General features: G+C 53.4%; 8 protein-coding genes across 18 annotated transcripts; 4 read left to right on the top strand and 4 right to left on the bottom strand.

The window, feature by feature from the left end:
* Positions 1 to 34,023: 34,023 nt before the first annotated feature.
* On the top strand, positions 34,024 to 107,618 carry PPP1R13B (protein phosphatase 1 regulatory subunit 13B). The gene is made up of 17 exons (XM_068991089.1): positions 34,024 to 34,035; positions 66,955 to 67,102; positions 71,895 to 72,014; positions 76,313 to 76,389; positions 88,253 to 88,354; positions 90,599 to 90,773; positions 91,826 to 92,022; positions 93,902 to 94,042; positions 97,204 to 97,384; positions 100,690 to 100,859; positions 101,213 to 101,714; positions 102,716 to 103,455; positions 103,987 to 104,124; positions 104,198 to 104,331; positions 104,930 to 105,096; positions 105,997 to 106,196; positions 106,700 to 107,618. Exons 1-17 carry the CDS (start codon positions 34,027 to 34,029, stop codon positions 106,739 to 106,741), a joined length of 3,243 nt encoding a protein of 1,080 aa, XP_068847190.1. The 5' UTR covers positions 34,024 to 34,026; the 3' UTR covers positions 106,742 to 107,618.
* Positions 107,619 to 107,818: 200 nt separating this feature from the next.
* ZFYVE21 (zinc finger FYVE-type containing 21) lies at positions 107,819 to 118,182 on the bottom strand. Of its 2 annotated transcripts, XM_068991255.1 has the most exons (8): positions 118,042 to 118,182; positions 111,051 to 111,101; positions 110,755 to 110,923; positions 110,317 to 110,392; positions 110,139 to 110,236; positions 109,775 to 109,810; positions 108,539 to 108,681; positions 107,819 to 108,450 (listed from the first exon to the last, which is right to left on the bottom strand). In XM_068991255.1, exons 1-8 carry the CDS (start codon positions 118,177 to 118,179, stop codon positions 108,415 to 108,417), a joined length of 747 nt encoding a protein of 248 aa, XP_068847356.1. In that variant the 5' UTR covers positions 118,180 to 118,182; the 3' UTR covers positions 107,819 to 108,414. The 2 variants fall into 2 exon arrangements, with proteins under 2 accessions (XP_068847356.1, XP_068847357.1); XM_068991256.1 differs by lacking the exon at positions 109,775 to 109,810.
* A 96-nt stretch (positions 118,183 to 118,278) lies between these two features.
* On the top strand, positions 118,279 to 128,128 carry XRCC3 (X-ray repair cross complementing 3). Of its 5 annotated transcripts, none has more exons than XM_068990833.1 (9): positions 118,279 to 118,597; positions 120,845 to 120,920; positions 121,198 to 121,321; positions 122,656 to 122,793; positions 122,882 to 123,094; positions 125,086 to 125,240; positions 126,774 to 126,986; positions 127,058 to 127,104; positions 127,187 to 128,128. In XM_068990833.1, the coding sequence occupies exons 3-9, from the start codon at positions 121,267 to 121,269 to the stop codon at positions 127,389 to 127,391; spliced, it is 1,026 nt and encodes a 341-aa protein (XP_068846934.1). In that variant the 5' UTR covers positions 118,279 to 118,597; positions 120,845 to 120,920; positions 121,198 to 121,266; the 3' UTR covers positions 127,392 to 128,128. The 5 variants fall into 5 exon arrangements, with proteins under 5 accessions (XP_068846934.1, XP_068846935.1, XP_068846936.1 ...); XM_068990834.1 differs by having other exon boundaries at positions 121,157 to 121,321; XM_068990835.1 differs by having other exon boundaries at positions 120,814 to 120,920.
* Positions 125,859 to 190,127, bottom strand: KLC1 (kinesin light chain 1). Of its 6 annotated transcripts, XM_068990827.1 has the most exons (16): positions 190,078 to 190,127; positions 169,288 to 169,549; positions 167,268 to 167,498; positions 164,069 to 164,147; positions 163,447 to 163,672; positions 159,955 to 160,042; positions 159,276 to 159,377; positions 156,839 to 157,012; positions 156,599 to 156,698; positions 149,418 to 149,467; positions 149,265 to 149,332; positions 147,157 to 147,265; positions 141,454 to 141,615; positions 135,144 to 135,274; positions 126,337 to 126,409; positions 125,859 to 126,113 (listed from the first exon to the last, which is right to left on the bottom strand). In XM_068990827.1, the coding sequence occupies exons 2-16, from the start codon at positions 169,546 to 169,548 to the stop codon at positions 126,111 to 126,113; spliced, it is 1,857 nt and encodes a 618-aa protein (XP_068846928.1). In that variant the 5' UTR covers position 169,549; positions 190,078 to 190,127; the 3' UTR covers positions 125,859 to 126,110. The 6 variants fall into 6 exon arrangements, with proteins under 6 accessions (XP_068846928.1, XP_068846929.1, XP_068846930.1 ...); XM_068990828.1 differs by lacking the exon at positions 135,144 to 135,274 and having other exon boundaries at positions 141,481 to 141,615; XM_068990829.1 differs by lacking the exons at positions 125,859 to 126,113; positions 126,337 to 126,409 and adding an exon at positions 137,229 to 137,279 and having other exon boundaries at positions 135,149 to 136,577.
* Positions 190,128 to 211,649: 21,522 nt separating this feature from the next.
* Positions 211,650 to 235,829, bottom strand: COA8 (cytochrome c oxidase assembly factor 8). Its single transcript, XM_068991453.1, has 5 exons — positions 235,707 to 235,829; positions 222,378 to 222,575; positions 221,635 to 221,698; positions 214,509 to 214,599; positions 211,650 to 211,957 (listed from the first exon to the last, which is right to left on the bottom strand). The coding sequence occupies exons 1-5, from the start codon at positions 235,827 to 235,829 to the stop codon at positions 211,852 to 211,854; spliced, it is 582 nt and encodes a 193-aa protein (XP_068847554.1). The 3' UTR covers positions 211,650 to 211,851.
* Positions 235,830 to 236,141: 312 nt separating this feature from the next.
* BAG5 (BAG cochaperone 5) lies at positions 236,142 to 239,940 on the top strand. Its single transcript, XM_068991322.1, has 2 exons — positions 236,142 to 236,201; positions 237,736 to 239,940. The coding sequence occupies exon 2, from the start codon at positions 237,764 to 237,766 to the stop codon at positions 239,105 to 239,107; it is 1,344 nt and encodes a 447-aa protein (XP_068847423.1). The 5' UTR covers positions 236,142 to 236,201; positions 237,736 to 237,763; the 3' UTR covers positions 239,108 to 239,940.
* Positions 239,941 to 258,973: 19,033 nt separating this feature from the next.
* TRMT61A (tRNA methyltransferase 61A) lies at positions 258,974 to 265,322 on the bottom strand. Its single transcript, XM_068991347.1, has 4 exons — positions 265,264 to 265,322; positions 264,346 to 264,706; positions 261,810 to 262,076; positions 258,974 to 260,066 (listed from the first exon to the last, which is right to left on the bottom strand). Exons 2-4 carry the CDS (start codon positions 264,674 to 264,676, stop codon positions 259,807 to 259,809), a joined length of 858 nt encoding a protein of 285 aa, XP_068847448.1. The 5' UTR covers positions 264,677 to 264,706; positions 265,264 to 265,322; the 3' UTR covers positions 258,974 to 259,806.
* Positions 265,323 to 270,332: 5,010 nt separating this feature from the next.
* CKB (creatine kinase B) lies at positions 270,333 to 273,464 on the top strand. The gene is made up of 8 exons (XM_068990883.1): positions 270,333 to 270,391; positions 270,691 to 270,895; positions 271,078 to 271,232; positions 271,309 to 271,441; positions 271,750 to 271,921; positions 272,541 to 272,664; positions 272,816 to 273,005; positions 273,087 to 273,464. The coding sequence occupies exons 2-8, from the start codon at positions 270,703 to 270,705 to the stop codon at positions 273,263 to 273,265; spliced, it is 1,146 nt and encodes a 381-aa protein (XP_068846984.1). The 5' UTR covers positions 270,333 to 270,391; positions 270,691 to 270,702; the 3' UTR covers positions 273,266 to 273,464.
* The last annotated feature ends 1,434 nt before the right edge of the window (positions 273,465 to 274,898 follow it).

Raw genomic sequence — 274,898 nt, 5'->3', positions numbered from 1 at the left:
TGGGGGCTTAGCTGGGAGGGAGTGGAGAGTGGACCCCAGCGGGGAGGTGGAGGGCCCCTTGGAGACAGGGACAGCACCACCTCCTCCCAAGCGGGTTCCTCTTGGCCAGCCGCGCCCTCCAGTCCCAGCTCCCTAAATGCCAGAGCAGCGGAAACATGTGGGGGCTGCACCGGGAGGCATCTGGGCTCCCAAGGCTGTTCTCAGCGTGGTGGGGCGGGGAATGGGGTCTGGGTGGGAGTCAGAGGTCAGGGGTCAGGGGAGGAGGAGGGGGACGAGGCAGGGCTTCGGCACCAGCGTCCAGAGGAGCCCTGAGTGGGCACCTTGAGCTGGAGTCCGCTCACTCCCACACCCTGCAGGGTCCGCAAATCCCAGGAGGGGTGAGAGGCGGGCGCTGCTGCCTGGGCCTCCGCCTGGGCTGGGGGGATGGGGGAGCCATTAATCCCCATAGGTTTTCACTCTGGGAACCAACAGCAAAGGGGTTGAAGCTGCAGATGCCGACTTTCCCTGCTTCTGGGAGGCCTGCCCAGAGTCGGGGCACTGAGGGGGATGCCACCACACAGCCACAGGACCAGGCCATGTTCTGGGACTTCCCTGCTGGTCCGGTGGTGAGAAGACTCTGCTGCCGGTGCAGGGGACATGGGTTCCATCCCTGGTCCAGGAAGAGCCCACCTACTGCAGAGCAACAAAGCCCATGCTCCCCAAGAAAGGCCCCGGCAATGGGGAGCCCACCTGCAGCAACTAGGGAGAGCCCGCGAGCAGCAGTGAGGACTCGGTGCAGCCAAAGCCAGCCAATTAAAAATTTAAAACATACAAACCAAGGAAACATTGCTTTTTAAAAATAAAAGAAATAGAAACCATTTCCCAGGCCCCAAAAGGTGGGTCCCTCAGTCCTTCCCACAAAGGCCCAGATGCCAAGAGGCCACCGTGGCTAAGGGACCTCTCTTTAGGCCAGCTTTATCAGCTAATGGCAGCTAAGAGTGATTTTACACAAAATAAAGTGTCGGAGGTAATTCCTCCTGGGCACAGCTCCCAAATTCCAGCCTGAAACCAAAGGCCAAATGTGCCCGTTAATGATTAAGCCTCTGGAGTGGGCTCGAGGCGCAGAGCAGCAGGGGGAGGCTCTGTGGGGGGGGGGAGGGGTTACAGGAGGGAGAGGGGCCAGCCCCGTGGGGGAGGGGCAGCACTTCTCCACAGAGGGAAAGCTAAATATTGTCTAATCCAGCCCCCGGGGCAGCAAACAGGCCTCCCATTGTCTGTCAGGAAGCAGGTCACAGTCATGGGCCAGGCTGCACCCACCTGAGGTCAGGATGAAGGCCAAGGAAGGTTGGAGCATCCTGGTACCAGGTGGGTAGGACGGGGCTGAGATGGTGGGGTGGAAGGTGGAGGGGCTTGTGTTCACTGCCTTCCTCTGCACCGAGGGACATTCTTGGGGATGTGGCTTGCGTCCTTCAAAGGGTTTAAACCACAGAAAATGAATAGGCCTACGTGAGCTCTGGCATAAGGAAACTCAGACTCGGAGACAGAAAGCAAATGTGGGCTGCTCTCCCAAGCAGTAAAGAGTTTCGGACTGGCACTCCGAGAGGCCCGGGCTCCGATCTCAGCTCTGCCACAGTCCAGCAGTCAGGTGAGGTCTCTAAGCCTCAGTTTCCTCCTCCATAAATGGGGACATGGTGCGTGACCTCAGGTCATCCTGAGGCTTGACAGGAGGATGCATGTGAAGCGCACGGCGCTGCCCCCGGCACGGGGTGAGTGTTCAATGCGCAGCGGCTGTTTTTAAATCACAGCTACGATCACAGCAGGATTTCGCCTCTTTGCAAGATCCTCTCCCTACCTCAGCCTCCCACCATCTGTCAGCGTGAGTCCATAGACCGATACTGGACAGCGTTCAGGTTCAGTGCTTGGGGCTGACTGAGGAGGTTTGGGGGAGTGGATGAGAGGGCATTAGTGACCCTGCCTCCCGGAGGTGGGCTCGTAAGTGACTGTAAACAAATATATGTATATCATACACATATACACCTTATATATGTAACACACACACACACACAAGATTCTGTGTCATATTCTTTTCCGCCATGGCTGTCACAGGACACTGAATACAGTGCCCGTGCTCTACAGGAGGGCCTTGTCTATCCTTCCTACACAGAACAGCTTGCATCTAATCCTTCCTCAGTGCCCTCGCCCTCGACAAGCACAAGTTTGTTCTCTGTGTCTGCGAGTCTCTCCCTGTTTCGTAGACAGGATCATTTGTGTCCTACCTGGATCCCACGTGTAAGTGCTCTCGTACGACATCTGCCTTTCTCTGTGTGGCTTGCTTCACTCAGTATGCTAATCTCCAGGTGCGTTATTTCGCTCTTTTCCATGACTGAGAGTATTCCGTTGTATGTGTGTACCACGTCTCCCTCATCCAATGAATACATATTTTTGCATATTTTACATATAACAGCTTTATTGATATATAACTCACCTAGCATAAGGCACGCCCTTTTAAAACACTTGATTCCGCTAGCGGTCCGTTTCTCCCACTTCTTCCTCCCCTCCAGGCCTGGCATCCACTGCTCTGCCTTCTTTCTAGATGGATTTGCCTGTTCTGGACATTCCACATAAATGGAATCATACAATACACGTTTTTGTGTGCGTCTGGCTTCTTTCACCAAGCACACTGCATTCAATGGGCAGAACCTGTCTCAGTACTACCTTCCTTTCTGTGGTCGAGTAACACTCCCCTCTGGGCTTCCCAGGTGGCTCAGTGGTAAAGAATCTGCTTGCCAGCGCAGGAGATGCCGGTCCAGTCCCAACTCAAGAAGGAAATGGCCACAGACTCCAGTATTCTTGCCTGGGAAATCCCATGGACAGAGGAGGCTGGCAAGCCACAGTCCATGGGGTCATAAAAGTGTTGGACATGACTTGGCGGCTAAACAACAGCAACAACATTCCCTCTGTGAACAAACTGCATTTGTCTCACCATTCATCAGCTGCTGGATCTCCGACTTCTTTCCCCTCTTCTTACAACTGTGCGTCATCCTGCTATGAACATTAGTGCACAGGTTTTTATGTGGACACGTGTTTTCATTTCCCTTAGGTGTATACATAGCAGTGGAATTGCCAGGCTATAAGGTAGAAAGAAGTCTTCCCATGTGGCACTAATCGAAAAGAACCTGTCTGCCGACGCAGGAGACATAAGAGATCGCTGGGTGGGGAAGATTCCCCTGGAGGAGAAAATGGCACCCCGCTTCAGTGTTCCTACCTGGAGAATCCCCATGGACAGAGGAGCCTGGAGGGCTATAGCACATGGGGTCGCAAAGAGTCAGACACGACTGAAGCGACTTAGCACGCATGCACATGGCAGAAAGAATGTTATTTAAAGCTCAACATTCAGAAAACGAAGGTCATGGCATCTGGTCCCATCACTTCATGGGAAATAGATGGGGAACAGTGGAAACAATGTCAGACTTTATTTTTGGGGGCTCCAAAATCACTGCAGACGGTGACTGCAGCCATGAAATTAAAAGACGCTTACTCCTTGGAAGGAAAGTTATTACCAACCTAGATAGCATATTCAAAAGCAGAGACTACTTTGCCAACAAAGGTCCATCTAGTTAAGGCTATGGTTTTTCCAGTGGTCATGTATGGATATGAGAGTTGGACTGTGAAGAAAGCTGAGCACCGAAGAACTGATGCTTTTGAAATGTGGTGTTGGAGAAGACTCTTGAGAGTCCCTTGACTGCAAGGAGATCCAACCAGTCCATTCTAAAGGAGATTGGTCCAGGGTGTTCTTTGGAAGGAATGATGCTAAAGGTGAAACTACAGTACTTTGGCCACCTGATGCGAAGGGTTGACTCATTGGAAAAGATGCTGATGCTGGGAGGGATTGGGGACAGGAGGAGAAGGGGACAACAGAGGATGAGATGGCTGGATGGCATCACTGACTCGATGGACATGGGTTTGGGTGGACTCCGGGAGTTAGTGATGGACAGGGAGGCCTGGTGTGCTGCGATTCATGGGGTCTCCAAGAGTCGGACACGACTGAGCGACTGAACTGAACTGAACCGAGGAAGGGATAGTTAAGGAGTTTGGGATGGACATGTACACACTGCTACACTTAAAATGGATAACTGCCATGGGATTCTCCAGGCAAGAATACTAGAGTGGATTGCCCTTTTCTTCTCCAGGGGATCTTCCTGTCCCAGGGATTGAACCCAGGTCTCCCGCTTTACAGGCAGCCTCTTTACCAATTGAGCCACCAAGGAAGAATGGATAACCAACAGCGGATAACCATGTGCTGTTGTCTAGCGCATGGGGCTCCGCTAAATGTTACATGGCAGCCCAGATGTGAGAGGGTTCGAGGGGAGACTAAATACATGTGTATGTAGGTGGAGTCCCTTCCCTGTCACCTGAAACTATCACAGCGTTGTCAATCAGCTACACCCCAATACAACATAAAAGGTTCAAAGGGAAAAAAGATACAGTCACCCGAAAAGCAGTAGAAGAATAAAACTCTGTGAGAGTCTCGTAAAGCAGACTCTTGAACAGCATGGGTGTGAACTTCGTGAGTTCACTGATCCTCAGGTGGTGGTTTCTCCTTCACTCAGTGCCTGCCCTGTGCGCGGTGTGCTAAGTCCCTTCAGCCCTGTCTGACTCTTACGGACTGTAGGGTAAAATCAGGTTCTTTTCCATTAGTGCCCCCTGGGAAGGCTTCTTTCTACCATACAGCCTGGCACTTCCCCTGCTACGTATATACCTAAGAGAAATGAAAACACGTGTCCACATAAAGACCTGCACGCTAACGTTCATAGCAGGATGACTCACAATTGTAAAAAAAGGGGGAAACAACTCGGATATCCAGCAGCTGATGAATGGTTAGACAAAGGCAGTTTGTTCACAGAGGGAATGTTGTTGTGGTTTAGTCGCTAAGTCGTGTCCGACTCTTTCATGACCCCATGGACTGTAGCCCGCCAGGCTCCTCTGTCCACGGGATTCTCCAGGCAAGAACACTGGCGTGGGTGGCCGTGCCCTCCTCCAGGGGATCTTCCTGACCCAGGGAGCGAACCCGCGTCTCTTGCATCTCCTGCAATGGCAGGCAGGTTGTTTTACAACAAACGCCACCTGGGAAGCCCAATAACCTACCGTTCAGTTCAGTTCAGTCGCTCAGTCATGTCCGACTCTTTGCGACCCCATGAATCGCAGCACGCCAGCCTCCCTGTCCATCGCCATCTCCCAGAGTTCACTCAGACTCACATCCATTGAGTCAGTGATGCCATCCAGCCGTCTCATCCTCGGTCGTCCCCTTCTCCTCCTGCCCCCAATCCCTCCCGGCATCAGAGTTTTTTCCAATGAGTCAACTCTGCTCATGAGGTGGCCAAAGTACTGGAGCTTTACCGTAGCACCACCCGATCTGAGGTTGGTTGAATCCTCCGATGTGGAACCTCAGATAAGAGGGCCACCTATAAAGTTATATTCAGAGTTTTGACTGCAAGGGGCTCATTCCCCGGTTTCATTGTTCAGGGATCAACTGTAACGTAGTTGAATTTCTCCTCTCCTATTGAGGAGACCATGGTATCTGAAACTTGGACAGGCAGAGACAGAGCGTGTAGGGCTGCAGGGGCCACGCTAAGCCCAGGGAGAGAGGAGCAGCCCCGGGGAGGGCGGCCAGGTTGGGGAAGTGAGTGGGGACCACGCGGCTTTGCACCATAGGCACCTCTGTGTCATTCATCTGAGACTGAGGGTATTGCTTGCAACAGAAAGATACTTTGTTAATTAGAACATGTTTGGAGTCACAGACAAATTTTGGAACTGAGAATGTAAGTTAGCAGGAAAACTGGTTCCGTTTACCATTTGTCAGGAACACAGCCGGAGAGGAGGCGGGCTCCAGCGTTCGGCTTTGCCTCAAGACACCATCTGCCTCCCTCCCACTTCCCCACCAGGCCTGGGACCACAGCTAGAGCCAGAGGCTCGGGAGGGGCTGTGTTTGCCTTTTCCCAGGGGAGAGCCCTGCAAACCCTCCAAGGCTGCTCTCCCGCTCCCTTGAGGCTTGTCTGCTGCAGGCTGAACTTCACCCACCTCCCAACTGTTTAATGAACAGCCTCTATGGTTCCTTCCTGGCCAGGCACCCTGGGGCACTCAGGGTGTGCAGGGAGGCAGGGATGGTCTGCTGGCCTCTCATAAGGAACATGATATCTGCCCATTCTCCAGCCAACTACTCACCCATCCATCCACGCACCTGCGAAACCCTCTCAACCCACCTGTTCATCCATCTATCCATCTACCTGTCCACCCACTCCCATTTCCATCCATGTATCCATCTTTCCATCCACCCACCCACCCACCCCCATATCCATCCATGTATCCATCCTTCCATGCTTCCCCCATGACTTGCTGAAGTCTCCTCAGAGCCAGCCCCCCAGGCTCCGTCCTCAGAGTCCAGTGAGAGGACCAGACACAGCTGTAAGCCAGCAGTGACCGCCTGGGCTGAGGAGCCAGGGCAGAGGTCAGCCCTGGGAGCATCAGTGGAGCTTCTGCTTGAGGGACCCAGAGAGGGAGACGCTGAAATCAACAGCCTTGGAGTCAAAGTAGCAGAGAGCTGGCGAAAGGGGGTTGCTCTGCGGGGAGACCAAACCAGACCACCCAGGGGTCAGCTCAGGATGGGAGCAAGGTGCTACCAGCTGTAATAGCTCCTTCGGGGGCACTCTGTTTTCAGGGGACCCCTCCAGCTCCAGGACAGCACAGCAGTGAAGCCCCGGGGCTTTGGAGCCCCTCCAACCGGGACTTCACAGTTGCAGGGGCTGGGGGTGCGTGTGGTGCACCCCTTTCTCCCGGAGACCCGGACCTGTGGACATGCAGGATGTCTGCTGAGGACCCTCCCAGGGCGGGAGCCGACGACAGGCAGGGGACAAAGCTCTCCTTATCGTCCACGTTGTCACTGTCCACACGTCTAGGACACGGGATTGGAGAGGGGGTGGCTGTTGGTGGCGGGGCGGGGAAGAGCAGCGCAGCAGAACCTGGTCCCAGGATGTGTCCCCAGCAGTAAAGCTCTCGGGAATACCCTACAGCGGCCGCCACCACCACTGGGCACGCCGTCTCACACCCAGCCACACTCACAGATACCCTCTCTCACACGCGCAAAGGCCCAGCTTCTCCGTACTGTCTCGGTGGGCAGCCCATCCACTCTGGACAAAGCCCAGGGCCACCGCCTCCTGCCTGGGGCAGCGTTTGCTCCCTCTTAAGGGCAGTCCAGACGCTGGAGGCAAAGGTAGGGGAGCTTAGCGCGCAGGAAGCCAGACTTTACCCTCCGGGCAGGCAGGGGTCGGGGCCTGGTGAGACGCGGGTGTCAGCAGGCTGCTGTGTGAGCCCTCGGGAGGGGTGGGGCTGGGGACAGGGTGCCCTGTGAGTGGCCCTGCTGTCTGTCAAGGGGACGGAGAGGCCTTGGCTCAGGAACTAGTGGGCTGCGGCCACGGGGCTGGGGGCTGGGGAAAGCCAAAGGCCTCTGACACTTCCCAGAATGCCTGGGAATGGCACATACCTCCAGGAGTCTCTGCGGCCCCTGCCCTCTTCCCTGGAGACCCAGCCTTCCAGAAGCCCTCTGCGGAGTGTGGCTTGCTCCACCACCACCCCAGCCACGGAGGCTGCCGGCGACACTCGGACACCCAAGTTGCTGTCAGGGCAGGTGCAGGACAACACCGCAGGGTCTCCAGGACGCTCACTGGCCTGAAACTGATCTGTGACTGCAGCTCCTGGAGGCTTCCGGAGCCCAGATCCCCACCTGAGACCAAACCAAAGACCTGGTTCTGGCCCCTCGCTTGGCCTGCAGCCTCCCAACACTGACCCACTTCGCTGTGTCCTCGGGCCTCCCCTGACCCCCTCGGGCCTTGGCTTTCGCATCTGTAAGATGAGAAGGGGCCCGAGATGTCTCGCTCACCCTCACTCCCGCCCCCCACACTTCTGGGCGCCAGTTCCTTGCAGGGTGAGGGCGTCTGGGAGGGACAGACAGGTCCTAGGAGGGTGACACTCGTGACGCTGGAGAAGAAGGAGGGTGAGGCATCCAGGGTAGGACGTCCAAGTGCTCCCGAAGGCTGGGGTGAGGCAGGGCCCACCTTCCCTCCCTACCCAGCACCCAGCACCCAGCTCTTGCCCACAGGCCTGGTTGATGAACAGATAAGCTGTCTTAGTAGCAGCTACCAGCCACCACCAGCAGGCGCGAAGCCTATTGAGTTGCAGAGGCCTGACTCACTGCAACAGGGCCTGCCTTTCAGCAGTGCACATCTGGGCCTTAAGGTAAGTCCAGGTCACTTCTAATTGAGAAACGAGGCGGCAGCGGGTTCGCGGGGTGCGTGTCGGTGAGTGGCTGTGTAGGGCGGCCCTGAGCCTCGACGGGGTAGGAGTGCAGTGCCGCGGGCCTGAGTGGACGCGGGGCTGAGAACCCCTCCTGGCAGGCCTGGGCAGCCAGCCCGGCCCACACCCTTCCCTCTGGCCTGCCCTGAGTTTCGGGACAGGAAGCGGCCCTTGACTGAGGCATACACCTGCCCTGCCCAGCAGGCTGTGTCTGGTGCTGTGAGGATGTCCTGAGGTCAAGCCTGCCATCGCTTAGGCGGATGCCCCGGGTAGACAAGATGAGAAGGGGGTGGGCTGGGGGCAGCTTTGCCGAGTAGGATTCTGAGTAGGGAAAATGGGAGCCGGGGGGCGCTGGGGCCCTGAGACAGAGGGGGCAGAGGCATGGGGTGGGGCGGGGGAGGCAGGGGAGGGAGAGGCCGAGGGCAGGCTGGGGGGGCCGGGCCGCACCCCAGAGGCTCGAGAGTGGGGGCCCCGGGGATTGGGAGCCAGGCCCCCTCGGCACACGCCCTGCCCAGCACCACCACCCCCAGGTCAGCGGCAGGTGACCTCTGTGTGAGCCCTGAGGGGCACCGGGGCGGCCTGGGAGCATCACTCCCTTCCAGACCACACACCACTGCCGTTTGCCTGCCAGGCCAGCCCCCAGGGCAGTACACTGGGCCCATATGGGATCCAGCCTGGTCAGTGAGCTCTGGCCAGGAGGCTGTGGAGGTGGCGAGGGGACCAGGGGCCCCAGCGGGCTGGTAGAGGAGATGAAAGTCCCTCTGTGATGAGAAGTCTGGGTCCAGTTGTCAGCAGATGGGTCCTTTTCTGCCCGCGGGCCCAGGTCCAACTCCACCCTCCAGCTCCACCCCACCGGGCACTGTCTGGCACCTGTGTTCAGCTGGGCCCCGGGCAGAAGCCTTTGCTGCTGGAACCACAGGCACTGCTGCGCACAGGTGTGGGCAGTGGGCTCCAGGTCCCCTCCCACGGGTGCGAGCCCGGGTGGCAGGTTACCTGTCCTCTCTGGCCTCAGTCTACTCATCCATCAGCTGGGTATGTGGTAGCAGCACTCACTTCCCAGGGGCGGGAAGAGGTGGCGATAAAAGATGCTGTGTGTGAAAGCGCCCTCAGGGAGCTAACACGACTCAAACAGTGAGCACGCTGCGAAACCCTGTCAGAGTTACCCAACGAGGCCGAGGTGCTGGGAGGCTTCCCACAGGCAGCTCCTGGAGCACCGGCCTCCGCATAGGCCCCACAGCATGGAGCGCCCCCCTGCTCCCCGCGCCTCCGGAACGGGCCCTGGCTCCTCCTCTCCTCCGGGTGGTGGGTCCTGGCCCCTTCTCTGCGCTGACCTGGGCCTCTGGGACCCAATGGCTGGAGCTGCTCTCTGCCAGGTCTGGCTTGTCACCCTCAGGGGATGAGGTCACTTGCACAGCCCCTAACCTGGGGCCTATGCCACTTGTGGGGGGGGCGGGGGCGGGCATGAACCCCTTTGCAGCTCCCACCCAGCTTGGAAGCACCCCAGGCTGCTTCCTCTGAGGATGAGGGAAGTGGACATCCCTGAAACCCCCGGGGAAGAGCAGCAGGTTCCGGTGCCAGGCTCCAACCGCTTGGCCTGTAGCTCAGTTGCCCCAGAGTCTAATCCCAGTGACAACACAGGCTCTGCCAGGGCGGGCGCTGCCCACCCAACTTATCTAATCTGGACAAGTGCTGGGCTAGAGGCAAGGGAGCAGTTAGAGCCGGGGACTCTGCAGGCTGGCGGCTCAGGTTCAAGTCCCGCCCAGACACGCACAGCTGTGCGGCCTCAGGCACGTTGCTCGACCTCTCCCACTCAGTTCACCCACCCGAACAGTGGGAGCGCAGATGGTATCTTTGTCTGAGAGTCATAGTTTTACCAAGCTGGCAAGTGCCTACAAAGGAGCCTGGCCCTGAGGGCTGAAAAATCTGAATTTCAGAGGAGGGGCAGCACTGAGAAAGGCCAGGGCTAGTCAGACCGGCCGAGTGGGCAGCAGGTCCTGGGTGCCACCCTCCAGAAGCCCGGAGCACTGAGGGGCTGGCTGCAAGCCCGCGAGGGCAGCAACAGGCCAGGACCCGGGCCAAGAGCACAGCCCCGGCTCTGAATGCAGAGAGCGGCGGGGTGAGCCAGCAGGCCCAGGAGGCTGCAGAGGCATGCCCGTGGGAAGAGAGCCCGCGCGGCCACTCACACACTCGCTCCCTCTGCTGTGCGCTCAGTCGATGCACTGAGCACCCCTTACATGTTGGGCGGCGTTCTAGGTGCGGGGGAGTCCCCCCACCCCGCCCCACCAAGCATCTCTTCCAGAGGTGGGTACAGTGCCAGCTGGAGTGCAGGGAAAGGGCGTGCCGGGCATGGGGGAGGGGTCCGGGGGCCTCCCTGATGACGGTGAGCGAGAAAAACACATCCAGGGCCCGCTTTGTGGACCAGCACAGGGTCCCGCCCCCGGGACGTACGCTCTGCCCACTGTCCTGAGAGTCTTGATCACTCTACCCTTGAATGTGTGTTACAAGTGGAGCCTGATGCCCCGGAGTTGGAGCCGGGCTCAGTCTTCCTGCCCACCGTTTCCCTGCCTCTCAGTTGCCCTCTCCTCCACTGGCTGGCGCCCTGGACCCCATCAGAGCTACATACACACACACACACACACAGAAGCCCAGCCACGGCTAACACCTGCCCCAGTGGGAACTGGAGTTCAGGGAGGCTCAGGGACAGTCACGCATGTCCCAGGGTGTCTCAGGGTAGGGCATGGAGGTGGCAGTCCCTACCCCGGGCTGGCAGCTGCGAGGCATGTCTGTAGGAGGTTTGGCAGGGCCAAGGTACTGAATAGTTCCTGAACAGAGGTGGTAACCCCTAGGGGGTCGCCCACGGGAAGGGGAGACTGTTTTTCTAGAAGAGGGGACTCAGCAGCCGGTGATGTGAGTGTACACCTGGGGTCCCATGGGTTCTCGTGAGGGTCTGCAAGTTCGGCAAGCAGCCCTTACATGGAGCACAACATTAAATGACAAATTAAAAAGCTCAGGACAGATCAAGAGAGAGACTGTCTCTTGGAAGAAAGGAAAACATTTTCTACCTTGGACCACTTAATAATACTTGTTTTTCTTTTTTTGCTTTTTGAATGAGGAGTCCCACTGGTCCCTACAAATGACACAGCCAGCTCTGGTCCTGTGGAATCTGGGAGGACTTCCCAGAACAGAAAAGAGCACGTGCAAAGGCCCTGCGACAGAGTGTGGTTGGCATAACTGAGCAAGGCGGCCGTGTGGCTGGATTAGACAAGGGGAGAGCTGCTGGGCATGAGGTGACAAAGGGGTTGGAAGGTGGCATTTGTGCCCACCCTGTCGGCTCTGGAGGGACTTTGGCTGGGTGAGATGGAGAGCCAGTGAGAGTTTAGAGGAGTGAAATGATCTGGTTCATTTTAAAAGGATCATGTTGGGTGGTAGGTTGAGAATGGGTTCTAGGGTGGAGGGTGGGTAGTTCAGTGGGCAGCACAGGCAGAGAAACAGGGGATAATTTTGAAGGCCAGTGTAGTGACTCAAGGGAAGGGTGAGGCCTTCCTGGCCGGGGGGTTGCATGGAGGGGGTGAGACCTGGCCAGATTCTGAAGATGCTTTCACGGTAGAGCTGAGTGTTCTGGTAGACTGGATGTAGGGTATGCGTCAAAAAGGACCCAAGGACCACTTGGCAGTTTTGTCCTGAGATATTAGAAAGATGGGGGTGCCCTCAGCCAACCTGAGGAAGGCTATGAGGCAAGTGAGGTGCGAAATGTACCCGTTTCTGATTGCTGCTGTAACAAATGACTGCAAACTCGGTGGTTTAAAACGACACTGTTGTTTTCCTCTCTCTTATAGTTCTGGAGGCCAGAAGTTTGACACCAGCTTCACTAGCCTAAAGCTAAGGTGCCCGCAGGGCTGGCTTCTTCCGAGAAGCCGTGTCCTTCCTTCCCTGGCTTCTGGAGGCCCCTCGCTCACTTCACTCCACCCACGTGCTTCTGCAGTCCCGTCTCCTACTTGCTCCTCTGAGCTTCTCCCCTCCCTTTCATAAGGACACGTGTGATGGCGTTTAGGACTCACCTCATCTCCCTGTCTCCAGAGCCTTAACTGAATCCCACCTGCAAGTCCATTTTCCCATATAAGGTAATATCCACTGGTTTCTGGGATTAGGATGTGTTTATCCTTAGGGGGCCATTATTCGCCATAGCACAGGCAGTTAGAAACTAGACGTTCAGCTTTGGATATATTAAGCCAAGATGCTCATTAGATATGCAACGAGAGATGCTGAGAAGTTGGTTCTATAAAAGAATATGGAGTTTAGGGGAGAGGTCCCGGCTGGAGACGCAAATTTGGGAGTCATGAGTGTGCAAACAGCATTTAAAGCCGTGAAACTGATTAAGATCGTCTCGGGATCATCATTTCCTTGAGCTGAAGAAATTTGCCAAAAGACAGAGGTAGAAATGAGGAGAGAAAATTTAAGGAGAAAATTAAAAGACCAAACCAGTGAGTCCCACATCCAAAATGTCAGGAATTCCTAACACACACAAAGAGAGAAAGAGAAAACAAAGGAAAGAAAATTATCAAAGACATGTTTAAGAAAACCTCCCAGAAGGGACTTCCCTGCTGAGCCAGTGGTTAAGACTCCACTCCCACTGCAGAGAACACAGGTTCAACCAGGTCAGGGAGCTAAGATCCCGCATGCCATGTGGCATGGCCAAAAGATTAAAACAAAACAGAGACGAAAGCTATTTAAAGGACTTCCCGGGTGGTACAGTGGCTAAGAATCCGCCTGCCAATGCAGGGGACACAGGTTTGATCCCCGGTCTGGGAAGATCCCACAAGCTGCACAGCAACTACGCCCATGCGCCAGAACTACCGAGCCCGCACGCTTGAGCCCGCAAGCTGCAGCTATTGCAGCCAGTGCGTCCAGGGCCAGTGCTCCGCAACAGGGGAGCCCCTGCCGGGAGAAGCCTGGGCACCGCAACGCAAGCCCTGATCACTGCAGCTAGAGAAGGCCTGCACGCAGCAACAACCCAGAACAACCCAGAATAAATATTTTTTAAAATAAAAACCGTCTTAAGAAGTTGAGTTTATTGAGGTAAAATCTGTACACAATCACATCTTTTAAAGTGTACAATTCAATGACTTGTTAAACATGTAAATAATCATGTAACCTCCACCAATATCAAGATATAGAACGTTTCTGTTATCCCCAGAAGCTGCCTCAGACCCCACCGCAGTCATTTCCCCTTCATGCTTCAGGAACTACTGATCCGATGTCCTTGTTTCAGTGACTTTCAGAATGTCACAGACTCATCCAGCTTGTGGTCTTTTGTGTCTGAATCCATGCACATCAGTTCAGTTCAATCGCTCAGTCGTGTCTGACTCTTTGTGACCCCATGAATCGCAGCACGCAGGCCTCCCTGTCCATCACCATCTCCCGGAGTTCACTCAGACTCACTTCCATCGAGTCTGTGATGCCATCCAGCCATCTCACCCTCGGTCGTCCCCTTCTCCTCCTGCCCCCAATCCCTCCCAGCATCAGAGTCTTTTCCAATGAGTCAACTCTTCGCATGAGGTGGCTAAAGTACTGGAGTGTCACCTTTAACATCGTTCCTTCCAAAGAAATACCAGGACTGATCTCCTTCAGAATGGACTGGTTGGATCTCCTTGCAGTCCAAAGGACTCTCAAGAGTCTTCTCCAACACCACAGTTCAAAAGCATCAGTTCTTTGGCGCTCAGCCTTCTTCACAGTCCAACTCTCACATCCATACATGACCACTGAAAAAACCATAGCCTTGACTAGACGGACCTTAGTCAGCAAAGTAACGTCTCTGCTTTTGAATATACTATCTAGGTTGGTCATAACTTTTCTTCCAAGGAGTAAGCGTCTTTTAATTTCATGGCTGCAGTCACCATTCGCAGTGATTTTGGAGCCCAAAAAAATAAAGTCTGACACTGTTTCCACTGTTTCCCCATCTATTTCCCATGAAGTGATGGGACCAGATGCCATGATCTTAGTTTTCTGAATGTTGAGCTTTAGGCCAACCTTTTCACTCTCCACTTTCACTTTCATCAAGAGGCTTTTTAGTTCCTCTTCACTTTCTGCCATAAGGGTGGTGTCATCTGCATATCTGAGGTTCTTGATATTTCTCCCGGTAATCTTGATTCCAGCTTGTGTTTCTTCCAGCCCAGCGTTTCTCATGATGTACTCTGCATATAAGTTAAATAAGCAGGGTGACAATATACAGCCTTGACGTACTCCTTTTCCTATTTGGAACCAGTCTGTTGTTACATGTCCAGTTCTAACTGCTGCTTCCTGACCTGCATACAGTTAGCATAATGCTATTTCAGATGCAGCCAGTTTGCTTTGTCTACAACTTGGTTCGTCCCGCTGTTATTGCTGGAGTCATGCTTTGTTGTATGGAGGTACCACGTTAACCACATGACTGGAAGTTGGGTTATTCCCAGTTTGGGGTTTTTATGACTAAAGCTGCATTTAGGCAGGTTTTTGTACACAGGTCTTCATGTGAACTTATACCTTCATTTCTCAAGGGTAAATGACTAGAAGTGGAATTGCTTATCATTTTACACACCCTCACGCAGACACAAACATCAAACTGAGACCCCAGAAATAAACTCACACATCTATGGTCAATTAATCTGTGACAAGAGGCAAGAATATACAATGGAGAAAAGACAGTCTCTTCAACAAGTGGTGCTGGAAAAGCTGGACAACTACATGTAATTCAAGGAAATTAGAACACTCCCTCACACCATATACAAAAATAAACTTTAAATGGTTAAAATACCTAAATATAAGACATGACACCTTAAAGTTCCTGGAGGAGAATGTAGGCAAAACATTCTCGGATATAAATCGCACCAATATTTTGTTAGATCATTTTCCCAAGGCAAAAGAAGTGAAAGCAAAAATTAACAAATGGGACCTAATCAAACTTAAAAGCTTTTGGATGACAAAGAAAACCATCAACAAAACAAAAAGACAACCTAGGGAACAGGAGAGAATATTTGTAAATGACGTGACTGACAAGGGATTAATATTCAAAATAAATAAACAGCTTGTAAAACTCAATATCAAAAAGACAAACACCCCAATCAAAAAATGGGCGGAAGACCTAAATAAATGCTTCTCCAAAGAAGATATACAGATGGCCAACAAGCACATGAAAAGATGCTCAGCATCGCTAACAGAGAATTGTGAATCAAAACCACAGTGAGGGCTCACCTCACACCAGCCAGAATGGCTATCGTCAAAAAATCTACAAATAATCCACACTGGAAGAAGAAACTCTCCTACACTGTTAGTGGGAATGTAAATTGGTGCAACCACTATGGAAATCAGTAAGAACAGGTCAGTATGACATTTCCCTACAAAACTAAAGCAGAGTTACCGAACGATCCAGCAATCGCACTCCCAAGCATATACCCAGAAAAGAGGAAAACTCTAATTCAAAAAGATACGTGTACCCCAGTGTTCATAGCAGCACTATTTACAGTAGCCGACATGGAAGCAACCCAAGCGTCCAATCAACAGACAATTGTTCGTAGATGTAGACGATGGAAGATCACTCAGCCGTTAAAAAGACTGAAATATTCACAGTTGCAGAGACATGGGAGGACCTAGAGATTATCATACGAACTGCAGTAAGTCAGACAGAAGAAGACAAACATTTACATGTGGAATCTAAAAAATAATACAAATGAATGTATATCCAAAACAGAAACAAGACTCTCAGACGTAGGAAAAAAACAAAAAACCTTACAGTTTACCAAAGAGGAAAGGGAGACGGGGGGATAAATTAGAAGTATGAGATTAACACTTACAAAATACTACACATAAAATAGATAAGCAACAAAGATTTGCTCTATAGCACGAGGAAGTATAATATATTAACCTACAGTGGAAAATAATCTAAAGTAGATATGTGTGTGTGTATATATATCAGTTCAGTTCAGTTCAGTTGCTCAGTCGTGTCCAACTCTTTGCGACCCCATGAATCGCAGCACGCCAGGCCTCCCTGTCCATCACCAACTCCCGGAGTTCACTCAGACTCACGTCCATCGAGTCCGTGATGCCATCCAGCCATCTCATCCTCTGTCGTCCCCTTCTCCTCCTGCCCCGAATCCCTCCCAGCATCAGAGTCTTTCCCAATGAGTCAGCTCTTCTCATGAGGTGGCCAAAGTACTGGAGCTTCAGCTTTAGCATCATTCCTTCCAAAGAAATCCCAGGGCTGATCTCATTCAGAATGGACTGGTTGGATCTCCTTGCAGTCCAAGGGACTCTCTAGAGTCTTCTCCAACACCACAGTTCAAAAGCATCGATTCTTCGGCGCTCAGCCTTCTTCACAGTCCAACTCTCACATCCATATATGACCACAGGAAAAACCATAGCCTTGGCTAGACGGACCTTAGTCGGCAAAGTAACGTCTCTGCTTTTGAATATACTATCTAGGTTGGTCATAACTTTTCTTCCAAGGAGTAAGCGTCTTTTAATTTCATGGCTGCAGTCATCATCTGCAGTGATTTTGGAGCCCAGAAAAATAAAGTCTGACACTGTTTCCACTGTTTCCCCATCTATTTCCCATGACGTGATGGGACCAGATGCCATGATCTTCGTTTTCTGAATGTTGAGCTTTAAGCCAACTTTTTCACTCTCCACTTTCACTTTCATCAAGAGTCTTTTTAGCTCCTCTTCACTTTCTGCCATAAGGGTGGTGTCATCTGCATATCTGAGGTTCTTGATATTTCTCCCGGCAATCTTGATTCCAGCTTCTTCCAGCCCAGTGTTTCTCATGATGTACTCTGCATAGAAGTTAAATAAGCAGGGTGACAATATACAGCCTTGACGTACTCCTTTTCCTCTTTGGAACCAGTCTGTTGTTCCATGTCCAGTTCTAACTGTTGCTTCCTGACATGCATACAGATTTCTCAAGAAGCAGGTTAGGTGGTCTGGTATTCCCATCACTTTCAGAATTTTCCACAGTTTATTGTGATCCACACAGTCAAAGGCTTTGGCATAGTCAATAAAGCAGAAATAAATGTTTTTCTGGAACTCTCTTGCTTTTTCCATGATCCAGCAGATGTTGGCAATTGGATCTCTGGTTCCTCTGCCTTTTCGAAAACCAGCTTGAACATCAGGGAGTTCACGGTTCACGTATTGCTGAAGCTTGGCTTGAAGAATTTTGAGCATCACTTTACTAGCATGTGAGATGAGTGCAATTGTGCGGTAGTTTGAGCGTTCTTTGGCATTGCCTTTCTTTAGAATTGGAATGAAAACTGACCTTTTCCAGTCCTGTGGCCACTGCTGAGTTTTCCAAATTTGCTGGCATATTGAGTGCAGCACTTTCACAGCATCATCTTTCAGGATTTGAAATAGCTCAACTGGAATTCCATCACCTCCACTAGCTTTATTCGTAGTGATGCTTCCTAAGGCCCACTTGACTTCAGATTCCAGGATGTCTGGCTCTAGATGAGTGATCACACCATCATGATTATCTGGGTCCTGAAGATCTTTTTTGTACAGTTCTTCGTGTATTCTTGCCACCTCTTCTTAATATCTTCTGCTTCTGTTAGGTCCAGACCATTTCTGTCCTTTATCGAGCCCATCTTTGCATGAAATGTTCCCTTGGTATCTCTCTAATTTTCTTGAAGAGATCTCTAGTCTTTCCCATTCTGTTGTTTTCCTCTATTTTTTTGCATTGATCGCTGAAGAAGGCTTTCTTATCTCTTCTTGCTATTCTTTGGAACTCTGCATTCAGATGCTGATATCTTTCCTTTTCTCCTTTGCTTTTCGCCTCTCTTCTTTTCACAGCTATTTGTAAGGCCTCCCCAGACAGCCATTTTGCCATTTTGCATTTCTTTTCCATGGGGATGGTCTAAGCGCAGGCGGCTGCGAGTCGGCTCACTAAGCATGGCTGAGAGGAGCTACCCCACGTCCGAGGTCAGGGGCAGTGGCCTAGAGTGCCAGGCTGCAACGGCGCAGGAATGGCCGAGAGGAGCTACCCCGCGTCCGAGGTCAGGGGCGGCCAGGAGAAGCCACCTCGTGCCAGAGGCCAGTGGCGGTGACCTTGAGGAGCCACCCCAAGCCCGAGGCCAGGGCCCGCGGCCGGGAGGAGCAACCCGAGGAGCGGTGGCTGCGCAGGCGCAGGAGGGCCTAGAGGAGCCCTCCCACGTTAAGGGTCAGGATTGGCGGCGGTAAGGAGATACCCCTCGTCCAAGGTAAGGAGCAGCGGCTGTGCTTTGCTGGAGCAGCCGTGAAGAGATACCCCATGCCCAAGGTAAGAGAAACCCAAGTAAGATGGTAGGTGTTGCAAGAGGGCATCAGAGGGCAGACGCACTGAAACCATACTCACAGAAAACTAGTCAATCTAATCACACTAGGACCACAGCCTTGTCTAACTCAGTGAAACCAAGCCATGCCTGCAGGGCAACCCAGGGCAGGCGGGTCATGCTGGAGAGGTCTGACAGAGCGTGGTCCACTGGAGAAGGGAATGGCAAGCCACTTCAGTATTCTTGCCTTGAGAACCCCATGAACAGTAGGAAAAGGCAAAATGATAGGATACCAAAAGAGGAACTCCCCAGGTCATTGGGTGCCCAATATGCTACTGGAGATCAGTGGAGAAATACCTCCAGAAAGGATGAAGGGATGGAGCCAAAGCAAAAACAATACCCAGCTGTGGATGTGACTGGTGATAGAAGCAAGATCCGATGTTGTAAAGACCAATATTGCATAGGAACCTGGAATGTCAGGTCCATGAATCAGGGCAAATTGGAAGTGGTCAAATAAGAGATGGCAAGACTGAACATCAACATTCTAGGAATCAGCGAACTAAAATGGACTGGAATGGGTGAATTTAACTCAGATGACCATTATATCTACTGCTGCGGGCAGGAATCCCTCAGAAGAAATGGAGTAGCCATCATGGTCAACAAAAGAGTCCGAAATGCAGTACTTGGATGCAATCTCAAAAACGACAGAATGATCTCTGTTCGTCTCCAAGGCAAATCATTCAATATCACAGTTATCCAAGTCTATGCCCCAACCAGTAATGCTAAAGAAACTGAAGTTGAACGGTTTTATGAAGACCTACAAGACCTTTTAGAACTAACACCCAAAAGAGATGTCCTTTTCATTATAGGGGACTGGAATGCAAAAGTAGCAAGTCAAGAAACACCTGGAGTAACAAGCAAACTTGGCCTTGGACTGTGGAATGAAGCAGGGCAAAGACTAATAGAGTTTTGCCAAGAAAATGCACTGGTCATAGCAAACACCCTCTTCCAACAACACAAGAGAAGACTCTACACATGGACATCACCAGATGGTCAACACCAAAATCAGATTGATTATATTCTTTGCAGCCAAAGATGGAGAAGCTCTATACAGTCAACAAAAACAAGACCAGGAGCTGACTGTGGCTCAGATCATGAACTCCTTATTGCCAAATTCAGACTTAAATTGAAGAAAGTAGGGAAAACCGCTAGACCATTCAGGTATGACCTAAATCAAATCCCTTATGATTATACACTGGAAGTGAGGAATAGATTTAAGGGTCTAGATCTGATAGATAGAGTGCCTGATGAACTATGGACTGAGGTTCGTGACAGTGTATATATCTGAATCACTTTTCTGTACACCTGAAACTAAAACAATGTTGTAAATCAACTATGCCTCAGTGCTTTAACTAACGACCTTTATTTTCACTGTGCTGGGTCTCCGTTGCTGCATCGGGGCTGCTCCAGTCGCAGTGAGCAGGGACTGCCCCTGTTCCCCAGCGCCCTAGGGCTCTAGCGCCCACAGTGGGCTCAGCAGTTGTGATGCATGGGCTTAGTTGCTCCATGGATGTAGGATCTTCCCTGACCAGGGATCAAACCCATGTCCCCGACGTTAGCAGGCAGCTTCTTATCCACCATACCAACAGGGAAGTCCAGTTCAGTCAGTTCAGTTCAGTCGCTCAGTCGTGTCCGACTCTTTGCGACCCCATGAATCGCAGCACGCCAGGCCTCCCTGTCCATCACCAACTCCCAGAGTTCACTCAGACTCACGTCCATCGAGTTGGTGATGCCATCCAGCCATCTCATCCTCTGTCCTCCCCTTCTCCTCCTGCCCCGAATCCCTCCCAGCATCAGTGTCTTTTCCAATGAGTCAACTCTTCGCATGAGGTGGCCAAAGTACTGGAATTTCAGCTTCAGCATCATTCCTTCCAATGAACACCCAGGACTGATCTCCTTTAGAATGGACTGGTTGGCTCTCCTTGCAGTCCAAGGGACTCTCAAGAGTCTTCTCCAACACCACACTTCAAAAGCATCAATTCTTCGGCGCTCAGCTTTCTTCACAGTCCAACTCTCACATCCATACATGACCACTGGAAAAACCATGGCCTTGACTAGACAGACCTTTGCTCAATTTAAGAAAATAAAATACAGAGGGTGAGATGCAGGGAAAGAGTAACATGGAAACTTATATTACCATATGTAAAATGGATAGCCAATGGGAATTTGCTGTATGGCTCAGGAAACTCAAACAGGGCCTCTGAATCAACCTAGAGAGGTGGGAAGGGCGGGAGATGGCAGGGAGGTTCAAACGGGAGGGGATATATGTACACCTACAGCTCATTCATGTTGAGGGTTGACAGAAAACAACAGAATTCTGTAAAGCAATCATCCTTCGATAAACTATAAGTAACTTTTTTTTACAAAAGAAAGAAAATAAAAGACACAACTTTCCCCAAGGGGCTGAACCATTTTGCCTTCCCAGCAGCCCTGTGTGAGAGTTCCATGTGCCGCACTTTCTTGTCAACACTTGACATTGTCATTCATTCATTTTAGTCTTTATAGCTGGTGTGTGATGGTAGCTCATGATGAGGACCAATGATGATCTTTTCATGTGCTTATATGTCATCTCTATCTCTGCTGAAGTGTCTCTTCAAAATCTTTTGCTCATTTTTTATTGGGTTGTCTTATTATTGAATCATAAGAATTCTTTCTATATTCTGGATACACGTCCTTTATTAAGATTATATTTTGCACAACTTTGTAAGTGGAACCCTAACACACATAACAATGATCCTAATAAAGATACCAGCACAGTCATTTCCCCTCTGGCATCAGCATTAGTCTCCCTACGCAGTCTTAGCCTTCAGGCTTCTGCTTCCTTCTCAGAGATGTTGACCCTTGAAGATGTCCGCCTCTAAAAGAGACTAGTTTAATCAACAATAAAAATACAGTCTGGGGGACTTCCCTGGTGGTCTAGTGGTTAAGAATTTGCCTGCCAGTGCAGGGGACACGGGTTTGACTCCTGGTCCAGGAAGATCCAACACTCCCAGCAGCAACTAAGCCCATGGGTCACAGCTGCTGAGCCCACAAGCCCTAGGGCCCCAGGCTCTGCAACAAGAGAAGCCCTCACGCACCACAGCCAAAAATAAAGAAAACGTTAAGGAAAGATGCAATCTGGAGGTAGCTCTTTTATCAAAACGAAACGTTTTGAGGAGTCCCTAGTGGTCCAGTGGTTAAGAAACCAGAGGCAGGTTCCATCCCTGGTCAGGGAACTAAAATCCCACACGCCCGGGAGCAACTAAGCTGGAGTACCACAGCTAAAGAGGCTGTGCCCGGCGATGAAAGAGCCTGCCTGAGGCAACGGAGACCCAAGGCAGCCAAATAAATTTTTTTTTAAAGAAATGTTTTAATAGAAGGGCATGTCTTTGCAGCTCCTTCGTCGGCACGCTCAGCTTCCCAGCCAGACTGAACAGAGAGAGGAGTGAGATGGCCCTACAGTACTCTTCTTGCACTAAGGGAAGACTTTCCTACGGGATTTTCCAGCTTACTTTAACTTTTTTAAGGCCTTCATATACTATTAAGGACCTCTTTTAATTGTTGGAATTCTTGTCTCTGCTGACCTCAAAAACATTGACACACTGGGGGAAATTGTGTAAGAGAGACCCGGGTTGTGCTGACGTCACGGCCCTGCCCACCAATCACCAGTGAGATAATAGGCGTTAACAAAACACGTGTCCTAGCAAAACAGTCCGTATGCAGCTTAGCTCAGCCGTGAACAGTATGTATAAAGGTAAAATAATGAAATTCTGAATATTGCTTAAACCAGAAATATGATATAGCCGTGCTGTGAAAAGGGAAACGCTGGGCTGGATGAAGCACAAGCTGGAATCAAGACAGCTGGGAGAAATATCAATCACCTCAGATATGCGGATGACACCACCCTTATGACAGAAAGTGAAGAAGAACTAAAGAGCCTCTTGATGAAAGTGAAAAAGTTGGCTTAAAGCTCAACATTCAGAAAACGAAGATCATGGCATCCGGTCCCATCACTTCATGGGAAATAGATGGGGAAACAGTGGAAACAATGTCAGACTTTATTTTTTTGGGCTCCAAAATCACTGCGGATGGTGATTGCAGCCATGAAATTAAAAGACATTTGCTTCTTGGAAGGAAAGTTATGACCAACCTAGACAGCATATTAAAAAGCAGAAACATTATTTTGCCAACAAAGGTCCATCTAGTCAAGGCTAGGGTTTTTCCAATAGTCATGCATGGATGTGAGAGTTGGACTATAAAGAACGCTGAGCACCAAAGAATTGATGCTTTTGAACTGTGGTGTTGGAGAAGATTATTGAGAGTCCCTTGGACTGAAAGGAGATCCAACCAGTCCATTCTAAAGGAGATCGGTCCAGGGTGTTCTTTGGAAGCAATGATGCTAAAGCAGAAACTCCAGTACTTTGGCCACCTCATGCGACGAGTTGACTCATTGGAAAAGACTGTGATGCTGGGAGGGATTGGGGGCAGGAAGAAAAAGGGATGACAGAGGGTGAGATGGCTGGATGGCATCACTGACTTGATGGACGTGAGTTTGAGTGAACTCTGGGAGTTGGTGATGGACAGGGAGGCCTGGCGTGCTGCAATTCATGGGGTCTCAAAGAGTCGGACGCGACTGAGCAACTGAACTGAACTGAACTGATGCTGGGAGAGATTGAGGGCAGGAGGAGAAGGGGACAACAGAGGATGAGGTGGTTGGATGGCATCACCGACACAATGGACATGGGTTTGGGTGGACTCTGGGAGTTGGTGATGGACAGGGAGGCCTGGCGTGCTGCGGTTCGTGGGGTTGCAAAGAGTCAGACACAACTGAGCGACTGAACTGAACTGAAAAGGGAAAAGATGTTTTGGGAGAGGCAAGTAAGGTTGCTAAATTGTCATTTGCCATAGTAGGGAGACAGTTGATAATACGTCAAACTGAAAACTCAAGAAATAACAACATAAGCATAATTTTCATAATTATGAAGGTCTCTCTCACACACACAAAATAATTGAAAGAGGTTCTCCCTGGGGCGTGTGAGTCAGAGATGGGCCTGTGAGTTGTCCATCAGAAGTATTGGCATTCTATTTACAATAGTTAAAGACCTGGTGAAAAATCAAGTCCAGAGAGTACTTCCTTGGTGGTATGCCAGATAAGAACCTGACTGCCAGTGTACGGGACACGAGTTTGATCCCTGGTCCGGGAAGGTTCCACGTGCCACGGGGTGACTGAGGCTGCGTGCCATAGTTACGGGACCCACACCCTAGAGCCTGTGCTCCATGAGAGAAGCCACCGCCGTGAGAAGCCGGTGCACCGCAGCAGAGACCCAGTGCAGCCAGAATTGAACAGATAAGTACAGGTTTTGAGAACTCAAGTCCACAGATTATTTTCATAATAATATAAACTGGGGGTTTTAATTGGAATTTGAATCAGATCTTTCTGACTGTAATCACTTGTTACGAGCAGGGAGATTTAGAAGCTGATTGGGGAGGTGACAAGCAAGCGATGGGCTGTGACCTATACGTGTGTGTGTGGGTGTGTGTGTGTGCCCACGTGCCGTGTACATCCCCCTTCTGGCCCAGCAGGGCCCATCTGTCAAGACCAATGGTCTCCAGCAAGGCTCCCACGTGGCCTTGCCGTGCTTTTCACACCTCATTCAGCAGCACCGCCCTCCTTGTTCAGCCAGGCAGACTAAGGGTTGGCAATTACCCTTCAGGGTCACTTGGAGGCATGTCAGGTGTCCTTATTCACTGGAGGAAATTCTGGGACTTGTACAGAATCGTCTCAGGCACCTGGGTACAAGTGGTAGCAATCAGTCACTTTATCCCCACATACCAAGAGGAGTGCCACCAGCTGTCTTCTCTGGGGTTGGCAGAAAGGACAGATCACCCCGTTCCAGCTTGTGTTGTATTGTGTCTGTGTGGAGGAGGCTGAGGCGGGGGGCAGGGGGGAGAGAGAACGAGAAGAGAAGGCTCCACTCTTCAGCCGGTGAGGGCTTTTTAAGGTTAGGCTGGCATGCCTAGGCACCCAAGTCTGCAGAACTGTGGATGGGGACAGTGGCTCTGAAGCCAGGGACCCTCCTGATCTGGCAGCAGCACCTTACCCAGTTCAGGGTGACAGCAAATGCCCACTTGGCATTCACTGTGTGCCACACTCATCACTGTGTGTAATCCAGACAAAAATCCTTGAGGAAGGCACTGTTATCCCCATTTTACAGATGAACAAACTGAGGCACAGAAAGTTTACATAACTTACCCAAAATTACACAGCCAGACCATATAGCAGGTGGCAGAGCTCCACTGTCCAAGCACAGGTCCTGCCTGAAAGCTCATCTGGTTAACTTCTTGCTACAAAATATCCAAGCAGTAATTGTGAAATGGATTCTAAGCTCATAAAATAAGGCAAGGTGTGTATAGAGCGCAGGATTTAGCATCACCGCTATGTTTGAATCCTGTCTCCTGCCAGAGGAAGCCTACATCCACGGCCTGCATCCACAGCCTCCTGGCACTCAGAACTCAGTGGGCTGGCCCAGTGAAGTGCCCTAGTGGGAGGTCAGAGGGCCTTGGACAGGCTGGTACTTGATCGAATGTCAGGGTCTCTCTCTCAAGGTCAGGGTCAGGTGCCCCCTTGGCGACTTCTTTTTCATTTGTTGGGGACCTCCCCTGCTGCTTCCCTCCAGCCCTGGGGTTGGTGACTGTCCCCCGTGCGCTGGTCCTGGAGGGCTGGACTCTTCCGCTGGTTCCCTTAACCCCCGTGGCTCTGCCCATTTGGTAAGCAGTCCCCTTTGTAAATAATCCTCCTGGAATTTCCCTGATTCGCGGAAGCCATCTGTTTTCCCACGGGCCCCTGAGTGGTGTGACAGCGTCATGAATAATGGGGGAACTGGAAGCACCTGAAATGTGGGAGAGCAGGGGTGGGGGGCGGGGAAGGCTGGCTGACCAGAGGCCACTGCACCGCAGCTGGGCGGGAGCGGAGGCCAGGATGTTGCGGGAGTGGAGGAGGGAACGCCAAGGGCAGGACGCTTGAGGAAGAACAGAAACCTGGAGACGGAATTGCGCAACCTGCACTGGTCGCGACCTCCGACAAGCTTCCTGCAGGCAGCGAACCGCAACCTGGGGGCCTTGAGGCCAGCACGGAGGAAACAGTTGAGGTCGGAAATGAGTGAATCCATAAACGACGGAATGAGTGTCCAGGCCCAGCACTGTCTGCTCTTCTTCCCATGGGGGCCCTAGGCGGACCCCAAGAAGAGAGGAGAATGCGATTTAGGCCTCACACCAGGACGAGGGGTGTGTGTGTTAGAGAGAGACATGGGTGTGTGGGGTGTGTGATCTAGTGTGGTGTAGGGTGATATGTGTGCGTCTGTCGGTCAAGGCAAGGTACCGCGTGGACCCCCAGACCTGGGGTGAAGCCCCGCCCATCAGGGCCCCGCCCACAGAGACACCCCGCCCACCAGTGCCCACGCCCACCCGGAGGCCCCGCCCACTCGAGGCGGAGGCGGCGGCGCAGCGAGCCCCCGAGGCTCCGAGAACGCGCCTGGCACCGCGGCCGCGGGGCGGGCGTCTGTTCCGCCAGGTTCGAGCCCCGGGCACTATAGGTCCCCGCGCCCTAGCCCTGCACGAGTGACGAACCCTCTCTGGGCTTCAGACGACACCGGCCTCACGAGGTGCCCGCAGGGATGAGCCGAGGCTTCGGTGTATATAGCGCTGGCCGCGTCCTGGGCAGGGGCGCCCCTCCGTCAACGACGTCCCCCGCCCCCGCCCGCGCCGGGGCGGTGACCCAGCACCTCGGCCCAGTGGCAGCAACAGGGGCCTGTGTGGGCATGGGCACAGCCCCTAGCTGCCCCCGTGCTGAGGTTCGGCGGCCTGCAGCTGCGGGGTCTGCCGTGCGCTCCCGAGATGGAGGCGGCGCTGGGGCGCCCGGTGAGCGCCACTCGGTGCTGGGCGGCGGGGGACCCCGTGGCGGACACGCCCCCGCAGGGCCGCGTCCAGCAGAGCGAGACGGAGAAACAGACTGCTGGCTGCCTTCCTATCAAGTTCTTTTCTAACCTTGATCACCGAAAATATTACTATCCTGATGCCCCAGAGGAGCGAACGGAACCACGATTGGTTCGCAGCCAAGGTTTGTGGAAACCGGTTTCCCCGGGAACCGCGGGGGCGGAACACGAGCCTCCTTCCCCCCCGGTTCCTCCCACACACTCGGGGTGGGGGAGGGGAGAGGCAGGGATTGTGCGGGTGGAGGGCTGCCTGAGGGCAGAGTGCGAGGGGTAGGAGTTGGCCTGGGGCGGGTGGAGGTCGGAGGGCCTGTTCCGCAGAGGGGAGTAAGCCTGGGCACGGAAGGTCTAAATCCCCAGAGCTTTAATTTCTCCCCCGCCACCTCGGGCTTCGCAGGTGGCGCTAATGGTAAAGAATCTGCCTGCCAATACAGGAGGCAAGGAGACTGGGGGGTTCGATCCCTGGGTCGGGAAGATCCCCTGGAGGAGGAAATGGCCACCCACTCCAGTATTCTTGCCTGGAGAATCCCATGGACAGAGGAGCCTGGTGGGCTAGAGTCCATGGGTCGCAACGAGTCAGACACGACTGAGCGACTTAGCACACTTGTCAGCAAAGTGATGTTCCTGTCTCTGCCCCCTGAGGGAGCCACTGCGGGGCCCCTGAGAGGCAGTGTGCAGGTATGATTTCCACATTAGAAAAACCCCTTTAGTGGAAAAGGGTCTGAATGGAGAGGAGAGGTGAGGGTGTTTCCAGCTGGGAGTAGGGCAGTGAGAAAAGGGACGGGGTGGGCAGCCGTTGTGGGCGGGGGGCGGGAAGGGGAGAGGCCCCAGCCATGCCTGACTGCCTGCAGTGCTGGGTCAATGAAAGGGCCCAGGGCGGTGCGGACTCAGCCTGCTCAGAGGAAGGGGAGTCCTGACTTGTGTGTGGCCCTTCGGTGGGCATGACAAAGCAGGATGTTGCCATGAGACCTACTGGCTCCTACTTGCAGGGGGCTCTGTGGGCACCAGAGGGCCTGGTCTGACCCTGCGCCCCAGCACTGGGCTGTCCCAGGTCCCTTTCTCTCTTTCCCAAATCCCACCCTTCAAAGCACATTCCAAAGGGGACCCCTTCCCTGCACCCAGCACCTCCACCTTAGTCCCCTTAAGGGGCCTCCCCCCTCCTCCTGCCATATGCCAGCCAGCCTCCCCATGGTGGCCAATGGGCATTGAAAAACACCAATCTGGTCTTTCTCTCCAGCCACAATAAGAGCCAGACTCATGGCCCACAAACCCCAGCCTGACCTCACCTTCCTCCATGCTCCCCTGCTCTGCCCGCTGTGCCCCCAGGCTGCCCCCAGAGCTCCCCTTAGCTCCTTCCTTTCTTACCCACTCTCCTCCTCCTTCACACACCCCTCCCCGGGAGCCCCAGAAGGCTGCCTGCTCAGTATCCAAGCCCCATCTCAAATGTCACCTTCTCCTGGCAGAAGCAGCCATCTCTGTTACATGAATCTGGGTTTATTTCCTTTTCTTTACATGCTTTTACCAGCATTTGAAGAGTTACTTTACTTGTGTTCTTGTTTATCCTTTTCTCCCAGACCAGAATATAAGCTCCCTGAGGACAGGGACCGTGTCTGTGTTACTCAAGGTTAGGTTGCCGGGGCCTGGACCAGTGCTGCGCATATGGGAGAAGACAGTGAACACTCACTACCCAGGCGAGCCTGCTGGCCCCTGGGGGAGACAGATATGTCTCCAGGTCGTGATGAGTGAGCCAGGTCTAAGCAGTCTGGGAGAAGGTGGCAGAGCTGAGTCCTCCTGGGGGGAATCTGGAAAAACTTTGAAGAAGAAGGATTTGATTTGTGACAAGAGCAGGTGATAATTCTTGAGGAAATTGGCAGAAGCACCTTTGCAGGAGTAGGGTCCTGGATAAGGGGAGGGCCCGGCCTCTGGATGGCTGACATAAAAGATCCAGATATGTGGGAATTCCCTGGTGGCCCAGTGGGTAGGACTCAGAGCTTTTGCTTCCTGGGGCCCAGATTCAACCTGATTGGAGAAACTAAGATTCTACAAGCTGAGCAGCCAAAAAGCCCCAAACAACAACAATAAACACCAGGTGTGGGGTGCTGGGGGCAAAGGAGATTAACCTGAAAAGACAGACTGGGGCCAGGCTATGAACTGTCTTGTTAGGGACTGAACTGTGTCCCCACAAGATTCATATGTTGAACTCCTAACCCCTAACACACCTCTGAATGTGACTGTCTTTGAAGATACGGCCGTTAAAAAGGTAATCGTGATTAAACAGAGATCCTACCGTGGGCCCTAATCCAGTCGACTGAGCGTGCATGCTAAGTGGCTTCAGTTGTGTCTGACTCTTTGTGACCCCGTGGACTTGTAGCCTGCTGGGCACCTGTCCATGGGATTCTCCAGGCAAGAATACTGGAGTGGGTTGCCATGCCCTCCTCCAGGGGATCTTCCTGAGCCAGGGGTTGAGCCAGAGTCACTTGTGTCTCCTGCATCAGCAGATGGGCTCTTTACCACCGGCAGCACCTGGGAAGCCCCCGTAGACTGACAACCTCGCAAAAAGAGGAGGAGGTACTTGCCTGGTGGTCCAGTAGCTAAGGCTCCGAGCTTCCAGTGTGGGGGACCCAGGTTTGATCCCTGGTGTGGGAACTAGGTCCCATGCTATAACTAATGACCCTTCATGCCACAGCAAAGACTGAAGACCTCACAGGCTGCAGCAAAGATCTGGCACAGCCAAATGAAGAAAGATTTTTTACAAATAAATAAAAAGAGGGAGAGACACCACGCACAAAGAGACACCACGCACAAAGAGGAAAGATCATGTGAGGGCTGGCAAGGTGGCAGCCCTCTGCAAGCTGAGGAGAGAAGCCTCAGAGGAACCCAGACTTGCCAACACCTTGAGCTGGGACTTCCAGCCTCCAGAACTGTGAGAAAATAAATTTCTGCTGTTAAGACTAACATAGGTCTTAAGATTGAAATTTTTGAATTTTAAATCCTACTGTATTAACCTGGTTCAAAAATCAAACTGAAAAAGTCATAGTGACTAGATGAGCAGGTCATCATCAACCAGTGAAACTGCATGTTGATAGCATGTGATGATTATGGCATTTTATCCCTGTGATATTCTTCCCCAAATCCCATAAACTCAAGCGAATCATGAAGAAAATATCAGATAGATCTCAACTGAGAAATAGTCTCAGTTCAATTCAGTTCAGTCGCTCAGTCATGTCCGACTCTTTGTCATCCAATGGACTGCAGCACGCCAGGCTTCCCTGTCCATCACCATCTCCCAGAGCTTGTTCAAACTCATGTCCATCAAGTCAGTGATGCCATCCAGCCATCTCATCCTCTGTCATCCCCTTCTCCTCTTGCCTTCAATATTTGCCAGCATCAGGGTCTTTTCCAGTGAGTCAATTCTTCGCATCAGGTTGCCAAAGTATTGGAGTTTCAACTTCAGCATCAGTCCTTCCAATGAATATTCTACCAAATACCTAACCAGTATTCTTCAAAATTGTCAAAGTCATGTAAAATAAGGAAGGTTCAGGAAACTGTCACAGCCAAGAGGAACTGAAGGTGACATGATGACTAAACGTAATGTGTCCTGGATGGGATCCCAGAGTAAAGGACGCTGGGTAAAACTAATGTGTGTGTGCTAAGTGGCTTCAGTCATGTCTGACTCTGCAGTGCCATGGACTGTAGCCCACCAGGTTCCCCTGTCCATGGGATTTCCCAACAAGAATACTGGAGTGTGTTGCCATGCCCACCTCCACGAGATCTTCCTGACCTGGGGATCATACCTGCGTCTCTTAGGTCTTCTGCGTCGGCAGGCAGTTCTTTACCACTAGCACCACCTGGGAAGCCCAAATAAGGTATTGTGTTCAGTTGCTAAGTTCTGTCTGACTCTTTACAACCCCATGCACTGCAGCACTCCAGGCTTCCCTGTCCTTCACCATCTCCCTGAGTTTGCTCAAACTCATGTCCATTGAGTCAGTGATGCCTGTGGACTTCAGTTAATAAACAATGTATCGATTTTGGTTCATTAGTTTAAATGAATGTACCACACTAACTGGCTTCCTCAGTGGCTCAGCAGTATAGGATATGTCTGCAGTGCAGGAACTGAAGGAGATGGGAGTTCAATCCCTGGGTCAGGGATCCCCTAGAGGAGGGCAAGGCAAGGCACTCCAGTATTCTTGCCTAAAGAATCCCATGGACAGAGGAGCCTGGTGGGCTACAGTCCACAGGATCGCAAAGAGCTGGACTCGACTGAAGCGACTGAGAATGCATACGCCACACAAATATATGATGTTGACAGTAGGGGAAACAGTGGGCTTGGGGGGAGGCATATGGGAACTTAGTATTAATCTTTTTTTTGTGTGTGTTATCTTTGAAAGTTTTCTGTACCTCTAAAGCTGCTCCAAAGTTTATTTTTAAAAGTAGCAGTGAAAATGCTCACTCTGATTTCTGACCTAATCCACCCAGTTCCCACTCCTGCCTGCAATCCTTTATTAGGGTTCTTGCTCCTTCAAGAATTCCTTTATGCAAATTTGACTCTATACTTTTCCCCAAATGGGCTTTTTAACTTGCTTGAAAGAATATTTAATCATTTTTAATATAAAATAGTTCAAACATAAAAAGTAGAGAGAAAAGCACATCCCAGGGACCCATCACCCACATTCAACAGTTATCGAGGATTTGCCGAGTGTGCTTAGCCTGGATAGGATCTCCTGCCTGGCTCGCTCTCTCTTTTGCTGAACCATTGTGCATCTTTGGACAACCCAGACGTCGTCTTCTACCACCCTAAGAATCATATCCCACCATCAACAGAGATTCCTGAAGGGCTTCTTGTGAGCTTTAATCTGGGTGATGTGGAAACATAGACAGCTTGGCAGGGTGTTTATCTTGACCCAATTATGTCCAGGTGTGGGATGGTTTGGGTGTGGAGGTCAGAGCTAGGAAGCCAATTATGCACGCCCTTGGTCTAGATACCAGATGATGGACCAGGTGATGGGGCCTGGTGCTTGGAGGTTGCAATTGAATGGTGAGGAGGAGCACTAGCCAGAGCCTGTGTGGCCGGCCACCAAGCAGCCTGGCTTCACATGGGTGCTTGCCTGGAGGACAGAGGGTACCTCGGTGTGAGGGTAGGGCAGCTGCCTCCGTCTGTCCCCACAGGTCCTGCCGGCAAGAGTGGGGACCCAGTGGCCTAGCTTCCCCTTCTCAGGAGAGTGAGCTCATTTTGACCACCTCATTCCAGGTGGCACTTCTCTGCTGTGCCCTGACAAAGCCTGTTCTTTGCCTGTACCCACCCCTTCACGACTCAGGACTGGAGCGTGTCAGAGCCGAAAGGCCCTCAGCAATCACGGACTCTAGACTTGCCCCAGTTACACATGGGAAAACTGAGACCCAGAGAGGAGATGCAAGCTGCATAGGGCCACACGGGGAGTCAGAAGCAGGGCTGGAGTGAGAACCAGGTCTCTGACTTTCAACCTGGGATCTCCTGTTATTACCTAGAGCTCTCTCTTCTCTCCCAGAAGAGACGTGCCACTAGCCATTGATGCCCAGTGTGTATAAATTTAAAAATCTCTGCGTAATCCCTCTCCTAGGGGATTACCTGGGTTACCTCTGTATACTAAGCCTGCTTGCTAAGGATAGCATAACTACAGAAACTACTATTTATAGAGCCGATCCCATGGGCCACAAACTGTTGGGAGATTTTCATACACATCCGAATCTCCCTATATCCCATGAGGCAGGTGTTATTATTTCTGTAATCTTCCATTATAGATGGGCAAATTGAGATAAACAGAGAAGGTGCAGCTTGTCTAAGATCACACTTGAGGGCGTGGCCGAGGCAGTGTCTGTTTGACTGGAAAGTCTACACTCTCAACCACTAACCAACAACCTTGGCCTCTGAAGAAGAAGCCAAGAAGAGGATGGTAGTGGCTCCCCAGCCTCGCCCCTCTTTGTCCCTCAACCCCACCCAGCGGCTCAGGCCCCTCAAAGGGGCAGACAGGCTAGGGACAGACTCTGATCTTCTGTCCCTAGAGACGTCCCTCTGACATCACCTGCTGTCATCTCTATGGTCCATTCCCAAGGTGGGTTTGGGGCCATAAACAGACCCCTGCGCTCCAGATGCTCCACAAGTTTCAGCGTTGCCTGTGGAGTGCACAGGTCACCATCTCATCTCCCGTCAGGGTTCAAGTGAATGGCACAGTGTGGTGGGCACAGAAAGGATGCGCACTCACTGGGCAGTGAGGGTCTGCTCAGCCCCAGCCCAGCCCTGGCCTCTGTTACTCAGGCGCTCAGACCGGGGTGCCGGTGAGACAGGGCTGTAAGGAGAGAAGAGGACCCTGGAGAGGAAGATTGCGTGCAGCCCGGGACGTCTGTGCCTCTGAAGGATGCTGGCACAGGTGCTGCAGGCATCCTAGGCCAGGGGTACCGCCTGCAGGAAGTGCCAAGGCTGAAGAGCCGCCACGTGCCCGGGAACGTCGGCTGGCCTTGGGGAAAGGGCCCCGGGAGGGTCGCAGAAGCTGCGGGCAGGTGGTGGTGGCGGGGAACAGGTGCCCAGGGCCCGAGCGCCACGCCGGCTCGTGGGTCCGTGCTGAGTCTTGCGGAGCCAGGTCACACGCGTGGTCTGGGGCGCACCCACCCCCTTCCAGCCCGAGCCCTGCAGCCCCGCGGGGTTCCGGGAGGCCGGGGTCAGGACGCGGTCGCAGGGGCACGCGCGCGCCGTGGCCGCGGTATGCGCCCCGCCCGCGCCGGGCCTCCCGGAGCCCGGGTTCGAGCCGTGGCCCCGCCGAGACGCGCTGCGGTGCTCCGGCCAGGTCCTCCCTCCCTTGGGCCTCGGTTTCCCCCACGCCCGAGGGCTCGGAGGAGCCGAGACCGCGGCGGCGCACCGCCAGCGACCCACAGGCCGGCCCGCGGGGCGGGACAGCGGCCTGGCTTCCGCAGCGCGCGCGGCCGCCCGCCTCCCGCGGGAGCGCGGACGCGCTCGTACCTGGCCGCGCTCGGGAGCGAGGCGGAGCGGGGCGGGGCGAGCATGCCCCGCCCCCGGCGCGGGCGGGCCAATCGGAGGGGGCGGCGGGCCCCGTGAGGGGCGACGCGCTGGGGGCGGGGCCTGCGGGCGCTGAGGGGAGTCCGCGGGCTGGCGGCGGGAGGCGGGTGGCCGGAGGCGGCGGCGGCGGCGGCGGCGGCGGTAGCGGCAGCCGGTCCCAGGACAGCGACGCAGCGCGCCGGCGGCCGCGACAGGGCCGGCCAGGCTCTGCAGCCCGCCGCAGCCGCCGCCTCCCCGTGAAGGCCCGAGAGCGCGGCGGCGGGCGCGCGGCCTGTGAGGGCGACCGGAGCGGCGGGCACGGCGCGGCGCCGAGCGTCCTGTCAGGCGGCCGAGGGCGCCGCGGACCCGCGCCGCGATGATGCCGGTGGGTGCGGGCGGCGGCGGCGGCTTCCTCCGCGGGCGGCCGGCCAAACCTCCTTCCTCCCGCGCCTCCCGGCCCCCGGGGGCCCGCGCGAGCTCGGCGGGCCGGGCGGGAGGGGAAGGAAGTGGCCTGGCGGGCGCGCCCGGTCTCGGCGCCCCCCCCGCGGGTGGGCAGGTGGGGCGGCGCCGGCTGTCAGCGCGGGCTGGGCCGGGGGTCCGGGGATCTGGGGTCCGGGGGTTGCAGCGGGGCCTAGGAGCGGGGGCCGCCGTGGTCGAGGGTCCGGGGGCGGGGGGGGGGGGTCCCTGGCCGGCTCCCGCTCGGCCCCCCGCGCGGCCCTTTCCTCCCGAGCCTCCGCGGCCGGGCTGCCCGGGCGGGGAAACCGGAGGTGGGATCGGAGCCGGTCAGTTGCCCCCTCCCCACCCCGTGCGACCTGGCGGGGGGTCGGGCGGGGAGGCCGGGGTGTCGTTTAGCGCTCGCCCTGTTGCAGGGTCTCGCGGCGCCTCTGTCCCCCCCACCCCGCCTGAAATTTGCTGGTGTCGTATTTGGAGTCGGCCGTGTGGGTGCCCCCGTGTGGTGTTCCCACGCTGGAAACCCACATTTCTCCGTAGTCCTTTTCGTGATTTCTGAAATCCTGTTGTATTTAGGAATTTACTTGGGGACTGGATTTTGAGAGCCATTTTAGGCATTCCCTTTTACCGTCCCTTCGAGAGTTGTACCTTTGGCGTTATCTGGCCTGTCGCCGCCGTTTTGAAGGTTGAGCCAGGTTCGTTTGTGGTGCGGTGCCGCCTTGTCCTGCCCTCAAGGGTGCGTTCTACTAGCAGACAGAGCTCGTTAGATTGCCAGGCTCCTAGCGGAGCTTTTCCTTTACCTGTCATCTAAAGAGCCGTGAGTGCTGAATTATAATTTTTCTATTCTGGCTTTTTGTGAAGTAAATGTCTTGATTTATGAAAAAAATGAAGGGCTGGTGGTACCCAGTTGGATGTATTGGTTTTCTGAGTGCCTGTATATTAAGTACAATTCTCAGAGGCATTTGTAGTAAAGTAACAATTTAGCCTACAATTTCTACATTTGAAAATCCATTTCAGAAGGAAAGTACCGTTTCTCTGCATTTTCTGCTTGAATACTATTATTCCACCGTGCTGCACCCAAGGACATTTAGATTAGAATTTTTTTCTCCCTGATCTTTCAAATCATTTCCTGTCTCTTGGTAATCTCTTCTGGCCTTTTTGAACTAATTCCAACGCATTGCCTTTGCAGTCTTAAGATTTGACCTAGTTGATCCTTAGATCCTTCTTTGGCATCAGAGCTTGTTGTATTTCTAAATGTTTGGTTTTAAATGAATGATTGTCTTGTAAAGAAAGAACTGGATCAGCATCAGAAGGTCCAGAATCCAGTACTGGTTCTGCTACTTTTTAGCAATGTGACCTTGAACAAGTCAAGGTCTCCAAGCCTGGAATTACCTCTGAAGTAGGGATAAAAACAGAACAATATCGGAGGGCTGTCCTGAGGATCAAAAAGGATGATGTGTCCAGAAGTCCTTGTTAAACAGAATGCCATGCAGATATTTTTTATAGTTAATATGGCTCTGAATTGTCAATTTCTAATTTTAACCTCTGCAAGATAAGGGATTTGGGAATAGTTCTCTCCCTAATTCTCACTGGCTAGATTTGGAAAAGGCGTTATGGTGTTTTGGAATTTTGAAACCACTTTTAGCTAAATCCTGTAATTGATACTATAGTAATATTGAAGCACGCCTATAAAGTTTTGACTGATTTCATCATTGTATGATGTTTCATTTTAAATACTCTGTTAAGGAATTTGGCTTACATTTTCCATATGATACATTCAGATGTTTTATTTCTCTGCTCCACATAATTAGCATTTCTAGTCTTTACCTTACCAGGTTTTCCTTTTCAGAGTTTGCTTGGCTGGCAGTTGGGAAGTTTCTTTGTGATACTCATAATAATCAAATACTGTTATTGAAAAACAGGCCTATTAAGTATTTAAAACACGCTGCTTTTATTTTAAAATGCCTTCTAGAAACAGATGGTATTTCTCTTAGTCCCACTTTCAAGGTCTTTACTTTTGTATTTCCTTCTTGTTCCCTAAGAATGGCTTTTAAGATTGAGTCCTTCCTCTATAAATGTAGTTGGGGTTGGTTGTAAATTTCATAGACGTTTCAAGGACATGCCATTCTTACTTGGTACAATCTTAAACTGTGCACCCAAGATATAAATAAGATTTTTCTTTATTATATATTTGTTGTTCATCATCATCGTAGATCATTGAAGGAAGATTAGATCATATTTTGCAGAGTTCATAGCGAAACACTACCCAGTAGGAATGTAGTGAACCACACAGATGCGGTTCAATTTGTCTAGCAACTAGTATTATTTTTAATATTTTATTAACTCAATATATTAAAAATATTATGACTAACATATAATCAATATGAAAAATTTACTCATGTGATACTTTACTTTTTTTTTGGTACTAAGATGTTGAAATCAGTGTGAATCCAGTGTAAATCCAGTGAAGTTCTGTGTATATAGCACACCTCAGTTCAGACTAGGACATTTCAAGTGCTCGGTAGCACGTGTAGCTAGTGGCTACTATCTTGAACAACACAGGTTTAGAGTGTATGCTATTTTACTTATTTGAGAATTGGCAATTAGTGTGTAGTGTCTGTAATAACTTTTAATTGATCAGATGATTTACTGCAGCAGCCAGCCTCTCAGCTGTTGGAAATGAGTATCTTGCCATGTTCTCATCTGACACAATAAGGTCTTTGTAGAAGTCTTCAATTTGCTTGTTACATCAAGTTTCACAACTGTCAATTTTAAACAAAGTTATATTTTGGAATTTTCTGTTATTAAAATATCATTGCATTCGGAGTATGTGTGGTCATTCACCTTTTTTCAATGGATGACATTTTAAAACAGTTTCCCAGGGGGAAAAAAGGACCACAGTTTAAAGATGACTTGTTGGCTGATCCCTAACGTCTGGACCTGAAATCATTTAGGCCATACCTAAACAACTCTGATAGAAATAAGGATTTTAATAAAAGTAGCCTGGTTCAGAGCATGAAAAGACTGAAAAACTGCCTTGATCATTAGCATCATTCTTTTCTACAGAATGAACACTTTGCAGCTGTGGAGCTTTTTGTGCACAGGTGAAATGTATCTGGAGCATGGTGCTGAGGGTACTTTTTTCTCTTTTAGAGGACTGTTGACTTGGGTAAGGGAAGTTCTGTGGCTCTGAAGTGTGTGTTATTTGTAGGAAAGGCACTCTGGTGGTAGTGTTTCGGTCAGGTTAGCAGTGGGACTCCTTACCTCCAGTAGGCACCATGCAGTGTGAGTAGTTGATTCCACTTGTTTCTGTCCTAGGAGCTCTTTCAGCATATTCACTAGGGGCTGTGGGTTACAGTAATTTGTGCTCAATATTTAGCTCTCATTAAACAAACATTCGGTTATTTCAGGTATTCACTTTTGATGATGTAGAAAACATTTTGAGGTTCTGAAATAGATTCCTTTTGAAACTATCAGCTTTCATGTAATTGACAAAACAGTGAACTGGAAGCAGAGAGGCTAAGGTTCTAGTCCCCACTTGTAAGTAACTCTGTGACCTTTGGACTTAAATTTCTTGGAGCCTCCATTTCTTACCTGTAAAATGAATTGGTCCTGGTCTTTTCCAAGTATTTGTGTTTGGTCTAATAGTAGATATGTGGCAGATACTTTAATGAGGGTCAATAATATTCTCATTGGCTGCAGCGGAGGTTTACACAACCTGTCACTTGTTTTGGCAGTCTTTTAGTAAATGCATTGACTGCCTAAGTTTTTTGGTATGATAGAACTGATAGAAGAAGCTCAATGGATGTTCACTATTATTGTTAATAATTAAGTCATTTGATCGGCTTTAATTTCTAGCCTAACTCCCTATACAAAACACTAAGGACTGGAGAAGGTTTTTTTTCAAAAATTCTAGTGACTCCTTGAACTGTAGCCCTTCAGGCTGCTCCAGGCTTTTCTGTCCATGGGATTCTCCAGGCAAGAATACTGGAGAGGGTTGCCATTTCCTTCTCCAGGGGATCTTCCTGACCCAGGAATCAAACTTGAGTCTCTTGTGTCTCCTGCATCAGCAGGTGGGTTCTTTACCACTAACACCACCAGAAACCCAGTTAAGTCATTTTGATCGGCTTTATTTTATAGCCTAACTCAGTAAACAAAACACTCAGGACTGGAGAAGATTTTTGTTTTCTCTTTTAAACTCTGGTTTCTTTGAGACAAAAATTCAAAGATACTGTTACCATTTAAGATAAACAAACTATTTCTAACCTTTGGAGTGCCAGAAAGTTCACAGAAGGAAAAGGAAAGCTTCGATCACACAAAGATGCAAATATGAAAGGTTTATTATTACAGTTTTATTGAACTTAAAAACAATCTTTAGGAATAATTCTTCTGAAGGCTACAGTATTAAGTATAGCAGTAAAGTTTTCCAGCTGTTTAACTTGCTACGATTTAATTTAGTAGTAATGAGCACTCAGTGAATGGTGTTTGTCATTATGTGTTAAAACGCTGTGTCCTATGGGCCTCCCCTGGTGGCTCATTGGTAAAGAACCCACCTGCCAGTCAGGAGATGCAGGTTCGATCCCTGGGTCAGGAAGATCCCCTGGAGGAAGAAATGGCACCCCACCCCAGTCTTCTTCCCGGAGAATCCCGTGGGTAGGGATCCTGGCAGGCTGCACAAGGGCAGTTGCACCCTGTAGGTTTTGTGGTGATGTCTTCATTTTTATGGAGAACTGAGGCTCAGGAGGAAAAGAAACTTGGCTAAGGGCCCCCAGCTACTGAGTGGTAGAGCGCTGCTTGAAAACAAGCTCTCTGACTCAAGAGTCTTTGTTCCTGGCCTCTGTGCCAGTCACTTACAGGAGTTTGCTATAGTCGAGGCATTTTGCTAGTGGTGCTGGTAAATTGAATTAGGCTAAATACTTTTACCTGATGCCTAGCTCAGTTGGAGCTTAATATTTTAACGGATCTCATGGTGAACCTGTCTGACAAAAGACGATAGTTTTCGCTATCTTGAGTTTGGGGACGACTCTGTTTTAAACGTAAATGTAAGGCTTCCCAGGTGGCTCAGTGGTAAAGAATTGGCCTGCCAGCGCAGGAGATTTAGAGTCGATCCCTGGATTAAGAACATCCTCTAGAGTAGGAAATGGCAACCCACTCCAGTATTCTTGGTTGGGAAATCCCATGGACGGAGGAGCCTGGAGGGCTACAGTCCACATGGTCACAAAGAGTTGGACATGACTGAGCGACAGCATGCGCAGACGTGTTAAATGTATCTTTCCTTTCTCAGCATCCTACTTTGAAAAGTCTATGTCAGTGTATATGCCTAAGAGCTACTTAGAATTTTTAGCAAGATAAAAACTTAAAATATCACCAGGTTGCTGTGTTGAAGTTACGTAACTGGTTGTCAGTGTGCTTTTTTGTGTGTTTGCACAGATGGGCAATAACTTCTTAGCAAAATTTCAGTGGGATTTTGATGTTTGAAAGTGCTGTTGCCATAGTTATTTCGCAAACTGTGGTTCTGAGGCTGAACAGAAGAATGGTGGTATTCAGGTTGTATTGTGACACTTTCTTGGCTTAATTGCTTTGTTTTATTTCACTGCAAAGATAGCCATATGACTGTTGTTCATGCTAATTGGTAAGCAAAAGCTGCTGTTACTATATTTTGTAAAAGAAAAGTCTTTGCTAGGTGATATCATACAGAACAGTAAAAGACTAGAAAATGAGGTAGTTTTGATTAAAATTAATAAATGACATTCAGAATGTTAGTGTACAATTCAGAACAGGGTCTTGCTAGCAGTATTGTGTGTCCAGAGAAAATATTAACTGAAGTTTTGACTGAATCATGCTTTATAATGTATGTTGTGATTGTAATCTTTGTAGCTCAAGCAAATGCAAAGGCCCTGTGGTAGGAGCCGGCCCAGCATGCTGGAGAAGCAGGGAGATCTGTAGCTGGAGCAGTGTATGTGAGGGGCAGACTGGAGGAGATGAAGTAGGAAGGTGTTGGTGGTAAGTGGATGGGTTAGGATCTTACAGGGCCTTGTGTGTTACTATAAGGGCAGAGGACACGGAGAGAAATTTCCTTTGGAAGAAATGAAACACAGTGGTTTACTTATTGCATCATAAGTCGTTCTGAATCAGTAGTCATTGCCTGGGGGACCTCACTGCAGCAGGCCAGAGTTTGGGCCCTGGCATCTGTGTGGATTCTGGCATCACCAGTTGACTCTCCGACCAGTTCTCTTGTCTTTAAACTGAGGATGATAATTATAGTAACCCTTGGGTTGTTAGGATCAGTGGATTATTACAGTGAAAGTGGCCTGTTGTGTAGTCAGTGTTCAGCAAATGTTATATGTAATAAGTTAAATTTCCTTTGGGAAGCTTTCTCATCTTTGCCTTAGCCAGATACATCAGTAGAGGCATTCAACCTGGTGTGCCCTTTTTTTTTTTAGATGTAATTCACAGACCATAAAATTCACCTTCTGATGTGTACAGTTTAGAAGAAGTTCTAAATTTATAAGATTGTCTTGTAGTACAATCTTTGTATTGCCTTGCTTTATATTGTGATATAATACAACCTTTGCCACTATCTTCTCAGAACATTTGCAGTACTTGTAGTTGCAGCCTCAGACATTTGTGTGTGTGACTGGTTAATGTCCTTTTTTTGTCCTAGACTGTAATTTTCATCGTGGCAGGAGCTTCTTACTGTTTCACCAGTGCCTGTCCCAGTGACTGGCCACATAGTTGGTGCTTGGTGGCCATTTGTTGAATGAAAGAAGGTACGATGTGGAAAGCAGTGCCAGATCCCTTTGTGAAGAGATGTGCGTGTGCCCTGATGGGGTTTGCACTTGGTCCTGTGGGTGATCAGAAACCGCCAAACGTTTTTAAAAAGTGGAGTGATGCAGTCAGATTTGTGTGGTGGAGGGGTAATTCTGAAACCAAGACTGGAGGAGTGGACCATGGAGTGGAGTGAAGTGAAGGTCGCTTAGTTGTGTCGGACTCTTTACAACCCCATGGACTTGTCCATAGAATTCTCCAGGCCAGAATATTGGAGTGGGGAGCCTATCCCTTCTCCAGGGGACCTTCCCGACCCAAGAACTGAACCAGGGTCTCCCGCATTGCAGGCAGATTCTTTGCCAGTTGAGCTGTCGGGGAGGAGCATGAGGTAAGGCAGATTAAAAAGAAACAGGGAAAGCGGTTAGGAGCCCAGTTGGCACAGGTCAGACCTGACCGGAAGGTGAAGGGAAAGATCCAGGAGGAGGTAAGAGAGACCGGCTGGAGCGAGAGGGTGTGTGACCAAGAGGAAGGAAGTACAGTGGCTGGAGCTGAGGATAACAGGCTTATTGCTTCAGCAGCCGGGCTTGTCTTTCCTGCGATTAAGCTAGAGAGCGTGTAGGAGGAATAGGTTTAGAGGGCTGTAAGGGAATGAGCGAGGTTTATTTGGAGTGTGTTGAGCTTGAGACGTCTGCTGTATCCAGAAAGATGTTACTCTTAAAGTAAAATAAATAAGTTAAATCATTTGTCATATATTAACTGGTTTCTGGTGTTGTGTTTTTGGTATCTGCTCCCTGGGCATTTGTGGCACGCCACGCGCCTGTGGCATTCCTGGTAGTTGTTGTTTTGCCTGATCAGCTCCACCCTGAGACCCCACTAGACCCCCTGCCTGGGGCAGTGGCTGGCCTGGGCCTCCGCCATCTTTATGGAGTTTATACGCACACAGTTTATAACAGTGTAATCTGTGTCTCCGCATTGATTGTTTATGTTTTGCTTGTTGTTTACATTGCATGCTTATATTTCTACCTAATGGCAGTCTTGAAAATAATATCAGTAAATAACAACTAAACTCTTGAATGATCAAAATGTGAAGACAGGTGAAGTAAAATTTGACGGCTTTAGGGTTAATAGTGGGCTTTCCTGGTGGCTCAGAGGTTAAAGCGTATGCCTCCAATGCGGGAGACCCGGGTTCGATCCCTGGGTCGGGAAGATCCCTTGGAGAAGGAAATGGCAATCCACTCCAGTATTCTTGCCTGGAGAATCCCATGGACAGAGAAGCCTAGTAGGTTACAGTCCATGGGGTCGCAAAGAGTCGGACACGACTGAGCGACTTCACCTTCACTTTCAGGGTTAATAGTGAAAAAGCCCAACGATAGGAGCAAAGAGTTTTGTGAGAGAAAAACAGATGTGAAACAGGGGCCTAGTGTTTGTCAGCTCAGACTCTGGAGCCGAGACTGTCTGGTTTCAAAGTCTAGCTCCGCCACTTAGCAACTCGGTGGCCTTGGACAAATTATTTCACCTCTCTGTGCCTTACTTTCCTCTTTACAATGGGTTTAGTAGGAGTATGTTTCAGAGGCGGTTGTGAGGATTGCCAGGTGCTTAGTGCATCCTGTTAATGTAAAATAGCACTCAGTCATACCTGCTCCTCTTACGTTCTCTCCAGTAGCTGCAAGGCCTCATGGCAGAGGATCCTACGCACTGTACCCCACCTGGGAGAACTAGGTGGTGACTGCGACATCTGTCCAGTTGCTAGGTCAGAGAGGGACAGTTTGCATTTCTTAGAAATGAGAGTTTGCCCTGTGTCATCGAGACCACAGCTCAGAACCAGCTGGCGTCCCCTTCACTCAGTGCTCAGTCCCTGAGTGGGAGGGCCAGCCCTTTCCTTCTGGTCTCTACCTCATTGGCACATTCCCGAGCACCCTGTATAAAATGCCCTCCCTGACTGCGCTTCACTATCATGCTGATGGCCACCTGGCAGTCACTTGTGGAGGCTCCGTGAAAGGGGGACTCCGTTTTCTTTTCTGACGGCAGTATCCCCAGTGTCTCTAGTCGACACTCATTAAGTGCTTGTTTACTGAAAGGCCTCAGCAGGCATTTAGGGCCAGGACTGGCATAGTCCCTGCTCTCAGTGAGCTCACGGTGGGGAACAGGCCTATAAACAGAAAGTGCCATTCTGGGAGACAAAGAGTGTGTGAGTGGCAGAGTGCGAGCTGCGGCGGGGTGCAGGTGAGAGGAGTCTTCTTGCCCTTGGGATGTCAGGAGAGTTTTCACAGAGGAGGTGACACTTGAGTGGAGTTGAGAAGGATGAGGATGAAGGGATAGAGGGGATGGGCAAGGGATTTAGATAGAGGCCCACTTTTGTGGGCTTCTCTTGTGGCTCAGCTGGTAAAGAATCCGCCTCCAGTGTGGGAGACCTGGGTTCGATCCCTGGGTTGGGAAGATCCCTGGAGAAGGGAAAGACTACCCACTCCAGTATTCTGGCCTGGAGAATTCCATGGAGGGGTCGCAAAGAGTCAAAGACACTACTGAGCAACTTTCACTTCACATTTTCAGGGCACTGAGATCTGAACTGGTGTGGTGTGTTGAGGGGAATTGCCTAGAGCGTAAGGCCTGATGCAGCAGGGGAGCTGGGCAGGTAGGCGGGTGAGGTCAGATTCCGAGGACCTTGTGTGACCTGCAGACGAGTTTGAACTTCATCCTGAGAAACATGGAACTGCTGAAGTTTGTTTGTTTTTTAATTGTGTTAAAATATACGTAAAATTTACCATTTTAGCCATTTTAAAGTATACAGTTCTGTCACGTTTAAGTTCATTCACATTGTTTACCAGCCATCACCACCATCCATCTTCAGAATTTTTTCATCTCAAATTGAAACTGTTGCAGGATTTTAAGCAGAGTTGTAGATGCTCTGGTTTAAGTGAAAGTTGTTAAGTGTCTGGAATCCATGAGAAGAGTCTGGGGGATAGTTGAGACAGGAAAGGTCTCTGAGCACTCAAAACAGTTGTCAAAGAGTCATGCATTGAAGGCGGCTTGCAGAAGACCCTCCTCAGCCCTCACTTACCCTGGACTCTAACATGTTGCACAGTTTTAATTTACCTAGCTTTTAAATCTTCATAGAGGCTATAGTCAAGGTTGCTGGAGGGGTGTAACTATGAGCAGACAGGCTGCTGGAAACCACGGAAAGAAACAGCTTTAAGAAACCCCAAGGATGTGGTCTGAGGGTGGGCATCCTGACCTCAGTCACCACCAAAGACAGCATGATGACAGTTTACAGACTACACACAGGGTGGTGGTTAACGTCGTCCTGATGACTGACTCATCAAGAAAAGGGTGAGTAGCGTCAGTAACGTAGACATCAGTTGGACGCAGTTAGATGAGCTCTGTCCAGTAGCAACATAAGGTGAGCCGCAAGTGCAGTTTAAAAATCTTCTGGTAGCCACATAAAAAAGTGGAAAGAAATGAGTGAAACTAATTTTAATAATATATTTTATTTAACTCACTATATCCAAAAATTATTTGAACATGCAGTTAATATTAAAACATGATTAGTGAGGTGTTTTATGCTCTATTCTCATACTAAGCCTCTCAAATTCCAGAACATATTGTGTTCGTATAGCACATCTGATTTTGGACTTGCCATGTTTCAAGTTCTCGATAGCCACATGTGCTGGTGGCCACGTCGAACGGACAGAACCGTTTCAGATTTGGGGCTCAGACAAAAGGGCTAGAGCCTCAGCTATTCAGAGAATGCTACCGTTCATAAGAATTAATTCCTCGAGGATTATACATGGCTGGTGTTTTATTGTAGCAGTTTTCATTAACTGATTTTTGCTTTTATGTTTGAAAAACTGTTGAGAGACCGTGTAACGCAGTAGTTAAAGAGCACGGATTTGGGAATGACTGGGTTTGAATCTCAGCTATTTGATTTCCTACCTGTTTGATCTTGGGCTAGTTACCTAATCTCTCTGCGTCTTATTGTCCTCATCTGTAAAATGGAGGTCATAGAAGTACCTACCTTACTAGGTTTTGTAAAGATTAAATGAATTGTTAATATGTAAAGAACCTATAACAGTGGCTGGTGTATAACGATCACTGTAGATGTGTGCTTTTATCCCCTACGTGTTTGGTATCTCCAAAATGTTAAATGATCTTAATTCAGTAGACTTAAAAGACATTTTTGCTTTAAAGATTGCTTCGATAGGTATTTTCATAGATGAAAACAGGTTAAATTGTAATTTTGTGAGGATACGTTCTAACTGATGTCTTTGGGTAAATAACTTTGTTTGCTGCAACATTGAGGGTGCAAACAACCACAGAAATAGTATAATTAATAATTAAAGGATTTAGGATTATGAATAAAATAGGAAAATTTGAAAGGATGATTTTATCAATATTTAATTACTAGTACTGTTAGACTTCCTGAGGGCTCAGATGGTAAAAAGGCTGTCTACAATGCAGGAGACCCAGGTTCGATCCCTGGGTTGGGAAGATCCTCTGGAGAAGGCAATGGCAACCCACTCCAGTACTCGTGCCTGGAAAATCCCATGGACGGAGGAGCATGGTAGGGGTCGCGAAGAGTCAGACAGGACTGAGCGACTTCACTTTCACTGTTACAATTAAACTACTCTCTCTCAGAAATACTGTATCAGCCCTACTATGTCTGAGAAGACTACCTGGTTCTAACTTATTTCCTTTGGTATATTCAGCACTGAATTATTTTGAGAGTTTCATCTTCTACTCTTATTTGCAAATAAAATAGAAAAGAATAGCAAAAGTAAAACCAAAATATAAAAAGATCACTGTTTAGCGTGTCAAAGATGTTTAAGAGGAGGTCTTTATTACCTTTAAGAGTGAAATATGACTGGAAACATAACCAGATTCGGGTGTGGCTATTTAAATGTCAGGTTTTTGGCACAGAAGAGAGAAGTGCCTAATGGGGGCGATTTAATCATGGCCATTTTCATCTGCCATTGATTGGTGGTCTGTGGAACAGTTAAGCAGACTCTGCTTAGAACGTAATCTCCATACACAAAAATAAACTCTAAATGGATTAAAGACCTAAATGTAAGACCGGATACTATAAAACTCTTGGCAGAAAATATAGGCAGAACACTCTCTTGACATAAATCGCAGAAAGATCTTTTTTCATCCACCTCTGAGAGTAATGAAAATAAAACAAAAATAAACAAATGGAGTGGACTCCCAGGTGGCACAGTGGTAAAGAATGCCAATGCAAGAGATGTGGTTTCTGTCCCTGGGTCAGAAAGATCCCCTGGAGAAGAAAATGGCAACCCACTCCAGTACTCTTGCCTGGGAAGTCCCATGGACAGAGGAGCCATGGCATTGCAAAGAGTTGGACATGACAGAGCAACTTAGCACACACATACAAACAAATGGGACCTTATTAAACTTAGGAGCTTTTGCACAACTGTGGAACCCATCAACAGAACAGAAGAAAGCCCACAGAATGGGAGAAAATATTCGTAGTCAGAGTGACCAACAGGGGATTAAAATACACAAACAGCTCATGCTCAAAATGAAAAAAACAGCTCAATTAAATGGGCAGACCTAAGTAGACGTTTCTCTAAACAAGACATCTAAATGGCCTAGAGGCACAAGAAAAGATGCTCAACCTCACTCATTATTAGAGAAGTGCAAATCAGACCTGTAATGAGGTATCAGCGCACACTGGTCAGAAAGGCTGTCATCAAAAGATCTACAAACAGTAAGTGCTGGAGAAGGTGTGGAGGAAGGGACCCTCCTACACCGTTGATGGGAATGCACACTGGTACAGCCACCATGGAGAACAGTGTGGAGGTTCCTTAGAAAACTAAAAACAGAGCTGCCGTAACCTTCAGTGCCACTCCTGGGCATATATCTGGAAAGAACCATAATTCGAGAGGACACATACACCCCCGTGTTCACTGCAGCGCTGTTTACGATAGCCAGGGCTTGGAAACAACCCAAATGTCCATCAGTAGAGGCGTGGATAAGGAAGATGTGGTGCACAGATACAGTCGGATATTTCTCAGCCATAAAAAAGAACAAAATCATGCCATTCGCAGCAACGTGGAGGGACCTGGAGATTGTCACCCTGAGTGACATCAGACAGACACCATATGATATTGCTTATATGCGGAATTTAAGCAAATGGTACAAGTTTACAAATTTACAGAACAAAAGTTGAGTCAAGATGTAGAGAACAAACTTGTGGTTACGGCGGGGAGGGTGATAAATGGGGAGATTGGAATTGACATATATACACTGCTATGTAGACAGTAGGTCTTTAATAAGAACCAGTTGAACACCACAGAGAACTCTATTCAGTACTCTGTAATGACCTACATGAGAACAGAAGCCAGAAAGGATGGTTATGTGTTTATGTATCACTGACTCACTTTGTTGTACAGCAGATGCTAACACAGTGTTGAAAATCAGCTACATTTCAGTAACCTGGAGGAGGAGACGGCAGCCCACTCCAGCGTTCTTGCCTGGAAAATCCCATGGAGAGAGGAGCCTGGTGGGCTGCAGTCCCTGAGGTCACAAAGAGTCGGGTGCAGCTGAGTGTGCACTCCAGTTAAAGAAATGGGGAAAGAACCAACAATAAAGAAGAATAAAGAACCAATCATCTGCCCGCCTCCTGCCTCCCACAGGCGTTCCCACTCCCGTCATGGCTGACTCCTTCAGTCTTGAGCCTACACGTTGCTTCCTTCGGCAGGTCTTTGCCGAGTTGGCATCCAGATCAGGCAGTCCTCCTGTGGGTCTCGCGGCACACTGCAGTTTTCCACTGGAGTTTCCTGGTATCTCTTTGTCTCAGCTCCAGGTTCTATGAGGGGGCAGTGTTGACAGGGTGTGCTCAGCGCCTTGTTGGTCTCAGTGAAATACTCGTGAATGAATGAATGAGTGATCCTGTAAGTGTGTCCAATTTATGTTATATATGTTGTCAGCCTTTGCTTTACACTCGGTTTTTGTTTTATGTGTCCTATGACACTGCAGTGTCTTGTCATAAAACAAACTCGGGAGTCTAATTTTAATCTACTTATATGGTTATTTGCCTCTAGAATTGAACAGATCCTCAAATATTGTTAACAGTGAATACCTCATGGTCCAGTGGGTTTCTGGTAGGAGTCCTCCTGCAGAATTGCTGATAATCAGATATGAAGGCTTATATGAGGTAATTAAAAGGGACTTCAGTCGCTCAGTCGTGTCCGACTCTTTGCCACCCCATGAACCACAGCAGGCCAGGCCTCCCTGTCCATCACCAACTCCCGGAGTCCACCCAAACCCATGTTCATTGAGTCGGTGATGCCATCCAACCATCTCATCCTCTGTCATCCCCTTCTCCTCCTGCCCTCAATCTTTCCCCGCATGAGGGTCTTTTCCAGTGAGTCAGCTCTTCGCATGAGGTGGCCAAAGTATTGGAGTTTCAGCTTCAACATCAGTCCTTCCAATGAACACCCAGGACTGACCTCCTTTAGAATGGACTGGTTGGATCTCCTTGCAGTCCAAGGGACTCTCAAGAGTCTTCTCCAACACCACAGTTCAAAAGCATCAGTTCTTCGGCGCTCAGCTTTCTTCACAGTCCAACTCTCACATCCATACATGACCACAGGAAAAACCATAGCCTTGACTAGACGGACCTTAGTCGGCAAAGTAATATCTCTGCTTTTGAATATGCTATCTAGGTTGGTCATAACTTTCCTTCCAAGGAGTAAGCGTCTTTTAATTTCATGGCTGCAGTCACCATTCGCAGTGATTTTGGAGCCCAAAAAAATAAAGTCAGCCACTGTTTCCACTGTTTCCCCATCTATTTCCCATGAAGTGATGGGACCAGATGCCATGATCTTAGTTTTCTGAATGTTGAGCTTTAAGCCAACTTTTTCACTCTCCTCTTTCACTTTCAAGAGGCTCTTTAGTTCTTCTTCACTTTCTGCCACTTCTTTCACTTTCTGGTGGTGTCATCTGCATATCTGAGGTTATTGATATTTCTCCCGGCAATCTTGATTCCACCTTGTGCTTCCTCCAGCCCAGCGTTTCTCGTGATGTACTCTGCATATAAGTTAAATAAGCAGGGTGACAACATACAGCCTTGACGTACTCCTTTTCCTATTTGGAACCAGTCTTGTTCCATGTCTGGTTCTAACTGTTGCTTTCTGACCTGCATACAGATTTCTCAGGAGGCAGGTAGGTGGTCTGGTATTCCCATCTCTTTCAGAATTTTCCACAGTTTATTGTGATCCACACAGTCAAAGGCTTTGGCATAGTCAACAAAGCAGAAATAGATGTTTTTCTGGAACTCTTGCTTTTTCGATGATCCAGCAGATGTTGGCAATTGGATCTCTGGTTCCTCTGCCTTTTCTAAAACCAGCTTGAACATCTGGAAGTTCGCAGTTCACATCTTGGTGAAGCCTGGCTTGGAGAATTTTGAGCATTACTTTACTAGCGTGTGAGATGAGTGCAATTGTGCGGTAGTTTGAGCGTTCTTTGGCATTCCCAAAGAAAGACAATGCCAAAGAACGCTCAGACTGAGAGGAAAGGTGGGCTGTTTTTATATCAATGATAGCAGCCACTTATGCTGTCAGTAGTCAAGTCAAAGTAGCTGAGTCCCGTGACTAAATGTGATGGAAAGTTACTTTTGTGTTTGTTTTGCCAGCTTTTTGTTATGCAGAACTGTCATTAAAGCCTCTTAATCTGCAGCTTTATGGTTAGTGATGCAATAGTCAGTGAGGCGTTGGCTAATATTCAGAGCAGTGTGATGCTGGAGGTTGCCAAGGTCAGAATTCTGCACCACTGAAGAGTCAAGACTGCAAACTTAGGAGCAGTACTTTTTGGGAGGCTCAAATGCACATTTAGATTTTCATATTAAATAAAATTTCACTGCCTTCTTATCTTGCCTTCTCCCTCCCTGAGTGGTACGCAGCAAACTCTCCTTTAAGTGCCTTTCCTTTTATTCTGAAATTTTCAACTTCTTGTAGGTTAAAGCCTTACCAGTTTGTCATAAAACTGTGGATTACTCTCTCCATTACTATAAAGTGAGGAGGAGTCCAGGATGAATAACTGCTAAGGTCCTTTCTAGTGCCAGCTTCTGGCGGTGTTGTGATAGTTGAACAGAGGGGTCTGCACGCGAAAGCCCTCTCAGGGAAGTTCTGGAGAAGCAGGTGGGCTCTGAGCTTGCATTGCATTTGAATTCTGAGGCGGAGAGGGACCAAGTGGCCCAGCCGAGAACAGGAGGCAGTTCTCTTCTGGGCGGGAGAGCTGTACTTTCAGCAGGTACGTTCGTGCCTCCATGATGCGCCAGGGCCCTGTGCAGGGTAAGAATGGCATGGGAGGGAAGGTAAACGTGGCACCAGACAACTGACGTTCAGCAGCTATTTATACAAGCATGTACTAACTTTATTATATGCCAATGCAGTGCTGGGCATTGGAGACTTAAAGACACTAATTCACTGTCTTGAAAGGGGTTGTAGTCTAGTTGACAGAAACATTCAAAACAGGTGTCCTGTGGGACCCAGTGTTTGAGAACACAGGCTTTGAAATCAGGTAGGCTTGGGTCTAGCCCTGTCCCTGCCGCTTACTGTGTGGCCTTAAGTCACACACCTGTCAGAGCTTTATCTGCTCATCTGAAAGTAACAGCGCCTCTCGCTCAATCAATTCTGCTGTGGCCATAGGAAGAAATAATATATAGCCTTTTTAAAAAAGAGGCAGAACTGTGTAAATTGTGGAAAAATGCCTCAAATGAATTGTTGGTGGAAAACCGATTTTCTACTTAACGTGGTCTCACTGGGAAAAAGAAAAGAGCTTTGTGGTGAAGAGAAAGGTCTGCAAGGGTATATGAAGTGAAGTGAACTGAAGTCGCTCAGTCGTCTCCAACTCTTTGCGACCCCATGGACAGTAGCCATCCAGGCTCCTCCATCCATGGGATTTTCCAGGCAAGAATACTGGAGTGGATTGCCATTTCCTTCTCCAGGGCATCTTCCCGACCCAGGGATCGAACCCGGGTCTCCACACTGCAGGCAAACCCTTTACCGTCTGAGCCGCAAGGGTATATACCAGCTGTTTAAAAGTGTGAGTCATTAGGGGAGCCGTCTTTTTATATCTGTTGTTAGATTAAAGAAGATTACATGTGTGTTAATTTACCACCTAAAAAATAAGAATAATAGCAAAAAGCAAAAAGCAAAACCTCTTCCCCAGGATATGTGGCAGGACTGAACGGTATCATGCACGGAGAACGCTCAGGCGAGGTCCAGCGCGTGGCGAGTGTCGGTCAGGAAGCGGGCATCGTCACCACTGTTGCTGGACAGAGCAGCCAGTGGGGAGGGCGGCAGACCCCTTGAAGGCTGAAGCTGGGTTCTGTGGCTTGAATTTCCAAGATTAGCTGATTGCTTGACTGTAGGATCTTGGTTGTGTGTGGGGGTCCTTGATTGTCCCCTAAGGCCCAGATCTGGGGAGGAGGGTCCTTGTGGTCCTGAAAGAGGAGGACCCTCAGAAGGGTTAAGTGTGCTAAGCCCATGTGAAGACCTCTCCACACCTGTTTCTCTTTTTTGAGGATAAGAACAGTGCCTGCCTCATCTTGAAGGGAAGGAGAAAGGTGGCCTGCCAAGCTATGGTAGTTATCCTGAAAGAGACCTGGGAGCCTGGCTTTCGATGTCATCCCTGGGTTTAGATTCCGACCTTGAGCAATATAATCCTTTCTGGACGCTGCTCCTCCTCCCATAGAATGGGGATGAAGCTCCCGCCGCTCTCACTGACGTGGCATAAGTGGTTCTTTTCCTTGTTTCTGTTGGAGGAGGGTGGATACGAATTTTTTTGAGGTAGGATTGATGAGTCATCTTATAAGGCTTGCTTTTCACCTGCTGGTGAGGTAGGTAGTTGGAATGAATCTTCACTAAAATATATATATATATCTGTTTGTGTAGTTTTTGTTTTCTCTTTAGTCCTGATTTTTAAAATATTGCTGCTTCGTGGAACTCTTCCCTTCAGAGGGTTTTGTGGCCGATGAAACAGTGTGGTTCCCTAGGTGTGATTTACACTGATGCCTATACATCCAGGTGTACAAGAGAAAGCCTTGGCTTGTTGCTCGTTGTCCTGGCAGTTTGTTTTGTTAGCACCTTTATTTTCATTCGCAGTGGCCATGTGTTTAATTATATGGTCGCCTCAGTTACATTCCAGTTGAATTCCTTGGACTTCATTATTTTTAACTGATAGGGTCACCAAGTTTTCTTTTTCAGGATCCTGTTGATGGTCATGGAGTCATTTTCAAATTTTATTATAGGGCTGATTTATGATCAGCTGCCCTTTATCATTTGCTCGTGATAGTGTGTTCCTGTGTCAGTTTTATTCCATGATTCTCTTTGTAATTTAATTTCAGTTCATTTCTGTGATTTTTAAAGTCCTGGGGTTTTCCTGGTTTTCACAGTGCCCAAAGCTGTTGCCAGGCATTTAAATAAAAAGGGGAGGAAATTAGACTTGAGAGGACATTGTATGTCAGACTTCTTGCTGGACAGTTCACAGACCTTGTCGTCCAATATTAAGTCAACGGTGTAACTAAATAAACTGCTGAGGGAGAGGAAGCCTGTCTGGCTGAGAATCAAGAGACCTGATTTCAGTCTTGGTTTTGTTACTAACAAGATTTATTAGCCTTGACAAATTATTTCCTTCTCTGGGCTTCTGCTTCCTCATCTGTAAATGGGGAAAGAGCGGTGGTTATCATAGATAAGGCTACTTTCTGGCTCCAGGATCTGATGACTGATCTTTCTGATAGCTTAAATTTTAAATTCTCAGTGTATCTCTTTTAATTGAATTGAATGCCTTTACAAATGCATTAAGAAGCAAATGGTCACTTATGCTAACTCAGACTACCAAAAAATATTTTTTATCTTTTTCCCCAAACAATTTTAGTGACTATTGAAAAGAAAATTGAGGCACCTGTGTACCGTCCTCTCAGATTTGCAGCTTAAAATGTATGCATTTAACAGGACTGGCGTGAATATTACCTTAGGGGACACATTGTTTTATTTTTGTGTTAAAATATGGATTCTTGTGAGACACTGAATGCTGAGCCAACAATTGTAACTGTTTTTGCAGCAGAGAGGGAAGGAGACTGTTTTGTAGCAGTGTATGGAGCCGCAGAGTTCCGCTACGCAGGCTTAGGGGAAAGAGACTCTCAGAGGGCACAAACAAAACCCTGTGCGCACCAGAACCTGAGGGAAAGGAGCAGTGACCCGTAAGAGGCTGCGCCAGACTTGTCCATGCGTGTTTGGGAGTCTCCTGGGGAGGCGTGGGTCACCGGTGGCCTGCCCTGTGGCCGGGGCGCTGGCAGTAGCAGGCCTGGGGGGCACAGCGTGTTGGAGTAAGTCCTGTTTGAGGAGGTTACGGTTAGCCCTTCCATAGAGCCTGGCATGCTACTATAGGGACTGCAGACTGCAGGACGGGGCCGCCTTAGGCCAAACTACAGGGAGGGGTCACAGCCCCCACCCGTCAGCAGAAAATTGGCTTAAAGATGTACTGAGCACAGCCCTCTAGTGGTAAAGAACCCACCTGCCCATGCAGAGACTCAGTTTCAGTCCCCTAGAAGGAAATGGCACCCCACCCCAGTGTTCTTGTCTGGAGAATCCCATGGACAGAAGAGCCCGGTGCTACAGGGTCGCGAAGAGTCAGACAGGACTAGAGCAGTTTAGCACACATGCACAAAAGCATGAGCATGGCCCTGCGCACCAGAGCGAGACCCGGTTTCCCCAGTAGCCAGTCCCTCCCATCAGGAGGCTCGCACAAGTTTTCTACCCATCAGAGGACACAGAAGAAGCAAGGGCTGCAGCCCCATGGCCTCTAGAGCAAACCACAATCACAGAAAACTAGCCAAAATGACCCCACGGACCACAGCCGTGCGGAGCTCAGAGACTGTGAGCCATGCCGTGCAGGGCCACCCAAGACAGACGGGTCACGGTGGAGAGTTCTGACAAAACGTGCACTGCTGGAGAAGGGAATGGCAAACCACTGCAGCCTTCTTGCCTGGAGAAGCCCGCGAACGGTATTGTTGATGGTAAGTTCTCAGCTGTGTCTGACTCTTTGTGACCCCACGGACTGCAGCACGCCAGGCTTCCCTGTCCATCACCATCTCCCGGTTTTCTCAAACTCATGTCCATTGAGTTGGTGATGCCATCCAGCCATCTCGTCCTCTGTCTTCCCCTTCTCCTCCTGCCTTCAATCTTTCCCAGCATTGGGGTCTTTTCCAATGAGTCTGCTCTTTGAGTCCAGTGGCCGAAATATTGGAGCTTCAGCATCAGTCCTTCCAATAAATATTCAGGGTTGATTTCCTTTAGGATTGACTGGTTTGATCTCCTTGCAGTCCAAGGGACTCTCGGGAATCTTCTCCAGCACCACAGTTTGAAGGCATCAATTCTTCAGCGCTCAGCCTTTTTTATTGTCCCCCTCTCATATTGTACATGACTATTGGAAAAACCATAGTTTAGATTATACCGACCTTTGTCAACAAAGAAATGTCTCTGCTTTTTAATACACTGTCTAGGTTTGTCATAGCTTGTCTTTCAAGGAGTAAGGGTCTTTTAATTTCATGGTTACAGTCACTGTCCTCAGTGATTTTGGAGCCGAGAAAATGAAGTCTATCACATTTTCCATTGTGTCCCATCCCATGAAGTGATGGGACCAGAACGATATGAAAAGACAAAAAGATATGAAACTGGAAGATGAGCCTCCAGGTCAGTAGGTGTCCCGTGTGCTGCTGGCGAAGAAGAGAGAAATAGCTATAGAAGGAATGAAGAGAGTGGGCCAAAGCAGAAACGACCCCCAGTTGTGGATGTGTCTTGTGGTGAAAGTAAAGTCTGAAGCTATAAAGAGCAGTCTTGCATAGGGACCTGGGATGTTAGGTCCATGAATCCTGGTAAATTGGAAGTGGTCAAACAGGAGATGGCAGGAGTGAACATCAGCATTTTAGGAATCAGTGAACTAAAGTGGACAGGAATGGGCAAATTTAATTCAGATGACCTTTGTGTCTACTACTGTGGGCAAGAATCCCTTAGAAAGAATGGAGTAGACCTCATAGTCAACAAGAGTCCTAAATGCAGTACCTGGAACTGCAGAACGACAGAATGATCTCAGTTTGTTTCCAGGGCAGACTGTTCAGTGTCACAGTGAAGCGAGCCTGTGCCCCGGCCTCTAATGCTGAAGAAGCTGAAGTTGAACGGCTCTGTGAAGACCTACAAGAGCTTCTAGTTGTCGTTTAGTTGCCAAGTCGTGTCCAACTCTTCTTGACCTCGTGGACCACAGCATGCCAGGCCTCCCTGTCTCCCTCCTGCCATCTCCTGGAGTTTGCCCAGATTCGTGTCCATTGCACAGTGATGCCAACCAGCCATCTCATCCTCTGTCATCCTCTCCTCCTGCCTTCAATCGTTTTCAGCATCAGGGTCTTTTCCAGTAAGTCGGCTCTTCATAGCAAGTGGCCTAAGTGTTGGAACTTCAGCATCAGTACTTCCAATGGGTATTCAGAGTTGATTTTCTTTAAGATTGACTAGTTTGGTCTTGCTGCCCAAGGGACTCTCAAGAGTTCCTCTAGCACCACAGTTCAAAAGCATCAACTCTTTGGCACAGTGCCTTCTTTATGATCCAGCTCTGAGAACCATTCGTGACTCCTGAAAAGACCCTGGCCTTCACTATACGAACCGTTGTCAGCAAAGTGATGTCTTTGCTTTTCGGCACACTGTCTGGGTTTGCCATAGCTTTCCTGCCAAGAAGCAGTTGTCTTTTCACTTTCATGGCTGCAGTCACCATCCCACAATCCACAGTGATTTTAGAGCTCAAGAAGAGAAAATCTGTCACTGCTTCCAGCTCGTCCCCTTCTATTTGCCATGAAGCTATGGGGCCATGTGTCATGATCTTAGTTTTTTTAAGATTTAGTTTTAAGCTGGCCTTTTCACTCTCCTCCTTCACCTGCATGAAGAGGTTCTTTAGTCCCTCTTCACTTTCTGCCGTTAGAGTGATGTCGTCTGCATATCTGAGGTTGATGATACTTCTGGCAGTCTCAGCATATCTCATGATGTACTCTGCATATACGGTAAATAAGCAGGTGACAATAAACAGTCTTGTCATACTCCGTTCTCAATCCTGAGCCAGTCTGTTGTCCCACACAGGGTCCTAACTGCTGCTTCTTGACGTGCATACACGTTTCTCAGGAGGCAGGTCAGGTGGGCTGGTATTCCCATCTCTTTTAAGAATTTTCCACAGTTTATTGTGATCCACAGAGTCAAAGGCTTTGGCATAGTCAGTGAAGCAGAAATAGATGTTTTTCTGGAACTCTGTTGCTTTTTCAGTGAACTAGCAGATGTGGACAGTTTGATCTCTGGTTCCTCCGCCTTTCTAAATCCAGCTTGAACATTTGGAAGTTCACGGTTCACATACTGTTGAAGCCTCACTTGGAGAATTTTGAGCATTACTTTGCTAGTGTGTGAGATGAGTGCAATTGTGTGGTAGTTTGATCATTCTTTGGCATTTCCTTTCTTTGGGTTTGGAATGAAAACTGACCTTTTCCAGTCCTGTGGCCACTGCTGAGTTTTCCAAATTTGCTGGCATATTGAGTGCAGCACTTTCACAGCATCATCTTTGAGGATTTTAAATAGCTCAGCTGGAATTCCATCACATTCACCAGCTTTGTTTGTAACAATGCTTCCTAAGGCCCACTTGACTTCACACTCCAGGATGTCTGGCTCTAGGTGAGTGACCATACCATCATGGTTATCCGGGTCATTAGGACATTTTTTTGTACAGTTTTTCTGTGTAATATTACCACCTCTTCTTAATCTCTTCTGCTTCTGTTAGGTCCTTACCGTTTCTGTCCTTTATTGTGCCCATCTTTGCATGAAATGTTCCTTTGGTATCTCTGATTTTTCTTGAAGAGATCTCTGGTCCTTCCCATTCTATTGTTTTCCTCTATTTCTTTGCATTAATCATTTGGGAAAACTCTCTTATCTCTCCTTGCTATTCTTTGGAACTCTGCATTCAGATGGATATATCTTTCCTTTTTCCTTTGCCTTTTGCTTCTGTTTGCTCAGCTATTTGTAAGGACTCCTCAGACGGCCGTTTTGCCTTTTTGCATTTCTTTTTCTTGGGGATGGTTTTGGTCACCACCTCCTGTACAGTGTTACGAACCTCCGTCCATAGTTCTTCGGGAGCTCTGTCAGATCTAATCCCTTGAGTCACTTCACTGTACAGTCATAGTGAATTTTGCAATAAGATTTTTTGCCCAGAGGCCATCCAGGCTGTGGAATAGGCTGACCTTTGGGTTCTGTAATGAGTCTCTGCTGATTTTCTCTTCTGGGTTCTTACAGTGTTCTGCTTTTCAAGGAAATGTGTGTGTCATGCATTTGAGTTCTTCAGTTACAAACACAATGGTTTGTCACTATCTCGTAACTCTTGAATGGAGATTGTCTCCTACAGCTTCACAGGGAAGAAGAGCTTGAATGGTTCTGGGCTTTTTCTTGTTTTAGGTGTTCACTGCTTTGTTCCTGAACTTTTCAGGTAGAAACTTAGGCTTTGGAGTCAGACACTCTTGGGTCAGACACTCTGGCACTTCTTAGTCATATGACCTCGGGCAGTCCTTTACTCTGTCTGCGGTGACGGTCATCCCAGCACCTAGTTCCATAGACTGTTGGGAGAGTTCAGTGATGTGATGTGGGTAAATAGCCTGTCTGCGAACATAGTAAGCAGTGAAGTCATAGCCGTTTTTACTATTAACAAATTGTAAAAGTCCTTTGAAGTTAAGTATCTGGTTAGAAACTTCAGTTCTCATTTTAAGCACCTAGATATGTCAGCACTAAGTAAAGTAAATAAGTCGCTCAGTCGTGTCCGACTCTTTGCGACCCCATGGACTGTAGCCTACCAGGTTCCTCACTCCATGGGATTCTCCAGGCAAGAGTACTGGAGTGAGTTGCCATTTCCTTCTCCAGGGGATCTTCCCTACCCAGGGATCGAACCTGGGTCTCCTGCACTCTCAGGCAGATGCTTTAACCTCTGAGCTATGTCAGTACTAGCAGAATTTAAAAAGAAACAGCGGAGCTCTGTATGTCTCCTCCTTCCAACAAGCAGTTTCCATAAGCCTAGGCTATAGACAAGGCATTTATTATGAAAACTTATTTAAAAACCCTGAGGTCTTGGTCTTTTACCGACAAAACTTAGGCAAGCCTTTAGAAAAAATAGTGGGTTTTGTGTGGAAATTAGTAACTTAGTGTTTAGTTTTCCTTTTATAGTGATTTCCAGATCCTGGTTACAGTTGTTGTTGAATGGTGCTAACATCAAACTTCGTCTTCCGTGGGCCTCCCCTGATGAGGTGAAACCCTATCCACCGTATCACTCTGCTGCACCAACTGTGGTCTGTCTTGTTTCATTAGGACGTCTTATCATGGTCCATGCCATTAGAGCCTGAATTTAGATTCCGTGAAGCCCAAGAGTCAGCTTTTGAAGTATTTTTTTTCTTTGTAAATGACATAGATAATCTCCAGGCACTGAGACGTTTGCTTTCTACACTTGAGTTTTGCTTAGTTTCCTAAGGAGGAGAAACATTTTGAAAATGGTAACTCAGAGCATTATAAGCAAATTCAAAGTAGCATCATGGTTTTTAAGAGATGGCTCAAACCTAAAGGACAAAATAGAGTCATTTGTAAAAAGCTAGGAGGGCTATTGGACTTACTTTTCTGTGTAAATTGTGTTCTGATTTTGTACAGATAGATAGTATTGTCTATACACATGATTATATTAAAGTGCTCTTCAGAGACATTGTTATACTAATTATTTCTGTTTTGAGTTTTATTTCCTGCTGGCAGAAGGATTAATAGTACTTGACTTTTGGTATTAGCAGACATGAAAAAACAGGATTTGTCTAATTATAAATCTTTATTACTAGAGAGAAGAAAAATAAATACAAAGAAATGATTTAATATTTATTTAAAGTTATTTCCATTAGGAAAAATACTGATTGAATAGGTTGAATAACTGGTATAGCTAGATATTTTAAAAATAAGTTTATTGATATATAATTCACATGCTATCACATTCATGCCTTTGAAGTATACAATTTAGTGGTTTTAGTATATCCACAGGCTTGTGTAACCAGCACCACTAGCTAAGTTTAGAATGCTTTCATCACCCCAAGAAGAACCCTGGTGCCCGTTAGCAGTCACTTCCTCGTCGTCTTTCCTCTCATCCCCTGGCAGCCACTCATCCGCTTTCTGTGTGGATTTGCCGACTCTGGACATCTTGTGTAGGTGGGGTCATAACAGCATATGCCCTTCTGTATCTGGCTTCTTTCACTTGGCATCGCGTCTCTAAGGTTTATCCATTATCTAAGGAATGTAGCGTTCTCTTCATTCCTTTTCATGGTCAAGTAATATTCCGTGGTAAAGACAGGTATACAACATTTGTTTATCCATTCATTGGTTTTGACTATTTCCACTTTTTTGCTGTTATGACTGTGACTATAGTTATGCTATAATTTTTTTGTTCACGTTTTTGTGTAGACATACTTCTCTAGGGTATATACCTAGGATTAGATCAGTGTTTTTCAAAAATACATATAGGAATATATTTTCTTGAATTTTACAAAAAAATATGTAGGAAAAGGAAGCCTTATTCTGAGAATTGTTAATATACCTGAATTAAAATTTTGTAAGGTCAGTAAAATGTAATTAGAACATCTATTAGGAGATCATCTTTATAGTTGAATAATTAGAAAAAAATGCATGATTCTTTATCTGATTCCCTTATATGATTAACTTGTACATTTCAGATTCTTTCAACTGTAGACACTAGATAACACTTGGTTAATTGAGAAGTTACATAGTAATGGCAAGTACATTCTAAGTACGAAGGTATTTATTAAAATTTCGCTGTTTTTCTTTTTTCTTTTGGAGTGGTTTAGAGTAGTGATTCAGACTGTAGCTTTGAAGTCAATCAGATCAGGGTTAAATCCTGGCCTGGCATTCATTAGCTCGGTGACCTTGGACAAGTTATTTAACCTCTCCAGGTTTCCTTTCCCTAATGTGTAAAATGAAGGGCGGTGTTTGTCCCATAGGGTTGGTGTGAGGATTGAGGATGTGTGAAGTGCAGATGGCAGCACCTAGGCCAATGTTCAGACACGATCAACTGAAGACCGTAGTTTCCATGAGGGTTCACTGTGTCTGTCGTACAGTTCTGTGGGTTTGGACAAATGTCGAGCATCTTTTATCTTCCAGTAGAGGATCATACTGAGTCGTTTCACTGCCTGAAAAAATTCTTAGTGTTTCATTTACTCATCCTTCCTCCCGCCCTCAACTCCTGGCAACCACTGATTTTTTTTTTAAACATCTCCACAGTGTTTTATTTTTCAGAATGTCATTTAATTGGAGTCATACAGCATGTGGCCTTTGCAGACTGCTTTCTTCGCTTAGCCGTCTGTGTTTGTTTCCTGTGTCTTTTTGTGCCTTGATAGCTGTTTTTATCGCCGCTTGGTGTCCTTTGGACGCACCACAGTTTATCCATTCATTCACCTACTGAAGGATGTCTTGGTGACTCCCAAGCTTTGACAGTTATGAATAAAGCTACTGTGAGCATCCATGTGTAGGTTTTTGTCTAGATATGAGTTTTCAACTCACTTAGATCGATGCCAAGAATCTTTAATTGTTAGACCCCATGGTAAGAGTACGTTTAGTTTTGGAAGAAGCTGTGAGGCTGTCTTCCAGAATGGCTGTGCCGCTGTGCTCGGCTTCTTCCCCACCACCTGGCATCGGCAGTGTTCTGGAGTTTGGGCGGTCTGTTAGGTGGGCGGTGCTTTCTTTGATGAGGTGTGTAGATCTTTTATCCACTTTTTGATTGGGTCCTTTGTTTTCATCTTACTGAATTTTCAGTTGTGTATATTTAGGAGACAAGTTCTTTATCAGTTACGTGTTTTATAAATATCTTCTCCCAGGCTGGTCTTTTCATTTTCTTAATAATTTGTGTGTGTGTGTGTGTGGGGGGGGGTTAAGTTTTTATTTTATACTGAAGTATAGTTGATTTGCAGTGTATTATAATACTGTTTTATATTGTTCTGCTCCATTAAAAACAAAACTGGCCCCGAGGGCACTAACTGATTATACAGCATGTTAGTAGGTCACAAGCTGTGGTTGAAAATCAGTGTCTCTTCTGTTTCCATAATGTTCCCTGAACAGAGTCAGTAAAGCAGCGGACATTCTGGGCAGTGATTCCCAGCATCGATGAGTAGGGGTGTCAAGGGTTGGTACTGCCCTTTTCCTATTCAGGGATTCTTTAAGTTTTGGAGACTAGATTTGCTCAGCTGCTTCACCTCCACACATGCTATGGACTTACAGCATACCTAGTCTTTATGAGAAGGTTCATGAGTTTTGCATTTCTACAAGGTTTTAGACAGGTTCCCCCCAAATGCATATGCTTTTAAATACTGGAGGGACTAAATAAGTTAGATGAAGGGAAGCTGAGATGTGTATTTTGTGTTCCCAGGAATAGTGTGTAACCAGATTTCTCCAGTTCAAGCTATTGAGAGGAAGTTTTCCTATGATGGAATATATATTTAAAAAAACTAAATTATTAAAGCAAATAAAAACAGTGACTTGAACTAAACATAATTGATATGGTTTTTGAGGATCTAATTTAAAGGTCACTTAACTGTATTATGGAGAAGGCAGTGGCACCCCACTCCAGTACTCTTGCCTGGAAAATCGCATGGACAGAGGAGCCTGGTGAGCTGCAGTTCATGGGGTCACGAAGAGTCGGACACGACTGAGTGACTTCACTTTCACTTTCATGCATTGGAGGGGGAAATGGCAACCCACTCCAGTGTTCTTGCCTGGAGAATCCCAGGGACAGGGGAGCCTGGTCTGTGGGGTGGCACAGAGTCGGACACGACTGAGGTGACTTAGCAGCAGCAGTAGCTGTATTAGTTTCTTCTTATAAGTAGATGCAACTCAAATATTTAAATGTATCTGTCCTCTCAAGAGTGTTAAATGTTTCTCACTTATTTAGAAAAAATTTTTCATTATTGTTCAAAGGCTAGTTCTAGTTCTTTGCCAAAATAATGCAAGTTCTAGTCATGGGAATTGAACTTAATATGATCTTACTAAACTGTTCATTCTTTGGAGTTAATTCTTTTCCCCCAGATTTGCAGGAGTGTGTGTGTGGGGGGAGAGGTGGAGCTCGCACCCTGGCACCCTGCAGTGCCACCTGTGGAAAGCGGGAAGGCTTTACCCAGGGATGGCTGCGATGTCTAGGTTTGAGTGGAATCTGCCAAATATCACATATGTGTGTACAGGCTTCTGACTTACACTAGCATTTTTAAGAGGTTCTTTTCCTCCTAGTGTGGAGTAACTCGGCTACTAGAGGGGTATAGTATTGATCTTTTTATCCTATTTGAGACTTTGAAGATAGTATAAGAAGGCAGACACCTACCCTTTGTGATGCCACCTACTTTAAAAATAATTATTTTATATACTTGGGGGAGTCGGTTGAGTGCCTACTCTGTGCCAGGCTTTGCTCTAGGCAGTAGTGATACAGCAGTGAACTAGCTAAATCCCTACTCTTCGGGAGCTTAAGTTCTAGTGGAAGGAGACAGAGGATAAACAAATACACAGCTCACACAGGTGTGTAAGGTGGTGGGGAATGCGAAGTGAACGAAGTGGTGAGAGGCGGCAGTGAGATAGGAAGGCTGCTTCAGACGGGCCGGCGAGGCGGACAAAGGCCTTACAGGCTCCCCCCAGGCGGTTCCTTACATCAGTGGCCGATCCTAGTGGCTTTCTTGATGGAGCTCAGATGACCTTAGGAGTGAGGATTAGGTGCCCTCTTGCGGGATTCGATATGGTTATGCTAGTGGCTGCCTGCTAGGCTGCCTCTGTCTTTCACTTACCGAGCACCGCTCATCAGAATAGTCCACTCCGGCACTGAGTTAGAGAACAGAGGTGCTGCTCACAGCGGCCTGTGGCTTTTTGGGGTTTTTAAACAAGTTTTTAAAACATAAAAATATGTGCAACTTGGGACACACTTAGATAATTTTGAGCAAGTAATGGGGTCACAGCTCACCCCTGTGAGTCACAAACACTGTTTTAGTAGAAGATATAATCATGAAAACCATTGATAATTTAGTGCAAGAATGTTGTGCCAGAAATAGCCACGGTCTGTTACAGGAGAGCAAAGGAGGAAGCTCTGACTCTCACCAGGCCAGGATGGGGAGACAGTGTGTCAGGAAATGCTCCTCGAGGAGGTGGACGACTGCGGATGATGGAGGGGGAGGGACGGGGCCGGGGAGCCTGGCAGCGTGGCTTGTCTGGGCAGAGGGGACGGGGTGAGAAGAGGTATGAAAGCGTCCGTCGCATCCGCTCTGCTTGTGGCAGCGCACAGTGTAAATCGGTGTGTGCGTCTCTACCTGCGGTTAGCCAGGTCTTTATTTTCAGTATATTAATCTTTTAGGAAGAATAAACAATAACTTTGTTTTCTTTGTCTTCTTAACCCTTAACTCTAGTGGATTTCATCTCTATATATACTATTAAGAAAGAAAAAAACAGCGCTGCCCCTTAGATTGTGACATGCTGCCAACTGTAAGATATGTTGTGGTTTCAAAGATACTTTTAAAAGTGGATGCACGTGTTGCTTGTGTTGAATGTCCTTCCATTTCTTTTAATCTGGGGAAACCTTGCTGTAATAATGGCAGCAGCCCCATGCCTTTTCAGCTCTAATTTTAGAAGATGCTTTAGGAAGTATGGCATCCAGGTCAATGCCAGCTTAATTTATCTCAAAAGCTTTTAAATCTCATGACTGTAATAAAGTTAGCTTTGACTGAGTAATAGAGATTAGAGGAAATGGATTGTGCTAAGATTAGGAAAGATAGGGTTTAGTAAAGACTTTAAAATAGAATTAAAAACCGAAAGAATGTGTAGTGACTTTTGGATCAGTTATCTGGGAGTTCTTAACTTTTAAGAATTAATGTTCAGACTCACAACTTTGCCATTCTGCCTCTCCTCTGCTTCTCCCATCATGTTGAACTTATTCACACGTCTTGGTAATCCAGAAAGCATCCCCAGAGTGTCACACCATCATTCATTCTGACAACAGGTTCCTAAAGAAATCTGCTTTCTGAGCAGAGAAGCACAATCCGTGTCTTTATGGATGCCACCCTGTGCCCGTGGTGGGTGTGAGCACGTGAGACTGGTTCTGGCCAGAGGCCCGGCTTCCCGAAGCACATGGTTATGCAAACCTTCACTAGCTCAGAGTATGGAGAACAAGCCATGGACCCTGTAGTGGGTGTGAGGCTGCAGGATGAGGCTGCAAGGGCTGAGGAACGGAGAGAAGCGGGACCCTCTCCTGGTCATTAGTGAGCTGTAGTTACAGCAGAAGATAATTTTAAAAAAATTTTTCGCTGCCTTGAAATTTCGATTTATAAACTGTGGCTTGGGAAAATCTATTGTTAGACCTTAAAAAGCATAGCCTGTGACGTCACATGGGAGGATATTTGCCACGTGTGGATTCGTGCTCAGTTGTATCCAGCTCTGTGACCCTGTGGACTGTAGCCCGCCAGACTCCTCTGTCCATGGGATTTCCCTGGCAAGAATATTCCAGTGGTTTGCCATTTCCCACTCCAGATTTATCATTAGAACTGTAAAATAAATGTGTAAATAAAAATAAAAATCTATTTGATTGTTCTTGTGAAACTGGTATGGCATTAAGGCCCTTCAAGTTCTGGACTTGTTTGTAGTAGATCCAGGATTTACCTGTTTTATTCCAAATTATACAGATTCCAACCAGTTTATGTGTTTAAGACCCCCGACATAAAAAAAATTTGTCTGGATCAAGGATCAGAAAGAACTGTTCTATTTCTTGTAAAATAGAACTGTGTTTATAATTTCCAGAAGAAATGCATGAAAATGCTTGTTTACCGAACGGATTGGATGTGTCTCACTTAGCACTTGTATAGTGGTTCTCCAGTTCTGGGGTGTGGTGGAGACTTTGCATTTTGTGTGTCATTCGTGGAGTCGAACAGATTTCAGGGAGCCTCGCAGGCATCAGATCCTGATGATTCCAAAGTGAATTGCCTGGGGCCTGGGGAGGGAGGTAGACAGGCTGGCGCTGTGATGTAATAATGTGTGTGGAGGGTTACTGGATCACAAAGGAAGGAACATGTGGCCTCCCTGGTGAGAGAAGGTGGTGAAGGGAGGTTTTGCAAAGGCGGTAGCATCTGAGCTGAGTTTTGAAGGATGGACAGGAGTTGATAGGCAAACAGGAAGGGCACTGGGGCAGAGGGCTGGGGCCCTGAGAGAGCTGGGGAGGGGGAGCGAGGGTGAGCACAGGAAGACGCCAGGGCCGGCAGGCCAGGAAGGCGGGGAGGCGCGTTCCCCTTGCTAGGGGCCTGCAGCTTGTCCCGCCATCCAGGCTTTCTCGAAGGCTGTTCTGTGGTGACCCAGGCCCCGTGAGAGTCCCTGGCTGGGGAAAGCTAGAGATCCGCGTGAGCATGGCGACGCTAGCCTCTGAGTGCCCCTTGAAGAGGCCCGTTTCCTGTTTATAAACCGGAAGAAGTGTTTGGGGAAGGTGGCTGTTAGGCAGTACGAGCCCCCTGGATGTTTTAAGCCAGGAAGTGACTTCGCTTGGTTCACGTTTAGAGAGGGAACTGGTGACCGCCATGGGGCAGGTGGGGTGAGAGGAGTTGGGGCCCAGAGAGTACTCCATAACTGTGGTTGGTTTTGGTCGAATGGAACCTGGCCGCCAGCACAAAGATGCTTGAATCTCAATAGACGGGAATGCAGGGCACTGCTAAGAGAAGAGACTGTACCAGTAAGCTATGCTAAGACGCTCAGTTGACAGCTGAGATTTTGAGAAGGGAATTTGGGGACAAATACAGATTTTTTTTCTGACTTTGATCAAAGATTAAACATTCTATGATATTGTCTGATTAAAGAAAATCTTTGGTTTAAATTTTACTTTAGGAGTAATGTTTTTAAAAATCCATTCTTACAGGACCTCTTGAGTTCGTAGGTCAAAGTGATAGGTTTTTGGTGTTTTTATTTTTAAGATAAAGAAAAATAATACTGGACAATTTTTATTTTTTGAAATTATAATGTGCTTTCATTTAAGAACCATTTTCATTTTTTTACTGTGCTATATTATTTTTTCAATTAAAAAATAAATTGGATTTTTGGTCTTTCTAGTACCGAATTTTAGGAGCCCTTTAGATCTTGAGGGCTTCCCTTGTGGCCCAACTGGTAAAGAATCCACCTGCAATGTGGGATACCTGGGTTTGATCCCTGCATTGGGAAGAACCTCTGGAGAAGGGAACGGCTGCCCACTCCGGTATTCTGGTGTGGAGAGTTCCATGGGCTACACAGTCTGTGGGGTCGCAGAATTGGACACGACTGAGCGACTGTCACTTTCCCTTTAGACACTGAGATTTACTTTTTACATGTAGTGCTAGTTGCAAATATTTTCCCCCAGTTTGTCTTTTTTGCTTTGTAAAAGATTCTTGTATTTAATTACTTGAATATATGTTATAATGGTTTTTCAGTCGTAGTTAGAAAGGCCTCTGTACTCCAAGGTTACAAAAAAATTTACCCAGTTTTAGTTTAGAATTTTTATAATTTTGTGATTTACTTTAAGATATTTGATTAGGAACTTATTGCTTATGTGTAATATGCACTATAAATCCCTTTTTTTCCAGTTGGGCATATTAATTATTCAAGCATCGCTCACTGAACAGTCTTTTCCCTCGTGAGTTTCGAGGTGCCCCCTTCATCATTGGCCAGTTTGTGTTTCTGGACTTCGTAGTTTGTGCCACTGGTCTGTTGGTGTTCTGGTGCCTTTTTACCGTATTGAGGCTTTATAATGTCCAGCAGCGCTAGTAACCTTCTAATAATCCTCTTTGGGCATTTTCCTGACTTGTCTTACATGTTAATTTTTCATCATGAACTTCAGAGTGAACCTAACCTGGTCCTGTGAGCATTTTGGCCGGATGGAGTGGTGGTAGGCAGGTGGGGAAATCCCTTTTAATTTGCAAGTTAATCTTTTTATTGCTTAATGACTCTAAGTTGTAGCTTTAATTTAATCTTTTTTCTTACAGATGATATTAACCGTGTTCTTGAGCAACAATGAACAGATTTTAACAGAGGTTCCTATAACACCAGAAACAACATGTCGTGATGTTGTCGAATTTTGCAAAGAACCTGGAGAAGGCAGTTGCCATTTAGCTGAAGTGTGGAGGGGAAATGGTATGTATTAGGCTCTATAACAGTGACCAAGTACATGAAATCCTATGTTTGTTGAATGCAGAATTTTGTTCCTGGTTCTTTGTTATCTGAGGTAATAAGGAATTGGGAAATTAAAAACTTGTTATATCACATGGGGACAGGATGGTATAAATGCTGTTTTCAAAAGAATGTGTTATAGCCAGGAGCTCAACCCAGTGCTGTGTGACAACCTAGAGGGGTGGGTTGGGAGGGACATTTAAGAGGAAGGGGACGTATGTTTAAGTATTGATAGTAAGCCCTTCATAAATATTTATTAAATTGAGAAGAGTTAAGGCTGGCCCTTACATTTAAGGATTTGTCATGCTAGCTGGGCAGAGAAGATCAGTGCAGGTAATATGATTACTGAATGCAGAAAATTCTGCAAAATAACATAGACTCTAACGGAGGGGTTGAATTGAGCTGGGATGAGATATGCTGGGTGAGAGAAGCAGTGTGAGGGAAGGACTGGAGAAGAGAATGGCCAGGGTGTGCCCCTCAGACAGCATTGTGGTGGGGGGGCGGGGGGAGCGGGTCGCTGAGATGGGCAAGGCCTCCGCTCCAGCAACGAGTGGAAGAAGGGGCAGTGTGCACTCACGACTCCGTGTCAGGGAGCAAGAGAGCAGCCAGTTGGACATGTTGCATTTGAGATAGGTGTCCAGGTGGATGTGTTTAAAGGACACTCAGGGATAATCAGTGAATTCTTAACGCTTCTTAAAAACAGTTTTTAACTGAGGTGTAATTGGCGTACAACATTCTGTTTGAAATGCACCCCATGATGGTTTTATCTTTGTGTGTGTTGTGAAATGATCACCACGGTAAGTCTAGCTCACGTCCATTGCCGCACACAGTTCCAGAGCATTTGTTCTTGTGATGAGAACTTTTAAGGTCTGCTCTCAGCAGCTTCACACCTGCAGTTGCAGTGTTAACTGTGGTCACCATGCTGTACACAACATCCCCAGTAAGAGCTCTTTATGTATCCTAGATACAAGTCCCTAATCAGGTATATGATTTATAAATATAGTCTGTGTTATCCTTCAAATCTGGAGTAAAAACTTTAAGGACACATTGAGAGAAACTTGACTTTGATAAATGGTGGACCATCACCAAAGTAGCAGGAAGAGGCCAGGTCCTCAGGTGTCAGTCTGACAAACAGGAGGGGGGTGAAGTAATGGGGGTTTTAGGGGGTGACTGTTAGAGCCTGGTCGCTCCATCATCTCTAGCCTCTCAGCTCTCTTGTCTTTGTTGCTTGTTATCACTACTGATTCCTGGTTGGCCTCATACAATAGCTTGGGAGAGCCCCCATGGTCCCAGCTGCTGGAGGATGCTAGTCTCTTACGTGAGTCTTGAGCTGGTGCTGTCCCTGGCTCCACGGCCATCTGAAAGCATGACCCAGGGTTTTACCTCATCGAGAATGAGGCCTGCCTCCCCGCAGAACAGATGGTCACAGCCTGCTGCTCCTGTTGCCTAGAGCAGTCCCGAGCACCTGGCCCCCGAGCCTTCACTCTCCTCGAATCTTGGAGGGTGTTACATGTTTCTCCTCTTTGCTTCAATACTGTCATTGTGTTTATCAAAACAGGACAGTGGCTTTCATCTCCTCCTCTCTCATTGGACTAAAATTGCTGAAGGCGGGGACTTGTGCACCGTCACACATGCAGTGCCCAGCCTGGCACTCATAGAGGCCCTAAGTAAACGCATCATTGAGTAGATTGGGGCTGCAGAGCGAAGTCTTGGCAAGATGGTGGCGGATGAGCTCCAAAGGAAGGGAGAAAGCACGGCATTTCTCAGTCTTTTGACCCTGGAGGAGCGATTCAAGTGATTTTCAGATTTTGGAGAACCTTTTGCATAAAATCACTGCATCCATTACTCACAGTATACTCATGTCATCAGTATTCATAAATAGAATACTCCAGAATAATTGTCAATACTTTTAAAAAATTTTAATATTTATTTGGCCATGTCGGGGCTCACTTGCAACATGCGGGATCTTCACTGTGGCCCAGAGTGCGCAAGCTTAGTAGTTGTGGCCTGAGGGCTTAGTTGCTCCACCACACGTGGGCTCTTAGTTCTCCCACCAGGGATTGAACTCGAGTCTCCTGCGTTGCAAGGCAGTTCTTAACCACTGGACCACCAGGAAGTCCCTGTCAGTCCCCTGTTGAGAGGAGAGCGTTTCTGTGTGGATCTGTGTGTTGGTCTGCTCAGGCAAATAACAAAGCACCCCAAACTGGGTGGGTCAAATAACAGAAATTCACCTATCTTTTCACAGTTCTGGAGGCTATCGGTCTGACTTCACGGTGTCAGCAGGGCTGGTCTCTCCTGAGGCCTCTCTGCGTGGCGTGTGGATGGCCATGCCTTCTCCCCGTGTCCTCACGTGGCCTTCCTCCTGTGTGTGTGTGTCCTAATCTCTTCTTAAAGGGACACCAGGCACATTGGATTAGGGCCCACTCCAATGACCTCGTTTTTACTTTCTACCTCCTTAAAGATCCTGTCTCCAAATAAGGTCCTGTTCTTATGGAGGACTAGGTTCAGGACTCAGCATGTGGGTTTCTGTGTGAGGGGACCCAGCCCAGCCCATAACAGCCTGTTCCTTTGGCCCGCTTACTACCCTGCTCTCGTCTGGCCCCTTCCTTACACAGGGTGCAAATCAGGCAAGACCTTCAGGTTTTCTTTTTCTGAAATCTCCTACTTGGTGTTTTTAGCTGCCTTTTCCAAGAATGCCTGAAAGTCGTGTTATAGATTTCTCCATTGCATACAGTGTTGATGAGGGTTAGTATTTATTACATGGTATGTGCAGGGTAGTTTTGTTTTCACTTTAAAACAGAAATAACGTTTTAGTTAACCTTTATTTTAAAAAGCTACTGAAGCTTAGTTTGCTTTTCTTAAAGTTAATCTTTTCTTAAAAATTTTATTTGTAAAGGAAACAAATTTTTTTTAATAACTGCCTTAAGGGAAAATTAGATTTAATATTTATAAAGTTATGCTCAGATTTAAGTGAAGATTATGTGAAAGTCACTCAGTCGTGTCCAACTCTTTGAGACCCCATGGATTATACAGTCCATGGGAATTCTCCAGGCCAGACTACTGGAGTGGGTAGCCTTTCCCTTCCCCAGGGGATCTTCCCAACCCAGGGATTGAACCCAGGTCTCCCGCATTGCAGGCAGATTCTTTACCAGCTGAGCCACAAGGGAAGCCCAAGTGAAGATTATAAGTTGATTTTAATTAACGTGAAACAAATTTGTAAGTCAAAGCAATACTAATAAAAATATGGCCTAAGATAAAATTTTATGTTAAACTGATGGACATGATTAATCTTAAATTCCACAGCTATAGCATTAGCATAAACATGTTTTAAAAAAAATTTTTTATAACACAAAAATTGTTACTTTGAAAAAGTAAATCATGTTACTGTTTGACAGAAAACAACAAAATTCTGTAAAGCAATTATCCTTCAATAAAAAAAAATAAACCCCACAAAATGTGGAATGGTAATATTGAATACTTCTTTAGTGTTCAGTTTGTGCTTGCTTCTTGCTGTACAGATACTCCGTTCTGAGTTGATTAACCGAGATGAGACGATTTACGTCCTTGCCCTTGAGGTTTGTTGAATAAGACAGGGCTTGCCTACACATGTAGGAAGATGAAACGGCAGCAGCGTAGTGTGCATTGTGTTTCTGCGAATGGCGGGGTTTTCTTCCTTGTGGAAGTCTGGCCCTTCTCTCAGGGCGAAAATTAAATCACATCTTGTGTGTGTGATGAGGCTGCCACACGCGCGGGTCTTTCTCCTAACTTGGCCTGAGCAGGTGTCTCTCACCAGCCCTGCTCCTGCGTTGAGAGGAGGAGAAGTGCGGTTGAGTTCTGTTCCTCCCAGGGCAGGCGTTTTGCACCAGCCTCGGGACCTGCCAGCATCCGTCCTCACTTTCAAGCACAAGCAGCAGTGGGAACATTTCAAGGTTTCCTTTCTTTCCCTTCACATTGAGATAAAATGCACGTAGCATAGACATCCCCATTGTGGGGCACAACTTCGTGGGTTTTAGGACGTTCTCAGTGTTGTGCAGCCGTCTCTGAACTCGCTGCCTCCCGTTTCTCCCACCCCAGCCCCTGGCAACCACTGTATTACTGTCTGGCTCTGTGTGTTTGACTCCTCTAGGTACCTCATATAAATTGGATCATAGAGTATGTGACTCTGATCTGGCTTTTTTTCACTCAGCTTGCTAAAGATTCATCCCTGTTGTAGCACTCATCAATACTTAATTCCTCTCTTTGGCTGAAATTACCCATTGTAGGATATGCAGCGTTTCATTTATCCTTTCATCAGTTAGTGGAGATTTGGTTTGTTTCCACTTTTTGGCTGGTGTGAACATTCTCTTGCAAGTGTTTGTGTGGGCTAGCTGCATTGCCAGGAAGTGAGTATCAAGCCTTTGTGCATCTGATTGCTACCTGTAACATTTTAGTGAATAATAAAATTTGGGCAGTTTGTTAATGTTTTCCTTTGAAAGAGTGGGAGGTACACTGCTTCATGATGAATATAATAAGGACATTTTTTCCAATGTTCCCTATTTAATGTTGCAAAATTGCTTTTATGCTTACTTCTTTGTGTTTATAGTCTTGCTTTTATTTCATTAAAGTTAAAATTTAGTGCTAGTAATATCCTTGAATTCTAATATATATATGTGTGTATGTTTATTTAAATTTATTTTTATTCATTTTTTACTTTTGATAGGATTCATTTTGTTTGTCTCTGGGAAAAGTAAGAATTTTTTTGTTTGTTTTTTCCTAGAGCGTCCCATACCCTTTGATTATATGATGTATGAACATCTTCAGAAGTGGGGGCCACGAAGGGAAGAAGTGAAATTTTTCCTTCGACATGAAGATTCCCCAACAGAGAGCAGTGAACAAGGTAGATAAGTGGTTTAATTTTTGCCATGAAAGTTAATTTAAGGAAAATAGGAATAAATGTTAAATTATTCCCCTGTTCACTTACAAGTGGTGAGAGGGAGAGTTGGTGTCTCAAGGGGTTTTACCCCTGTTACTGCCGTTTATGATTACTTCACGCTTTTGGGCTCCAGCTCTTGCCTCCTCAGGATCCTGAGTCAGTCACATAATGCGTGAAATACGTGCATGGACCTGCTGCCAGAAGGGACTGATTTTGATAAATATCACATGGTTGAAATTTCTGGATTTTAAGAATGAATGAAACCATGAAAGCATCATAAAAATTCTGAGGAATCCCTATATGTGCATTTGAAGAGAGAGAAAGAAAAAACAAGAACCACCACCTAAGTGGGGAGTTCCCTGGTGGCCTAGTGGTTAGGGTTCCAGGCTTTCACTGCCATGGCCCAGGTCCACTCCCTGGTCAGGGAGCTGAGACCCTGCAAGCCTTGTGGTACAGGAACAAAACTAATGTATATATATGTATGTATGTATATGTAAGACTTCAGTGTGACGCTAAACCATAGTAGGAAAGACAGTTATTTAAAAAACAACAACAAAAACCTGCATGGCAGTAACCACCCTAAAGCAAAGTCAAAAGACAGATTATAAACTGGGAAACAGCATTTATAGCCCATATTGCAAAGGGTTAGTCACCTTTATATAAAGTGATAAAGCCAGAAAAATAAGATGTGCAGAATACACAGACATGTAGTTCATAGCAAAGGACATACACACAGCCAGATGTCCAGCCATACTCCCAAAAAAGGCATGCAGGGCAGACACTGAGATACTGCATTTCACCTGTCATATCGGCAAAGATTAGAACATTTAGTAAGTGTTGGCAAGGACGCTGAGAAACAGGCAGTCTTCCACACTGTTGGCAGCTTCTGTAGAAGCAATTCAGCAATATCTATTACACGTACGAAAGCATGAAACCTTTTACCCGGCAGCTTCACTTTTGAGAATTTTCCCATAGCTGAGTCTGCACACGTACGGAATGACGCATCCGCAGTGTTGCCCACGGGCACTGCTGGTGGGAGCAGCCGCCAGCGCCTCCAGGGGTGTCGGCTGAAGAGACCAGAGTGCGTCTGCGTCGTGCCCTGCCTCGAACCACCTCCTACACTTGCCCCCTGAGTAAGCACAGTGTACACACGTGCTGCCTTCTGTGTAACAGATGAAAGCGTAATGGCGTGTTCTGCGTCGGCTGGTGTGTGTGTGAGTAGTATCTTTGGAACCATCAGTAGGAAACTGGTCACATAGCAAGCCTCGGGGGAAGGAGAGAGGGAAAACTGGTCAAGTATACCTTCTTGTTCCTTTTGAATTTTGAACAATGGGAATATACTACTGGTTTTGAAAACTTTATTGGAGTATAGTTGAATTACAGTGTTATTGTTAGTTTCAGCTTTACAGCAAAGTGAATCAGTTGTGCAAATACATACATCTGCTTTTTGAAGATTCTTTTCTCGTATAGGCCGTTAGAGAACACTGAGTAGAATACCCTATGCTACACAGTAGGTTCTTATTAGTTATCTATTTTATATACAGGCGTGTGCATATACTAATACCAATCTCCCCTAAATTACTCATTTTTTAATTAAAATTTAAATAAGGGAATCTTTTTTGTTTTGGAAAGCATATACACTGTACAGTTAAGAAAAAATCCTTGTTGTTTAACAGTGATTGTGGATTACTTCTGATATTAAAACAAAAAAACTGGAAGGACATCTTTTTGTCAAAAGAAGATTATTTTATTGCAGATTATCCCTGTTTGTTTCTTTTTGTTTGTTTTGTTTTTGGCGTGCCATGGAGCACGTGGGATCTTAGTTCCCTGACCAGGAATCGATCCTAGGTCCTCGGCTTTGGAAGCAAGGAGTCTTAACCACTGGACTGCCAGAGAAGTCCCTATTTGTGAGTTTTTTTAAAACCAGTTTTTTTTAAATGGGCAAAATATACAAACATGCAGTTCATAGCAAAGAAGAAATATATATGGCCTGGGAATATATGGAAAGACGTTCATCCATAAACTCCTAAAGAAAGCAATGCAGGGAACCCAGCGAGATACTGTATTTCACCTGTCACGTCAGCAAAGTTAGAATGTTTAATGACAGCGTTGGCAGAAGTAGAGGACATCCCGCACTTCAGAGAGTCGGAATTCTCTCTGTGGAAGCGAAAGGGGAGCGTGGAGGACGTTTCTCCCGTCACCTTTACCCTTGGGGGAACAGGAGCTTGGTGTGTGAAGGAATCAATGCAGGTCATGTGCAGAGCGTTAGCTAGATTCCGGAGCTGATGGAACGGAGTTGGGAGCGGAGCCGCCTGGGTTCAACACCAGTCCTGCTGCTTGCTCAGTGTGGGCCCTGGGCGCCTGACTTCACATCCCTGTGCCTCCGTTTCCCTATGTGTGTGGTTCGCAGGGTTGTGGTGGCAGTTAATGAGATGTCCTGGTGCGGCGCTCACTAAATGTCAGCTCTCACTGTTTTCTGACTTTGGAGTGCAAAATCATCACGTTTCTTCTTCACCATCAAAGATTAAGTGACACTTGATATAATTTCTCTGTTTTATGGTATTCTAATTTGATTGTTTATTGTTTGGAAGAAGCAGCAATTATAGAATATTAAATTAACCCGAGCACCTTATTTCATAAAAGTACTATTGCTTTTAGTAAAGAATTTAATTTATCCTGTAAACTGGTAGATACCATACTCCAGAATGTATGTATATATAATTTCTGCTAACAGAAAATAGCTTTTATGAAGCGCCTTTTGTGTATTATGTGACTGTGTTTGGTTGCACGCTCTGTCATTCCCATTCATTTAACCTCATTTTTCGTTAATGGCCTCCCTAAGGGCCCTGATTGGATATTGTATTCTTACTTGCCCTGTCTTCCCCATCAGATGCACTGTGTGTCTGTCTGTGTACTCAGTAGCTTTGCTTTGTACATAAAAAGAATAATATTTTTTAATCTAAGAGCCAGTCTTTGCTTCCTTGGGGGTGATAGCACTCTCTGAGAATGTATGGCTCAAGGTGAGGCAGTATTTTCCATAATATAATGTTTCTTCAAAATTTTAAAAGTAGCAGGAAAGAAATAGAAGAAAACATGTTATTCTTTTCTCTTTATTTTAACATTAGGTTAATGACCCTTTGAAGCCATGTTTTCTTAGTAATGAAGCAGGCTCTGGGGTGTGAAAATTCTCAAAACAGCGTCAGGTAAGCGACGAGCGGAGTAGGAGCAGGCATCCAGTGCAGCGCAGCCACTTATGTGACCTTAGACTCACCTGCCACAAAACTGTGCCGCACACTTGGTTTAAAAAATGATGACAGGAGAATTTCGCCAGTTTAAATTTGAAACCCTTAAAAATTAAAATATATATATATATATATTTTTATAGAACAAAGGAGAATTCAGAAGATAGTATCCCATCTCAGTTTTAACCCTAGTAGTGAAGATCAGTTTTATGCATCAGTTTTTAAATTACTGGATATTATAAGTTCTGTTTTTGTCTCTTTTAAAATTTTTATCTAAGTATAGTTGATTTACAATGCTGTGGTAGTTTCAGATTTACAGTAAGGTGAATTAGTTATATATATACATATATCCATTCTTTTTATAGATTATTTTCCCATATAGGTCATTATTTTAGTCTCTCCTAAAATAATAAGAGCTTTAATTTTTAATAAAAATAGATAATATATATAAAATACACATAACATGAAATTTACCATCTTGACCATTTTTGAGTGTTAGAAACTTTTTTATATAAATCAGTTTCAATATTCTGAAATAGAATATAGAAAAAAAATTCACTTAAACAACTTTATGTATACGGGTTAATTATAAAACATTTTTTCAACTGTACTAATTTTTGAGCTGTCCAGCCTAGTATTTTGTACTTGTGCTCAATAAATATTTGAATAAGTGAAGAAATTATGAAATATTATTTTCTAGGATATTGGAGAAGGCAATGGCACCCCACTCCAGTACTCTTGCCTGGAAAATCCCACGGCAGAGAAGCCTGGTGGGCTACAGTCCATGGGGTCGCGAAGAGTCAGACACGACTGAGCGACTTCACATTCACTTCTCACTTTCATGCATTGGAGAAGGAAATGGCAACCCACTCCAGTGTTCTTGCTTGGAGAATCCCAGGGACGGGGGAGCCTGGTGGGCTGCCATCTCTGGGGTCACACAGGGTCGGACACGACTGAAGCAACTTAGCAGCAGCAGCAGCAGGACATCTTTTAGTAAGTCTGGCACTCTCATTTCTCTAGGTGGCCGTCAGACCCAGGAGCAAAGAACTCAGAGAAATGTAACAAATGTACCTGGAGAAAAACGCACTGAAAATGGGGTAAGTGATAGTGAATTTTATTGGACAAGTTTACTTGCTTTTTATAGGTACTGATGCATTTTGGTTATGATTTAACTGTTAATATTCATTTTGACTGTGCTGAGTCTTCACTGCTGTGCGCAGCCTCTCTCTGGTTGCAGTTGTCGGGGCTGCACTCTCGTTCAGATGTGGAGGCTGCTCGTGGAGGTGGCTCTTCTCGTTGCAGAGCGCGGGCTCTGGGGCACGCAGGCGCCAGTAGTTGGGGCACATGGACTCTAGAACCAGGGCTCAAGAGTCGTGGCTCACGCGCTTAGCTGCTGCACGGCTTGTGGACTCTTCTTGGACCGGGGATGGAAACGGTGTCCCCTGCATTGCAAGGCAGATACTTAACCGCTGGACCACCAGAGAAGCTGTATGATCTATTTTTAAAGAATTATTTTTGACTAGTACTAACCTAAAACAGTAAAACTACCAGTTATTTACCAGCAAAACAAGTTTATTTGGGAACAGCAAAGAACTGTAATTCAGGACATGCAGCTATGGACAGCCACATGCAAGTACTCTGCAACAAGAGGAAACACTTTTATAGAGGAGAAGGGGAGGTTGGGAGGGGCTGTTATCAACAAAAAGTCTTTTGGAGGAAACTGGGAGTTTGAAGTTTGGTGGCCTTTCCTTAGCTGCATTGTTGCTGCAAGGAGGAGGTGGGTCTTCCTTCTGCCGGTGGCCGTGAGTGGTGGAGTTTCCTCCTCTGGGGACACACGGTACGCCTCTTCCTGTTGGGTTGGGATCTGCACTGGTGTCTAGAGCTGTGTGTGTGAGAGCACCCCGCTGTGGCCTCTCAGCCCCATTTTCTTGGGTTTCCCTGTGTATTTTCACAGGGGAAGTTGCCATCTTTGTCGAGTATTTCACTCATTTCTGTGAAGGTGTGACGCGGCAGCCTGAGCAGCCATGGTCTCATCGTCCTCACGGTGCCCGTGCACTGGGTGGGCTCCAGCAGAGCAGTGCCCTCCAATGCCCTTTACGTGCAGCTGCCATGGCTGGTCCTGGAACCGCAGCCGCGGGCCTCGGTCCCCTGGAGGCAGATGGGCTCATCTCCGGACTGAGAGGCGGGCGTGCAGACTTGCTTTGTGTCTTCAGTGTTGTACTGAAACCCTTCCGTAAGGTTTTAAAAGACAAGAGGGCTGCTGGGCTGAAGTCATTATAGGTGTCTCCAGGAGAGAGGACTTCCTTTGTCATCTGGTGTAGAGTTGGAGAAAAGGCCTAACATCGGTTATAGGGGAAGAAGTTTGTCCAAGCAGATGGATTCTTTGAAGAAATCTGTGTTGAAAGAGCAGAAATGCATGAATGACAATGAGTGAATGAGAGGAGAATAAAGAAGGAGAGAGATTTCATCATGATCTTTTCTGGAAACTCTCGTAGCAACTTCTCCAAATAGTTTTCAGGCTGAAGAATAGTTCTTTTTCTGGCTCTGCCCTCACTGGATGTGTAGCTTCGGCAGGTTACTGCCTAGCACACTGCTTGGCACGGTCACACACAGGTGAGAGACACGGGCCTGGAGTGCGGAGGGCCCATCTTCAGACACTGGCTTCAGAACTTTCTAACTAGCTGAATTTGAGCAAGTCACTTTGCCCCTCTACTTTCCAGCTTCATGTTACTGGCTTGCTTTTATCAATTACCATTGTGACTTTAAATGATAAACTTATATCTCAGTTTCTTTGTACAATCACCTTAAACCATGTCTCTGGACCTCCCTTCTCGTAAGACGAAGCTGTCAGCACCCCGCCCCTTTTCTCCATTTCCCTCTCCCTCCTACCTTCTAGCTTTTTCAGCTGTACTTCTGTGTTGTCATTGCTGATAATATTTGTGTACTTTTATCTGAGTATAATTGAAGACTTTTATACTTTGTTTATGCCAAAGCCTTTGACTGTGTCGATGACAACAAACTGTGGAAAATTCTGAAAGAGATGAGAATACCAGACTACCTGACCTGCCTCTTGATAAACCTACATGCAGGTCAGGAAGCAACAGTTAGAACTGGACATGGAACAACAGACTGGGTACAAATTGGGAAAGGAGTACATCAAGGCTGTGTATTGTCACCCTGCTTATTTAACTTATATGCAGAGTACATCATGAGAAACGCTGGGCTGGATGAAGCACAAGGTGGAATCAAGATTGCCAGGAGAAATATCAAGAACCTCAGATATGCAGATAACACCACCCTTATGGCAGAAAGTGAAGAGGAACTAAAGAGCCTCTTGATGAAAGTGAAAGAGGAGAGTGAAAAAGTTGGCTTAAAGCTCAACATTCAGAAAACGAAGATCATGGCATCAGGTCCCATCACTTCATGGGAAATAGATGGGGAAACAGTGGCAGACTTTATTTTTCTGGGCTCCAGAATCACTGCAGATGGTGACTGCAGCCATGAAATTAAAAGATGCTTGCTCCTTGGAATGAAAGTTATGACCAACCTAGATAGCATATTCAAAAGCAGGGACATTACTTTGCTGACTAAGGTCCATCTAGTTAAGGCTATGGTTTTTCCAGTGGTCATGTATGGATGTGACAGTTGAACTGTGAAGAAAGCTGAGCGCCGAAGAATTGATGCTTTTGAACTGTGGTGTTGGAGAAGACTCTTCAGGGTCCCTTGGACTACAAGGAGATCCAACCAGTCCACCCTAAAGGAGATCAGTCCTGGGTGTTCATTGGAAGGACTGATGTTGAAGCTGAAACTCCAATACTTTGGCCACCTCATGCAAAGAGCTGACTCATTTGAAAAGACCCTGATGCTGGGAAAGATTGAGGGCAGGAGGAGAAGGGGATGACAGAGGATGAGATGGCTGGATGGCATCACTAACTCGATGGACATGGGTTTGGGTGGACTCTGGGAGTTGGTGATGGACAGGGAGGCCTGGCGTGCTGTGGTTCATGGGGTGGCAATGAGTTGGACATGACTGAGCAACTGAACTGAATACTTTGTTTATACATTAGTTATAAAGTTGAAAAGCATTTAATGGTGTTTTAGATTTTTCAAATGCTAACCACTGTAGGGCCAAGGGATGTACTAGATTATATTTCCTTCTTTTGAGTGCCACTCAGGGAAAACTACTCCTCCTGTCAGGATTAAGGATTCTCCTTCCTTACCCTCCAATCGCTAAAGATCATTCCACAAATCCTCTTCCTGTTCCTGCCTTCTGACTTGCTGGTACCCTGAGTCTGAAGCCTCTGTGGGGTTCTGGCAGGCGTATGTGCTTCAGAAAGTCTGAAGGAATAAAGGCCCAGGCCCCATAGGTAGAACTTCTGATTCAGTAAGGCTGGGATGGGCCTGGAAGACTCATATAATACTGTTGCCGTGCCAGGTTTGGGAACCTCCAGAATGCATGTACCCACTCTCCAAAGCATTCAGAACTTACCTGTCCAACAGAATCTTGAAGATCCCTTTGTCTTCTAAGATTTCCTGTGGCCTGAACTTCAGGGGAAGTGAAATAAGTATATCAAATAGGCGGGGACTGTGTTTGTGTATAAACGGAAGGGACTTAGGAGGAACGGAGACCAGTAACAGTATGGTGAGTTTCGATGCAGTGGGTCCTTGATCTTTCCAGGATGAAGTTGTTTATTGTTAACATGGAGATGATGTTTACATGTCAAGATCAACAAAACTGAAACCTGAAACCTAAATTAAAACTGTGTTTGCATCCTATATGGGAGCTTGTAATTAGAGGAAGGTTGAGAGCTGGTGAGGAGGCGTGACTCTTGTGCTGGAAGCGTGACATCTAAGAGATTATTGTGTTCATGGCACCCACATCTGCCTTTTAAGCCTAATAATATGTTACCTTTGTGAAGCACTTTACTGTCTACAAAGCACTTTTATGTGCATTTTTAAAGTTAATAAGATGTTAAAAATATCCTTCTCCAAAAATGTTTTTGCTGTGCACCCTGGACCTAGACTAACAGCGCCTGAGCCTGTGTGCCCCATGCCTGCTGGCACCTGCTGAGGCGGCTGCTCTCCCCGAAGTGCGGGTCACAGACTCAGCTGTCTAAGAAATAAAGGCCCCGGCCCCACTGGCAGAACTTTTCATTCAGTAAGTGTGAGGTGGGCCTGGAAGACCCTCGTGTGACACTGTTGCTCTGCCAGTCTGGGAACGTCCAGGTTATATGTACACACTGCCATAAGCATTCGGAGCTCACTTGTCCAATAGAATTTTGAAGATCTGGTTTGCCTTTATGGTATAAAGGCAAATTCACTTATCCTTACTGTGCGTGCCTGCATCAGGGGGTCCCAGGACTACCCTCAGTGTCAGCAGTGTGCCCGGAGGATTCGCAGGACTCAGCATGAGGCGTAGTCACGGCTGGGGGCCCCAGCCAGAGCAGGCAGCGCAGGAGCCGCCGAGGGGAGAGGCGGCGCGGGCCGTGGAGTCTGGGGAAAGCTGCCCAGCTCCCAGGGGTCCCTCCCAGCGGAGTCACACGGGACGCGATGCGTCCAAACCAACTGCTTGCTTGAGACTAGAGTCACGGTATCGCTTCTTATTCTGCAGAGAGTCGGATACTGCTTAGCGACTGAGCAGCAACGCAGTGCTTGTTAGTGTGTTTCTGGACGAGTCATTATACCAAAAGAAAGCTGCCTGGAAAACGGCGTCGTTTTCTAGGAACTATGGTAGTGAGGCGGAGAAGGCGATGGCACCCCACTCCAGTACTCTTGCCTGGAAAATCCCATGGATGGAGGGAGGAGCCTGGTAGGGTGCAGTCCATGGGGTTGCTAAGAGTTGGACACGACTGAGCGACTTCCCTTTCACTTTTCACGTTCATGCATTGGAGAAGAAAATGGCAACCCACTCCAGTGTTCTTGCCTGGAGAATCCCAGGGATGGGGGAGGCTGGTGGGCTGCCGTCTGTGGGGTCGCACAGAGTCGGACACGACTGAAGCGACTTAGCAGCCCCAGCAGCATGGTAGTGAGGAGTCGTTAACTGAGCAGATACTGTGTGCGGTGAGGAATCCTTTTGTTTTCATAGACAGATTTGCGATCTTTGATAGTTTTTGGCACATACTGGAAAACTACATTTAGCACATGTTGGCAGAATGTTTTCATGGTACAATAAGTGGGATATAAAGCTAAGTCTTTTTACTAATATTTGAAAGACTAAATATCCATAAAAACATATAATTAGAGGCTTAAGATGGAAGACAAGTGTATTGTGTAATTGTCTACAATGGTTTGTGTTGAGAAACCTTATTATATGTTTTTAATAAATGAATTATTGCAGCACCGATTTCAAAATTATATATAAAACAAATTACTTGAGGAGATGAAAACACATGGGACTAAAGCCGTGTCATCAACTGACTTGTGATCTAAGCTTTTAACCATAACTATCAAGTGAGTTGCAGTTAATATGTTAAAAATACAGTTCTGATAGCCTGTTTGTCAAGAATACTTAATTTTGTCAGCTTTTTTAGTTGTGATTCAACATAATTAGTACACATGAGACATTAGCCAATACGTCCCCCTTTACGCCTAGCTTTTAGCAACTTGAGCTAGCTTAGTTACTGGAAACCTGGTTATAGTGCATTTGGGGTTGATGGCTTAATAACATTTTTATGCTTACCTTTTTCATTCTTATCAAAATAAAATACCATTATATGAGATTCTTTCTTCATCAAGAGGTTAACATTTTATTTTAAAAAGAGGATAATTAAAATATAAACCCTGACAACACCAAATGTCAGCAAGGATGAGGTGAAGCTAGAACTTTGTATATTGCTGGGAGAGTGTAAAATGATGCTTCACTTTGGAGAACAGTTTGTCAGTTTGTGTAAGTGAAACGAGCACTTAACCACACAACGCTCAGTCCCCAGCTTCACTTCTTGACATCAGTTACCCAAGAGAAGCCAGAACATTTGTCCACATAAATACTGGTGCATGAATGTTCAAGATGGCTTTATTCCTCATAGCTAAGGAGTGGAAACGACCTGAATGCTCATCAGCAGATGAGCGGGAAAATAAAACTGCTTATACAAGTGAGTGCTACTTGCAACAGAAAAGAACGGATTCCTGGTGCAGGTAACAGCATGGATGGGTCTCTAAACGCTGCAGGAAAGGAAGCAAGCCAGACTCAAGGAAGTGACCCTGTCCACGGAACTTCTTGAGCACACAGGACTTGGAGATCGTGGCTCACCCACCCCCATCCCCACGGGTGGGATAGAATTGACTGGGAAGCTCAGTGGGGAGCTCTCTGGGATGATGGAAGCACGGTGTTGACTGGGGTGGCGGTTAGACTGTGATGCGCAGTGGTCGGCTAGTGCAGCAGCATACCTCAGGCGGTGTGCTTATGATCTGTGAGTTACGCCTCAGGTAAAGTGAATGTGAACCCTTTCTCTGTGTGTTTGATATACTAGCCTGCCATTTCATTTTGTTAACTTACTACCATTATGTATGTTGTTGGAGTTTTGTATCAGAAATGGATTGGAATATATACTTATCAGTTTTTTAAAGTTGCTGATCTTAAATTTAGGAACATTAAGAAAAAAAATTAGAAAATCATGGGATTTTTATTGACAGTGTTGTGAAATTTTATGTATATATATATATTTAAACAGCACATTATAGTATCTACGAAGTTTCTAGGGGTCAGGAAGTCAGGGCTTGGCTAGGTTACTTGGATTCAGGGTCTCTTGCGACACTGCAATCAAGGTGTTGGCCAGGATCACAGTCATCCAGAGCTTGACTGGGCTGGCGGATCTGTTTTCAAGCCCATGAGATAATATTTTTACACGGAATTTCTGTAAAGTCAGGAACAGTAATGTAAAGAGGGCTCGGCTTCTCATTTGGCTTCATCGCTTTGGGGTAGGAGGCTTTAAGAGGCGCTTTGTGCTCTCAGACCTGCAGGTCTCAGTGGACCAGGGTAGCCGACTGTGGTCCTGCTTTTCTGAGCTGCTCGCAGGCTTTCCGGGATGGAGACGGCCGCACAGTGCAGTTTGCACAGGAGTGCACGATGACGTGTGAGCCCTCACCGCTGCGCTGGGAGAATGCTCGTTTCATTTCCCAGCGAGAATATCAGAATAGAGGACTGAGCGCAGGTTCCATTCCTCATGGTTGAACTTGATGGGTAACCTAGTTTCTTGCCATGTGAGAGTCTTACCTCATTCGGCAGAAGAGAGGCTCGCTTGTTGGAACCAGAGAGCAACTGCATTTTACTTTTTTATTACTCACAGTGTATGGGATTCTATCTGGCATATCAAGGGTAAGTGACTCACCATGATATCAAACATGCATAATGCTCAAACAAAGAAATAACTCCGGTTCCCCTGACCCCTCCACCACGTCAAGGCTGGGGAGCTGCGTCCTTTCCATGGGCCTGCCGAGCTGTCCCGAGAGAACTTTCCCACTCATTTTACTGGTCGTGGAAGTGACTTGTCCTCTCTGTAACCTGGAGTTGAACTCATCAGATAACTACCATAATGAGGGACCTCAAAGTGCCCAAGGGAGCAGGATTTGATTTCTTCTTATTAGATGCAATGGAAAGAAATAAGTGAGGAATTAGGTCATAGGTTTGTCTGAATAAATTGAGTTCATATGGAGAATTTAAAATTATTCCCCTGGGGTTTAGTTTACATGGAGAGAATACATGCTGTTAGGCCTGTCATAAAAGGATCAAATTTGCATCAGAGGTTTTTGTTTTCTTTTTAAAGAAAGCCCTGAAAAGATGCTTCTGCTAAATTTTCACATTGAACAAATTAGGGAATCTCTACTAAAGTATAAAATGTTGCCTGTCTGTTGACTTACAAGTTTATGGTGGCTTGTGTTTTTATAACCCATTTATAATAAAATTAAGTTACACAGGTGTGTTCACTTTGAAATAATTCACTGTGCTGAACACAGATTTATACAGGTTTCTGTCTGTAATACCTACATCAATAAAATTTCTATTCAACTTCAGATTAAGAGCTTTGTGTTGGGCTAGCCCATGTGACATACATATGTTTTGAAAGTGAAGTGACTCAGTTGGGTCCGACTCTGTGACCCCATGGACTGTAGCCTCCCAGGCTCCTCCGTCCATGGAATTTTCCAGGCAAGAGAACTGGAGTGGGTTGCCATTTCCTTTTCCAGAGGATGTTCCTGACCCAGGGATTGAACCTGGGTCTCCCACATTGTAGGCAGACGCTTTACCATCTGAGCCACCAGGGAAAATTTCTATTAAAGTACAATATATATTAGTATATACCTAAGATATAATATCTGAATTACTTATGTCAATAGAATATATCTTAGTTTTATAATTAGAGACACACATAACACATACAAAGAGCTCTATCTTGTTCACAGTGTAAATATCAGAATACGCAACCGTTCAGTTTCTCCTCCGTCTTCTTTTGTTATTTTAAGCCCTTGGTGAGGAGGTGAGACCAAAGAGCTAAGTTTTTGGTTTTTTTCTTCAAGTTGTAAAATTATGAAATTAATGTAAATTGAAAGATTTGTTACAGGAACTTCATTTTTCTCTAGTCGAGAATATGTTTCTGAAAGTTTCAAAAATACCTTTTGTTGACCTTCCCTGATTAAGAACCCACCTGCCAATGCAGGGGACATGGGTCGGTCCCTGGTTGGGGAGCTTCCACAGGCCACGGGACAAACTGAACTCGCGAGTCGCAGCTGCTGCGGCCCGCACACCTGCAGCCTGTGCTCCACCAGGAGAAGCCCGCGCGTGTCAGCTAACGGTGGCCCCGCTCGCCGGGCTGGAGGAGGCTCACAGCGACCAGGACCCAGCGCGGCGAAGCCAGTCCGTGGCTTAGAAACTCCTTGCTGTGGTGATTGCAAACATCTCGGTAGATGGAAATTAGAACACTTTATTAATATTAAAGCAGAAATTTGAGTGCATTGTGACAGTTGGGGGATTTTTATAGAATGAACAAATCTCAAATGAAGTTTCTGTAATTTGGCAGTTTACAGAATCTGGTTTAGAAAAGGAACTTGCTCCACATTGCTTTCTCAGGACTTTAGATAAACAGAATGGGGGCTCCAGTTAATTAAATCCTGATTCCACTTTCTAACAGTCCAGAATGGGCTTACCACCATATGATTGATTTGGGGAGGACAGGAGTCAGAGGAACAGGGCTTGGTACCCTTGTGGAAAGTTACAAGAGGCCCAGAGTACACAGGAGCCCAGAGATGGACCGTGGAGCTCCAAGGAGGGGCCGTGCACCTGCATGGCTGGGCCACGGGGCTAGAGAAGGCCGGAGGAAGACAGGCGTGGCTGGAGTCGGAGCTCTGGCCCTCTGCCAGCTCTGTGTCCTTAGCCATGTCCCTCTGGCTTTCCCCCGGGATTCCTCTGCAGTGTGGGCTAATCTGCCTGCGCAGGTTTGTTGTGAAGATGTGTGATACAGTGCATGTCACACGTCCAGCCTAGAAGGAGGTGCGGTAGGAGATGGTCAGGAACAAACCCTCTGCATCCTTCTCTGTCCATGCAACTGACCTGGGGCACATTATTTGAACTTTTCTCATCTGTAGAATGGAGCTGTAATTATCTCTGCCCGATAGTGTTATTTTAAGGCTTAAATAAGTTGATAAGTGGAAAGTAATCACATTAGAGCAAGGTTCATGACAGAAGAACTGTACAAAAAAGATCTTCACGACCTGGATAATCACGATGGTGTGCTCACTCACCTAGAGCCAGACATCCTGGAATCTGAAGTCAAGTGGGCCTTAGGAAGCATCACTATGAACAAAGCTAGTGGAGGTGATGGAATCCCAGTTGAGCTATTTCAAATCCTGAAAGATGATGCTGTGAAAGTGCTGCACTCAATATGCCAGCATATTTGGAAAACTCAGCAGTGGCCACAGGACTGGAAAAGGTCCGTTTTCATTCCAATCCCAAAGAAAGGCAATGCCAAAGAATGCTCAAACTACCGCACAATTGCACTCATCTCACGCTAGTAAAGTAACGCTCAAAATTCTCCAAGCCAGGCTTCAGCAATATGTGAACCGTGAACTTCCTGATGTTCAAGCTGGTTTTAGAAAAGGCAGAGGAACCAGAGATCAAATTGCCAGCATCCACTGGATCATCGAAAAAGCAGGAGAGTTCCAGAAAAACATCTATTTCTGCTTTGTTGACTGTGCCAAAGCCTTTGACTGTGTGGATCACAAGAAACTGTGGAAAATTCTAAAAGATGGGAATACCAGACCACCTGACCTGCCTCTTGAGAAACCTATATGCAGGTCAGGAAGCAACAGTTAGAACTGGACATGGAACAACAGACTGGGTACAAATTGGGAAAGGAGTACATCAAGGCTGTATATTGTCACCCTGCTTATTTAACTTATATGCAGAGTACATCATGAGAAACACTGGGCTAGAAGAAGCACAAGCTGGAATCAAGACTGCCGGGAGAAATATCAATAACCTCAGATATGCAGTTGACACCACCCTTATGGCAGAAAGTGAAGAGGAGCTAAAAAGCCTCTTGATGAAAGTGAAAAAGGAGAGTGAAAAAGTTGGCTTAAAGCTCAACATTCAGAAAATGAAGATCATGGCATCTGGTCCCATCACTTCATGGGAAATAGATGAGGAAACAGTGGAAACAGTGTCAGACTTCATTTTTGGGGGCTCCAAAATCACTGCAGATGGTGATTGCAGCCATGAAATTAAAAAACGCTTACTCCTTGGAAGGAAAGTTATGACCAACCTAGATAGCATATTCAAAAGCAGAGACATTACTTTGCCAGCAAAGGTCTGTCTAGTCAAGGCTATGGTTTTTCCTGTGGTCATGTATGGATATGAGAGTTGGACTATGAAGAAGGCTGAGTGCCGAAGAATTGATGCTTTTGAACTGTGGTGTTGGAGAAGACTCTTGAGAGTCCCTTGGACTGTGAGGAGATCCAACCAGTCCATTCTGAAGGAAATCAGTCCTGAATATTCATTGGAAGGACTGATGCTGAAGCTGAAACTCCAGTGCTTTGACCACCTCATGCAAAATGTTGACTCATTGGAAAAGACTCTGATTCTGGGAGGGATTGGGGGCAGGAGGAGAAGGGGACGACAGAGGATGAGATGGCTGGATGGCATCACTGACTCGATGGACGTGAGTCTGAGTGAACTCCGGGAGTTGGTGATGGACAGGGAGGCCTGGCGTGCTGCAATTTGTGGGGTCACAAAGAGTCGGACACGACTGAGGGACTGAACTGAACTGAAGGTTCATGATGAGCACAAAAAAATGCACCCTGTCGTGAACAGGATGGGGACATGCTTTCAGATCCCATCAGTTGCCACTCCTGCGGATGTGGATGATGCTTTGTCGATCATGGGTCAGTCTTTAGTGTAGGCCATACCGGTGGTGTTCTAATGAGATATTTATATTTCAGGATCTTTGATGCATTTCAGCTTCTCGAGACCCGGTGGCAGTGAAATGACGTTTGCCTTTAGGTGTCACCTGCACGTTTATGTTTTAGTTTGTGTGTTCTTAAACATTTGGCATCCCCATTTACTCAAATAAATTTAATAGAAGCAGTCAACCAGGAGGAGAGGTTCTTAGGAGAAAGTAAACTAACTTATGTTCCTCTGACTTCTAGTGAAGTGAAGTGAAGTTGCTCAGTCGTGTCTGACTCTTTGTGACCCCATGGACTGTAGCCTACCAGGCTTCTCCGTCCATGGGATTTCCCAGGCAAGAATACTGGAGTGGGTTACCATTTCCTTCTCCAGGGGATCTTCCTGACCCAGGGATCGAACCCGGGTCTCCCACATTGGAGGCAGGCGCTTTAACCTCTGAGCCACCAGGGAAGCCCCCTAACTTCTAGGGAACCTATTTAAAAATCTCGATGTGTGTGCATTGTGACATTAGAGAAGAATGATGACGCAGACGAGCATCCATTCCTCTGAGCGTGTGTTGTTCTCTGTAGGTTGGGAATCCACGTGTTGAACTTACCCTCTCAGAACTGCAAGATATGGCAGCTCGGCAGCAACAGCAGATTGAAAACCAGCAGCAGATGTTGGTGGCCAAGGTACGTTACTAAGCAGCGGGGAATGGCCAGCGAGTGTCCTTCCGCATTATTTTAGATTCCATGGCCGATCCGCGTAAGTAGAACTGTGCTGCCACAGTGGCAAACAGGGTCCTTCCTCATGGTCTCTCCTATGATAAGAGGTGCCCACTGTGGCTTCTTGACATTGGGGAGCATCAGGCAAGAGCATCTGACCCTTGACTTGCACACTCAGACCCCAGGACAGGAAGCGGTTGAACTTAACCCACTTGTAGATAAAATTTGGAAAGAAAAGATGCTCTCCATCACCCCCTTCTTTTTCCTCTGGGTGTGTGCTCAGCCAGCGTGGTTGGCATTAGTGTTCTGGAGGGATGCTCTCCATCACCCCCTTCTTTTTCCTCTGGGTGTGTGCTCAGCTGGCGTGGTTGGCATTAGTGTTCTACAGGAAGCCAGCGACCCGCGTAAGACGCTAGTCATGGGCCCCGAAGACAGTGGCTTCCCCGTACCCCAGCCTGCAAGGACTCTGTCTGGGGCATGGTAGGCACTCACAGTGAACACTGAGGGCTCGATTTGCCACTGAAACTCTGACACGATTTGAAACTATTGCCTACCCTTAGTGAAGCCAAAGAAACCAAAATGGAAATGTTGGAGTTTGGAAAAGAGCTTTATTGCAGGGCCGGGCAAGGAGAACAGTTGGCTCATGCTCAAAAACTCCAAACTCATTGATGGTTCTCAGGAATGTGTTTTTTTTTAATAGGCAAAATTTGGGGTGAAGACTGCAGTATGTGACTGTCTTCTGATAGGTTGGTGGTGAGAAAACAGGCTAGTGTCCAGGAGTCTTGTGCTCAGCCTGGAATTACCAGCCTCCACCCGGTGGGGCCTAAATTTCTGCAGGGGAGCTCAAGATACGTTGTGAAGTGTATCCCCGGGGGCAGCGAGGAGGCAGGCGGAGGGGCCAGGATCCTGTTTCCTGACAGCTCCTGCTTTGTTTCTGTGTTCCCTCACTGCCCTGGTTAGTGACTGTTTGAGTCTGCCTTTTGGACTCAGGGAAGGTGTAGGAGTCTGAAGCCCTTTTCCTATAAACTATAAACCAGAAGGGGGACACAGAAGGGCTTTTGTACCCAGGATGGCCCCACACTGATGGCTTGGTTTTACAGCTGTTCTGAAGAATGGTTTAGTCATGGACTAAAACATCAGACCTATCTCCCATGCCTGCTGAGAAAGATTCTTGGTGTAATGATCTTAAATGCCGTGACAGTGCTACACAGAGAACATGCAGACGCCACTGCCCAAGTTCTTACCGATTTCTCTGTAGAGAGATTTTAGTAACCAGATGTCCAGTTCAGCTTATTTTCATTTATTGAATGACCATGTGACTGTCCACATTCATGTTAATAACAGTTTAAGTTGGACTTGTTTTTGAAAGTAGTCTTGCAAAGTTTATTGGATTTTTTAATAATACAAGGATAAAGAACAATTAAAAGCTAAGTAAACTGGAAGATATATTCATTCCGTTAATAATGTTTCTAAGATGAAATGTACATGGTATTATGTCATCATAAGCTTTCCTAATTCTGCTTTTCTTTTTCTCTCCAAATATTGATTCAGGGGTACTGCTGTTGAATCATTGATATTTTCAGCATTAACTCAAGTTAATGCAGGTTATTCCATATTTAAGCTCGTATTCCCTTCCTTAGGTTGCACGTGTCGTGCCTGCAGTCACATTTAAGCCTCTCCTTAGGCATGCTCATGCATACGGAGAGCGCCACAGGTAGTGCTGTTACCCTGCCGGAGTGCCTTCCCATGAGCGGGTGGAAAACTACGGCAGAGCATCACAGATGCTTGTACTGTAGGACTGTCCTGTTCTTGTTTGATGAGAAAATGTTTGATTCCTTTTGAAGAAGCTAATCCTAAAGAAAACAAGCACTTCGTCCAATGTCCCTGCCACTTAGCAGATTAGAGGTTCATCTCCTTACTAATCACCTTCTCTCTTTTCAGTATAAAATCTGCTGGTCAGTGCTCATTTCCTTTAGGAGGTTAAACAAGGGACCTGTGGAAGCTGCTTTGTAGGCGCAGGAAACCTGTACCAACAGCAGGAAGTTTGGGCTGCTGGGCTTCACACACAGGATGGCAATGAGGGGGTGTCCAGCATTTCTCTAATATTCATGAAGACAGGAGATCCTGTGGATTCCGCTTAAACTGTTTTTAGTGTACAGAAGTGACTGTGCATTTCGATTTTCAAAGCTAGCTATTCTGCTCTCTCGGTAGGAACAGCGTTTACATTTCCTGAAGCAGCAGGAGCGCCGTCAGCAGCAGTCTGTTTCTGAAAATGAAAAGCTTCAGAAACTGAAAGAGCGAGTTGAAGCCCAGGAAAATAAGCTGAAGAAGATCCGTGCCATGAGGGGACAAGTGGACTACAGCAAGATCATGAATGGCAATCTGTGTACGTGCCGTGGCCCAGGGTGCCCACGCTCCCTGGGCGCAGGCCTGGGGAGACAGGCTGCTTCCAGGCGCCTCAGCCATAAGCTGATGCCAGAGCTCGCTCTAGGGAAGCACTGGAGCTCTGCTCTGCCATCTGCAGCTGCCGGGATGCGTGGTGAGATGAGGGGATCTTAGAAGACCTTAGTAGTGTTTTAGGGAGACCCCGTCTGTTACCTCGCTTGCAGCCACCCTTTGGCTTAAGACTCGGGTCCTCTAAAGACTCAACTCACGAGGGAGGTTCTGTGTTAACTGAACAGCCAGCTTTATCTGTGTGTCAGGCTGAGCACACAAATGCTCAGTGTGTGTGCGCATGGATTGTCAGCTTACTGTTCCGTTCAGTTAGCGCCCGCTTTAGCAGGAGTAGTGTCAGTCGCTCAGTCATGTCGGACACTTTGCGACTCCATGGGATTCTCCAGGCGAGAATACTGCAGTGCCCTTCTCCAGGGGACCTTCCCAACCCAGGAACTGAACTCTGAGCTACCAGGGAAGCCCGGTGCCTGCTTCATGTTACAGTGATGAGCAAGATAGATTTGGGTGGGCCTGCCCTCACAGAGTGGTATCTTCGGTGCATTGAGCTTCCCAAGTGGCTTGACCAAAGTAGCTTTGGGACAATTGCCCTAATTTAAAGACATTCAGGTTTTTAAACATTCCCTGGTGGTCCAGTGGCTGAGACTCCTTGCTCCCAATGCAGGAAGCCTGGGTTCAAGCCCTAGTCAGAGAACTAGATCCCACACGCCATAGTTAAGACCCAGCACAGCCAATGAAATAAGGGATTTCTCCAAAATTAAAATATTCAATAATTAGTGCACACGACTGTCTTCTGAGTAGCCGCGTGCTCCACAGACTTGTTGAGATATGCTTCAGGTTGTGCACCTTGCAGGTTTCTCTCCAAGGATGATGTCAGAGCTGAGTTAAAGGTATAGGAATGAAGAAATGTCACCCAAAAAAGAGCAAAATACCATGGAAAACTCAGTCAACTAATTATGTTTTTTTCTTTACTGATGGAAATTACAGCTGCTGAAATAGAAAGGTTCAGTGCCATGTTCCAGGAAAAGAAACAGGAGGTACAGACTGCGATTTTAAGAGTTGATCAACTCAGTCAACAACTGGAAGATTTAAAGAAGGGAAAACTGAACGGGTTCCAGCCTTACAATGGCAAGCTGACTGGACCGGCAGCAGTGGAGCTAAAAAGACTGTACCAGGAGCTTCAGGTGACTCCCTTGAGTCTGAGGAATGATTCTGTTAAAACTTCCTCATTTTGGGTGTCCTTCCGGTGTAGGTTGTAAACCTCAGAAATTGAAAATGAATGAATTCTAATTTAATAGTAGGCACCAAATGTATTCAGTACAAAAGAATGTTTTGAACAGCTTTGAGCTATAATTCATATAGTTTATGATACACCCAGTTAAAGTTTACAAGTAAGTGGTTTTCAGTATCTTCACAGAGTTCTGTATCCACCACCACAGTCGATTTTAGAGTATCTTCACCACTTGCAAAAGAAACCCCACGCCTCTTCGCCATCACCCCACAACTCCCTACCCCTCTAGCCTTAGGCAACCATGACTCTACTTTCTGTCTCTCTGGATTTGCCTGTTCTGGAAATTTCGTATGAATGGAATCAGGCAGTTGTAGTTCTTTGTGAGGGACTTCTTTCACTCAGCATGTTTTTAGTACAGAAATTTGATATGAATTTAATTGGCAATATAATGAACAGGTAAAGAACTAAGCTTCAGATAATACCTAAGGCCTTTGTATAAACTGTATTTTGACAAGATAGATCCCTGTTGTTGAATCCTTGTGTTTGTCAGCTTGGGCTGCTTTAACACTGCAGACGGGCCTGTCTCCCCGTCCTGGAGACTGGAAGCCCCAGAGCAGAGAGCTGGTAGACTCCACTCACGGGGGGCGCGGTGGGGGGGGCTGCCTTGCTGCTGTGTCCTCGGCCGCTATGCTTTCTCTCCCTCCCACAACCCCAGCGTGAAGGCCCAGCCCCCTGACTGGTCAGTCACACGGGACCAGGGTGGATCTCGGGAGGACAGTCGTCAGCGGCCCTCAGGAGCTGTGCTGCAGGTGGTTTGGACAGCCAGAAGCAAGCTTTGTGCTTCTGTTAGCACTTGCCAGAAAAAGGATTCTATCACTTTACGAAATGGGGATTTTCAGTCACAGGGAGTAAACCGGCTGATGGCTGCCTTTAAGTTCTGTAATATAAATATTACCATATTAAAATGGCATGAAATAAAGTATTATAAGAATTTATTACTTTTTCTGTTTTTAAGCAATTGTTAAAAAGTGCAGTTTTTAAGAATTGTTTTGGTGAAATGTGATGAGTGTGTTGTATTTATTTACATGCATTTCCAGCTCTTTGACTGCAGTCAGACTTAAAAAGCACACGTCGCCTCCTGTTTGGTGCCGGTGTGTGTGTGCGGGCACCTGTGTGCGTCTGAAAGAGTTTGACGTGGCAGCGCGCATTCACCTCCCGTGCACAGTGCACTGTGACGCTTTCTGTTCTCTGCTTCACATTTTTAAAGTTCTGGCTAACCCATTAAAACAACATAAAAGGGACTTCCTTGGTGGGCCAGTGGCTAAGACTCCAAGCTCCCAGTGCAGAGGGCCTGGGTTCGATCCCTGGTTAGGGAACTATATCCCACATGCCACAGTTAGAGTTTGTGTGCAGCAATTTAAAAAAAATGATACAGGAACATTCAGTTTGGTGTTCGGACTGTCCATGGGTCTCCTGCGTGGGGCAGAACCAGACGCCTCTCCCCAGGTCCCTTGGTGTGTCCAGGACGGGCCTCCCACCCCAGCTCCCCAGGACCATAGGCTTCTTTCCCACTGTCATTACAGGCGCTAGTCCTCTGTACGCTCGGAAGACACATTTGCAGATGTCTGCTCTTTTTTTGTTCCGTAAGAAGTACGTTCCGGCTTCATCCATGCTGTACCTGTAAAATATTTAGCACCTGGGATGATGCCTGTATGTAAATACACATAAGAACCAAATGTTGCTTTTTTTCTTCTTTTTTTAATCCCCCTAACAATGAGAATTTGACCTTTTAATGAATACAAGTCATAAGCATTGTATTTTCTGTTCTACAGATTCGTAACCAGCTCAACCAGGAGCAGAACTCAAAGCTGCAGCAGCAGAAGGAACTCCTGAACAAGCGCAACATGGAGGTGGCCATGATGGACAAGCGGATCAGCGAACTGCGGGAGCGCCTTTACGGGAAGAAGCTTCAGGCATGTGGAAAAGAAAGTATTTCTGTGAGATAAAACACTGAAAATGGTTCGTCCTCAGAGTGTACATCTTTGCTGTAAGGCCATCCTGCTGCCCACCACTGCCATAGCTGATAGAACACGAATTGGCCGTAAACCATAAAAAATGGCAGTAGAAGTAAGTTCTTGTTCCCAAAGACACAGTTGTTTCCTGGAGTGTGGGATCAGGCCAACCCGTCTGCACCCCAGACTGCTGTTGCTCACCGTGCACCCTCCCCAGGCGGCTCTGTCTCTCTCCGCTGGCGAGCCCTGGGCCCTGGAGTCGCGGTTCAGGCTGTGCCCATGGAGTCCTTGACCTTTTGTGCCTGATGCACTTACTGTGAGCTGAGGGCCGCTGTAAGGTTCTTAGAGGTAACCCATGTGGAAGGGCTTTGTAAACTCTTGAGCAAAGTGCTGTATAAGGGGTTAGTGCTTTTTAAAAATGTTTATTTAGTATTTTGACTTTCAAAGGTAATGAATACTCACTGGAAGAAAGTTAAAACAGTATGTGCTATGTCGCTTCAGTCATGTCTGACTCTTTACAGCCCTGTGGACTATAGCCCACCAGGCTCATCTGTCCATGGGATTGTCCAGGCAAGAATACTGCAGTGGGTTGCCGTGCCCTCCTCCAGGGAATCTTCCCAACCCAGGGGTCGAACCTGTGTCTCTCACGTCTCCTGCATTGGCAGGCGGGTTCTTCACCGCCAGCGCCCCCTGGGAAGCCCCCTGAACAGAACAGAAATGTTTAGGGAGGCTTGGACAGCATGCTGGCCTCCTCATTCTCCAGGGATGATACTTGTTAGTGGTTCCAGTCTTTTGCTTAATACAGACAGAAAAGTATTCAATGTTTAATTGAAAATGGAATTGTAGGAATTACATTATAGCTCAGTTGGTAAAGAATCGCCTGCAATGCAGGAGACCCTGGTTCGATTTCTGGGTTGGGAGGATCCGCTGGAGAAGGGACAGGCTACCCACTCCAGTATTACTGGGCTTCCCTTGTGGCTCAGCTGGTAAAGAACCCGCCTGCAATGCGGGAGACCTGGGTTCGATCCCTGGGTCAGGAAGATCCCCTGGAGAAGGCAAAGGCTACCCACTCCAGTGTTCTGGCCTGGAGCATCCCGTGGATGGTATAGTCCATGGGGTCGCAGAGCCGGACACGACTGAGCCACTTTCACTTTCACTTACATCATTTACACTGCTCTGTGGCCAGTCTTTTCCTGTTTAACTGTAACGTGGGTGTATTTCCGGTCAGCCCTTCATTCCTTGTGTAACTTCTGGTGGTTCTCTATATCCCGGGGCCCGTGTTCCCGTTTTCCAGCCCTGTTGTCAGTAGAGCTCCCCGAGTCTTGATGTTACTCCAGCACGTCATGAGTGTCTGTATCACAGGGAACGTGTGGGGGGATGGGCACTGCTGTGTGGGGCGTCTGGCTGGCCCCACGTTCCCCCAGCGGTGCTCCGGGCTCCGGGGGAGCAGGGCCTCAGTGCAGAGCTGACTGGCCCCGCCCCTCAGCAGTGGAAGGGGAGCGGGCGGCCCGGCAGCTGGGACAGTGCCCCAGGGGTCCCTCGTCCTCAGTGCGTGCTGCTCTCGCAGTGGACCAGCACCGTTGGGGCGGCTCAGGAGGCGAGGGCTGGGCGTCAGGGGCTCCCCTGGTGGGGTGGGGGAGACAGCCCAGAGGAGGACAGGTGTCAGGGGCCTCAGCTCAGTGTTCTCAGCTGCAGAGGCTCTTGGCTACAAAGCTGCACTGTTTTCTTTTAACCAGGGTGCCTAGAGGTCAGTGGTTCTCTGTAACGCCCTGATTTCAGAGAATGGTTCCCTTTTCTCCCAGAGACCATGGGAGAGGAGGCGTGCCCTTGCTCCACACTTGCTTACATTTCAGTCTTAGTGATGGTGGGTCAGTCCTCTGTGCAGCCTGTGTGGAGATCGATCAGTCAGTCACCTCATTGTAAGGAGTTGTTGATGCGGGTGTGGAGACTGGCACCCCCCAGCTCTGGGCAGCTGGCCTACGGCCTGAAGAACCCAGGGAGTTGCTGGTGCTGCAGCCTGGGTCTGAGGCTGTCTGCCCACAAAACTCCCTCTGCTTCCAAGAGCCTCAGTCTTTTCCTCTAGGGCCTTCAACTGATGGGCCGTCCCGGCCACATTATGGAGGGCAATCTGCTTTACTCACAGTCTGTTGATTTAAATGTTAAAAATACCACCACAGCCGCGCCATGTTGATGGGTAAAATTAACCATCCAAAATGGCTATACAGACTTTACTGCTTATTGAACCCGATACATCAGGGCATCTCCCTGAAGAGGCTGGTGCTCCTGCAGAGATGTGTCTCCAGCCCAAAGGTTTCTGGCACCTTTGAGCAGCTGTCAGAATCATGGACCCTGGGACTTCCCTGGTGGCCCAGCGTTAGGGCTCCACGCTCCCGTGCAGGGGGCCCCGGTCCGATCCTGGTCAGGGAACTGGGCCCGCATGCCACGAGTGAAGGCCCACACGCAGCAACAGAGATAAAGGGTGCTTTTCATCTTGTGGACCGTTTCTCCAGGGGACCAGTGCTCACGCATGCGGGCTTCTGCGAGCAGCTGGAGGAAAGGCATGGGTGTCTCACCTCGAGCCTGTCTGGGGAACTCTGAGGGTCCGTGTCTCCCGTCAGATCTCTGGTTGGCACGCTTTTGTGGTGGGGCAGTGTCACGAGACCAGTGTCCTTGCTGAGAAGGGCAGAACAGCCTCAGGGAGCTGCTCAGAGTCTTGCCCGTCCAGACCCTGTCACTGTGTCCCATGCATCTCCTTCAGTCCTTGTGACAGCCCTACCCCCAGCTTTTCAGACAGGGCCGCAGGGGCTCGGAAACAGTCAGTCACTTGCCCGAGGTAGCACAGTGACTGAGTGGGAGAGGCCGGGCCCAGAGCTCAGGCTCGGACGATGCCTCTCTGCCCGCCCAGGTGTCTCCACTCAGCTCCTGGTCTTTACCACTCCCACCCAGGTCGGTGTTATCAGGGCATCACCCATACAGGGCTGGGCCAGGGCCCTTTCCGGAGGTCTCACCGTTCCTAGGCACTGGGCTCCCAGGCTGGTGGAGCTTCCTACGTGTGGCTCGGGTCTGAGCCGTCCGTCATACTAGGCTGACAGTTCTCCTGACCCTTCCTCTCCGTGTTGCAGCTGAGCCGCGTGAACGGCACGTCGTCGCCTCAATCACCCCTGAGCGCGCCCGGCAGGGTGGCAGCAGTGGGGCCGTATATCCAGGTGCCCAGCACCGGCAGCTGCCCCGCGCCCGGAGACCCGGCGAAGCCCCAGTCCCTCACCGGCGCCTCGAGTGCTGCCCACGGAAGGTCCAAATCCGGTGAGTGGCCCTGGCCCTCTTCCAGGGAGAGCAGGGGGGCAGGGAGGAGAACCGGGGGGGCAGAGGCCTCAGAAGGGCCCCACCTCGCACTCCAGCCCCGGTGAAGTGTCCCTTGAGGCACATCGTCGTCTCAGGCAGCTTTCAGGGAGCTGTGCGCCACCATGGTAACAACAATCCTGAGACCGGAGCGGGCCCTTTTTTGGACTCAGCATCCTTAACTCTGGTTTCTGAAAATACAGCTTAGTTAAGACCTGGGTCTCTCCCACCAAGGTTTCCTTTCCCTTGAGGGCGCTCGGTGGCCAGCAGGGCGCCTCCCTGCAGCTGGGCTGCTGCTCGTCCTCCTGGCCCAGCTGCCTCCCCAGGGGCAGAGCCCTGTGGCTCAGGGGTCCCCAAGCTCGGGGCCATGGGCCGGGACTTCCTGTCAGATCAGCGGTGGCATGAGATTAGAAACAAGTGCACAATCAGCGTAATGCACTTGAATCATCTCGAAACCACCCCTTGGCTCCTGGTCCGTGGAAACACTGTCTCCCACACACCGGTCCCTGGTGCTGCCAAGGTTGCGGATCACTGCTGCAGCGGCTCTGCCTTCCCCGCCAGCACGGGCTCCGTCCATCAAAAAGTCCACAAACCATCCCTTTGGCCCTCACCACCCTGAGTTGGCGGTGTGACCAGACTCAGGCCTCCGGCTCCATGCGGTGCATAACCTCTCTGAGGATATGGGGTCCCTGCAAGCGCCCCAGCTTCCCAGCCAAGCACAGCCCTGGTCTCCATGGAGAGGCCACACTCCTTTCTCAGAGGAAAACAGCACATTCAGAATGCCACGTTTGACCCTGATGCATCCGGTGCCGGGTAGGGAGACGTCACGGCAGGGGCTGCCCGTCACGGGGGTCATGGAGCGCAGGTGCAGCTGCCGCTCGTCACTTGCCACAGCAGGACCGCCGGCAGGCCGGGCCTCCATTCTGGGGGCTTCACGGGTGGCGGTCGCTTGCCTGGCACCTGGTCTGAGTGGCCGCGCCGCTGGAGGGCTTGGGGGTCGCCCTGACCCCGGCGGGATGAGGCGTCCCCAGCCTTCCTGGGCCACATGCCCTGGCACAGGTCCCTTCATGGCCGTGTCTCAGAAGCCACATGGCACACGTAATCTGCATGAAACTTGAGTTGCAGCTTTTATTGAGAAGCTGTTTGTTTATCGTTTGACCCACCCGATGGTGAGGGTAGATGATCATCGGGTCCAGTGGCAGGTAATTAGCACAGCCAGGTCCTGCTCAGTTTAAACGCTGCCAGCCCGCCCGAGCTGCTGGTGGCTCGCAGTTCCCTTCTCTTCATGGGCATGTGCTGGTCTGCCTGGCCAGAGCCGCCAGGAGGAGCCCCTCACAGGGGCTGGGAGGCCGTGTCCCCAGGGTTCGGCTGCAGCCCTGCCCCCTCTGTGCTGCAGGGTGAGTGGGCGCAAGGGCCCCATGCCAGCCCACAGCCCGGGCGGAGAGCCTCAGTGAGAAGGCTCCCAGGATACTCTAACGTGCCCTCGGCTGTCCTTCTGGTTCCGTGTCGTACAGATGGCCATGGTCAACCCAGAGCGACCCGTCTGTGGACAGTGTCGGACCTTGACGCCGGGCCTGGCCGCGGCCCATCGCAGCGCCCCGCGAGCCCATTTGCAAAGCGTATGTTGGCCGGCAGGCCCGCTGGGGAGCTCTGGTGACGCTGCCAAATCTGCAGTTCTTCCAAACTGACAAAGGCTGCTCCCCGCTCAGACCCAATCACCACCTCCCGGGCAGGAGTGGCGTCTAGGCTGGGCGGGAACCCAGACCTCCTCAGGAGGGGCCTGACAGGTGTCAGCCCAGAGGGGCTGTTCTGGTTCTGTTTTTACAGAATGAAGATGATTTTCTGAGTTCATTATGAGGCTTTGAGTTCTTGCTTCATGCAGGAATCTCCCATCACACTTTCAGATGGTTGACCGTTGCTAACAAGAATGAATGGGTCTTCTTTATCTTCTGCCTCATCCTGAAGAAAGAGAAGTCCTAGTCCCTCTCCAGTGCCTTTGTGCCTGATTTCCACGAACTCTCCTGTGGGTCTGCCATCTCCGGAGCTGCTGGCAGCCACGTTTCCTGAGACCTTTAGCGAGGCCAGCCGCCTCTCCTGCGTCAGCTCTGTTTGTTGCCCTTTAGCCTGGGGTCTGCTCTCAGTGCATCCTTGGTGAGACTGCGCGTCTGTGGCCCACACGGCCCAGCCTGAGAGCACCAAGGGGCGTGAGAGTGCACACACCTCCAGACGGGGAGCGGCATGGCCCACAGCGAGCAAAGTGGTGGCTTGGCCTGAGGCCTGGGAGTGCTCGCCAGGGCTGGGAGCTTGGCTGGGCTGAGCAGGGAGGCAGCGGGCGCGCAGTGCTGCAGCCACAGGCAGGCTCTGCCTCGGAGGGGCCGCTGCCCGGCGCCCTCTGGCCCTCTCCAGGACGCGCGAGGCCTCCCTCTCACCAGGGGCGGTGTGAGCTGCAGGAGAGCAGCTGTCTGGGAGGGGGGCTGCCCAGCCGCCCCTCAGCCACCCCCACTGTGCTGGCAGGCGGCAGGAGGGTCTGGACAGTGCCCCAGGCATCCCTTTTCCCCTCCAGTCCAGCCCCTGCCACTGCAGAGAGGCCTGACCCTTCCTCCCTGAGAGCCAGCCTGTGCCACCAGGCTCTGCAGCCTTTCTCAGCCTTTCTCAGTTTGGAAAACGCTGTTGAACGGTGTGCCTTTTCGGTGGCTTTCCTGAGAACCTGGGCTCACTGGCTTTCTCATCACTGCAGTGGATTGATGGCCTGCTACGCCAATCACTGGGAACTGTACCGCTCTCCTGTGAGCATGAATTATTTTCAGAGGATGGAAATTTCTAACAGACTAAAGCCAAATTTTTCTTCTAATCCCAGAAGCAGTACAAGTCAAACCTGTTAGGAAGTCAAAAGATAAATCTTTTTTATTGCTGTGTGTAACTATATTTGTAAATAGTGTTTGAAAGCCCTGTGCCAACGCTTGTTTTGCTTGTTGGTGTTGATGTAATGGGTTTAACTTGTATTTCGATGGGAGCTGAGAATGTCTCTCCAGCCCCCCGGCCCCTCGCCGGGGCTGGCACATCTGTGTGCTTGGTCGATGAGTCTCTGCGCACCTGAGAGCCCCGTGGGTGCTGGCGAGGCCCCTTGGCAGTCTCTGCGGCTGCCCGTGTGGCTCCATCAGAGCGTGCTGTCTCAGAGGTGATTTTTTTGCTTCTGGCAGAGGGTTATTCTTACATTGGTTCAGTTAATTTCAAGAAAAATTTTGCTTAAATTCTGTGTTCTTTTCAAGTCAATGATGGAAACTGGCCAACCTTAAAACAGAATTCTAGCTCTTCGGTGAGACCACCGCAGATCGCCGGCGTGGACTGGAAGGACACGAGTGGTGAGGGGCCGCTCAAGCAGGGGCCCGTCTCGAGCCAGCCCATGCCCCTGTCAGCCCTGAGTGCTCCGGAGAAGCTGGTAGGTCATCCGTCTTTGTCCAGAACACAAACAAGCCTGTAGCTGACCACACCCCTCTTCAGCCTTCGTCTTCATCTAAGGGGTAGGAGGTGTCATGAGGCAAACTAATCCTGTTAGTGTCCACGTCATACCCAAGTCTGAAGGAGTTCACGGCCCTGAGCACGTGGGCTGGGCGTGCGTGGGAGGCCTGTGGTCAGGGTTGTCCCCCTGCTGTGCGACCCCCTCGGCGTGCCGCACCTGCTCACGGGCCCCTTGGAAGGACAGTCCTACTCTGTACTCCTGTGACCAGGGGTGGAAACATGCTGAGCTTGTCAGAAGCTGACTCTGTGCTCCTCTCTCATATGTTGATTTAGGGCATGGAGACCGGCAAAGTGCCGCCCCCTCTGCCTGGTGTAAGCAAGCCGCTGCCCCCAAGCTATGGGACGTACCCAAGTCCTGCCCCTGTGGGCCCGGGCTCGACCAACTCCCTGGAGAGGAGGAAGGAGGGCAGCTTGCCCAGGCCCAGCGCAGGCCTTCCCGGTCGGCAGAAGCCCGCCCCGCTGCCCCCTGCGGGCGGCCCGCACCAGCCGGGCTCCTCGCAGCAGATTCAGCAGAGGATTTCTGTGCCCCCAAGTCCCACATACCCGCCTGCAGGGCTGCCTGCGTTTCCAGCCGGAGATGGCAAACCCGAACTCCCGCTGACTGTGGCCATTAGGCCCTTCCTGGCTGATAAAGGGTCGAGGCCACAGTCCCCCAGGAAAGGACCCCAGACGGTGAATTCAAGTTCCATATACTCCATGTACCTTCAGCAAGCCACACCACCTAAGAATTACCAGCCAGCAGCGCACAGCACCGTGAATAAGTCGGTTAAAGCAGGTATGCTGGGCGTGTACTCCTCCTGGGGCTGGGAAATCCTATTTCAGAAAATGCCAGTCTGTACCCTGAGTTCTGGGCCATAGGCTGTTTAGGGTTAGACTTGATTCCTAGTGACATGTGGCTGTGGGCGTCTGTGTGAGCGGGGATAAAGCTGACATTCACAGAGCGGTTCTGCCGGTAGACCTCAGCTCCCTGACTTCCCGTCTGAGTGCCCACCTGCCCACGTTACTCCGGAAGTCCAGGCTGTAGAAGGCTGACATCTCGGAATTTGCTCTCTTTTTTTCTCCTGCTTTGTAGTGACTTGTGCAGGACTTACCTAGGAGCTGGCGTCGTGGGGGTCTGCCTGGACCTGATACCCTGGCCCCCTAGCAGTCGCCAAACCAGGCCCCTGGGGTGATATGAGGGAAGGGTTTTGCTGCTTTGGGGTCCTCTCACAGAGCCCACAGGGACGTAGAGCTCTGGTTTGGGTGCAGGGAAGTCCGCCCTGGTCTCCTGGGGAGGCAGGTGTGAGAACAGAGCTCGGCTCCCACGTGTGGAGGCTGATGGTGGTTCCTCCTGGGCGGCAGGATCTGGGCCTCAGGGAAGTCTGGGGTCTCCTCAGAGTTCTCCCCTGTGGGCTGCAGCTTCTAGAATCTAGTTTGAGACTCTCCAGGCTCCCCACAGGGGCCCAGGGGGCCCCAGGTGGACATGCCAGCCCTGACCTGCAGCAGGCTCTGGCCTTGGGGGCAAGGAGCACCAGGGCCACCGGGGCCCTTCTTCCTGAGGCGGCCTGTGGTCTTCACCATGTGGCGTAGCCCCAGGGCCACGTGGTTCTCCTCGGCTAGCAAACAGCGAGTGCCTCTTTACAGTCGGTAGGCCACTTCGCAGCCTTTTTCTTTTTTGCATCTGAAAAAGCCCTGATTCCTTACACACCAATCAAGTAGAGTCCCCCTCCCCAGGGAGGAGTTGGCGGGTTCCCGTGGCTTTCCTGCAGCCTCTGAGCGCTGGGCTTGTCTCCCCAGTATATGGGAAGCCGGTTCTGCCGTCGGGCTCCACGTCCCCGTCCCCGCTGCCCTTCCTCCACGGCTCGCTGGCCCCGGGTGCCGCGCAGCCCCCGCCTTCCGGGGAGAGCACCGAGAAGGAGCCAGAGCCCGAAAGCCCTGCGCCGCCTGGGGATGGGGCGGTGGAGAGCCTGCCGCGGCCGCTCAGCCCCACCAAGCTGACGCCCATCGTGCACTCGCCGCTGCGCTACCAGAGCGACGCCGACCTGGAGGCCCTGCGCAGGAAGCTGGCCAACGCGCCGCGGCCCCTGAAGAAGCGCAGCTCCATCACAGAGCCCGAGGGTCCTGCTGGGCCCAACATCCAGAAGCTGCTGTACCAGCGCTTCAACACGCTGGCTGGCGGCATGGAGGGCGCCCCCTTCTACCAGCCCAGCCCCTCGCAGGACTTCCTGGGCTCCTTGGCTGATGTGGACAATGGGAACGCCACTGCCAACGGGAACCTGGGCGAGGCCGGCCCCGCCCCGCCCCCCGTAGAGCCCCCCCCAGCCTCCGACGCCAACGACAACCGGCTCCCTTCCCCTGAACCCGAGGGCCTGCTCTGTCCTCCGAACACCCGCCAGATGGCTGAGCCGGCCGAGGATGACAACAACAACGTGGCCACAGCCCCGTCCACCGAGCAGGTCCCCAGCCCTGGGGCTGAGGCCCCCTCTCCAGGGGAGGAGCAGGCGCCCCCAGCTGTGCCACTGTCCTCGGCCTCTACGGTGGGTGTCGCCCTAGACCAGGGCACCGGCTTCCTGGCCAGCCAACCAGAGCTGGTCGGGGACACACCTGGGTCGGGTGGTGCCGGGCAGTGGAGCCAGCCTCGCCCTGGGGGCCCAAGGGTTCCTGAGGAAGGGGGGCGTCGCTGGGATCAGGGCAGGCAGCTAGGGGAGGAGACCCTTCTAGACAAGAGCACTGGGGGGAGAGCGGTGCTGAAGGAGCAGAGGGAGGTGGGAGCCTCTTGCCCTGAGCCCTTTGGCAGGGCAGGGGCAGTTCAGCTCTGAGGTCCCCCTCGCTGCCTCCCTCGGGCACCTGCAGGGACAGCCCAGCCCCCGAGGCAGAGCCCCCCGTGAGAGCCAGGCGCAGGCTGGTCTGCAGGGCCCCCTTCTTGCTCGCTGGGGCTGCAGGCGGAGGGGCTGCGGGTGCAGCGCCACCTCAGGCTCTAGGGATCCCTCCTCCTGCCTCCTCTCCTCCGCTCCCAGCCTGCTTGCGTGGGGTCGCTTTGAAATGCAAAGCACGCTTCCTCCCCTTAGAGCAAGCGGACCAACCTGAAGAAGCCCAACTCGGAACGGACGGGACATGGCTTGCGGGTCCGCTTCAACCCGCTGGCACTGCTCCTGGACGCATCTCTGGAGGGCGAGTTCGACCTGGTGCAGAGGGTCATCTACGAGGTGAGCGCGTGCCTGTGTGGGGCAGCGGCCCTGGCGGCGCCCGGCGGGGCTCACGCCGTGTCCCGTGTCGTAGGTGGAGGACCCCAGCAAACCCAACGACGAGGGCATCACCCCCCTGCATAACGCCGTCTGCGCCGGCCACCACCACATCGTGCGGTTCCTGCTGGACTTCGGGGTCAACGTGAACGCCGCTGACAGTGACGGCTGGTGAGGCCCCGCCCCGGGGTGGGTGGGGGCAGAGGAGGGAAGGAGACAGGACGGCCGCCCCGGGGCCGCGCCTCCTCCCAGCCACGTCCGTTCTCGCGCTGGGTTTGCCAGAGGCGCTGCTGTGATCACGCCTGTCACACGGCTGACCACGGAACCATTTGTTCTCAAGCGGGCAGAAGGCCTGTGTGGAGGGACCCGTGCCGCTGACTGTGAGCCTCAGGCCGCGGTCTTCGCCACCGCCTGTGAACATCTGTTTCTTTATCTTGTGGTAACATACAGCCGTTACCATCACAGCTGCTGTGAGGGCCATATCCACGCTGTGAGGGCATGTTCCTGCCACACCACCAACATGCAGTTTACAGGTTGCTTCTTGGTCCACTCACCACCCAGCCTTTTGAGGTGTGGGTGTGGTGTGTTGGGGGCGGTGTGTGTGTGTGTGTGTATGTATGGTCTGTGTGTCCATCGTAAAAGTGGGAGTAGAATCAGGCCCCTGCAAAGGCAGCAACACAGCAGCTGGCTGGGTGGTGAGTGCGCGCCCTGCAGGCCGCCTGGGACCCGGGCCACCGGCAGGGCGTGAGGCCTCCCTGTGTCCCCCCAGGACGCCCCTGCACTGTGCCGCCTCTTGCAACAGCGTCCACCTCTGCAAGCAGCTGGTGGAGAGCGGCGCTGCCATCTTTGCCTCCACCATCAGCGACATCGAGACGGCGGCGGACAAGTGCGAGGAGATGGAGGAGGGCTACATCCAGTGCTCCCAGTTTCTATACGGTAGGGGCGTGGGCACACGCCCTTGGGTGCCGTTCCTGGGCCATGGTGGGCGTGCGCCATGCCACTGCCTGGCCCGAGAGAAGCCCCGAGTTCCCCCTTGGGGAAGCCCAGTCTGTCTCCTGGGACCAGAGGTCACCCCGGCCCTTGGGCTCATCCCTGAAGACCTGTCACATCTTATGGTCAGGATTCCATGCCAAGTTGCTCAAAACAAAGTCTTCCCCTCTCTGCCAGATGCTCTCTGTGGGCGGCCAGGATGCCCTGGGCACGCAGCCAGAGTGAGGCCTTGAGGGCGGTGTCCCGGGTGGTCTCAGTCCCCACTCTGTGGACAGTGACGCACAGAAGGGCAGTGCCCCAGGCCCAGTCCCCAGGGCAAGGGGCGGGGAACACCTGTGCTGGGAGGCGGTGGCCTGTCGTTATGGTGGAGTATGCGTCCCACCCCCAAGAGCAGCACACGGGTCTTCAGTCATGAGCTTGTGGGTTGTAAGTTTCACCCTAAGAAACACCACCTTTTCTTCTCCCTGGAGAAGGGCATGGCGACCCACTCCAGTGTTCTTGCCTGGAGAATCCCGTGGATGGAGGAGCCTGGTGGGCCAAGTTACTTAGGGTTGCAGAGTCGGACACGACTGAAGCAACTTAGCATGAATGCACCTTTGCTTCTGGACATGAAGTTTCTGCTGCGGGCCACTTGCTGGGACATGGAAGGGACTGGTGGCGTTATGGGAGGCGGGGGTGGGGGTGGCAGCCGGCCCAGCCTGTAAGCGCTCTGCTGCGGGCCCAGCCTGTAAGCGCTCTGCTGCGGCCCCAGCGGGCTGCCCGAGGCCAGCGGCGTCTCCGAGCCTGGCGCGGGCCAGCCCTCAGCAGCCGGCCCTGCAGACCTGACTGTCGGCTCTCCTGTCCCAGGCGTGCAGGAGAAGCTGGGCGTGATGAACAAAGGGGTGGTGTACGCCCTGTGGGCCTACGAGGCCCAGAACAGCGACGAGCTGTCCTTCCGCGAAGGGGACGCGCTCACCATTCTGCGGCGCAAGGACGAGGTCGAGACCGACTGGTGGTGGGCTCGCCTCGGGGACCGGGAGGGCTACGTGCCCAGGAACCTGCTGGGGGTAAGGCGGAGGTGGAGCCCTCCTACTTCCGGGGGTGGGGGGGGGCCGGCTCAGACCCCACCCCAGGGGCAAGACTGCCTTTCTCCGTGCTTCCTGGGAAACGCGGGGAGCGGGGGCATCTGCTCTGGGGGAGGCTTGTGCCCCTCGATGGGGGCTGCTCCCGCGTGAGCTGCTCCCGGGGCCTGAGGCTGCGCCCTCTGCAGCGATGGCCCCTCAGGCCCTGGGCCTCCCTCTGCCCTCTGCCCTCTGCCCCACGCCCAGTGGGCTGGCAGCTGCTGTCGCCCTGCAGTCGCTGGACACCTGCCAGGCACCTTTGGGGGCCTTACAGACAGTACCGGTATCTTAGGCGGTCCCGAGTGCCCTGAGAAAAAGGCACGGGGCCTCTGGGCGTTAGGGGGGTGTCTCCAGAGGACGGTGGCCTCTGAGCGTCAGCCTGGCCTTGGCACAGGGCCCCTGCCCAGCGGTTGGTCCCCTCGTCCTAAGCCCTGTCCATTGCCTCCCAGTTGTATCCGCGGATCAAACCCCGACAGCGGACGCTGGCCTGAGCGCCCCCTGCAGCACCGCACAGGTTCGCCGGGGGCGGGGAGCGGCTCGGGCTGACTCAGCCGTCTCCCGGAAGTGGACGCTGGACGCAGCTTCAGGGGCTCCCGCAGCAGACCGTGTCCGCGCTGTGAGGGCCCCCGGGTGAGGGTCTGCCCTCGGCTCAGAGAGAGGCCTTCACCTCCAAGGAGACTGAATTTTGCTAATTACTGTAAATCCAAATAAATACCCAGCTTTCTAAACCACCACCCTTGTTGCCAATAAGAAGCCCTGTCGTTGAACCCCGATTGGTTGCTGATGAAGACGATGCTTTTATGGACCCAAGGCCCCCTCGCCCCCGGTATCGCCCCAGCCCCCCCAGAGAGCCTGCCAGCTGTGAGGTGCGCCCCTCGCTGGAGCCCCGCCCTCGCGTCCCCCGGAAGTCAGAAGCCCGGCGCCATCCTCGCGTGCATTTCTTTTCTCACCAAAGGAGCCCTGTGTGGAGGCCTGTCTAGCGGGGGGCGTCTGAGGTGTGGGCTCCTTTCCCATTCCAGGCCTCGGTCTAGGTCACCAACAGGCCACAGGCACCAGGAACCTTAGGACCAAGTGACACCACCGGGTCAGAAGTTCCAACACGGCGCCGCCTTCCTGCAGCCTCCCGATGCCCCAGCGCCCTTGCCGTTCCGGCACTGAAGGCCTGGGCGGGGGGCGGGTGGATGGGAGACGCCCGCCAGTGCATCTCGGGGCAGGGCCCAGACTCCCCGGTCCCTCTGCCCCAGTTCCAGACTTACAGTGAGGCGCTTCCCCGAGATTTGAACTGTACGTACAGGCTTTTATATACCAAAAGTATTTTTTGACTAAACCACTCGAAACTATCAGAACTATGTTGGAAATGTTTTTTTTTCCTCATTAAAGTCCAGGCCCTGAGCTTTATTTTCCATGTACGAGTCTCGTGTGTAATTTACGTATGGACATGTGTAGATCCTTGGGGCACCGATTGTACACAGCGTGCTCACAAGAAAGGAGCACCCGCGGGCAGCCTGTGCTGAGGCTGTGTACATGCACGCAATAAACCGCTGTCTCTCACGGGCGGCTTCGAGTCTTGTGTTCTGGAGCCGGAGCTGAGCTGAGCGGGAAGCTCGGGTTATCTGGACACAGAGAGGCAAGGCCTGATCCTTACTTTCAAAATAAGTTTTAATTGTAAGCTTTATATACAAATTGTTATACAGTTATTTTAAAGTGAAATAGTAAGTGAAAAGTACAAAAGGTAAAGCATGCTCCTTCCCCCGTGAAGTATCAAAGGTTTGCTCGTGGCCCTGGGTTAGTGACACGCTGAGCGGGCAGTGTGAGAAGCACACCAGGTCAAATCAGGCCAGGTGACCACTGCCTGGATCACATCTGTGGAAGAACCAGTGGACCAGAACCAGGGTACCAGAACCTTCTAGTAAACATGGGCACTCGTATAAACAAGGCAGAGAGCATTAGCAGTAGTGTAGCTCAGCCTCTCCCCCGCAGTTAGGTATCACCAAGTGACAGGTTCTAAAGCGCGAATGGTCTGGAGCGTTAGCCGGCGTGTGCATACTGCGCTAGGCAGGCTCCGAGGGCTCGGCTGCATCTCCAGCGCTTGCAGGGTCAGTCGTGCCTGTGCGCCTGCGAGCAGGTGCTGCTGCCCCAAGTGGACCGTCCAGCCCGCGTGGGGTTACTGGTCCCGAGACTCGTGGAGGAGCTTGGCCGCCTGCAAGGTGACCAGAAAGGCGTGTGCCTGGCTGAGGCGGAAGGAGGCCCCTCGGCTGGGCGGGGGAGGAGCGTGGAACAGGAGGTACCTTGTGCATGGCCGCCAGCCACGCCGTCGCCTGCCTCCTGCTGCCCTCGGCGTCCTCGCTGGCTGTCAGCGTCAGCTGCGTCAGCCCCTCCGCCCCCGGGGTCGTGTACTGCAGGGTCATGCCTGTGGCCCTCGCGTTGCCTCCTGGAGTGGGAACAAGGTAAGGATGCCCCGAGCGGCCTTGAACACCAGGGTGCCAGCCGCCCCAAAGCAGCGGCCCGGGCGCCCCTCCCTGGCCCTGGTGCTGGCCACTCAGGGGGCCTGTGTCAGGGCAGCGGCTGCCTGGTGGCCGACCCTGAGCTCACAGGGTGGGCAGGGGCCCGGGTCAAACACTTGCACCCCATGGCTGAGACCCTGCGCCAGGCTACACCTGCCTGTCGTGCTGGCCTCACACCCACCCCACCGCTGGGCGCCAGGGTCAAAGCGGAGGAGCCACGCCACCGCAGGACACGAGCTCCTGGAAGGCTGTCTTTGGGGGACCGCCTGACGCCAGTCCCCGCAGCTCAGAACCCAGCCCGAAGTGCCACGCCTCCAAGGCTTTCACAAGCCGCGGTCCCAGCTGTGCCAGCCGGCTTACCCCGGCCTGGGCTCTCTGAAGGGGCGCCACCCTCACCCCCAGCCCCGCTCTGGGGCAGCCCCCTGCCTTCTGCCCACCACCTGCTCCTGGAAGGGGGCTTTCCTGATTCCTGGGACTGCTGAATTTTGAGAGCCTGTAGCCGGCAGGGCGAATCGACGTTCAGCCCGACCCTTGACAGAAAGTGGGCGACCCTGCTGTGGACAGCGCAGGCGCGGGGACCCTCCCTGCCCTCCCCCGCCCCCCGCACCTCCGCTCCGGAACACGGTTCTGGGCGCGGACTGACCGGTTCCAGGAAACCGGGCAGAGCAGGGCTCCCTGCGCTCCCAGAGCCGCCACAAGGGGGCGCGGCGCCAGCAGCCCCGGCCCCGCCCCCCGGGGAAGCCCGCCCCCCGGGGAAGCCCGCCCCCCGGGGAAGCCCGCCCCCCGGGGAAGCCCGCCCCCCGGGGAAGCCCGCCCCCCAGGCGGCCGCACGGAGCTCGCAAGCCGCCGCCGGCTCCCCGTTCCTCCCCAGGCCGGGGCCGGCGGACACTGGCCGCCGAGCAGGGCTCCCCCTCAGGAGAGGACGGCCGGGCCCGGGGGACAGACGGCTTCACGGTCTGGCCGCCTCAGGCCCGAGTGTGTCACGGGGAGCCCCCCTCCCCGCCCCGCAGACACGCTGACCTTCGGCGGCGGGCCGGCTGGTGTGAGAGAGACTGTCTACGTCAGGCAGGCAGGCAGAAGAGGACAGCAAGGCCGGTCAGAAATCAGAGAGAGGGCTCGGGTCAGCCTCCGCGCTCGGACCCGAGGCCCAGGAGTGGGGTTCAGGGCAGAGGGCCGGGCCGGGCCGAGCTCCCCGAGGAGGCCCGTCTCCGCAGACCCTGGGGGGCGGCGGCGATGGGGGCCCCACTGCAGGCCCTGGGGAACCAGGTGATGCCAGGCGCGAGGGACGGGACGGAAGAGCGCGGAGCGCACGTCCAGGGAACCTCCTCTCCGCCTCACACGCCCGCGAGTGGAGCCCCGGAGCCCCCGGGCCCGCGGCGCCTACCTCCGGGAGGGAGGCCCTCCGTGAGCATCTGCACGGCAGCGATGCGCGCCACCTCCACCTCGCGGTGATCGTCCCCGTCCCCGTCCAGAAGCAGGAACCTGCAACAGACAGAGGCGTCCGTGCCACGGCCCTCCGAGGCTCCGGGCGCCCAGTGCCAGGCGGAAGCACCCGCCCTCACCTCTGGCTGCTGGAAAGACGGCAGACCATCGTGTCCGGCTTCTCGGAGTTACCGAAAGTCACGAGGAAGGTGGCGCCTGCGGAGGGGACCAGACGTGAGCACGCGGCAGCTCCCCGCGCCGCCCCCTCCAGGCCAGGGACATGCGCAGAGGACAGAAGGGAGCGAGGCGGCGGCGGGAAGGGTGTGACGGGGTCGGGGTGCAATGCCGGAGGCCAGAAGCGCCGCCTGGGGCTCCCCCGGGCCCGGACCGCAGGGCGCAGACCCGCCCCCAGGGAACCCCCAGGGCAGCCTGGCCCGCTGCTGCCAGGAGGGCCTGCGGGCTGGGGGTCGGGGAGAGAGCTGCCAGGTCCTGGGGGCTCCGCCCGCCCGGAGCCCCGGGGCGGCTGGGACCACACCCGGCGGAGTCCCACCCACCGACCCCGCCCGCCCGGCGCTCACCGCTCAGCAGCAGCTTGAGCTGCCGGTCGTAGAAGTCGGCCTCGCGCCGCGACACCGGCGCGCACCCGGCGCACTGCCGCACCGGGTCCACGAAGCACATGCGCCGCAGCGCCACCTTCTGGCCGCAGCACTTGTCGCAGAAGCACTTCCCGCACCGGCGGCAGTGGTGCTGGGGACGCGGGCACCGGCGTGAGCACCCCGCAGACAGACCGCGGGCACCAGCGGCCGCCGCAACGCCTCGAGGGGCCCCGCCCCCACACCGCACCGGGGCCGCCCTCCTGCCCCGCCCAGCTCACCTTCCTAGTGAGAAAGTCAAACTTGGTGTCACACTGCATGCATCTCGGGCACTAGGAGACAAGGGGACAGGGGTCAGGCCGCGCGGCCCGGCCGGCCGCCGGCACCCAGGGCTGGCCAGGAGACACCGCAGCGGCGCGGCGGCCAGCCGGCGGAGGTGGTGCCAGGCCCAGCCGCCCAGGGCTCGGGAGGGGAGCCTGGGGACAGTGCTCCCGGGACCGGCCAGGGCCCAGCCTGGAGACGGCCACGTCGTCACCCAGCCACAACCACAGGAGCGCCCAGACGTGTCGCCTGGCAGTGGGGACGGGCTGCCCCCACGTGGCAAGGCCCGGCCTCTGCAGTGGGAAAGCCGCTCACTCCAAAGATGGGGGACGGGAAATGCCGCCACCGGGCAGGGGGCCAGGCACCCTGACCGTGTGACCCTCGCCTAACCTGCCCCCAATCGGTCCTGGCCAGCAGGACCAACCCCGCCGTCCTCTGCCGGCTTCACTCGGGGCAGCCAGAACCCAGGCGGGCTCGGCTCCTGCTCCCAAGACAGGGCTTGACCTTGACACCCCCACTCCTCCCCCCAGACCCAACTCAGGGCCGCCGGCCCACCATTCCCGGTCGGCCTTCTCCAGGGGTGGGTGGTGGGCAAGGCCAGTCTGCAGATGCCCCCTGCCACAGGCTGCCATGGCCCTGCGCTGAGCAGCCGGCTAAGCTTTACGTGATCCCATGACTGATGTTTTCTTGTTTTCTCTTTGTTCTTCAGTGGCTTTCCCGGGACACAGGGCCTGGCCCTCCAGAATCACCCGCAGAGTGCCCACCTCGGGCACGAGCTGGCGAATCCCAGGGCTGCTGCCCCCACCAGCCCCGCCACTGCCTCTCCCTGTCACTTCTGGAACCTTCTGTGTTTGGCACTCAGGCCTCCACCTGGGGCAGGGCCTCTGTGTGCCACACTCTCCCATGACCTCACACATCCGCCCGCCGCAGAGTCCGCGGGACGAGGGTGCAGTCGTGGAGGCTGACCCTGCTCCCCGCTTGCCAGGAGGCTCATGTCTGAGCAACTGAGAGAGCAAGTTCTAAACTAAGACCACAGCAGAAGGTAAGATATGATCCCTGGAAAATATTAGTGAGCTAGACATTTTGTATTAATCTAAATAAACCAATGAGGTTATTCAGAAAACAGATTTTTAAACAAGGTAAGTTTCCTATGGATTATATAAGAGAAGAGAAGCTTTTAAAATTATGAAGAGAATGATTTGACATGAAAATAAAATTAAATAAATTAAGAGTAGCGGATGAAGACATGAGTCAAGAATTCATACCTGGTCTGAGACCAGCTACACCGAAAGGAGACGCCAGCCCAGGCTGGGGCCCAGCCCTGCGCCCTCAGCGGCTGACTGGACCCAGAGGAGAGGCCCCAGAGTGGGGGACCGCCATCCGAGGAGACGGTCCGAAAACCAGGGACCAGCAGCCTGCCCCCTGTCCCCCCACGAGGCCAAAGGCCCTGGAGTCACCTGCCCCTGAGGCCACGCACCAGGCCTGTCCCCACAGCGCCCCCGGGGCGGGCGGGGGCTGCAGTCTCACAGGGGAGAAGCTCGGTGAGCCGAGACACACACTTGTGCACACACAGACACACACAGATGCACGGGCAAGCAGCCACTGCCGGATCCTCCCTGGGCTGCGCCCCCCCAGGTCAACATCGAGCCGCCAGCCACCTTCAGGGCCCCCGCGCTGCCCCCCAGGACTCTTACCCCACAGACGGGGGAGGGAGCCGGTGGTAAGAGGCAGGGGTCTCCACAGATCCCCATGAGGGGACGGGGTGGGGGGGCCAGGGGTCAGAGCCGGGCCGTCCCCTCGCTGCTCCAGGAAGCCAGCAGCTGACTGGCGCCCACCCTGCTGATGCAGGAGACTTCCGACAACGCGGGGGTAAGTGAGGCGCCAAGGAAGATAAAGGAGAAACCAGAAAGGGCCACAGGAAGCCAGGCCGGAACAGAGGAGGCCTTCAGGGACTGTGGGCCACCCCTCGGCAGCCCAGCGCAGAGGCCCTGGAGGACTGCTCGGAGACGGCAGTCTCTGCCGACCAGCTGCCCCGGGAGCCCTGGGGGTGCTCAGGGGGCCCCTTCAAAGCGCAATAAAGACAGAGACTGGAGAGGTTAAAGGAAAGCTTCGAGAGAAGCGACTGGAAAGGATGGAGCCTTAGGACGGCAGCCCTCTGAGGCTGGAGCGACAGGACCGCCACCCACACTGTCCTCCCAGATGCCAGGCTCCCACGGGAGAGCTTCTCAGGCTCCTCAAGAAGTAAATCATATAGGTAAGTTTCAAAGTTACATGTATTAAAGCATCTTTGTTGAAAAGCAACCATTTTTAAAGAGTAAAAAAACTCCGACAAATATAAAGTAAACCCATGTCAAAGATTTAACTCAATTAACTGAGGCAAGCAATGAAATATTAAAAAAACAAGCTCACAGGGAAATCTGAGGCGCAGACTCACAGCAGCCCCAGGGACGAGGTGGATCTGACAGCACGGTTCACGGGGCGGGGGCTGAGGAGAGGGGGCCAGGCTGCCTCCCAGGACAGCCGCCTCTCCTGCAGGGCCCCGGAGGCCGAGGGCAGCTCCTGAGTGAGCGGGCGGGCCTGCAGGGCCTCGCCCCCCACCACGAGGGACCCACTCGGGATCCCGGAGGCCAGAGACGGGGACCCCTCGGGCAGTGATCTCGCAAAGCGTCCTGCAAAGAGCCCCCTCCTCACGTGCCCTGCAGGAGACGCACAGACAGCCCGGCCACCCTCCACAAGCCGGACAGGGGCCGCAGGCGGGACCCACGGGCCTGCTTGTCCCCTCACTGACCAAAACGACATGCGCACGAACCTCACTTGATGCGACGTTCATTCATCCCTCCTTCCTTCAGGCCCTTGAACTCTGACCCACCTCTTAGCCTGAGACAGTCCAGGGGTGATGCGCCCGACCCACGGTCAGATCACACCAGCCGCCCCCGCCTGCCCCTCCCACGCTGCTCCCCAAAGCCTGGGCTGCGCCCCCATGGAGAAGCCCCCTGCCATCTGCCCCTGGACAGCTTGCAGATCCCTTGGTCGGAACCACCCCACAATGGCCCTCTGAAACACAATCTCTCCCCACCCAAGTCCACCTTCGCTTCTTGTTTGACACACCTGTGTCCCCCGTTCGCCTCTGCAGACGTCAAGACTACTACTATCTGCTCGAACCACCGCACAACTGCACTCGTCTCACATGCTAGCAAAGCAACACTCAGAATCCTCCAAGCCAGGCTTCAACAGTACATGAATGTGAACTTCCAGATGTTCAAGATGGATTTAGAAAAGGCAGAGGAACCAGGGATCAAATTGCCAACATCCACTGGATCACTGAAAAAGCAAGAGATCCAGAAACACATCTATTTCTGCTTTACTGACTGTGCCAAAGCCTTTGATTGTGCGGATCACAACAAACTGTGGAAAATTCTGAAAGAGACGGGAAGGCCAGACCACCTGACCTGCCTCCTGAGAAATCTGTATGCAGGTCAAGAAGCAACAGTTAGAACCGGCACAGAACAATGGACTGGTTCCAAACTGGGAAAAGAGTACATCAAGGCTGTATATTGTCACCCTGCTCATTTAACTTACAGGCAGAGTACATCATGCGAAATGCCAGGTTGGATGAAGCATAAGCTGGAATCCAGATTGCCAGGAGAAATATCAATAACCTCAGATATGCAGATGACACCATCTTTATGGCAGAAAGCGAAGAGAAACTAAAGAGCCTCTTGATGAAAGTGAGAGAGGAGAGTGAAAAGGTTGGCTTAAAGCTCAACATTCAGAAAACGAAGATCATGGCATCCGGTCCCATCACTTCATGGGAAATAGATGGGGAAACAGTGGAAACAGTGACAGACTTTATTTTTGGGGGGCTCCAAAATCACTGCAGATGGTGACTGCAGCCATGAAATTAAACGACGCTTACTCCTTGGAAGGAAAGTTATGACCAACCTAGACAGCATATTAAAAAACAGAGACATTACTTTGCCAACAAAGGTTCATTTGGTCAAAGCTATGGTTTTTCCAGTGGTCATGTATGGATGTGAGAGTTGGACTATAAAGAGAGCTGAGCGCCGAAGAATTGATGCTTTTGAACTGTGGTGTTGGAGAAGACTCTTGAGAGTCCCTTGGACTGCAAGGAGATCCAACCAGTCCATCCTAAAGGAGATCAGTACTGAATATTCATTGGAAGGACTGATGCTGAAGCTGAAACTCCAATACTATGGCCACCTGATGCAAAGAGCTGACTCATTTGGAAAGACCCTGATGCTGGGAAAGATTGAAGGCAGGAGAAGGGGACGACAGAGGATGAGATGGTTGGATGGCATCACAAATTCAATGGACATGAGTTTGAGCAATCTCTGGGAGTTGGTGATGGACAGGGAGGCCTGGCGTGCTGCAGTCCATGGGGTCACAAAGAGTTGGACACGAATGAGAGACTGAACTGACATCGAAACAATAGCACAGAGCCACCGTCGCCGCTGTTACACCCAGCACCTAGGACGGCAGGAAAGGGCATGTGTGCGTGGGTCAGAGCAGTCTCCGACGGCCGCACACCCACTCTCCTTGCTGGGGGACACGCGGATACAGTCACAGGAGCCCGAGCTAGGCCCAGGCCTCCTCCCGCTCCCCCCAGGTCCCAGCACTGCCCCCCCAACCTCACAAGCTCTTGGAGGCACACAGAAGAGCGAGTCCGTTATTTCTGGGGGCAGGAACCCCTCTGAGAAGCCAAGAGTCACAGATAACGCACACCCCCAGGTTCTCCAGCATCTATAAGGGGAGGCCCCGTGGGCCCAAGGTACCAAGGCGCCACAGGGCCGAGCACCAAGTCAACAGTCGACAGACCCCAAGGAACGATGGGTCTGTCCCTCCACACACAACCGGACTCTCGTCCCCGCGCGGCCGAGTGGAGGCGGGTGAAGCGGGACAGCATGTCCCCCCACGCTCTCCCCTGCCTGTTCCAAACCACAAACACACCAGGATCGTGGCCCGGGAAGCACAGGGTGGGCTGAGCGCCGCTGAGCCGGGAGGGCAGCAGGGGAACCCCCGCCTCCCCCGAGCTGCCTCAGATCAGATCGAAGCCAGCCTCCATCAGACTCTCCCAGCCGGAGCTGCCCCACCCCAGCCAGCTCTCCTCCAGAATGCTCCCCTCGGTCACTGCAGAAAGGGCCCCTGCCCAGTACATGTCAACAGGCACTTCCTCAAACTCGGGTCACTGCCCCTGGGAGGCCTCCTCCCCTCCTCAGAGCTCCCTCCGCCTTCTTTGGCTGCTGAGACGGCAAACGGGTGTGTTTCTGGAGAGCACGAGAAACTTCCACTGGGGAGGGCGCGCCGAGGGGGACAGCACCTCTGCCTGACTCCACTTTTCCCGGGAGCCCGCAGACCCCAGGCTAGGCCCCCACGCCCCACTGCTCAGAGAGGACACCCGAGGCAGCGAGGGGGTCATTTCAGGAAAGAACAAAGGGCCCCGAAGACGGACAGTGGGGCCCCAGAGCGAACTCAAGAGCCAAAGTGCAGGGCGGCCAGGCGGCTCCCACTCACACACAGTCCTTGCTGTGAGCATTTCACGGGGATCAGTCGGAAGAAATGTCTAAAATGGCCCTCGGGGACAGCACCAGAAAAGGCTGACTCGCTGGCCTGGGCTGAGGGGGTGGAGATGCGGTGGGCCCCGGGACTGGCCCGTCCTGGCTCCGCCCCCCACGGTGGAGACGATCAATCCGGCTGGACCTCGGCCCCTTCACCTGCCGCCTCCCAGGCCAGGCGGTGCTGCTGCGACTTCCCTCTGAGCCATAATGACCCCCGCCAGGCTCCCCCACCGATTCAGTTAAACGAGCTCCCGGACACGCGCTGGCTTAGAGAATGAGAGCTGGGATGGTACCCTTTTCTTTCTTTAACCACCTTTCAACGGCACTAACCAAGGGGACCGTGTGAGGAAAAGCACATTCCGCGAGTTCAGAGCCTACAAGCACCCGGAGGACAAACGCAGAAACGGAAGAGCGCAACTGGGGCGACGAGAAGCCCAAGAGGGGACGACCCGGCCCAGGGACCCCCGCGGCCCTCGCCCAACGCCCTGCGCTCTTGGAGCACCGCGGGCTGGGCTCGGTGACCAGGGGGCGGAGGGAATGAGCCCTCCCCCCGCCCTCCCAGCGGGCCATCCGGCCCTCCCTAGCTTCTGAGCTCTCCCGTGCCTGGAGAACACCCGATCGCATTCCTCCCGCGCCTCCCCACCCTTCCCTGCGGAGAACCTGCCCCCGCGATCCCCGGGGCAGGGAGGAAAAGCGGTCAGCTAGAACACGAGGGGCTGTAGCTTAAAGCTTGTTTCCAAAGCGTGGTCTTTTCCCGTCTCTTAGACGCTCGAGATCGACAGGAACGCACCAGGCTTCTCCGCCAGCCTTCGCACAGCTTAAGGGATCCGGTCCACACTCCTGAGCGCAGCACACAAGCACAGAGGTGCCGCCCGCCTCTCCGGGAGCAGGTGCGACTCCCCAGGCAGGACGCCCTGCAGACGCCCCGCCTGGCGACGCCCGCTCGCACCCAGCACCCCCCAGCACCGCAGGCCACGGCGAGGGCCCTGCCCGAGCGCCGATCGCAGAGAAACGCTGCCCCCGCCCCCCCCCCCCCGGTCCCCGCGCGGGGAGAGGGTGGCAACTGTCAGAAAAGTTCCAGCCCAGCAGCTCGACCGCGGGAGGCGGTCGGTCCACAGACGACGGCGCAGGGGTCAGGGCCCGGGCGGAATCACGGAGGGATGTCGCGGTGGGGGGGCCGCGCACCCGCGAAAAGGGCCAGGCGGAGCGCCCGGGCGGGGGTGGAGCCGGGAGTCCGTCCGGGCGGCCCGCCGGGGCCGGGGGCGCGGGGAGCCGAGGGCGGGGCGCTCTGCGCGGGCCCGGGGAGTCGGCGCGGACTCCAGGAGGGCCGGGGGAGCGGCCGGGGTCCCAGGGCTGGCGGGCGGCCGCGACCTACCTCCTTGTCCGGGACCCACGGCGGCTCCTCCAGGCCGAAGGGGCTGCCGTAGGCGCGGTGCTCAGGCACCATGCGCAGGCCGCTGGGAGAGCGCACCAGCTTCTTGGCGTCGCGGCGCGCGGCCACCTCGGAGGACATGACGCCGCCGGAGCGCTCGCCCGCTGCCCGCCGCCCGCGGCCCGCAGCCCGGCCCGAGCCCCTCGGGAGCCCCGCCCCGCCCCGCCAGCGTGGCTGACAGCGCCCGCGTCCAGTCGCCAAGCCAGGCTCAGAGCACGGACCAGTCGGTGCCCGGGATCCGCCCCGCCGCCGCGTGCTCCAATCGGCGCAAGGGCACCTCCTGCGCCCCTGCGGCCGGCCACCAATGGTCAGCGAGAACCCTCCCAAGCACGCCCCGCCCCCTCGGGGCGACTGAGACTTCGGATTGGCCAGTCAGTCGGCGACGTGGGCTCCTCTTCTCTTCTGATTGGCGCATCCGGCTCGGGGCGCCCTGCGCTCATTGGAGGAGGAGGCAGCAAGGGGTGGGGCGGCGCGAAGGAGCTCGCGGAGCGCGGGCGAGGTGAGGACGCGGGGTGGCCCCTGCGGTCCCGGGGCTGCCGGAGGCCGGGGTGGCCTTGGACACAGAGACCGCTGGGGCGCGGGCAGGGCCCGGCTGGGCGCCCGCGCGGCCCTGCTGCTGGGATTCGCGGCGGGGGCCGGCTGGCGCCTACCCAGTGCCCCGATCAGCGGTGCGCAGCCGCGGACGGGCAGGAGGGACCGCGGAGCCTGGGCCCCCGCGGGTCCCGGGCGGTGGGAGGGGGCCGGGCGGATGCCGAGCAGGGCTGGGACGGAGGGCCTCGGTCCCGGGGCGGTGAGCCCGCGCAGCTGCAGGGCCTGCTCAGGCTGTGCGTTCACGCCGGGGCCGCGGGGTGGGGCGCGGAGGGTGGGGCCGGGCTCAGAGTGTGCCAGGTGGGAAGCGCAGGTGTGCGTGGGTGGCAGGGTGCGGCTGCAGCGTCCCTGGTCTGTCAGGACGGCCCGGGCGGGGGCCTGCTGGACATGCAGGCCCGGGGGACTGGGGAATGAGTGCTCAAAGCCGCAGGGGCTGAAAAGAGGAGAGGTTCCCAGATGAGCAAGAGGGTCCTGCGAAGGGAGCGAGACCAGAAGTCCAGGCTGGCCGGCTCTGGAGAAACAACAGTGCTGGCCTAGGCAGGGGAGGCCCTGTGTGGCCGCCCATGGGGTCCGGTGAAAGCTCCCTCCAGCAGCCCTGGGATGAAGGCGTGCTCATTGGCGCCCTTTCTGGGAGGGGAGCAGGAAAAGAAAAGAAACGTCTTGAGAGGGAGCTGGACACCCTCAGGCGGGTTAGCCTCTGGATTACCGAGTTCTGCGGTCCAAACAGTTCTCTTTGGAGTTGTTAACAGATGGGCAGTGCAAACGCAGGGTCAGGGGCTTAGAGCCCAGGCCTGGACCCGCACCCCAGGCCACCCACTTGCTGGCTGTGTGACCTGAAGCTTGTTGCTTAACCACTCTGTGCTTCCGTTTTCTTGCCAGCAATACAGGGGTTGTAATACTTCTGGTGTGACGTTCATACCTGTCACACACTTGGACTGTTTGGTAAATGTCAGCCCTCAACCTTTGATGATTTTAGAGCAACAGCCTGGAGCTGTGTGTATTGATCCTTTGCCTGAATTCAGAGAAAGAATAAGTTTCAGTTTGTGAGAATTTGGCCAGCTGCCTCCCCCAGGGCTCCTCCCTCCCGACCCAACCCCGTCTGGTACGGGATGGAGTGGGAGAGGCGCTTAGTGCATCAGTTCAGAAAGATCTTCCCTCCTTCTCCCATTGAGTTCTTAGTGTGAGTCAGTTAAAGACACCAGGAACCTGACTGTTGTCCCCAGAGTGGGGGTGGGCCCATCCCAGCCTGTTAGGCGGCACAGAAGTCCTCAGGCCACCTGAGAGCCCCAGAGGCACTGGAGAGCGGTTCCGCCTGGGGAGGCGTCTCGTGTTTGGCCCAGGGGTTCACGCGCCTTCGCGCTCGCTCAGCAGCAGCGCCTGCTGCTAACTGTTCCCTGAGACCCATGCACGCAACGCTCCCGGGGGCTGCCCAGGCCCGCCCGTGCCCACGCTGGCCGCTGCGGGGCACACGCGTGTCCCTGGCGGCTCCGCCCGGGGCCCTCGGTGGGGCTCCTGGGCCCGTGTCAGGTAGCAGCAGGCGCTCTGTCTGCGGGCACTCTACTTGGGCTCGAGGCCCCGTGGGTGGTCACTGCTGGCTCTCCTGTGTGTCCAGCTGCTCTCGGGATCGGGCTTTACATCCAGGCACTTCCCGGCCGAGTCCCTGCACAGGCTTCCCTCCCACGGTCATTCAGAATCTGGACCTCCTGCTCCCAGAACTGCCTCTAAGGGCCCGGGGCCACCCCAAGACAGCTGATGGGTGCTGGGTAGCCAGGCCCTCGCCCCTGACCAGACTGGATGAGGGGGCGGGTGGCCTGTCTCTCGAAGCTTCGGGGGAACCCCATACTGTGAGGGCCAGCAGTGTCCTGCGGAAGGCCAAATCCACGCAGTGCTGCACCCCTCGGCGTCGGGAGCCCCGGGGGGCCCTTCCTGCTGCTGCTGTTGGCTGCTGGGCACGGCCTCAGCCGAGTGGCCACAGCCTGGCATGGCCGCCCTGCTGCCACCCCGCCCACCATGCAGCCCTGGGCCGGGGGCCAGGGCGAGCTGCAGGCCAGGTGGGCAAGGTGTCCGCTGTCCTTTGTTGGAGCGGCTCAGTGGTCATGGCGGTTCTGACCTCCCGGGCGCCCACAGGATCCACCACTCGCCTTCCCGCTCTCTCCAGATCCCCACGGAGACGCGCTCAGGGGGAGCGTACGCCAGGGAGTGCAGCGTGGGCCCAGCACCCGCGCCCCAGAGAGGTGGGTCAGGGGGGCCAGGGCTGGGACACAAGCCCGCTTCTCACCTTCCCAAAGCGGATGAAGCAGGGTGACCTTCGGGGGGGGTGGTGCTCGGGGGCTCCTGAAACGCACGCCAGGGTGGGCTGAGCCCAGGCTTCTGAGTTCCTGGCGAGAAGAACCTGGGGCTGATCTCAGCACTGTCCCTGGGACGGGGGGCCTCCCGAGCCCCGGGCCCCACAGTTGGCCGCTGCCCCCAGGCTCAGTGGCTCCGCTGCACTCGCCTCCTGGGCCGCTCTAGGGGGAGGCCGGCACGTCGGAACTCATCTCCCAGGGCAGTTGCCCGTCTCTGGTTGTCCCTGCTGAAGAAATGGATTTGGATCGGCTCGACCTGAATCCCAGAATCATCGCTGCAGTTAAGAAAGGTGTGTTTGCCACTGTTTATGTGACGTGATTGTGAGAAAGTGTGCCCCTGCACTTGCACGCACTTTATGGACAGCGGTTTACAGGGTGGCTGTCCGAGCCTTGGGAGCCCTCTGCCTCCTGGCCCCGGACGGCGCCCGAGGCTGGCCTGTGCGGGTGCAGTCTTAGTTTACTTTCGCTGCAGCGGCGCACACAGCGTCTGCAGTGAGACGGGGCTGGCTACCCCTCGTGAGCCTTTCAGCACTGCGTTTGCATCTGCGTCGGTTTCGAACGCTGTGCTTCTGCTGGGTCTGACTTTCGGCTCCTCACAGGCCTCCGTTTCGGGGGTGAGAGCTGGCTTCCTTGTGCCCCCTCTCCCCCGACTTGGCCCCCCCACCCGGAACGCAGCCTGGACCACATCAGTCATCAGACTTGTCACCGGGACATCACAGCTGTCACAGAACCTGGGCTCACAGCCGTTTCCTTTCTTGACCATCTTTGGTTTTCCCCAAAGTTAGTGCTTGCCTCCCTTCTCATGGGCGCGTTTCCTGTGCCTTCCAGTCATTCCCACACCTCGCAGGATGTCTGTCAGGCCGGCCCACCCAGTCTGCTGGCGTCTGGGCACATCCGTCCTCCACTGCCTGGTGGTCCCCACACCCCCCATCCCCCATCCTGTCCCCCATCCCCCATCCTGTCCCGGCACGCCCTCCATCTCCGCCCCCCATGGTTGTGAGGATGCTGGGGGGTCAGGCACTCAGCACTGGTGGACGGTGCACAGGGCTGGGCTGCTCCTCACTCCTGAGGCCACGTCTTTCCCTTTGATCCACAGCGAGCAGAGCAGAGCAGGGTGTGTATTTGAGGCCGTTCAGGAAGGCCGGCTTTCGCGCCCCCGTATGCTGAGCTGTCTGTCCGTGTGTGTGTGCTCTTCTTTGCCTTTCTCTGGATCGATTGGATGTATTGTTAGCGGGGTTTTTTCCTGCTAGTTTAAAAATAATACACTGATCTAAACTCAGAATTACTCCCTTCCCTCCCCAACACCAGCTCTCGCACCTCACCCCGTAAAACCCCCCATGGTGCCGCTCACTTTTCCTCTTCACTCCCTGGGCGCAGTGGACGTTCGTTTGGGTCCCCTCCTGCGGCCCCACCCTGGCGATGCACACGCAGGCCTGTCTCAGATGTGTCTGGGGGCCACTGCTCCCCGCCCTGGGGACAGGCCCCTTCCTCCCTGACCTGTCGTCCAGGGGTCCGACTGCCGCCCACCAGGCCCCCAGAGCTGAGGGTCACCCACTGTCCCCGCGTCACTGTTGCCACGGGCACCACGTCTGACTGCGTCCTATGACCGGTTCTGTGATTTCAGCCAAACTCAGATCAGTGAAAGAGGTCCTGCATCTTTCTGGGCCAGATCTACAGAGACGGACCCACCTCTCCAGCCCTGACGTGCGGCTCCTCCTAAGGGCGGCTGCCTTGCTCCTGCGGGGACACAGCATGTGCACAGGTGCTGGGGCCCCGGCGTGGGGGCCTGGACGGGGTGCCCACAGGGCTGGGGCCCTGGGCTCACCTGTCTCCGCCCCCTCCGCCCCCAGCGCTGCGCCTGCTCCGGCAGGAGGGGCCGTTCCCCGAGCAGCGCCAGCGCCTGAGCCTGGGCTGCCCCGTGCTGGACGTGCTGCTCCGCGGCGGGCTGCCCCTGGACGGCATCACCGAGCTGGCCGGACGCAGCTCGGCTGGGAAGACCCAGCTGGCCTTGCAGCTCTGCCTGGCCGTGCAGCTCCCGCGGTGCCACGGAGGCCTGGGGGCTGGTGAGTGCCAGGGGTGGGGGTCCCGACCTGCTGGCCCCAGGGGGCCGTTTCCCACGTTTCCCATCTCTTCACGCCCAGAGGGCCCCCCTGCTGGCTGAGCGCAGAGCCCGGGACCTGCCCACGAGGATGAGCTGGCCTGCAGTGCCTGTGAATGGACGTCCCCTACAGGGGACTGGCCCATGGCCGCCGTGACCACTTTAAACATGGGTCTGTTGGACGTCTTGCTGAGAAAGAGGCTTCCCCGAATCAGATCCGAAAGCCCTAATTTTGAACGATGTGGCACCCACCTCTGGACGTGCACAGGCACCGTGCGGGCACCAGGGGCTCGGCCACGTGGGGAGCGCACAGACCACTCCGGGACGACCCGGGGTGCAGGGCGCGTGGGCAGCCCTGACCAGCAGGGCAGCTCTCCTGGCTCCTCACCCCCCGCCGTCTGAAATCCCGCGGGAGCAGGACCAGGTCACAGCGGGCTGCACGCTCACAGACGGGCGGACTTTGTCGAGCTGCAGCGAGCAGGGGCCTGTCTTCATTGCGGCGCGAGGGCCTCTGGCCGCGGCAGCATCTTGCCGCGGAGTGTGGGCTGTGAGCACGCAGCTTTGGGCACACAGCACTTGGGCTCAGCCCTTGTGGCCCAGGGCTTCCTTAGCTGTGGTTCTCAGGCACAGCAGCATCAGCTCAGAGGCTCCGGAGCACAGGGCACATGGGGTCTTCCAGGAGCAGGGCTTGAACCTGTGTCCCCGGCGTGGCTCTGAGCCACTGCACCACCAGGGAAGCCCCTGACTTAGTTACCACCCTTCCATCCGACGGTCACGTGGCTTGTTCACGCCTTCTGTGAGCACGTGGCTCCGGGTGGATGCCTAGGAGTGGTGCTGGGTCTCATGGTAGCTCCATGGTTCCAAAGACTCTTCTCAGCAGCCACTGCGCCGTCTCCCTTCCCAGGAAGGCTGGAGGCAGTCCCCAGCCCCCCCGCATCCAAGCTGGCCCTTGTCCCTCTGACCCAGCGTGGGAGCGTCGTCACTGTGGCCCCAGCCGCGTTCCCCTCGTGAGCAGTGGTGCTGAGCGTCTCGCCACGAGCTGCCGCTCACCGGCGTGTCTGGAGCAATGTCTCTTCCCGTCTTCTGCCCATCTGAACCCTTGGGTGATCTGTCTTTCTGTGACCGAACTGATAAGTGATCTTTGTGTCATGTGGACACTAGGCTCTTACCAGATACACAGCTCACAGTACTCTCTGGAAGCTGCTCCTCACTCTCTCAATGGACTTTTGAAGCTGTTCTTCACTTTGATGGTGTCCAGCTTCCCTGGTCTTTCTCGCCTACGCCTTTCGTGTCGTGGGTAAGGACCCACTGGCTGACCCGAGGTCTAAGATTCACGCCTGCATTTTCTCTTAACGGTGCTGTGCTTTGGGCTCTCGTAGCTGACCCGCTGTGATTCCGTTTTCTTATGTGGTGTGAGGCATGAGTCTGATCTTGTCCTTTTGCACGTGGGCGTCTGTCCATCTGTCCCGCTGTCGTTTCTTGAAAAGACTGCTGTTTCCCACTGCACTATCCCGGGGCCTCTGTGGAGTACCCGTGGCCCCTCGCTCTTTCCAGCTGCGGGACTCGGCCTGGATCTTCCGGAGGGGGTTCAGGCCCCGGCGATGTATCGCCAGCGTTTTGACGACTGGCTTTTCCAGGCACAGCAAAGACAGTTCCCTCCACGTAGCCTGGAACTGTGGGAGGAGCCTGACAGTGGGATCTGGGAACCTCTGATCCACGGGGCCTGGGAGGGGCCCCCCGTGTCTGCAGGAAGGGGTGTTTCTGAAAGCGCAGGCCCCTGAGAACGCCACCCACTCCCACCTGAGACGGCCAGGGGGCAGACCCCCAGGGTGACATCCTGTTGGCGAGGTGGGAGGCAGGCACCGGCCAGCCCCGCCCTGGGTCAGAGGGAAGGCCCACGGGGCGGCGCAGGAAGGGGGCCGTGTGCTGGCTGCTGACCACGCCATGGCCTCCCAGGGGCGGTGTATGTGTGCACAGAAGACGCCTTCCCCAGCCGCCGTCTGCAGCAGCTCATCGCCCAACAGCAGCGCCTGCGGGCAGACGTCCCGGCGGACGTGATCTCCAAGATCAAGTTCGGCCACCAGATCTTCATCGAGCACGCGGCCGACGTGGTGAGTGTCTGAGGGGAAGCCGGCCGGGTCGTGTACACAAAGCCCAGAACCACGGTCAGGCCCCGTGCCTGCCTACGGGGGGTCACAGCCTGGGGCCATGGGTCCCACTCAGGCCAGCGTTATTCAGTGCCTGGACTTGGGATGAACTGGCCGTCCTCTGTGTTGCTGCCAACCTTGGCCCCGAGGAGACACACCACCACCTGCCCTGAGCAAACCCCCGTTTCCCCACCGGGCAAGTGCCTCTGGCTCCCATTCACCCGGCTGCAGAGATGCCCACTGCCCGCAGAATGGGGCCCGCTGCCCTGGCCGGAGTCGAGTGGGGTTCTACACCTCTGAAGGAGGGGAAGGCCCCCTCGCAGCCCTGGGGCCCCAGCCGGACAAGCCCCCTCAGACTGCTGGCCACCGGGCTGGGCTGCCAGGACGCCGTCATGCCTGGAAGCCGTGCCTGGAGAGGGGGCGGGCAGCCAGATGGGGCCGTCATCTGCGGCTGAGTAACGAGGCAGAGAGCTCAGAAGGGAGCCGGGCGGTGGAGAGCAGAGCAGCATGCCCCCCCCGGGCCCTCCCCTGCTAAAAAAATGTCAAGTAAAGGGTAAGATGTATAAAGTTTAATTTTTAGAAATTTACAGTAAAGTCCATGATCACACACAGCCCGGGGCAGTGGCAGAGCAGCGGCCCAGGCCGGGCAGGTCGCGGGCATGCGGGCTGTCCTGGGCCCCGCGGTGTGAGGTGTAGCGGGGGCAGGGCGCTGGGATGGGGTGTCAGTCAGCGCTGCGGGCACTGCCCCAGGCCCTCCAGCCTCGTGACCTTCACGGTGTCACCGGGCCCTCGGGGTGCACACAGCAGCTCAGGCTGGACTCCTCCACGGCCGCCTCACTGCAGAGGGGGCGGAGGGTCAGGGCTGGGGTCAAGGCCCCCACCCACGGGGCTGCTCCTGGCAGTGGCTCAGGCAGAGCCCCTGCCCTGTGCACGCCCGGGCCAACACCCGTGCACAAGCGGCTTCGGGCCCAGGGCCCCTCCGCCTCCTGGGGGACGGGGTCTCCGTGCCCAGCCGTTCTGGGGAGTCCCGACCCCGCGCCCCCTGGGTGACGGGACTCACACTCAGGCTGGCGTCTTCCAGGCCACTGCTGCTGCTGTCGTTGTCCACAGAGAGGGGCTCTGCTGGCGGCGCCCTGCGGGTGAAGCACAGAGCGGACCTCACTCGGGGCGGGGACACGGGCACAGCAGCTCCCGGCAGTCCTAGTGGGGCTGGCCCCCGAGGATGGCTGCTCCCGACACAGTGCCAAGGGCCCCGCTGCGCGTCCTGGTGCATCGCTGGGCCCAGCCCAGGGGTCTGCACGCCGGACGCAGGATGGTCAGGCCCTGCGCCGTGCCCCCCTGGCTGGGTGTGGCGACAGGTCAGCCTTGGTGATGCCGCTGGGTGCAGGCGGCAGGCAGTGCCTGGCTCGGGGCCACGGACGGCCCCGGCGGGGAGAGGGGCAGGGCAGGGCGGACGGGGGGCTCTGAGCTGGCACTGACGGGCCTCCCGGCCCTCAGGACACCCTGCTGCAGTGTGTGAGCGAGAAGGTGCCTGTGCTGCTGGCACGGGGCATGGCCCGCCTGGTGGTCATCGACTCCGTGGCAGCCCCCTTCCGCTGTGAGTTCGACGGGGCAGCCCTGGCCCTGAGGGCCCAGCGTCTGCTGGCGCTGGGGGCTGAGCTGCGGCGGCTGAGCTGCACCTTCCGGAGCCCCGTGCTGTGCGTCAACCAGGTGGGCCTCCCCCCAGCCCCCGCGGGGCCGGGCCGGCGGGGTACCGTCACTGACCGCTCTGCACCCTCCAGGTGACGGAGGCCATAGAGGAGCAGGACTCGGTGGCCGGGCCGCCAGGGTGAGCGATGCCCTGAGAACGGGGGGCTCGGGGGGCGGGAGGTGCTGGTGCCACAGGTGACGCAAGGTGTTCCCCATCTCAGGACGTCCCCAGCCCTGGGGATAACCTGGGCCAACCAGCTGCTCGTGAGGCTGCTGGCCGACCGGCAGCACCCTGAGGAGGTGCCTCTCGCCCCGCCTGGCCGCACCCTCACGGTGGTCTTTGCCCCCCACCTGCCACCCTCATCTTGCTCCTACACGATCACCGCCGAGGGCGTGCGGGGTACGCCTGGGACTGTGTGCAGCTGACCGCGGGGTCCGGGACCCCCCTCGGGGTGGGGAGCTGCCCCTGCTGCCGAAGCCGGCTCGGCCCGTCAGCGGAAACCCTCTCTAGGCCCATGAGGACTCGTCTACAAGGGCAGCCAGTCCATTGTGCTTCAGTGGCTGGGACCTCGGCCCTGGCCTTGTTGGGGGCAGGGGGTCCACTCCGGCAGGAACTCCTGCCCAGACGCAGCTCCCCCACCACGGCTGGCGCTTCTGCTTGGAACACCGTCCTCTGCTCAGCCGGGCCACAACCATCCGGTTTGGAAGCACAAGGCCCCACATTCACCGAGGACACGCTGGCCCAGTTCCGGAAGGGCTGAGTCACCTTCGCCACGCCTCTGCCCACCGGCTGCAGACGAACACACGGCGAGTGAAGGCGCCCGCCGCCCCGGGCCCTCCGCAGCACTGGCTCTCTGCTGGGACTCCCTCACCCGACGGCCACCCTCTCACTCCTCTGCTCGCAGGGTGCAGGCCGACCCCTGCCCTGACACGGGCCGCCCCTCAGGGTCACGGCTGGGCCACCAGCCCTGGCCATCAGCACTGTTGTGTTTTTCTAGGACAGGACGATCCATTTCCAGCTTTCATCACGTTTTCAAAGTAGCCTGTGACCCTAAAAGGCCAAGTGGCTAGTGTTAAATACGAAAAGCTGCTTTCAGGGTTGGAGTTTCACAGAAGAGCCTTTCTGCAAAGTACAGGGACTTTACAACAGGAAATAAAAGTTTTTGTAATTAACTATGAACAGTTCCAAATGATTTCCTAGGCAAGTCACAGCCACAGTGAGAAAAAAGAACGGGAACGGCCGCCCCGGTCGGAATACAGACCGCCCCACGCAGCAGAGGTGCGGACCTGCACGCGCGCCCCCACACGCACCCCGGGGACCACATCCATCCGCCCAGCTGACGGGCATCCCGGGGAGCCCGCCTGTCCCCAGCCCTCAGCCGCCCACACCCCAGGGACAGCCAGACAGCCCTCGCAGGCCCACGACCCCGAGGGGTGGCCCCACACCACTGTGGGAACCACCTGCATTCCCCGACGTGCTGGCGAGTTAAGGGAAACAGCACGCGCATCTTTGGGTCGGGGATCCCACGGAGGGTGTGTCTGTCTGTCCAGTGACTGCGCTGACTTGAACCTCACCTGGGCTGGCGCTGAGTGCCGCTTTAGTTTCCAGAAACCCCAGGATCACTGTATCGCTCAAACACAAGCGCAAATAGAAACCCATCAGAGGCTGGCCCCACACAGACGTAGCAGGCCTTCCCAGGAGCTGACGCACTGTAAGCCCAGTCCTCAGGGAGGCTGCCACTCCCTGTGGGGACGCCGCCTGGGGATGCACTATTCCTAGCAGTCTTCTGACCCGACGGGAATACTTTTAAGCTTCAGAAAGTAACCAGCTGAATCCCTGCAGCCCCCGGGGGAGGGGCAGGAGGCTGGAAGGCAGGTCCCCCGACCTTGGCCCTGACACGCGACCTTTGCCCTGACACACGCCTGCCCTCACATTCCCCTGGACATCCTCAGCTCCTCCACAGCCTGGGGCGAGTCTGACTTGTCAGAAACGATGTAGAAATGGGTGCTGGCCCTCAAGGGTCCCCTCACCAGGAAAGGAGGGCGGGCGGGCGGCCCCCCCGCTGCCCTCTGAGAACTACACGGGGCTTCCCTCAAAGACCAGAACAGGGCACCCCCCCACTGAACGGGCCGGCCCTCAGCAGCCCAGGCCCGCTCACCCAAACACTGCCTCCATGCGGCCTTGCAGAGGCCACCACACCCTTAGGAAAGGGGCCAGCGGGCTCCACGCCAGGCCAGGGTCACCCCAGGGCCCTGCAGAGGAGGTCTGTCTCCACCAGCTGGGAGCGTTCTGTCCTCAGCCCCATGCTCGCTCTTTCTGAACACCCTTTGTTTTTCCAGAGACCGAGGTCACTAAGGGAACCTGGGTGGGTTTCACACGTCCTGAATCAGCTCCGCGGCTGGGAGAAAGCATGCACGCAGCGGAGGCAGGGGCTGTGACGGCCCCGTGGCCCCTCCAGGCTGGGAGGTGACAGACACATCGCCCCCCACCTCGACAGGCACCTGAAAGGGCCACAGTGCCCACGTGGGGACACGGCCCTGCTCTTCCTCTCCTTTCCAGCACCTCTGGGGAGCACTCAGAAAGAACGCCCTGACCCCTGAGCGGCTGCAGCGCACAGTGGAGTCAGGAGCCCCAGCCTCCGGGGACCCAGAGGCAGTCACAAGCAGGCCCTGTGCAGGGTGGCCCGTTCCTCTATAAGAGAGACTCCCCAAGTTTAAAGCCCCACCTTGCTGTGACAAGACCCCAGGGGGCTGCTGCTGCCCCCCTCCCCTGCTGGGGTGAAGGACGCCCCCAGAGGGAGCCCTGGGAGAGCCCCAGGGAGGCCCACCAGCTGACCCAGGCGGCTCATGAGGGGACGGCGGCTGGGAGCGTCCCACCTGATCAACAGAAGAGGAACCCACCTGGAATCTGATGGCACCAGGACGCCCACCCCCCAGACCCGCCTCAGCAAGCACGCAAACCGTGCTCAGCGGGCATCACCTGGAGTCGCCCTCAGCGAACCAGCTGGCCCTCATGATCCCCTCGAGCAATCTCAGGGCTGATCTGAAAACGTTTCAGAACCACCCTGTGTTACTTAACCCTCCAAAGAAGAGCTTTGAAAAGGAAACCACGAATCTCCATGTGCCCGGGGCCCAGGAGGGGCAAGGGCCGAGAAGGGCCTGGCCGCAGCCACCAGTCGCCATTCCTGTTCTCCAAGGGCATGTTTAAGGCTCCCGTCTCAGTGAACAGCCTTAACACAGCACAGCTGAAAGCAGGCTTCAGAGCTGGGCAGAGTCGGCAGACAGCGGCCTGGCCGTCGGCTGGGCAGCGCGTGGGCACGGGCTGCAGAACGTAACAGAGCTCAGGAAAGGAGGCGGCCCTGAAGGGGGAGGGCCCTGGCCAAGCGCTGAGGGTCTGGGCGTCTGCCTCTCCCGGGGGCCTGGCACTCAGAGCCCTCGAGCCTGCCAGACGACGCCTTCGTTCCTGCATGAGAGCAAGAGGAGAGGTCACTCTCCCCAGCACCTCACAGACCCCGACCTCCGTGGTCCTGGCGCTGACTCACGTCACAGGAGTCCTGCCGCTCAGACGTGTATGTGCAAGAAGCAGGAATCAGGCGAGAGGACTGTATCAACTCCCAACCTTGTGAAAACAAAGGGTCTTTCCTTCACGTCCTCACCAGGAACGTATCCTCCAGGCCCCACGCAGCCCCTGACCAGAGGGAGCGGGAGTCAGCATCCCAGACCAGAGGCCTGTGCACAGCCACCCCGGGTGCTGGGGGGAGCGGGGGTCAGCACCCCTGACCAGAGGCCTGTGCACAGCCACCCCGGGTGCTGGGGGAACGGGGGTCAGCACCCCTGACCAGAGGCCTGTGCACAGCCACCCCGGGTGCTGGGGGAGCAGGGGTCAGCACCCCTGACCAGAGGCCTGTGCACAGCCACCCCGGGTGCTGGGGGAGCGGGGCTTAGCACACCAGCTGGCCCTCCACCACCTAAGGACATCACAGTCACCAGGGGGACTGAGGCAACTGGGGGCTGGGTGCAGTGCCCAGGACGCCTGGTCCAAGGGACAGCTGCCCGCCCCAGGGCACAGAGGGGCCAGGGGCCCGGCCCCACACGGAAGACAAGAGGCCACGTCTGATGCAGAGGGGGTGCCAACAGTCTCTAATGCGAAGATGGCCGCTTCGCGTGAGGCGTGGACAGGTGACAGAGTGACTATTCATCTTCGTAAAGTTTCAGGCAATTTTAAAACACTGAGCAGCTTAGCCAGATGTTATATTAGTTGCACACTCCGGCACTGCTGGAGGCTAAAATCATAAATAACACATATCAACAACTGGTCAAGCTTTATCATTACTTTACCATTTGGCTTTTAATTGTCAATCGGCATTCTGAAGACCATTCATGCGCTAAGAATGCGCCCAAAGGGAGCACTCCCACTGTGCACTAGTTCGGTCCACGCCGACGGTGAGAGCGGCACCATGGCGCCTACTCGTCTGGGGTCAGGAAGGCTAAACGCTGACAGGCTGTGCTGAGACTGCAGCGGTGCGGAGCAAGGCCCGGCCAGCACGGGCCGGAAGGCCAAGCGTGCTAGAGCGGGGTGGGGCTCCTTACTTGGAAATGGTCTTCGGCCGCCTTGCCACCCACGCTAAGGACATTCAGAGAACTGGCTCGCTTCCTGCTGCACCAGCCTGGCGGACATGCAAGGACAAACCATCAGCGCGTGAGTCGCCAGCAGTGGGGAGCGCAGCCAGGCCACCCCTGCACGGCCTGTCACCACGGGGGCCTGGGCCGTCCCTGACCAGGAGCAGGCCTGCAGCTCGCCCAGTTTCCAACATGAATGCCCCAGATACACCGTATTCCGTACCCGTTAGATAAAAACTGCAGTTTCTCTGTCTTCCTCGGCAAAAGGCCTGTCTCGGATAAACCTCAACGTCCTCAGAGCCTCCCTTTCTGAAGCCCAGCTCCTCCGGGAGCCAAGAGGCCCTGCCAGTGCCGCCCGTGGGCCCACAAACGCGGCCCTGAGCAACTAGGCCAAAGAGGGGCCCGCGAAGCTCACTACTGAGATCAAATGCATGAACATACTATGTATTTCATAGATTTTTCCACATTAAATCTAAGGAAAAACAAATAATCTTTTATTAGTAAAACTCTGAGGCTAGGGTTTCTCTGCCTAGAAACCAAAATTTAAAACAAATTCCATGGCTTTGGATTTATACAAAACATAGTGCTTTGTGCATATATTTACTTTTTTCTTCGATTTGACACCTTTAAAATTCTTAATGTATCCTGCAAATTACCTACAATCTAAACTTAAATTATAGATAGTTATAAAATAATGCATTGCTTACTGCCACTATGGATGACCTCAAACAGAAAGTCACCTTAGCTTTAAAAGCTAAAAGGACCAACAGGAAGGGTGATTTTTAAGTGTTTTTAATAGGATCAGTAACTCTGCATCTGACCTGTTGACGTCAACAGGGACCACTGTGCTGAGTGCGTGGCAGTGAGGCTGAAGCACAGGTGTGGAGGCTGAGTGCAACCACACCTGCACACGCACGCACACCTGCGCACGCACGCACACCTGCGCACGCACGCACGTGCGCTCCAGCTGCAGGCACCGGAGGCCCAGGGACAGCCGAGTGGCCACCAGGGGCGCAGGCAGGGTGCCAGGCACACAGCAGGCAGGTCCTGGCATCTCACCAAACAAGCTACACCAGAAACAAAGCCTTAACTGACTTATCCCCCAAGTAAAACTCGCTCCCCAGACTCCCCCAGGACAGGACAGAGTAAAACTCGCATCCCAAACCTCCCCCCAGGACAGGACAGAGTAAAACTCGCTCCCCAAACCTCCCTCCAGGACAGGACAGAGTAAAACTCGCTCCCCAGAATCCCCCAGGACAGGACAGAAACATCCCCAGGAACCCCGAGGCCTGCACGGCTTTTCCTCTGTCCAGAACCTCTCAGGAGCAAAGCGCGGACATCTGGGCAAGCTTCATGACTCTCCGATGTAACTGGCCAGCTAGTGTTTTCTAAGAAAGATACACCACCTTTGTGCTCAAACTTCTCTTTACAAGATGAGACGAAAGAGTGACTTGATGCCTGTCGACACCTCCTCTGAATCGCATCCTCACCCTGACTTAAACCCTCGGGGTCTGCAATGCCAAGGCGTCCTGGGCCTCCTGGACTGTGCCCACCGCAGGCCACAGACCCTGCTCCCACAAGCCCCAGCTCGGTGCCTCTCTGTCAAATGTGGCCCAACCAGCAGCACTGGCACGACCCAGGAACTTGCTAGAAGGGCAAGACCCCCTCGTGTGCCCCCGGCCCATCAGAAACGCAGGGACGGGCCCTGGCCCAGGAGACCCTGAGGCCCACTCAGGTTGAAGAGCTACCCGCCCAGTGAACTAAGATTGTTACTCTTATCTGGAAAGATTACTTTGTCTTATGGATTTGATGGACTAAACCTTCTAAATTATTTACTTTTCAAAAGCTCGGTAAGATGCCATCCCAAGTTATACTATGTATGAATACTGTTGGTCTGTTCCGATGTGGGCTTCATCCTTATCAGGCCTCAGCTTGGGCTCACCTGGCCCTAAACGCCATGAACGGGCCGCACCAGAGACAAACCATGAGCTCAGCCACAGCCAGGGACTCGGGACTGGGCTCCGCATTGTAGACAGGCTGTAAGACGCCCAGACCCTCAGGCCCGCCGACATGTGACCACCCCGGGGGACGGCCTGTAGACACCGAATGCGTGCTGTGTGGTCCCTGCACGCCTCAGAGCCGGCTGCGGAAGGAGTGGAAACTCGGCAGGCGCCCAGCAAGCGGCTCAGCCCTCCCAGCGTTGGGAACAAGAGGTTCAATCTTCCAAACATCAGAGGGGCAGGCAGCACCCCATCGTGTTAATTCTGGAAATCAAACAGGGGCCCCTCAGGACCTCCTGCCCTAACCTCGCTTGTCTCCTCCAGGCAGGACCGCCATCTGCTCGACAACCCCCGCGTCCTAACCCTGCAGCGGCGTCACAGTGGCTGTCGGTGGAGCTCACGCAACCCCCTGTGCAGACGCGGCTGCAGACCCTTCTGAGAAGCCTGGACGCAGGGGGACGGCAGCATCCAGACGTCCAACCATCCCTCTGGCCTCAAAGCCAGTGGGAAGCAAGTCCTCCAGCAGCCGAGCCGCGGCGGGGGCAGAGCTGAGGCGGGCCCCTCTCCCGACCCGTGAAGCTCGGGCCCAAGGGTGGGGCTGGCGACACCAGGGGCCTCGGGACCCGGACCCTCCCCGAGGAGGAACGAGACGGGACATGCCCGACAGCAAAGGGACCCAGCTTTACATTCCCACACATCACCCAAACGAGTAATGGGCCAGAGTTACTATAGCACTCAGCGTGAAATGCTTTAAAACTGAGGCATACTAAGAACCAACATTTACACAGCAGGGACCGTGTTAGGGAGGCTGAGTCTCACAGAGCAGCTGACAGCAGAGCACAGTGCTTCTGGAAGAGGCGCGTCCAGAAAGAGGGAGCCGTCTATACCAGAAACAACCCACACTGTCTACACCAGAAAGGACGCAGAAACCAGGCGGCTCGCCAACAGTGACGAGAGGACAGAGTCCTTCCCTGACGACCCGCACGACAAGGAGCACCCTAGAAACAAAGTCCTCTGACAATTTAAAAGCTCTTGTTCAAAAGACCCTAAGGGTCCATCACTGAGACCCTTTTCTAAACGCATGGCAAAAGCTAAGGTTTTTTAAATCTCCAAAAGAAACCCATTATAACAAAAAGTCTTGTCAAACCATTTTCTTCTTACAGTAATACCTGTATGATGGGATTTAATATACTCATAGCTGGCAGTTGATTTCAAAAGATTAAAACTGGCTTTAAAATTGAATAATGCATGATAAGAGAAAAGAAGTTAGTATACTCAGTATTTTAATATTGACTTCTTACTTCTCACTGCCAAGGCTTTCTTTGAACATGTAACAGAACTAAAGGCTTCCATGAGTTTCTTTGAAAGCCTTCAGCTCTTTTAGCCTCTAAACAGGAAATTTAGCAATTAATTCTCGACTTGTCCTGGCAAATAATTAGCCTGTGGTTCCTGAGCCTGCATGGCTACCATGTGGGGCGCAGGCTGGAGTGTGCGCCGAGGCCGGGGGGGTGAGGAGGGTGCGGGCGGGGGGGGGTGGCGCGGGGCTGGAGATAGTTACCCAGGGTTCTTCGGTTCACTGTCTCGTGAACTTCCTCCCTTCAGCTTCCTAACCAGCTTCTCACTGCTGCGTCTAATTGAAGCCCGGAGCTTGCTAAAGGAACCACTGCGTTTTAAAGACCCAGCGCCATCCTGAAAGAAACGTGAACAAATGTGAAGCTGCAGGGGGTTCTCCTTCCAAGAATCCACATCACGGTCGACCTGCCGGTCTGTGACCTGCTGGTTATGATCCCTACGGAAATTACCAATTTACCATGTATGCAAATACACTTCAAAGTCTTCCCATTGTAAATTTCATTAAAGATAACCCAAAGAATATGAAAACCTTTGAACATGAAAAAGCTTATTCAAACAAAAATAATAACATCCCCAAAAGAAAATTAATTACATTACTGTTTTAAAACAAAAGATACACAGAAAGTCTCAAGGAAATTAAGGCAGCTTCTAGAAATATCACCAAAATCAAACTACATGTGTAATAAATACGGAGGCACAGGGTCCACAGAACAGTGCAGGGCCCAAAGCACTTGGATCCGACACAGGCAGTGCCTCCAACAGCACTGCCCCTTCGCTCAGCTTAAAGGACTGCTCTATTACCTGCGATTAGAAAGTAGTGGGACAAGGAAACAAAACATTCATCCTACACACGCAACTAAAAGCCCGTGGGCCTGTGCAGGAAGCAAGTGAAAGTGCGCCCAGCGTTCCCACTCTCGATTCAGACAGTAATAACCGAAACACGTGGCAGTATCTGGACATGAAAATCAAACACTCAAGAGTGAAAATGTGTACAGCAACTTTTATTCTCAGAAGGAACCACCTGGTTAGATGAACAGGAGCCCCATCCCTCCCCCTCTAGAAGCTCCGGCAAGGCCGCATTCCATGGAAAGCGTGAGAAGTTCTATGAGGCAGACAGACACCAAGACACAGGTCAGTTGGAGTGAGTTTATTAGAAGTTAGAAAGACACAAATACACAAATCACTGAACACTTAAAGATTAGTAGAGAAAAGCAGAATTGCCAAAATTCCACATGGAGACTACACAGCAGATTCTACTTGAGCACGATCCAAAGGGGAGCGCCCGGGAGAGCACATGCCCTACTCTGACAGCCTAGGAGGGTCACGGGCACCGTCATGCCATGGCAGGGACACGGGGGACTACCAACTACCTCTCACAAAGGGGACGGCGAGTCGCGCTTCGTCGTCTAACTTGTGTGTCACACAGTAGGTGGTGTATTAATACAGTCTGTATTACTAAGTACATATCTGGCAAAGCTACATGTATACAGAGATAAGGAGCCCCCGACAGGACAGCAGCACCAGAAGGAGTGGCCAGTCAGAGAGAGAATCCTAGGGATGCTAGACAGCAGTCAGCACTGGAGAGAGAGGAGGAGCCCGTCATGCAGGAGACAGCGGGTGTCGCGCAGGGCGGCTAGGCCTGTCAGACAGAAACGGAGAGAGAGCCCGTGAGCGGGCGGAGCACGCCCTCGAAGCGCGGCCCGGCCCACAGTATTTCTAGGTCACAGCTCCGTGGCGGCGCTCCAGCCGCTTCGGTCTTTGGGACGGCCTGCTGCCTGCTCCCGCCAGCCCCGGGGAAAGCAGGCCCTGGGCCTTCTGTAGGCTACCTTTGCTTCACCTACTCATCACGGCGAATCATCATCAGAATAAAATCCAACAGCTTACAACATGGACTGGCACCGTGGCAGCAATCCCCTTGATATGCAACCGTGAAACGTCTTTCGAGTTACTGTGCATAAGGAGATTCCGAAATGAAAAGCACAGTGGCCCCAGGAAGACCCCACAGTGGGCGAGGAGTGCACTCATGCCAGCCGTGACCCGGGGACCCTGCAGCCCTGCGCTACACAGGGACCCCTGAACTCGGGCAGGACTTCCTCTAAAATACACTGGCATTTCAGACATTTTAAGACACACTGGCTTTCAAAGTTTATAGCACATTTTAAACATGCAGTTGATAATCCAAAGTTAAAGTAACTATGGAAGCGGATCTCCGCGGCAGCGCGCATCCTGGTCCTGGCCGGCGGGGAGCCCGCCCGCAGGGACCTGCGCCCGCCCACCCGCGCTGACTCACCATGCGATGCTGAGCAAGTCATTTAACCAGCCCGAGCTTCATCTTTCTCATCTTTAAAATGGAAAAATAAAACTTGTTACCAACTCCCCATCAGTGCTGGGAGGACAAGAAAACATAAGTTCTTGCTGCTCTTCAGAAAAACAATGTTATTAAAATGTTAATATAATTCTGTAAACAGTACAAGTTCTGTTCACTTCAAAATTCAGTGCTACACTATATAGAGTGTCATTTATAATATTCCTGTCCTAGACACTCGAGTACGGAAGAGTCACTTCACTCAGGTTCCAGAAGTGCCTCTTCCAGACACGCACACACACACTCTCTACCCGCCCCCCACAGGGCAGGCTGGGGGGGACAGACCTGGGGAGGGGTGCCCGCCCTCCTTGCTCTCAGCCCCTGGGACCACCCCCTGGGACGCTCCCCTGAGAGAACCATCAGGACAGCACCAACCCACCCAAACTGGGTGGGTTTCTACTCAGCACACACTTGACGGGTGGGAAGAGGCCCTGCATTCAACTTGGAAAACAGTCTGGATCTCTATTCTGCCACGGAAGGATACCTGCATCAAAGAGTGGGCTTCTGAACGGACACTAACAGAACAAGGAAGGGGTCAAGAGCTGCACAGCAGTGCATATTAGCTACGGACTCAGGTGACTTGGTGCTTTTAAACTCTTTTCCTTTGCTATGTTCTCGTTGTCTTCCTAATGTCATTTTTTAAAAATAAAAATTAAACTATTTGTAATTGACAGTATATCTCATTCCCAGTAATCCCAGGGAAAAGCTTACTGGGTGAGCAGCTTTCGGAATCATTAACACGGGGGACAGCCTGACAAGAATGCTGACGTGGAGCGGGGCTCCTTCACAAGGACCCCAGCCGAGCACCCGGCCCCCAGGCTGGCGCTCCACCCAGAAGGGAGGCGTGCAGGGTTTCCTGGAAGCCTGCTGGGGCCACTGCCAATGCAATTACCCCTCAGTCACAGCGCAGCCCTGCGGCTCTGCATGGCCTGCTGGGGACCCGGTCCAGGACTGACACACGTGGGCCGCAGAGACCCAAGAGGCCAGTGTCACCCAGGGAGGGCTTCTGTGCATGGACCGTCTGTGTCTTCAGAGGCAGGACCATAGAGACTTATCCTGAGAGTGACTGCTAGACCTGAAGAGTCTACCTAAAAACAACGCCTGATGGAGTTACTCTTCCAGGTACTTCAATTATTATCTTTATGGTACATTAAAAAAGAACAGAACTGTACCTCTCTAAACAAATTATCTACCATGTTGAAAATCTGATCCAGAAACTTCACCGGAATTATTAAAACATGTCCAGCAGGCTTGCTGCTCTTGTATTTTAACAGCATACGATTCAGCGGGTGCTGAGCCAGCTGGGCAGTGTCTGCAGGGCTCATGATCATAACCCACTTGTTCTCTTTGACTGCCCTTCATGGTCAGTGTTACTTCTGAGTGTTGAGAAGGCCTGGGCCTGGGGTCCTGTGAAAACCCAAGTGAGGGCTACTCAGCGCTTTCCCTCTGCCTTCCAAACGTTTTAAGGAGCACTGAAACCCTTTTGTTTTTGTCCACTTGGCTCACATTTCTTTATTTATTAGGGGACAAATTCTTTTAACCCGTGAAATCCTTTTTTAAAAAATTAAAATCTAACGTAGAACCCCAATGTAAAATAAAACCTAAATAGCATTTTCTCATTGTGAGTGTGTACCAAGTCCTTATGATAGTGAAGAAAGAGGCGGCAGGCTCGCAGAGCCTGTGATCTGAAACGTGAAGTTACAGACAGGTCCAGCCTCGGTGCCTGCCTCAACTCTCAATCTATTTCTATCTTTTATCCTGACCGCGTTTAACACTGAGGAAATCTTAATGCCAACAGGAAAGTGGCTGCAAACAGCAACAATTCTGCATCTGTTTGCCTTGGAGCCCCAGGGAAGCCTGCACTCACGCCGAGATGGCATCAGGCACTTAACCTTACACCTGGGCAGAGAAGGTGGGGACAGCGTGTGTGAGCCCCAAACCCAGGTGACGCTTACAACAGGCTCATCTGATTCAGCAAAGCGGAAATTAAAGAACACCTAAGGGTGCGTACGGCTTTCTCGCCTCTTCTTAAAACATATGCAGTGAAAATAAAACAAGCCAACTGCTGGGAAAGCAGCATGGCCCCGAACCTCAGCACTCCCGGGGGGGCCAGTCTGAGAGCGAGGCCCACGGGAGTGGGGTGGTCTCAGTGGGCTCTCGCTGTCCCCGCCCCGGTGAACTCTGCTTTCCTGCTGCTTCACGGAAGACCCCGTTTGTGGGGGGAGGGGGTGGGGGGTCCTTATGCCCAAAGTGATTTCAGGCGCTGCACTGGGCCACCTAGAGTCTAGATCCTCTCCAGCCAGGGAGCCCACTGCCATTTACGCCAAACGCCCTGGAACGGACTTCGTCAGACACAGAGCTGCTGGTGTCTAGGAGCTAAGTAAAACAGTACCCAGTGCCCACTGTGTGCACGTCCTGAGTGACAACCTGTCCCAGCAAACGGAAACGTGACACGAAAGCAGGAGCAGGCAGGCACTGGGGGGGGAGGGGGGAGCCTCCACCCTCTGCATCCACGACTCCACGGCTCACCCCCATGGGGAGTGAGCAGCTCCTCTCCTCAGCCCGGGTCTCAGTCTTGAAGACTCTAAGAGAGCCCTGAGGTGTCAATGATTTTATCATCCCATGATGTCACTCAAACATTGACCTAGAAATACTGTCTCAAGAGAAAGCTCCCCAGAACCTCACTCTGAAGGATCAAACCCCGCCCCCGGCTTCTCAGGACTAGCGGAGGCGGGCCCTCCACACAGAGCGCGCGCGGACAGCAGCCAGCGCGGGGAGAGCACGGCACACAGCGCGGCTGCACGCGGACGCCCGCAGGGCTGCGCCCCGGACGAGGCCCACCGGGCGCGTGGCCAAAGCACATGCTGATTGGTTGTCTTGGCACAGGAAGAACCACAGCCAGGAAGCTGCCAGATAAAGACAGTAAAAGGCGCTCTCTCACCAAGTCTGGCCAGTAATGTTCTGTGTAAAACGTCAACCTAGAATGCTGACCCTTGCCCAACTGCTACAGCCAGAGAAAATCCCAAAGAATAGACTCAAAACGACAGACTGTAAGAAAGACCCTGAACTATTTGGCAAAACATCTGCACAGTTGTAACTGCTCAGACTGTATTCTTTATTGTTGTTTAGTCCAACTCTTTGCAGCTCGATGGACTGTAGCCCACCAGGCTCCTCTGTCCATGGAATTCGCCAAGCAAGAATACGAATACTGGAGTGGGTTGCCATTCCCTTCTCCAGGGACTCTTCCCGACCCAGGAATAGAACCCAGGTCTCCCACATTGCAGGTAGATTCTTATCACTGAGCAACCTGGGAAACCCTCATCAAACTGCATTATATGACTTCCAAAACCAAAAATGAACACTACACCTGACTGTATTGGAAGTAAACTTGCATTCAACCCTCTCCCATAAAAGTGAAATTTCAAAGACACCAGCTCAATATGTTACAACACCTCACTGGAAAACACGCAGAAGGCCGCATGCTCTCTGACAGCCCTGGAGAAGAGCAAGGGGGAGACGTTCCACGGAGGCAGAGTCTGCCAGGGAGGTGACAGGTGTCCGATGCAGGCACAAGCTTGCAACCCAAAGGCCCCGGCAGGCCCTCCTCCAGGGGATCTTCCAACCTAGGGCCTGAGCCTGCATGTCTTGCATCTCCTGCAGAGGCAGGCGGCTTCTTCACCACCAGTGCCACGCGGGAGGCCCTGTCCTGTTCTCTTCTACAGACAAGTCCTATTTGGATCATCATCTTCCTTTGAAGGCTTGATTAATTCTAACAAAATCTACAGCAGCCTCGTCAGTGAAATTAGGAGCACTGAAGTTAGCAATGAAAATGGGTTAAGTTAAAAAAGCGAGTTAGTTCTCTGCCGCACTAATCCTAACATTAAAATCAAACCAGATGATGGAGTATGCTTTAAACAACCAGGACACTCAATCAGCATTACGTGCTCAGAAGAAAGCCAACAGCTCTCACAGATTCCTAAAGAGAAGACAATCTCTTCAAACAAGGAACAGACTGCAGTATTAGCAGAAGATTCGAACTTACAAAAGGCTTAATTTGTACTTAGTTTGAGAAAAAGAGGCTGCCTACAGGTGAGCCGGGAGACGCCGGGCCGCGGCCGGGCTGGGCAGGCGCGCTGTGTACTGTACTTACCCCGTTCCACTCTACGCTCATACTCACTTCCTCCCCTCCGTCAGGGCCGCTCTCGTACTTGACCACGTCCGCGCTCAGGCTCTCCCGGCTCCGCCGCTTCTCCGTGTTCTCAGGGTCGTTCAGCACTTCGGCCACTCTCTGTTTGTGAACATTGTCAAGACCCTGGAGGCAGGCAGGGGGACAAGGGTTTGACCCATTAGCGCTGAAGTTCTACTGCGGGTTTCTTTCCTTTTTTAGATTTTTTATTGAAGGATAACTGCTTTACAGAATTCCGTTGTTTTCTGTCAACCTCAACACGAATCAGCCACAGGTACATGTATCTCCCCTCCCGTCTCAACATCCCTCCAGTCTCCTGCCCCACCCCGCCTCTCTAGGCTGATTCAGAGCCCTGTTTGAGTTTCCTGAGCCACACAGCAGACTCCCGAGGCTCTCTATTTTACACGTGGTGATGTAAGTTTCCCTGTTACTCTCTCCACGCCTCTCACCTCTCCTCCCCTCTCCCCACGTTCCTAAGTCTGTTCTCTGTTTCTCTACTGCTGCCCTGTACATAAATTCTTCAGTACCGTTTTTCTAGATTCCATATATATGTTAGAATACAATATTTACTGTTCTCTTTCTGCTTACTTCACTCCGTATAATAGGTTCTAGGTTCATCCACCTCATTAAAACAGACTCAAAAGCATTCCTTTTTATGACAATTTTCTTAAATTTACTGAGGTCTGATTTGTGACCCAAGATGTGGTCTATCCTGGAGAATGTTCCATGTGCATGTGAGAAGGTGTATTCTTCTGCATTTGGATACAATGTCCTGAGGATATCAATGAGATCCATCTCATCTAAGATCTGTGTTCCTTATGAATTTTGCTTGGACGAGCTGTCCACTGGTGCGGGTGGGGTGCTGCAGTCTCCTACTATTATCGTGTCGCTGTCAATTTCTCCTTTCATGTCTGTCAGTGCTTGTCTTCTGTGTTGAGTTCATCAGTTCAGTTCAGTCGCTCAGTCGTGTCCGACTCTTTGCGACCCCATGAATCGCAGCACGCCAGGCCTCCCTGTCCGTAGATACTTACAACGGCTCTGTCTTCCCACTGGAGGGGTCCTGGATCATTATGCAGTGTCCTCCCTTATCTCTTGTCATCTTCTTTATTTTAAGGCCACTCTGTCTGATACGAGGATTGCTACTCCAGCTTTCTTTTGCTCCCCATTTGCATGGAGTATGTTTTTCCACCCTCTCGCCTTCAGTCTGTATATATCATTTGGTCTGGAGTGGGTTTCTTGTCAACAGCATATAGACGGGCCTTGTTTTTGTAACCATTCAGCCATTTTGTGTCTTTTGGTTGGAGCATTTAATCAATTTACATTTATAGTAATTATTGATATATATATTCCTATTGCCATTTTCTTAATGGTTTGGGGTTGATTCTGTAGATCTTTCTCTTCTCTTGTATTTCTTGACTGTGTAAATCCCTTTAACATTTATTGTAAAACTGGTTTGGTGGTACTGAATTCTCTTAACTTTTGCTCGTCTGAAAAGCTTTCTATTTCTCCATCAGTCTTGAATGAGATCCTTGCCGAGTGCAGTAATCGTGGTTGTAGACATTCCCGTTCCAGTGCGTTGAATACATCCTGCTGGTCCCTTCGGGCCTGCAGTTTCTGCTGAAAGATCAGCTGTTAAGTGCATGGGGTTTCCCTTATATGTTACTTGGTGCTTTTCCCTTGCAGTTTTTAATATTCTTTTTTTGAGTTTAGTCTTTTGTTACTTTGATTGGTATGTGTCTTGGTGTGTTTCTCCTTGGGCTTATCCTGTATGGGACTCTTTGCACCTCTTACGACTTGATAGACTATTTCCTTTTCCATGCTGGGGAAAATTTCAACTATAATCTCTTCAAAAATTTTCTCATACCCTTTCTTTTTCTCTTCTTCTTCTGGGACGCCTATAATTCAAATGTTGGTGCATTTGATATTGTCCCAGAGGCCTCTGAAACTATCCTCAGTTCTTCTCATTCTTTTTACTTTATTCTGCTCTTCAGAAGTTATTTCCACCATTTTATCTTTCAGCTCACTGATTTGTTCTTCTGCTTCAGATATTCTACTATTGATTCCTTCTAGAATATTTTTAATTTCAGTAATTGTGTGGTTTGTCTCTGTACATTTATTCTTTAATTTTTCGAGCTCTTTGTTAACTGATTCTTGCATTTTCCTCCGTTTTGTTCCCAAGGTTTGACCATCTTTACGGTCACTATTCCGGGCTCTTTCTCAGGGAGCTGCCTGTTTCCTCCTCATTTACTTGGGTTTCTGTGTTTCCCGTTTGTTCCTTCCCGTGTGTAGTATTCCTCTGCCTTTACGTTCTTTTTTCTACTTACTGTGTTTGAGGTCGCCTTTTCCCAGGCTTCAAGGCTGAACTCTTCCGTCCCTTTTGTCTCTGCCCTCCTATGGGGGTCCCGTGGTTTGTGTAAGCTTCGTGGGGTGAGACGTGTGCCGAGTTTCGTTTGTCCTTCCTCCGCTGGGCGAGGCTGAGTGAGGCGGCAGTCCTGTCTGCTGACGGCAGCGTGCTTTCTGTTTTGTTTGCTGTTTAGACGAGGCGTCCTGCACAGGGTACTACTGGTGCATGGGTGATGCCAGAGCGTGCACTCAAGCGGTCTCTCCTTTGTGTGAGTTCTTGCTACCTGATGCTCCCCAGGGCAAGTGCTCTGGTGGTCTAGGGTCTTGGAGTCAGGGCTCCCACCCCGAAGGCTCAGGGCTTGGCCTCTTGTCGACCTCCCCTCCTCCCACCAGCACTGGGCCATGGGTTTTGTCTGTGCGTCCACTGGGAAGACGGTCCCCAGCCTCAGAGGCCTGTGTGGGGGAAGGCGACCTTCCTCCTGCTGAACTGCTGCTCCGGCCCTCTCTGTCCTCCACGCATCCTGGGACTCTGACCGTCTGACTCTAGTTTTGAGTGTCTATTGTGGATTTCTGAGATGACTAAACATATAGTAGGGGGAGAAAGCTCTTAAACCTTGGCGGGGAAGTGAGAACAGTAATTCTTAACAACGTGCAGACTTGTACATTTCACCATAGATAGATTTTTACCTCAAATTTTAAAACACTATGACCAAATTCTGAGCTTCAGGTAATGAGGTGCACGCTGAAGTATTTAGAAGAAAGTGTACCGAGGTATACACCTTTGAAAGGCATCCAGAAAAAAGGCCTGAAGGACGGATGGGGAGAGACGCTCACGAGTCGGTCTAGCTGGTGAGTGCACGGGGACGACGTCTGGGGAGTCTCATCGCAAAGTGCTGGGGAAACACCCAGGCTCTAAGACTGTAACACCAACTGCTTGGTGTTCCGCAACTCCAAAACAGGTATAGGGTGAAGGCTCAAGAATTACACTGTTCTCAGTACAACGCTTCAAGAAATTAGCCCCTGGCTTATGAAAGGCGATTTCCGGGCAAACTCTCCAGCTCCTGAGAGAGACGGCACGCACAGGCCACGTACCTTACCCTCAGGATCACCCGCGCACACCCAAGGGCAGCTCCCTGCGCCAGCGCCTGGCAGCAAGCTTCCCACGTGTGCTCCAGAGCCACCTGATGGCCAGGTAGCGCCCACCTGATGTTCCAGATGGAACTTCCACCCAGACGGCGCACACAGACACCATCCCTTCACTGACCCTCACGGTTTCCTCCTCGAGGGGCACAACCCCAAACAGACCACACGCTGCTGTGACGGCCTCAGTGAAGTGGACCCTGGCCCTCCTGGCAGGAGAGGCCGTTCTCAGCAAAGCACCGGCAATCCCTTCCTCAAACGTCTGCCGCTCAGCTCCGGGCTCACAACGCTGCTGGCTGATGACTCTGCGCAATGCTGGTCAAAGCAAGGCCCAATGACCCAGGGGCGGCTTAGACCGAGAGCCAGAATCCCACGCTGCACACACCCAGGGCGCGTGCTCAGAGTCCCCCTCCCCAGAACACCAGCGCCTCAGTCGGAGACCCTGGGAGGGCAGCAGGAAGGGGCGCCCGCAGGGGCACCGGCAGGGAGAGGACCATGGACAGGCCCTCTGCCAGGCCTCCTCTAATCCCTCTGCACAGAACCTCGACAGGTAACTTCCACCCCAGCCCAAAAGTCACCATAAACCAACAACTGCATGATAGCCTGCACATACACCATTCTGGGGAAAAAAAAACACATCAGCCCCTCCAGTCCTAAAAACAGAAACAAAACCTGCCATCTGTACTGTACTCGTACACATGTACAGTAACACGTTAACCTCTTAACTCTGAAAACTGGTAATTAAAGGGCACAAAACAAGCCCTTTCCTTGTATGTGCCTTACAAACCATGTTTCAGCATGACTAACACCTCAGATGATGAAGCAAAGTGCTTCAGTAGTCCTTTTTATTTCCGAATGACACTCCACCGCATGGATATACTACATGGTGTATCCATTCACCTACCGATGAACGTGCCGCTGTCTGGACGTTCAACCTACTGAAACCAACGCTGCCATGAACGTATTTCCTCATCACTCACGGAGGCCATACCTGCCAATTCACCCACTGGCCAAAATGGATCTGCCACCCCAAATCCACACTCTCAGTGCTTCCGTGGGGATTCACGGACACACGTGGAGTGGAGGAAAACTCAAGTCAGTCGACGCGCACGTCCGCACTAAGACGGGAGAAGGCGACACCGCTCTCCTGCTGCGTCCCTCACTGCAGGCAGTGCCCTGCCCCCAGCCTCAGTTACTCAGAACCGTGCTGTCTGCATTTTGGTCGGTGGCCCCTCGAGTGGTGCTCAGGGCGCCTCTGGACGTGCCTTATGGAGACACCGAGCTCCCATCAGGCGGGAGTCAGTGCTGCCGGCCATGATGTCAACATTACTGAGTCAACAACACACGCTAAAGAGGGTGTCTCTGAACAGGAGCCCAGCGGAGACAGGCTGTGTGCTGATCTGGTAACTGTGACCAGCCTCGCAGGAACCTGGCTGTGCCTCCCGGGGACAGGCGTTCAGAGCAGCTGCACGGAACCCGGCACGGAGGGAGGGGAGCCAGCAGTATCCGCCTCAGCACCCGGCTGCCCTCTCTCGGGCAGGTGCCAGGGGTGGGCACATGGGGTCAGGCAGGAGCTCCAGGCCTCGCTCCCAGAGGACCCTCCCAACTGCCCTCTCTGGCAGCTGGGCCGTCCACGCTGCCACCAGCCGCGCGCAGGGCTGCAGTCCCTGCACCCCCTCCTCGACACCCGCTATTTCTGCTGGTTTTCGTTCCAGCCATCCTGGAGGGCGTGAGGCGGCGCCTCGCTGCCATGTGCACCTGCAGCCCCAGATGGCTAACCACCTGGAGTGTCCCTCCACGTGCTGCTGGCGGCTGTGCAGCATCTTCAGAGAAATGTCGATTTAGGGCCTGTGTCCATTTTGCCGTGAGCTGCTCCTTTCCTTCTTATACGCTCTGGATGTTAGGCCGCGTCAGAGATGTGGTCTGCAAACCCGTCCGCCCACTCTGTGGGCGCCCTTCTGTGTTCTTGACAGCGTCCCCGAAGGCGCAGGCGTCTCTGGCTCTGGGGCTCTGACTGGCTCCCGATCCTGCCGCCTTCGCCTGTGGTGTCATGTCTACGTCACTTGAGCAGCCCAAGTTTATTTGTACAAACTAAAACAGTGTTTTCTCTCTAAACCAGTGCTTCAACAAGTCTCATGAAACAGAATCAAACTCAAAGCTACAAGCAGAAGGCTGCTGACTGACCTGTTTGCGCGACCTCATGGCTGCTTCCTCCAGCGTTTCTGCCGCTTCAAATTTGCCTTGACGTCTGTAAAGTGCCCCGAGGTTTTTCAAAGTAGTTGTGACAGTTGGACTGTGAGAAAGCACATAATTCACAAACCAATTCAATGTACGTTTCGGAGCAGCCACTATCAACAGCACCTCATCTAAAGGACAAACATACTTAGGTCTGGCTAAAGTTAAATTTCTACAGTACTTTTTAGCTGTAAAACTCTAAAAGGCTTTTCTAGCTCATGCATCCCCTCCCTACGGCACCGAGGCCTGCGGCTGGTGGGACAAACCCCAGTGCTCTCTCCACTCACACAGCCTGCTGGGCGTCTCAGCAGGAAGGTCTGCGCTGGGTCTGCCTGGTGGCCATCGGCTTCCCCCGGAAGCAGAGCTGACTGTGCCAGGCAGCGCGGAGGACACGCACTCTAGTGCTGCCATCTACCCTCCCCCTTCCCCTCCAAGGAAGGGGAGCAGAGCGGGGCCAAAACCATCACCAGCGGGACCCGAGGCAGAGAATGACGGCTGTGCGTGCAAAAGAAGGCCAAGCAGAGTGACACAGACGGCACTGCTGTGCTGCTCACAGAGCAGCCTCGTTAACAATGAGAAATAAACCCAGCTCACGTCACTACAGATATGCTCCAGGAGCCTTTTCTCTTATCGATGACGGGAGCTTTAGAAATAAGCTGGGGACTCCCTGGTGGTCCAGTCAGCGGCTAAGACTCTGCACTCCCAATGCATGGGCTCTGGGCTTGCTCCTTGGTCAGGGAACTACATCCCACATGCTGCACTGCAGCTAGGTCAGAGGGCCACAGCTAGAAAACCTGTGTGCCGCCAAAAAGACACTGCAGGATCCAAAAAAGGTTCCATGTGCACTGCAACTAAGACCCAGAGCAGCAAACAAGACGCAGCAGCAGCTTCAACGTGTTTCGAGACAGTGTACACAGTGCTGGGAGAAAGCATGTGACATTCAGAAATTATGGTAAGTGCTATGGGGAGTCAGGGGAGGGATATTTATTCCAAACTAGGAGTTCAGAATAAAAGAGTTTTCCTGAAACAGTAATAGGAGACCATCCAGTCAAGGCTATGGTTTTTCCTGTGGTCACGTATGGATGTGAGAGTTGGACTGTGAAGAAGGCTGAGAGCCAAAGAACTGATGCTTTGGAACTGTGGTGTTGGAGAAGACTCTTGAGAGTCCCTTGGCCTGCAAGGAGACCCAACCAATCCATTCTGAAGGAGATCTGCTCTGGGATTTCTTCGGAAGGAATGATGCTAAAGCTGAAGCTCCAGTACTTTGGCCACCTCATGCGAAGAGTCGACTCATTGGAAAAGACTCTGATGCTGGGAGGGATTGGGGGCAGGAGGAGAAGGGGACGACCGAGAAGATGACTTGATGGCGTCACCGACTCGATGGACCTGAGTCTGAGTGAACTCCGGGAGTTGGTGATGGACAGGGAGGCCTGGCGTGCTGCAGTTCATGGGGTCGCAAAGAGTCAGACAAAACTGAGCGACTGATCTGAACTGAACTGAACTGAATGGGAGACTAGTAAACTGAGTCTTAGAGGATAAGTGAAAGTTAAAACAGGAAAAGACTACAGACAAGAAAAGCGTTCCAGTCAGAGGAGGAGACAGCACTGGGCCAGGCTGGCGGGCTGCTGGCGGGGGAGCCACGTTGCCCCCTGCAGACTGGAGGCCCTGAGGCTGCAGGAGACGGGCTCTGCACCTGGACACAGCTGCCAAGTGGGGGCTTCGCAGGGCTGCTGGCCTGTTCCCGCGAGTCCACCCTATGGCCTTAAAGGCTATGTTTCCGCTTAGCCATCTCTCCTCCTGCAACCTGGGAGCTAGCCTTAAGACACAGCACTAATGAACAGGGCCCGTGTTTTTGCCCATGGGATCCTATTAAGGTGGGTTTTGTATAAATTATCTCACTTACAAAGTTATGGAGTTTTACTGGAATCTGGGGCAAATAAGGGCCTGTGCAGCCACACCACCCTGCGGAACTTTACACACGAGGTGGTTTACAGGCTGCCCTTGAAGCACCAGCGCCTCCCACAGCTGAGGCCTGTTTCCCAGGCAAGCAGACGCACCTGTCAACTTTGCAGGCCTTGTACCAGCCACCATACTCTCCAAAAGACGTCCCATCCTTCTGCTTTCCCTAAATTGCAACAAAGAATTTCAAGTAGATAATTACCAAGCAACATATTCAGTTTAGAAAACTTCACAAAATAATGTGTTCTTACTTTGCATTCTTCTCTCTCCTCAGCGTGCATCCAAATGGGCTTATTTTCATCTATGGAAGAAAAAATAACATGCTATGAATTGAGGCACAAGACAGTCCACTACGCAGAAGCTGTCAAGTTCCAGCGTTCGCAAGGTTTCCATTTTGTTTTCCATATGATTCCTCGCAGATATTACTTTTCACAACTAGGACAGACTAGGCTTCACACTGGAGAATAAGGACTCTGACGGCAGAACCAGACCCAAGAAACAAGGAGGAAATGGCCATTTACACCCCATTCTGTGAACAGATGACATGGAATCAAAGGTGCCTACCCAGACAGGGAGGCTACTGTCAAAAACACGCACACACGCTCGAGTCCTTGTAAGGAGACTTTCTATTGTTGTTCGCTGACTTGTCTCTCCAAACATTTACTGAACGCCTACTATTTTCTGAGAGCTGGGGATTCACAGATAAAAAAGAAATTACTTCAGTTCTCCAGCACCCGTGAGGCGTGAAAGTGACCCTGTCTGCTGTGGGCTATCTGATGACGTGTGTTTTGTTTCCTAGCCTCTTTCCCAGTAGGGTCCAAAGTGTGCTCCTAGCAAGCTGCAGATGCTGTCCAACTTCCCTCGACACAAGCTGAGCCGAGTGTCTACAGCAATCCTGACCTACTGCGTCTGGGGTTCACAGCTCCTCTGCTCCGGTTCCCAGGCCGCAGTCTTTAGCAGAGAGAAGGTGTGTTTCTTTGCAGGCGTCTCCCAGTGGAGCTTGGGTAAAAACCCTGTAAGGAAACTTTCAATGCTAGAACCTTCACATAACACTTGGGACCATTTAGAATTTGAGAAACCCAACGTGAGACAAAGTCCAAGTAGTAAGATGTTGAGAGAAAAAGGGAAAAAACTACACATCAATGCTCCTTTCAATGGCCCTTAACTTTTGAGAACGCTGACACATACCGTTCCTCCAAAACTTCCAAACAACTAACGTATCGCAACACGGCAGGCAAGCAGTCTTGCAAGTGAAGGTTATGGCCTGAAGCATGCTAAGCTGTCAGCATAAAGGAAAATAATCGTAGATGCGACTCTATGTAAAGTGGCGTTGCAACTGTACACACCGGTAAGGAAAAAAGGAAGGCGAGACACTGTCCGGGTAATGAAATGGCAGATTCTCCTGTTCCCGTCTCCGCACTTATTTTTGAGGTTTCCCGCACTGAGGCCATATTTCAGGCTCGGGAGAACAAGACCTGTGTCCCCGCCCAATCCAACCACTCCTAACTTCCCGATCTGGACAAAGCACTGAGCTGCAGGGTCCTCACTCCTAAAATGGAGTAAGGCATGACCCACTTCACAGAACTGCCAGGAAAAGTAACATTACAAATTTCAACTGCTTTCTTTTTTCATTGAAAGACTAGTGTACACGGTTAACTATCATGATGATTATTTGGCATGTCATAGGAGACGAGTAAAACTAGTTTTAAATATTGGTTTTAAAAGAGTGAATGCTTGCACAGAAAAGAAAACCATAAACAAAATTAAAAGACAATCTACAGAGTGGAAGAAAATATTTGCAAAGGATACAACTGACAAGGGATTAATCTCCAAAATATACAAACAGCTCTCACAATTCAGCAACACAAAACAGAACAAACAACTCAATCAAAAAATGGTCAGAAGACCTAAACAGACATTTCTCCAAAGACGACATACAGATAAGCAACAGGCACATGAGAAGATGCTCAACATCACTAATTATCAGAGATGCGCAAATCAAAACTATAAAGAGGTACCACCTCACACCTGTCAGAATGGCCATAATTAAAGTTTACAGACAGTAAGTGCTGGAGAGGGTGAGGAGAGAAAGGAAGCCTCCTGCCCTGCTGGTGTGAACGTAAGCGGGTGCAGCTGCTACAGAAAGCAGCAGGGAGGCTTCTCAGCAAAGAAAGCGTTTCCGTGTGACCCGCCAGGCCACGCCGCGGCCCACGCCCAGAGAGGACGCCGCCGCAAAAAGACACAGGCACCCTCACGCTTAGAGCCGCACTTTCACAGCAGCCAAGAGCTGGAAACAAACCACATGTCCATCGACAAATGAACGGATAACGTATGCACGATGGGACACGACTCAGTCATGAGAAAATAAAGAGTGACATAATGCCGTTTGCAGCAACACGGATGCAGCTCAGCGGGTCACGCTAAGCGAAGGCAGAAAGAGAAAGACAGGTCACACAGGCTGCCACGTGTGTGGAGAGTCTAAATTATGACACAAAGGAGCCTACCCATGACACAGAAACAAGACTCGGGGACAAAACGGACGGGGAGCTGCTGGTGGGCGGGGGACGCGGAGAGGAAGGCCCGGGTCAGCAGGCGCAAGGACCACGCAGAGGATGGGCAAACCACGAGGCCCCGAGCAGCACAGAGACAGTAAGCGTCTTGAGGTAAACCACAGCACTGAACACTTTCAGAAGAATGTACATATACTCCTAACCAAATCATTTTGTTGTAAAGCAGTAACTAACATTTTAAATCTATACTTCAATTAAAAAAATAAAGCAAAAGAAAGACAGTGAGACTAGCCAAGGAAATTCTGCAAAGGAAGATTAACCAGAGAGCCCCTGACACATCACACACTCTGCCTTCACCCCTCCCACACCTGCCTCACTTCAAACCACAGCACCCAAGAAGATGTGTGACTGACACAAGAAGCAGTATCTGCATCGGTGGAAAGAAACAGCTCAACACAAAAACCACCCCCACCATTAACAACAGCAATAAAGCCTCTGACTCGATAAAGAATTTAGAATATGACCAATAAGACCTGAAGATTTAGTGGTGGGAAACAGATGGATTATTCAGTTAGGGGTGCTGGCACAAAAACTGTTTAAATATCTGAAAAAACATTTTAAATCTCAATCTTTTTTAAAAAAAAGACTGAAGAGTATTTAAAACTTACTGACACTGCAGTATTCTTGCCTTGAGAACCCCACGAACAGTGTAAAAAGGCAAAAAGAAATGACACTGAAAGATGAACTCCCCACCTTATTTACTGGTTCGGAAGGTGCCCAATAAGCTACTGGAGATCAGTGGAGAAATAACTTCAGAGAGAATGAAGGGATGGAGCCAAGGGGAAAACACAACCCAGATGTGGGTGCGACTGTTGATGGAAACACAGTCCAATGCTGCGAAGAACAATACTGCATAGGAACCTGGAATGTTAGGTCCATGAATCAAGATAAATTGGACGTGGTCAAGAAGGAGATGGCAAGAATGAACACTGACATCTTAGGAATCAGTGAACTAACATGGACTGGAATGGGTGAATTTAACTCAGATGACCACTGTATCTACTACTGTGGGCAAGAATCCCTTAGAAGAAATGGAGTAGCCCTCATAGTCAACAAAGGAGTCCAAAATGCAGTACCTGGGTGCAATCTCAAAACAACAGAATGATCTCTGTTCGTTTCCAAGGCAAACCATTCAGTATCACAGTAATCTGAGTCTATGCCCCAACCACTAATGCTGAACTTGAACGATTCATGAAGACCTACAAGACCTTCTAGAACTAACACCAAAAAAAGATGTCCTTTTCATCATAGGGGACTGAAATGCAAAAGTAGGAAGTCAAGAGATAGCTGGAGTAACAGTCAAGTTTGGCCTTGGAATACAAAATGAAGCAGGGCAAAGGCTAACAGTTTTGCCAAGAGAACGCACTGGTCATAGCAAAAAAAAAAACTCTTCCAGCAACACAAGAGAAAACTTTACACGTGGACATCACCAGATGGTCAATACTGAAATCAGACTGATTATATTCTTTGCAGCGAAGATGGAGAAGCTCTATACAGTTGGGAAAAACCAGACCAGGAGCTGACTGTGGCTCAATCATGAACTCCTTACTGCCAAATTCAGACTTCAACTGAAGAAAGTAGGGAAAACCACTAGGCCACTCATGTATGACCTAAATCAAATCCCTTATGATTACACAGTGGAAGTGACAGATAGTTTCAAGGGACTGGATCTGACAGACAGAGTGCCTAGAGAATTATGGATGGAGGTTTATAACACTGTACAGGAGGTGGTAATCAAAACCATCCCAAGAATAAGAAAGGCAAAAAGGCAAAATGGCTGTCTGAGGAGGTCTTACAAATAGCTAAGAAAAGAAGAGAAGCAAAAGGCAAAGGAGAAAAGGAAAGACACACCCATTTGAATGCAGAGTTCCAAAGAATAGCAAGGAGAGATAAGAAAGCCTTCCTAAGTGAACAATGCAAAGAAATAGGGGAAAATAGCAGAATGGGAAAGACTATAGAGATCTCTTCAAGAAAATCAGAGATACCAACGAAACATTCCACGCAAAGATACAAATACAGGACAGAAAATGGTATGGACTTAACAGAAGCTACAAAGAAGAAGTGGTAAGAATACATACAAGAACTGTACAAAACAGGTCTTAATGGCCCAATAACCATGATGATGTGATCACTCACCTAGAGCCAGACATCCTGGAATGCGAAGTCAAGTGGGCCTTAGGAAGCATCATCACAAACAAAGCTAATGGAGATGATGGAATTCCAGCTAAGCTATTTCAAATCCTAAAAGATGATGCTGTTATCATCACAAGGAGACTCAATACTGCCAGCAAATTTGGAAAACTCAGCAGTGGCCACAGGACTGGAAAAAGTCAGTTTTCATTCCAAACCCAAAGAAAGCCAATGCCAAAGAAAGTTCAAACTCCTGCTCAATTGTACTCATCTCACACGCTAGCAAAGTAATGCTCAATATTCTCCAAGCCAGGCTTCCACAGTACATGAACTGTGAACTTCCAGATGTTCAAGCTGGATTCAGAAAAGGCACACGAACCAGGGATCAAATTGCCAACATCCACTGGATCATCGAAAAAGCAAGAGATCCAGAAAAACATATTTCTGCTTTACTGACTATGCCAAAGCCTTTGATTGTGTGGATCACAATAAATTGTGGAAAATTCTGAAAGAGATGGGAAGACCAGACCACCTGACCTGCCGCCTGAGAAATCTGCATGCAGGTCAAGAAGAAACAGTTAGAACTGGACATGGAACAATGGACTGGTTCCAAACTGGGGAAGGAGTACGTCAAGGCTGTATATTCTCACTCTGCTTATTTAACTTATATGCAGAGTACATCATGTGAAATGCCTGGCTCAATGAAGCAAAGCTGGAATCAAGATTTCCGGGAGAAATATCAATAACCTCAGATATGCAGATGACACCACCCTAATGGCAGAAAGCAAAGAGGAACTAAAGAGCCTCTTGATGAAAGTGAAAGAGGAGAGGGAAAGACTCAACATTCAACAAACTAAGATCACGGAATCTAGTCCCATCACTTCATGGCAAATAGACTGGGGAACAATGGAAACAGTAACAGACTTTACTTTCCTAGTCTCCAAAAATCACTACAGATGGTGACTGCAGCCAGGAAATTAAGACACTTGCTCCTTGGAAGAAAAGCTATGACCAACCTAGACAGCATATTAAAAAGCAGAGATATTATATTACTTTGCCGATAAAGGTCCCTCTAGTCAAAGCTATGGTTTTCCAGTAGTCATGTACAGATGTGAGAGATGGACCATAAAGGAAGCTGAGTGCCAAAGAATTGATGTTTTTGAACTGTGGTGTTGGAGAAGACTTCTGAGAGTCCCTTGGGCAGCAAAGGGACCAAACCAGTGCATCCTAAAGGAGATCAGTCCTGAATATTCATTGGAAGGACTGATACTGAAGCTAAAACTCCAATACTCTGGCCATCTGATGCGAAGAACTGACTCACTGGAAAAGACGCTGATGCTGGGAAAGACTGATGGAAAGAGGAGAAGGAGATGACAGAGGATGAGATGGTTGGATGGCATCACCAACTCAATGGACATGAATTTGAACAAGCTCGGGAGTTGGTGATGGACACAGAGGCCTGGCGTGCTGCAGTTCATGAGGTCGCAAATAGTCAGACACAACTGAGAGACTGAACTGAACCAACACTGTTGTTTACTGAGGTTTTAGCCTATTGTTAGACAAGAATCCACCTCAGTTAGGAGAAATGGATTTCCTGACAACAAGCCATGTCACGCTTTCAATGCTGCACCTCAGTAAAGGCGGCCTGTGGCCTGAAAGGCACGCCCCAGCCGCCAGTCAGGGCATACCTGCACCTTTCTGTCCTGTGTCCTAACGTTCGTGTGGAGGATAAATCCAAGTACAGAAAAACCGCTTCTAACTAGAACCCAATTAACTGCACTCCATGCTCCTATTTTTAGTAGAGAGAAGTCAGCAAATCACAAGGAAGGTTAGTAAGTCACTTCCCTGAGTAAAGCTTATTTGAAGCAGCACTAAGCTGATGGCCTGGAATCAACCGAAACCCAGCAAGGCTTCTGCAGGGAGAGGACGCGGAAGCCCCTATGGACTGTGAAGCCCAGGGAGGTGAGCTGTGATCCAGCAGGAGCCGAGGAGGACAGGGTCCGTTTCCAGAACGGCAAGCCAGAGGCATCGCCATCTTCTGACAGCAAGATAGGCACACTGCTCCACTTGCTGACAGAGGAGAACGAAGGCACTTCTTAAAAGGCTCTCGAAAGTGCTTTCCAGAAATTCTCCATGAAAGAACGTATTTATTAACCACATCCTCTTTCCCCCACGGATCCTAAGGTTTCCAACACACGAGTAACAACTGTCGACACTCTCAGCCCCTCTTGTCACGGCCACCGAAGGGGGGCAGATGCCTCAAGTAATCAGATCCTGTTTTACTGAGCAATTTAAGTCTGACAAAATATTTATTCCAAAACTGTGTATTAAGCACCTACAACACTTTAAGGACTATAAAGGAGACAGGCCTCAGCTCCTTACGGTCGTCAGACAATCCAGCAGGACTGGGACGGGTGGAGGATCTGCATTTCTGACAGGTCCCAGGTGGCGCTGAAGCTGCTGGGTTCCTGCCAGCACTTTGAGAGCCACTGGACCACAGAGCAATTCAAGAAAGCAGTTAAGGACTCCAGAAAGGCTCTCTGGAGCTACTGCAGCCAGGCTATGCCTAAAGCAAGCACAGACTCTGGGTGCGGGCAACCTGGAAACACACGAGGCAGTGCGCCATCACCCTGACTGTGATGGCCTCAGTATTATCGAGTTGTAAACTGGAAATCCCCATGTTTAACGCGCCCTACAGCTAATCTGCTTAGAAACAAAAGCGCATCTCTTACCGTCCACTGAACCAAACTCCCTTTCGTGTGCGCGAGTAAGGATCTCTTTGTACAGGGTCTCTGCTTGCTTGAATTTCCCTTGCTTCAGGTAGCAGGAAGCCTTAAAATAAAACAAAGCACTTACTACTCTTCATACGGTGGGGAAGCACACATTCTCATCTACAGGTTAAACTATGAAACAGCACTGAGGCTTCAGGAAGAAAGGAATCTATCTACAGAGCTGACCTTCCGTCAACATACCAGGTTATTTTTTGTTTTGGCCACATTGGGGTCATCAGGCCCCAGTTTTGTCTGGTAGATCTCGAGGGCTCTCTGATAATAATATTCCACTTCTTCGTACTTGCCCTGGTTCTGGCACAGTAAGGCCAAGTTATTTAACTGCTTGGCAACATCTGGGTGATCTTTTCCCAAAACCTAGGAATAAAAAATAGCATTAGAAACACTTGTTATTTTTTTCACAGGGTACCATCCAACCCACTCCCTACCCTACCACGAGAAGGCTCTTCCTAAACATCAAGAGGACTGTGCCTTGCTTCCAGGCTTATGATACTTAAACAGCCACCCATGCAGTACAAAAATAACCAGCATTAGTTGAGTCTTCTTCTTGGGGGAGGGAGGAAACTGTGCTGATTTCCTTCCCAAGCTTTGGAGTCTTGAATCCTTACAATAAGCCTACATGGTAGGTAATATTATGGACATTCTGAAGATGAAGAAACCGGACTTTATAAAGGCTATCTAGTAAGACTGCCAAGTTCTAAACATGCCCAAACTCATGCCCAGCCCTCTCTGACTCTGATGGCATCACACGCACTCCTGTGAAGAACGGCCTCAAAAGGAACCCCCAGCTCCTCAGCTAGCACCCTACACATCCCCTCTTTAAAACCAGACTCTGTGACCACAAACCAGGTCCTCAACCTTCAAGCTTCACTGCAGGGCTCTTCAAACTCGAACGTGCTGTCCCAGACACCCAAAGTCTTCTCCCAGCCCCACCCAGCTCCCCACTCCCACCAACTCATCCTGCAGGCCTCAGGTCCCCTCAGAAGGGACCTCCTCATATCCAATTTAAGGGACCCCTGAGTCCGTCCCCACCCAGTTAACTCACAAGTACACCACTTGGGTTTTTTTCCTTCTTTGCTAGTATCACTACTCAAAACTGCCTTATTTATCAACTTAGCTGTTTGTCGCCTGACTCTCCCCTATTAAAACGCAAGCCTCAGAGAGCTCTGTCTCCGTGTCTAGATGCAATGTTATCTCAGCACCTAGGAAGGTGCTGGCACACAGGGCGAAGAATAAGCACCGAGCTTCCTGCTCAGGACCTGAACAAGCCTTCGGTCTCGCCCTGCGCCCCCACGAGGCAGCCGCCTCCCCACCCTCTGCGTCGCCCTCTTCTCCCTGGCTGGGAAGCCCTAAGACTCGGCTCCAGACCGACTGATGGCGGGAGGCCATGTGAGCACAGCCCCAGCCCTGGACCTGAAGAGGCCGCTGCTCTGCGCTCTCCCTGAGCTCTCGGCCAGAAGCCAGCATCTGCCTGGTGGACCGTGCTCCCGGGGAAGAGGCTGCGGCGAATTCCAAATCATCCCCTCTAATCAAGTGAGGGTCCCAAGTCCTCAATCCATGTTTGCCAGATGAGTGCATGAGAGCAAATAAATACAGAAGAGCCGAACAGACCATCATCCGGAGTTCACAGTCCACAACGTGAGACATATGTGGTTCTCCCTGATTCTAACCCCAGCCCTCTCAAAACCTGAGTGGGTAAATAGAAAATAAAATAAAAATTTCATTTCTTGATAAATATCACACAAATGACAGCATGGACAAACCTTCCTGTATGATCTGATAACGAGCTTCTTTTCATTTTCCCCTTCCCAAGTCCTTGCCATTATGACTCGAAATTAAAGGATTAATCTCTCAGTATCAATAAGTAACATTTGATAATGTGATAACATCTGATAACAATGACACACACAAATTAAAACATCATGACGTGAACCTGCCCAGTGTCTGCAACATTTGAATACACAGTTACACGGAGTACTGTGGAAATTAACAAGATCCATTTTAAAAACACCTAGTCACCATACACTGTACTACTGCTGCTGAGTCGCTTCACTCGTGTCTGCCTCTGTGCGACCCCACAGACAGCAGCGCACCAGGCTCCCCGTCCCTGGGCTTCTCCAGGCAAGAACACTGGAGCGGGCTGCCATTTCCTTCTCCAATACACTGCACTAACCGACACTAAACGTCCACGACAGTGCCTTCATCTATGTTCTGAGTTATTTTTTAGTTTGCATTAAGTTTTATAAGCATATTTGGTGACCGTTTAATTTTCATGTTTTTCTTCTTGACAGGCACATGCCCCACTGTAAATGAAATGCCCCATGCCTGGCACTCACAGGCCTCAGAAATTCCTTCTTCAGCCGAGTCACTTTGAGGCCACTCTAGGCCTCAGGCTGGGAGGGCCCAGAACTCAAGGCTCCACCCTCTGCACCCCGACTCCCCCGAGACTCCCAGGCAGGGCCCGTCGGCTGCGTCTCAGCCTGCACGCCGGACTGAAGGGCCTATTTTTGGTGCTTGGCCAGTGAGGGTGTGTCTCCCTGGTCCCATCTCAAAACGTAGAGTGAATTATTTAAAAGCATAAAGCGCGGCGTTTGGGGAACAAGGACCATCCCGGGCGCACCTTCTCTCTGATCTCCAGAGCTCTCTTACACAGCGGCTCGGCTTCTTTGTACTTCCCTCTTTTGCCGTAAAGCACCGCGAGGTTGTTCAGAGTTGCTGCCACCTACCAACACAGGGAACCAGGAAGAACGGTAAGCGCCACGGCGGAGCGGGCGTCAGACGCCACACACACACGGCCCCCAGTGCGCGACGGAAGTGCTCTCCAGCCAATGGAAGACCGTGACTCCACTCAGCGGTGAGAGAGCCACATCGCTGTCCACGGTGGGCCAGAGAGTAACACCACAGACCATTAACAAAGCAGCACCCACATGATCTTGATTTCTTTTTTAAATTTCACTTGGAAGCCACAATACCAACCAAAATAGATAAAAAGACAATACAAAATCTTTAGGAAAAAATTTATAGAAGTACATGCAATTTGATCCAGGATCAAAATCACCGCACGTGATCCATTTGAGGTGGGTGATCAACAACACAGGTGAACACTGAGATCTGCTCGGTGTGAGCCGCCCACCCCGGGGCTCAGCACTGCTTCCGAGCCAGCAAGTCCTACCTGCGCCATCCAGTGAGAGGGCAGCTCTTAAATCTTCCCTGTTGAGTTTAACAGTGAAATGAGTTGGGTAAAAAAACGTATCAGGGACAATAAAGCTCGAAAAGGATGGAAGAGCCAGTATACAAACCGCAGGGTGGTCTCTGCCCAGGGTCTTCTCGCGAATGGCCAGGGCGTCGTTCAGCAGGCTAGCTGCGTCTTTATATTTATTTTGGTCTCTAAATTAAAAACACACGATTATTTGTTTAGACACAGCTGACTACAGCTTTTTAAAATGTAATTCTGGAACTAAGGAAATAAAAGTTTCAATTATTAAAAAAAATTAAAAGTTAGCTATTAAAACTATTAAAAACGCTCCTAACAGTAGGAGAAAAGACTCCCTCAACAGACACGTTGGCAAGGAGAGCTGGGAATCGGACCCACTAAGCTAGACCGCTGGGATGATACCGCCCCATGTGCCGAGGGGTCTGCGTGTGCCCTGCCCCGCACAGCTAAGTGTGGCCTTACAGACAGTGCAGGCAGGCAGAGCAGATCCAGCTGCCGGCCGCATGGCCTGGCGTGTCACATGGCCTCAACCAGCCTACTGCAAAGGAAGGACGTAACTCACAGAGCCGCTCTAAGAAGCTGATTTGCCAAAGCAGAAGCTCAGGATGAGGCACGTGCACACAGACACAGCTGTGCCCGCTGACACAGGGCGGAGTGGAGGGGCCTGCTAACGGTGAGGAGACAGAAGCAGCTGGGGCCCAGGCCGGCCCCCTGGGTTTAAGTGCTACCAACTGACCGAAGGGCCGCAAAGCAGTCATGCGCTGTGTGAAACAGAGCGCACACACGGCTCCAGCGCGCAAGGACAGCCACCCAGCAAGGCTCCGCCCGCGCCGCCCTGGAAGACGGCTGAAGCTGCTGGGTCCTCAAAGGGCACTGACTGCACCGAGTAAAGGTTTTCTATTATATTAAACTTATATTATCATCGTATACTAGGTTATACTATTAACATCTTATATTAAACTGACTCAAACTTCCTATGAAAGTCAGCAGGTATGAAGCAGCCCCAGTTAAACACAGCCACAGCCATCCCCCAATGCCGAGAGAGATGGCTCAGATGAGGCAGGCACACTGGGCGCTGTTGTGAGACTGGCCTGTCATAAAACGCCAGGGACCACAATCAGCCAAGAGGGCGGCCACGCCAAGAGCAGGTGCTCCAAACCAGCTGGAACCAGTCAGAAACCTGGCCCTTCCCCAGACCTGCCGAATCAGAAACTTGGCGGGGGGGGGGGGGGCGGGGTTCAGCACGCATCCCACAAGCCCATCCAAAAATTCAAACTCAAATGAAAACCAATGCATACCTTGCCAGCATTAAAATAGATCCCAGTACAGAAGTGGGCAAAATCACAGAAGGCCCAAGTAACTAAGAACGCAGAATCACAGAACACAGATTAACACACAAAGCTGTGCGTCTCAGTGATAAAGAGCAGGAGATGGCCAGCCCCGCCCCAGGCTGGCGACGGTCGGGGAGCGTGAGCTGGCACCACCTTCCTGAGCCGCCGGGCAATCTGTATCAAGAAGCGTGTAAGGTGTAGAATCTTACCACTTAGGAATTGACACTGAAAAAAATTCACAATCTTTTGCGCAAAACTTGAGCAAAAGATGTTCATCAGTATAACATTAATACCCCTCCCCACAAAGAGCTTAAAATTAAATGTCCCTTACTAGAAGAAAACTGAATACTGAGTCATGGCTCAGCTCTGGGACTCAGCACTGAACACAGTATGAACACAGACACAGCTGCTGTTCCAAACATTTCCACGCTACAGCACCAAGGGAAAGAGGCGGCCAACAGATTCCTAGCACATCCACGTGACCATGCCTTCTACGTGCCATGAACCCCAGTCACGTTCTACGTGCTCACCTAACTCAGCTACGTTCACCTAACTCACTCACAAGAAAAATATACAGGGTTAGCCAGAAACAGTCTCTCGCTCTCGATGGTTTGCTCCTGTCTCTTCACTCCTCTTCACAGACCCTCCGGCTCCCGTCTGCACCCCACTCAGGTGCTCAGCTCCAAGCCCAGCAGATCCTGTGGCCCGGCCCCCACCCCGCTCTGTCCTCCACTCTCCCACAGCTCTCTTCTGAGACCCAGCCCCTGGGCACAGGCACGTTCAAGCACGTCCCCTGCAGCCCCATCACCCACTCCTGCCACACTCCCGCTGCTCTGCCCCGTGGGAAGGAGGCGTCAGTCCCCAACACATCCTGCAAGGCCCCTGAAAGCACTCGCACCCCTCCACTAGGCCTCCCCTAATCCTCTCAACTAGAAGGCATCTCTCAATTCCATCAACACTTCTGTGTTATTTTATTTTCTTACTTACTGGCCATGCTGCAAGGCTTGCAAGATCTTGGTTCCCCGACCAAGGACTGAACTTGGGCCCCGGCAGTGGAAGCACTGAGAACTAAGCCCTGGGCTGCCGTGGGATCCCGACGCCTGTGCTAGTCTACTAATGACAGTCTCCTTGCCTCTGTAATTACACATGAACATAACCAGCCTATTCTCTAAACAAGGTGCTAAGTTCCTTTAGAAACATTTAGGGAATGCTATCTACTTCACACTGCCAGGTAACATCACAGTTCATAACCCTTGCAACCCTCCTGAGGCTCAGAAAAGCTAAGGGCTCCGGACAACACCTTCAGTCTAGCGGCCACTTAGCAGAGATACAAACCGAACCTGCCTGGCTCCCAGTCCAGTATCCTGCTTCTCCTTGAGAGCAGGTGCTATGCGTTCATCTGCGCAGCTTCACAAGAACCAGCCCGAAGTTTCACATACACTTGGGTCTCAAAAATGCCTGCTGAACTGTAAACATCAAACTAAGGAAGGAACACGGTGCAGCTCCCTGAGATCCGCCGTGCGGACCAGCCACAAACCAGCCCTGCCCCGGGAGTGACTGCCCCTCCACAGATCCCCACTCACCGACCCGCTCCCTCTCAGCTCAGTGCAGCAAAGGGCTCTGGTGGACCGCTGCCCAGGGCCACAGGCAAACTACTGAACTCCATTCAGCAAGTTCACCAACGGCTTCTGAGTTAGGAAACACGCTCAAGGGTGTAACTCAAGGCAGAGACGAGACAACCTGGTCCTTAACGTCAAAGAATCAGGATTCCAGAAGAAGAGATGACAAAATTCAAACGAGGATGCCAAGCACAGAGCAGGAGCTATGAGAGAGGCGGGGCCGAGGGTTACAGGGCCAACGGGGGAAGGGCGCGCGGAGCCCTGGAGTCAAGAAGCAGGGCTGACGGGGATCAGAGAGGTGGGGGGCCAGGCAGGAGGAGTGGGAGGCTGTTCTGGGCACAGGGAGCCTGGTACACCAAGTACTGAGGGGAAAAATAACCACCAGTCTAGGGTGGCCCGATGGAAGAAGGCTGGCCTGGGCGTCCCAAGCAGCGTCCGCTCTACAGGGTGACGCTCCTGCCAGGGAGCAGCTCCGTGTTCTGAACTGAACCCCTGACTGTTTTGAAGACAAATGGATGGTAAGGCTGGAGAAGCAGCTCAGAGCAATTTATAGAAACACATCCTCAGGGCAAGCTCACTGGAAGCGCCGTCTGGGTGGGGTGAAGAGGAAAAGACGAGACTACTAGCCTGTACACCAGGGCCAGGATGTTGAGCATGGTGGCCACGTCGGGGTGGTCGTGGCCTGAGGTCTTCTCCAGGTCCTCCAGGGCCTGCTTGCAGAGGGGCACAGCCACCTCGTAGCGCCCCTGCGAGGCGTACTGGATCACCAGGTTGTGCAGGGTGCGCAGCCGCGCGGGGATCTCGTAGCCGCCCTGCTGCGCGGCCGCCGCTGCGCTGCTGTGCTGCTGCTGAACTGCGGAGAAAGGCCAGTTCAGACGCGGGGAGGCCGCCCGGGACACCAGCCAGAGCTTCCTTTGCAGGCTGTCGGGCCGGGGTTCCGCACACCCCCACTGCGCACACCCCCACTGCGGAGCGAGGCTGCCGCAGCCCCAGAAGAAGCCCCCTCCTCCGCGCACAGAGAACCCAGATCCCGGGGGGAGCTGGCAGCACATGCCCCTTTATGAGGCGCCGGCTGAACCCGCGACTGTATCTCAGAAAGGGCGACCTGCGAGGCAGTGTGGGTGTATGTTCGCGTTTTTGCAAGGCGGGCTACAAGCATGCCAGCACCCACTAATAACAGCAATTACCCCCAAGAGGAGAGGCCACCTCCCGTCCACCGGCCACCACTCACCCACCACTCCCAACTCACTTCCTTGACCAGGGTCGTCGTCATCATTTGGGAAGAGGTCATCCAAAGGTTCCTTGGTGGAATCAGCGTCTTTGTCCTCCTATGAAACCAACCCAGGACAGTATTAGTTTCACGAATATTGTAACAGCTACACTGGATATATTTGACATAGATTTCATTTTAATTAAAAATAGAAAAGACAGTTCTCTTTCCAGATCAAATCTAGGATTAGCCACAGTTTGCTTTATCCATCGGTTTAGGAAAGAGCAGTGGGAAGCCTGCTGACCTGAACTCGAAGCACCTGTGCAGGCTGGAGCCACAAACAGACCTCGCAGGCACCTCTGTGCCTGAGCCGCCGCCCGGGCCCCGGGAAGTGCAAGGAGCAAGGAGCGCTCTCTCAGCTTATTTGGAAGCGAGTGATTAAAATGGCGAATCCCTGAAGACTGTGGAACTGGCAGGCTGGACACCCCCTCCCCACCCAGCACCAGACAGGACCCCTAGGAGCAGTGTGACAGCCTGTGACCGGGTCCCCAAGAGAGGAGCCCTCAGGCAGAGACAGTGACCAGACGACGGGGTGAACGGCCAGCAGTTCAAGCAGGTAAGAACTCGGCATCACCCTGGCACAGGCGGACAGCAGGCTCCTCCAGAGGGGACATCCTGAGGGGCACACGTCGCATTCCAACACTCCCAACCAGGACACAAACCCAAACACACACATGAGAGGAACAACGCGTGACGTAACTGGCCTACATCCTTCGGGAACACCGATGTCGTAAAAGACTTTCCTCTCCCCGTGAAAGGGCCTGTCCCAGATGAAAGACGACTGAAGGGCCGTGACCACTACGTGCAGTGAGTGGTCCTGAGCGGGATCCTGGGACGAGCGGGAAACGCCACCAAGGCCTCTGCAGAGATCATGAGCGAAGTGGCCTCTGCAGAGATCACGGGCGAAGTGGAGTCTGGGCTGCAGAGGAGAGGAGGCGCAGTGCCCTGCTCAGCCTCCCGGGTGTGGCCCTGGCCCCCACAGGAGACCCCCCCAGGCCAAGGAGATGCACCAGCAGCGCGAGGAGGAGCAGGGACAGGGCAGGAAGGCATCATGGGCGCCCTGAGAGGGGAGGCGGGGCTGGCTCACTGCACCTCTTCTCCAAGCCAGACATGTTTCCAAATTAGAAAGTTGTGAATGTCTCTGAATCTGAGAGACAGCTTTCCACTGCTCAGCGCTACCTCGTTTTCCAGGTGAATCAACTACTCTCTTCTTATTTGCACAACAGCCTACAGGAGTGTGTTTTTTAAATCGAAACATCAGCTGCTCCTGACTTAAGAGGTGCAAGAGAGAAGTGCAGCAGGTTTAGTGAGACAGGGCGCTTTGGACTAACCACGGCCCAGGTCACGGTGAAGCCGCAACCCCATGTGACGCGTGTGGAGACGGGGTTCTGGGAGGGAACCGGTTAGAAACACCACGAGGCTGAGGCCCTGGTGCTGGGCCCTGAGACACCAGCGCGAGCTCCCCCGCCCCGTGCGCCCACCGCACGGTGTGAGGGCAGCTGTCTGAAAGCGGGCAAGAGTCCCCCAGAAACCAGCCCTGCGGCACCCTCACCTCTGACTCCCCGCTTCCAGACCTATGGCAGAACCTGTGGTCTGTGCTCTAAGCCACCCAGCCCGTGGCATTTTGCACGGCAGCCCGGGCTAAGACACAGAGTGAGTGCAGGTCTGCTGGGACAATGCAGACTACTCTAACAGACGGGACATGGGCTCGGACTGGAGACGCAGACGCAGACCTCTCAGCGGCACACAGATCACAGAGAGATCACACCAGAACTATACAGACAGTAAGCAAATCTCAGCTCTGAACACAGCGTGACAGCCAGGACTGGACCCTAGAGAGGAAAAGGGACACTAACGAAGGACTGGGGAACTCAAACAAAGGCTGTAGTTTCGTCCACAGCAACGCGGCAACAGCACTTTTTCACTTTTAACACAGGCACTGCTACAGACGGAACGTCTGTCCCCCACACCCCCGCCAAATTGATATGCTGAAGCCCTAAAGCTCAACATGATGATATCCGAGGGTATCGTGGATCAGATGCAGGCCTGAGGGTGGGGCCCCCGTGATAACATCAGTGCCGTGACAGCAACAGGAGGAGACGAGCACCAAGCAGGCCGTGTGGCGACACACCAGGAGGAAGGCCCTCACCAAGACTCCAACAAAGCTGTCACCCTGCACAGTCTCGGCTTCCAGCTTCCAGGAGCAGGAGAAGCAAGCATCTGCTGTCTGAGGTGTGCAGCCTGCTGCTCTCTGGAGACAGACACGGCCAGACTCAGCTCAGACGTGTGCTGGGAGACGCGGGACGCGGCAGGAGGAGAATGAGAGTGGAGACGCTCAGTCGCGCCCGACGCTCTGTGGCCCGTGGGCCGCAGCCCACCAGGCTCCTCCGTCCGTGGGATTTTCCAGGCAAGAACACTGGAATGGTGCCATCTCCTTCTCCAGGGGACCTTCCCAGCCCAGGGAAAGCGAGTGAAGAGTATATGGGGATTCTCTTCACAGGACCATTTCAACTTTTCTGTGAATCTAACATCATTCCAAAATAAAAAAGGTTACTCATCTAAAAAGTTAACTGAATCAGAAACAACAGTAACAGAGACTGGGATGAACATCCAGAGAGCACCAAGAGAAGGAGAAAAGGACCAAGACCCTAGGGGAGCCCTCACATTCCAGGAACCCCAAGACAGGCCAAGGCAGACGCACGCGCGAGCGAGCAGAAGGAGCAAGCGGTGTCCTGGGGGAGGGGGCGTCTCAAAGACAAAGCCAGGATCCACCACAAGCCACAGAGGCATTCCAAGCCCGGACTACAGGGGGCTGGACGGGCACTGCTGACGGCACGTCCAGCGGCAGGCTGGGCAGGGAGCCGACGGCAAGCGCCGGGGCGCCCAGCAGATCTCAGGCCGGGACAGCCCTCCCCGAAGGCCGTGGCTCCTCTCTGCATTTATTTTGTATTTACCAAGCACTTTTACATTTTCTGACCATTGTTCAAAAAAAACACGTATGAGAAAAGTACTCCAAAGAGAACGTATACGACTCGCCCAGGGACTCAGCCCCAGGACCCTTAACCCTGGTCGTGTTTCACACAGGCTCTGGAGGGGAAGGAACCACGGCTGGCTCCACTGGAAGCACGGCGGCGGGGAGGCGCCACCGTCAATCCCGCACTCCTGTGGGACCACTCACCGAAGGAGAGATGTCATCGTCGTACTTTTTCAGCTGATTCATGAATTCCAGATGCTTCTTCTCTTCCTCCAGCTGAGCCACAGACTGCTCGCTCTTCTGCAGCTTCTGCTGAGTGTTGGCCAGCTCATCCCGCAGCCACTGGTTCTCCTGGCACAGACGCCGCACCTGTGCACGCAGCTTCTGCTTCTCCGACTCCACGGCATTCAGGTGGTTTGACAGCGCCATCATGACCTGGACCGACAGAGACGCTGATGGCACTGCGGCGCTCAGCCTAACAAACGCCACCTCCCGCCTCCAGCAGCGCCCTGGGGCTGCAGCTCCAGCTGACCCTCGCAGACGCGTGCTCCAGAGCACGCACAAGCACAGTTTGCCGTTGACTATTTCCACCCTTCACTCTCCGGCCACGTGCAGGGCATGGTCAAGAATGTTACACGCTCATCTCTCTCTCTCTGCCTCGCTGCCCACCCCACTCCCCAGCCTGCTGAAGATACAGCAAGGAGGCATCCATTGGCAAACCAGCAAGAGGGCTCCCACCAGAAGCCAACCATGCTGATACCCTGACTTCGAACTTCCAGCCTCCAGAACTGTGGAAAACAAACGTCCACTGCTGAAGCCCTGATCTGATGGCATTCTGTTCTAGCAGCCGGATCTGACTGAAACAACAGCTAAATTAAACGCCTCTTCCTTCTCTCTTGAAAGGAAAAAAAAAAAGAACCCTGGCATGCTCAGAACATCTACAAACCAATTCCAACTGTTTCTGCCTGGAGGCAGCTCTAATGGACTGGCGATGGGCAGGCAGCTGCTGTTCGGATGAAGCCGTGCTCACTTTTTATCCAGGTGGTGCCAAGAGAGTTTCTCTGCCATGAGCAAATGCCATGCACACACACCAGATACATGTGCGGAGTGGACTGGTGACGGGGCAAGGGAAGGGAGGGAGGCTCTGTGGCCACAGTGAGAGCCAGGGCGCCCTGATGCACTCGCAGGCGGAGGTGCCTGCTGGGCTCTGCGGGGGTACACTGACGGGCCTCAGGGAAGGGCCTGCCTGGAGCAGAGACAAGCTCCTGGGAAGACAAGGGCTGTGGAGGAAGGCTGGCTTCGGTCAGTCTGTCCTCTGCAGTCTGTCAACCAGCCCTGCCTTCTTATCACCCTCCCAGGTCTAAAACCTGGAAGTCTAGGATAGGGGGCTCTTTCCTCCTCCTCCTGTTAACTCCAACATCTGCCAGCCTGACCAAGGAGGTTCCCACTCACAGACAGCGAGCTGCGGGCCGACACCCTCTCACCCCGCTTCCCTCGGCTCAGGAACCTGGGCGTTCAAGGGGAGAGGCACCATTCCCCAGTGTCCCTCACAACTAGATGAGCCCGTGGAGTCAGTGAAACGTAAGCAGAGTGCCGGGCGCAGTGCAAGGAAGCAGAGGGAGGCACGACCTTCCTGCACCCTTCGCAGCCCCAGGACAGTCATGTGGCTGCAGCCAGACTCTGTCTTGGCCCACGAGACGGGCGGGCTGGCGTGCAGGACAGCAGGGGCAGGGACCCGACAGCCACGCAGCCCTAGAGCCTGGGCTCGGCCGGGGGCTGGTCTGTACAGACACGACCGAGCAGCTGCTGGCGCCGCGCGCGGCTTTCTGCGGAGAGGCAGGGCACCTGAGGCGGTCGCGGGCTGGAAAGCGAATGCAGCCCGTCTGTGTGTCCCCAGTGTCGCTGAGGGGCGTCCCCGCCCGCTCCTGGAAAGGGACAGCCCACCTCGGTTATGTAGTCTACACTCGACTCTGACATCTGAGCCGCCGCTTTCGCTTTTTGTGCAGCCGAATCAAACCCTAACTGACACGAAGGGTTTTCCACTCTACTTTTTAAAACTGAGGGATGCCCAAATCAATCATCATTTGCCTAGCATGCACAACCCACATATAAGCTGATTTCGATTATCCTGTGAGTATCTGCCCTCTAGTTTAAACCTCATATTTCAAACAAAGTCTCCATCTTCCCAGACTGGCAAGTTCATGGTCATGTCATGAGGCCATACCTGGGCCTCACTCAGGCCAAGCTCCAACATCTCCAGTGACTTTCGGATCATGTTTGATTTCTCCTCCACCAGATTACTTTCGTCATCTTTCTTCAAACACTTTAGTGTCTCCAGTAAACTCTGCAAAATGGAATTATGCTCATTCTTCAGAGCTTCCAGCCCCTGGATTACTTGCTTTGTCTTGGAAATAATTTCATCCTGCGTGAGCTTCTCCAACTTGTCTTCCTTCATGTACACCATTGTGGACATGTTGTCATACATTCTAGAATGGAAAAAGAAAAGAGTTGGACATCTCATTACAGGCTTAATTTATGTTACACCTTTAGTAAAGGACACATATGGAGACTTTTACGTCGACATTTTAACAGGTGGAAACTAAGAGCAGTATGACCTGTCCCCTTGAAATGCTGTATCTACACTGTTTCTGGTTCTTCCTTTGCAGGCCGAATTAATTACTTTTCTGGCTTGTGTCTGAATTTTTTTTTACAGAAATGACAGTAATGACAAGCATTAAAAGCAGCGGAGCATCCACGTGGCGTTTCCAAGACACATGGCCTCAGTGAACAAACTTTCCCTTGAATGTTTACCAGCTGTTTTCTCCTTAATGAAATGCAGAGGGTCAGTAAATTCCGTCACATATTTACCAGATAAAACCTTGAGGAGTCACGGCTACAAAAAGAGAAACCAGCAAAGGAACACAGAGCAATCAGAGCGGCAAGAGGACTGCGCCTGACCGCAGCCTGGTGACATGGGAGACGCAGCGTGACCAGAGCTGGGAAGACTCCGGGGGGGACGTCCCTGGTGGTCCAGTGGATACACATCTGCCTGCCAACCTGGGGGACACGGCGTCCACAGGCTGCAGAACTGAGCCCGTGGGCCACGACTGAGCGCTCGCTCTAGAGCCGGGAGCCGCAGCACGAGCAGCTCACACACTGCGACCAGAGAAAACCCACCGGCAGCAGCCAAGACCCAGCACAGCCGAGAAGGCAAACAATTAAACAAGAAGGGCACAGCACGACACGACGTCAGCGAAGCGCAGACGACGGCCGAACGAAGCAACGGCTCTTTCTACTACCGTCTCTTAGCTTTCAGTGTCTGCCTTTAAACCCTATAATTCATTTGTTTTAAGGCCATAAACAGGGACCATCAGGAAAGCCTGTTCAGGAGAGTGACAGGGATGGAAGTCGGAATCCACTGTGTCAGGGTGACTTCCCGCAGAGCACCTGCGACACCAGAATCTCTGTTCTCTCGTTATCTCATATCCCTGTGGATGTGAGCTCTCTCTATAAGGCAGAAGGACTCGACCCTGTGGCCCGCCGGATGCACACTACCCAGGACAGCTCCTGTGCCCACAGACCATCCGGTGAATGGATGAACTGATAAGATGCCAGGTACAGGGAAAGGGCTTTTTGGCAGGATCTCAGTTCCCTGGTGGGTCAGACAGTAACGCGTCTGTCTACAATGCGGGAGACCCGGGTTCAGTCCCTGGGGTGGGAAGATCCCCTGGAGATGGAAACGGCAATCCACTCCAGCACTATTGCCTGGAAAATCCCATGGACAGAGGAGCCTGGTAGGCTACAGTCCATGGGGTCGCAAAGAGTTGGACACAACTGAGCGCCTTCACTTTCAGTTCCCAAGCAGGGCCTTCACTCAGGCACAACAGTGAAAGCAGAGTCCTCGCCACGGGCACTCCCAGGGAGCAGTGTGGAGGCAGGGAACACAGACCAGGCGTTCCAGGACCCGGGAGCGAGGCTCGAAGACCCCTGCGCTCTAACGGCAGGAGCAGGGCTGGGGGAGGAGAGAGGCCAGAGACGCCCCTCACTGACACCGGGCACACACAGACCCGCTGCACTCGCTGCCCAGCCCGCGACTGCCTCCGGTGCCCTGCCCCTCCCCAGAAAGCCATGTCGGGCTCGAAGGAGGGCCAGTGTCGCACCTCTACAGGTTGTAGCAGTGGCTGAAAAGGGAAGGCGGAACAGTCCAGTTCACGACAAAGAGAAAGGGGAACAGGGCGTTTCCATAAAAGGAGGAAAACCACACACGGCAGACTTTACTACAGGAACAAAGCAAAAATGCAAAAAACAAACGGAAAGAAAAGAGTGGCCGCTTTAATTAAGGAGACGCCTCGATTAAGTAAATCCACTTACAGAAACCCGACTTTAATTCCTTAAGGAATATGTAACAAAACCAGCCACAGGGCACTGCGTGCTCACACACTCCTGTTAACAGTTTTAACCATACACAAGAATAATGAGTACAAGTGTTACGTGGACACATGCATGCATGCGTGCACGAACACACACCCCAGCCCCCCAAAAAACTCACTTAAGGCAGATTTTTTTTAAACTCTTAAAAGAAAATTAAGCATAGAGTCCAAATGCTCCTGGGCCCACAGTTCTCACGGTGCAGTGGGCAGCCCAAGGCCTGGCTCTGCCACAAGCCGTCCCCACACCATGGCAAGGCCCAACCCTCCTGGGTGCTGTGGGTGGCAGACCGCCCCTGCAGGCCCTGGTGCATGGAGGGGGGACAGGGCCCTGCAGGCTCTGGTGATGGAGGGGGGGCAGGCCCCTGCAGGCCCTGGTGCATGGAGGGGGGACAGGCCCCTGCAGGCCCTGGTGCATGGAAGAGGGGCAGGCTGGTGCATGGAAGAGGGGCAGGACCCTGCAGGCCCTGGTGCATGGAGGGGGGGCAGGCCCCTGCAGGCCCTGGTGCATGGAAGAGGGGCAGGCTGGTGCATGGAAGAGGGGCAGGACCCTGCAGGCCCTGGTGCATGGAGGGGGTGCAGGCCCCTGCAGGCCCTGGTGCATGGAGGGGGGGCAGGGCCCTGCAGGCTCTGGTGCATGGAGGGGGGGCAGGCGAGGCACTGAGGACAGTGACCAGAGAACAGCCACGCAGGACTCAGCACCACCCCTCCCGGGAGTGGAGGTGTCAGGAACGCCCCTGACAAACGACCCCACCAGGCCTGAAGACACAGGCCTACAGCTCGGCGCTTTGCTGGACAGTTCCGTGGTAGACTGCTCCAGAGTTCAGTTAGGAAGTGAGTCCTTCTGCTACGTTGATACCACTCCCCCTTGTAACTTCTACCCACTGAGCCAACCTCTGCCCTCTACAATAAACACAAAATACCTTCACTGCCTCATCCAGAAGATAACTTTTCAAATACTGTGTTACAAGAACAAGACTCCCCAAATTGTCCATCTCCCCAGCTCATACCTCACGCTCCTCCTCAGGCACACGCCTTTATCCCAACAGCTTCCTTACCTCCCATCGGGGTCACCATCACATGGACACAACCCTGCTCGCTGCTTCATCACAGGAGAGCACACAATGGCACCTGGATTTAGTCTGTTCAGTACCTCTCTCATTTGCAAGCCAGGCCATTATAACCAAAGGTAGGGTATATAAAAAAATAACATGAGGCAACTGTCTATTTAGGGGGAAAGAAGGTGCATTCCTACCCTCACTATACACTAAAATAAATTCCATACGGAATAAAGAATTAAAAGTTAAAAAAAAAAAACCCACAAGAACCCAGAATAAAATTTAGGCAAAGATCTATACACACAGGTGAAGGTAAAGAGCGTCCTATGAATAACAGCAGAGAGCTAGAAAACAAGACTGGTGAGAGTCTATGCCAGCTGAGAAGCTCTGAGGGGGTTCCCTGGTGGCCAGGTGGTCAGGGTTCTTTGCTGTCACTGCCTGGGTCCAGTGCCTGGTCAGGGAACGAAGATCCCGCGACGACACACGACGCAGCCAAAAAATAAAACTCTGCCGCTAAAGACTGATCTGGAAACCACCTTTCTGAGCAAACACTATTTTGCAGACCATCACAGTGAAGAGCTCAAAGATTTAAGGCAGAGGACACAGAGACGTCTAAAAGGTAAAAAACACTGGCGTCCAGGCGATCTCAGACACCCTCTTTGTCAGCCCTCCCTCCAGCCCTGCTGAGTGTGCCCTGAGGAGACTATGCAGGAGGAGGACTCGGCCAGCACAGGCCTGGCACTACTCACAGGCACTGGGGACGAGCTTCAGGGCCAACGCATCCAAGTCCAATCAGACACCCTGCCTTTCGCTCACCTGCGTTGTCAACTGGAGCATCGATCTCACTTCAGTGTCAAGTGGCACGGATACACACTTGACCTGGGACGTGGTTAAGGGCTCAGAAATACTCCCCTCCCCTTCCCCTCGGTGACACACACAACATCTGGCCTCAGGCTATTCTAATTAACCACGTGAAATTGTTTCAGTTCAGTCGCTCAGTCCCGTCCAACTCTTTGTGACCCCATGGACTGCAGCACGCCAGGCTTCCCTGTACATCATCAACCCAAAAGCTTGCTCAAACTCATGTCCATTCAGTTGGTGATGCCATTCAGCCATCTCATCCTCTGTTGTCCCCTTCTCCTCTCGCCTTCAATTTTCCCCAGCATCAGGGTCTTTTCCAGTGAGTCAGTTCTTTACATCAGCTGACCAAAGTACTGGAGTTTCAGCTTCAGCATCAGTTCTTCCAATGAATATTCAGGACTGATTTCCTTTAGGATGGACTGGTTGGATGTCCTTGTGGTCCAAGAGACTCTCAAGGGTCTTCTCTAACACCACAGTTCAAAACCATCAATTCTTTGGTGCCCAGCTTTCTTTATAGTCCAACTCCCACATCCACACATGACTACTGGAAAAGCCATACCTTTGACTAGATGGACCTTTGTTGGCAAAGTAATGTCTCTGCTTTATAAAATGCTGTCTAGGTTGGTCATAACTTTTCTTCCAAGGAGCAAGCGTCTTTTAATTTCATGGCTGCAGTCACCATCTGCAGTGATTTTGGAGCCCAAAAAAGTAGTCTCTCACTGTGAAATTGTTTACTGTGCTTTTATTTCCAAAAAGAGAACTCTTTAAAGTCCCATGATTCCTCTGGGAAAGCAACGGAACTAAATACTTAACTGCATGATCTCCAAGGCAGAACCTGAGAAATCTAACATCTGAATTAAGTTCCTAAAACACAAGAAGCCCTTCTTCATATCAAAACTCTTAAATCCACAGTTCAACAGGCAAAGCTATTATTACTAACTTCCAACTCTCAGAATTCAAGTCTCCAACAAATTCTCTACTCTGACTACAAATGATACAGTCGCTAAGTAAAATAATGAAGACAAAAATAATCCTAAAGCATAAGTTTTATTTGACTTTAGAACTATTTCTGTTTCCATTACTTGAAACACTGATTCGATCTTTGTAATTTTTATCCAATAGTGTATGTAACAGTTTTTAAAAATACTTATTTATCTGGCTGCATCGGGTCTTGGCTGTGGCACAGCAGCTCTCTCCTTGTGGCACACTGACTCTCGAGCTGTGGTGTGCAGGCCTAGGTGCCCCATGGCATGAGTTAGGGAATACTTAGTTCCCCAACCAAGGACCAAGCCTGGGTCCCCTGCACTGCAGAGCATAATCGTAACCACTGGGCCACCAGGGAAGATCCAGTGTAACAGCTTTGATGGGCAGTTCTAATACAGAGGGGTCTCAGCAGCCGCGCAGAACAGACTTGTGGCTGTCAGGCGGCTGGGGGAGGCAGGGGATGGGAGTTCGGGATTAGTGGACGCAAACTATTATACACAGAATAATGGATAAACAGCAAGGCGCCCCTGTACAGCACAGGGGACTGCATTCAGCATCCTGTGACACACACTGTGGAGAAGTGTGTGTGTGTCTGTAAACCAACTGTACTTCAGTAAATCACACACACATACACACCACCAGTCTCATGTCCAAGGGTTTATTGCGATCATTTACTCATCTGACCACACTGTGGTCAGAAACTTGAGAAGTAATAAGAATCTAGCTTATCTCCACATTCAGACCCTCAATTAAATCCTGCCTGGAGCATTCTGTAACCTAAAAATAATTCTTACTTCTTTTTAAAATGCCACTTGAAAAACACAGGTTCTCCTTTTGAAAGGCTGCCCAGCCCCTGGGAAACACAGGAAACCGAAACACGGGCCCTTCACTAAGAAGGAAGGGACTAGGTCACTGCACACTCAACCTTGAAACGAGACGGACAAGGCAACCGCCTCACTGCCGTCAGTAGCGCACGCACTTCATGTAACACGGGCAGGGCGAGGCTCTGGGGCCTCAACAGTAACTGAAAGCGATGACCAGCAGGTAACTAGCACAGAGACATTTTCGAGTACACCAAAAACACTAACTTGCACACTCCGCTCCTTCACCTCTGCTCTGAACTAATCTGAGAGGTGATAGCACAACAGAAAACAGCCACACCACACCCTGCAATTCACCGTTCCTTTCCATTTGTTCTTTAACATAACTTGCCCTTTATGACAAGAGTGGTTTTTCACTTTCTCTAGTACACCAGGGATAAAAAGAGAGCTCTTCAGAGTTACAACTAACTCCTGCTAGGGAATGGAACAATTTAGAGTGGACAATCTGGTACAATATTAGCTTGGGGCTCTAAACTGAGAAAGACTGCCAGGTCCAATGAAGCCTGGCAGGGGAACGTGAGAACCGAGCTCGGCCACACCAGAGAGAAGCTGGAGGACAACCCCCCAACCTCCACCAGCCTACAGACCAGGCAGCCCGGCCCCGACTCCAACCAACCCGAAGACAGTAACAGCCCTTCACTCAACAAACATCTATCGAGCCCCCAGTTCTACGCCAGACGCTGTTCTAGGCTTAGGGGTCAGACTTTACCAAAGGGCTGTTTGCTAAAGAAAACACCGGGTGACAAAGGCATGTCCTACACACCGGGGGCCGGGGGGCTGGGGAGAGGCCGAAACCACCAGAGCTGCAGACTGCTTGAGAGCAACCCTGGGAGCAAAAGGCAATAAACAAATGCCTTCCGCACTCTGAAAGAAAATTATTTCCAATTCAGAACTCTACGGCCAGCCAACTCTCAGTCTGTGAGAAGAATGACATTTTCAGTCACAGGTCTCAAAAAATGTCACCTCCCATGCAGCCCTCCTCAGACTACTGGAAGACGTGCGCAACCAAGACAAAGGCAAGCCGGGACAGCAGAGGACACCGGGGCTCCGCAGGCACGGGGAGGGGGCTCCGGCGTGGGAGTGGGGTCCACAGGGGGAGGGGGCTTCGGCACGGGAGGGGGCTCGGGCACCCCGGGGAGGGGGGTCTACAGGGGGAGGGGGCTCGGGCACCCTGGGGAGGGGGGTCTACAGGGGGAGGGGGCTCGGGCACCCCGGGGAGGGGGCTCCGGCGTGGGAGGGGGCTCGGGCACCCCGGGGAGGGGGGTCCGCACGGGGAGGGCACAAGCACCAGGAAGACAGCCCTGCAACCCAACACAAGGACCCGCACTCAAGACTCCGGGGGCGCGTCGGCACTAATGTTAAGAGCAAGGAGATAAAAACAAGTACCAACTCTAAACAAAACAAGAGCTTGGAGAGGGAGGGGTAAGCAGTTTATTGCATGACTCAGCTAAGGCGCTTCCACAGTGATATAAAGGTAAAGACTGACCTAAGCAAGTCAAGTATAATTGTCTATGGGGAGCCTGTGGCAATGCAAAGGACACACCTGTGTCGTCAGGAGGGGCGAGAACACAGCAAGCTCTGAACATCTAGCGCAGGAAGTCAAAAAGAAAACCATCCGACAGCAATAGAAGCATGTTCTTTAGAAATGGTGGTCATCGTAGAAAAACCATCATCTCACTTAACACAAGTGAAAACAGTTACTTCTGGGGAGAGGGAAAGAAGAGTGACAAAAACCCAACGCGACAAAACTCTGAGACTGTTTGAAAGCAGACCGCACCACTCTTGGTGCATCCCACAAGAGTCCGGGCCCCGCCTAAGCCATGTGGGTCTCGGCGTCTTGCTGGGGCCCTGGGCGCGGGTCCCCCGCTGCAGGTCGCCTCCCCACACGCCAGCAAGTCCCTCAGTGCAGCTCAGGGGTGGGGAGGGGCATTAAGGACTCTTCCAGAGACCGTGTTGAGTCCTGTGCACCTCTCCTGCCTGGGAGAGGGCCTCCTTCCTCACCCATTTCTTGGTGCCAGTGTCGACTGCGGGAGCTGGTTTTATTGTTGTTGTTCATGGCTGAGTCGCATCTGGCTCTTTTTGACCCCATGGACTGTGGCCCCCGCTGTCCGTGTGCTCCTCCAGGCAAGAGCGCTGGCTGGGCTGCCACGTCCTTCTCCAGGGGGTCTCTCCAGCCCAGGTGCCTGCACTGCAGGCGGACTCTTCAGCACTGAGCCCCCAGGAAAGCCCATCCACAGAGGCTGTCCCTCCAGCTCAGTCAGTCACTCAGGCGGGTCCAACTCTCTGCGACCCCATGAATCGCAGCACGCCAGGCCTCCCTGTCCATCACCATCTCCCGGAGTTCACTCAGACTCACGTCCATCGAGTCCATGATGCCATCCAGCCATCTCATCCTGGGTCGTCCCCTTCTCCTCCTGCCCCCAGTCCCTCCCAGCATCAGTGTCTTTTCCAATGAGTCAACTCTTCGCATGAGGTGGCCAAAGTACTGGAGTTTCAGCTTTAGCATCATTCCTTCCAAAGAAATCCCAGGGTTGATCTCCTTCAGAATGGACTGGCTGGATCTCCTTGCAGTCCAAGGGACTCTCAAGAGTCTTCTCCAACACCACAGGTCAAAAGCATCAATTCTTCGGCACTCAGCCTTCTTCACAGTCCAACTCTCACATCCATACATGACCACAGGAAAAACCATAGCCTCGACTAGATGGACCTTGGTTGGCAAAGTAATGTCTCTGCTTTTGAATATACTATCTAGGTTGGTCATAACTTTTCTTCCAAGGAGTAAGCGTCTTTTCATTTCATGGCTGCAGTTACCATCCGCAGTGATTTTGGAGCCCCCCAAAATAAAGTCTGACACTGTTTCTGCTGTTTCCCCATCTATTTCCCATGAAGTGATGGGACCAGATGCCATGATCTTTGTTTTCTGAATGTTGAGCTTTAAGCCAACTTTTTCACTCTCGTCTTTCACTTTCATCAAGAGGCTTTTTAGTTCCTCTTCACTTTCTGCCATAAGGGTGGTGTCATCTGCATATCTGAGGTTATTGCTATTTCTCCCGGCAATCTTGACTCCAGCTTGTGTTTCCTCCAGCCCAGCGTTTCTCATGATATACTCTGCATATAAGTTAAATAAGCAGGGTGACAATATACAGCCATACAAACAGTACAGGTATAGCTTTGAGAAAAATAAAACCAAAAAGTAAATGTGCAATATGTGTATTAAGAACTGACATCAACGAAGCAATTTCGTTTTTGAGCATCTACATATGTGTGTTGTTTTAAAAGAACAAAAACAATCAACAGCCAGTAGGTAGTTTAGTCGACTGACACTGTAATTCCTATTCACCAGGGAGGAGACAGCTGACGGGATTTAAGCTCACACTATTCCGGACAGGAACCGAATCCAAGCCCGTCCACTCTGCTCAGGCACGCCTTTGCTCCAGCACCAGACTGCCGTGCTTCTGCGGCTCACCACTCAGGAAACAGTGATACCTACCCAACAGTCTGGAGCCGCAGGCAATGGAACTTCTTAAGACCTCATACAGAAAGGGTTTGACACTTCTGCCACGGTAAAAATAGGCCAACCTAACCCTGAGACAAGAACAGAAACAGTGAACACACTGCATATTTCATAAGACCAAAAAGTCTAAAGCCACTCTTTGAAGACCACTCTAGGTCACACAGACTGGAGGCTCTGTCACACCAGATTATCATTTTTCATGTGACAGTCTTGTTTCCCTCTCTACCACCTGACCATGTATTCACTCTCTCCTCCTTTGAACCACAGAAATGAGCTTATACACACAATCAAATACCCTACCAATTAACAGGCAACACAATTTTCAATATTCCAACAACTTTCACCACAAACTCCCCCCTCTCAAAAATTAATAAAAACAAAGCAAAGACCAGAGACAGAAACAGCACCACCTTGGTCACCGCACCTCCTGAGGTTTTATGATGTGAAATTCCACTAGGAAGGAGTTAAAAAGCGCAAGGTAAAGAAAGTTAAAATATAAACAAAGACACCCAAGCACTCCAAAAGGAATGTGCAGAATTAGATTAGCGGTGGTAGTATTTGCCCAAGTATATAGAGAATATACTTTTTTAAAAATTCCTGAATTATACCCTTTAAAACGGTTAATTTTATGTTATTATGAACTGATATCTCAACTTTTAAACAAATAAATGGGGGGGGGGGGCAACAGGTCTCTATGCAGAGTGAATCACAGCCAAGAAAGAAAGGTGAGTTATTCTGACAGTTCTCGGGTGCAAAACGAACTTCCTATAAACACAGAAGATAGCATAGAGAAATAAAAATAAGATGGAGGAGAAAACATAGAAGTCTTTGCCTTGCAAAGACTGATAGCAGAAAACCACATTTAAGATGTCTTTCCAAGAGCTGACCCGGTGAGAAACCGGCAGCCAGCCAGATCCATGGCCCATCTCTCTACACAAGCGGAGGAACAGGAGGCAGGAAGGTCCTGATGCAGGAGGAGTCGGGAGGGGAGGGAGGGGAGGGGGGAGCGGGGAGGGGAGGGGAGGGGAGGGGAGACACGGCGAGGAGCCTCTAATGGGTCTGAAGAAACAACCCAGGTGGTATTCGGGGAAGCTCAGTCCCATGATCTGAATGCTTGTGCTCCCCCAACTCCTTCGCTGACACCCAGCCCCGACGACCGCGGCGGCAGGGACAGGCAGCCGTCAGGAGGCCCTGAGGGTGGAGGGGAGCCCGCACGAGTAGGACTGGCGCTCTCACAGAAGAGACCCTAGAGGCCCCCGCCCCCTCCCCAGTGACGCCGGGGAGACGACTCTGAAAGAAAGCAGGCCCTCACCAGGTGCTTAACCTCCAATCCCCAGGACCGTGCACCTGCCAGTCCTCAGAACTATGAGAAACAAATTCCTGTCGCGGATAAGCCACTCAGCTCACTGTGTTTTATTATAACAGCCTGAACAGACTAAGACCTTCAGTATTCTGGAACCCAAGATTACAGTGTTTGGCGGGTAAGATGATACAAGTGTCAAAACTTAAAAAATTAAATGATTTATTTGCAAAACAGAAATAGATACAGAGAGGTAGAAAACAAATGCACGGATGCCAAAGGGGGAGAGCGGGAGAGATGAACTGGGAGACCGGGATTGACGCATGTACACTCTGGACGCTATATGTGAGATAGATAACTAAAGAGAACCTGCTGTAGAGCTCAGGGACCCCTACGCAGTGCTCTGCGGTGACCTAACTGGGAAGGTCAGAAACAGAAAAAGAGCAGATCTATCTATGCATATAGCTGGTCCACTCTGCTGCACAGCAGGAACTAACATAGCCCGACAGAGCAATAACATTTTAAAAAATTTAAATACACAAATGACCCGTCAATTCCACTCCTGGGTATATACCAAGAAAACTGAAACATGTTTATGTAAAAGCTTACACAGAATGGTCCAAAACCATAAAACTCTGGACAGTGTAGAACTTGTAAACAAAAATTTCGCCATTAATCGTGACAGTAAGAATGTGGAAACGACCCAAATGTTCTTCAGCTAACGAATGGATACACACAGTGTGGTCTAACCATACAGTGGGATATTATTAGGCAATCATAAGGAACAAAGCACTGATACATGCTACAACACAGCTAACCTGTGCTAACTGAAGGCGGCCGGCCACAGAAGGCCTCACGCTGCCTAATTCCACTACATGAAACGCCCAGGGGCTGGAAAGCAGATCAGTAGTGGCCAAAGGCTCGTGGGTGAGGACAACCAGAACTTCATTTTTAATTAAATGATACAAAGCACAGAAACAGAAGCACAAAACCCCACTCTGAGACCTACCTCACCTACTTTAGCTTTGTCAGGGAGTCACAGAAAGCGCCATTTCTCAATCTTTTTATCCTCTGCCCTCTTTTGACAAACAAGAAAAATCTAAAGCCCTTTTCAAGGTATTTTAAATTTCTAATACACAATTCATTACTTACTGCTATTAGAAAAGCAAAGTAATCAATAGTAATGCTAGAGGTAAAAATTGCCGGGACCCAGCGTGAGGCACTCCGCCCGTGGCAAAGGTCATGAGGAAGGAGGCTCGGCATTACGCAAAGGCGGGATCGAGCCTCAGGAGACCCCCTGTTCCCGAGCATCTACCCCCAAAACCAGAGTCTGCCTGCTTTACTGTTTTATGCTCTCACCTACACGTCTGACTTTACGGGGGCTGCCCACCACCTCTCTCAGAGAAGGAGTTAACTTGCAGCTCCAAGTTAATAAAAATTCCTGGGCGTGACAAGAGTGTTTCAACTTACAAACTCCTCTGAAGGTTCTCTAGCCTGCCTGAGCAGGTTCGTCCGGCCACATGTGATTGTTTACAGCCTCCCAACCGTGAGAGGCACGAGATGCTGTAAACTTCCTAAATAGAGACTCTTTTGAGAAGTTAGAAAATTAGTATAGTGGGTTGATTAGAAATTATATTGGTGAAGGGTTTTTCAGTTGTTGAGCCAATATTTGCTGCTTAATCTCCATATTCCCTGCCCTTATAATGAATATAACTAGCATATGGGAGAAATAAGTATTAACCTTTTACATTAATCATGTTAAACATTAGGCTAAGTAAATTCCTTTTCTTGATTATAACCCCCTGCACCCTCACCCTATAGGAATGCAACTTTATCTGGTACCTTCGGAGGGTGGCGCCTGGTTTAAGAAAAATCACCCCTGGAAAAAATAAGTTTTCTGGTTGACTTACCGTTATCAGAAAGGGCCATAAAATGCCAGCAGGCCTCATAGCCAGAAGATGATGTAAAACCCCTAAGACCTTTGTATACTTTTATATGAAGCACCTGATTTTGATAAAGGTCAGGTTGGCTGATCCCGCGTGACTCTGTATTCATCCCTATGTATAACAAAAAGTATATAAGCAAACCTGAAAATAAAGAAAACGGATCAGTTTCTGGAAAGACTGATTCCCCCGTGTCGTTCTTTCCCCTTCTGGCTGAATTCCCATCCGGAGTGTGGATACTCTCCAAGCCTGCTAATTTTGCCTGGGCTTCTAAGATCTGACCGGGGAGGCCTCAGTGCCTCCTGTCCTCCGGGAGAACGGAAAGACGCCTGTGGCCTACAGAGGCGGCGCACATTCCTCGTCTTGGAGTTTTATTGGTAGTCCACGTAAACCAAGTTATTCAGCCTCTTTTTCTCCTCTAATATTTCCTACTACACTATCCTTTTCTAATCTCTCTTTATATCTATAATTAAATAAGTTCTTTCCTAGGACGCCTACTCCGTCTCCCCTTCAAATTACCCTGGATCCACCGGGGCTGGACCCTGGCAAAAAATGTACATTAACTTTCTGGTTCTGAAATTTCAAAATGAAAATTACACAGTGTGGAGTCAAGGGAGAATAGAACTTACTTGAAAAGTAAGCAGTAATTCAAGCATCTCCACAGGATGGCTGGTTTTGTTTTGGTGGGGGCAGGGGAGGATGAGCAGGGAGAAGGTGTGTCCCTCTCAGTGTATATAATAAAGTTAAGGTTCATACTGAAGCAAAATTCAAAAACGTCTCCTGCAGGGTCTCAATCTTTTTCACACCATGACATTTATGGCTAAAAATGCAAATGTCACGCCCTCTCATGGTTTGTATTACAATAGTGAATTTGTTTCCTAAATATAATATCACATTATAACGATAAACATATTTTATCCAGCTCTACATGGCCTACCCTTCACCCATGAAGAAACACCATAATCTCCTCATGGGAGGAGGTACTCTACCAGGAAACTTTACCTCTGGGCTAGGAAAAGACAGAGCTAACTGACAGGTATGAGTCCAGAGTCTGAAGTGTTCCCGAATGGCGACTTGACTGACTCCATCATTTCCTACTAGAACCACAGCATCTCCTCTGATCTAACTTTATCTAATCCTTTTATTTCCTCTGCTGAACTTGAATCACTTGGACTTCCCTGGTGGCTCAGACGGTAAAGCGTCTGTCTACAACGCGGGAGACCTGGGTTCGATCCCTGGGTTGGGAAGAATTCCCTGGAGAAGGAAATGGCAACCCACTCCAGTACTCTTGCCTACAAAATCCCACAGACAGAGGAGCCTGGTGTCCATGGGGTCACAAAGAGTTGGACATGACTGAGCAACTTCACTTTCACTTTCAAACTTGAATCTCAAGGGTGAACTGAATGAATCAATCCTGCTGGATTAAAAATCAGAAAAACCTATAAAGTGAAATGCTCTAAAATTAAAGTCTCCACAATTACAGCATCTAATCTGACCCTGTTTCCATCCAGAAGCTATAAGCCACTAGATAAAACAAAAGCATGTGTTTTCTTCCTGGGTAAGTCGACCATAAACGCCCCTCCAGGGTCAGAGCTCTGGGCACTTACCCCCCCAGCCCTGCTCAGAACCTGACTGAGTGTGGTTCTGTTTCGCAATCGGCCACCTCTGTGTAGAGACCCTCTGACTCTGATAACTAACCACACCACCTGTAGAAAGAATTTTACAATGCAGCCGGGTCCCTCACCAGCAGGTGTCGTGCCTCCCTCTCCCCACGCAGGGCTCCAGGCCAGGGCCGAGAGCGCACGGAGGTTGTTCAATGTGACGTGGGATCACAGGCCCATCTCCCTGGATGCAAATTTTAAGCATGAGAAACTACAGGGGAAGGCACTACATATACAGGGAACACGTGCTTTCCTAAAGCAAGGGTGAGTGAGCCCAAATGATGCGGCTGTCTCTGTCGCAAGCCCTTGGCTGAGCAACTGAAAAGGAAAACCACTTCACCAGACAGTGTGACTAAGAGAATACGTAAGAGGGTGTTACGGGTGACAGGCCCAACGAGTATAAATACAGAGTGTTCATTCTGCGGTTTAAAAAAGCATTTTTATTTCAAAATGAAAAATGTCAGCTTATTAGCATAATACCGTAAGTCTAAAAGTTTATGTACTTAAGTGCTAATCAGTAACACACATATGGAATAATTTTCTTTCTTAACTAAAAAAAAAAAGAATTTTAAAAAATCTGAATTCTCTTGAAAGAAAGAAAACGGGAAAAGAGAAATAGACAACTCACTTAAACCTTCACATCTTTCTGTATCCCAAGTTTCCCTTAAAGATGCTTTTCAAACGAAAACAAAAGAAAGCAGGAGCCATGAGGGAAAAAACCTGATAATGTGGACTTCATCAAAATGGTAAACTACCGATTACTTAAAAGTGAAAGTGAAAGTCGCTCAGTTGTGTCCGACTCTTTGCGACCCCACTGACTGAGAATCCATGGGATTCTCCAGGCCAGAATACCAGAGAGGGTAGCCTTTCCCTTCTCCAGGGGATCTTCCCGACCCAGGAATCGAACCAGGGTCTCCTGCATGGCAGGCAGACTCTCTAAAGGCACAAGCAAAGAACAGTTAAGCCCCAGATTGGGAAAAAAAAGTCTGCAATACGTGGCAAAAGACAAATCCAAATCCCTAGAGAACGCCTACAGTCACTATTTTTTTAAAAACTGTTTTTAAATGAGCAAAAGAATTGAACAGACACTTCACAACAGCAGGTATATAAAAGGCACGTATGTTAACAAGTGCTCACCGTCATTAGTCATCTGGGAAAGGCTCCCTAAACCCATCACAGGATGCCACCAGCCAGCAGCTGCTACGATGAAGCAGACAATACCAAAAGCTGGAGGAGAGTGGAAAGCGCACAACTGCTTTGGAAAGCTGGGAGTGCCTTTGAGGTCAATCCTACGCCTATCCTATAAGCGATTCCACTCCTCGATATTTACGCAAAAGAAAAGAAAATGTGGGACTTCCCTGGCAGTCCAATGGTTAAGAGCTTCCACCGCAGGGGACATGGGTTTCAGGGAACTAAGACCCCACGTGACCGGGCCAAAAAAAAGAAAATGTACGTCCACAGTCCTTACAAGAATGAGTGCTCCCTGCCCAGATGCAGATCAGGAGGAAAATGGCGAGACCGCGGCAGATCTGTAGCCGGGGACACTACTCAGGAACAGAAAGGGACAGACCACTGATACACGCCTTTCCAAGTGCTGAATTTTACATGGTTATGCTGGGAAAGAAGCTGGATGCAAAATGTACATACTGTTTAATCTCATTTATATGTTATTTAGAAAAGACAGAACTAATCTGGAGTTCTAGCAGAAAATCAGTGTTGCTGGCAGGGGAGCGCAGGCCACCTCCAGGAGCTAAGAGAGCAAAGCCCTCAGCAAGAGACAGCCAGTCGGCGAGAAAACCAGGACGTCAGTCCTACAAACACAACAACTGAACTGTGCCACAACCAAAAGGGTTTACAAGAGCATCCTGAGCTCCGGAGGAGAACCAAGCCCAGCACGGATGGCAGCCCCGTGAGCTTGGGCAGAGGCTGCAGCCAAGCCACGCCTGGACCCCTCAACCCACAGAGACTCTGAGACAACAACGGTTATCGTGTTAAGCTACTCAATTTGCAGTAACTTATTATATGGTAAATAGAAAACTAATATAAATTTCACACACAAAAAAGCTTTAGAACTTAATGATGTTTTAGTTAAAAAGGATAGAAACTATAGAAGAATCTTAAAGACATTATGCCAAGTGAAACAACCCAGTCACAAAAAGACAAAAACTGCACGACTCCAGCTGTGTGAAGTATCTAAGGCAGATAAAGCTATAGAAACAGGAGCAGAATGGTGGTTGCCATGGGCTAAGGGGACGGAGGAAATAGGGAGTTATTTAATGGATACAGAGTTTTAGTTTTAAAAGATGAAAAGTTCGAGGCTTACTGGACGATGATGCAAATATATTTAAGACTACTGAACTTATTTAAAAATGACTAAGATGGTAAATCGGGTTTTTTTTAATCACAATCTAAAAAAATATAGAAATCAACATAGTCTTCCCATTTGGTCAATAACACAAGTCGTTTTTAAACAGAATAAGTGAATTTAAGAGAAAACACACCACCATAATCACCATAAGAATGAAGACTCAATCAGCTCTCACTGACCACACGGCCTGCGTGAGCCTCTGTGAAGAACAAATACACCAGCGTGGTGGCCCGAAGCACTACACCTTAGACAGCAACTCCCCGGAGTGACCGTGACCCCTCTGCACCTCTGGGCTTCTGAAAAGGAAGAAACGGGCAGGTGCTTCCCAGGGAAGGCAACTGGAGGGCTGACCTTAGTACTGCTGTGACCCACAGTTCAAAACTTGAAACACGCAAGAAAAAGAAAGTGAGAAGCCTGACTTCCCAGCTGTAGACATCTGGTTGATGGAACCTTATCAAGTGTCTCCAATCCTCACTTTCCCCAGCAACAGGATGGAAGCGATTACCGCACCAAGTTCACCTGGCGCAGTGATACGCTCGCCACTCCAGCTCCGCCAGCAGCAGCACGGCAACTTCAGAGGCGGAGCACAGGCTTCCACAACCCACCATCGGAGGGACAACCCAAGGCTGGAGCTGAGGTGACTGGGATAGTTCAGAACCAAGGAAATAACTTCTACTTCATCTATGCACTTAGCTTAAATTGTTCTTTTGATAGTCACTTACATCTGCTTTATTAAGTTATCAACAACACAACACACCAAGCGTATTTAAAAGCTCTCATCTGCCTGCAAAAATCAGTTAAAAATAAAATCAGAGGCGTTCCCAGGTGACCCAGTGGTTAAGAATCAGCCTGCCAATGCAGGGGACACAGGTTCGATCCGTGTTCCGAGAAGATCCCACATACCTAGGGGCAACTAAGCCCGTGCACCCAGAGCCGAAGCTCTGCAACAAGAGGAGCCACCGAATCCAAAGCCCGGGCCCGGCGACGAGGAGCAGCCCCGACTCGTGACAACCAGAAAAAGCCCGAGCACAGCAACGAGCCCGGAGCACTCAGAAACAGAAACTCGTTTTAAAAATATTCTTAAATCTAAATACAAGACAAAATCATAGTTCATTTTTCATCTAAGAGTACATTAGCCAGTAAGCTACAGGACAGAATGGCACAAGAACACCTTGGGAGAAAAAACGCTCATCATCTCTCAAACGGCCTTCCTGCCTCGGCAAGCAGGACAGTCTCAGGAAAACTTGAAGAGTCTTAATAGCCCTCCAGAACCAAATCCAGTACTCTTCCGTCCAAATCTTCCTCTGCCTCTTAGCCAACGGGATACTGCCCTCCTCCTCCTCCGTGTCCCCGGGCTTCCCTACCCTCGGGTACTCCGAGATCACTACCAAATGTCAGATGCTCCCGAATCTTTATCTCCAGCCTAATTCCAGGCCGGATCTCGGACTGACCACCAACCCGCTTGGCCACCGTAAGCACTGTGGGCTTAACCGGCCCAAACCCACGCTCAGCATCCCCTCCTCCCATTCTTCCCATCGTGGTGGGCGCCACCTGCCAGTGAGTCGCCCACGAGAAAGACAAGGAGATGGTCGATGCAGTCTTTCACGTTATGTGCCAAGGGCCGACACAGCACACCAGTGCCCTCGTGAAGACCGCGAACGTAAGTGGAGGAGACAGACAATAAACGAAACAAGAAAATAACTGAGTAGGGGATTTCCTGGTGGTCCAGTGGTCAGGACTCCATGCTCTCCCTGCCAAGGGCCCAGTTCAACCCCTGGTCGGGGAACTAAGATCCCAGAAGCCAAGCGGTATGGCAAAAGAAAATAAAGAAAAAATAGTAAGTAAAATGGAGTCGTGCTGCGAATAGTGAGCCGTGCCAAGGAGTGCGCGGGCAAGAGAGGGCACAACGACACCCAGAGAAGCCGACCCGGACGCACCTGGACGCACCCGAGTGAGTGCAAGACAGGAAGGTGAGAGGAAAAGTCGAGCTGTGGCACTTCCAGAACACTGCGAGAGCCTCGGCAGAGGAGTGGCGGGCTGAAGCCCTCCCGAGTCCACCCGCCCCGGCAGTACCCCTCTAACTCTGCTCCCGGCTCCTGTCGCCGAGGCTGCGCTCCGGACACGCTGCCCCTCCACCTCGCCCCTTCCCAACCTGCAGCATCGCCACTCCCAGGCCTGCCTCACAGCCAGGCTCACTCACGCAGAGCACTCAGCACACGCGTACTGTCATCCGTGGTCCAGACTTCAAGCTGCCCCCGAGGACAGTGACGCCTCAGCAGAGCACGCACCACTCAGCTGGTTCTCAGTGGACCTGGAATACCGTGCCTTCACATCTTAACAGGCTAATCCTGTTTATCCCAGGCCACAAAGCTGACATCTAAACTTCCCAGCACTTCTGTACTGATCGTATATTTGTTAATAAAGTTCTGCTTTCTTATCATACTTCACTTACCTTCCAGGTCATACAAATCCTACAATGTATTTAACTTCTCATTTTTCAATTTCTAGTTTTCTTTTTATAGAATTCTAGTCTGAGATAGTTTATAGCCCTACATGGAAAGCTATGCACTGACTTTTCAACATTATGAAACACGCTTAAGAAGGTATAATTTTTTTAAAAAATGTAAACTTTAAGTCACTGCAGTTGAGCTTTTACTCACTATGAAATGCTTAAGGCATCATGTGGCTCTCCTCTGCCTTCTCCTCCCTCCTCCTCGCTGGCGATGCCCACGCATGTCTTTCTTCACTATGCACGGTCGACAGTGCGCTTAGAAAACACTGCCAAGCCAGGTGACCGAGCCAGGACACAGTGAAGTGACCACCCCACTGTCGGGTCAGGACAGCACAGGGCGGCCAGACGCGTCTGCAACATGAGGTTGCATCCTTGGATGACTCGGAGAAACTGGCTCTTAAGAGAGGGTCCTTCCCCCACATACAATCCCACACGATCTGGAATTTTTAGCATTTAGCAGAACAATGGGTCACATTTCCCACCTTGACAAGTCTTGCTGCCGGTCTGTGAAAGAGGGTCATCCTAAGTAAAACTATGAGATTTAAGGACGCTGTTCCAATTTCCAATGGAACTAGTCACTTAACTAGTACAATGTATATACTGAGCTAATTATTCTGATCAATGCCTCAGTCATGTTCTACAAAGAAAGTCTAGAAATTTAACTCATGCAAAGAATCAAAGAACCAACTACCCCTTCATATATCAATTTAAATGGTGTATCACAAATGTTCTGCTCTCACACTTTTAGAAAAACATTTTTTTCCAAGAACTCCTTATCAAACGGTTAATATGCAAACTCTGAATATGCTGCTTAAGGAAAAAGTAAAAAAAAAAAAAAAAAGGCAACAATACATAATCTTTAATACAAAACTGCCTGCCTCTACAAATCTTTTCATTTTTAGAGAAAGAGGTACAGCAAATGTGACCCGAGTACGTATTGCAGGGCAGGGGTGCTGCAGGTTAAGCAGGGGCAACTCCAGCCTAGGCTGATGCTGTGGACGAGGCACTGAGGGTCCGTCACTGGAAGAAAAGGGTCGCGGGCGGGCGGGGTCCAGCCGGCCTCTCCGGAGGGACCCCGCACGCTTCCGAGCCGCCGGCCGCCCGCCCGAGAGCGTGACAGGCGCGCGTCAGCCCAGGGCGGTGCCGCGGGAGAGGGCGGAGGCCGGAAGGAAGGGGACGGGCTCGGACAAAGCCAGCCGTGCCGCCGCCCCCTCCGTGCGCGCCCCGGCCCCCGCCCGGGGCGGCTCCCGGGACCCCAGCTGTCCCCCGCGGCGGGGCCGGGCTGGGGATGCAGGGCCGGGCCCGAGATGCTGGCCGGGCGGGGCCGGGGCGAGGTGGGCGGGCGGAGGGCGCCGGGACCCGCAGGGGCCGCGGCGGGAGGGGGCCGGGGCCTGCAGGGGCAGCAGCCGGCGGCCGGGGGGAGAGCGGCCGCGCCTGCCCGAGGACCGCGGCCGGCGGAGGGCACACGGGCGCGGCCGGGGGGCCCGGGCCGGCCGCCGACTCACCGTGCTGCTCCCACGGGGCCGCGCGCTCGCGCTGTCAGCACCGGGAGGGCGCGGGCGCGGAGCCGGCGCCGCCGGGGGCCGCCGCCTCAGCCGCCTCAGGCGCGGCGCCGCGGTCACGAGCGAGGGGCGCTGGCGCGGCCGCCCCGCAGCATCCTCAGCCGCCCCCGCGCGCTGTCTCCCGCGGCTGCTCCTCGCAGCTGCAGCTCCGCGCCCGGCCGGCTCCGGGTCTGCCGCTCGCGCCGCCGAAAATGGCGTCTCCGCGTCCCTCCCCCGGCTCGGCGCTCCCGCCCCATCATGCCGCGCGCCGCCGTGACGTCACCTGCCCCGCCGCCGGGGGGCGGGGCGGCCCGGGAGCCCGGGGCGGGGCGGGCGGAGCGCGCCTCGGGGCTGGAGATGCGGTCCCCGGGCGGCAGCCGCGGGCAGCCCGGGGGGCGGGGAGGGCCGTCCTGGGGCGGCCCCGCGGGGGCGCGGGGCAGAGGGGCGCCCGAGGAAGGCGCTGGCCGAGTACGGCCGGTCAGCACCACGCCTGGGCCTTTCCCTCCTGGGCGCGGCCGGCTCGCGCTCTCACGCAGCAGGAATAATGTTTATTCTTATGCTTTGTGTGCTCATTTAAATCTTTCCAGAACCCTCGAGGCGGGGTGGGCTGGGGGAGCTTTCGCCAGCCACAGCAAAGGAGAGGGTCCCGAGGCGCTGGGATAAGCCAGGAGGCCGCCGGCCAGGAAAGTCCAGTCTTCGGTGGAGACCTGGCTCCCAAGCCCCCATGCCCTGCCCATGGTCTCATTCCCTCGCCCCTGGGCCATCGGGTCTTAGAGGGCCCGAGCTCAAAGGCACTGTCCAGGCTCTCCCCGCGGCCTCCAAGTCCTCGCAGGAACCGCACCCCAGGCTCATGAGCGGGGTGGGCTGCTTACTTAACCCCTGCTTCCTGCCAAAAGCAGAGATGCCACCGCTGCTGTCGGACCCCACCCGGCAGCCATCGCCAGGGCACACCCCTGGCCGCGCGGTGCCACGACCTCCAGCCCAGCCCGAAGGGCAGTACTTCCAGGTCAGACCACGCTGCTGGGCCCCATCCTGCTGCATCGCGGCTCTGCGGGCCTGACTCAGCAGCCAGCCCTGAGGACGTGCTGATTCAGTGGGCAAGGCTCAGCTTTCCTTGCCTGCCACCAGCTTGAGAGAACCCCATCCTCCCCACCCCACCCCCGTGCCTGCACAGGTCCCAAGTGGCATGATTAAGCAGGAGTGCTTTCAGTGCCAGCCCCACACCCCCCCCAGCCCCCCTACACACTTGCTTTTGAACTGCTGAGCTTTTCAGATGTTACCACCCCAGCACCAGCAGCCATTTTAACCCTGCAATTACTGAGTCATCCAGGAGGAAGTAAATGCTGCTAGATTTTCACAGGGAGGTCCAGCTGCTTTGCTTTCATTTATAAATGCGAAGTTGAGCTAAAAGAGGGGACGCTCCCAAGGTGACACAGCAATCACTGGGCAGAGAGAGACCAGCAGTTAATCAATCAACCCCTCCACACTCCCTTACTGGATCAGCCACACTGCAGCTTGGATGTGATCCGCTCCTCAACAACCGCCTTAGACTGGGCATGTTGGGCAGCTGTGACCACAGTGTTACAGAGAAGGAGGAGCAGGCTGAGCAAGGCTTCCCCTCTGTCTGTGACTCTAGGCTCAGTGACTGTTTCTTCCACTCACCCATCACGGAAGCAAGTGAGGGACCTGGGATGCTCACGCCCTTTTCCGATGGGTGGCCAAGAGTGGACGTCTTTGCGATTGCTCAAGCACGTCCCTCGCATCCCCACTGCTGCCAAGCTGTTCAGGCCCTATTATCTAGCTCTTCTATTCTCTCAGCAAATACCTGTTGAACTGCCAGTGGTCAACATAAGAGCCAACAAGCACTGGTAAACAGGACACAGAAGATACCTGCTCTCGCTTGTGCAGTGCTCAATGATGCCCTGGTGGCTCAGCGGTGAAGAATCAGCCTGCCAAGCAGGAGACACGGGTTCAGTCCCTGGGTCGGGAAGATCCCCTGGAGAAGGAAATGGCAACCCACTCCAGTATTCTTGCCTGGGAAATCTCACAACCAAGGGGAGCCTGGCGGGCTACAGCCCATGCGGTTGCAAGAGTCAGACGTGACTGAGTGACTCAGGACTCAGGCACACACGATTACCACTGGCAGAGGCAGTGAGCTCAGGCAGGCAAGTGGGCTGAGATCTAAGCAATAGGAAGGGGCCAACTGCAAAACTGCTGGGGACACAGGGGCCACTCCAGGCCAGAGTCCTCAGGCGGGGATGAATCTGAAGCGATGAGGAAAAAAGAGCAATCACCCACCATACCCGGGGACCCTCCCGGAAGCACGTCGAGGCACCCTTCTCTGGGCAGCGGGGTGGAGCACCCATCCTCACCAGGGTCTCCCACTGAGACCAGCAAGCGTCTGTCCCTCTGCCTGTCCATCTGTCTGTCCCTCTGTCTGTCCCTCTGTCCGTCTGTCTGTCCGTCTGTCCCTCTGTCTGTCCATCCGTCTGTCCATCTGTCTGTCCCTCTGTCTGTCCTCGCTGAGGATCCTGGCCATCCCATCTCCTTTAGTCCTCTAACTCTTACAGTGACCCCCAAGAGAAGTGCCGCTGTCTCCATTCTACAGATGTTGCAGCTGAGGCCCTGCATGTTCTGAGGTCTGCCTGCTGCCTCCCTGCTGCTGGGGAAGAGGCATTAATTCATCTTTAGGAGCAACCGGCAGCCCTGGGTCTCCGTGTCCACGCACCCGCAGAGCCAGGAGTTGATGCCTTTGTGGTGGGGAAGCCTCTGCAGGGGCAGCAAAGCCTTCACCCGTCCTTCCCATAAACCTGGAGACAGGCAACAAGTCTGCACATCCCCTGTAGCCAACAGCCTGCCGGACCAGCCTGGGTCCTGGAGGGGTGGAGCTGTGCCTGGGGGGCCAGCAGGCACCCCACCCCATAGGCAGGACTAGGGGTTCCTCCCTCCTCACTCCTGGGTGAGTGATCTGTTCCAGGAAGGCAGCCTTGGCCGCTGCCTCCTCCTCTCCACCCGTCTCTGCCTCATCCTCCTGCCCTGCCCTCTGCCCTCCTCTGCTTCTGTCTCTTTCCACCTTCCACGCCCCTGTTCTAACACCTGAGACATCAACAGGCAGCCTGTAGGTCGAGACAGAGGAGTTGGACCATGTGGCTGCGCCTGCTGTACAGCCCACAGGGCCCAGATGGAGCAGTGACTGAGGTCACTGAAGACTGGGGAAAAAAAACCACGATAAATGCTAACCTCCTGCTATTTGGAGTCACTGAGGCATCACAGGCTAGGAGGGTTTGGTTCAGTTTAGTCGCTCAGTCACGTCCGACTCTTTGCAGCCCCATGGACTGCAGCACACCAGACCTCCCTGTCCATTACCAACTCCCGGAGCTTACTCAAACTCATGTCCATTGAATCAGTGATGCCATCCAACCATCTCATCCTCTGTCACCCTGCTCTCCTACCTTCAGTCTTTCCCAGCATCGGGGTCTTTCCCAATGAGTCAGTTCTTCACATCAGGTGGCCAAAGTATTGGAGCTTCAGCTTCAGCATCAGTCCTTCCGATGAATATTCAGGACTGATTTCCTTTAGGATGGACTGGTTGGATCTCCTTGCAGTCCAAGGGACTCTCAAGAGTCTTCTCCAACACCACAGTTCAAAAGCATCAGTTCTTCAGCACTCAGCTTTCTGTACGGTCCAACTCCCACATCCATACACGACTACTGGAGCCAGGATTTATTGAGAACCACTGATGTCCGGTGCAAGGTTGGGCAATGGGAGAACGCCCCTGCACAGGGGAGCCCAGGGCCTGCAGCAGCTGAGACAGGAAGCTAGGCGAGGGTGGACCAGGTGAGCCAGGGATCAGGGGACCCCTGCAAGAGGGGCATTCACATGGCAGCTGGGATCGCCCCGGTGGAGGAACTGCAGGAAGAGAAGCGTGGTACCCAACACACCACACAGCCTTCTGTCTCCAGTGGACAGTGGGACCTGCCTTTACCATGGTTTTGAAGCATCCATCTTTTTATTGGAAATGTCTGTGGTTGTCTGTGTCCAGAGGCAGCCCTTTGGGGGAGACCAGGATCAGGGGTTTCCCTTTGATCCTGCGGGGTCTTCAGAGGTGGGAGGAGGAGGCAGCGGCCCCAGTCCTGTGAGGGCCTGAGAAGGAGGAAGGGAGGGAGGGAGGAAGGGGTTAGGAAGCCAGCCTGCCTGGGAGGGGCCGGGAAGCGGTACTTGGGTGGCGACCCGGCCCAGGTCGTAAGGGCGTTGCTCCCCCGGAGGGACAGGGAGCGGGGAGGGTATATACAGGCCGTGCAGCCAGGACCCCTCAATTCCCCGCCGGCCCCACCGCCGGAGCAGCCTGGGCATTCTCTGGCCTTCTCCCAGCCGGCGCACCCGTGCAGCGGGGCAGCCTGGCATCCAGACCCATCGGGTTGATCCCTGAGCAGCCAGCCTCGTTCTCCGCGGAAGGCCACACCCTCTCGGGCTTCGGTTCTGAAAATGGTATTTATCAGATTTTCAGGGGCTTTTCCTTTAAAGAACCGGCGCTGCCGGCCTTCATTGAGCTTTGGGAACGGCTCGCTCAGACAAATGGGAAAACAGCGGGCTCGCCGGGTGGGAAGGGACCCGGGGTGGGGCAGGGGGTAAGGAGGCAAGGGGAGCTGCAGGGAGAAGCTCCGCCCTCTCGTTTTGTTTTTTCGTTTTGTTTTGTTTTTTTTTCTGGTGTGAAGCCTGGGTTCTGCTGGAGAAGCCCGAGCCCGCGGGAGTGCCCTGGGCTCCCAGCATTCCTGAGTGCTGAGTGCAGTTCATGATTCCTTTCTTTCTTTTTTAGGACAAACCTATACGACGCAGGATGCGCAGATCGTTTTCTAAATCTTATCTTGTTTATGTATTCGGGCCTGCCCAGTCTTAGTTGCGGCACAAGGGGTCTTCCCTAACGCAAGCGCAAGCGGGACCTAGTTCCCGGACCAGGGTTCAAACCCTCACGCCCTGCACTGGGAGCGGGGAGTCTTAGCCACTGGACCTCCAGGGAAGTGCCCGCACGCGTCTTAAGGAGACCATGTGGTGCGTTCTAGTACATGCTCACAGCTGCACCACTGAAAGCCCCATAAGAAAATGGAAGCCTCCCATCACAGCACAGAATGCCCTCCCGGGCCTTCCCAGCAATCGCCCCACCATTGCGCTCTGCTGTCTCCTTCGGTTTCACTGTGATGAGCTTTGGGTGCTCAAGCGTTCTGCCTGAAAGGGAGCCACAGGGTGTCCGCCCGTGTGCCCGGCACCTTTCCTGCAGTGAGTCGTGTGCACCCCTGTGGGTGCCTTCCTCCTGTTGACGGGACTTGGGCCACTTCCACGTCGTTTACTGTGAATGACTCTGATCTAACCTTTCTCCTGCAAGTCTTTGGGGAACATGTTGTTGTTGTCCAGGCGTTTCCAACTCTTCGAGACCCCATGGACTGCAGCACACCAAGTTCCTCTGTCCTCCACTATCTCCCAGAGCTTGTTCAAACTCATGTCCATTGAGTCGGTGATGCCATCCAAACATCTTGTCCTCTGTCGTCCCCTTCTCCTCCTGCCTTCAGTCTTTCCCAGCATCACGGTTTTTTCCAATGAGTCAGCTCTTTGTATCACATGACCAAAGTACTGGAGCTTCAGCTTCAGCATCAGTCCTTCCAATGAATATTCAGGGTTGATTTCCTTTAGGATAGACTGGTTTGATCTTGCAGTCCAAGAGACTCTAAAGAGTCTTCTCCAGCACCACAGTTGGAAAGCAATGGAGGATATACATTTTCCTTTCTCAGGTGAATACCTAGGACTGGAACTGCTGGGTTATAGAGCAAGGGGCATGTTTAGTTTTATAAGAAACTTCCAGACCTTCTTCCTTTGTGACTAGCCATTTTACACCCCAGTGTATGAGCATTCCACATGTGGCAATCTGCTAGTCTAGCACCCTTGAAAAGATGGCTTGGAACAGAGGGCACTCATACCTCCCAGCAGGAATCCCCAGGGGCGCCCCACCTGGATTACGGTGGGGTGATGCTGGCCAAGCAGAGATGGCTGCTGGGAGGCCTCAGGCCTCCTGTGGGAAGGGCCATAGTTCCTCAGGGACAGCCAGCCCCCAGGTGCAAATTCCCTTCATGAGACATCCTGTAGGCCACAGATTCTGCTGTTAAAAACCAATGATTAAGGATTTCCCTGGTGGTTCAATGGCTCAGATTCCAGACTCCCAGTGCAGGGGGCTGGGGTTTGATGGTCAGGGAACAAGATCCTGCTACAACCAGGAGTCCACAGGCCACAACTGAAAGATCCCCAGGGCTGCAACTAAGACCCAATGCAGCCAAATATAAGTAAATATTTTTCAAATGATTATAAACACTGGAACATGTGCTCCAAAGCTGCAGGAACTGGAGGTGTGGTGTGGTGCAGAGTGAGGAAGGGGCACGAGCCATCATCTCAGGGGAAAAGATGGGTGGCAGCTGGGTGGTCTTAGGACCAGCCCCCCTGCAGGCCCCGCTTACAGTTTCCAAAGATGGCAGCCTCAGTCTCTACCCACCCCCACCCCCACCCCACCGCCACTACCACCATATTCTTCTTACCAACTGACTTTGACTTTCCTCCCTGTGAAGATAGTGTCTCTGCCCCCTCCCTCTGAATCAGGGCAGGCCTGCGCTACAGTGAAGATCTTGGTCTTTTTGTACAGTTCTTCTGTGTATTCTTGCCATCTCTTCTTAATATCTTCTGCTTCTGTTAGGTCCCGACCATTTCTGTCCTTTATTGTGCCCATCTTTGCATGAATTCTAGCATCTGCCTATAATGCGGGAGACCCAGGTTTGATCTCTGGGTTGGGAAGATCCTCTGGAGAAGGCAATGGCAACCCACTCTAGTACTCTTGCTTGGAAAATCCCATGGACAGAGGAGCGTCGTAGGCTACAGTCCATGGGGTCGCAAAGAGTCGGACACGACTGAGCGACTTCACTTTCACTTTGCATGAAATGTTCCCTTGGTATCTCTAATTTTCTTGAAGAAATCTCTAGTCTTTCCCATTCTGTTGTTTTCCTCGATGTCTTTGCGTTGGTCGCTGAGGAAGGCTTTCTTATCTCTCCTTGCTATTCTTTGGAACCCTGCATTCAAATGGGTATATCTTTCCTTTTCTGCTTTGCTTTTCACTTCCTTCTCTTCACAACTATTTGTAAGGCCTCCTCAGACAGCCATTTTGCTTTTTTGCATTTCTTTTTCTTGGGGATGGTCTTGATTCCTGTCTCCTGTACAATGTCATGAACCCCCATCCATAGTTCATCAGGCACTCTGTCTATCAGATCTAGTCCCTTAAAACCATTTCTCACGTCCACTGTGTAGTCATAAGGGATTTGATTTAGGTCATACCTGAATGGTCTAGTGGTTGTCTCCACTTTCTTCAATTTCAGCCTGAATTTGGCAATAAGCCTTTGACTGTGTGGATCACAATAAACTGCAGAAAATTCTGAAAGAGATGGGAATACCAGACCACCTGACCTGCCTCTTGAGAAACCTACATGCAGGTCAGGAAGCAACAGTTAGAACTGGACATGGAACAACAGACTGGTTCCAAATAGGAAAAGGAGTGCGTCAAGGCTGTATATTGTCACCCTGCTTATTTAACATATATGCAGAGTACAAGGCTGGGCTCGATGAAGTACAAGCTGGAATCAAGATTGCTGGGAGAAATATCAATAACCTCAGATATGCAGATGACACCATCCTTATGGCAGAAAGTGAAGAAGAACTAAAGAGCCTCTTGATGAAAGTGAAAGAGGAGAGTGAAAAAGTTGGCTTAAAGCTCAACATTCAGAAAGCTAAGATCATGGCATCTTGTCCCATCACTTCATGGGAAATAGATGGGGAAACAGTGGAAACAGTGTCAGACTTTATTTTTGGGGGCTCCAAAATCACTGCAGATGGTGATTGCAGCCATGAAATTAAAAGATGCTTTCTCCTTGGAAGGAAAGTTATGACCAACCTAGATAGCATATTAAAAAGCAGAGACATTACTTTGCCAACAAAGGTCTGTCTAGTCAAGGCTATGGTTTTTCCAGTGGTCATGTATGGATGTGAGAGTTGGACTATAAGGAATGCTGAGTGCCGAAGAATTGATGCTTTTGAACTGTGGTGTTGGAGAAGACTCTTGAGAGTCCCTTGGACTCCAAGGAGATCCAACCAGTCCATCCTAAAGGAGATCAGTCCTGGGTGTTCATTGGAAGGACTGATGTTGAAGCTGAATCTCCAATACTTTGGCCACCTGATGCTAAGAGCTGACTCATTTGAAAAGACCCTGATGCTGGGAAAGATTGAGAGCAGGAGGAGAAGGGGAGGACAGAGGATGAGATGGCTGGATGGCATCACCGACTCGATGGACGTAGGTTTGGATGAACTCCGGAAGTTGGTGATGGGCAGGGAGGCCTGGTGTGCTGCGTCTCATGGGGTTGCAAAGAGTCGGACACGACTGAGCGACTGAACTGAACTGAACTGCACTACAGTGGAAGTGACGCTGTGTGACTCTGAGAAGCCAGCTCTCACGGGCTGATCCTGCCTCCGCCTGGCTCTCTTGGGAAGCTCACTCTCAGCACCTGGCCACCATGCAGCTGGGAGGCCTGAGCACTCCCCAGGTGAGACCGCACAGAGCAGCCTGCGTAGACGGTCAGCTGACAGCCAGCATCACTTTCAGATGTTTGAGTGCAAAGGCCTCCGGACCGTGCAGGCCGCAGTGCTGGTGTCCCCCAGCCCCTGAGCTGTTCAGGAGCATGGACAAGCCACCCTAGGTGTGTGTGCCCAGCCCAGACCCTTGGCCAGGCTGGCCGTGAGCATAGAGCACTGTGTTACGCCGCTGAGTTTGGGGGTGGTTCGTTCCCCCAGCAGGACTCCGTTCCTCCAGTGCTCATGGCCCTTTGGGAGCCCTGACACCCGGGGACGGCCAGGGGTGGCCCTGAGGGCCCTCAGCACCGCCTACAAGGCCCCTTCCTGCGCACAGCTGTGGTGAGGCCCTCCTGGTGGACACAGAGCCTTAAACACAGAGGGCGGGAGGGAGAGAAAGAGGAGGCGCTGCAAGGAGTCCTGAGCTGCCCACCCACCTCTGTGATCAGGAGATTCCTGCTGGAGTCCAGAGATCCGGACCCAGCTGCCCCTGCGAAACTTGGGAGGAGCCCGTGGGTGGGAGAGGTCTCAAGGGTGCCAGTCCTGTTTCACCCTGATCCCCGGGCTCCGCTGACCAGTGGCCGTGGGAGAGCCCCTCACCTCTCATCTGCCGGGGGCCAGCGTGAGGAATCCCGCCCGTGACAAGGTCATGAGGAAGGAAGCCTGACAAAATGTAAGGACGTGATCAGGCTTCAGGGGTTCCCCCTGGAATTTCCTGAGCATCCACCCCCCAAAAAATAAGAATCTGCCTGCTTTTCCACTCTTCTGATATTCTCTGGAAAAAGTCAAATCAGGGCTTTAGTCTTCGCATTTGAAAGGGATGTTTCAGTTAAACCCCCTCTGATAGCTCTCTAGCTTGCCTAACAGGTTCCCCGGACCTCTTACAGCTTGTGAATTGCTTGCAACCCCCCAACCGCGAGAGGCACAAAGCTTAAAACATCTTCAAGATACAGAGCCTTTTCTAAAGAGCTAAAGATCATATTGGTGACGGGTTTTCACTGTTGACTCAATGATTGCCGCCAGGCCTCCATATTCATCATCTTTTAGGCACCTGGGAGGATGTTAATCAATGTAAACGGGATATGGAAAAAGATATATAGTAGTTTTGATGTTAGCAACGCTAGAGTTTTGAGTTAATTACTTTTCTTTGGTTATAAATCACTGTACTCCTTTTACTTGTTATAAATTGCTGTATCTTTGCTATGTAAGAATGTAACTTTATTTAGTGCTTTCTCAGAGTGGCACCAGACTTTGGGAAAAACAACACAAATAAGTCTTCTGGTTGACAAACCCTTATCAGAAAAAAGGCTGTAAAATGTTAATTGGCCCTTTTGGCCGGAAGATGATATAAATTACCTAAGACTTGTGTATACAACTAGGTATGCAGAGAGAAAAGTCCGGTTTTGATAAGAGTCTGGGCTGCTAACGCTGCATAATTTTGTATTACCCATTGATCTCTATGTACAATCAAAAAGGTATAAAAGGTCTTTCTAGGCAATAGAGGCCGGGCCAGTCGCTGGACTGGTTTCCCTCGTGTCTCCTCTTTACTCTAATTTCAGGCTGAATTCCCATCTGGAGCAGGGCGGCTCACTACATCTACTTACTTGTCCTGGCTTCTAAGACCCACGAGAAAGGGAGCCTAAGGCGGGGCACCCTTCGATATTCAAGTGGGCGCCAGTGGCCCAACGTAGATGGTGCAAATCTCCTGTCCTGAGATTTTATTGGCCTTCCCCATAAGCCAAGTTATTCAGCCTTCTTTCTCCACTTAATTTTCCTACTACACTATTTCTTCCTAATCTAATCTTATATTAATAAACAAATGAGTTTTCCTCGCCTACGCCGTCCATGCTTCGAATTTCCCTGGATCCACCGGGGCTGGACCCCAGCTCTCACCCACCCGTAATGCCTGGCCCGGGCTTCAGCAGGATTCCACCTCCCAGGTCCCAGGCTCCCTGGTACCAACCTCTGGGAGAACACCTCGACTTGAAAGGGAAAGTGTCAGTCGCGTCTGATTCTTTGCGACCCCATGGATGGTATCCCACCAGGCTCCTCTGGCCATGAGATTCTCCAGGCAAGAATGCTGGAGTGGGCTGCCATGCCCTCCTCCAGGGGATCTTCCTGACCCAGCAAGTGAACCCAGGTCTCCTGCAGTGCAGGCGGAGTAAGACGATGGGAGCCTGCTGCCACCGGACGGGGGACAGAATGGAGGTAGGGGGCAGGTCCTCTGTGCAGGGGGCTCTCTGAGCTCATGCAGACGTTTCCCTCTGGGGGTGGGGTGCAGTGAGGAACCGCCAAGCAGACCTCCAAGCAGACGTCTGCTCTGGCTCAGCCAGTCAGTTTTGTTGGACCCTCAGGCCCCATGTCCCTGCCTCCAGACTGGCTTCCATCCTTCCATCCCCAAACCCCTGGCTGCCAGACACGCCTGACTATGTATGAAGTGAGACTGCAGGCGCCGTTGACGAAGGTTTTCTCTCTTCGTAGATTTCTTGGTCCCCACTTGACCGGGTGGACTCACCATCACCTTTGAGAGAAGAGGGCCTGTTATCCCGTCCCACTAGAGTCACCTGCTGGTCGGCCCAGCTGGGACCACATGACCTGAGAAATGTCCAGGACGAAGGGCATGGGGCACGGGGGGCAGAGGCCAGTCGGAGTGGACCTAGAGGAGCGGCACCCCCCGCCCCTCCACAATGGCCGCCGCGCTGGTCCCGAGTGCAGAGGGGAAGCCCAGGCCGGCAGAAACCCTGGAGCCAGCAGGCCCAGCCACTGCACCCATGGAGGACTCTCAGCCCTGGGATGGGCCTCTGTCTGTGCCAGCCACCCCCTCCCCATGCAGCTCTGCAGGACAGAGCGGGGGAGGGACAGGCGCTGAACAGGGAACTCTGCAAAGGGGCACGTCACAGCAAGGGCTGCGAGGGAACACACCGGCCTCCAGAAGAGCCGAGGTGCGCTCACTTGGGCTGGGCTGTGCCGGCCCCTCTAAGCCACACCCAAGGCCTCTCGCTTCATCCAGCACCGTGACCCCGTCTGCAGAGAAGCTCAGAAACCACAGACCACCTCATCCCGTGTTCTGGCACACCCATTCCCCAAGAGCCAGCCAGGGCAGGAAGCACGATCCCACTTCACAGATGGAGAAGCTGACGCTCAAGAGCGGAAACTGGCCATAAAGCCTCAGCTGAGGTCTAGTCCCTGGACCCCAAGTCGAGTGCCCACTTGGCTGCTGCAGTCAGAAAGACTGAAGCCTCTGCCCACGTTTTTGCCTCTGAAGATTAGATTCACGAAGAGGCTTCTGGTAGGGCCTCTGGAAATTTTCATTTATTGATTCATTCGAGAAGCTGCTGATCCATCAGACATAAATCTCCCTGTCCTTTTCAGGGTTGTAAATCGACCCAATCTCATCCAAAATGCAGTGCATTCTCCTGCTTGTCTCCTTACTCACCATAAGTCTGGAGCCTGTCAGAGTACAGTTTCTGTGGTGGCCAGAACAAAAGGCCACAAACCGGGGGCCTTTAAACCCGGAAATGTGCTCTCTGAAGGTCAGAGGTCGGGACTGAGGTGCAGGCGCGGCTGCCCCCCTCCGCATTCTGTCGCAGGCCTCTCCCTGGCTTCTGGCGGCTCCCGAGGCCCCTGCTTGAAGATGCTGCATCACTGCAGCTTCTGAGTCCGTCTGTCTGCGCACAGCCTTCCCTGTGCGTCTCGGTTTCCTCTCCTCCCCTTTCTAAGGACACCCTTAAATCCAGGATGATCTCTTCCTGATATCCTTATCCTAATGACCTCTGCAGAGCCTCTGCTTCCAAATCAGGTCACCATCCCAGGTAGGAAAGGTTGGGAGGTGGATGCACCTTTGGGGGGCCACCAGGACAGTCAGGCTCTTCACAGAACCAGGAAACTCAAGTGAGCCACACTGTTTTTTAAAATTGTCTGGCAGCCACAGTCAAAAAAAAAAAAAAAGGTGAAAAGAAGCAGGGGAAACTAACCTTACTAAGATAGATATATTATTGTTTTTTCTTCAGCATACTTTATCAGAAAAAAATTATTGTTTTTAATTGGGGCAAAACACGTTGTTGCTGTTTAGTCACTCAGCTGTGTCTGACTCTTCGACACGCCGTGGCTGCAGCACGCCAGGCGCCTCTGTCTTTTATTATCTCCGGAGTTTGCTCAAACTCATCTCCATTGAGCCGGTGATGCTATCTAACCATCTCATCCTTGGCCGCCCCCTTCTCCTTCTGCCTTCAATCTTTCCCAGCATCAGGGTCTTTTTCCAATGAGTCGGCTCTTCGCATCAAGTGGCCAGAGTATTGGAGCTTCAGCTTCAGCATCAGTCTTTCCAATGACTATTCAGGGTTGATTTCCTTCAGGATTGACTGATTTGATCTCCTTGAAAAATAGACATACTAAAATACTGTTAGCTACCGTAGGTGTACGGTTCAGGAATATGAAGCACATTCGCATTATTGTATGACATTGCCATGGAACGTTTTCATCTTCCCGGGCTGAAATCCTATACCCACTGAACAATAACCTCGCCTCCTACAGCCCCTGGAAGTCACAGCTCTACTTCCTGTCTCCGGGAGTTTGAAGACTGCACACACTTCACATAAGCGGAATCACACAGAATGTGTCCTTTTCTGTCTGGCGTGTTTTACTTTATACACTGTCCTCAAGGTTTAGCCATCTTACAGCCTCTGTCAGAATTTCCTTTTTTTCTAAATTTTAATTAATGTATTTGGCTGCACACGGGACCTTCAACCTTCACTGCAGCATGTAGGATCTTAGTTTTCTGACCAGGGATCGAACCCAGGCTCCCTGCAGTGGAAGCACAGTCTTAGCCCCTGGGACTCCAGGGAAGTCCCAGAATTTCCTTTAAGGCTGTTTAATATAGCCCCTTGGACTGCAAGGAGATCAAACCAGTCAATCCTGAAGGAAATCAACCCTGAATACTCATTGGAAGGACTGATGCTGCAGCTGAAGCTCCAATACTTTGGCCACCTGATGCAAAGAGCCAGCTCACTGGAAAAGACCCTGATGCTGGGGAAGATTGAAGCCAGGAGGAGAAGGGGACGACAGAGGAGAAGATGGTTGGATGGCATTACCGAGTCAAGAGACGTAAGTCCATAAGTCTGAGCAAACTCCGGGAGATAACGAAGGACAGGGAAGCCTGGCGTGCTGCAGTCCATGGGGGTTGCAAAGAGCCTGACACGACTGACTGAACCCGATATATCTAAGCACCATTTCAGCACGTAATCTATTGGACAGATAAAAAGCTACGAGATGGTTTGCGTTCCTTTTCTCACACTAAGTCTGGAGTCTGGGGTGCAGCGCAGGCTCAGAGCACAGCTAGGCTCAGCCCAGCCAAGCCACATCTCCAATGCTTGTGGCCCTGTGGCCTCAGCTGCAGCGCTTCTTGCCAGACAGACATCCTGGGAAAAGCTGAGTGGCTGTGGCTGGCTCGGAGCAGCTCCTGGATCCCCGCCCCACTCGGCCAGGTACTGACTCCCCTGAGCAGCCCACCTGTCCTCCCAGGGACACAGCCTCTTGCTTCCCCTCCTCAGTTCTCAGCTCTGTCCTATCCCACACGCTGCTGAGCCCACACTCACACATTCTGACCGCCAGCCCCCAGGACCAGAGAAGGAAGAACACTGTGCACCGCACGTCCTGGCCTGGCACTAAGGACTTCCTGTGATGACGGAAATGTTTCAAAGCTGTGATGCTCGACACAGTAGCATCCGACAAGGGCTGGGGCAACCGAGTACTAGCTGAAGCTCCAATACTTTGGCCACCTGATGCGAAGAACTGACTCATTGGAAAAGACTGATGCTGGGAAAGATTGAAGGAAGGAGGAGAAGGGGGTGACAGAGGATGTGGTGGTTGGATCACCCACTCAATAGACATGAGTTTGAGCAAGTTTTGGGAGGTAGTGAAGGACAGGGAAGCCTGGCACGCCGCAGTCCAGGAGTTCGCAAAGTCAGACACGATTGAGCGACTGAACAAGGGCAACTGACGGACTGAGTTTTAACTTTACTTTATATTTACTGAAATGCAAAGAGCCACACTTCTCACTTCTCCGCCTTTTGGCTAAGATCAAAGGCCTTCCCTGTGGCTCAAATGGTAAAGAATCTGCCTGCAATGCAGGAGACCTGGGTTCCCTCCCTGGGTCAGGGAGATCCCCTGGAGAAGGACATGGCAACCCACTCCAGTGTTCTGGCCTGGAGAATTCCATGGACAGAGGAGCCCGGTGGGCTACAGTCCGCAGGGTTGCAGAGTCGGACACGACTGAGCAACGAACACACAAACACAAAAAGCCACGAACGGCCGGTGGCTCCTGGACTGGACAGGCTACTTCACGCCGCCGTCCTTGCCACCCCGAGTCCTGGCAGGAGCTTAGCAGGGTCTCGGCCCTGGCCACCAGCAGAGTGATCAGGCCATGGCCTTCCTTGCTCAGACCCCTCCATGGCTCCCCTCTCACACTCAAGGGAACAGCCGGGGTCAGTGTGGTGGCCTGCCAGGCCCTGGCCTACCTCCCCAAACCGTCGCCCCCCGTGGTTTCCGTTGCCCCACCACACTGGCCATCCTGCAGCTCTTGGCTCTGCTGGGCCCCCTGCAGCCCCAGGACCTGTCACTTCTGCCCAGATCTGGGTCAGGCGTCTTTGCCATCCGCTCCCTCCAGAACCTGCACCTGCTTATTTTCCCAGTGCTGAGCATCTGGTGACCTTACTGCATACATGTCTGCCCCTCCAGGGTTCCTGCCAGCTCTGTTCACAGACAGCCCCCCTCCCCGCAGCAGCCTTGTGCTCCAGGCACTGAACAGGACACCTCCAACCTGGGCTTTCAGCATTCATCCTCCCTGCTTGGGGGCGGGCCCAGGACCTGGCCGGGCCAATCAGACCAGGTCTGATTCCAGAGCGCCCTGGGTGCAGGGCCCCGCCTGGACCCTGTGCCCTGAGGGGCCACTGAGGCCCTCCGAGGGCTGCTCCGAGGATGCCAGGCAGCCATCTGAATGAAGCTCCAAGAGCCGTGCCCGGCAGGAAGTGACACGGGCTCACTATTGTCGTTACTCAGTCAAGGGGCCCAGGGCTACATTACTCTCGTTAGCACATCTGTGTGTCCAAGGCTGACCCTGCACCAGACAGCGTGGGGAGCCAGGCAGGGGCTGGGCACGACGGCAAGGAAGAAGGCCTCCTGCCCTGGACGGGGCAGTCACGTCCCCCGGTGACCTCTGGGCCCACGTCTCAGATTCCAGAGTTTGGGCCCAGATGCAGCGGGGCTCTGGCTGACGGGAGGCCCCCTGCCATGGTGGGGGAGCTGCGTCTGTGCAGGTGGCTCGGCAGGTGTCCTGTGAGGGGACGCCCCCAGCCAGGGCTGTACTTGTCGCCTGACCACTATGGCTAGGCCTGGGGAGGCAGCACACACTAGGATGCTCCTTTCTTCTGAAAACAGAAGTCTTGTTTGCCTCCTGCTTTTCCCAGCAGACGGGCCCCGCTGTCAGAAGCCAGTGCCCGCAGCTGCGGCCGGAGCTCTGAGATGAGGCTCGTCCACTCCGGGGGAGGGGGGCGCTCTGCACAGCGGTCAGGCTTCCAACAAGGGAGGTCACGGAGGTGTCTCCTCAGGGCAGGGAAGGCGGGGATCAAAGCGCGGGCTCATTCAAGGAGGGGTGACTGTGGAAGACTCCCGTACGTGACAGCTACCTACAGGCACCTCCCGCTGAAACTCCCACTGGTGCTGGGGCTCGGCTGCCCGTCCCCCTCCCCCATGGAGGCAGGAGGTGCTCAGGAACTGGGCCTTCGGATGTTATTAGGCGCTAACTTCTGCATTTGTGAGGAGGAGCCTGGTCAGTGCTGGGCATTGTCCCCCCACACACAATTGTAACATGCCCGGGGGCTCTGCCAGGTGAGTCACCGCAGCCAAGGAGGCTGAGGCCGGGCCGGTCTCCCCGGAAGGCTCCTCAGTGCAGGCCGGCACACAGCCGCTCCTCAGGCCCTCCGGAGGCAGCCGGTCCAGTATGCCGTAAGGGTTACGACAGGGAAAGACGGTTCACTCAGCCGCACTGTCAGTGACCCTCGCCAGATGGGTCGAGTCCCCCGCACTTCCGATGATCATCCTGGTTCCTTGTGGGGTTCAGTTCAGTTCAGTCGCTCAGTCGTGCCTGACTCTTTGCGACCCCATGAATCGCAGCACGCCAGGCCTCCCTGTCCATCACCAACTCCCGGAGTTCACTCAGACTCATGTCCATTGAGTCGGTGATGCCATCCAACCATCTCATCCGCTGTCGTCCCCTTCTCCTCCTGCCGGCAATCCCTCCCACCATCAGGGTCTTTTCCAATGAGTCAACTCTTCACGTGAGGTGGCCAAAGTACTGGAGTTTCAGCTTTAGCATCAGTCCTTCCAATGAACATTCAGGACTGATCTCCTTTAGGATGGACTGGTTGGTTCTCCTTGCAGTCCAAGGGACTCTCAAGAGTCTTCTCCAACACCACAGTTCAAAGGTATCAATTCTTTGGTGCTCAGCTTTCTTCATAGTCCAACTCTCACATCCATAGATGACCACTGGAAACACCATAGCCTTGACTAGACGGACCTTTGTTGGCAAAGTAATGTCTCTGCTTTTTAATATGCTATCTAGGTTGGTCCTAACTTTCCTTCCAAGGAGTAAGTGTCTTTTAATTTCATGGCTGCAGTCACCATCTGCAGTGATTTTGGAGCCCCCCAAAAATAAAGTCTGACACTGTTCCCACTGTTTCCCCATCTATTTCCCATGAAGTGATGGGACCAGATGCCATGATGTTAGTTTTCTGAATGTTGAGCTTTAAGCCAACTTTTTCACTCTCCTCTTTCACTTTCAGCAAAAGGCTTTTTAATTCCTCACTTTCTGCCATAAGTGTGGTGTCATCTGCATATCTGAGGTTATTGATATTTCTCCCGGCAACCTTGATTCCAGCTTGTGCTTCTTCCAGCCCAGTGTTGGGGGGCAGCAAATATGAGCAATTAAAAAACCAGTGTCTACAAACAGCACCCAATGACCAACCTAGATAGCATATTAAAAAGCAGAGACATTACTTTACCAACAAAAGTCTGTCTAGTCAAGGCTATGGTTTATCCAGTAGTCATGTATGGATGTGAGAGCTGGACCATAAAGAAGGCTGAGCACTGAAGAATTGGTGCTTTTGAACTGTGGTGTTGGAGAAGACTCTTGAGAGTCCCTTGGACTGCCAAGGAGATCCAACCAGTCCAACCTAAAGGAGATCAGTCCTGAATGTTCATTGGAAGGACTGGTGCTAAAGCTGAAAGTCCAGTACTTTGGCCACCTCATGCAAAGAGTTGACTCATTGGAAAAGACCCTGATGCTGGGAGGGTTTGGGGGCAGGAGGAGAAGTGGACGACAGAGGGTGAGATGGCTGGATGGCATCACAAACTCGAAGGACATGAGTTTGAGCAAGCTCTGGGAGTAGTTGGTGACGGACAGGGAGGCCTGCTGTGCTGCCGTCTATGGGGTGGCAGAGAGTTGGACACGACTGAGCGATTAGACTGAACAAACAGCACCCACACACAGAGGGGGAGAGAGACAATGTTATTTGACTTTTTAATTCAGAACAGAAGCATTAAATCTTATCAGAGATGTTTTCTGGGAAGAGCAGAATAAAATATATCACTGAGATAACTTTTATTCTGTAATTATTTAAAAGTCTATCAAAATATTTAAATATGGCTGACAGAATCATCTTAAAACCACCTAATTTTTTTAAACTGAGCATACGAATTTAGAGCCAAATTCGTGTGTGTGCTCAGTCATGTCTGACTCTTTGTGACCCCCTGGACTGTAGCCCATCAGGCTTCTCTGTCCATGGGATTCTCTAGGCAAGAATACTGGAGTGGGTTGCCATTTCCTCCTCCAGGGGATTTTTCCAACCCAGGGATTGAACCTGGGGCCTCCTGCATTGCAGGTGGAGTCTTTACCACTAGCGCCACATGTAAATAAATGTAATTAAAATTTACTTGATAAACAAGGACTTACTATAATGGGAAATAATAAAAGAATACAGGTATACATATATGTATGCATAGTCGAATCACTTTGCTGTATACCTGAAACTAACACAGCATTCGAAATCAACTGGACTTCAATAAAAATTTTATTTGCATTTATTTGTGACCTAAAGTAACATTTAACATAGTCATTTCATTTTAAATGTTTAAGAACTGAAGAAAGAGGAAAATAGCACTGGCATTTCTCGTTAATTCACTCAGCATTTAAGAACCTAGCAATACAGTTCACACCATTAGTCAAGTAGCCACTTGGCATTAAATTATTACAAAAAGACAACATACAGTTACTGCATTCCAACCACGCTTAAGACCCGCGTTGCTAAAGCCTCTCGAGTCCCCACTGTCTAACTGCCACGTGATTTCTGTCAAGTGCAAATGCCTGGAGGCCCACTCGGGACTCTGGGCACCAGGACTGGGGGTGCTCTGCACCGTGCCCCCCCCCGCCGCCGGCCTCCTGTCACGGGGGTGTCAAGACACCCGTCGTCCCCTCCCCACCCCCAGCCCAGGACGCGGCCACTGTGGGCGCTGCTGCTTCAGATGGTTCTCAAAGCAAACTTGCTTTTCACAATTTTTAATTACAAAGCCTAAGAACCACACACGCTTTTTGTCTGAATACAGAACATGCTTTTGGCTCATCCTGAAGCCACTCTTTATTTGGTGATGGTGGGTCTCAGCTTCGGTGTGTGGGCTCTCTGCCAGGGGTGCAGGCTTCTCTGATGAAGTGCATGTGCTTTTCTCCACTGTGACGAAGTCACTCTTGAAGCATCCTGGGAAGCATGGGGGCAGCAGCATCTCCTGGCCCCAGCCCCCAGGGGCTCAGGCGGGACCAGAGCCTCAGTCTCTGCCCGGCCCCGCATCGCCCCGCCACCCCGAGGCCCCAGCAGCCCTGGCAGTCGGGCTTTCTCCAGTGTGGAGGCCCACGGGGCCCGTTCCTGGAGACCTCTGGCTCCTACCTGTGACTTGCCCCTGACCCTTGCCCAGAGCTTACCTGACTAAGGTTCTGTCCCTTGGAACCTCAGGAGGCCTGCCCCGAGGAGGCAGGTTACGACCCACGCAGCAAGAGCTGTAGAGGGAAGGCGTTCTTGGACGAAACCAATACAGGGCGTGGGTCACCGGCCACCAGCTGAAGCCCAGAGTGCGCCTGCTCAGTGAGCCCATAGATCCGCTGTCGGGAGGTCCAGGCTAACCGCCGCGACCTCAGCATCTCAGGGTGTCTCAGGACACACCCGCGTCTGCACGGCCACTCACCAGCCCACAGGTGACCATTCTCAAGCTCTCCCTCAGTCTTCACAGAGATGGGAACTCATAACAAGAGGGATCTTTTAACTGTTTGCAACTGGTTACTATGAAAAGACACCCTCCAAAATCCCTAAAAATTGATGCACAAAAGGAATTAGAAACCATACCACTGGAAGTTGCTGGGAGATTATGTTCAGTTGGCAAGTCGTGTCTGACTCTTTGTGACCCCGTGGACTGCAGCACGCCAAGCTTCCTGTCCCTCACCATCCCCTGGAGTTTGCCCAAGTTCCTATCCATTGAATCGGTGATGCCATCCAACCATCTCATCCTCTGCTGCCCTCTTCTGTCTTCAATCTTTCCCATTTAAGACTTAAATAATTTGAAAGCCAGTCAATGAGTCTGACTGGATGGGAGCAAGAATTAAAAGCCAGAGAACGAAAAAAAAAAAAAAAAGCCGAAGAACAGTTCACCCCTCCAGGCTCGCTCACGTGGAACCAGGGCCCTGCCTGGCCCCCTAACCCTGCTGCTGTCTCTCTGCAGACCGGCGGTGTCACCGGGCTGGCAACGGGCTGTGTTGTGCGGTGGCGTGATGAGTGAGATGGGGTTATTCCTGGGAGGCCTGGTGTTTCAGGCTGCTTGGTGCACGTGCTCCGCTCCGTGGGGGCCTCTGCAGACACTGGGTTAAAAGCCCACGGAGCTGACGGACCGTGAAGACTCACCTGGCACCTTGACATTCCCACGTCCGCCCGTGGGGCCCTTAGCAGCCTGGGGTACACGGGGGCGGATGTGTGTGCTTCCCCTGGTCTCCGGAATTTCGCCTTGGAGACCATCTTCAGTGGCAATTAGTAAGCTACAAGAAACCTAGCCTGTCGACCGCTGTCACGCCTCATTTTGGGACAAAAACCTCTGCCTTTCGGTAAAATCCAGATGTCTTGTCTGTCCTTGAGGACAGCCCCCCGCCCACCGCCACGGCTCCAGGACACAGCACAGAGGGAGCCTCATCATTTTATAACCACATAACCCTACTTCTAACAATACTGCTTTCACAAGGATTGAAAGAAAGGGAATGACCCATAGCAATCTGCTCTGGAAAACCTGGGGAACAGGCTCTGCCTCACCGGGGTAAACGGAGAAAACTCCGAGGCACCCCTTTGGGCCCCTGGGGTCTGTGCAACTCCCAGGACAGCTGCGTGTCTTCAGGGCCTGGAACCGGGATTGCAGTCTCCAGGCCCCACTGGTTGGGGAGGCCATGGTGACACCACACCCAGCCTCCAGATCATCCCTGTCAGTGGAGTCAAATGTCTGCGTGAAAGTTTGTAACATTTTTATGCTGCTCCCTTCCAAACTGTGCGTGCACCCTCAGCTGTGTCTGACTCTCTGCGACCCCATGGACTACAGCCCGGGGGCTCTTCTGTCCATGGGATTCTCCAGGCAAAAATACTAGAACAGGTTGCCATTTCCTTCGCCAGGAAAGCCTCCCAGCCCAGGGATCAAACGTGCGCCCTCTGCATTAGAGGTTGACTCCTTTACCACTGAGCCACCTGGGAAGCCCTCTCTTTCAAACTGCTGTAATTCAAAAAATCGGAAGATAGTGCTTGCGTTTTATTTGCTATCACCTCGGTGGCCAAGAGCCAGTGTCGAATTCGCAGTCAGGACAGAGCCACGTGGGCCTCGGCGTCAGTACCAGGACCCGCGTCCTCCAGCCTGCCCTGCGCTCACAGGTTTCAGCACCCTTGTGAAACGAGTCCCAGAAGCAGCTGCTTCTCGAGGAACCTCAGACGAGGAACCGGCTGGATGGGTGAGGCTGGGCTTCTAACTGCTGGTCTTCTTTTGTTTCGGTCTAAGCTTGTTCCAAATCCTCTCCAGGGCCACTTTTCCCATGAAGAAGGTGATGGCAAAGTTACGCTTATACCAGTCCCTGCAGGGGAACAAGATGAGTACAGGTGGCATGCGCCCGGGACCCGAGGCCAGCAACCAGGCATCTGAACCGCCCCGCCCCCGCCCCGCCCCACCACACCACCTCTGCCTTCTCCCACCCTCACTAAGGTCCAACTGTCCACAAAAGCCTGCTTTCCATGCACCCGGGCTGTCGTCAGGCTCATGTGCCCAGTGGCCCCCCTTCCCACTCCTGGAGGCCGCTGCAGCCCTCCTCTGATTCTGCTAGAAGCTCCAGAAGAGCCTTCAGAAGCCCTGAAGCCCCCCCTGTGGCATTCTCCAGGAAACACAGCACAGAGTGATGCGGGCACGACCGCTTGGCAACAGGAGCGGTGCAGACCCTCCTGGCTCTGGCCGCTTATGTGCATAAGACGCAGATGCCACAAGCACTCCACCTTGAGACACGAGCTTGTTGCAAATGCCGACACCGTAAAGTTCCGTGTCTTTTTTTTCTAGGTGATCTGGACTTTGGGGCAACTTGTGTCTCTAAAGCTTCTCACTGAAATGAAATACTAGGATGGCGTTACAGGCAGTCACAGGCACAGTCGCCTGTGAGTCACTCTACAGAACATGCGAAACTTGCAAATTCACCACGGGGTCAGCAGCTGAATGGGCAGCACTCGGCAGGCTTCCACAATGGAACACGCACATTCCAGACTCCCAGTGTTGAGCCCTTGGAAGCAGAATGCAACAAGCGCCAATGCTTTTCGTCCAAATGAGCCAATGAGGGAACATGGAACTGCCAGTCCACATGGGACTCAAAGGGCTGACTGGATCAGCATGGAAGACACAGAATACCCAAGGGCTTAAAGGCGAGAGGTGAAAACGCTAGCTTCCCGGAGCCTTCACAGGACCAGACAGAAATCCCTCTCCACAAGTGACGCGATAAATGGGAAGCAACGCCCGAAATAAATAACAAAGGCTTCTGGGAAAAAGGAAACTGGTATCCCATGGAGACGAAAGTTCTCATGTTGCTAAGGGAAAGCCAGATTCCACTGCAGCATACAGGCAACCCGACTGATAAAGTGCAGGGAAAAGACAGACTAAGCGCTCCCCGTTTCCATAAAGAAAGCAGGGAAGGAGGTGAGCCCACGGGGAGGGGCGCTCAGGCTCCACTACGGCCGCCCCGCTCTCTGCTCCTCTCTATTCAGAGGGCCGCAGGCAACAACACGGGGAGCTGGCCTGCGAGGAAGCAGGATGCCGGCCTGCTATGCTCAGGCCAGAAATCAAAGGTCCAGGGAAACCTGGCTTGACTGAGCAATTCTTCCAGTTCAGAGTGACGCATGACAGCATCCGCAACAGACTCTGGACGCTGCAGGACTGGGCTTCCCGTCCGAGCGCCACTCAAGAGCTCCTCCAGCCTCGACCACCGGCCCACTCTCCAGGCCCTGCCCCACCGCCCATTTGACATGGTCACTGCTCCAGGAATGCCAGAGCAAACCCCGGAACATATCCTGTCACCCTACCTGGGAACACGTGTTACTGTGCATCGTCCAAACGCTTCTTAAACACACAGGACCGCAATACCATCACTCCGTCTGATGACGTGAACGGTAACTCACCATTCGCGGTCCCTGTGTATTAATGCAACCTCCCTCACAGCCGCTGCTGGCTCTCCTCTGTCAGGAAGGAGTGTCTCTGTACAGGGGTTTGCCGGAATGAAGTCTCTCTCATTCTGTAACAGTGCCCCCTCCTCGTTCATTTTTCTCAATCCCAGTTACTTGCTGAAACTGCAACAGCTGTCTCGTAGCACCTCCAGATCTGGGAGCTGTGTCCTCAAACCCTGACTGAGGCACGGCCTGTGAACCACACTCTCCGCACACAGCCTTCCGTCTCCTCCCAATAACCTGGCGTCCGACCCAGGGCCGGGCCGACGGCAGCCCCTCTGCGGGTGAGGACCTCACAGGCGCTGCTGGCGGCCTCCCTGCGTCTCACAGCCTCACGCACAGGCCACGGCCTCGCCCCGCACGGCATGAAGAGGCCCCGGGAGACCGGGCGCCGTCAGCCAGGCCCAGCCACGGCGGAGTCCCCGTCGGCCTTGCTGCCCAGTGCCTTCGGCAGCTGCAGGTGACTGCGCCCAGATCTAGTGTCGCGCCAGGAAAACAGTCCCTTTCTGACTCACCGCTCCGTCTCTGCCAACAGCCGTCATCCTCGCACGGCTGAAACGGCTTCGTCTCTGGCCTGCGGGAGCCCCTGGGGTTGCCTGCTGGGCCGCTCTCCCTGACCCCGCTGGGCTCCGAGCCTCCCCACTTTCAAACACGAGATGCCGTGACCCCTCCGGCTGCCCCTGCCCCGGGCTGTGCTCCGCTCGGCAGTGAGAGTGCGGGCAGAACTCACTGTCTACGCGCGGTGCACACCGCGAGGGGCGGCCGCGCAGTGGCTGTGAGCCGGCCACTTTACTTAAAAGGACAAAAACCAAGTTGACAGCAACGTCTACTTTTAACATAGACAAGAATGTTAAATTCAGGTAGCAAAACAATCCTTGCCAACATGGATGTGATTTTCAGATTTTCAGGAAAAAAATAGACACCCACCTGTTATAATACATGTGCTTCTGGAAATTTTTACTTAAAAATTCCTTGTAAAAGTCAGCCATTTCTTCTGCATTCAGCGTCGCTTTCTGACCTGAAAATTGAACACAACTGAAACGTTAAGACCCAAGGGGAAGGTTCTACAGACAATTACTCGAGATAACGGATGAGTCCAGGAGGGCTGCGGCGTACACCATCAATATACAGACACCAACTGTATTTTGATACACGGGCGATAAACCATTTGAAAATAAAATTAGAACCATTCTAGGGACTTCCTGGTGGTCCAAGGGGTTAAGAATTGGCCTTGCAATGCCGGGGACGAGGGTTCGGTCCCTGGCCAGGGAACTAAGGCTCCACGTGCCGAGGAGCAGCTAAGCTCCTGAGCCGCAGCTGGGCCTGCCTGCCGCAACGAGGCCCCGGTGCTGCAACTGAGACATAAGGTGGCCAAGCAGACATCCTTCCAGAGGCACGCTCACACCACACCATGCTCCACCATGCGTGCAGCAGCATCTCTCTCAAAAGCACACAAAACTAATCACAAAATCATGCCGTTGGAGACACTGCGCCAACAGACGTGCTCCATAAAACCTCTGATTTGTAAAAAAGAAGACACAGCACCCTTGAAGTACAAATAAGGGATGCCTGTATAGGATGCCATTTGTCTGGAAACGTCCGGAACAGATAAATCCATGGAGACAGAAGTAGAGCGGTGGCTGCCGGGAGTTAGTGGGAGGAGGCAGTTGGGAATGACCGCCAATGGGCACAGACTTTCTTCTCGGGGGGTGGGTGGTGATGGGTGTACAGTCTTGTCAGTACTAGGACTGCTGAGCTGTACACTTCTAGAGTGTGCGTTCTGTGGTATGAGGATCATATCTCAGTGATTAGAAGGAAAAACTACCTTCCTCTATCATTAGACCCTGGTCACCTCACGGGAGGAGATGCCCAGCGTGGCGCCTACTCTCAGGAATCCCCCTGCCCCCCTACACGCTCACCAGACGTGCAAGACCACTCAGGACAGAGGCCACAGCCTGCCGGGGCACGCAGTGGCGCTCCTGTGACGCGGGACGGCCCAGCAGACGGGGCTCCGGGCCCAGGAAGGAGGCTGCGCGGGAGGGGCGCTCCGGCTTAGGAGGCCCAAGCGCCTGTACCTGCAGCGTGCACCCATGTGGAGGGCAAGCCCACCCGCCCCTGACGGGTGCCGTCTCCAGGGGGAGGCCGCGTCTCCCGGCTGCAGAGCGATGCTGACGCTTCCAGCCCACCAGGATTTGGGGGAGACAGAGCCAGAGCCAGGAAGGCAACCCCCGGGCACAGCTTTACAGAAACAGGAGGGACGTGGCCAACGCTGTGCCCACACAGTACACAGGCAAACACAGAGCGCACAGCACAATCGTGGCCGTCCCCAGACAGGAGACAGGGGCCACATCCCCGCCAGTCTGCCGAGCGGCCCGTGCGCCACCTGGACACCCCCTGCCCTGGTGAAGTCCTCGCTCCTCTGACCCAGGCCCCTGCTGCTCCTCAAAACCTCCATCTAGAAGCTCCTCCCCCAACCTCCCCCGCTGCCTCCCCCGCGAGAGGCTCCCCCAGGCCCCTGTGCAAACGACCACCTCGTCTGCCCTCCCAGCTTCCCTCTCCTCCAGGGGTCAACGACCCGGGAGTGCAGAGCGCAGTCACTGCGCGGGGCCCCCTCCCCCCCAAGGAAACCAGCCCCACAAAGGCGGGGCCACAGCTCTCTTGTCCCCACCAGTCCCCAGACTAGCCTGGATGTGGCAGCTGTTGGATAAATACTGGAAGTCAACCAACGGATGGATGCTAACCAGGGAGAGGGGAAACAGCCGCCCGAGGAGGAGAGGGAAGCTGAAGGATCCAGGGAAGGTGACGGTCAAGCTGGGTGGGTCTTGAAGGATGAATAGGATCCTGCAGGGCAGAGAAAGGGGAGCGGCCCAGGCAGAACAAATGAGGGTCTGCAGACAGCAAGTGGGGAGCCCGGTGGGAGGGGCTGGCAGGGCGGGAGCATGGGGCTGGCAGCCTCAGGGGGTGGGGCCCCAGCAGTCCTCCAGGAAGAGGCGAGTGGGCGCCCTCCTCCAGCGTCCCCAGCTGCTCCCAGGACGGGAGGAGCGGAGAGGAGGGCAGCGCCGTTCGGGCAGAGCAGGTGGCAGCTCCCTGGGACGGGGTTCTGACCCTCACTGGCCTGCAGCCGGCCTGTGGCGTCTCCTGTCTCCAGGACCCGGATCGCCACAGCACACCTCATAAGGCTGCTTTGAAACAAAGTGAGTCACGGCCGCGAGGCAGGCAGGCTGGGCCAGAAACAGAGGGCGCACCCATCGCTGCTGCTGGCCGAGGAGCAGGAGCCCCAGGGCGCTGAGGGCAGGCAGGGTGCCCTTCAGCCACTGGTTGAGGCTGGGGTCCTGCCCAGACGCTCCCCAGGGCGCTGAGGGCAGGCAGGGCGCCCTCCAGCCACTGTCGAGGCTGGGGTCCTGCCCAGACGCTCCCCAGGGCGCTGAGGGCAGGCAGGGCGCCCTCCAGCCACTGTCGAGGCTGGGGTCCTGCCCAGACGCTCCCCAGGGCGCTGAGGGCAGGCAGGGCGCCCTCCAGCCACTGTCGAGGCTGGGGTCCTGCCCAGACGCTCCCCAGGGCGCTGAGCGCAGGTAGGGCGCCCTTCAGCCACTAGTTGAGGGTGGGGTCCTGCCCAGATGTTCCCCAGGGCGCTGAGCGCAGGCAGGGCACCCTTCAGCCACTGGTCAAGTCTGGGGTCCTGCCCAGATGCTCCCCAGGGCGCTGAGGGCAGGCAGGGAGCCCTCCAGCCACTGTCGAGTCTGGGGTCCTGCCCAGATGTTCCCCAGGGCGCTGAGCACAGGCAGGGCACCCTCCAGCCACTGTCGAGTCTGGGGTCCTGCCCAGACGCTCCCCAGGGCGCTGAGGGCAGGCCGGGCGCCCTCCAGCCACTGTCGAGTCTGGGGTCCTGCCCAGACGTTCCCCAGGGCGCTGAGCGCAGGCAGAGCACCCTTTAGCCACTAGTTGAGGCTGGGGTCCCGCCCAGACGCTCCCGGGTGGCACTCCAAAAAGCAGCTGCGCCGTAACTGCTGAGTCGTTCGGATTCCACGCCCGTCAACACTGCAGTGCGACACTGAACTAGTAAACGAAGGAGGTGGGACGACCCACTTCATTACACACTCACCGAGGACTGAGGGGGCGCTTCCATCCTGATAGCACCCCCGCACCCGCACAAACACTCCTGCAGTGAAGGGAGCCAGGGGCGCGAGTCCCCCCACACCTGCCCTACAAACGAGGTTGAATCAGGACAGGCCGAGGTGACGTCATGGTGTTCTGCTTACTGCACTTGAAATTAAATCAACAAGTTTTCTCTACTGCTGAAGAACATTCCAGAGAAGGTCTAGAGCCAGAGGGCCCCCGTGGCCTTATCTAGAATTATCAGACGCTTCCCTGCTGGCTCAGATGGCGAAGGGTCCACCTACAATGCGGGAGCCGCAGGAGTCGTGGGTTCAGTCCCCAGGTCGGGAAGATCCCCTGGAGGAGGCCACAGCAACCCACTCTCACGGACTCTCACCTGTACAGTCCCGCGGACAGAGGAGCCTGGTGGGCTGCAGTCGCAAGCGACTCGGGCATGACCGAAGCGACTCAGCATGGCGCAGTGCAGACCCTCCCCACTGTCGGCTCTGAGAGAGAACGCTGCATGGCAGGAGAACCCTTTCTCCAGGGTAAACTCTTAGATATTCTGCGGCCATGATTTCCCTGCCTCCTAGCATAGGCATACTCCATGCAGCTGAATCCTTCAGCTGGGAGCTGGGAAAACACCTTCGCCTTGGGTTCAGTTACGAGTCAAATGAGGGCTGGCTGCTGGTTTAACATGCGCTGCAAGATACGGAGTTTGAGCCAATTTTTTTCTTGGAGTTACATCATTCATCTGCAGGTGTCCTGTTACTCCTGCGAATCTGTTACGGCTTCATTTCAGAGAGTCCAGACTGCCTCCCCACCTCTGCTGCAAATGCCCCCAGCCTGCTGTCCACTGCTAACGTGTCTGCCTGCCCGGCCTGCGGGCCTCCTGGGCATCGAGTATGAGTCTGCTGCACTCAATGCACAGGACATGGCCTGGGAGGAGCCTCGGGCTGGCGACTTCCTCGGACTTGGGAGAGAAAGCCCGTTCACAGCAAGAGAAGGCCGAAGCGGGGGCAGAGCGGAGGGCACACGAGAGCGGGGGGCACCGGGGTCAGTGCGGCCTGCGCCCGGGTCTGAGCACCTCCCTGTATCCTCAGCTAACTCTCCTTTCCAGAAGGAGAGACCACGGCGAACGCTGCCCACGCCAGCCAGTGTTGGTTCTGACCTTCTAGAATCCTTTGCCGTGACTGACGAGCGCGGGGACTTGCCGCCACTCCAGTAACGGCGGCAGCTTTTGTCCTGTTAGACTCTCTAGAGCTGGCAGTGATGTACTTCGCTTTTTACTCCAGGAACAACTGATTCTTAATAACTAACCTGATCCATTTGGAATATATTCAAATTACAGGGAGCATGAATCTAAATTGATCCTTTTGGGCTAAAAGCACTTACTTTCTCCAACATCATTTATTACACAAACCGCCTCTTCCCTGGGTTCTGTGGGACCCCTACACTCAGGCATCACATACGCGGGTTCTGGCCCAAGGGGGCGACACAGCCGCTACCCCCCCGACACACACACCGCATTTCCCTCGCTGCAAGCTCGTAACTGTCTGAACGGCTGACAGGGCGGGCAGCTCCCTTCCCGAGGCCTTTCTTCAATACATTCCTTCCTGTTTTCTTACCAAACTAATTTGAAATCAAGGCCCATCTTTCAATACTCAGTCACGCCATCCACAATAGTAACAAAAGACCCAGAACAACTTCCCGGTCTGTCAGAAGAGGGCTCGTGGCCGTGGCCTGGGACCCATTCTCCAGGACGGTACCTAGCCCCTCCACTTACTCGCTGTGTGACTGTGGTCAAACAGCTTGCCCTCAGGCACCTCCTCCACAAAATGGTAAAAGTCACAGTTGTTGTTGCTCAGTCGGTCAGTCATGTCCGACTCTGCGACCCCTTGGACTACAGCACCCCAGGCTCCCCTGCCCTTCACCGTCTCCCAAACTCACGTCCATGGAGCTGGTGATGCCAACCATCTCGTTCTCTGCCACCCCCTTCTCCTCCTGCCCTCGATCTTTCCCAGCATCAGGGTCTTTCCCAGTGAGTTGGCTCTTTGCATCTGGCAGCCAAAGCACTGGAGCTTCAGCATCACCCTCAGTCCTTTCGGAGAATAACGGTGACCAGCAGCGCCCACTCCAGGAGCCACTGCGGGAAGCGGCAGAGAGTGCGTGCGGATGGCGGGGCAGTCCTGGGGTCAGAGCCGCCTCTCCAGGCTTTGGGAGGAGAGCCCGCCTCACCTCGACGCCCCCGCCCTGGCCTCACACTTGGAGGATTCGATGGGAGTGTGCAAATGTGAGATAAAACGTCTCAGCTGTACCTGCTTGTGGTTTAGCTTTGTATTTGAAAAAAAAAAGAAAAAAAACTTGAAGACTGTCATCATAAAAAATAAAACAAAAATTAAAATACTTATTGCTGGGGACGTCCCTGGTCATCCAGCGGTTAAGAATCCGCTTGCCAATGCAGTGGATGCAGGTTTGATCCCTGGTCAGGGAACTAAGACCCCACACGCCAAGGAGCAGCTAACCTCACACACCACAGTTAGAGAGCAGCCTGTGCACGGGATCAGAGGATCCCTCATGCCACAGTGACGGTCCTGATGCAACCAAAGAGATTAATTTAGAAATACATTTATTGCCCAGCAAACAAACAACAAATAAAACCTGCTGGGACACCGCACCTGGGTTGGCTCCACCCTCCCCAGCCCCGGGTCCTGCGGTGAGCAGACAGTGACGGTGCTCCAGCCCAGCACAGGCCTGGCTTTAGGGGTCAGTGGTCTCAGGTTTCCCATCAGAATGTTAAGCAGGAGACGTCTGCTTAACCACCAGTACATAAGTCACTCAGGTCTAACATCAACAGCTGGAGAAAACGATGAAAGGTTATTTTGAGCACTAGACTCTCCATCCACAAAGAAAGGCCAGCACAGCAAGCAGGGGGAGCCGAGTGCAGCCGGCGCCCAGCACATCAGGGGCGCAGCCTGGGGGCGAGGGGGAGCCACGCAGCCGGCGCCCAGCACATCAGGGGCGCAGCCTGGGGGCGAGGGGGAGCCGAGCGCAGCCGGCCAGCACATCAGGGGCGCAGCCTGGGGGCGAGAGAGGGGTGAGACGGCAGGGGCCGGGCCGGCCTCTGATCCACATGGAGGGGCACGGCTGTCCTTCTGCTGCCACAGGAAGTAAACAAAGTTTTATTGGGGCAAGTTCACACCCATTAACTTATGTATTTTCTACAGCTGCTTTCACAGACCAACAGTAGAGTTGAGTAGTTGAAGGAGAGACCCTCAGGGCCAGGAAGGACTCAACTATTTACTATCCAGCTCTTTACAGAAAGCTTGAAGAGACCCGATTCCAAGCCTGGGGGCCAGGGAGCCAATCAGAAGATCCCGCACTAGGCAGAGTAACCGGGGCCTGAATCACAGCCCTGTTTCCCGGACGGGGGGCAGCAAAAGTGCTGAGCAACGCCTCAGAGGAAAACTGGGGGGGCAGACCACAGGGTGGGGAGAGGCTTTCAGGGAGACCCCGCGGCCTCCAGCTCGTGGCCGGTGGGACCAGGAGGAGAGGCCAGGGCAGGAGACAGAGGCTGCTGAAGCCACGGGACCTCGGGATGGAAGTCCAAAGGTCAGCAAGCAGTCATCGACAGGAAGGACCCAGAATGATGAGAGGGCTGACCTCGCCCAGAGGGAGAAGAGGGAACGTGGGGAGGACGGACACACGTCCCACCGAGAACTTGCCTGCCCCACGGAGCCAGACCCGTCCCCGGAGCTTTTGCTGCTTCATTCAACACCCCCCAGGCCCCTGCTTCCTTTCTCGGCCGTGCAGAGACAAGCGGGACCTTGGTTCCTCGGCCAGTGGTCCGACCGGCGCCCCTGCAGTCTGCCACGGAAGCCCCCAGCAGCCTTTCTTCTTCCTCTTGCCATACAGGTACCCCGGCAGGGCAGGGAGCGCAGGAGAAGAGCAGACTAACCTGATGCAGCTCTCAGATCCAGGCCTTTGGCTTTGAGTCTTGAGCGAACAAATTCTTCTTTTTCCTGAAAGAAGACAGCTATCAGAATTCCCTTTCTTCGTCTCTCTGTTCCCTTGGCTGGGACAAGCTCTCAGCGCTCTGGAGAAGTCTGGATGTGGGTCTCCCGAGAAGCGGTCCATCTCAAAGTCCATTTTAAACCATCTCAACTTAGTTAAAAGTTCCGTGCTTGAGAGAGGATTTGAAAATGAGAGCTTTAATAAACTTAGGCAGACACTGCTTGTTTAGAAATCCACAGAAAATAAATAGACTCCATTTGACTTAGCCTGCCCAAATGGATAAACACGCACCGCCTAAGTCTCCCTTCTGGATTAGAGTAGTTAGACTTCTTTCTCACGTAGCTTACTGATGAGCATGCTGTTACGGATTCTGAATTCTCGGGAAGAAAGACCACACACACAGGCGTGTATGCACGGGAGTACGCAGTTCTAGCTCTGGCCCTCCTACTCACTCCCTTTAGTTCTTGGAGAGTCTCAAGACCTGTGAGTCTATGAAGGACCAATGTTTCTTCTCTACAGTTACATACTGATTTTAAACCTCGAGGTATATACACCCACGTGTATGTATGGAGGGGAGGGACTGAGGAGCTACCAAGGAACTGAAAGGCAGAGCAGATACTAAAGATCCAGCGCCCCCAAGTGGCCAACTGTATTATTGCACTTTCTGACCTGAAACCTAAACATTACCTTATGAAAAGTCAAATTCTGGTCTGCCCAGAACTGTTGGTTCCATTCTTGTGTTTCCTGTCTCAATTCTCTTAGCTTTTGTTCCAATGGTGACTCATTTTCAGGGATGTAAAAGTGAATCGGTCGAAGGTTTGAATATTTATCCGGAGGTCCTATCCAATCATGGTGAGATTTTCTTGGAGGGCAGAATCTTGAGACCTTCAACAAAAAGCATGGAGTTAACATACAACTAAATGGACCTCTAGTATTATATAACATATTATAAAACGAACAGTCCGGATTTATTAAAGACCCTTGCTAGCTTCCTCTTTTTAAGACTATGTGCCAGAGACATCCAAATTAAAAGAACTATGATAAACAGCATTAACACAAACAGTTCATTCAGTTCAGTTCAGTGGCTCAGTTGCATCTGACTCTTAGCGACCCCATGGACTAAACCACGCCAGGCTTCCCTGTCCATCACCAACTCCCGGAGTTCACTCAAATCCATGTCCGTCTAGTCAGTGATACCATCCAACCATCTCATCCTCTGTCGTCCCCTTCTCCTCCCGCCTTCAATCTTTCCCAGCGTCAGTCTTTTCCAATGACTCAGTTCTTCGCATCAGGTGGCCAAAGTATTGGGAGTTTCAGCTTCAGCATCAGTCCTTCCAATGAATATTCAGGACTCATTTCCTTTAGGATTGACTGGTTGAATCTCCTTGCAGTCCAAGGGACTCTCAATCAAGACTATTCTCCAACATCACAGTTCAAAAGCATCAGCTCTTCGGCGTTCAGCTTTCTTTACAGTCCGACTCTCATATCCATACATGACCACTGGAAAAACCATAGCTTTGACTAGATGAACCTTTGTTGGCAAAGTCTCTTTTTAATATGCTGTCTAGGTTGGTCACAGCTTTTCTCCCAAGGAGTAAACGTCTTTTAATTTCATGGCTGCAGTCACCATCTGCAGTGATTTTGGAGCCCAAGAATATAAAATCTCTCACCGTTTCCACTGTTTCCCCATCTAATTGCCATGAAGTGATGGGACCTGATGCCATAATCTTAGTTTTCTGAATGTTGAGTTTTCAGCCAGTTTTTCACTCTCCTCTTTCACTTTCATCAAGAGGCTCTTTAGTTCTTCACTTTCTGCCATAAGGTGGTATCATCCACATATCTGAGGTTATTGATATTTCTCCTGTCAATCTTGATTCCAGCTTGTGCTTCACTCAGCCCAGCATTTTGCATGGTGTGCTCTGCATAAGTTAAATAAGCAGGGTGACAATATACAGCCTTGATGCACTCCTTTCCCGATTTGGAACAAGTCTGTTGTTCCGTGTACATTTCTAACTGTTGCTTCTTGACCTGCATAGAGATTTCTAGGGGGCAGGTCGGGTGGTCTGGTATTCCCATATCTTGAAGAATTTTCCACAGTTTGTTGTGATCCACACAAAGGCTTTGGCGTAGTGACTATAGCCATGAAATTAAAAGATATTTGCTCCTTGGAAGAAAAGCTATGACAAACCTAGACAACATATTAAAAAGCAGAGACATCACTTTGCCAACAAGGTCCGTATAATTAAAGCTATGGTTTTTCCAGTAGTCATGTATGGACATGAGAGTTGGACCATAAAGAAGGCTGAACGCAGAAGAATTGATGCTTTCCAACTACGGTCCTGGAGAAGACTTGAGAGTCTCTTGGACTGCCAGGAGATCAAACCAGTCAATCCTAAAGGAAATTAACCTTTAGGTTAATGCTGAAGCTGAAGCTACAATACTTTGGCCATCTAATGCGAAGAGTCAACTCACTGGAAAAAGACCCTGATGCTGGGAAAGACTGAGGACAGAAGGAGAAGGGGGCAAAAGAAGATAAGATGGTTGGATGGCATCACCGACTCAATGGGTATGAGTTTGAGCAAACTCTGGGAGATGGTGATGGACAGGGAAGTCCGGTATGGTGCAGTCCATGGGGGCACAGAGAGTCAGACACGACTCAGTGACTGAACAGCAGTAATACCAAGCATGCTCAACAACGGCGCTGGAAGAGTTTACATCCTCAAGACGAAAAACAGTGTCAACCTGTGCTTTATACCATGTACAAAAATTAACGCAAGACGGAGCAAAGACCTAAAATGAAAAATACAATCCATAGAATTCCTAAAACACAGTAAAAATCCTACACCCTTAGATTAGGCAAAGATTTCTCACATACACCACCAGAAGCACAATCCACAAACAAGGAAGAAATGACCTGGACTTCACCAAAGTTAAAATCGTCTTTTCTCCTAAAGATACTATTAGGAAAATCAAAAGACAAGCCACAGGCTGGGAGAATATACATGCAAATCCATAAAAGGACTTGTTTCTAGAATATACAAAGATGTCTCAAAATTCCACAATAAGAAAACATACCACCCAATTTAAAAATGGGCAAAAATATATAAAAGCTTCCCAGGAAGACATAAAGATGGCGAACAAGCATTTAAAAAAAAAAAACACTCAACATCATGAGTCAAAAGGGAAATGCAAGTCAGAACCACGAGACGCCACTCCACACCTATTAATACGGCTATAAAAAAATAAAACCTGCCAAAACAAGAGCTGTCAAGAACGTAAAACAATCAAGCTCTTAAATATCGCTTGTGGCAATGCAAAATGATACAACCACTTTGGGAAAAAAGCCTGCACTCCATTATAAAATTAAACACACTCTTAACATACAAGCCAGCAACCCCTTCCCAGGTTGTTTACGCAAGGTGCAGGAATACATATGCTCACACTAAAACCTAGATATGACTGTTTAAAGTGGCTTTACGTATAACTGCCAAAACCTGGAAGCAGCCCAAATGCCTTTCTGCTGATGAGGGGGAAACAGCATGGCGCGAAGGTGGGACAGAGGCCACTGGCGAGGAGGCCACAGGCAGCGTGGGCAGCTCTCAACGGCACCAGGAGGCCGCACACTGATGAGTCTGTTGCCCAAGCAGAGCCAGTGATTTCATGGACTAGCGCAGGTGGCCAGGGCCGCGTGTGCTCTGCAACGGCCGCCTTGGCAGGAGCAGCGCGGGAGAGAGGCGAGGCCAGGGGAGCTCAGCTCTCCGCACGGGCCTCAGCCTTCTGTCCATGGAGTGGCCTGACCATCTCTTAGGTCCCTAGACTCAACCCCTGACAGCTAAAGGACCAAGCGGAGACTGAGAAAGGAAACCAAGTCACTGTTTAGGAAACACTGACAGTTTTCGCTTGGATGGCCTCCACTAATCACCACCAACCCACAGCAAGCATCCTGAGAACTTGGCACTGACTGAAGCAGACAGCTAAACACAGCACCACCGGCCGGCATCCTACTCGCCTCGGAAGCTATGACCTTCCTAAATCGTCTAAATTCCCAAGCAGTCTAAAAACAGGAAGAGTTTAAAACACGACCAGGATAGCATCAGGTTTGGTCGGAAGTGGGTTACAAAGCTTGGTGCAGCCTCTCAGCATGAACAATTCAGACCACAGAGAGCGTTGCAGGAGGTTGCGTCTGCTCTGCCATCACTACCCAGAGTTTCGCAGGTCCGGTTATAAAACACCCAGGTCACCTGCTCATGCGGAAAGCTTTCCCTCTCATCTGAGAATGCAGCATTAGGACGGCACTGGAATTCATGATGTTTCATTAAAACCTGTGGTAGGTTCAGTTCAGCATCTGAATGCTTCAGTTCAGCCGCTCAGTCGTGTCCGACTCTGCAACCCCATGAACCGCAGCACGCCATGCCTCCCTGTCCATCACCAACTCCCGGAGTTCACTCAGACTCATGTCCATCGAGTCGGTGATGCCATCCAGCCATCTCATCCTCCGTCATCCCCTTCTCCTCCTGCCCCCAACCCCTCCCAGCATCAGAGTCTTTTCCAATGAGTCAACTCTTTGCATGAGATGACCAAAGTACTGGAGTTTCAGCTTTAGCATCAGTCCTTCTCAGAAAATTATTTTGAGTCTAAAATAAGTGAATGAGCAGGAAATCTTAAAAAGTATACAGGATTCCCTCAGACCTTCAGAGTTTTCTAGGAAAGTATCTTTTTAAAAACCTTTCAAAATTTTAAGGACCCTTGACAGATTAAGTAAAAAAAAAAAAAAAAAAAAGCTTTTGAGTGGGGAAAAAAAGATTGATAGAAAATGTTCAACCACTAAAAAGAAGCTATTATTGAGTAACAAGTTAAAGATTTGATGACAAGTGGAATACAGCCTAAAATTCACCAAAATTGACCCAGAAGTAACGGAGCTTAAGACGCTCCTGGCAGTTCAGTGGCTAAGACACCACACTGCCAGTGCAGGGGGCCCGGGGCCAATCACTGATGGGGAACCAGGATCCCACATGCCCCACAGCATGACCAAATAAATAAAAATACATTGAAAAATAATAATTCTGTCCCATTAGCCTCATTTCTGAGCAATGAATATTAAATCTTAGCAGGTTCTAATGCCTCCAATACTTTTTTTTTTTAATCATCTTCTGACTTTTGGAGAATGAAGCTGCTAGAACTAAAACCTTCTACCCATTTCATGCTAACTGATTTCATGATTGATACATTTTTATTAAGATGAGTTTTTCTCACAGCTGCAGAAGCAGTAAGAGCCTGTAGCAGATGAAAGTTAAAGGGAATCTCACGCTATCTTTGGAGAAACCTCCTTCTCTGTGGCTCAGAGAATAAGCTTACGGAACTCCAGGCTCGAGCAACGCTTAACTCTGGCGTCCTCACATCAGGCCCAGTGGGGACGGAAACAGCTGCAGCTGCACCAGCCTCGGCCCGCGGCGGCGTCTCCAGGCCCAGGGCAGCAGGCAGATGGCTCCAGCTCCGAGCTCAGCCAGCGGGAGCAGCGCCAACTGCCTCCAGACTGCAGGGCCCCACGGCCACCAACTCTCCAGACTGCAGCCAGAGCAACCTCTCCGCAGCACCCACCCTACCTGTGCCAGCCCTTCCCTTCAAATCCTTCAGGGGCCACTCATCCCCCAGGACAAAGTCTAAAGTCCTCTCCCAGGTCGAGCAGCTAGGCCTGCCCACCTCTCCCTCCTCGGCCCGAACGGAACTTCATGACAACAGGGCCGACTTCAGACCTCGACCCTCCACAGGCCTCGGGGTCCGTTCCGGGGTGCATCCCCAGGGTGTCCTGAGCCCCCTGGGAGTGAGGAAACCCAGCTGTCTCCCACTGGACGGCAAGCCCACGGGGGCAGGCACTGCACCCTCTGGAGGAACAGGTGCGCGTGGAGGGATGCTCTTCCCAGCTGCTAAAAATCTTTTCTGTTCCTTTCCTCTACGATTACACAGAGAAACCCCTTCATCTTCAAAAAGCCTGATTTGCATGAAGGCCCGGTGGAGAGACATCCAACCAGTGCAACTAGACCCGGCGGTCACCGGTGAGGAGCCCACGCGCTGAGCAGCTCTCAGCCGGCTGGAAGCTGCAGCCACCAGGCTGCTCCTTACGGAACCGCGGGTTCTCTGGCGCACTCTCCAAGGCTGCACAGCGCAGACGCAGAAGCGCGCGGACCAGCTGCGTGCTCTGGAGGACAGCTTAGGTGAGGCGGAGGTCCAGGGAGGCCCAGGCGCTGGTGGGCAGGTCAGAGCTGCGGGGGAGGGGAAAGCCAGGCTGAACACTGCTGGCGAGGGGCAGAGGGAGCCAGGACACGTCTAGGCACAGCCGTCACCTCCCGTGGCCGGTGCGCACTCCACACCAGACTAGCTCGGCACGGCTGTTTCACTCTGCATTCGTTTCTTCTTGCAGACTCAAGACATCTTTACCTGTGACCATTCTTATTTTCGTTTGGTTCCTCTCTTGGTGTCCCTGGGAAGCAAAGCTGAGCCATAAAGAGGCACAGCCAGAGAGGAGAGTTTCACACAAAGGCCCAGCCAGTCCCCATGAAGGGCTGAACTCATTGTTCCTGTGTGGAAGGAGCAGGGCCCCCGACAGGCAGAAAGGCATCCGCATCTGCTCCTCAGACCGAGACTAGGCTCCTCACCAGCAGGGGCGAAACACGCCGACTCGACACCAGACTGCCGTAAGAATCCTTTTTAGCAAAGGCAGGACTGCAACGCAGATCTTTAACGGTTTATCCGTTATTCTAAGAACAATATATGGTTACCACATTTTCCTTTTAAAAAAGCCCTTTAAAAAAAAAACAAACTACTTTTATGCAAGTATTTCTGGACTTTTCCCGCACAGCTTTTGCATCTGTGATACTCAGGTGTTCTCAGAAACTAAGGGAGATTCACACAAAGGGGCCCAGTGAGCGGAGGCAGAGACAGGCCTGGGCCCTGAGCAGTGAACTCCCCCTGCAGGCTGGGGGCTCCCTTCCCCTTCAAGCAGCCGGGGAGGGTGCAGAGCAGGCCTGGGAGGAGCCAGCCCTGCCAGCGGCAGGCAGGTGGGGGGCGGTGCGGGGCAGAGGTTCCACCCTAACGGTTCACAGTTACCTTGCAGAACCGTACCCCACTTGTCCTGACAGGACACTGAAGAAATGTCTTCTTCTCCTATGAAGAAATGTTCAAGAAACCACCCCAAGCTGCCCACACGTGACGAAGCAGGTCGAAGAGGTGCAGGCGTGTCGGTGACCGTCCCTAGGCATCTCTGAGTTATTGCTGATAAACTGCTTTACAGTTTATACGTGAACTCTGTGAACTGACTCCTTCAATCATTCTCAGTTTTCCATTATAATTTGAGAGATCGTATCTTCAATTATGGTGGAAGCAGTTCCTCTGCTCTCCCCTATAAACACCCATTCTGTCTTTGTTCCCCCAAGAACTGCTACTTAAAAGGGAGGAGACAGAGCAGCTTCGGGGAGGAAAAGAATCCCTTTGAGGTTTGAATAATTACCATAATTTACAGTTCTCACAGCAAAAGCACACGAGGCCCAGCTTCCTGAGGCTGGGCTGCGCTGGGCTGTGCGTGGGAAGGCGCGCGAGAGCCGTCAGGCCCGCCTGCTCCGCCTGGGCACACTGCGCTCTCGTGACTGGGGGTGGGGTGGAGGCGAACCTTCCAGCTTTTTCTCCAGCTGTAAACTGCCAAGCCCGGCAGCCCCACGCCGGCGTCTTCTGGCCCAGCTCTGCGGGCACAGCCTGGCTCTCCACCCCTCTGCAGCTCTCCACCCCTCTGCACCGCAGCAGGCTCCTGGGCTTGGCCGGCACACTCCCACCCCGGGCCTCGCCTTCTAGAAGCCAGGACTTGGAGCAGGGCGCCCTCCTTCCCAGAAGTGCCTGCACACAACACAAAGCTTCTCGGAGTTAGCATTTCACAGCCAGCCACTGGGGACATCAACGGGCAATAGTGAAAGGAACAAACATTGGCAAGATTCCGTGTGCTTCCGTGTGTTTCCTGGCCTAGAGTCCTAACTCCTCTGGGGTGGGGACTGAAAACCTTTTGGAGGGTTGGAGCCTCCCACTGTAGACAGATGCTAGACAGATCAGCACTCCAAATCCAGCACAGAAGGGCCAGCGCGTCGCAACCAAGCTGGGTTTACACTGGGGGCACAAGGTTGGTCTAACATCAGAAAATCAGTCACTGATGAAGTAGCCTTCTGAAAATAAAAAAGTCAAACCTGCACGAAGTCAGGGCTCTAGAACACAGCCGTCTCTTTACAAGAGACACACAGTTACATTACACCTTGGGAAGGCAGTCGGCAAAATCCAAAGGACACACTCCCCTGAGCCCCCCGGATAAACTGCTTGAAAAAAGGAAAAGGAGGGCTCCTTGGTGGTCCAGTGGCTAAGACTCCGAGCTCCCAACGCAGGGGATCCGGGGTTCAATCCCTGGTCAGGGAACTACATCCCACATGCCTCGACTAAGAGTTTGCATGCTGCAGCTAAGACCTGGAGGAGCCAAATAAATAATTTTTTAAAAAAATGTTATCGGAAAGGCACAGAGGCAAACCCTATAGATTAAAAGACAGCTAAAAGGATATTACTCAATCGTAGTGTGTAGACCTAATGTGGATCCTGACACAAGCGAACTGTAAAAGGAAACATTTCTGATATTTCTAAGGCAAAGAAATTTGAACATTCAAAATTTGCTGGGATTAAGGAATTACTGTAATATTTCAGGTGTGACAATGGTATTAAGTTTCATATAAATACATCTGTATCTTTTAACGATTCATACTGAAGTATTTACAAATGAAATATGATGTCTGCTATTTGCCACAAAATTATCTGGAAGTGGGGACTGGATGGGGGTAAGGATGAAATAAGCAGCCATGACGGGGTAGCTGTAGAAGCAAGGTACTGGACACAGAGCAATTCTTCATATTCTGCTGCTGCTGCTGCTGAATCGCTTCAGTCAAGTCCGACTCTATGCGACCCTATGGACTGCCATCTGCCAGACTCCTCTGTCCGTGGGCTTCTCCAGGCCAGAATACTAGAGTGGGTTGCCACGCCCTCCACCAGGGGATCCTCTCCCCCCAGGGATCCGAACCGGGTCTCCTGCACCTCAGGCAGATTCTTTACCGCTGAGCCACCAGCGAAGACCCATATTCTTCTACCTTCGCACATTTTAAATTTCCCATTAGAAACAAAAAAAAGGGACACCCAACAAACCAACATAATTTTCTGCATTAACAGAACAAGGGAACTCACGTGACCATCTCAACAGGTGAGGAAAAAGCATCTGGGAGCGTTAGACCCTGAAGTAAGCGTGGGCCAGCCCTGGCTTCAGTCCTGACTCTGTGACGCCAGGCAAGTCCCTTTGCCTCTCCAGGTCCCAGTCTCCTCACCTTCATGGTGAGAGAGTGAAACCACGTGGTCTTCAAAGTCCTCCCACCTCAGCCTTGTTTTCCAACTATTTACTGAAAGTCTTCTAAGTACTAGAGATGCCACGTTAACCTTAACAGCCGACGGCCTGCTTTCTCACCAGCTCCCCGTGCATCCCGAGTTTCACCTTCTTCCCATGGAGTTCGCTCCAGATCTAACCTTGGGAAGCCTGGCGCTCCTTCTGCCTCGGTTTTGGCTGCCCTGGGTCTTCACTGCCACACACGGGCTTTCTCCAGCCGCAGCAAGAGGAGGCCAGTCTCCAGTCTCGGAGCACGGGCTCTGGGCACGGGCTCAGCAGTTGTGGGGCACGGGCTTTGTTGCCCCACGCCATCTGGGATCCTCCTGAACCAGGGATGGAACCCACGTCCTCTGAACTGGCAGGCAGATTCTTAACCACTGGACGACCAGGGAAGTCCTGGAGATCAGTCTCCTTGATGAAAACGGTACACAAAATGTGGCATCAGAAGCTCCCATTCTCTGTCGTTGGTGCACATCGCCTCTCTCTGCTGGGGGCCTGTTTCTTTGCTCTTGTTCTTCTAAAAGCTACTAAAAGAACTATTTTAACTCATCTTCCTTTAAATAAAGGAACTAAAACATACATGTTCCTATGTGTAAGCATTATGATCTTGAAAAAATTATTCAATCTTACTGTAAAAGTAAGTAATTACTGAAAAGTAACTACTCAATATTTAACTTATATGCCGAGTACATCATGAGAAAGGCTGGGCTGGGTGAAGCACAAGCTGGAATCAAGATTGCTGGGAGAAATATCAATAACCTCAGATATGCAGATGACACCACCCTTAGGGCAGAAAGTGAAGAACTAAAGAGCCTCTCGATGAAAGTGAAGAGGAGAGTGAAAAGGCTGGCTTAAAACTCAACATTCAGAAAACTAACATCATGGCATCTGGTCCCATCACTTCATGGCAAATAGATGGGGAAACAGTGGAAACAGTGACAGACTTTATTTTGGGGCTCCAAAATCACTGCAGATAGTGACTGTACCCATGAAATTAAAAGATGGTTGCTCCTTGGAAGAAAAGCTGTGACCAACCTAGACAGCATATTAAAAAGCAGAGACATTACTTTGCCAACAAAGGTCCATCTAGTCAAAGCCATGGTTTTTCCAGTAGTCATGTATGAATGTGAGAGTTGGACTATAAAGAAAGCTGAGCGCCGAAGAATTGATGCTTTTGAACTTTGGTGTTTTTGAAGACTCTTAAGAGTTTCTTGGATTGCAAGGAGATCCAACCAGTCCATCCTAAAAGAAATCAGTCCTAAATATTCATTGGAACATGAATTTCATGCTGAAGCTGAAACTCCAATACTTTGGCCACCTGATGTGAAGAACTGACTCATTTGAAAAGACCCTGATACTGGGAAAGATTGAAGGCAGGAGAAGGGGAAGACAGAGGATGAGACGGTTGGACGGCATCACTGACTTTATGGGCATGAGTCTGAGTAAACTCCGGGAGTTGGTGATAGACAGGGAGGCCTGGAGTGCTGCAGTCCATGGGGTCGCAAAGAGTCAGACACAACTGAACGACTAAACTGAACTGAATTATCCAATCTCATCTGTAAATAGGGATGATCAAAGCACCTACTGAACACAATTGTGACGTTTAATTAAAACATGCAAAGCTTTCAGAACAGTGCATGCAAATGCTTGAGAAATGTTAACTATAAGTATAAATGTCAATGAAATTCAGACTCTAAGCAAATATTAATACATATAACATGTAGCCGTGGTTCTCTAACTTGTGAACTTATTGGACTTGAACCCAAGAATCCTGATGTTTTAAGGGAGCCCAGCCTGGCGCTCTATGATAATCTAGAGGGGTGGGAAACAGAGAGGGGAGGGAGGGGAGGGAGGGGAGGGAGGGAGGGAATATATGAATAATTATGGCTGGTTCCCACGGATGGAGGAGCCTGGTAGGCTACAGTCCATGGGGTCGCAAAGAGTCGGACATGACTGAGCGACTTCACTTCCACGGCTGGTTCACATTGTTGTATGGCAGAAACCAACAAAACACTGTAAAGCAATTTTCCTCCAATTAAAAAATAAATTAAAATTTAAAAAAGAATCCTGATGATTTATCTTAACAAAACCGGGGGAAAAACAACTAGACCAATGGAGAATATAAGTGAATATCCTGATGCCCAGACCAACCGCATGAGACTCTCCGGGGGAGGGTCCCAGTACTTTTTACTCTTCCAGATGATTCCAAACATGCAGGCAAAGGTGAACAGCAATGATATAAACAACAAAGATAAAGAAGCAGGTGTGACACAGCTAGAGAACACGTGACCCGACAGCTGAGTTTAAGTTGGATTTGGAAGGAAAAGTGGTGCTTAACGCCAAGTTCTATACTGTTTTTCTACGAAAAACTGGTAGTCAGAGAATTCCCTGGCAGTCCAATGGTTAAGACTCTACATTTTCACTACTGAGGGCCCAGGTTTAATCCCTGTCCAGGTAACAGATATCTCACAAGATGTGCTGTGCAGCCAAAAATAATAATAATGATAATTTTTAAAAAGCTGGTAGTCTGGGGCTTTCCTGGTGGCTCAGTGCCAAAGAATCCTGCCAATGCAGGCAACATGGGTTCCATCCCTGCTGTGGGAAGACCCCACGTGCCGTGGAACAACTAAGCCCGTGGGCCACAACCACTGAGCCTGTGCTCTGGAAGCCATGCTCCGCAACGAGAAGCCTCAGCAATGAGAAGCCCCGCCACCTAGAGAGTATCCCCCACTTGCTGCAACTAGAGAAAAGCCTGCACTGTAACAAGACCCAGCACAGCCAATAAATAAACAAAATTTAAAAACAAAACAAAAAAATCCAGGGACTTCCCTGGTGGTCCAGTGACTAAGAATCCACCTTGCAATGTAGGGAACACAGGTTCAATCCCTGGTCAGGGAACTAAAACCCCACATGCCGTGGAGCAACTAAGCCACTAGGACCTGATGCAGTCAAATAAATTAATCAATTAATTAACAAACAAACTGATAGCCAGAGATGAGAGGTAAATAAATCTTGTAGATCCTAAAAGCAGACCTCCTTAACTCAAGTGAAGAACAAAGAATTAATTTAAAAAATACATAGAATGAAGTAGAAATACAGGATTAAAATATATCTCTTTAGATTAAAAAAAAAAGATTTACAGCCTATGACTTCTAAGAAGACCTCATATTTAAAATCAACAGTCTCTCTGGCCTGCAGGAACTGAATTACCTAGAGAACTAGCCGTGTGCTCAGGAAGCATAGAAAGATGAGGCCAAACACACAGGAATTACACATTTCCCTGAGGAAAGAACTGTTCTTTAATGTCCCAGCCAATACCTCGCATAATGGGGAACACAGCCCAAGAAAAACACAAGTCATAAGGCTAGAACTGGGAAGGTGTGACTCACGGGTCAGCTGCTTCCCTTTCAGCATCATCGCCTTCACAGGTGGAGGCAGTCTCACAGGTGTGCACCGGCTTGTCACCCGGCCCGCAAAAGCCAAGACGGAGCTCATCTCAAGGAGCAGACCCACGGTAAGACTTACTTCAACAAAAGGTTGGGGGTCAATGGAGAAACCTGTTTGGGCGCTCTTCTTTTTTCCAGTGCTTGTTCACAAACTAAGCTGGGCTAAGGCCCCGCCCTGCAGGCAGCTGTCTGCCCTTCCGGAGCATTTTCAGATACCTGTTGAGTATCTTTCTGTCCAAAGAGTGGGATGCTGGGTGCATTTTATGTTCCAGGAATAGAAGTCAGGGGTTGTGGCCACTCGGTCAGGGAGCTGAACCAGAGGCTTGGGATCCCAGTGACCAGCTCCCCTGCTAACAGGTAGGCATGCTTTGGAATTAACAGGCTCTTTTTAGTCCTTCTTTAAGGATGGTTTAAAGGATGCTTTCCAGCCTCCCTCCTTAGCCTGTTGGCAAATGAAGTGTTAGTATTTAGATTTAACTTGGTTTAAACTTTCTATCTGCAGCCCATTCCATGCCGTTAGCCCATATTTTCATATGACAGCTGGAAAGAAGGTCTAGGGCTCCCTCAAACTAAAACATCCTTCCCCAGAGCGGGGCAACTTCTAAAAACTGCTTGCCACTCCTTGCCGCTGCAGATATTCATCTTTGGGGACCTTTGGTCAGGAACAGGGATGTATGCACACGCCGTTTCCAAACTAGAACTGTTCAACGTGTTGAATGAGCCTCCGAAATACGATAGTAAAGTTTGCCACCACTTGAAGAAAAGCACTAATAATCTACATGCAGCCAAACGCGCTGGCGCGCACACACATTCTGTGCGTATCAAGAGCTCTTTAACCATAAAGACTAATTTTCCTCGACAAGAAATTCGGCACAAATCAACTTACTAGCGGACTCTGCCCCTACTTGTCAAGAGCCCTGGGGTGGCGGCGACGCAGGAGCCTCGGAGGCTCGGGACTGCCCCACTCTCCCCGCCGCCTGTGTCCGCGCGGCGGAGCGCCGGGGGCCCGGCCCGCGCCGGCTCAGGGACCCCGCTCCTGGGGAGCTCCGCCGACGCGGGGGACGCCACCACAGGGGTCCCTGGGGGGCGCGGCCCGGCCTCTCCAGGAACCTCACTCACCCGGCTCGGCGCCGCATCCCTGCGCTCGGCGCCGCGCTCGGGGGCGGGCTGACAGCCGCGGCCCGAGAAGGCGCGGCAGAGAGCCGTGACGACGAGCCTCCTCGCCGGCCGCCGGGCCGCCATAGCCGCCCTCCGCCGACTCTCGCGCCGCACGGCAGAGTCGCGACGTCGCGAGGCGCTACCTTACGGCAGCGTCGCAAAGTCCGCGGGAGGGCACGGCGCGGCCGACCGTGCGCTCGCCCGGCGTCTGACAGGCTGAGGGGCTGGGCTGACGGCGCGTCAGGGCAGCGGCTCCTCGGGAGCTGCCATTCTCGGCGGCTTCTGCGCCGGGCGGCCGGCGGCGGGCTCGGCCAGGGGAGGAGTGCGGCGCGGACGCCGGAGGACGTTTTTCCCGAGGCGGGGGGGGCGGGGGTTCGGCCGGGCCCGGGCCGACGGCGGGAGCTGCGGAGTCGCAGGGCGTCGGCGGCGAGGCGCGCCATGGCGCGGGCGGCACAGGTGAGCGAGGGCGGCCGCCGCGCGGCCCCTCTCCCTGCGCGCGGGCGGTCCCGGACGGTCCCCGTCTCCCGGGGCCGGAGCCGGCCGGGCCCGAGTCCCCTCCCTCCCCGTCGGCTCGCCCGGCCGGGCCGAGCGCGCCCGCCCCCTCCCCCGCAGGCCATTGTGAGGTCAGGCCGGCGGGTGCGTCGTGGGGTCCGGGCGAGACGCCCGGAGCGGCCGCCGCGGCCAGTAGCTGCCGCCGCCACCGCCGGCCCCTTCACCGGCTGCCCCGGCCAGACCTAGCCGGGAGGGCTGAGAGGGATGCAGCTTGGGGCCCGGCTCCGGTGCCGCACCCCGTAAAGGGCTGACCTACCACCTGGCCGCTTCACCCGCGGGACGCCAAGACCAAGCCCGCTTAGACCGCGTCTGGGTAAAGTGCCGGGAGGGCAGGGCGAGGAGGGAGGAAAGAACCGAGGCAGCCCGCCGCTCCTGGCCTCTCCGGAGGCGCGTTCTTGGCTCGGACACCGGCAGGGGATTAGTTTCGATTGAGCATCCCTCCCCCGCCCGTGAGCGTTTGATAGAAACCCAAGAACGTGGGCGGGGGGGGGGAATGCATTAAGCCACTCGAGCCTTAATGGGAGGCTGATGAATGAGTTAGTCATCGTTGTCTCATTGTCTTGCGGTGTGTTTTGGAGGGGGGAGCATAACAGGGCCTAGGGGGTACCAGGCCTCCAAAGCCCAAGCTAGTGCCTTTATCATAATGCCAGGCGCCTTCCCTGTGGAATTCAAGCCTCTGCAGGGAAGGTTTATGAGGTACACAAAGGGTGGGGCGAGAAACAGGGCGTCTTTCTGGAAGTGTTTAACGGGTGGAGAGGCATGTAGAAACGGGGACTTCCTCGAGTGCCCGCGAACCCCCTTGTTTGTTTCAGTGGCTCAGTTCCTTTTACGGGAAGCTAGGCCGGGTGGGTGGAGAAGGAAATGGCAACCCACTCCAGTGTTCTTGCCTGGAGAATCCCAGGGATAGGGGAGCCTGGTGGGCTGCCCTCTCTGGGGTCGCAGAGTCGGACACGACTGAAGCGACTTAGCAGCAGCAGCAGCAGGCCGGGTGGGAGTGCTTAGATGCCCCCAAAAGGCCCGGAAGGTTATAAGAGCTACTGGTTTACTTTCCACAAAGGTGCCCTTCTCTTGCCAAGAAGCAGCTTCCACTGTGAAGACCTAAGGTGCTTGTGCTTTTTCCAAGCTGACGGCTCAACCTCATGCCATACTTATGTAGGCACACGCTGTTCTCTTTTACAGCTGAGGAAAATTGAGGTTCCCAGGCCCAGCACTCCAGCTTATCTTCCACACTGCAATAACCCAGTCTCAATCACTGCCGTATGGAGGTTGCTTGCGGGAGAGGGGTTGATAGACTCTGCTTTCTGTACTGAAGTGTGGTCTTTGGATTGCAGTGGCAACAGGCCCTTTCGTAAGCATATCTTTTTAGAATGAGGTAATAATACACAAGTACCATTCTTCAGGCTTCGTGGTGTAACAAGTCATTTTTGTCATCTTTTAGTGCTTGTGAAACTGAACACAACAAAAGTATGGAGATGGGAAACCAACACCCTGCTATTAGTAGGCTTCAGGAAATTCAAAAGGAGGTGAAAAGCATAGAACAGCAAGTACTTGGTTTCAGTGGTCTGTCAGATGACAAGAATTACAAGAAACTGGAGAGGATTCTCACCAAACAGCTTTTCGAAATAGACTCTGTAGATACTGAAGGAAAAGGAGAGATTCAGCAAGCCAGGAAGAGGGCGGCACAAGAGACAGAGCGTCTTCTCAAAGAGTTGGAGCAGAATGCGAACCACCCACACCGGCTCGAAATACAGAACATTTTTGAAGAAGCACAGGCCCTGGTGAAAGAGAAGGTTGTGCCGTTTTATAGTGGAGGCAACTGTGTAACTGATGAGTTTGAGGAAGGCATCCAGGATGTCATTCTGAGGCTGACACATGTCAAGACCGGAGGCAAGGTCTCCCTGCGGAAAGCACGGTATCACACCTTAACCAAAATATGTGCCGTGCAGGAGATTATCGAGAACTGCATGAAGAGGCAGCCTTCCCTGCCGCTCTCTGAGGACGCGCACCCCTCTGTGGCCAAGATCAACTCTGTGATGTGTGAAGTAAACAAGACTAGAGGCACACTGATTGCCCTTCTGATGGGCGTGAACAACAAGGAGACGTGCAGGCACTTATCTTGTGTGCTCTCCGGGCTGATGGCTGACCTGGATGCTCTCGATGTGTGCGGCCACACAGAGATCAGAAACTATCGGAAGGAGGTCGTGGAAGATATCAACCAGTTACTGAGATACTTGGACTTAGAAGAGGAAGCAGACACCACGTACGCATTTGACCTAGGACAGAACCATTCCATTCTGAAAATAGAAAAGGTCCTCAAGAGAATGAGAGAAATCAAAACTGAACTTCTCCAAGCACAGAATCCTCCTGAATTGTACCTGAGCGCCAAAACAGAACTACAGGGTCTGATCGGACAGCTGGATGAGGTGAGTCTTGAAAAAAACCCCTGCATCCGGGAAGCCCGGAGAAGAGCAGTGATTGAAGTGCAGACCCTCATCACTTACATTGACTTGAAGGAAGCCCTGGAAAAGAGAAAGCTGTTGGCTTGTGAGGAGCACCCCTCACACAAAGCGGTCTGGGACGTACTGGGAAACCTGTCGGAGATCCAGGGCGAAGTGCTCTCCTTCGACGGCAATCGAACCGACAAGAACTACATCCGCCTGGAAGAGCTGCTCACCAAGCAGCTACTCACCCTGGATGCCGTGGACCCGCAGGGTGAGGAGAAGTGTAAGGCCGCCCGGAAACAGGCCGTGAAGCTGGCGCAGAACATCCTCAGCTATCTGGACCTGAAGTCGGACGAGTGGGAGTACTGAACAGCCAGAGAGAGCCTGTGGCTCCTGATTCTGGTTTTGCACTTTATGCACACATCTGTGTATCTGTAGAGAGCTTTCAGTTCGCTGAGCCTAAATGTGATTTATACATGCATATATCAATCTCAGTATTTAATGATTTAAGCAAATTATATTCAGTATCTGCTGCTTTTGATGTTGCAAAACAAATATTACAGCGTGTTAACTTTTGCATTTGGATCGCTAGCCTTATGTTGTGGTGTGGTTTTTGGGGTTTTTTAAAAAATCAGAAAATGAAATGGGGCAGCTTTTAAACCTTATTTTTTTTTTAGCTTTTAAAACATTTTTAATGGTTGTTCAAGCATTAAAACACAGCTATTTCAGCATCTAGAAATACGTGATAAATACTAAGACAATTATGAGGAAGGAGGAAATTTTTGGTTAAATAGAAGTAAGGTCCAAGCACAAACACAGTACAATGATATGTTTTGTTATTATGCTAAATAAAGCAGGATTTTTTTTCATTCATAAAACCCAGTGGTCCCACCCAATTTAATAGGGTGGGAATATGTTTTTTCTAGATGGTTGGTTCTTTGATAAACATGCTTTTGTTTAAAATACAGTGTCTGTATGTTCCCCTATACCCTGCCTTTGGGAGGGAGTCTTATTTTTGTGAGCAATATAAGAAAATTATGAAAATTAGTAGCAAAAACACCTTTGAGACTGCAGCGAAGAAGGGATGAAGCACCAGCTGATACTTTCGAGTTGTTTTTGTTTATAAGATCTAAACTTATAATTTCCCTTAGAAATCAATAAGGATAAGAACATTTAAATGAAGCTAATGAACTTTTTTTTAAAAAAGATAAAACACCCACACCCATAGTAAGATAGTGGAAGATGGGAATCAGTTACCAATTATCAGGTTATGCTAAAATAAGCAAAAAAGCCTGCACATTGCATAATGGGCTTCCTCGACATGGACCGCCCTGCTCCGCATTCCCGATGCAGGTGAGAGCAGAGGCCATCAGCAGCCTCGCAGGACCAGGTCTGCCAGCTTGTTGAGCTCCTGGCCCCTGCTGTGCTCCTTAGCTCGCGTACCTGGCACATGGACGTTTCTCTAGTGCCTGAAAGCGCCAGTAAGGTCTTCTTCCACTAAAGGGTATACATATTTCTGTATATTTTGAGGAGCCAGTTTTACAGTTGCCTGTTGATGTGAACAAGAGAATTTCCCAAAGTTCTGAAGTGCCTTGATAACATGGTGCCCCAGCAGCATAACAACAAACTGCTCTGTAGTCATCCTCACGAAACAATCCTATCAGAGTACATCTTTTGAACTCTGAAGTAATTCATTGTTTTCTTTCAGATATTAATTTGTTAACTTTGTAAACAGCTAAAAAATAAGGTGGATAAAGGAATAGCCCTAAATACCTAAAAGATTAAATGTGTGGCCCTAAGGAATTTCCACTTTGTCTCAGTACTGCCCAATAATGAAAAGCCTTGACGTGTCCTTCCTACTAGAAATATCCTAGATTCATAGGATAGTGGGGTCAAAGGGCAATCGAGGTCTTTGGGTGATGAACCTCCTGTCTGCACATCCAATGGGCTCTCAATGCCCCTTATTGGTAGCTCATTCCAACCAAATGAAATCTTGTTAAATTCAAGCACAGTTTGAGTTATGTCAGTGGGCGATCAAGGCGGTAACCTCACTTCAGACGCACCCATATCCTGCACCAGGCCTCCTGCTCACGGTGACTTCAGATTTGAAAGTTCACCGGCAGCACTTCCTTTGCCTGTCCACCGTTACCTAAAAGCCCATCTTCCCCTCCCGTTCATCTCCAGCAGTTTCCCGTGACTCGCAGAGACGGCTCAGACGGCTCAGCTTTGAGCGTCGGGGTGAGTCCAGGATACTGAGCCGTCCAGTCATCTCGGATTTCTCACGTGGATTATTTTGGTCCCTGAGATAATCAGATCAGCCTTGAGTGACTGCTGAGGAGTGACGTTTCCTGACTTCAGTCTGCTCTAGCTCCTTGTGCCTGGTGGCCCTCTTCCCTTAATGAGCCCTCGCTACACTGGGTTTAGCTCTCCTCCCTTGTTGGGACGCGGCGTGTGGCCGTGGGCTGCTGCATGTCATCTGTTTGCGCTGGGCTCACCGCATTGTGTTTTATGATCTTACGTGAAGAGAATCTGTACTAGAAGTAAAACCTACCTGCCCCCTCAAAGTGGCCTTGGGCCTGCATTAAACTGTATCGTACGTGTTCATGCAAAAAAAAAAACGGCTGGCAACGTTTGCTTTCTTTACCTTCCCTCGGCATTGCTTTCAGGCCATTCTTGCTCCAAGTGGGCTGATCAGCCTGGAATGAGGTAGTTACGAGAATAAATGTAATGAATGTGTCTCAAGTACAATTTAATGCTCTATTTTGCTGAACTGCCTTGGTATAATACATTGATATTTGACATGATTTAGTATATTTGAAAGGCTTAGCCAGTATTTTTGTCATTTGTTTTACTTGGCCAGTTTTTAATCTGTTTTTTTTTTTTTTTTTTTGAGGCTCTAAGCTTACCCTGTACCTACAGGTTTTTCTAAACAAAGCTCTTTAGCTTTTAGCTCATAGTGTTTTTCTCAAGAATGATTGGAGAAATATTTGCTGTTGATGTCAATGTGTAATAAAGGCGTGTCATTCCAGTGTGTGGTTCCCATCCCCCTCCATCAACCGTGTGACTATTGTAGTACCATGTCTGAAATAATTCAGCATTATTTTGAGATATACATACTAGTATACCCTTAATTATTGATGAAATAAACAAAAAATCTCTTAGCTTATCTTTGCAGTGGAGAAAGGCTGTGAGTCTGAGATGTGAGTTCTGTTCCCATGCTCTCACCTTCAGGTCCTGTCTGACTTGGGTGTGTCCTGGGCCAGGCCGGAGCCGGGGGCGCCTTCACTCTAGCTGGGGGCAGTGATACAGGGAGGCAGCTTCCCTGAGCACAGACCAGGGTTGAGGGGTGGGTAAAGGGGTACCCGTTCCCGTTCAAACAACCCAGGAGGCGTGGCCTCAGCCCTGCTTTCCTGAGGAGGGTGCCCTCCAGCTGCCGCGCACAGGAGTTGCCCCAACATGTAAGAGGGAAAGCTCTAGGAGCATTCTGGAAAGAACGTCTCCCTGGAGAAAAGGTTTGAGTTAGTGTGCTATGGAAACTCATTAGTGGAGACCTACTTCTGACCATTTAAGCGTCTCCTTCTCCTCCAGCCCGGCCAGCTGGGCAGCGGCACTTCTGATCAGTGAGTCCTTCCGGCGTTTCCAAAACGCTCGGACGGTTGCCCCCTCATCCACCTCCCGGCTCTGCTTCCCTGAGGACCTGTCGCCCTTGCTCATTCCCCGGGGGCAGCAGCTGCTTTTGCCTCCCCCCAGCCTCTTCCTGCAAGCCCTCCTCTGTCTTCTCCATGTTCCTTCCAGTGACTGAAGCAGAGAAGCCACGTGGCCAGCCCTGGCCCGCGGACGTGTGACCTGTGCAAGGCCAGGGCAAGGACAAGCAAGTCACGGAGGTTCAGAAGCGAGACGGGAGATTTGACTTCCGTCCCCTGCCACCCGCCAGGCTGTGCTCTGTCCCATCAGGCTTGGGTTACCAACACGTGAGAAAACATTGTCAAGGCCTTGCCATACACTCGGCCCTGTAGGCTTCCTGATGGCTCAGCGGGTAAAGACGCCGCCTGCAATGCCAGAGACATGGGAGATGGGTTCGATCCCTGGGTCAGGAAGATCCCCTGAAGGGGGAAATGGCAACCCACTCCACTATGCCTACCTGAAAAATCCCGTGGACAGAGGAGCCTCTGGGCTACAGTCCATGGGGGGGCAAAGGGCAAAGGGTCAGACCCAACGGAGCGACTACTGTCTCAACCAGACGCGGAGGTGGTGGAGAACTCAGGGAACCAGTCGTCCCGCCTCTGTCTCAGGCGGAAACACCTGGAGGTCGGAACTGGGCAGGTGCGTTGGAGAGAGAACATGGGCGCCAGAGGCCAGGGAGGCTGAGGTTTGGGGCTCAGGGACCCCCGAGGCTGGTCAGGAGCGAGACAGCGGACACCCCAGAGCAGGCTGGGCAGCGATGTTGCACGGGGGCTGAGGGACACAGCACAGCCAAGCCGGGCTCTGGCTTCTGGGTGCAGGCGCGCCAGCTGTGGGCCCGCGTGGGGCAGGTGCAGGTGTGGGGGAGGCCCGGCTGTCGGCATGTCTGCTGGGGCCTCTGCTGCCATTGCATGACCTCATCCTTCAAGCCGCCGCTGACTGAACCTTTCCATCTGCCGGGCCCTGTGAGAAAGAGCTGACGTGCATGTGAGACTCTGGGAACCCTCCTAAGGGGGGGTTTTGGTACTAAACGTATTTCACTTGCCCAAGCCCTCACAGTGAACCGGGAGGGCAGCCCGCAGCCCATGCAAGCACAGGGCCCACCCAGAGGGGCCCACCCCCGGCTCTGATGTTATCCACAAGGGCCAGCTGGACAGGAAGGGGCTGGGGGCACTGAGGGTCAGGACCCGGCAACTGGTGGTTGGCGTGTCCCCCCAACCTGAGACCTCGGGTCCCCTGACTCCCTGTTTGAGAAACACTGACCGCCACACCGCGGCTTCACTCCTAGGTCACAGCAGAAGGCTGCATTTGTATAATAGTCCTGTAAGCCCCTGTGCCTTTTCCCTGTAGCCTCCGGCTTCCTGCTGCTCACGCCCACGTGAGCGTCCCACCTCATCCTCCAGGGGACTCAGGACACAGGGAAGGACGCCAGGGTGGGCCATCTGTGGGTTCTGCGGCCTCCTGCCCATCCAGTGGGCATGGCCAGGTACCCGCCCCCCACCAGGGCCCACTGCCCGTCACTCTGCGGCCAGGCGGTGCCCTCCCCAGCAGAGCCGTCTCTCTGTCCTTGCTGCCTCAGGCCCTGGCAGTGGGAGGCACTCAGGTCTCCTCTGGACACGCTCCTCTTTAGAAAGTGTCCTTGGCTCCTGGCGCATATACGCGTCCCCCAAAACACTTGCTGATAAGGTAAATGGAAAGTCTCGGATCTTTACATCGCTTCATGAACTGTTTAAAATTGGGACTCCCCTGGCGGTCCAGTGGTTAGGATCTGGCACTTTCACTACCAAGGGTGCAGTCCAGCCCCTGGTCGGGGAAGTAAGGCCCTGCAAGCTGTGTGGTGCGGCCGAAAACCCAGATCAAATCAACGACCCTTTTTTGCTCATCAGGATTCCACAACCCTTGGTCTCCCGCACCTGCAGCTGAAACCCTGGTATCGCCGGCAGCTATCACCAGCGCCGGCACGGCAGGAAGGATGGCCAGTTTGGCATCTAACAGTCTTGCCTCTGAGCAACCACACTTGGCTGAGCACCCAGCTGGGTGAGATGCCAAAGGGACACGGCAGCTCCCATGTGAGGGGCCCCCGGGGTGGGCCCTGTGGCTTCCTCCATCACCTTGTCTTGCTGGCCAGGCTGGTGGGGAGGGTGTGCTTATGCCCTGGGCCCCTGTGCTGGTGGTCCACCCTTCACACTGAGACTCCCAGAGTGGGGGACCTCGAGGCAGCATCGGTGCAGGGGCCCCAAGTCTAGAGCCGGGCATAACAGGGGGCCTGGGAGAACCTCGGCAGGGAGCAGGGGGCTGGTGAGCCGTGGGAGGATTCGAGTCTTTGAAGACTCGGCGCTTTGTAGAATCCTCGCCCCAGTGGCAGAGAAGGGCCTGAACTGGGAGCAATGGACCAGGGCAGGGGGGGCCCTCAGGGAGGAGGGGCTAGAGAAGCAGGCAGAGTGAGGGACCTGGGGGAGGATTTAGGGGGCGGTGAAGGTGGCACCAGGGGTAGGGGCTCCCAGGGTTCTGGCCTAACAGCAGGAGGGTCTCCTCAAGGGGACAGGGTCACATAAGCAGTGCAGGGACCCCTGGGTCAAGTTGAGTAACCAAGTGGGCTGGTATTACAGGTGCAAAGAGGGAATTGCCTGGTGGTCCCGTGGTTGGAACTCCGTGCAGTCAGGGCTGAGAGCCTGCGTTGGGTCCCCCATCCAAGAACTAAGATCCCCCAAGGTGTACGGTGTGGCCAAAAAAAAAAAAGAAAGAAAGAAATCAAAGAATCCAACAGGCCCAGAAGCCAGCCCTGTCCTGGGGTAGCAAGGACCCGGTTTCTGGCTCCTGGGCCTGAGGTCTTGTCGGCTGTCTGCAGCCTCCTCACGCCCTGGCCGCGCTCAGGGGCCTTGTCTTCTCTGGGAGGCCCAGGTTCCATCGTTCCAGAAAAAGGCATCTGGCCCTCATCCCCGACCTCAGGTGTGCTAGGGGTGGTCCAGGAAACAGGCCAGCGCAGTGGGCCTGGGGGAAGAGGCTGCCAGCCAACCAGCAGCTGGTGCCTGGGCCCAGAGGTACAGTGGGGGAGACCTGAGACTGGACCCTCGGGGCCTCGCTGGCTTGGGGAGCTAAGGGCACCTGGAGGGGCCTGACTCCATCCTAGACCAGAGTCCCCCCACCCCAGAACAGAGAGCCACCTTCAGGCGCCTCTGGGACCGGGTGCCTCTGGGGTGGGAGACCCGCCAGGCCCAGCCCGCAGCAGCTCCGCCAAGCCTGGCCCGGGGACTTTTGCCCTGGACAGCCGTTTAGGAGCCAGAGTGTGCTTGGGCCAGTGTGGGCCAGCTGTCTGACCCTGGGTGTTGGGGCTGGGGGTCCCCCCAGATGAACCCCTGGACGCTTGTGTGAGCCCCACTGCTCGGCGCCTGCCGGGGCGAGTGGAAAGGGATGACCTAGAACGACCCGCCCCACGTCCTGGGCCCCCACAGAGCCGGGCCCGCACCTCGGGGCACCTGCTCCCGCGCGGCCCGGGCCCTTGGAGCGCGGCCTCCCGAGCCGGGCGCGCCCCCGCTCCGCGCCCCGTCCGCTTGTTGTTCTCTGTGCGGCCGCCAGGCGGCGCCCGCGGTCCGGGATCGCCAAGCCCTGGACCCGCCCGGACCGGGTCGGGGGAGCAGCCGGCCGCGCAGCTGTCGGGCCGGGGCCCCGCCAGGCCCACCCGCCCTCGGGATGCTGGACAGGTGGCCGCGGCGCCGCTTGGCCGCGGCGCCGCTTAGCTGCGGCTTCTGCCCGCAAGCTGGCCGTGCTGCACCTGCGGCTTCCATGACCTGTCTCACGGCGACCTTGAGCTCTGCCGAATCCTTGCAGAGGCCGAGGCCTCTCTCAGGTTCCTCTGACCCGCCCCTCAGAGCTGAGGGCTCAGCGGGACCATCCCCGGCCGGGGTCAGCCCCCCGACCCACGGCTCACTTGGCACCATGCCGCCAGGTGGAGCCGGGAGGCCTGGCAGGCAGGGCAGCCTCACCCCTGCCTGCATCTATCCATCTCCACGCAGGCTGGTCCTCCCTCCTGGGGAGTTGAGGGCAACCTTCACACCCAAGCCAAACACCACTTCCTGCAAGTACCACCCCTGCCCCGTGCCCCGTGTGCTGGCCCTCAGGGCTCCCAGATGCTCTGGCCATGGGCAGACAGCCCCCACCCCCAACACCAAGCCGGGTGATCCCAGTCTGTTCTCTGGCCCCCACTGGGGCTCTTGTATTTTGAGGTCTAGGGCAGGAGGGCCCAGGAGCTGGAAGACCAGCAGCAGGCGGGCGAGCGCAGGCTGGGGGCCTGGGCCCTCGGGGTCTGGAGAGGCTGCTGTGGGCACTGGGGAGAGGAGGCTGGTCCTCACCGTGCCCGGGCGTCCCCCCGTGTTCCTGGCGCCCAAGGAGGCCTGCCCTGCTCCAGGCCCCACTCCCTGCTGCAGACCTCCCCGGGCTGTCTCCGCAGCAACCATAGCAGCTCAGGTGACAGTGGGCCAGGCCGAAGTCTTGCGCCCTGGGAGGTGGGCCTCTGGCCCCGTGCTGCCCGCGGGTGTGGGGGCAGAGGCACCTGCTCCAGCCACCTCGCCCTCTCCCCACCCCCCGGGCTCTGGTGGTGGCCCAGGGCGCAGGGGTTCCTCCTGGCCCCCAGACTGGCGTCAGGGTGGCACTGACCTGTGCCCAAGGCAGGTCTCGGTGGCATTGCCACCTCAGCACCGGGAGCAAAGCCCTCTCCGCTGCCCCTGTGTTGACCGGCCGCTCCCACCTTGCCCTTCCCTCTGAGGACCTGGGATGCTCGCTCCCGCCTCGAGCCCACCGCCCGCCCCTCCACGAAACCCCCTCCCTCTGCCACCACTCCACCAGGCTCCTGCCCAAGGAGGCGTGGGGTGGCGGCCCTAAGACCCACTTGGCCTGCCCCAGGCCCACCTACCCTTCCAGCGCCCTGCCCCGGGCCCCTCTCCCCGCTCCTGCACAGAAGCCACGCGGTTGGAGCCCCATGGGGCCTGGGGCCCCAGGTGAACCGTGCGGGGAGAGGGGGTCTTGAGTGACCCAGAGAGGCTGCGTGGACTGGGGAGGCCGCGGGGTCTCAGAGGTAAGACCCCCATGAACAAGCCTCAGCCTCCTGGGCCCTCAGGCCTTTACACAGAAGCCTGCCACTGCCAAGAGCTCAGGCCCTTCCCTGGGCCTCGGGATTCTAATGGGCGCAGAGCTCATCCTGAGGATGGAGGTGCTCCCGGGAGGGGGGAGCACCGCAGGAGGTAACCCGGAAGGACGCAGCCCCCCTGTGGGGGAGGAGCCGGCACGCCCACAGGCGGGGGGAGCGGGGACCCCGGGGGCCAGGCCTGCTGTCAGACACGGGCGGGGGCTCCGTGAGCCCATCTGTGACCCTGAGAGGGGGCCTGGGAGTCCGCCAGCCCCTCCTGCCCAGGCCTGCCCCAGGGGACCCGGCCCTCCCCGCCTCCCCTTGATGGAGTCCCGGCCGGCAGGCCTTAGGGGCCCCGAGGTCAGCTCCCTCACCGAGGCTTTGACGTCAGCTGATGCAGGCTGGGCCGCCCAGGGCTGCAGGGCCTCTGTGAGCTCCCGGAGGCCCGGGACACTGCCAGAGGCCCCACCAGGGCAGCTGCCCACAGACCTCCGCAGGCCACTGTCTGTGAAGCGGGCAGTGAGGGCCACTTCACTGTGGGGTTGAGGCCAGGGCAGGCGCGGCAGAAGCCCGTGGTGTTGGAGCCCCGAGGGGCCCGGGCAGCCCCAAGCGAATCGCTGTGGTCCTGCTCAGCGTGCCCTTCAGGCCCGAGGAGCTCCTCCCCTCCGGCCATCAGCAGGGCCGCCGGCCTTGAGGCCTTGAGGCCTTGAGACAGCCCCTTGCCAAGGCCTCTGGGGTCCAACCCTGGGCACTGAAGCCCCTCAGGGTCCAGGGGCTCTGCACTGCAGCCTGCCTCCCCTCGCTCCTGCTGGGGTCAGGCAGAGCGCCTCGTGTGGCTGCATGTGTGTGCTGTGAGTGTGTGCACAGGTGTGTGGCACTGTGTGTTCCTGTGTGCGTGCTGTGTGTATGCACATGTGTGCTGTGTGTGCACTCTGTGCGGTGTGTGCACGTGTGTGCATTCACGTGAGTGTTGTGTGCACACGCGTGTGTGCTCTGCATGTGCATGTGAGTACTGTGTGCATGCATGTGTGTGTACGCATATGAGCGTTGTGTGTGAAACAGACAGTCCACCACAGAAGCCCCGGAGGCCTGCGAGTGTTCGAGGGGCCTGGGGCATAGGAGGGCTCGGAGACTGCGAGCAGCCCCTGAGCAGGGCCGGGCCAGGCTGAGGAGGGATGTCTGGCCACCAGCTCGAGGTGTCCTGGGAACAGGGCCCAGGAGGAAGCCTGCACAGCAGCAATGGCGGCACCATAGCAACGCGGCACAGAGCGCTGGCCTACTTACACCCCGCCCCCGCCCGCTAGCGCCCGCCCCAGGGAGGGGCGCGGCTCCCAGGATGCGCCCCAGCCTTTGGGGGCTCAGTGCCCTGGAAGCCCCGCGCCTGCTCGTCCACAGGCAGGGTGATGGGACAGAACTGTCCTGCACCCAGTGGTGCTCAGCCCCCTAAGGCTCTCCCCGTCTCCTGGGGGCTGGGCCCCAGTGGTTGCAAAAGGGCTTTGGAAGTTTCCAGCCCAGAAATTTCTGAGCTCTCTCTGACCCCAACCAAACAACTGGGGCAAAGGCCCCCAGTCAGGACAGCGTCTGGATGGGAGGGGCGGCCAGGAGCACTGGGGTGGCCAGGAGCACTGGTGCCTCTGCCCGCTCAGACCCCCTCCTGGCCTCTGGCCTCGGTGCGGACAGGGCGCAGGGGCCAGGTTCTGCGCACAGCAGGTGGGCAGGTGTGGAGGGCTGTCACTCTTTGAAGGAGAGCCCCAGGGCCAACATCAGCCCTGCTGACAGTACCAGGCCTCCCGGGCCTGCCTCCCGGACCAGTCTGACATCCAGGGCCATCCCCCTGGTTGCCTCCGCCTGCAGGAAGACCACCAGGTGCACTTCGAGCCTCGAGGCTGTGGACAAGTGTCTCCAGTGCCCAGGGAGGCTCAGCAAACCCAGAGGAGATCTGAGGCACCCGTGGGGCATGCCTATGACATCCATGTGGCCGGCACCACTGGCCTTCTTGGGCTAACCCGCCCAGCAGGGCCTCATGTAGGGGTCATCTCTGGTGCACAGGAGGTGCCCTAAAGAGGGAGGGAGCTCTGGAGCGTGGGGCCCTGGGGACAGGAAGCCCCTGGCCCCACAGAAGGTGGCTGTCACCCGACACCAACCAGGTGTGTTTTCGCATTGAAAACCAGGTGTTCCCCGGCCTCCCCTGTGGAGCCGCCGGGCAGAGTGCCTGCTCTGTGGCCTCAGGCCTGGGCCCTCTCCAGGCCGGCCTCAGCTTCCCCACAGGCACAGACGTGTGGCTCTGGGTGTCCAAGCACCCACTTCGGGGTGGCAGCTCCCTACCCAGCTCGGGAGCCTGGGGGCCACTGTGACCCGCTGTCCCAATTCCCCCTGCAGACTGGGAGCCCCGCCCCACCCGTCCACTCACTCCTTCATCCACCAGATGCCCTCCTGCGTCCCAGGGCCAGTGCCCAGTCGCGGAATGAGTGAAGGAGCGGAAAGCAATGAATGAGTGAGGCCCTGAGGGGGCAGGTCGCACTCCCATGTGCGTGGGGGGTGCTTGTCTGCACACGAGGGCGTGTGTGTCTTAGTCCAGGCACCAGCTGCAGCCGCCCTGCCCTCCCCTCCCCTCCCCCTGCCCCCCTAATTTATTCCATGAGGCCCCCATGCCCCCCCACTCGCTGGCCCCCTGCAGGGCGGCAGCTTTGTCCCCAGGCAGATTCCCAACGGCCGGCCGCCTTCGGGAAGAAAGGGCCCTTCTCTGGCCTGCGGTGAGGTCACCAGGAGGGGCCCATGCTCACAAAGGCCGCTGCCCCCCAACCCGCCCCACTGGCAGCTGCCTCTTTGTGTTCAACTCTCGGCTGAGGAGAGACCCTGAGGGGCCCCTGCCCGGCCTTGGAGGCCCCGGGCTGGTCTCTGGGAAGTGCAGGGTGGGGCGTGGGGAGGGGACAGGAGCAGCCTTTCCCTGCCCGCTGCGCCCCCACCGCCTTGCTCCTGATCCGTGACAGCACCTGTTGAGGTGCAGACACACCCGGATGCTTTGCTGGGGTGGGCAGCTGGGGGGAGTCTTGGCCTGGCGGGGTGGGGGTCCAGCTGTCTGTCTGGGTCCCCAGGACTGGCAGGTGTCGGGGGTCGGGGCTCTGAGTCCATTATCTCCCCGGATCCCATGATGCCTGGCATGTGCGCCTGTGCGCTCACCTCTGCGTGTGTGTGCATGTATGCATGTGTGTGCACATATATGAGCTGGGGTGAGGGGCTTGCAGGCTTTTGTCCAAAACCGCCCAGCCACCAGGGGCGGTGGAACTAGAGACACCCCCACACTCCTGCCAACCGTCCACAGTGAGGTCGGCCCCCCTCCAGACGGCACTGGGCACCTCCTTGGGCAGAGACCAGCGGTGGGGGGGCCGGGGGGCGCTGCTCAGCAGAGAAGAGGGACAAAAGCTGAGAAAGGGCGAGACCAACACCGGTCCTGTGGGCTGGGAGCTGCTGCCTCGGGGCCCACGAGGACCGCCCAGTTCAGGCAGAGCCCGGGCACCACGGAGAGGGAGAAGGCAGGCCGGGCGGGGTCCTGGACACCCATCTCTGGGGGCTGCGGGGGGACACAGGGGTCTCAGCTGCCCAGGTGGAGGCAGATCTGTGAGGGTGAGGGCCGGGCCGGACCAGAAGCTCAGGGACCATCGGCCGGGCGGGGGCTGCCAGCCCCCTCCCCCAGGTGCCAGCTGGCGGCGGGCCCTGCCCAGAGCTCCTTAGCAGTCTCTCCACGGAGGAAGGAAGCGGAGCCGGAAGGGAGCCAACACGGCCCCTGTCTTGTCCCAGACAAAAGCAGCCGCGCTGGACGCCGGGGCCAGCCGCTGGGGGTCTGGGGCCCTGCCAGCTGTGGCTGCTGGCAGAGCCGGCCCTGGCCAGGTGGGGTGCCAAGCCTCCAGGCTGGGGACGGGTAGGGCAGAGGATCGGGTCCTACTGAGGCCTCTAAGCTCTGCTCGTAACCCGGTGAGAGCTCTGTGCTTGAACCTAGAAGGACCAGCCAGGAAGCCTGGTCCGCAGAGGCAGAGGCCCAGTGGAGGCGGCCTGCCAGGAGGCTGGGGCAGCCTGAGCCGCAGGAGCCCGTGCCCACCACCCTCCCCCTGGGTGCCCAGCTCACAGCCCTGGCTGTCTCAGGGCCAGGCAGCCAAGGGCCTCGGTGTCCTGGGGGCCAGGGGAGCGGGGGCGGGGCGGCCCGGGTCCCCTCTCCTCTCACCCAGGAAGGTCTCTGGCCCATCCATCACCCGGGGCCGGAATGTCCATTGTGCCTGTAGCTTAGCAACAGGCCTCAGAGGGCCCTGCGCCCCCGCCCCACAGCCGGCCACCCGCATTCCTCAGCCGGGCACTCGCCCCCGCGGGCCCAGGCCGTGCTCACCGAGCGTGTCCAGTGGCTCTGAGCCTTCTCGTCAGCGCATCCTGGGTCCTGGGCAGCCATTGGCCCGCTGCTGGCCCTGTAGGTGCCCGTAGACGCCTCATCCCCTGGTTCACGCCCTCACCCGCCCCCCTCACCCCCCCAGATTCACCTTCTCAGCAAATGCAGTTACAGGGACAGAAGGCAGACAAGGGGCGTCGGGGGTGGGCGTGGAGGAGACAGACAAGAGGGGGCGGGGGCCCGGGGGTGCGTGTGTGGGCCCAGGACTCCCCGAGCTGGTCTCTCCTTGCGTGCAGATCTCACTGCAAGAGGGTGGAGGCCTCAGCTACTTTCCGGGGGCCAGGGATGAGGTCAGGCCTTGGTGGCAGCAAGGGGCCAGGGTCCAGGGTGGCGGGAAGTTCTGGAAGGAGGAACAGGGCGGGCATCTGGAGTCGGATGGGCTAGGAGAGGGGCTGCCTGGGAGCTCAGAGGCCGGCAGTGAGGGGTCGGTCCCTGCAGCCCTGCCCGTCCTGCCCTCCAAGGCAGGGGGGCGGCTCCTGAGGTCCACCCTCCTCCTCGGCAAGCGGGCTCCCGGGTCAGCGGCCACTGGACCTGCGCTGGGAGGAGCAGAGTGCATGTCTTACTGTGTGCCCGGCCGGCACCAGCCCCGTGGGTGTCTCTCGTGGCAAACAGTGCGTGACCCGCAGCTCCCTGCCCCAGCGCTGGCGAAGCCGGGACACGCCACCACCTTTTGGCTCAGGAGGAGTATGGTGACCCTGGGCATTGACCTAGCTGACTCCCTAACAGTTGCCTGGGGCATTGCTTCTTAAAAAAACCAAAGTCGAAAACAAATGTTTTACTATGGAAAATATCAAAGAAATGCAGAAGCAGAGAGAATCCCAGAGGCTGCCAGGTCTCAGGGGACCAGGATTTCAGCTCCCCCCTCCCCCACCTAGGTTATTTTGAGGCAGACTGCAGCCACCCTGTCATTTCACAGTATCATTAGCACGCCTAAAAGTCGTTCCCAAACCTTGGAGACATCCACTCAGGCTTCCAATGTTCCAACTGTCTTATTTTGTAAAATAAAACATTTGGTTTGTTCAAGTCAGAACCAAAAGAGGTCCCTGCTGCTCTCCGGGATCTCGGGGCCTAGAGAGATGAAGCCGCTGGGAGACTCGGTGATCCCAGAGGGGCCTGGGGCCTGAGCGCACAAACATTCCAACCAGAGGAAACAAAATTAACCTCTCACTGACAACAGCATGGCCTTGGAAAGAGCCAGGTGGATGGTGTTGGGAGCTCCCGAGTTGTGACCACGTCAAGGTTTGATGGACGTCAAGGTTCTGTTTAAGAAAGAAGAGCAGTGTGAGAGGTCCCAGTCCCTCTGGCGGGGGTCCCTGGACCCTCCACCCGCCCCAGCTCCAGGTGCAGGTGGTCAGGTGCGGGCCTGGGAATCTGCACTTCCCCGAGCTCCCAGGTGACGCGGGGGCAGCTGATCCAGGCCCCACCCCGCTCCCTAGCAGCTCGAGCGTTTCCTGAACAGACCCGCAGCCTACATTCAGGAAAGTTTCTGTCACCTGAAACGTGATGACTGCCTGGTGCCTTTGTAACGATTCAAGAACCAAAAACAGTGGCAGGCATGCCCACAGCAGAAAGATACGATATATGTATGGTCGTAGTATTAGCCACTCAGCCGTGTCTCTCTGTGACCCGATGGACAGCCAGGCTCCTCCGTCCCTGGGTTTCCCAGGCAAGAATGCTGGAGCGGGTTGCTGTGTCCTCCTCCAGGGGGTCACATCTCTATCTCTATCTCAGTCAGAGCTACTTGGGGCTTCGCTGATGGCTCGGCGGTAAAAGAGTCTGCCTGCAGTGCAGGAGAAGCAGGAGACACAGGTTTGATCCTGGGGTTGGGAAGATCCTCTGGAGGAGGACATGGCAACCCACTCCAGGATTCTGGCCGGGAAGTCCCACAGACAGAAGAGCCTGTGGCTACAGCCCATGGACATGACTGAGGCAACTGAGTGCAGGCCAGAGGGGCTTACTGAATTGCTACAAGGATGGGTTTGGCATGTTAATGTGCCAGTTGGTGGCAGGGTACCCAGGAGCCAACGGGAACATGGGCTCAGAGGACCTGCGACATCACCCTCTGAAGGCTACTGTGGGAGGAAAAGCTGGCTGGGAAATAAGATGAAAGAGGGTGGCGTTCTCCCCACACCTGCCAGATGGGCCGCAGACTTGGCCCCGGACTTCCTAGTGGCTCAAACAGAGGGAACGAGATTAGCTAAACGTTGGAACCACCTGGGACATCTGTCCAAAACACACCTTGAGATTCTTACCAAGGCCTGGGATCGAGGCCAAGCTTGAGATTCTTACCGAGTCCTGTGCGCCCTGCCCCCCCCCCCCACCAGACACGCAGGGGCTGCCGCCCAGACTGCATCCGGGGGACAACTCAGTGTCCCTGGGGGGAAGAGCGTGGCGGGAGCAGGACTCAGCCCTGTGCAGGGCAGCAGGCGAGGGCAGTCTGAGGCTGCCCCCCACCCAGCAGCAGCCCCACAATCTCTGCCTCTCCAGCAGGGTCACGTCTGGACGCTTCGGCGGTCGGCAGGGCGGGTGGCCAGCAGAGACAGAACCAAAGGCCAGGCGGTGGGAGGACACTTCTGCCTCTTGGGGGTAGGGAGGGCAGTGGGGCAGGACTCGTCCTGGGGAGGACCGACCGAGACAGGAAGTGGAGGGTGGGTGGAGCTTTGGATCCTGCCAAAGGCGAGGCCAGGCGAGCATCTCGCCTCCCGCCCTCCCCGAGAGGAGAGGCACACTGTGTGCAGACAGGGAGGGCCGGGCCCACACCTGGCTGTGAGGGAAGAGGGGACTCTGCCCAGGAAGGGAGCAGAGGGCCGGGCCCAAGGCCCGCTGGTGCCCGTGAGGGGCTGGCACACTCATGGCTTGGTGGGAGTGTGGGGGCACCGGGGCCACGTCCAGGCCTCAAGGCCTAGAGAGACCTGAGCCTCCTGCATTCTCGGAGGGGTGGGACCGCCCCGCTGCCCACCAACACCTTCATTCTGCAAGGAGTTGGGGCGGGGGGCTGCAGGGGGCACCGTGGAGCCTTCTCTCAGCGCCAGGCTCTGGGGCATGGCATGCCCCTGGAGTGCCCGGGCCCTGAGGAGTTGGGGAGCAGCGGGGAGAGCAGGAAGGAGGGAGGCGGCTGGCCAGGCGGGGACGGCAAAGGAATCGGGGGCAGGTCAGCGGAGGCTCCCCACCCCGTCTGTCTCGACCCCCTCGGCTTCTTCTAAACAGGTGCCTGCAGCCGGCCTGCCCTGCTCTTTGAAGGGACAGCTGTCGGGGAGAAAGCTGATTATCGTCCGGGGCTAGAAGCTGTGACGAGCTGCCGGGAGCGTGACCCAATTCCGCGCTATTCTCAGCCTGGTGGGAGCGAGTGCTTCCCTCCCGCCGGCGCTGCCGCTTCCCAGGCAGCCTGACTTTGAAATGCCCTCGTCCCGAGGCGGGCTGGAGACACACACACGCACACGTGCGCACACACGGGGGGGGAGGGCGAGGCCCCGCGTGCCCCCCGGCCCTGGCCCTGCAGCTCCTCCCCTAAAATCACAGGGTCTCTCCCTCCACTGGGACCCGAGGTTAGGCCATGTGACCAAAGGCTTGAAAAGCGCCTGCAGGACCGGGCTCGCCCCTACCGCGCCTGGGCTGCGGGCCACGCCTGCGGCCGCAAGAGGAGCAGGCCCCAGGAGGAAGGGGAGGGGCAGTTTACATAAGCTCGGGCCCCACACGGGGAAGAGCCGGCTCTGGTCGATTGCTGCCAAGCCACAGGCCCAGAGCAGCTGGCTGCGGCTTTAAGCCTGAATTTTTTTTTTGGAGCGGGGGTAGGGGGGGTGGGGGGTGATTATTTCTTATGCAGCATGTCTGTGGGCACAGCTGACTAATACACCTACTTCTGAACCTGGGGGTCAGCCGTGCTGCCTGCCTGTGTGTGGCCCAAGAGCCTGTTTCTGGTTTAGTTACACAACTGGCTACAGGCACGGGGACTGCGTGACCCGGATTTTCCAGAAGAGTCTCAGTGTCACGTCTTCTGATACACATGCAAGTGTCCCTGAAGGTGCAAAAAGCTATTCAAGTCCTACAAAGTGCAGAGGACATGTCTCAGATGGACTCAGAAGCAGTCCTCAAGTGCTGGCCTTGGCAAATGCAAGATCAGAGGTCTTCCTGGAGGCAGTGCTGGCTCCCACGGGTGCTGACCGTCGTCGAGACACTGCGGACACAGACTGTCCACACATCCATGTGCTGCTTCATCTCGTGGCAGCCGTCCCTCCCCCCCGCACCCCTCAGGCAGGCAGGAGGGAGGGCGGATGTGATTCTGGAAGCCTGAGCCCTTAAGCGCATCCTCGGGAGGGCAGTGTGGGGTCTGGCTATCCCTGCTGGGGACGGGAGGCCTGTGGGGCCCTGTCCAAAGTCCTTGTTCCCCTGTGACTGCAGAGGCCGTGTCCTGGCAAGGCCTTCTTGTTCCTCCCTGCCCCCACTGCTTGCTTTGCTGAGAGCAGGCACTTCTCGCCTGCACCATCTGTGCCTGGTTCCCCTGAGCCCTTGAGGACAGGACAGGCTGCCCTGGAGGTCTGGGTGCTCAGCGCCCCAGGCTGCTCAGCCCGTTTGTTGGGTGAGGGCGCCCAAGGCTGATGAAGGTGGTTGCTGTGAGGACTCATCTTGCTTGCTCCCTCTTGGGAGCACTGGGAGCCAAGACCTCCAGCAGGGGCAACCCCGCCACCCCGGACCCTCTCACCTGAGGCGCCACTGGAAGGAAGGCGCACCCCCCACCCCGCCCCGGCTGGCATGGGAGCCTTGCAGCCCCTGGGCAGAGTGGAGCACCGGTCCTGCAACCTGCGTGAGCTCAGAAGCCTTGCAAACGTGACTGGCAGTTTCCAGCCAGAGGCTGCGCTCTGATTCAACCTTGCTCCAAAGCAGTCGCTCCTGGCGCTTTCCACTTCCTCTCCCGGGTCGTGGGAAGCTGTCTTGCCTGGGGAGGCCGCCTGCTCACCTGCCTCTAAGTCCCATCTGCCCTTCCACATGCAGGACCGTCACCTCTTCCAAGGAGCCTTCTAGGATCACAACAGCCATGTCTGCCCTTTGGCGCCTATGGTCATGCTGAGAACCACAGTTGAGCAGGGTGTCAGATGTGGGAGGTCCTGGGCGGGTGGGCCGGATCTTGGCAAGTCTCACCTCTGCAGCACAGGCCTCAGTTTCTCTCCCCACACATTGGGCTGGGATGGGGTAGGAGCCGCACCATCCCCACCCCCAATCCCGGGCCAGGGTCCCAAGCAGCCCACCCCGTCTCCCACACAAGCTAGACGCCCGAGAGCCATACATTCCTGGGAGAACAGAGGCCACGGAGGCAGAGAGAAGGGGATGGGAAGCCCACCCCAGCCCTGACCACACCCTGCGAGGCAGGTACTGATTCCAGGGTCCCTCCCCGCACCACCCCAGGTTGAGCATAGAGCATGAGCCCCTCTGAGGTAGGTGATGGGGTGAGGGGGACACGGGGGGCCAGGGGCAGCTCACCTTGGGGCTGAGGGGGGAGGGCCTGGGGCCTTCCAGGGGAGCTGGCTGGAGGCGGCCCCCACAGAAGTGGGCTCTGATCCTGACCTGGGGCCCTCGGGCAGGTGAGTCTCATACCCAGGCCAGCTGTCTCCAGGGCTTGGGCCCAGGAGCAGGGGTGGGGTGGGGGGCAGGGTGGCAGGGCGATGCATCACACCCCTCGGGCCGGGGCCACGTGGGTACAGGACTTTCTGAGGAAAAACTGAAGGTCAGGGGTGCATGTCTGGGGCTGGACGGGACTCTCCCGGTGAATCCTTGTCCTGTGACCAGCCCCAGGCTGCTGCCTCGAGGGAGTGACCAAGTGACCTGCTCATCGGTCACTCACTCACCAGGGGCCCTGGGTGGCACACTCCCCATTTGAAAGATTTAAGGGAACCACCTGGCTTCTGGCCATCTGTCTGCAGGGGAGATCGCGAACTGGGGTGCCGGGGCACAGGGAAGGGCTGTGTGGGAGACCATCTGGGGGCGGGGGTGAGAGGCTTGAGGGGCTTTGAAGGGTGGGCAGGAGCTCACTGCTGGCTCAGGGCCAGGTGGGGCTCCAGGCTGAAGCCCCTGGGATGGGATCGAGGTCCGGTGGAGCTCTGGGGGCTTGTGTGTGGGCCCAGTCGAGGGGCTGGAGGACCAGCCACCCTTAAAAGAGCGGCTCTGTGCCAAGTATAACCACGTGCATGAACAGGAGGCCAGGAATCCTGACCCCAAACCTGGTAGCCCTCCGCCTGTCATCCATCCTGGGCTGGCTTCCCTTCGGGCTCACAGGGACCCTGGTGTAGGCCCCAGAGCCTCACCCCAGGAAGCAGAGGGCCTGTCCCCCTACACATACACCCCACAGGCCTTTCTGGAAGGCCGAGGAGAGCCCAGGCCCTTCCTGTCCCCACATTAGGCTTGTGGTCAGAGGTCAGCACAGGTTCTTGAAGGGGGACCTGACCCCTGGAGCAGAGCAAGGGGTTCGGGGGACCCTAGGGTCTCACAGGGAACACAGGTCTTCCTAGGAGACAGGATGTCCACCCCCCCCCCCCGCCCCATCATCAAAGAGGAGACTGGTCCTCTTGGAGGTTCACCTCATCTGGCACAACCCCAAGGACCCCCAAAACCTGGGTGGTGGCCTGGGGCTAGAATAGCAGGCCTGGGAGGTTGGGCCCAGCCGGACATGGACGGACTGATGGACACACACACACACCCCAGCCGGATATGGACAGACACACACACAGCCCCGGAGCGATCTCTCCCCTCCCCCACCCCCACTCCAGGAACAAGCAGCCCTCTCTGCAGCCGGATGGGGGTGGCCACACACTGGCCCCTTTGTCCACCATGTCCCAGGCCGTTGTCCTGGAGTCCACAGCCCTGTGGCGGTGGCCCTGGGAGAGGAAGGAGCAGGGGCCGGGCGGCCGTGTGGCGAGGTCCAGCTGGATGCTGCTGTAGGGAGTGGAGGGCCGGCTCGAGGCACCAGGGGGCCAGTCACTGCGCGGGGGCAACAGCGTTTATTTCTCCGCCGCGCGTGACTGGGCAGCAGCCTCAGGCCAGCACGGGCCCCTGGGGCTCTTGTGCCAACACAGGGTGACCGAGGCTCCTGCCGGCGGGCTGAGACCAGAGCAGGCACTCAGGCCCTTTGTGAAACAGGGTGCAGGGGGAGGCCACACGGAACTGGAGGGCGGGCAGGGCGGGGCGGAGCTCAAGCCAGACCCCGGGGCCCCTCCGGGCAGGCACCCAGACCGGCTCCAGCACCACCACCCGCCAGGAGGCAGGCCCAAGTCCGGCTCTGCTCTCCCCGCCACGTGACGCCGTCTTCTCATGGATACGCACTCGAGGCTCTGGCCGGGCCTCAGAGGCGGCGCTTCCTGGGTGGAGAAGCCAGGTGGTGGGTGGGGGCTGCCAGGAGGGAACCTGGGCATACGGCCAGTGCAGCGCCCAGTGGGAGCTCGGGCCTGAGGCCACCTCTCTGCTGGCAGCCGGGCGGTGGGGGTCCTGGGCCCAAGGCCACTGTCCCAGGCCTCCTCCTCCACCCTTCCTGTCTGGGGGCACGTGCCCACCCGGAGAAGCCCGCGGCAGTGAAGACCGCGAGGCCACGAACTGGCAGGGCGGGCATGCTGACCCCGTGGGGCCGCAGGCGGGAGCGCTCCCTGCCAGGGCCGCGATGCTGCCCACGGCGGCAGCCCCCCTACCCGTCGCCCCGCCAGCAGTCCGGGGAGGCCCCCTCGCCCCACCCTCCCCGCTGCAAGTCCATTTCTGAACACCAGCCCCGGCAGGCGGCAGCTGACCATACAAGGCAGTCTCTGGCCCGAGCTTCACGTCCCGGCTCCCCGGGGCTCCGGGCGCGGCTCCCTAGCCCGGAGACTTGGTGGCGAAGGTCAGGTAGCCGGTGTGGCCCACGGTTTCCTTCATGGGCGTGCCGCTGCGGAAGGGGCCGGCGTCGGGGCCGGGGCTGGCCCCCAGGTCGGGCGCGGGCAGGCTGATGGTGCGCACGTTGTAGACCTGCGGCAGCACCTCCAGGGTGCTCAGCTCCGAGAAGCCGCAGGCCGCCAGCGCCTGGCACGTGCGCTGGACCTGCTCGATGCAGGGTGAGAAGGAGCAGAAGCGCCCACCTGCGCGGGGGGGGGGGGGGGGGGGGGGAAGCAAGAGGCCGGGTCAGAGGGCGGGTCCCTAAGCCCCGCCCCCAGCCACCCCAGAGCCCACCCCCCACCCCCACCCGCCCCCGCCGGCATCCCTCTGCCCAGGGATCTGTGGCCCGGACCTCAGCGCAGAGGAAATGCAGCCCGGCCCCTTCAGGAGTGGGTGTTGGGAGAGACGCCGCTGTGCGAGGCGTGGACGCCCGGAACCCCGCTCCGGGCTCCGAGGACGGCCAAGCCCTCCGGCCACGAGGAGCTGAGGCCTCAGAGCGGAGGAGCCGGCAGGGCCCACGTGGAAGGGGCCGCCTGCACCAAGCCCACCACCTCACTCCGTGGGCCGCCAGCGGGCACGGCCACCCCGACCCCCACTGGCGGCCGAGGGCTGGGGCCAGGGTGGAGTCTCCGCACGGCAGCTGCTGGCGCGCTCGCTGAGCCCAGAACGGCTCCAGCCATAAGTAGTGGCCTGGGGCGGGGGCTGCTGTCACAGAAAATTAGAGGTTGTCCTGGCTTCTGCGACTGGAGGCGCCTACAGAGCGAGCCCTAGGCTCAGGGATGACGGGCGGGGGAGGGGGTGGGAGCCCTTCCTGCCCGCCATCTCCCCCAGTCGGCCCAGGCCCATCCCAGATCTCCCCTGCAGGGCAGGGGTGGGGAAGCCAGGGTCGGGGAGGGAAGGTGCCTGGGGACAGCCCTGAAAGGTCCCTGAGGCCTGGTCATCTCAGTCTCAGCAAGGAGGCCTGGGCTCGGAGGCAGAGTTGAGGTCAAGCTGGAGGGCACAGGGTCACCTCGGGGAGCCCAGCCCCTGTGTGCACAGCCGAGGTGGCCCCACTGGGTAAGGCCGAGCCCCGGGGGCTGCACTGAGCCGGAGCCGGGCTCACGCAGGCAGGCGAGCCCTGGAGAACAGCCAGACTACGAGGGAGTCCGGAGCCTCTGGGCCAGAACAAGCAGATGCAGAGAGCAGGGCTCAGTGGGGCGGAGGGGACAGGACAACACATGCAGGGCTCCCGGGCCAGGGACCGCCTGCGCTCAGCCCAGGCCATGCGCCCGGCTCTGGCCTCACAGGGTCCCTGGGGCAGGAGGGACCTGTGGGCATCGGGGGCCAAGCAGAAGGGGCGGGGGCGGGGGAGCTGGTGCTCCCCGGCTACCCTGGTACAGACCGAGGACACGGGAGTCCAATGCCAGTGGGCAGGGGACCCACTAGGACCCACTGGCCAAGCATCGTCGTTCAGAGGGGCGGGCCATCCCCAGGGCCTCCGGGCTTCCCCCTCCCGCTGCTCTGCTCAGCGGGGAGGAGGCAGGGAGGCCTGGCTGCCAGAGCCAGCAACTTCTCCAGAAAAGGGAAAAACCCAGGGCCTCGCCAGCGCCTCCTGGCTCAGAGCCGACCTCCCCGCCTCTGCACCCAACATCTTCCCTAAAAGGGGTGCGTTCGCCCAGCTTGCAGCTGCTGGGGAGAGAAGGCTCTGCGGGGACTGGCTGGGGTCAGGGGCTAACCTCTGACCTCCAGCATGCTCCGCCTCTCACGCAGACAGGGCTGTACGGACATTCCCCAGGGACCTCAGACATCACTCACCTTGGGGTGGGAGTGGGCCAAGCCAAGGGGCGGGGGCCCAGCTGAGCCCCGTGCTCCCCAGTCCTGACTCCTCCAACCACCCCCCAACCTCCCAGGGCCACTCTGACCCACCCCGACCCCCTGACCCTTCTGCTCCCAGAAGCCCAGCTCACCTTCGACCTTGAGGGCATCCCAGGCGTGCCCCACGGCCTCCCAAGGCGAGGGGATGTCCAGGAAGACGGCGTCCGCCACGTGGCTCACGCCGAAGCCACTGCGGCACACGTCCTGGTTCAGCACAGTCACCCAGCGGCCCACGCGGTGCTCCTGGAACTCCTCCCGTGCCCTCTCCGCCCGCTGCTGGTGGAACTCCACCGTGTGCAGGTGCCCCGTGGGCGCGATGGTGCGGATGATGGCGTGGGACACAGAGCCGCTGCCGGTGCCTGGCCGGGCGGGGTGGGAGTCAGGCGGGAAACGAGCCCACCTTCACCCTGGGGAGACCCACCAGGGCCCACAAGCTCAGCCGAGCCCGGGGTTATCAGCAGGGACCAGTCCAGAGCTCCTCCTGGGGTCCTGGGGCCCAGGGACTGTCCCCGGCGGGGCTGGGGGGGCCGCCTATTCATCTGGTGCAGGTCCTGCTGGGCGGGGGCAGCCCTGCCCATCCCAGCTCTGGAGCAAACCCTGCTGCCCAGACCGGGGGCCCCAACTGGGATCCTGAGAGGGGCCGGACTGCCCCAGGGCCCTGCAGGGTCTGTGCAGAGCAGACCAAGAGACTTGCCCTGCCGCACACGGTGGATGGGCCCGAGGGATGGGGGTCGGTCCGTCTTCCTGCCCCCAGTCTGCTCCCACCACATGGGAGCTCGGCCCTCACCCTGAGTGAGCGCACGGCACCGTGACACGGTGACCAACATGCCCGTGTCATCGCCCCTGTCTTCCTCCAGCCTCAGGCTGCCCTTCTGCTTGCCATCTTGTCCTGCAGTGCCGGGGGGGGGGCCCTAGTCTCTCGTCACCCCCCATGGCCTCCCCACCCCTCATGGCTCCAGGTGCCAAGCTTGATGGAGATACTCTGTGTCCACTGCACACTGACCCCTCCCCGGTGACAGCAGACAGAGCCCAGCATTTACGAGGGCAGAGCTGGAGAGGTCCAGCCCCAGGCCACTCCCTGCCCAGCCTCTGTACCCAGTGACCAGGGTGGTGACCGCCCAGCCAGACGCCACGGAGCCGCCCCCGCCCCCACTGGCACCTCCTCCCACATCTCTCTAGGAAGTGCTTCTCCCCAGCTGCCCGCAGCGCCCACCTAGGCCCCCCGCCCCCGTTACAGCCCCCAAGCCCTGCCCTCAGGCCTGTCTCCACAGCTGCCGTCAGACCAGGCCTCTGCTCCACAGCCGAGTCAGACTCCTCGTGACCCCTGGCAGTGTGCGCTTCCTCCCTGAACTCCTTCCTGCTCCTGCCACCCTGGCCTCCTCGATGGTCCCCCATGCAGGGTCTCTGCGAGGCTCTCCTTCAGGGTGACCCTACCCCGTGGCTCTTCACAGCTCCCCATCAGGTCCTCCCTGACTGCCCAGCCAGAGGGACACCTCTCAGTCACCCTCAAAAGCGCAGCCCCCAGTCCGCAGTAACACTGAGACGGTCATGCTGGGCCCACTGTCTGTCCCCTTTGAGAAGCAGAAACCCGGCCTGACTTGTCGCGGCTCTACCCACGGTTCCCAGAAGGGGAGCTGGCACCTCAGAGGAGCCAGGAAACCCGCTCACAGACCGCGCTTTTCAGCTGAGTGGAGCCAGGCCCTGGCCGTGGATGCCTTGTTGCCGGGGGTGGGGGTGGGGGGCAGCAGGGGACAAACTGGCCCTGAATCCTGTCCACCCCCAGTTCCTCTGGTGCTGAGCGGCCGGCCCCTGCCCAGCCCCCACCCACTCTCTGAACCCACTCACGGCTCAGATTCTGCACCTGACTCTCCCTGTTTCAAAGTGATCGGCTGGGCAAAAGCAACCATCCCATCGTCTGCATGGAGAAACCGAGGCCCAAAGACAGAAGAGACGGCCTGAAGCCTCCAAAAGCTGACAGCAGTGCTGCTGGGAACTCTTCATGAGCCTGGAGCACAGGGGCCCGGGGCGTGCGGAACGTTCTGGAAATCCAGGCACACCTGGGCCTGGCTGCAAGCTTCGGTCCCCAGTACGTGTTTGTGCGCACGCACACATGCAGAGTCTGGGAATATCTGAATCCAGGTACTTCCATCTGCACCCCAGGCCTGGCCTCAGTGATGAAGGCGCTGGCCTGGGGTGAGCACAAGACAGGCTCTTCCCCAACAGTGAGCACCCTGGAGCAGCCCTGGCCTCCCTCCAGAAAGAGGCATTCTCAGCCCTGGGCCTCGGCTCCCATCCGCAGCAGTGAGGGACTGCCAGGCCAGGGGCCCCTGCCCTTCTGTCAGCACCCTGGTCAGCGCCGAGCAGCATTCACCACCCCCTCCCCACCTCAGACAGGAAGGCTTCCCCCTGGGCGCCCGCTCCTCCTGCAAGCTGTCCTCAGTCAGGTCCCATCAAGTCTCACCGGAGGACAGCACCAGTCTCCTAAACCAGCTTCCCTGTGTCTGTCCCCCCTCGCTGCAGTGAGCCCCCCAGAAAGACCCTGTAGAAACATGGAGAGTAACTGTGCCTCTGCCTGGACACTGGGTCTAACCTCCGCCTCCACGTACAGAGGCAGCCTGCGGAACTCACCGGACTCACAGACCACGGAGCCAGGCCGAAGCTCCAGCATCATGGTGAGCAGGGCGATGTCGGTGGAGTACAGGATCTGGGTGCGGTGCGGCAGGTTCAGTGTCCAGAGCTCCGGCGTGGGGTGCAGCACGTACACCCAGCCGCCTCGGCCGCAGGTCACCTTGGAGCCGAAGGGGCGGCCAATGAGGTCTACTGAGTGTCGCAGGACACCGTGCCGGGTCTGGGTCTGGGCCCCCCGCTGCACGCGCACAGCCACCATCGCGCCATGGCCCAGGGACAGGATGGCTGTGTCACCCTCTTTGATCAGCTCCTCGTAGGCCACGAAGCTCATGGTGCTGCTGGTCTGGCAGGTGCTGGGGACCTGGGAGGTGTGTGGGCATGAACGTGTAAGGGGCCAGGAGGTAGGACTGTGCCCCTGGTATCCAGGGAGAAAGCCCTTCTTGGTCTGGTCCTAAGACGAGAGCCATCAGCCCAAACCTCAGACGGAGAGACTGAGGCCGGGTCCCAGGATTCCCACAAAGCAAGGGCCTGACCCTCTCCCTCGGCATCCTTCTCTGGGAGCTTGGCTCCCGTTCTCTAGCTGTGAGAGGAGAGAGGGACCACACAGGGGGGGCCCGCGAGGTCACCTCCAGGCCAGGCAGAATCCCCCCTCTTCACCCTTCCCCTGAGGGGCTCCTGGGCAGACGGGTGACGGGGCGATGCAAATGCACGGGTCCCCAAGCGGAGGCTGGGGCCGTGCAGCAGGCAGTAAACAGCAACATCGGCCTGGCCTGCGTAGAGGCCGGGGGCGGCGGCTCAGGCCAGGCCGGCAACAGGGCTGGGCCCGGCCATGGGGGGTTGCCAGGACGTGCAGGGCCTGCCGGAGAGACGCCCCACACACTACCCGCGCTCTGCCACCGTAGCCCCGCCGAGCCTCACCGGCGACGCTCGTCGGCCTCCGACTCCCGGAGGCGCCGCACGTGGCTTCGCGTCGCCGCGGCTTCCGCCTCCGGCTGGGGCGCGGCGCCCGCTGATGACGTCACGGCACTCCGCCCCCGGCGCGCGCGGGGGTTCCCGGGAGAGGGGGCGGGGTCTCGGGAGCGCGCGACGCCCGTCCTCGCGTCCGGGGCGCGCTCTCGGTCGGCTTGTCCGGGTGCCGCCTGCTCGCGCCCAAGACCACCTAGAGCCCCGGTAGCCCGGCCCCAAGCTGCCGCGGTCTCCTGTGCGGTCGCGGGCGTGAATGGTGAAACTCCAGAAAATGGAGCTGCAGAGGAGCGGGTGGTCCCACAAGGCTTTGGCGGGAGGCAACCTGAGCAGCAGGGGACGGTGGCCAGAAGCGGCCTTAGACCCAGGCCTGGCCGCTCCTGAAACGGGCACGTTCTCCGGAGTGCGGAAGCCGCTTCCAGGACGGAGGGAGCCCTGCGTCCCCTCCTGGAACCCAGGGTGCGCTGAGCATTGGAGCCACGGGGCTCCTCTTGGGGCCGAGTCAGTGAGGACAAGAGCGGCCTGAGCGGGGGAGGGCCCGCTGGAGGGCCCGGCAGAAACAGGGAAGCTGCAGCCCTGTTGTGTCTCAGCGACGCTGAATCAGAGCCAGGCTCTGGGCGGACAGTGTGTGCGGGGGAGGGGCACGGGGACAGGGACCGTTTTCCTCCAGTGCGCATGTCCCCGTGGGCCAGGCCTTATCTGATGGAGACCCCAGTCCACCCAGCCAGGCTGGGGCCTGAGCCCCAACTCAGAGGCAGCTAGCATGACCCTTGGCCACGCTTCCCAGGCCCAGGCTGCTCCATCCTGGACATCTGGGCGTGGCCAGGCCCTGCGGAACCAGTCCCTTCCCAGAGCCCTGCCAACTTGTGGGGCGCTGAACTCTTTCCTCCTCTGGGGCCGGGGCTGGTGAGGGTGTCTGCGGACCGCAGAATCCATGATGGAGACCCAGGTGCCGTAGCCCCTCCATGACCCTTCCCTGACTGGGCCTGGGTCTTGGAACCCCAGGAGAGAAAGGTGAGGGTCTGTAGTGACCTCCCAGGCCAGTGCTCTGGCCACCAGCTGCTTGTGTGGCTACATAACAGCCTTGCCTCCTCCTCTCGGACAACACAACTCCATCTACAGCTCACCAACCTTTGTTCCAGGTGACTTTGCACCCGCCGGAATCATCCCTTAATTGCTCTCCTGGGAGATAGCAACTTTCCACTTCTTGGGGGTTCCTCTTCCCCAGCCTCTCAGCTACTCAGAGGCTGAGTGCACACTAAGAGCCTAAATTAGGACTCGGTGACTAGGCAGTGGTTTCCTGTGGTCCCAACTTCCCATCGCCTTTCTGTGGGGGACTGGTTGGCCAGCTTCTCCATTGCCCCCTCCTCCAGGCAGCCTTCCCAGGGCTGTCTGTCTTCTCTCTCTGAGTCTGCTCAGCCCGATTCCTCAAGCACCAACTGATTAGCCAGGTCAGGTGGGTACTTTGCCTAGGGCAGAGTTTATATATTGTCCCCCCTCCTTAAAAAATATCTGATGCTGTGTAAGCCCAGTTAAGTGTTATCACTTTGAATCTTCCCCACAATCCTGTGAGAGAGGGACCATTTTACAAACTCAGGGAAGTCAAGTAATTTGCCTAAAATCACACAGCTAATGTGGCCAAAGTGGGATTGGGATTTAAAGCCAGTAAACTTGGCTTCAGAAAACCAAAGGCAGATTGGAAGAAAGGTGGGAACAGGCAGGAACAGGGCCCTGGAGGAGAACAGGAGGCGGACGATGCCCCCTGGGGAGGGCCGTTCTGCTCTGATCTCTGAGCCAAGGTCTCCTCTCCCCTGGCGGGCCGGCCTCCTGCCCCACCATACTCTGTGGCCTCAAGGCAGCCCCTGCCCCTTTTCTGACCCCAACCAACGTCCCCTCTGGGGATTAGGAGGAAGTTCCAGCCCCTGCATGGGGCCTGGCCCTCCTCCACCAGGCCCACCCTGTGCCTGCTGAGCAGGGCCGTGTCCTGTGGATGAAAGGCCGGGGACTCCGTTGAGGCTCCCCACCCCCTCCAGGGCCAGGTGGTTAATGTGTAACCAAGTGTGATTTCTGAGAAACCTGGATGGTAAACTGGCTGGATGATGTCACCTAGCTTCTTGCCCAGACGCTGCCAAACCGGCTCCTGTGGGCCTTGGGGAGACTGGAGGGTCCATAGGGGAGGGCTCGGTTAGCTGGGAGTAGCGTTCTTCCGCTGAGGTGGAGGCTGGTACACTCCTGGGCCCCCCTCCTTGTTCCCTTGCTCAGTACTACGCAGGCTCCCAAGTGGCCGCTGCCCGGTAGGGGCCTCACCCTGACTTCTGGGTCTAAAGGCCTCCAAGACCCCTCCTCCTGCCCCGTCACAGTTGGTGACCACATGTGTTGCCAGTCTGAGTCCAGCCCAGGCGTGGCCAGCTGGGGGGCTGCAGGGTGGGCCCTAGGTCAGGTTAGCACAGGGCCAGGCACTGCAGGATCACAGGGGGATGGCCAGACCTCAGACCTGGTTCCCCGTCACCCACCTTCCCATCTTCCCTTTGCTCATCTGCAAAACTAGGACAAAACACGCATCTCAGAAGGCTGAGACCTGCTGGAGCCCCAGGCAGGCCCTGGGCAAGACCCCAAGCCTCTCGTCTTCGCTTCTCTAGTGAGGACCTCGCTGGTGGAGGGAGAGGGGAACGGGGTCTTTCCCTGCCCCTGGCCCCCAAGTGGGTCAGGCCCTTGGTGGCCTGAAGGTGCGGGGTGGGGACCTTCTGAGAAGCTGCCGAGGCTACAAAGAGGAAGGAAGCCCTGAGCTCTCCCCGCCCCCAATCCCTGGGGTCTGAAAGTCAAGTAGGCCTCCAGGGCCAGCACTCAGCACTCGTTTTCTAGAAACAGAAACTTGAGTCCTTCAGGCCTTTGTCCGCCGGGATTTGGGGAGGGCAGGTGCAGATATTTCTAAAGTTAGGGAGAAGGGCAGCAGGGGGCATGGAACACAGGAATTTCGGGCGTAAAGGACACCTGTCTGGGCAGTTCAGAGCCATTTGTCTTTTTACCTTGCTTTGCTTTACGGGTCTGAAAAAGTGCTGACTGGGAGCAGGTCAGAACACGCCAAATTGAGCAAGGGAAGAGGCAGGAGTCCTCCATGGTAACCGCGGGCTGTGCACAGAGGCAGAGGCAAGGGAACGTGCTCACCCCGTGCTCTGGCGCCCTCAGAGGCCCCAGCACACGGATCGCCGCTCGGCCCCGCCGGAGGCACCCGTCTCCTCCTGGTTCTTGACCGTATCTTGTTCCCTTGGCTGCTTGCTCCCAGCTGCCAAGCTCACAGCCTTCCTCCAGCAGCAGTCCTGTGCCATCCTGGAGGGATTTTGTTGAATAAACACATAGATAAGTGTTTCCCCCCTTCCTTGCTTTGTTCACAAAGCAACCATATGATGGACATTAACCATAAAAGCACCAGTTCACTCTTTAAAAAAATATTTACTGATTTATTTTTGGCTGCCCTGGGTCTTCGTTGCTGCGCTCAGGCTTTCCCTAGTTGCGGTGAGCAGGGGCTGCTCTGTGCTGTGGCCCGCGGGCTTCTTCTGGCGGTGGCTTCTCCGCCCTCGGGGCTCAGTAGTTCTGGCGCACAGACTTGGCTGCCCCTTGGGCAGGTGGGGTCTTCCTGGACTAGGGCGCGAATCCCTGTCCCCTGCATTGGTCGCTGGACTTTCATCCACTGCACCACCAGGGAAGTCCCCAATTCACGCTTTTTAATAGCTGTGTAATATTCCACACTGGAGAGATGCCTTCCCTGCCCCCGGCCAGTCCCCAAGGGATGGGCATCCGGTTACATGCAGGTTTGTTTGTGTTTGTTTCTCATGCTAGAGAGGACTGGCCTATGTGCACAGAGAGATGAGACTATAGGCTGGATTCCTAGAAGTGGGATTGCCGGGTCATGGAGTACAAAGATTTTACGTTTTAATAAATACTGCCAAATTACTCTCCAAAACTGATGTAGCACTTCACAATGGCAGGCAGCCTGTGAATGCCTATCTCCCCACATTCCAGCCCATAGCCAACACTGGCTGGTGCCAGTCTGGGGTGCTGGGGACAGTGGAAGGCGTAGTCATTACTTTGAATTGCATGATTCTGATTTTCAGTGAGCTTTTTGTTTTTTAAAACTCACATGTGCTTATGTGAGTATTTCCTCCAGCCTCTGCGGAGATTCTCTGAGGACGACCTTTGGGGTGGGGTGTGGAAATGGACTTGTCCCTGGGAGAGAGGGCCCAGGCCTGGGGCTGGGGGCTCTGAGACTGTGCACTTCCCAGCAGGGCCGCAGTCAGTATTCGCTCATCAACCAGGAGGGGCTGAGTCTCTGGCTCAGATGACCCCAAAGCCCGGGGACTTGCCCAAGGTCACGGCACCAAGGGTGCCGCCTGGCTGGGCCGCAGCCAGGCTGCGCCTCCGGCGTGCCTTCGCTCTGCACCAAGATCGCTGGGGAGATGCCTGCGGGCACCTTGAAGAAGGTCGGCGGCTCGCCGCCAACTCAGACTGGGCGGGAGAAGGTTGGGGTGGGGTGGGGGGTGTTGTTGGGTGGCGGGGGGTGGCGGTAACCTGCCGTGGAAGCCCGGGACGGCTCCCGCCTGGCCCCTCGCCGCGACCACCGCGAGGACTAGCGGGAGGGGGAGAGGCAGGGGCCGGGGCGCCGACCAGGCCGAGCGTTCTCAAGTGCCTGCCGGCTCTCCTGCCTCTGTTTCCCGCTCGGAGGCAGGCGTGGGTGTGGGGGAATCCGGAATGTCCGAGGGCCTGAGGTTCTGGCTTCGGGATCTTGGCGGGCGCGAGGTGGGGTTAGGCAGGCTGCGCGGGGTCCCGGCCAGGGGATAGCCGTGGTGGGCTGTTCGGGGTGGGGTGGGGTGGGGGGGCTCCGGGGGCAGAGGGTGGCGGACAAAGCGGCGGCACCACCCCGCAGCGCGACCCAATGGAATGAATGGGCTATAAATAGCGGCCAATGGGCGGCCTGCGTTGCGCCCCTTAAGAGCCGCGGGAGCGCGGAGCCGCCGCTGTTCGCCTGCGCCGCGCCCTGAGCTGCAGACTAACCTAGAGCCCCCGCCCCTGCCCGACTGCTCAGTAGGTGAGCCCGGGGGCCAGGGGTGGGGGGCGCGCGGGCACCGACGCGGGGGTTGTTGTGCACGGAGCTGGGGGCTGGGGCCAGGGCGTCGCGCGCTCCGGACATCCCGGGGTCCGCCGCCTGGAGTGGGCGCGCCAGTTGGGCCGGGGGTCCTGGGCGCTGTGGTAGCCCCCTGCGTGTAAGCGCCGACCCCGCTGACCTTGACCGAGACCGGGCTGACCGGAGCTCGGGGCCCTGGGTGGTTAGCAAGTCACCAGGAGGCCCAGAGCCTCGGGACCCGCTGACTCCCGCGTCTCCCGCAGCCCGCCGCCGCCATGCCCTTCTCCAATAGCCACAACACGCTGAAGCTGCGCTTCCCGGCCGAAGACGAGTTCCCCGACCTCAGCGGCCACAACAACCACATGGCCAAGGTGCTGACCCCCGAACTGTACGCCGAGCTGCGCGCTAAGAGCACCCCGAGCGGCTTCACGGTGGACGACGTCATCCAGACCGGCGTGGACAACCCAGGTACGCGCGCCTCAGTCCCGAGGTCAGGACAGGAGCCCGAGGCTGGGCCCCAGCGCCCCCGCTCCCTGGCTCCCCCCGGGCCAAGGTCCGGGCGCCCTCTTTGCGCGCATAGCTGAAGGGTCCTCGGCGGCTTGCTCGGGCCTGGCAGTGACGTCACTGTCCCCATTCCACGCTCCCCCCAGGCCACCCCTATATCATGACCGTGGGCTGTGTGGCCGGCGACGAGGAATCGTACGACGTGTTCAAGGAGCTGTTTGACCCCATCATTGAGGACCGGCACGGAGGCTATAAGCCCACCGACGAGCACAAGACCGACCTCAACCCCGACAACCTGCAGGTGCGGGGTGGCCCGGGGCGAGGGGCCGGCTGGGTGGGGAGGGGTTGCCCAGCGCTCAGCCCTGCACGGCCCCCAGGGCGGCGACGACCTGGATCCCAACTACGTGCTGAGCTCGCGGGTGCGCACGGGCCGCAGCATCCGCGGCTTCTGCCTCCCCCCGCACTGCAGCCGCGGGGAGCGCCGCGCCATCGAGAAGCTCGCCGTCGAAGGTAAGGGTACGGCCCGCTGAGCGGCGCTCTTGGGCCCCGGGCACTGCCTGCCTGTCTGTTTACCAGTCACCCGAGCCGCCGCGCTCTTATCTGTCCGTCGGCTCGGGTTTCCCAGAGGGACCGACGCCCAGCCCCGCGCCCACAGAGCCCTGGGGCCGGACGATGGTCGGCTTGGGCCGTGTCGCTCCGGAGCGGCCCGCCGCTCGGACCGGGAGGACTGCCTGGGCTCCAGCCAGGCCGAGCGGGCATCCTGGGGGTGCGGGGTGGGGCAGGAGTCCACCCGTCCTCCTGAGCGCGCTCCTCCGCAGCCCTGTCGAGCCTGGACGGTGACCTGGCGGGGAGGTACTATGCGCTCAAAAGCATGACGGAGGCGGAGCAGCAGCAGCTTATCGACGACCACTTCCTTTTCGATAAGCCCGTGTCGCCCCTGCTGCTGGCCTCGGGCATGGCCCGCGACTGGCCCGACGCCCGCGGCATCTGGTGCGTATCCCCCGGCCTCCGCCCGCGCCGTACCGGAGGGAGGAGGGCGGCGCCGCGCTCCTCAGGTGGGTTTGGTGCCGGCCTCCTCGCAGGAGACCTTGACCGCGGAGGTGCGGAGCGCCCCGGGCGGGTGGGGCCGTCTTGTCGGCGTTCCTCCTCCCTGCCCCCGCCTCCGGGAGCCGCGGCTCCTCGTTGGCGCTCTCCTTTCCCACCCGCCGCCCGCGGGGAGTCGGTCAGGTGCAGGGTGACGCAGTCGCTTCCTCGAGTGGGGGTGGGGAGCAGGGCTCGCAGGCACCGGGCCAATGCGCCGAGATAAAGCGACTCCCCGTGGGCGGGGCGGGGCCGGCTGCCTCTGCCCCTCAGCCCCTAGGTGGGGACCACGGGGTGCCTGACCGGCTAGCTGGGAACAGCTCAGGGCTTCGCGTGCCCTCTCTGAAGTGCCCTGTGTGCGCCCAGGGTGTTGATGGGGCTGGAGTCCTGATAGCAGCCCCCGGGCCCTAGGGACAGCTGGGGTGAGCACCTCAGCGACTTGGTGCCCCGGCTCTGGGGGCCTCGCGAGGTTTTGCTCCTGGATGTGTCCCTCGTCCGGGGAGGAGACTTGACTGTGCCCCTCCCCCAGGCATAACGATAACAAGACCTTCCTGGTGTGGATCAACGAGGAGGACCATCTGCGGGTCATCTCCATGCAGAAGGGTGGCAACATGAAGGAGGTGTTCACGCGCTTCTGCAACGGCCTCACCCAGGTCAGGGCCAGGCCCCGGGGTTCAGGCAGAGATGGAGGTGCCCCATCAACCCCCCGGGGAGCCCAGGTCTTTGTTGCCTCAGGTCCTGTTCCAGCTGGTCCCCTGGGCGGGTGGCTCAGCCAGGCCTCCCCTCTCACACGTCCATTTCCAGATTGAAACGCTCTTCAAGTCTAAGAACTACGAGTTCATGTGGAACCCTCACCTGGGCTACATCCTCACCTGCCCGTCCAACCTGGGCACGGGGCTGCGGGCCGGGGTGCACATCAAGCTGCCCCACCTGGGCAAGCACGAGAAGTTCTCTGAGGTGCTCAAGCGGCTGCGGCTTCAGAAGCGAGGCACAGGTGAGTAGGGGGTGCCAGGCGGCAGCCCGCTCCCCCGGGGCTGCCCCCGACGCAGCCCCGCTGAACTGGCTGTCTCTCCAGGCGGTGTGGACACGGCCGCCGTGGGTGGGGTCTTTGACGTCTCCAATGCGGACCGCCTGGGCTTCTCGGAGGTGGAGCTGGTGCAGATGGTGGTGGACGGCGTGAAGCTGCTCATCGAGATGGAGCAGCGGCTGGAGCAGGGCCAGGCCATCGATGACCTCATGCCGGCCCAGAAGTGAGGCCCTGGCCACACCTGCCGCCTCCACCAGCTCCTCCGCTGCTTCCTAACTTATTGCCCAGGCCGTGCCCACCACGTGCCCCGGAGGCTCGCTGTGTGGTGGCTGAGCCCTTAACCTTGCTGTAGAGACTTCCGTCACCCTCGGTAGAGTTTATTTTTGTGATGGCTGAGATGTTGCTGATGCTGAAATAAACTAGGGTTTTGGCCTGCCCCAGGTCTGAGCGGTGCTTCCTCTTTCCAGGGCAGCCCAGGGCCCAGCACCCGGCTCTGAGGCCTGTCCTGTCCTGTCCCATCCGCCTCACTGTCGGCTGGGACCCTGCTGTGCCGGAGTCTGTTCCGTGAACCTCTGCCCTCCTGCCTTGGCCCTCCCTGCAGGACCAGGTTGGGCTGCTGGCAGAGACCCAGCCTGAGCATCTAGAGGATCTATTCGGGGGCCTGCGGGGTGGAGCCTGGCACTTCACTCAGCCCCAGCCTGTAGCCTGGAGGAGCTCTGCATGCTGGGGGGGAAGGGCAGGAGCCCAGAAATTTGGTACTTTTCCAGCTCCGCCCCCGAAAGCCATTTCCTCCTCTTCCAAGCCGCTTCTCCCTGCTGCCTCCCCCTCCCACTCCAACACCTACTCTATTTCCTAAATAATCTCTTTGCTCTGCTTCCTTCCCTTCGAGCCTCCCCAGGCCTAGCCCTCCCGTCCCTCCCAGGGAGCCCCAGGGCCCCCGCAGTGCCCCCATCCTTGCAGCCTCCTCTCCAAGACCCTCCGTGCCCCAGTTCCTGGGCCTCCCATGATGGGTCCTCTAACAGGGAGGGGGTGGGCTGTTAGGGATAAGATCTTATGGTCTGTCTCCAGGCTGCTGCGGTCCTCACCCGCCGTCTCACTTGGGGGTCCCACCATGGGTGGCTGGGCGGGGACCTTACACAGGAGGAATGAGCCAGCTGCGCCCCTGGGCTTCTTTGCTCCAGCTCCTCAGTTCACCGACAGTCTCCTGCCCCCTGCTGGCCAGGGCTGCCCCTGCGAAATCAGCTGCGCAGACCTGACCCTCCTGGGGTTACTGTACCACTGGGAGAAGCGTGTCTGGCAGTCATGCCTACCAAGAAGCATGGGCTCTCATGTCCCAGAGGCAGCTTGTCAATTTAGACCCCGGGGACCCGGATGAGGAGGTTGGGGGGGACAGCTGAGGAGTTGGCATGCCCTGGCGTTCTCCTGGGTGGCCAGGCAGTTGTGAGGGGCTCATGCAGGCAGACCCTTTGCCGGGGGAGGGGGCAGAGACTGGGTCTAAGAAGGCAAGCCCTCTGGCACAGAAGGGGTGTCTGCACCATCCTGGGAGTCCCGGACTAGCCTGCGGGCCAGGGCCTAGTGCTGAGCCACGAAGTTCCAGGTCAGGGGCACGTATCAAGCAGGACTCCCTCTTCTCAGCTACCTTTTCAGCTACGGTCCCCCTCCAGCAAGTGGGGTCTGGGCCAGGCCAGGCAGTGCTTTGTAAACTGTGATTCAGAGCAGGAAGCACAGAAGTGCACCCCTCTGGGAAGGCCCCTCCCCGCTGAGGGGGGCTTGAGCAGCACAGAAGAGGCAGCAGCAGGGTGGGAGGCCTCCCTGCTGGTCCAGGAGCTGCCAGGGTAGCTGTGTTCCCAAGATCTGTGT

Source organism: Capricornis sumatraensis, chromosome 19 (assembly GCF_032405125.1).
Source record: "Capricornis sumatraensis isolate serow.1 chromosome 19, serow.2, whole genome shotgun sequence".
Taxonomy (NCBI): Eukaryota; Metazoa; Chordata; class Mammalia; order Artiodactyla; family Bovidae; genus Capricornis; species Capricornis sumatraensis.
Note: the sequence above shows the minus strand (reverse complement) of the source record. Positions and strands in the feature narration are given on the sequence as shown.

Bases quoted from the DNA above. Each gene is read 5' to 3' on its own strand.
- PPP1R13B (XM_068991089.1), top strand. The intron at 90,774-91,825 runs GTACGTGCCGTG...TGGAAATTACAG, and splicing joins GATCATGAATGGCAATCTGT to CTGCTGAAATAGAAAGGTTC. The intron at 97,385-100,689 runs GTGAGTGGCCCT...GTTCTTTTCAAG, and splicing joins CCACGGAAGGTCCAAATCCG to TCAATGATGGAAACTGGCCA.
- ZFYVE21 (XM_068991255.1), bottom strand. From the start codon at position 118,179: ATGTCCTCCGAGGTGGCCGCGCGCCGCGACGCCAAGAAGCTGGTGCGC. The intron at 109,811-110,138 runs GTAGGCGCCGCG...TGCCTGACGTAG, and splicing joins GGAGGGCCTCCCTCCCGGAG to ACAGTCTCTCTCACACCAGC. The intron at 108,451-108,538 runs GTACCTCCTGTT...GTCACCTTGCAG, and splicing joins GGCTGGCGGCCATGCACAAG to GCGGCCAAGCTCCTCCACGA.
- TRMT61A (XM_068991347.1), bottom strand. From the start codon at position 264,676: ATGAGCTTCGTGGCCTACGAGGAGCTGATCAAAGAGGGTGACACAGCC. The intron at 262,077-264,345 runs GTGAGTTCCGCA...CCGCCCGGCCAG, and splicing joins CTCCGTGGTCTGTGAGTCCG to GCACCGGCAGCGGCTCTGTG. The intron at 260,067-261,809 runs GTGAGCTGGGCT...CCCCCCGCGCAG, and splicing joins GGATGCCCTCAAGGTCGAAG to GTGGGCGCTTCTGCTCCTTC.
- COA8 (XM_068991453.1), bottom strand. From the start codon at position 235,829: ATGGCGGCCCGGCGGCCGGCGAGGAGGCTCGTCGTCACGGCTCTCTGC. The intron at 222,576-235,706 runs GTGAGTGAGGTT...TTTTTGTTGAAG, and splicing joins GGGATGCGGCGCCGAGCCGG to GTCTCAAGATTCTGCCCTCC. The intron at 211,958-214,508 runs GTGGGTGTCTAT...GTTCCCCTGCAG, and splicing joins AAGCACATGTATTATAACAG to GGACTGGTATAAGCGTAACT.
- CKB (XM_068990883.1), top strand. From the start codon at position 270,703: ATGCCCTTCTCCAATAGCCACAACACGCTGAAGCTGCGCTTCCCGGCC. The intron at 271,442-271,749 runs GTAAGGGTACGG...GCTCCTCCGCAG, and splicing joins CGAGAAGCTCGCCGTCGAAG to CCCTGTCGAGCCTGGACGGT. The intron at 272,665-272,815 runs GTCAGGGCCAGG...GTCCATTTCCAG, and splicing joins TCTGCAACGGCCTCACCCAG to ATTGAAACGCTCTTCAAGTC.
- KLC1 (XM_068990827.1), bottom strand. From the start codon at position 169,548: ATGTATGACAACATGTCCACAATGGTGTACATGAAGGAAGACAAGTTG. The intron at 167,499-169,287 runs GTATGGCCTCAT...CTGTCGGTCCAG, and splicing joins TTGGCCTGAGTGAGGCCCAG to GTCATGATGGCGCTGTCAAA. The intron at 156,699-156,838 runs GTATGTTGACGG...TTTTATTTTAAG, and splicing joins CCAAAACAAAAAATAACCTG to GCTTCCTGCTACCTGAAGCA.
- XRCC3 (XM_068990833.1), top strand. From the start codon at position 121,267: ATGGATTTGGATCGGCTCGACCTGAATCCCAGAATCATCGCTGCAGTT. The intron at 125,241-126,773 runs GTGAGTGTCTGA...CCCGGCCCTCAG, and splicing joins TCGAGCACGCGGCCGACGTG to GACACCCTGCTGCAGTGTGT. The intron at 126,987-127,057 runs GTGGGCCTCCCC...TGCACCCTCCAG, and splicing joins CCGTGCTGTGCGTCAACCAG to GTGACGGAGGCCATAGAGGA.
- BAG5 (XM_068991322.1), top strand. From the start codon at position 237,764: ATGGAGATGGGAAACCAACACCCTGCTATTAGTAGGCTTCAGGAAATT.